The 288358-nt window shown below is 44.6% G+C and overlaps 4 protein-coding genes and 1 pseudogene across 14 annotated transcripts in view; 3 read left to right on the forward strand and 2 right to left on the reverse strand.

Moving 5' to 3' along the window:
• Fbxw4 (F-box and WD repeat domain containing 4) overlaps window positions 1-9818 on the forward strand; it is an 86571-nt gene extending 76753 nt beyond the window's left edge. Inside the window, exons 7-9 of the mRNA XM_051199641.1 lie at window positions 8142-8282; window positions 8776-8917; window positions 9154-9818. Coding sequence (XP_051055598.1) covers window positions 8142-8282; window positions 8776-8917; window positions 9154-9273 — 403 coding nt within the window. The 3' untranslated portion in view covers window positions 9274-9818. The remainder of the gene's footprint in view (window positions 1-8141; window positions 8283-8775; window positions 8918-9153) is intronic.
• Window positions 9819-10054: 236 nt separating this feature from the next.
• Dpcd (deleted in primary ciliary dyskinesia homolog (mouse)) lies at window positions 10055-26297 on the reverse strand. Of its 2 annotated transcripts, XM_051199658.1 has the most exons (6): window positions 26163-26297; window positions 22235-22315; window positions 16250-16374; window positions 15709-15842; window positions 11015-11117; window positions 10055-10626 (listed from the first exon to the last, which is right to left on the reverse strand). In XM_051199658.1, exons 1-6 carry the CDS (start codon window positions 26224-26226, stop codon window positions 10522-10524), a joined length of 612 nt encoding a protein of 203 aa, XP_051055615.1. In that variant the 5' UTR covers window positions 26227-26297; the 3' UTR covers window positions 10055-10521. The 2 variants fall into 2 exon arrangements, with proteins under 2 accessions (XP_051055615.1, XP_051055616.1); XM_051199659.1 differs by lacking the exon at window positions 22235-22315 and having other exon boundaries at window positions 26163-26278.
• Poll (DNA polymerase lambda) lies at window positions 26277-34772 on the forward strand. The gene is made up of 9 exons (XM_051199657.1): window positions 26277-26376; window positions 27111-27257; window positions 28441-28735; window positions 28931-29075; window positions 29367-29684; window positions 30540-30713; window positions 31418-31546; window positions 33449-33617; window positions 33904-34772. Exons 1-9 carry the CDS (start codon window positions 26292-26294, stop codon window positions 34266-34268), a joined length of 1827 nt encoding a protein of 608 aa, XP_051055614.1. The 5' UTR covers window positions 26277-26291; the 3' UTR covers window positions 34269-34772.
• A 21636-nt stretch (window positions 34773-56408) lies between these two features.
• Btrc (beta-transducin repeat containing E3 ubiquitin protein ligase) lies at window positions 56409-220414 on the reverse strand. 10 transcript variants are annotated; one of them, XM_051199614.1, is made up of 16 exons: window positions 220243-220413; window positions 179365-179406; window positions 161474-161581; window positions 128265-128342; window positions 114908-114997; window positions 83541-83772; window positions 79037-79223; window positions 74468-74564; window positions 73713-73850; window positions 73150-73268; window positions 70506-70755; window positions 69387-69505; window positions 67572-67682; window positions 66995-67073; window positions 59095-59287; window positions 56409-57382 (listed from the first exon to the last, which is right to left on the reverse strand). In XM_051199614.1, exons 1-15 carry the CDS (start codon window positions 220288-220290, stop codon window positions 59126-59128), a joined length of 1860 nt encoding a protein of 619 aa, XP_051055571.1. In that variant the 5' UTR covers window positions 220291-220413; the 3' UTR covers window positions 56409-57382; window positions 59095-59125. The 10 variants fall into 10 exon arrangements, with proteins under 10 accessions (XP_051055571.1, XP_051055580.1, XP_051055573.1 ...); XM_051199623.1 differs by lacking the exon at window positions 220243-220413 and adding an exon at window positions 219860-219955; XM_051199616.1 differs by lacking the exon at window positions 128265-128342 and having other exon boundaries at window positions 220243-220414.
• A 7374-nt stretch (window positions 220415-227788) lies between these two features.
• On the forward strand, window positions 227789-230210 carry LOC127233527 (putative uncharacterized protein MSANTD5; annotated as a pseudogene).
• The last annotated feature ends 58148 nt before the right edge of the window (window positions 230211-288358 follow it).

Raw genomic sequence — 288358 nt, forward strand, 5'->3', positions numbered from 1 at the left:
GTGTGGTCCCATGTGAGATGGGTCTAGGTCTTCTGTGGGGCAGGAGAGATGGCTCAGTGATTAAGAGCTCTGGCTGTCTTCCCAGTGGACGCAGGTTGACTCCCAGTACCCACATGGTGGCTCCCAACCATCTATTATCCCAGTTCTAGCGTTATCTGTCACCCTCTTCTGGCCTCTGAGGACACCAGCTATGCATGTGGTGCACAGACACACATACACTTGCTTTGTTAACGCTTTCGGTAGTCACATCACGCATTGCCAGCTTAGCTAAAACTTCTAGGGCTCCTGTGGTCTCATGTCCTGAGGCTGTTGGCATCTTACACTTTGCGGAATTTGTTCTCATGGGTTTGTTCTGTGGAACTGCCATGAGTCTCTTTCCCCCTTGTGACTAAGTGAGGCAGGAGGACCCCTCCTGGTGGCGCTGTGTGCTGGAAGCAGTGGGCTGAGGGAGCCCTAGTTGTGTGACCTAAAAGGCTCCCACCCCAAAACTACATCTGGGGCCTCTCTAGAGTCCACTTGGGGGACTGAAAAATGGGCATCTGTTGTTCCCGACTACCAGAAATAGTTATGATTAAGTAACTGAAAAATGGCCCCACTGCCAACACCTAGCTCCTTTGCTGTCTCCCACAGTACTAAACAGTTTGTGGAGCCCTGACCTTTCTGGCTGCCAGCAGTAGCAGGAGAGGAAGTGCTGGCCTCACAGCAAAGAAGAGTCTTGCTAGTACAGCTGCAGTCCACGGGTTGGTGGCAGCAGTTTCAGTTCCAGTTACCCATATGGCTGGGGCTCATGTACCATGCCCTCTGCCTGGGGCCAGCTCAGGGAGGGAGGTCTGGGTACACCACCATGGTTTAGCAGAATCTCAAAGGTTGGATAATCAGTGAGCCTGGTGGTGTATGCCTTTTAATCCCAGCTTTTGAAAGGTTGAGGCAGGTAGAACTCCTGAGCTCAAGGCCAACCTGGTCTTCATTGTGAATTCCAAGATAGCCAGGGCTATACAGAGAGTCCCTGTCTCCACCAAACACACACACACACACACACACACACACACACACACACACACACACACACACACACACGGTTGGATGATCTTTGAACTGCCTGTGGTTTGCCGTGGAGGGGACTTAGGATCAGGATGGAGTTCTAAAAGACTGGCTCTTTGGATGTCATTCTATGAAATCCCTAGACCTCATCAACCCAACACGGACACTTCACTGAACTCAAAATGAACCCAAATAAGAATGGGCACAAGACAACTAAGGCCTTGGGTTGCACTGGAACCAAGTGAGTTACTGTCATTGTATTCCCTGGCCACCTTCTGGGCTCTGCATGTGACAGGGCCACCCTAGATATCATATGCCTCCTCTCTAGCCCTAGACTGTCCTCATCACCCATGGGAAGAGCCAGATCTTGTGCAAACATCTGCCCTGTATCCAGGACTGTGCACGGCTTGGAGAACCCAGCAGGGCAGGGGATGAGGCGGTACCCTGGTGGGAGGAAATGGATGGCCAGGACAACTCTGGAGCTGTCTTTCCTAAAGAAGCCCCAGCAGATAATAAAGCCATGTAGAAAACAGGATTAAGGTAATGAACAGGCAGGACCAAGTTTGATCTTTCAATAACACCAAAGCCTGACTGACAGGCAATCTGCAAGGTGGAGTGGTATTGCCGGCAGGACGCTGGCTGGGAGGAATGCGGCACTGGCTGGATGCTTTGCTTTTAACCTGTCACTGCCGAAACCTGAGCGTGGCATGAATTTTCTTTTATGTGTGTGCTGACTTTGGCGGGGGGGGGGGGGGGGGCTCTCAGCATGTGGGCTACCCTCAGGTGATGGTGGGGGCTGGGATACCCAGGAGGCGCAGCTATCCCCCTGGACACAGATTCTGCCATCGTTAGAGCTGTTGCTACATTCATCTCTCAGGTACCCATCCTAAGCAGCCGGTACTAAGCTTAGATTGCCCAGAGAGCCCTTCAGGGTACCTAGAGGCTAAGCAGCCCTTTCCTCTGTTGGAACAGCCCTGTTGGTTAAGCCCAAGGAGAGAGATTTCCGGTGAGGAAGCTGGGGCCCCTCATTCAGCCGAAAGGTGCACAGGACCCAGTTTCTGATAGTTGATGGCCTTCAGGCCCAGTGCCATCCCTCAAGTGCCAACCACCCCCTGGTGACAGCCAACCATGGAAGCAGTCTTGCAGGTCCTGAGGAACTGTGCCAAAGCCCTCCTATTCCTTAGCTTGAAGCTTGGAGGAATCAGTGTACTTGGTGTGTTACATCTGTATTTCAACAAAGCCCCAGGGAGTGCCGGGTGCTGACCCTGTGGTACACACCTCCCAGCTACTGCAAGGTCTGAGTGGTCTGACATCACCTTCCGTCACTATGAGTCTGCCGTCACTGTAGGATTTGTATTGCCTACCAAGGGACATTTGAGCTGGCTAGGTCTAGCATTGCTCACTAAGAGCAGAACACTCTGGGTCTCCCTGTGGCTGAGGACAGGTAAACTACGGGGTGGAGAAACTTGTGACTCCAGACCTGACGGTGTCACAGGGGGAACAGCATTGGCCCTAAGCCATCCTGGGGCTGTCAAGTAGGGAAAGAGGCAGAAGGCCTTGGTGACCTCACTGTTCCTAAGGCACTGAGCCCTCTGGGTACTGCCATCTTGTAGGCATGCGTTCATATGTCCCTGCACAAACCCTTATTGCTCTGTCGCTGAGGTCAGGGTTATTCTTCCCTGTTCTCTGTTATGACTTCATTTCTATGTTGAAACTACCAAACCTCCTCTTAACCAGGGAAAGGGCAGAATGGGTTTCCCACCTGCTTAGGCTTTGTTCAGGGCAACCCCATGCCTGGACCCAAACTCTGCCTAAGGAAACTCCTACGTCAGCACTGGTGGGGTTCCCTCACAAAGCTCTTCCATTGAGTTCTGACTTAGAATACTGGTACGGGCTACCTGGTATGCTGGGACTGTAACTTCGGTTAGCACAGGGTAGTGCATTTGCTAACAGCAGAATGCAGGGTACAGGGATAGGGATGGAGACTGTGGTCACCACAGGCTGGTGTGCTGAGGGCTCCTGCCCCATTCCATCCAGGTGTGGCTTTGTCTCCCCGGCCTTCCTCCCTCTTGCCCGCCCTGTGCTGGGGCCTGGCCTTCAGTCAGGGTGATTATGGGGACTGCCCCTCTTGAAAGTCCCTGCCTTCTCCTTTGAAAGTATTACTGACAGCTTTTCCATTCTCTTTTTTCTTTACTTCTTGAAGGAACCCTGTAATTTCTTATTCTTTCTCCCCCTCTGCTTTTGCTTTCTTGTCCCCTCTGTCCCCCTGAACTCTTTGAAATTGGCTCTCTGCCTGCTGACACCAAACTGATACTTTGCGTTTCACTTCTCCTTATCCCTTTATGGCAACAGATGTTGAAATTTTGTATCCTTTTATCTGCCCGGCTGCCCTTTCCTGTAATTACGTCCCTTGTTAGCAGTACAAAGTGGGCTGCCTGGCTGCCTGGCCTTTGAGCCATTGTGTCTGAACACGTGTGCTCTGGTGGGTGCTGGAGGGGATGCGTGCTCACACACATGCATGTGACAGACACTGTTGTGCCTCCTCCTCCTGACGGAGCAGAGAGGGTAAGCTTCACCACCGTCATCTTCCCCACATCGCCAGCCCCGCATCGCCACTCTGACATTTCAGATCTGGGGCAGGTGGTTCAGGGGGTAAGGGTACTTGTCACTGAGCAGGACTGCTTGAGTTTGATCCCCAGAACCTACATGGCAGGAGATAACTGACTCCTTTAAATTGCCCCCAACTCCTGTAAGCATACTGTGCCAACCCCAACCTTTCCAAGAAACGTTTGAAAAAAGTTTTTTTTTTTTTTTTTAAATTTGGGGTGTATTCCTTTAATTCCTTCACTCCCATTGAGGAGCTGCCCCTTAGGCACCTTAGGTGCAGAGGCCTGCAAAGTTCAAGTGTGGGCCTTGAATCTGCCAGGGCAGGGCTGGGGCTTGCAACCAGCTTGACCCTCCTGTTCCCAGAGGGTCTCCTGACATGGGTCAGGGTCCAGTCACCCACACAGGACAGTGAGAGACCAAGACACATACAGCACTGGTGCTCCATTGTTGCAGAAAAAAAGTGGTAGATTTGGAGGCTTATAAAAGAACATGAAGTTAGCCAGCCATTAATGGCACATGGCTTTAGTCCCAGCACTCGGGGGGGGGGGGGAGGGCAGAGGCAGGCGGATCTCTGTGAGTTTGAGACCAGCCCTACAGAGCGAGTTTCAGGACAGCCAGGGTTACACAGAGAAACCCTGTGTTGCAAAACTAAAGGGGGGAAGAACAGAGACCTCGGGCCTATTATAAGGACCACTTGAGCCAGTGTGTGGGAAGCACTCAGTGCAGTGCCTGCCAGTCAGGGGCTCAACTATGTGAGCTGATGCCAAGGTAGCCGCTACTCTGCCACCATGAGACCAAGACAGCCATCTCCATTCCTATCAGGGTACCACCAGGCTGGATTTGCAGCTCAGCCTGGATTCTGTTTTCTTGGTATAAGACTTGAAGATACTTCCTCTATAGCTTTGGCTTTTTTAATAGAGATCAGAGGGCTGACTTGAACTACTACTTTGCCTCAAAGCCGCATAGCACAGCACTTTTTGCCAGGTAGGGATGTGTGTGCATCCACAGATCTCTGAAGGCTAGGTGCCAGAGTGCCATGTGTCCCTTCACAGCCAAATCAGATGGTCAGCCTCATCACCTTTGCTGACCTGTCACAATCCTGTCATTAACTAAAGAGTCACTCATTCCCCTCACCCCAAACTGTCTATTCTCCCTTATAGAACGTTCTTTTTTTTCCCTCTTTATTGTTAGTGGAGTATAAATTTACTATAAACTTAGACTCCTCTCTGCACAGTGTCTCTTTCATAGTGCAGTTCATGACTCCCTGTAGTTTTTGAAAGGCAATACCGTGCACATAGAAGATGCTCAATTAATGGTTAAGGGAGGGAGAGAAGAGGGACAATTATGCATTCTTTAGTGACCCCTGGGCCATTTGCCCTTGGAGAGAAGAGATAAACTGATTGTCATACTTCAGTCTTTCAAAACTATGGTTAAGGTTCAGGGTGGCACATGCCAGATGAGGTGCCCTGACACCTAAATAATGCACTTATATGGTTCCAGGGACCATCAGACACCAGAATGTTAAAAGTAGCTGGAAAATGGTGTGAGAGCCAAAGCATGAGTCACTGTGGGCTGGGTGCCCCAGAATATTCTAATACAAGAGGCCTGTGCTGAGTGTGTGGGCCATCGTGGCTGATGGCAGTACATTATTTAATTTTTCTTCCTCCTGGTCTACAGGGTGAGCCAGACCCAGGAGAGACTCTTCAGGGAAATGGTCCCGGGCCCCTTACTTCTTCCTGCACGGGTACCAGAGGCTGTAGCACAGGGGCAGGCCTCCTTCAGCACGCTACTTAGCCTGTCTCATTCATCAGACTGACCCTGCAGGCTGCTCCATCTGTCTTTATCCTTCCCTGGGTGGAGAGAGAATTGCTGGAGTCAGGCTCAGGAGCCTAGGGTGTGGAGGTCTCCAGCCCTGGGCAGCTCCTGGAGGCCTATGCTTTGTCTACAAGAGCTGGAAGGGAAGGGACTTTTTTGTTTGGCTCTCTATAGTGACAAGCCCAGTTCTTGCTCCTGTCTTAGCCTGGGGCTCTGAGCGGCAGCCCTGTTCCCACACAAGTTGTGGGACAGCCAAGGCTCTACACATACCACCCCCTTTACCCCCCTACAGTGAGAGGCCGAGAGGCATTCTTAACATTCTTTCTAGAGAAAAGGGGTGAAATGTCTGAATTTGGGGGTCACCACGTTATACAAATTGCAATCTAATCGTTTTTTACAAGAACACACTTGCAGTGAGTAAAACAGCACAGGAGGGGACAAGAAGACAGCGTGCAGCCTCCCTCCATCACAACAGCTCTCTACTTAAATTGGGCCTGGGGTGGGAGCCTAAGGGCCCATGGTGCCATTTCTGTTTGTTTTCCCAAATCAAAGCCCCAGCAGGACTCTTGTGGCACCGCTGGGCGACTATTAGAAGAGACCTGCCACTTCCCAGAGCCTGTTCTGCCCGTTGATGCTCTGAACTTAACCTTGCAATGCTGCAGAACAGCGCTGAGGAGCCCGAGCCTGGAGGCCAAAGAAATTGTATCTTTTTATTGTTGGTTGAAAGTGTGTGTGGCCACTTGAGAGTCCCAGAGAAAGTAAAGCAGAAACATCTCAGGCCAGCAAGCATGTGGAAGGCTGGGCCTTTGCGTCCGTCCCCCCCCCCCCTTGGGCTGTGCAGTGTTCGCGGAGGCTACTTGGGCAGTGGACAGGATTCAGGTTGGTGGCTCAGTGTGGATGTGCCCCTCTCACTTCCGACCCACCAGCAGTGGGCACCCAGCCCTGAGTCTCTCAGGATCCCAGCGAGAGGGTGGGCAGGCAGATGGGGTTCCCTGGGCTCCACCCCTACACCCAGTCTTTCATCTTCTATTTCAAACAAACATGAAATTACTTCCATAGATTAAAGGGGAGAGAGCGCTCCTCAATCACTCCACTCCTTACAGCCTCACTAATGGAGTGGGCAGGGCCCCAGATCTGGAAAGGAGCAGGAGAACTGGGAGGCAGCTCCCACCTGGTGTACACAAATGCAGGGTGCCTCTGAGATGGGCCTTCCCGCTTCCCGTGGCTGGCATGGTTGGTGGCTGCCCCAGAAAGGCAGGGCCTCTCTAGGAGCAAGGCCTAGTGATCTGTACAGACACAGACCCAGGGAGATGTCTCCCGGTCCCCCAGGAGCCCTGACAGATGCCAGCACTGGGCCACTGCATACATCAAGGCTATCCCTGGGAAGATGGCTGGCACAGAGGTGCCAGTTTGGGACTTAAACCCTTCAGTGGACAGCAGTAGTTAGTGTTCCTTGGAGGCCGTCGGTGTTCACAGTGAAAAGCTAAGTAGGTAAAGAGAGAGCCCCAGCCTCTTCCTTCAATGCTTTTTAAGATGGCTGCCTTTTGGGGGAGTAGTGTAGATGAGAGTCTGAGTGACGGGCACAGCCTCTACCTGAAGTCCACATTTAGACACATGGCTGGAAGCCCAGCCCGCTTCAGCGCCCTTGGTGGGACCTACTCAGGCCCAAGCTGTACTCCTGAGCCCACGAAACCCCCTCTTGCGCTGTGCTCAGGCCCTCCTCCCTGAGCATCCCTGGGATGTGCCCATGCCTTTCCTGTCAGACCCTGAGGAGGGCTGGGGAAAGGAAGCTGAGGCTCCGGCCCAGGGGGTGCCTCTTCTCCTTATTCCCTCCACACATTCTGCAGAAGTTCAAAACAGCCACTATCCCCTGGCCACAAGGATTAGCTGGTGCACTTGATGTTGAGGGGCAGTTGCTAGGGCCAAGGGGCCCCCCTACGTGGTTGCTAGGGGTCTGGCATGGGGTGAGAGGTCTGCCCACTGCCGCGGTCACGGAGGGAATTACACAGTCACAAAGAGATTGTTCTTCTCAGTAATCTGGTCTCGGCCACCGGGCGGGGGAGCAGGCTGGGCCCAGCAGGCTGGGGGCTGTGATCACAGAGGCGTGCTAGCCCTGGGCTGGGGGCCAGAGGCCGCGAACACCAGGGACCAGCACACTAAGCTGCTTTCTCAGCTATTTCTGCCGCTGGACACAAAGGTGTTTACTTGTTTTAACATCTCCTAGGACTCCCCTTTCTCCCTTTGTGTGGTCTTTATCCCCATAAGGTTTGAGCCCCAGATTACAGGCAGGAATTAAGGCACTGGACTCAGGCAGCTCAGAGCTGCATGACCTGCCAGATCAAGGAGTATAAAGTAACCAAGTGTGTGCTTGGGAGGGGGCCGACCCCTTCAGCAAGACCCATTCATTGCCCCAGAGGGAGCAGAGAGCCAGCACGCAGGTGTGATGGAGGAGGGCTGCCACATTTGCCCTACGGAGGCTTCAGCTAGGGCCTGGGATACTGGGGGAGGGGTGAGCGACTTCCTACTTGGAGGTTCAGTGGCTAGGCAGGCGTCTTCTCCCTCACCCCAGGTGATGGAGAGCTATGTGTCCCCAAGACCTGATGCCATTTGCAGGGTGAGAGACAATGCAAGGCCAAGGTGGACAGCCTTTTACTTTCTGCCCTTCTTTTCTCCCCCAGTGGGCAGCTGATCACACATCTGGGCAGTGATTTTCCCCCAGGGGCTGGGGTGCTGGATGTCATGTATGAGTCCCCCTCTACACTGCTGTCCTGTGGTTATGACACCTATGTTCGCTACTGGGACCTCCGCACAAGTACCCGGTGAGTCGGCTGGATGGGTAGACTCACAGAAGCAGGCCCTGCATCAATGCAGGCACGTTGTAGTCCTGGGCTGGCCCAGGGCAGGGCACCGAGACTGTCATCAAGGTCCTATCAAATTCAGGTTCCCTTCCGTCAGGCAGCTCTGGTCAGTGTGGCCTGGGAGACTGAGAAGGGCAGACGTCCCTCTGAGCCTCAACAGGCCAGCAGGAAATCGTTCCTCTCCCAGACCTCGCGAGGCCTGTGTGCAGCTCTGGCCCTGTGTCAGGTAGTCTGCCAGGAGAACGTAGATGCGGGTGCGTTGCGTCTGCAGCCCACGGATCACAGGAGGCCTCTGCAGCAGAGCCCTTCTCCATTAGCTTTGGTTGTTGAAGAAGCTGGTGAGTCAGGCTTCACGTTTCGCTAGGCCATTAGGGCTCCCTAACCTGCCCCATCCCTGGGGAAGCTGGGCTGGAGGGAGGGCCAAACCCATTTGTCTCTCTCTCTTCCTGGACAGAAAGTGTGTCATGGAGTGGGAGGAGCCCCACGACAGCACCTTATACTGCCTGCAGACAGACGGCAACCACTTGCTGGCCACAGGTTCTTCGTACTATGGTGTTGTGCGTTTGTGGGACAGGCGCCACAGGGCTTGCCTGCATGTAAGTGTCCCAGCCAGTGTGTGCCTCTGAGATGGCGACACTGATTGTGGGTTGCACCTCAGAACTGGTGACATGGCCAGGGTTGTACACGTCCCTGTCTTCCTGGGTCTGGGCCTCCTGAGTCGGGGCACCCCATTTCCCAGCTGAAAGGCTCGTGTCACCCCTGTGACCCTCCCTTCTCTCGTCACCCCTGTGACCCTCCCTTCTCTCGTCACCCCTGTGACCCTCCCTTCCAGGCCTTCCCGCTGACATCGACTCCCCTCAGCAGTCCTGTGTACTGCCTGCGATTCACAACCAGGCATCTCTACGCTGCGCTGTCTTACAATCTCCACATCCTAGACTTTCAAAACCCATGACAAACGACGCCTGCCTTTGAGCTGGGCAAGTAAGCTACTCAGGGACCTCTCTTGCCTGGCAGGTGAAGTGATGGATACCTCACCTGTCTTCCCAGCCCTGCTGAGCTCCTAGACCTGTGACCACGATGCCTCAGCACCCGAGGCACCTCCTGCACACTGGGGCTGACGGATGCAGGCCCTGCCAGGACCTGTGGTCTTAGGAGGATGGACCTGAACTCAGATGTTTACAATAGGGCCAGCAACCCTGTCCCCAAGCCCTTCACAGCACTACAGCAGCCTACACAGAGTGAGCTGAGGGACTGCCACCACCCCAGCTACAAAAGGGTGCAGTTGTTGGAACGTCTGCTGCCACCTCCTGTCAGGTGACAACTTCTCGGAGTTGGGGTCTCCCTTCTGAGGCACTAGCCTGCTTTTGCTTTGAAACTAAGAAGGACGACAAAGGACAGCTGTCAGTTTGGGGTTCTGGGCTAACCGTTCCTCAGGCCAGCTTGGGAAATGTGCTGTGATTTTCATTTTTGTAAAAATAAAATTTGGTTGTTCACAAATCTGGTCCTTTAGTTGTTAGATCATTGTATGAGGCCCCGGGAGGGCAGAAATCAGATTTCAATTCAGAAATGTGTAGAGGGAAGATAAAAGCATGGCTCTCTGTCCCCCCCCCCCCAAGGCTTCTTTTCCTCTACCTCTTTGAGGTATGGGGTATGGACAAGGGACTATGAAAGGGCTTTAGGAACCTGCTGTTACCTACAGTGACCTTTCATTGTGTCCCACCACACACACACCGTTGACAAACTGTAACGGTCCTCACTTTAATAACCATGGCGTGTTAACATTCTGTGCTCTTCCCAAGATTGCTGATGTGCTGCCATAGGCCTCAGGTGAGTCTTTCCTAGGCCAGCACAGGGGAGCTTGCAAAGATGCGCAGCCTTAGCCCCACTCTTCCCCCTTTAGCTGGGAGGCTTGTGTGGCAGGTCTCCAGGATGGGAGGAGGGAGTCATCACACCAGCATCTCCTCTAGGAAGGCCAGGGTGCCTGGAGACAGGCACCACACAGAAATAGATAAAAGGGCAATCCTTCTAGAACAACTCCAGATGACTTTACTCAGGAACAAAACCGTGGGCAGAGGCACGCTGTGCCCCAAGAGCCAGTTCTGTGGACTCTAGTCCTTAGAAGGGAAGAAGCCCGTGCCAGGAGAGCCAAGCCCGCAGTCTCGCAGCTTCCTCAACCCTGGAGGTGCAAGGCTCAGGACAGCTACTGGGTCTTACAGTCCCCGTCACTGCCGTGGGCCGTCTTTACCTTCTTTAGCTCCTTCTGTAGCTCTGACTCAGCCGCCATGACCTCCTTTGGCTTCTGATACTGTGGAGGGAACCAGGGAGAAAGCGTAACTCAGTTACCAGCCCCTCTGCCCACACACTCACCCTGGCTCCTTGTACATGAGGGGACCTAGGTGTACAGGTCTGAAGGACTTGCTCAGGCCCCATGGCTGGGGAGGGACGGCCCCGCGATGAGGACCCAAGGTCTGTGACTTTTCACCAGTCTCCATCATACTGTTAGGTGTCATGCCCCCATCCCCGAGGGGTGGGGTGGCTCTTTCTTGGTGTCTACCCACCCCCACCCCCTCTCCCCATGAGTAGGAGATGCCTGTTCTTCAACAAGCACACCTAGGGCTTGGGACGCCTGGAGGCAGGGAGGTGGGTGAGGGAAGAGGGACCTCTTCCTGCCGCCAAGTCTGGACAAATCTTACAGAGATGATCAGGGTGCAGCTGGCGTGAGCAAAGCTGAGTGCAGAGTCATCCAGAGGAAGCTGGTGTCTGTCTAGGTCAGGGACGGAGAACTTCTTGTAGTACCTGTGGAGACGCCAAGAGCCTGCTGGGGAAGCAACATGGCAGCCCCACAGTTGGGCACCAGCTCCCTTGTCCGGTTTCTACACAGCCCCCCACTTTCTATGCAGCTAGACAGGAAGGGGGGACCCACAAGCACGGCCTGGTTCGTTTGTGGTTCTGGAGTCAAAAGGATGGTGGTAGTCTTAGGCCAGGCCAACCAAAGGTGAGCAGAGCCAGTGAGAGCTCTGTGGTTAGCCCAGGGGTGGAGGTGACTCACCAAGAGGGCTGGCACTCAGGTACACAAAGAGCTGCCCAGGGGACACCAGAAAATGGGACATTTATCCTAACAAGCATCAGCAGGGTCTCTAGGGCTGTTTACCTCAAGTCTTACAGTTACTACTTATATGAGTAGTAACTCACTGAAAGATTGGGCCACTTTTGTCCCCACCATGACAACCATGTGTCTTTCCAGGCCTAAAGCCAGACAGGAAGCAAAGTCCACCTCAAGGGGCCGTCTCCCTGGGAGGACAAGAGACCAGTGGGGCCGACCTCAGACTCTTCCTTTTCGTGTACAGTAAACACAAAACCAACCACACAGCACAGACTCCCAGACTTTGCCAAGAGGGAACGCAGTTGAGGATGCTGCCTGCTTTCCCGGTCAGCTGTCAGCAGCGGAGTCAGGGGCAGAGATTTTCTCAAGCCTGGTCCTCACCTGATGCTTGCTAGATGAGAGCCTAAAGAAAGGCCCTTCCTCTCAACTTCCTTAGTGGACGTGTGGGCTGGGCACTAGCCAAGGGCTGCTAGAGCCCCTACCTGGACAAGTCACTTTCTGTAGAGAGAGCGGCTGTGCGGGCTGAGGAGGGAAATGCCCCGGGCAGGTACAAACAAACTCAAGAGAAGGGCCTGGAGAGAACGGCCCTTTTAATACTTCAGAGGGGCCTGGCCCTTGTGGTGACAGCTACTCAGAGTCCACTTCAAAAGCCCTGATGCCCTGGGGACTCAGAGAGTTGACATCAATGCACTGTTTCTGCCCTGTCTTCCCTGCTCAAATCCCTCAGTTCAGAAGAGGCTCTGGGGCCCCTCTCTTCCCGAGTTCCGTCTCCCCACCAAGGTGCTGGGACCCAAAGAAGGAAAAGAATGTTTATTTAAAGACTGACAGTTCAAAAGGAGTGGGGGCTGGGGACCCTAATGGTACTGCAGGTTGCTTTCTTTTCCAAAGCTCTGCCCCAGGGAAAGGCGATCCATCTGCGGCAGTGGGGGCAGTGGGCGGAATGCCTGCTACACCCTCTTCCTAGCCCACAGGCTGAGTGAGGCTTTTCCTGGGGCCCGGCCAGGCTAGCAAAGGTGGCAGACACTGATAATAGCAGGGGGTCAAAGGTTAAACAGTGGAGATTAGGTGAACACAAAGGCTTGTTAGGAAGTGTTAACATCTTCCCTGCAAATATACACAGAAAGCAGGACCAGGAGAGAAGCCCCTCCCACCCCAGGCGGGGCCAATGGAGGAGCTGCAGCTCAGGGCTCGTCCCCACCCCCACACCCCCCAAAGCAACTTCAGGATCACAGAGAATTTAAGGTGTATGGCTTGCCCCTTCCTTCCCCTACTCCTGCCTCCAGTCTAGGGAATGGAGGTCGCCGGTGCCAGGCGAAGTCCAGGCCCTAAATACCATGGATTTCGTTTATTGGGTGGAGACGCCTGGCATCCAGTCTGCTGGTGAGTGAAGGGCTCCTCTGCCTTTCCCTCTGCACAGGGCACCCACTCTTCTTAGGGCTTGCCACGACAATAACCGAACTAAGTGTATCACCAGCAACTGGAGACAGGAACCCACTGTGCTTCTGGAAAGGTCAGAGTGACTTCTTGTCCCAGTCTACTTGTACCCCCCACCCAATTCCCTGCAACCCCTCACACTGTGAATGGGAAGGGGCGCAGATTGGGCAGGGTGGAAGCTGCGGAGGGAGAGCTGAGGCAGGGGCAGGGCCGCTGTGGACAGTTGTACAGGCCCTGCCCTATACATCTCTAACCTGCACACCGGCCTGGCAGGTATCCAAAGAAGTCCCCAGCCAATCCTGCCCTGAGAGTGGCAGCAGGTAAAGAAACTTAAACCTCAAGTACTGGGCAAACTACATGGCTACTTCCTGCTGTCTGTAGAGTCACAATGAACAGGCCCATGCTCAAGGTTCTCAGAGTCTTACCAAAGGGAATCCCACCGAGTCTGACTGTCCCAGTTATCCGAGCAGAGTCGGGTCGTCTAGTAATACTCACTAATAAAACCCCAGTTACAGTATCGTCAATGCCAAGTTAGCCAGGCTCTCTTCAGATCCCTTGCTTTGGCAGCTTGGCCATGGTATAGGGTGTATGCATGTATGTGATGTCAATTTCCTCAAACTGTTGTGAGGTATTGTAAGCACGCTTTCCACAAGTGAGGAGAACTTGGCCGGAATCTACCATTGACACCTGGCAGGCAGAAGCTAGATCTAAGCCAGAGCCTTCTAGTCCAGCACACTCCATCTTTGCACTTGCAGCTGCCAGCTTCCAGGCTGAGACGTGGAACCTTCTTTACACAAACAGCTTATCAGGAGCAGATGGTGCCACACCAGGATCCTATAGAAAAGGGTTCTTCCTTCCCGTTCATCTTATTAATACCCGAGGCCAAGAACTACCACCAGACACTGGGTCAACTTCGTCAAGCAGAGTGACTAGCCCAGTTCTGCAGGAGCCAGGCAGACACCAACAAGGCAACTGTGTAGCTCTGGTCAGGAACCACGGTCCAGAATATTACGACGAGGGCACACCTCATTGTAAAGAAAGGTGGGGTCCGAGAAGAAAAGTGTCGTGGTGGGAAAAATGCCTCGGCGATACTAGTCTCTGCATATGCCACTTTATGGTTTTTATATGCATTTCTATGACCATTAACATATAGATGAGAATAAATATGCTTCATGTCCACCTCTGATGATGTGATGATCAGGAAAGAGATTTAAAAAGTATTCTAGAAGAAACTAAACTCTGCTCATATAAAACCCTGTTGTGTTTTGTTTGATGGCTGGAAGGAAGTACAGGTAAGGATTGTATTTCTCCAGGTGGAAGGTAGACATTCCATCGGGCACAGGAAAGAGCTGGTTAAGTTTGGTGGCCTCTCCGGTCTACTTCCTAAAAGAGGGACCTGCAGGGGGCAGGTGAGCCTAGTTAGGACTCAGAAACTCAGTTCCAGAGTGGGCACCAAAATATCATTTTTCCCCTTTGTGGGAAGCCTTCCTCCTAGGGTACCACACCCATCCTACCTTGCCTCTAATAGCATCTCAAAAATGTCCCCAAACCCTGCCCTTGGGTGCTAGAATGCCCCACTAGCCACAGAGCCCCTGGCCAACAGCGCCACCTATGGTATATATGGCATACGCTTGCCTTGCAGGAGATGGGGCCCAGAGGACGGCTCACAGATGAAATTTTTGGTGAGCTAGCTAGCTTCTCTTCTAACGCTCGCTTGTAATCACATTTCTGCCTGATATCTGTATTCCACAGTGACCTCTGGGGGACAAAAAGGAGGCAGCAGCCAGGTCCACAAAGTGCTAGGCTGCAGATTCAAATGCTATCAGAAGCACTTTTGTTCCCAGTTTGGACCCAGGGCTTTGGACGCCAGGGAATGCTTGCTGAAGCACGGAGTTTGTTTTCCTGCAGGCAATTTCTCTGTTGTCTGAAATTGCTAAACCCCACTTTAGGCACTGACTCCTGTTAATGATGAGAACAATAACGGGAATAAACTGCCTTTTATCTGAGGGCTTCAGTGTGCTTTATAAACGCAAACCCTTATTATTATGACTTTGTATTTATAGACAGGGTCCACTACAGGGGCTGCTGGCTGCATGGACAGCAATAATCCTGAAATTAATTCATTCATCTCTACCCTTTCCCTTGTCCCCTTAACCCTGCCAAAGTGACAGGAAGTGGGGGCGCTAAGAGGGGGCAGGACTCGGGGCTGCGCTGCAGGCGGCCGGCAGGAAGTTCCCCTGCTTCCCTGTAGGTAGGCCTCTTAGGCAGAGGGAGGCTGTACCACTCCACCCGAAGGGGTTTCTCACGTGAAACAGTAGATGGTGTACTGGCACCATGGGGTTAGGCTCTGTACCCCAAGCAGCAAGCTGGGTAGTTTGGCAGCTTGTGGATGAGGAGATTAAAAAAAAAATCTCCCAAAATGAAGCCCCAGTTTAGAATTGGCCCCATTATTCTCTGCAGCTCAGGTTGAAACGGATTCACTTCTAGACTCAACGGTGACCAGAAAACCTCAGCACCTGCTGCCTTCTCCCAGCAGATCGGAAACGGAATTCTAGAGGTTTCCAAGAGCCAAACTTCTACCTACTTCCCCTTAGCCCAGGGAGGGGTACCTTCCAGGACATGGCTCCCTAAGTTCCCTAAGTTCACCAGGTCATGGACATAACAACCTTAGAGTGAAACTACAGAGTCAGTCACATGACCCCAGTCCGTGCCAGGTTCCAAACTGGCTCGGGCTCTAGCTTGGTGGAGCTGCTGCCCCACAGCCACCTCACGCCCCTCAGCGCCCCTGAGATCGCGCCCATTCTACCCCAGCTCACACACAAGTACACAGCTGCCCACCACGCCACTCACTTTTTGTTGGTCGTTCTAACAATGATGCAGCGCTCTTTCTGGGCCACAGAGACACTATAGACATCCTTCGGGTAGGGGAGATTTCGAATCCGCCACTGGAAACTTGTTTTGGTGTCCTTGCGCATGAAGATGGGCTGTGAAAAGCCAATCGGCCCAGGTCAGCCTCAGGGCCCATATGTAGAATGACCTTGAATTTCTGCTTCTCCTGATTCTACCTCCCCATGTGCTGGCATTACAGGCATGTCTACGATGCTCAGGTTATCAAGGGCCATTCTTGGGGAAAGGTACAAAGAGTTGGCCCCTCACCCTCCCCAGGCTCTAGGCAGAGCCTGACAGGAATCATTCTCTCTGGTCTTCCCCATGGCTCCCACAGGAAGACCTTGCCCTGGAATGGCCATGATAAACCCTTTGGTGTTCACACAAACCTAGTGTGGCTAGGTGGGCACAGTGGATAGAAGGTGGTGAATAAATCGTGGTCCCTGCCCTGAGTGGTCAGAAGGCTCCTCCCAGTCCCCATAAGACACTGGACAAACAGACATACATTGGCATTACTTTCCTTGATGAGCTCGGACCCCAGGCTCCCGGCTCCTGACAGCATTGGCTCACCCACTTCAAGCTGCCACTGGCCCAAGGCCCCCAGGGCATTTTTCACGCGCCATTTTCTCACTGGGAAGAGAAACAAAGAATGAAAGCTCTTTCCCACCAAAAGGGAGCAGGACATTGTGTAACTGGAACAGGACAAGCTGGCGCTTCCTCTCCAAGGCTGGGTCTCTGTGCGTCATCGTATAACCTGTGAAATCAAACTAGGCCACTTCAGCAGCAACAGCTTGCAAAGTGCACGGAGAGTGAGACAGGCAGCCGGAACTGGGATACGGCTCTGAGAGGAGTCATGGTCTGTGGCACCGAGGAGAACGCAGAGAGCTGGCAAAGGCCACCATTACTATCTGTGAAAGGATTTGTTGTGGTGGTTGTGGTGGATGTTTTTAAGCTCTGCTCCTCCTTCCTTTAGGTCTGTAGCCTAGGCCACTACTGATCCATCTCAGGTGGTTTTCTGGCTCAGCATCATGGGTGCTGGCTGGGCTTACAGACCTAACTCACCCTGCCTGTTTGGGTTTTGTTTTGTTGTCTTTTAAAATAAGGCACGTTTATTGTGGAAATCATAAATCCAGACCTGAGTTCAGTGGGCAGGACTGGGAAAACAGCCAGGGTCTCCCCGAACCCCACTCAGCCCTGTGCTGGTGGCTGCTGCTATGTGGTCCCACAGAGGAGATGCTGTCCCGAGGGGCACCCTCTGTCCCTGCCCTTCTGCTGTAGTAAGACGCCTGGGCTGCTGAGTTGGGGCATCCTCCAGCAAGGGCTGAGCAGTCACTGCTAAAATCTTGCAGCCTCCTATAGCTAGCTGCTCTAGGAGCTGAACACCTTGGAAAGGGCCTGGTGGGCTATAACAGCTACTTCCAGGGACAGGTCTCTTTCCAGGAAGGGGCAGAAGGGGGGCAGCATCAGGCCTGCAGCACCTGAGGAGCTGGGGCCAGGCTTGCACATGCACACTCCTGTGAGCACAAAAGCCACACAAATCCGTGATGTAGAATTAGAACCTTCCCTTGAATATGGGCTTTTTATAAGGTCTGCTGCATTCTGCAGTGTGGTTTTATTACATCTTAGGGCCCAAAATTCTCCCTAGAAACACATTTGCAAGTTTATAATGAAAATTAATAAGGACGAGTAAAACTTGGAAATATGCTTTCTAGGCAACTTCTTCCTCCCACAAATACTTCCTTAAGTGAATGGACTGTGACTGGGAGGGTTAGCAAAGGCAGCCACTGGAACACCTCAGTGCAAGACAGCCTCAGGGGCCTCTGTCACAGGTGCAAACAAGTGACAGCTACCTCCTAGCAGCAGCTTACTGTGACGAGATGACAAAGCCTGTTCCCCACTACAGAAAACATCACCCCTGGGTCCTCAAACTATGTATAACATGCTGTGCACAGACTGGGGTGCAGCTTAGTGGTGGAGCCTTTGCCCAGCACACGTAAGACCCTGGGTTTGCTCCTCAGCACTAGGAAGAAGGGGGAGCGAAAACCCAGCAACAGCTATGTGTAGAAGCAAATGAGCAGAAAATGGCCTCTCCCGATGCCCTGAGAACAGTGCTGGCGATGGCTCTCTTGCCAGGGTACAGGACACAGACAGGCACCTGAGACCACTTGGCTTTTTCCAAGACAGGGTCTTACTGTGTAGCTCCGACAGTCCGACAACTCGCTCTGTAGACCAGACTGGCTGTGAACTCACAGAGATCCACCTGCCTCTGCCCTGCAGGTGCTGCGATTAACAGCGTGGGCCACTGTGCCTGGCTGAGGCCACTTAGTGTTGGGCACCTCCAGGTCCCCATGGCGTTACTGTACGGTGGAACACAGCCATTGCAGGAGTGAGGGCGAGTTCACTTAGGAATGTCTGGGCCTCTACTTGTCAAGGAGAAAGCGCTTCTTCCCCAGCTACTCGCCTTTAACCCTTGCCTTTATTTTCCAGGGGTCTGAGGGTAAAGAATTACTGAGGAACAGTGAGACCCACTTGCAAAAGGGACAGTTGAAATTCATGCGCCACATACTTAGAGGGCTGGCAGAACAGAGGCTATAGGCTATCTTGGGCTAGATACCAAAACCCTGTCTTAAAACAACAGAGAACTCAGGTCGTATAGCCCCCCACTCAGAATTCAGTCATCAATAAAGAGGAGGACTACAGTCTCCAGGGCTCTTAACAGATGTGATACCCTAAAAGCTTTCTTCAGCACTCCATTTCTTTCTTTTTCATTGTTGGTTTGGAGACAGGGTCTCTCTATGCAGTCCTGACTGTCCCAGAACTCACTCTGTAGACCAGGCTGGCCTTGAACTCACAGAGATCTGCCTGCCTCTGCCTCCCGAGTGCCGGGATCAAAGGTGTACGCCACCATGCCCAGCTTGTGTTTCTATTCTTATACTGCAGTCTTTAAAGCCCAGGTTTGGTTATCCGCAGGGGAAATATGATGAATTTATAGCTGGGCTGGCGAAGCAAGATGGCCCTGTGATGATGGGCTCTGTCGTGTGACCTAGGGACACCATCACTATTGCTCCTCGGGCCAAGAGTCACTGCAGCTTTCCCCAGAATGCAGATGGCAGCTCAGTTTTCCACAGAAGCCTGCCCTAGAAGGAAAAGTCCCAACACTTCTGGTTTCCTTATTTCTCCTTGGGGAATAATATTCCTAGAGTGTAACACAGGAGTTCCCTTTCCAGTCTTTCAAGAGGCAAGATCCATGGAAGGTTCTGGAGTCCTTACTTTTCCTCTCACATGTGGCCATCAGTGTGCACATGCAGAAACAGTCTTGGTTTTCCGGTGTCACCTTTGTTCCTGTACTCAAGGACAGCTCCTGCAGCAACAGAGGACCGTTGCCACCTGCTGTCACTCTGATTTGATTATATGTTAAACCCAAGCTGGTGTGCACAAGGCAGCTCCCTGGGACGCTGTCATCTCTTCTCGGCTGAGTCAGGGCCAGGCTCTGGAAGGAGACTTCAATGATCCCATAAAGGGTCTGACAGGCGATGTATGAAGGAGGCAGTGCCTGGGGGCCTTTCCCCAAGTCAGCAGGACGCAGGCGGATGCCCCAGACAGCTGAAAGCAGCCCCATCTTTCAGGTGGGCTGGAAAGTGCAGGTCCTAAAGGCCCCTTTCCCCAAAGCTCCGAGGCCTGGCCCACTTCCAATACGGATAATTACATTCCCCTTCCTAAATACTCCCTGCAGCTTACACTGGATGCAGGATTCTTCTTTTCTGCCCTAAAACACTGCAACATTGCTATGTGGCTATTAAACAGCTGCCGTGGCCCATCCCTGAGGAGGCTGAAGGGAATCGAGTGGGCCATTTATAAAGCCGCTGAAGGGCCTGGGGATGAAAGTGCTCAATATCCTCCAAATGCGGCCTGTGGTGGTTAGGCTGGCGGTCAAATACCAAAGCAGATTAAGAGGTAATCCAAATGTAATCGCTGGGGGACGGTCTGCCCTTCAGCCTCGGCCCCCTGGACACGCTGTGTTCTTCTGGGGCTTGGTTTGATGTTCCGATCATTGTTACAAGGCCCTTCAGCTTTTTCTCTATGAATACATACAGCGTTCATTGTGGGGGGTGGGAATGAATAGCCCCGAGAGGGTAGAAAAAAGATGACACTAACATGCTTATTAACACCGACTGGAGGAACTTTGTCCCAGACAGATGCACACCTACTGGCAATTCTTCCTCTGTAAATTACTTTCTGAGCTTTTTTTTTTTTTTTTTTTTCTAGCAGAAAACCTGTTTGACCAATTATCAAATTTGTGTTTTAGCTAGGGAAAAAATGGAAACCATTCCTCTTACTGCCGCAAAAACCATATCTACATTCCACTTCATAGTGTGCACAAACCAGTTCTGGTCCTGAGATTATGTTTATAACATTTACATTAATAGCTAGACATGGTGGCATGTGCTCAGTCCCAGCCACTCAGCACACTTGAGGCCTGAGGACCATAAGAGCCTTAAAAGTTTGAGGCCAGCCTAGGTAATGCATAGAGATCTTGTCTCAAAAACAAACAAAAACCCTAGTAGTGGACAGTTCTTTGCAAGGGGAGTTGGGTTGGAGGTTGGGGGAGATAAAAAAATAAGAAATGGATCTTAGAGCTTGGTTGCACACACCTTTAATCTCAGCCCTATGGAGGCTTAGATGGGAGGGTTACCCAGCCTGGGCTACACAGTGAGTTCCAGGCTACATAGGAGGACCAAGCCTTGAGAAAACAAGAACAAAATAAAGTGAAGAGGATTTAAATGTTCTTAGCTCTAACACTATGCCGCTGTACACTGCGGCTTAAACACTTCCTGGGATGGAGCCAAGCTTCCCTCTGGCTCAGACGCCTCCCAGCTTTGTGATTTTTAACATGGTGTTAACATCTCTCAGCTTACTCCTTCAACTGTAAAATGGGGACACAGTGCCTATGTCGTGGGGCCTTCATGAAGATGCTTACATGACGTAAGTCAGGTAAAGCCCCTGGAATGATGCCCAGGTAGTGTGTTAGTGTCACTATTAGGTAAACCAGCCACATGGTGACTATGTCCCTAACAGTTCTTGCTGTTAAACAAAAGGAAGTTTGAAGGCCATGGTCTAGCCCAACCTGCCACCACTAGAAATGGTACGGCAGAGCACAGCGCACTACAGAAAGGAACCTGGCCTCATTCTTAATTTTAATATCACACTCAAGCATGGCAAAGGGGCCGGGTTGTCTGTCTATTTTTATGGCCTCCACAGCCCTACCTGCTTTATTTGCTGTGTGGAGAAAAGAAGTGACAAGAGGGGCTGGGCAGGAGCTGTGGCTGGGCTCAGGGTGACGGTGGTGGCTAGCTCACGTGACCTCTGCTTTTATAACTTCTCCCCTGTTAGACATTCCAAGGCTGTCACCCCCTGGGAGCACTATAAATTACAATGCATTCTGAGGGTATTACTACTCTATTGGTTTCCAACGAATCAGTGTCATATGCTAAACACATCAAGATTTTTAATAGCGCCAGACTAAACCAATTGGGACTGGAGCCCAAGCAGCTCATAATAAGAGAGGACCAACACTTCACTGCAATCGAGCATGCGCAGGGCACACATTTGAAGACTGGAGACTGACAGAATATGCAAACCAATGTAACCAATGTTGTCAGTTCGAGACATTTATGAGCTGTCGGGAAAGGGGAAAAAGAAATTCCCTCACCAATACTACCTGTCGATCAGACCCAGGAAGAAATGAAAGTCAGGGATAAAGGCAGGAAAATAACTCAGCCCATGATTCCATCATTGGTCTTAGCATTTCACATGCAACTTAATAAAGAGACCAGCTCCCATGGCGGACAGCTTTGAGCCCTGGGTCACAGGGCCAGTCACCCAACTCTGGGAAGTCAGTTAATGCCGATGTGCATCCCGGGAACAGAGAACAGGCAAATCAAATAATCCCCAGAAATCCGAGCTGGACCTCCTATTCACGAGCCTGTTCTTATGGAGGGGGAACCTGTGGGCACAAAAGCAATTGTGCCGCAAAATCACCACTCCTACCCGGTTTACATCATTCTTCAAGATGGGGGTCAAAAAAAAAAAAAAAAAAAAAAAAGATGAGGGTCGTATTTATTTAATGGTATCATCTAGGGGTGAGGTCAGAAGCTGCCACATCTGATGTTTGCCCTTGGTGTGGCTTCAGGAAACAACAGAACAAGCAAGCAAAAACCTTGAGCGAGCCTCGGTTTTACCACACTCCCTTCTACCCAGCCTCCTCTGTGATCTGCTGAAATTCCATTGTTTCTTAGAACCCCACTCCTGACCGAGAGAGGCTCGGTCACCCTCCCGTTTATCTGGAGGTGGGGGTGGGCGGGCTGTACTGGGCAAAGGGCCGCTCTGCTTTTCAGGGTCACACTGAGGTCAAGCCTAAGGCCAGGCGCATTCAGTGGGCCTCGACCGGTGCCAGGAGCTGCCGAGGACCCTCCAGGAGCCCCACACTTACCAAGTAGTTCACTTGTCTTCTCGTCATATTCTTCTGCCATTTCCTTCCCATCTGGGAACAAATAATGCACCATCCTCTTCCCTACACACAAAGCAAAGGAAGAGCGCTTTACCACAAAGCCGCCCTTGGCCTTGCCCCCTGCAGACTGAGCCCTTTATCCCCCAAACCACAACAGCCTGAGGACCTGGCCAGAGCCTCCCCTGAGCTTCTTGCCAACTAATGGCCACCATCACTTATAAGATGTGTTCCACGCTCCCTTCCCTTCCCTTCTCTGAACACATTTGCTATGCTGCTCCCACCATCAAAAAGGCCAAGTTTCTTCTCAACCTCAGAACTTTCCTCACTCTTCAAAACCTAGTTGGAACAACACTTCCACTGCAAGTCTCCCTTACCTGTCACTCGCAGCCCAGCCACCGTGGCAGATGAGCCTCTTCCTCCTCTGTGCCCGCTCTGTATTTGAGTCTACCTCACAGCACAGCATTTACCCCATACCAGGAGAGTGTTAAAATGCATCTGGTATAAATGACATCCTATGTCATTTCCTACATCCAGGGCTACAGGCTCTGACGTGAGCTGGGTTTCCTGACAGGCCCTTCCAACCACACCGGCACTCCGCCTTCATTTACACATCTCTAGGCCACTCCCAGCAGATTCTGGGATGCTATCATCATGGATCTTCCTGACACACACTTGGTTTATGGTTTTACATGTCTTATGTGAGTCTTGGTTATTGCTTGTCTCTTCTATTGGGTTGGGGGAGTGGAGAGTCCATGGTTTCCCCGAGCTCAGCCACAGGACATGGTATGTAGCAGGAACTCAAATGCTGACTGAAAGTATGAAAAACATTGATAACAGAACCCATGGGAGTCTCCTAGCCTACAAGCACTTGCTCAAGGGAGGGCTGTGCAATGCCTTCTTTTTCTTCCAGGCAGGTAAGTAGATACAGGTAGCTAAGCTGCCTCAGGAAGACTGATAGAAGGAACCTCCATCAACTTCAAGAATAAGAGCCCTAAGGTGGCTTTTTCCTGTTTAATTCACTCCTCTAGGACACAGTTTCCTTGAGTCATTCCTAATGGACTCTGGGCAGGCCTCAACAATCAATCAACAATATCAATAACAACAATAACAACAACAATAATAACAATATCAACCCCCTTAAAAATCTGAATACTTCACGGGTAAGATTGCTTGCACTGCAGGCATGAGGAACTGAGTTTGAATCTTAGCATCCTACTGTGCATGCCTGTAACCCCAGCATTGGGAGGCAGAAACAGCAGGTCCCAAAAGCCAATAAGGCAGAGACTAACAGAGGGTTGCAGTGAAAAATCTGACCTTCACACACCTGGCATCCTGCTATGGCCTCTGTGTGCATGCATATGGGTATGTGCTCCTGCACACTTACATGCAAGCATCACACACTAATACATCATACCCCCCCCAATACTGCCCTATGATCAGAAGCAACAAAGCAGACTTTAGCATGCACCTGAATAGTTACGTTCACGTCAGTCAATAGACAGAAGCAACCAAGAGCCCATCAGCAGAGGGACGGACGTTGGGGAAGAGTACACACACACAGTAAGAGGCTGACATTGCGCAGGTACAGTCAGCAGGTCTCTCAAGCATGAGGACCCGGATTTGGTCCTCAGCATTCACATACAAAGTCTGGGGCGGTGACAAATCATATAATCCCGTGACTGGGCAGTTGGAGGCAGAGGATCCTGGGGCTCACAACAGCCAGCCAGCCTAATTGGCAAGCCCTAGGCCCCAGAGAGAGACTGTTTCTCAAAACAAGATAGAGACCAGCAAGAGGCAGCTGAGCTGGTGAAAATGCTTGTCACCGGCCTTGATGACCTGATTGAGCCCAAAACTCATTGGGTAGAGGGAAAGAACCAATTCCCACTAGTTGTCCTCTTATCTCCATACATATGCTATGTCAGGAGTACAAATGCACACATATAAATGTTAAAACAAACACAATAAACCCAAGGTTGACCTCTGTCCTCCACAAGCATGCACAAAATATAAAAAAAGGAAATCCTGCACATATGACAACATGGATAAGCTTAAGAACCTTGTGCTGTGTGAAATAATGGCATCAGATGCTATTTGACTCCACTTACATGAGGCTCTTAGATTAGTCACACTAACTGAGACCCAAGGAAGAATGGTGGTTGCTAGGGGCTGGGGAGAAGCCAGGGTTGGTTTTGAGAATGAAAAGTTTTGGAGATGGATGGTGGTGACAGTTGCAACACAATACAAATGTGAAATTAATGACACCTAACTGTGCACCTAAAAAATGGTTACTATTTAACCACAATAAAAACAAAACCAGATCAGTCATGGTGGTACATGCCCTTTATCCTAAAACTAGGGAGATAGAGGCAGGAGGATCTCTACGCCTTCAAGGCCAGCCTGATCTACACAGCACGTTTTAGGTCAGCCAGGAGAACTAGTGAGACCCTGTCTCAAAATGCAAACAGAAAGACCACTATCCTGTGAGGTCTTCACACTGTGAGACCAGAGCATGTCCCGACTTACCTTCACTTTCTGCCATCTTCTACCCCTTACAGCCTTCTGAGACATGAGACTTACTTAATCTGTCTCCAGGCACCTGATAATGCAGGCAGTGCCAGAATGGCTGGAGGTGACTGTTTTCCTAACACTCAACCAGCTATACACTCACACTTCATTTCTACTTATCAGATACCTGCCAATGGTCCTTTAGGGGGTTGAAAACCCCCTCTCCTGTTTGGTGATTGCAAACACCACCTCTCCTGTTTGGTGATTATCCACAGAGAAAATGATTTTCACCTCCATGCTTTCTTAGCATTTCACAGTGTCTCAATGCGCCCCCCCAAAAAAAAAAAAACCACCTAGGGTCTCCTGCCTTAGCCTCCATGACAGGCATGGGCTGCAATCTCCTGCTAAGATCCCAATGCAAGCTGCTATTGACTTACATGTCTTTCTTGACCACAGGCCATAGGTCCTTTTGTTTGTGTTTGTGCTTGCTTTTCTATTTACTCTAGCATAGCATCTGGCACATACCAAAGGCCTCCCCAAATGCTGTGGTTAGGAACAAATGAAACCTGCTTTTAATTTCCATAAACCAGGTTCCTTTGATTAGCAGTTACCTGTGGATATAAGCCCCAGCTGTTAAGCTTTAAAGGGAAGAATTCAGAACCAATTCACCCTGGCTGCTAAGTGGGTCCAGGAAAGTAGAGGTAGACTTAGATTGGCCAATTGCAGGATAGGAAAAGCTTGACATCTCAAACTCCCGTTACTTGTCATTTAGCCTTTGGCCCTATTCTAGCTCTCCCAATAATCAGAGAACATTTAGAAATCCACTCTAGACAAAACACAGTTGGGAAGGACCTCTGAAATAACAATGGCAGCCCACGTGCTTCATTTATAGTTGAAGAAAATGCGGTTCTAACAAATTAATAGATGAATTAATGGCAGAGTCGATCTAAAACCCTAGTGTCCCTCCATTCTCTGCCACCGCGCTGCCATCATCAATAGGACCCACATCACGATGCAGTTATACCTGACTACCTATAAAACCTGGGGCTAGTCTAAAACCTTCCTGATTTCAGTGAGAAAAAGTAAGTGGCGGGGGTGGGAAATTTCGCCTCTCAGGACAGCTCTGGGGAACGATGATGAGAGTAAAATGAATTATTGGGAATTGCCAACAGAACTCAGAGCGGGGCGGGATGGTGTAAGGAAAACGAGAGGTGGGTGAGCAGAGACCGGGGTTCCACCCCAGCCGTCTCCCTGGGCCTCAGTTTCCTCCTCTGCAAATGCGGGAAGCTGGCGTGGCCGAGGGCCGCGACAATCCCGCCCTGCCCACCCAGGCTGAGGCCCTCCCTGCGAGCAGCGCGTAGAGCCCGCCCTGGGGGAGGACGGGAGGACGCAGGGCTCGAGTTACCGTCCTGCAGCAGCGCCGTCTTCTCGGCAGCCCGCAAACTCTCCAGCCAGCTAGTCACCGCCATCTTCCCTCCGCCCAACAACGCGCGGCCACTTCCATGGCAACGGCTGGGCCGAGGGTCACTTCCGGATGACCCGGAAGGTATTCTGGGAACTCCCTTTCTCCCCCCCCCCGCCCCCACACACACTCGGGTCCGTTTTCATTGGCTCCCATGGTGAGTTTGTTTGTCTTTGGGGGAGATTCTGGCCCAGACCCTGCGGCTCGGCCGCGTCGGGAGGCTCCGAGGGCTCTTAGGGCCCCAGCACCAGCTCTCCCGGACCCAGCTGGGAGCCCCCGGCTCACGCCAGCTGCACACGCAGTGCGCGTGGCACAGCTGCTCCGGTCGCGCCCACCCCCAGCTGTGAGGGCACCTCACACCTGCACCCCACTTCCCTGCAGCCCAGCCCCCACCCCACCCCACGAGGCTGCGACAGGGCAGGTGCACGGCGTCTGCAACGTTCCCCCAAGTTTCCCTCCGATGACGCGAGGTTGGCGTGCCCTGCACGTGTCCTTCAGAGGCCGCTTTTCTGGGGAGATGAAGGCTTTGCTGAAGATGTAATCCCGTTTCCTGGCCCCTTTTCATTTTGGAAAAGGCTCTTGGAAGTGGGAGCAGAGGCCGACTCTGCGCCCGGTCTGCAGAGCTCCCCTCTCTTAAATGCTCTTTGCTTTGCGTCAAAAGCCACCCCCGACCCGACTTCCATAGTCCCAGCCTTCCCCTGACTTCCCTCAAATACTCTTAAAGCTGAAAGGCTGCTGTGTGTGTAGCTCGTATTAAACCACTGACGTTTAGCTGGGGTCCCTGGGACCTCTGAGAAGGGGTCTCTTGCTCCCAAAGCCTGCTTCTGTACACCAAATAATCTGGGGCAGCCCTCAGACGTGGACTTCTGCATGACATCCATCCTTAAACAGAAAGGCAAGGATCCAGCCATCCAGCTGTCCAGGCAATGGACCCCCAGGGCATCTTGAAAGCATTTCCTAAGCGAAAGAAAATTCATGCAGATCCACCATCAAAAGCACTTGCAAAGATTCCCAAACGGGAGGCCGGAGAAGCTGGAGGTAAGCTGGCCCACTCTCTGAACTCACACGTGACCCACAGCCTTCTGTTGTTTTCGTCCAGATAGTGGAGGTGGCCTTACCTGTGGAGGGCCCCGGTCTCTTTACACCTACCTTGCTGTGGCTTTGGTGTCTGACCTTTTCTCTTGTTTAGAGTCCCATGGTAACTTTGATCTTGCCTTATAGCTGAGAAAGACCTTAAGCTCCCGATCCTCCTGTCTCAGTCTCCCAAGTGCTGGGCTTACAGGTGTGCCGTAGTAACCCCACATCCACCGGCTGTTTCTCTCTCTCTGTTTTTCAGGACAGGGTTTCTCTGTGTAGCTCTGGTTGTCCTGGAACTAGCTCTGTAAAGCAGACTGGCTTCTGCCTCCTGAGTGCTGGAATTAAAGGCGTGCACCACCACAGCTGTACTTTGTCTTTGATAGGCTGTTTGCTGTGTTATCAAGACCTCAGTAAGCAAATATTCCCTGATTCCTCAAGAAGCGGCCCTTAGAATTCTTTGTTGTCCCTGAGGCAGCGCCAGGAGCAAACAAAACCCCCTGAGTCCTCGGGCTTGTTCCAAGTGGTTTTGCCACCAAAATTGTTAAGTAGATGGCAGAGATTTTAAGGGGTTGGAAGCCGAGTCCTCTAAACCGAGGGCAAGGAACTTATAATGGTAAGAAATGTGTGCTTTGCTGGAAAAAAAAAAAAGCGATAAAATGATTTTTGAACTGTGTTCAAAGCAAGAAGGCCTCATTTATTCAGTCACAAATACTTATAGATGGCCTGGGAGATACCAGGCACTGCTCTAGTTTGCACCAGGGACAGGACACAAGTTCTAACCCCCAGCATTCAAGTGATGGTCCTTGAAGAATTTGCTGTGCTTTTGGCAGGATTCTTCGAAGGCATTTTAATCTCTGGATGGCAGAAAATGATTACTTTGAAGGGAGATGATTTCAAATGGTTCATTGTGACTGTATCTAAAAGTTTTCCAGCCCTATGACATACATACATCTGTAATCCCAGCACTTGAAGGTAGAGACAGGAGAATGGGGAGTTCAAGGTTATCCTCTGCTACATAATGAGTTTGAGGTCAGCCTGGCCAGACATGAGATCTTGCCTTAAATAATAGAAATGGTAATAAAATAATAATAATAAAATAATAATAACTGTTGTGATAATAGGCATTTGAATATCCTCTCTACAGAATGGCTGAGTTCCCTGAGGGCTCACGTTATGTCCACTGGCATTGGACGAGCCCGGGCAGAGCTCTTTGAGAAGCAGATTATCCATCATGGTGGCCAGATATGCTCTGCCCAGGCCCCAGGAGTCACTCACATTGTGGTGGATGAAAATATGGACTGTGAGCGGGCTCTCTGGCTCCTCAGACTGCCCCAACTACCCCCCAGTGCTCAGCTGGTGAAGTCAGCCTGGCTGAGCTTGTGCCTACAGGAGAGAAGGCTGATGGACACGGCTGGATTCAGTGTCTCCATCCCCAAGAGGTAGGCTGCCCCTAGCCTTTCTCAAGTGTCTGTTGATACCATCTTGAGTTTCCATCTTGAGTTGTTCAAAAATAACTCCTACTTTTAAAATCATACATACTTGGAAACCAAGGTTTCAGTGGAGGGAAAGGTCGGGAACGGAGACAGGTGAGACTTTTGGTACCCTAACTGCCTGTGACCTCCACTACCCTCTAGTTCCTTGGACCAACCACAGCCCAGCAAGGCAAATGGAGGCACCCAGGAGGCTGTATCCAGGACAACCCTCTCTCCTTCCCCTCCTCACACCAGAGATGCACCTCCTCCTGCAAAGGCAGAAAAGGCACCAAGAACCCCAGCCCAGGTGAGAAGCTCCCATCTCGGCCCTGACCACAGAAGTGGAAAGGCTGGTTCTTATACAGAGAGTTCTAGGTCTCTCTTGATTATGCATCTGCTCTTCTCTACCCAACATTCCTGACGTCTGCATTCACCAAGCCACCTCTGCCATCTAGCCCTGGGCCCTACACCGAAGAAGGCACAAGCCCAGTGCAGTAGTTGCAACCTCATCTTTGAGGCGAAGTAGGAGACACGCTGTCCACCAAACACAACCGTCACTTGAGGGCTCAGACTTACTGTTTCTTCTGTTTGTTTCCAGCTCGGCTCAGGCGATGAAAGCAGTGACGAGGAAATGCCCCAGGTTAGCTCAGCAGATCTGGAAGCCTTGATCAGCGGACACTATCCCACTCCTCCTGAGGGAGGCGCTGTGCCTGACCCAGCCCCAGAAGCCCTGGAGAAGTGGGTCTGTGCACAGCCCTCAAGCCAGAAGGCCACTAACTACAACCAACACATCACAGAGAAGCTGGAAGTGCTCGCTAAAGCCTACAGTGTCCAGGGGGACAAGTGGAGGGCCCTGGGCTATGCCAAGGCCATCAATGCCCTCAAGAGCTTCCACAAGCCTGTCAGCTCCTACCAGGTACTTGGAGGTTGGGAAGAGGTCTCTTTATTAGCTAGTGGTTAATGGCAATGGACATCGAATTTAGTGGTTAAGATTTTATAATGGCTGGGATTTAAACAGAGACACATTGATAATAATAATAATAAGTAGTTGAAAACAGACCAGAAAAATTATTAGGACTGGGAAAAGGATGCCTACGGGTTTATTATACTTTCCCTCTACTTCCAAGTGTTTTTAAGAATAAGGTCAGCTGGGCAGTGGTGGTGTACACCTTTAATCCCAGCACTCGAGAGACTGAGGCAGGAGGAACTCTGTGAGTTTGAGGCCAGCCTGGTCTACAGAGTTAGCTCCAAGACAGCCAGAGTTACATGGTGAAACCCTGTCTGGAAAAACAAAAGCAAAGAAGTTTAAAGCCCATTTATTGTATACTCTGTAGATAAGTTCTCTGTCAGTTTTCCAGTCACTTGAAACTAAACACAGTAACCCATTCACAACGTTTTTGTAAGGTTGAAAGATGGTCCCTGTAGCACTGAAGGGCATAGGTAACCCCCAGACAGTGTGTTCCAGTGACCCCAGTCAGTGTGTTCCAGTGACCCCCGGTCAGTGTTCCGGCCCTGACTGGTCTGGAACTTGGAGATGTGCCTCTGCCTGCACGCACTTCTGCCTCCAGGAGTTCTGGGATTGAAGGCATGCACTACCACTCCTGGCCATTTTCTCTACTTCCTACTGCTGGTCTCTGGGAACCAAGGGACAAGTCCCATATGGTTCCTGGGCTGGCTTTTGGGCAGACACTCTGCTGAAGGAGCCAGATCCCCTTCCTCTGGCTCTCACTTCCTAGCTTCTTACCCCTCCTCTGTACCGCTCCCTCTCTAGGAGGCCTGTAGCATCCCAGGGATTGGCAAGCGCATGGCTGAGAAGATTGTGGAGATCCTTGAGAGTGGGCATCTGCGGAAACTAGACCACATCAGTGACAGTGTGCCTGTCTTGGAGCTCTTCTCCAACATCTGGGGAGCTGGGACTAAGACTGCCCAGATGTGGTACCATCAGGTCACACCCTACCCATCTAGCCGTACCCCATCTTCACTGCAAGAGCCAGGGTCCTTGTGTTTTCCCACCCTGTGTTCTCATGGGAATGGATCCAACTACAAAGGGATCACTTTTCAAGGCTACCAGAGTTCACATCGGTCCCTCTCCTGTCCCCTGAACAGTAGTGCGGCTTAGTGTCCTTGAAGTGTGGACAAGAACAATAAAAACATTTACTCTATCCCACAGACCAGCAAGGGACTTTCTGTTTGTTAGGTTTTTGGTTTGTTTGTTTGTTTGGTGTTTTTTTTTTTTTTTTTTTTTTTTTTTTTTGAGACAGTGTCTCACTATGTGGCTTTGGCTAGCCTAGAACTTGCTATGTAGACCAGGCTGGCCTTAAACTCCTAGAAACTTACCTGGCTCCGGCAAGGGACTTTCCGAGGAGTCCAGGCTTTGGTCTCCATGTCTAAAATGTGGCTCCCTAACCTGGCCATGCCAAGAACGATCTTGGGAGCTGGTGAGAGGGAAGCCCAGAGCCATTTTAGATCAGGGATCAGGGACCAGCACCCCCCCCCCCCAGATTACGGTGTGTCCCACTGCGCTGGACTTGGTCAGTCTTGCCATATGTCTTCCATGGTGGCCGCTGCAGCAGTCACCTGTGCCGTCTGCTCCATACACTCCATGAGTCCTGGGTCCTCATAGCCTCCTCTCTGGCTGTTTCTTCCCAGGGTTTCCGGAACCTACAAGACATCCGAAACCTGGGTTCACTGACCACTCAGCAGGCCATTGGCTTGAAGCACTATGATGACTTCCTGGAGCGCATGCCCAGAGAGGAGGCTGCAGACATCGAGCAGACGGTAAGCATGGCTCTGGGATCGCTAAGGCTTGACGTCAGGAGCCCCTGACCCCTAGCTGGGCAGTCCAACGGGCGGAGGTAGTTACAGGGTTGCCAGAGATCGCAAAGAGAAGATTGTGACTGGAGCTGTAGGCCCAGAGGGCATCAGGTGAGAGCGGGCACTGCGACAGTAGCCTGTGGGTGAGTGTCTCAGGGTCAGAGAGCATGGGCACTGGTGGCCTAGAGTGGAGGCAGACAGTTCCAAGGACTGGGATGTGGGAGTTTAAACTGACCAGATGCGGGGCCAGGACAGAGGTGGTGATCCCTGAGGACTTGATAAAAACAATGGGGCCAGGAGTGGTGGGGCAGCCTTTAACCCCAGCACCCTGAAGGCCGAGGCAGGCGGATCTCTGAGTGTGAGGCCAGCCTGCTCTACAAAGTGAGTTCCAGGACAGCCAGGGCTACACAGAGAAACCCTGTCTTTAAAAAAAAAAAAAAGAAAGAAAAAAGGCAAGAAAAGAGAACTATGGACTTCTCCCCTCAGCATGCACAAATGGCCCAGGTGCCTGTGTCTCTTTGCACGAGTGTAGGGCTGCTCAGGATTGGTTGGGTTCAGATGAAAACTCATAGGATTAGGGGTGGGGCCAAGAGAGCATGGCCAGGATTTAGTTAGGGGTAAGCCTGGCTAGCGAGTTCTCCCAGGGACCTGCTGTATCTGCTCTTAGTATTTGTAATTGTCAAGGCTGACTATGGTCCAGAGGTAGAATCGCCGAGAATGCCCAAGACCCTGCTTCCATCCCCGGCACCACAGGAGGAAAGCGAGAGTTTTACTTGGCCAAGAAATAAGATGTGGCCAAGTTAAAGGTTGGGTTTATATAAGTTTGAGTGTTGAGTCAAGAGAGGCAGGGTATCTGTCCTAGCTGTCTGTGCTGTTTGTTAGCTGGTGTGGGCAACATTCTTTCACTCTGGCCTAGGGTTTTGATCAGCGATAGCTGGGTCAGCCTGCGGTTCTGCCGTGAAACTATGGGACTGGTGTTGGATGGATAGAGAGGCCCTATTGTAAACCCGTCACCAAGCTGTGCTGCTAATGATGACACGTCACTCAGCTACGGTGTCCAGGCCCAGGGAATGTCCTGGTCAGCTGCCAGCCTACCGGTAGCCCATTGGAACCAGTGTAGCCTGCCCACAAGTAGGGCTCCAGCTGGAGAGGGTTGATGGGTTACTCATCTGGGCCGCCTCTTCCCATTCTCCTGGGAGGCTTAAGAAGGGATTGAAGGGATTAGTAACTGCCTGTCAGGTCTGGGGAATTGAGGTGTCCAGGGCCCCAGGAACCTCAGTGTCCTGCAGTGAAGGCGGGAAACATCTACATATAAAAAGGCCTCCACAGCGTTTGCTGGAGGCTAATGGGCTTATTCCTCCTCAATTAGGCCCCTCAGAACTGTCCCATAGCCAGGCCAGTCTTACCCCTCCCAGAATGGCCAGGCCCACTCCCTACTGTCCTTCTTACCCACAGCTGCTGTGGTATTCCTTGCTCCATTTTCTCCCAGCCAGGTTGGAGGCTCTCTGCCAGCCACCTGCTCATGCCTTAAACCCTAACTCCCACACACTGCCACCAGCCCCACCCAGATCCATAGGCAGCTTGAGCTGCAGGGCCGTGGTCTTTTGTCATCAGTGGAGTTTCACAAGCACCCTGGCCACTGGGTGCGGGTTGGGGCCAGAATCCAAAGAGCGACTCTTGTCTTACACAGGGCCCTTCTGCTGAGGCAGAGCCAGTGTCTTCAGCCTCTCCAGGCTTGTCTCTACAGGGCCTTGGTTGCCTCCGCTCAGCTTAGCATAAAGCTTGGCATAGGCCTGGGACATGGGACATAGGTCTTATGCTGTCATGGAAGAGGCCTTCAGCCCTCCCTCATCCACTCTTCCCCAGGTCCGGATGTCAGCCCAGGCCTTCAATCCTGGGCTGCTGTGTGTGGCCTGTGGCTCCTACCGAAGGGGGAAGATGACCTGCGGGGACGTGGATGTGCTCATTACTCACCCAGATGGCCGGTCCCACCAGGGCATCTTCAGCCGCCTCCTTGACAGCCTTCGGCAGCAAGGTATCCACTCTTGTCCTTGGGTGGGCAGGCTGGAAGGGGTCAGCCATGTCACAGTTGTCACCTCTAAGTTCTTTGCAAGAATCCCACCTCTCCTGAGTCCAAAGACACTGTAGAAACAGTGCCCGACATCCTACAGATGGAAGGCCTCGCCTGGTGATAGGTCCACGTTCCATAGATGTGGGGCAGGGTAAACTGGGAATAGAGAATTCAGGGGTTTAGGCATCTTGGGAGGGTCCAGGTAGGACCTGGCCTCTTACTCTACTAGACACCCCTTGTATTGGGCCAGGGTTCCTCACAGATGACTTGGTGAGGCTGGAGGAGAATGGCCAGCAGCAGAAGTACTTGGGTGTGTGCCGGCTTCCAGGGCCCGGGCAGCGGCACCGGCGACTGGACATCATCGTCGTGCCCTACAGTGAGTTTGCCTGTGCCCTGCTCTACTTCACTGGCTCTGCTCACTTCAACCGGTCCATGCGTGCTCTGGCCAAGACCAAGGGCATGAGCCTGTCAGAGCACGCCCTCAGCGCAGCTGTGGTCCGGAACAGCCAAGGTGCCAAGGTGGGGCCTGGCCAGGTGCTGCCCACCCCCACAGAGAAGGACGTCTTCAGGCTCTTAGGCCTGCCCTACCGAGAGCCGGCCGAGCGGGACTGGTGACCTAGGGCTTGGGCAAGGGAGGCCTCCATGCTGGGTCTCATCTAGCCATCCACCACCGCTCTAGCTTTGCCTAGCTTAGCCATGCTACCTCAGTCACTCGCTGTCCTCGGTGAGCCAAGCTGGGGGTTTGGGGCCCCAGGGAAAGAACCAGCCTGCTGGCCCTCTCCTCCGCTGCCCCCTGCTCCTCACCACTGCGCCTAGTAACATTTAAGCAGAACAGGTGGCTGGTCTCAAGCCAGTTTCCTGTGCTGGAGGCCTAGGCTTCTTTCCCACCCCAAGACAGATCTAGATGCTGGGAATTGGGGAGAGGCTGGGGGGGGGTGGTGGCGTGGAGCAGCTGTGGGTTTAGCATCTTCCTAGACCCTTCACAATAGGAGGAAGACATGTGGATTCCCTCACCCACTCACTTCCTGCGCAGCTGGAGCTGCTGGGGATGGCCTGCCCAGACTCTGTGAGGACTGCTTCTGAAGGCCCTGGGGCCTAGTAAAGAGCTTTTGACATTCATCCTGCCTGGTGTCTGTGAGCTACAGCCCCCATCTGTTGTCCTCCACCCCAGCAGAACAAAGATGGGAGCTTAACATCAGAAACCCACATTACTGCCTTCTAGTCGGGCCTGGCTGAGTCAGATCCTGAACCCAAATGGGGTCTAGGGTAGACCGTAAGATGGAGAGTCATTCAGACACAATGGGCCCCTTTCCGCTCCTGTGGCTCTAAGATAGGACTATTGCGGGATATGAGCAGAGGTGGCTGCTTATAGGAAACATAAGGGACATGATTGGTCTGTACACCATGGGTAGGAGTGGGGAGATCTGGGTTACCTGGAAGAGGAGAGGGCAGAATGGGAAGGAAATGGCCCATGTGAGGGGTCAGCATTCTGTTTAAGGACAGTTATAAACCAGCTTTGGAGAGGATGCTGATACTCGGGAGATCCAGCTAGTTTGATTGATGGGATAGGGGAGTGAGTCTGCAGGAACCGTGGGAGTTTGGACTCCCCCCCCCTCCTCTCCCTCCCTCCTCCAGCTGGGCATTGCAGGACAGGAGAATGGGGAGGGGGGTCTGGAAGGAGGTTTAAAAGTCAGATGTCTTCGAGACAGACCCTGTGACCCCCATTGGGAGATTTTTGAGGTGGAGCATGAGGCAAGCTTAAATCCAAAAGTTCCAACTTTTGCCTGTCATATGTGAAAGGTGTGTGTGTGTGTGTGTGTGTGTGTGTGTGTGTGTGTGTGTGTGTGTGTGTGTGTTGTAGAGAGTCCCAGAGTTCGCTTTTGCCTCCTTGGTCTCAGTCCTGGCCTCCATCTGGGCAGTGGCACATTTATCATTCTGGATACTCAGAAGGCTGAGGCAGGAAAATCATTAAGTTGTAGGCTAGCCTGGGCAATGTAGGAAGTTCAAGACATCTCAAAGAGAACAAAACAAACCTCCAGCTCAAGCCTAGACCCCAGACATCAAAGTTGAGGAACCTCGCCTTCATGAGTGAGCCCACTGCTGGAGAAACCCACTGCGCAGCCCCCACCAAACAGAAGTAGCTACATCCAAGGACCCAAAGCCCCTGTGAGGACCAGTCTTTCTACAGGCTTCCTTTTCCATATAGAGCGACTCTTAGGCCTAGGAGCATGGACTGCATAACCTACACAGGACGCTTCCAGAAACATTGGGAGAATAGAGCTGACTACTTGGGAGTTCAGGGGTGCACTCTGTTCCAACCCCTTCACCGGCCTTGCCCCAGGAGACTCCGAGTCCACGATGTCTCAGACAAGCTCTTGTCTCACCTAACCAGGGCAGCAAAAAGTTCTGTGCTGGAGAGAAAATGCCCATATCCTTCAGGGATCCGTGACTGCAGTGTGACCAAGGCAGGAGGCCACAGAGGCTGAAATAGGCTGCCCTACAGTAGGAGCAGGGGTGGAGCTTGAGTCCTCAGCAGGGAGTGTGATGTTAGGGTTCCCCAGCCTGGAGAGCCCAAATCTGCATCCCTGCCTTCATCTTGCCATAAAGGGAGACTGAATTTCAGAGCCCTGGTGGAAAGTGGGGTCCTGTCTAGTAACTGAGCACCCCACAGACCTCTTGATCCCAAGGAAGAGGAAAGGATCTTTATAACCCTGCTTTCAGCCCCTGCTTAGTCCCCCTTTCCCTGAACCAGGGTGGTCCCTGGTGGGGCCATGTGAAGTAGGGGCATAATGGCCAGCAAGTATGTCCAGGTCCTCTGGCTAGGGCACCATCCCCGGCTGGAGACTGCAGAGGGCTCAGGGAGTAGCTCAGTGGCAGAGAACTTGCCCAGCACACACCAGGCCTGGGTTCACCCCCAGCACCATCATGACACAGCAAGCAAATGTGACTAGGGCTAAGCATCTGTGAAGCATCCTTTTGGGTGGCAGAGTGGGCACGGGAGCCTCTCCTTGCTGTGCCGGGAGAGAGGGTGCCGCTGGGAGAAGGTCAGACAGGTACAGTGCTGCTGGCCTCCACGTGCAGGGCCCAAATTCCCACAGCTTAAAGAACCTTCTAGATTCCACTCGGGAGCCTCCAGAAGGGATGTGGCCCTGCCACCTGGTTCTCATTGTAGGAAATTCCATCTTGGGTTTTGAATCACAAGGTGACAAGTTTGTGGGTTGGTGGTTTTGTTTTGTTTTGTTTTGAGTCGGGTTTCTCTGTGTAGCCCTGGCTGTCCTGGAACTCGCTCTGTAGACCAGGCTGGACTTCAGCTCAGATATCCACCTGCCTCTGCCTCCCAGGTGCTGGGATTAAAGGTGTCACCACTATGCCCGGTTTGACTTCGTGTTCTTTTAAACCTCCAAGTCTACCATTTTTTCCTGCAACAGACCCCAGTACTGTGTCTTGGTCTCTCGCTGTTGTGCATGCGTGAGTGGGCCCTGCCACATGCCAGGAGGCCCGTGACTTGCCCTTGTGAGAACAGTAGGGTCACGTTGACTGTAAGCCTCAGCCCTCTCTTTTGCTACTATGGGCCTTTGTTCATTTCAGCTGCCCCATGGCACTTTGTGCTCACGACACTCCTCCTAGGAGCCTGTGACCCAGCCCTGCCAGGGAGTAACCTTGTGTTTACCTGGGACCTGGGGTGACAAATGGGTGATGGCCATGACCTTGCTATGAACCAAACTTTCATCTGCGATCCTGGCTGCTGAAATAGAGCAGGGGCAGGCATAGGCCAGGCATCCCCCGCCCACCCTGCAGGGGGCGCCGCAGGCCAGGCAGGCTCTGTTGTACCATGCTTCTGAGCCGTGGGATCCCTGCCCCTTTAACAGGAAGGGGTCTCCTCTTGTCAGGACTAAGGGGTCCAACTTGAACATTGCGCCTTGCTTCCCGACTCCACTGTCCCAGCAGGGTTGGGACACATTTCTGCTCCCTGAGAGGGAGCTGGAGATGAAGCTACAGATGTGGTCCCAGTCTACAGAGGGATTGCAGCTGCCTAAGCCTGGAGCAGGCTCCAGTCTGGCCTTCAGTCTGAGCCTGCCAGCCACTTCCCATGTATCCCCGAGTCACTGGGCGGGCAGTCCTGGTTCCCAGTTCTGGAACACTGGTGTGTGTGTGGGGGGGGTTCTCTCCTAGGTGCAGCCCCAAGAAAAGCTGGTCTCTCTGGGGTCTCAGCCCAGCTCCCTTGTGGAAGACATAGCTGCCTACTTGGGAGAGCATCCCTGAAGAAGGCTCTGGGCCTTAAGACAAGGGGAGGGTTGATGGGCTGCTGGGGACCCCAAGAAAGCCTCCAGAAGATGAACTGAATAAACACTAGAACAGCCACTATTGCCGCTTGAGTGGAACCTGCTAGATTCAGGCCTGGCCCTGACTGACTAAGCAGGTAGCCTGACTGCGTCCCTACTTGCCTCTTCCGGGAGCTTCAGCTCATACATACCCTGCATATGTGCCGGTGTTTGGCCAACATTGTGTGGTTGCTTGTTTGTGTGCCTGCCACATGTTTCTGGACTGTGCCTGTGGGCTGTGTGTTTATACCTCCTGTTTGAGTCCCAGTGTCTCTAGCTGGCCTCTAGGTACGGGCCCCCACGTCATGACCATGACCCAGGCTGGTGCAGGGGCTGGAAGGAGTCCCTGGGGGTGCTGCTCATGGGCTAGGAAGGTAGTAGAGTCCTGTCCTGGCTGGATTTGGAGCTCTGGGTTCTTGTGTCCATGGAGGAGGCCGCAGGGTGGACCACTTGCGTCAGCCTTGAGCGGCCATCAATAGCGCGCGGTTAATTAATTTGATGGGAACAGCAGGGACCGCCGTTTGCATTTAGTGAAGTTCCAGGAACTTCCAACCCCATCTTCATAATTGGCCTCATAAATTGTAAGAAAGAGAGAGATCAGCAAAGCGGGAGGAAGGAGGGGCCGCCCGTCCGTCCTTATTTAATTTTATTGCTGAAATTCATCTTTTTAGCCTCCTCCGCCTGAATCGGCTCTCCCTGCCGGATTTGCCTAATCATGATAAATTAATATTCATTTCCCCACCTCTTACCCAGCTCCCGCGCTTGGATAGAGTTGGGAGGGTCTCCTTCCAGCCCCTCTGCCTTGGTGGGAGATGACCCCCAAAGTGGAGCTTGTGTGTTGAAGTGAAATTGCTCCCTAGGGAGAACAGGAGGGAGCCTGGGAGAAAGATGGGGCTGTGTTTCTTTGGGAGGCGAACTCTCAAGATTGATAGGAACTCAGAGGGCTTGGGAAGCTGACATTAACTACCAGTGCCCAGTAGGGCTGGGTTAGAAGGATAAGGAGAACCCAAGAAGGCTGCTACAGACCTCGAGTATGAGCCAGACGGAACGGGGTGGAATTGAGAAGTGAGGCTGGGACAAAGAGTTGGTCACTGTCGCACCCTACCCCCTCAGCTAGATATGAGCCACCTTGCCAGGATGAACCATGGTGCTCCGAGGGTTTCCGTGAGCACTGATTTCTGACCACTCTCTCTCAGCACATCTAGAGGGTGGCTGGACCTACGCTGTCCTGCTTGACTGCTGCACCTCCTGCTTCAGTTAGCGGTCCTGGGTTGGGTGGAGTGCTGCTGGCAGGGTACACAACCCCGACCTCCCTCTGTGGCTCCAGTCTAAAGGGTCACAGGTCACAGTTCCCTCATCTGCTTGCACGTGGTTCTGTGACACGTGGGGTCTTTCCGTTTCGTCCAGCCTTTGGCCTCATTTACAAGGGCAGAACCTGAAGTTCACACGTGGTGATTGGTCTGACGTCCCACAGAGATCAGGAGGGCTGGAAGTAGGAATGAACTGGGTGTCCCCCCCAACCCGAGAGGCTGACAGTGGCAGAACAGCCTGCTGTAGGGTGTGAGCTCTGTGGGTATGTTTTATTAGGTGACAAAGGGGATATTATCTAACCACACAATCCCTTTAAAAGTGGAGCTGTCTGTGGTAGCAGGAAGGTGGAGGGGTTCCGAACCCTCTGAGGGCCTGAGGAGGGCAGGCGGTGTGTGCTGATGCATGGCAGGGAACGGGGCTTCAGCCCTGCAACCACCAGCCGAAAAATGAGTATGCCAGGACTTTTCCTTTGGAGCCCTACAGGGACCCCAGGCTATCCAGTGCCTCCATGCAGCCTGTGGGACCCTAGGCAGCAAGCTCAGCTGACCTGACCTGGGTCTCTGCCCTGCACCCTTGGCCGCAGTTTGAGGGGGGTAAGGGGGTAAAAGTGAACAGCAGTGGGAATGTGAATACACAGAGCTGAGGGGAGGGGTCTTAGGACGCCCCAGTTGTGGGCCAGAGCTGGAACTGGGGGACTCTGCTAATAGCACTCCCCAGGCTTCTCAAGACAATACTTGCTCCCAGTTTCCAGACTCCTCGGTCTCCTCTGTTGCTTTTCATGGGAGCGAATCCTTGCAAGCATTCAGCATCTGGCCTGTGCATGGGTGATGATTCACTGTGAGAACCACCAAGAGATGGAGCTGTGCAGTCAGCTCCTGCAGAGACCCCGCCCCTTCTCTCCAAACTGGCGGCTCAAAGATTCACTCACGGGGCACAGATGGATCCTGGGAAAAGAGTGTTAGAAGGCTGGGAATAGCAGGTAGTATGTGTAAACTAAGGAAGGGACTTGGTGAAGGGCCTGCGCCACACATGGTTTATTCCAATAGTTTTGTCAAGCCCTACCTAGCCCAGCTCTACACATGAATATGTAGTCTCCAGGTAGATTCATATCTCCATTTTATGGATGAAAAACTTGAGTCCTGGGATGGAAAGACAGTTCAAGGGTCAAGTGCATGTACTGGTCCCTGGGCCTGAGTTCAATTCCCAACACTCACAATGGGCAGCTCACAGTTGCCTAGAATTCTGGGTCCAGGGGATCCAATGCCTCTGGCCTCTCCACACACACACACACAGAGAGAGAGAGAGAGAGAGAGAGAGAGAGAGAGAGAGAGAGAGAGATTTTTTTTAAAAAAAAAATAAATCTTTTAAGAAAAAAAGAACCCTTGTCCCAGAGAGGAAACTTTCCTTGTCCTAACTCATGAAACACATGAGGGTCAGACATGGATGTCACACAGATCTCTGACTCAGTTCTGGGTTCTACTCTGCACAGATCTGACTGGGCCCTCTGTGCCAGCCACTTCCTGGTTTCCCTCAGCCTCGGCAGAGAATCGCTGATGCCAACAGCCCTGAGACCGGGATCCAGTTCCGTTCAAGAGTCTCCAGACTCAGCTCCCTGAGTATGGGGTACAGGGTACCCACAAGCCTGGTTCAAACCTGGGCTTTGGACCATTCGTTTTCTGCTGAGTGGGGGTGTCCAGTTGTCTACACCATCACAAAGGATGGTGTGAAGGCAGGACCGGCTCCTGAGCCCTTCCAGAGTAGAGCAGGTCTGGAAAGTACCACTTCCTCCCTCGGTCCCATACACGCCTGCCCTGCCTGGCTTGGACTCCGCTGCCAGGGCCCACGGAATTCTGGCCTGAGACAATCCGTTCCCCGGCTCCTTTTGGCTTCTGAGGCATTCTGTCTCATCACTTTGACCTTGATTCAGCACTGTGAGGCACACTTTTAGTTCAGTCTGACTGGGAAATCTGAATATGCTCAGGTCACCCTCCCTGCCCGACAGTCAAACACCAAATTGGAAAGGAATCAGCCCTGGTCTGTTCCCCTCTCAAAATGGAACTCTCAGGGGTTGGCTTCACAAAGAAATGAAGGTCCTGCCTTCTCAGGAGCTCCCTGGCCCTTCCCACCCAAAGACCTACCTGCCTGCCAATGTCTCCTGGAAGGTGCCAGGTGACAGATGACCCATATGTTCCGAGCCTTGCCTGCTTCAAGTTCAGCTTTCTTATCCTCAATCCCTCCACTCGTGAACAAACGAGTTTTCTGGGATGTTGGTGCTAGGGTGTTCCAAAAGCAGGGTCATGAAGAGCTCCATGCCTGTCCTGCCAGTAGGTGTATTCAGGGCGGGGACAGCGAGCGTGCTTCCCAAGAGGCGCCGGCAGAGGGCGCGCGAGGACCGGCGAAGAGGTCGATTGCTAAGCTGGGCGAGCTCGGGAGAGGCGGGCCGGCCCCCGCTCTTCCAGGACCTGGGCACTGGGGAAAGGGTCCCCCCTTCTCGAGAGGAGGCGCGACGAGGATACGGACCCTTATTCCTTCAGGCCGGAGAGGCTCTTGCAGCACCCGACCGGAGTAGGGAGGGATCTGATGCTGATGGTGACCAGAATGAGAATCGAGTGAGATTCCTTCCCAGACTCATCTCTGGCCAGGACTCTGTGCCTCAAATTCCCCTTCAGGAATTCTCTTCCTGTTGATGAAAGTTATAACCTGGAAGAACCGTGAGTGAGATGACCGAGGACTATCACCTGCCATGGTCACACTTTTCTCGGCCCAGCCTGCAGCTCGGAGGACGGAGACTGGAGAGTGTAAAGCCAGAGGAAGAGCCCAGAAGGACATGATCACAAGGGCCAGGGCCGGCGCCCATGCGCCTGGCGGATCTCTGCTGCGACCCTTCCTGCTGGCCGAGGTCTGCACTGAGTCCTTCACTCTTCTGGTGCTCCCCACCAGCTGCAGTGATTTATGGCTAGGCCGGGCCTGACGACCTTGGACGGATAACTAATGACAGGTCAATAACGCTACAGAAAAAGTGAAGTGAGAGAGGGCCGAGGTCCATCCCTTTCCGCCCATCCCCCTTTTGTCCCCCTCCCGCTGATCCACAGCTTGGTGCACTTTACTGAGGTCTCCTTGCAGGGGTGGGAGGCTCCCCAAGGTTTCTCAACAGATCTGGTGGTTCACGAGCTGAAATGGGGCAGATGCAGGGCCTAAACATACTGCAGAGACCCCAAGTGAGTCATCCGCGGTGTGGGCCATCTTTGTGGGTCCCATGCTACAGACAAGAGAAAGTCTCTTTCTGGGAAAGAAAGTTGGCGTTTAGAATTGCTACCAGACACAACCCAGGAAAGCCTCAGAGAGCACTAAGGAGGAAGGCTAGCACAGTAATCCCGTCTGCTGGCCCTGGCTTCTCCATGTCTCTGTTCTTTGGCTTCCCTTTCCCAGAGTCTCACAATCAGCTGCCAGGAAGACAGTGTTTGCTTCTGTTTTCCAGACTTCATTTGCCCAGGGGTGCTGTTTGCATGTGAATTGGGGTGAGGGACATCCCCACTCAGCCTGTGTCATCTGGGGACTTCTGAGAACTGACTGCTGCTGCCTCCTCTTGGGTCTGCCAACTTGTTGGTCCCTGCTTGAGATGCCCTGGTTTCTGGTCTATTTTAGAGTCCTGGGAGAGGTAAGCAGCCTAGGATGCTTGGCTTGAGTTCCTGCCTCTTGGACAGCAGTCCAGGTCAGCACCTGGGGAAAAGTGTAGGCTTTCCCACCTTCTGTCCCATTCTGTGTGTGTGGGGGGGGGGGAAGGAAGCTGAAGCTCAGAGAGTCCTCGCTGAGCAGTTAAGCAGAGGGAGGCTCTGAGACTGCAGCCTGATCTAATGCTTTAAACTAGTCTCTCCAACCCTCCGCCCCAGGGTCCTTCCTCTTAGTCCAAAGACACCCAGTGAAGGCCACAGAGGCGAGAACACTCTGCTTCTAGATTGAGCCCAAGTGACAGAACTGCCTTGGAAGTATAGTGCAGTGGGGGTGGCCTCGTGCCTGAGGGTACCAGACAGTCTCTGTGACACAAGTGGGCATCTATCTTCGCGTTCTCAAATTCATTTAGTGGGCCAGGACCATGTGGATGCCATGTGCTGGGGGTAGGCAGCATGTAGGACAGGCGAGTAAGGGAGAGACTCCCTGTGGAATATAAACGAAAGAGACACAAGGCAGCAGTTTGGGGATAGAGACCCTACATTCCCCATCCATTATTCTGCCTTTAGCTTTTTGCATACCCTGTTCTGAGCCACAGGCACCTCCAAACCATTCTGCCACCTCAGCCTGAAAACCGAGGGGTTCTGGCTCTGGGTCTGGCTGCATAATTTTCAGGGTCCATAAAAATGTGGGGTTCCTTGTTTAAAAGGTTTAAAGGTTTAAAAGGTGAGGAGTTTCAAAATGGAGATAGCAGAGCTAATAAAGCAAGTGCGGGGTTCTTGGGAATGCAAAGACTTGTGGAACTAACTGCACAGGCCACACACACTTTGGTGAAGTCAGCCCTGCCCTGCAACCTCCAGCAAGCTGACCTTCCCACCCAGTGACTGACTTGGCAGTGTACTCTCTGTCATCCTGGGACTGTCACCTGAACTGTCTCTGCCTCCCCACCCCACCCCCCAGCTGCCTGCTTTCTTGCTACAGAGTAAATCCCACTCACCAGGACTCCCAGTTCCTGCTGCTCCCTCCATTTTCCCGTTTCTAGATATTTTGCTCAGAATTCAGTTCCTCTAGAAAATTCACTCGTCCTTTGGCCATCTCCTCCAGGAAGGCCCTTGGTTTCCTACATAATAAACGATGCACTGGGTCAAAGCACAAATCACTTCCACATTCACTCATAGCCATTTGTCTGGCCCCTCCAGCAAACCCAGCATTTTAGACGACAGGGATGGTGTCCTATTCATCATCAGAGCGCCCCCAGTGCCAGCTGACACCTGCATGGCAGGGGCTCAGTTAATATTTGTTGATGCAGCTGTGGACATCTTCTGCCTGTGTGTTCAGCTTTGGCCATTATCACTCCTGTATATTGAGCAGCATGCCAGGCCTGTGTACATGCACACACGTGTCTGCTGTGTGTAGTCAGTCACACTAGGAGCGTGAGCACACACACACACACACACACACACACACACACACACACACACTATGTGCTTTCTTTTTTTCCCTCTCTACCCGCCCCCCTTTAGATAGGCTCTCTTGTGTATTTCTGGCTGGCCTTCAACTTGGTATGTAATCAAGGGTGACCTTGAACTTCTGACCTCCCTTCTTCCGAAATGCTAGGATTACTGGCATGTGCCAGCATCCCTGGTTCACTTGGAGCTCAAACCTGAGCTTCTTGAATGCTAGGCAAGCACTCACCGGACCAAGGAAATTCCATCCCCCACGCCCTTTCCTGTTCTTTTGTTTGTTTGTTTATTTAGACTGACTGGGTCTGGCTAAAGTCCAGGCTGTCTGGAAAAGCCCAGCTCCATCCTCCTGCCTCAGCTTAGCTAGTGCTGGTAATACAGGTGTATACCACCTCTCCCAGCTTGTACACTGCCTCTGCAGGAATGCATGGGTCCGAGGTGGTACATGAGTGAATTTATGCTGGTATACCACGATCCATGTGGCAGATGTGAACCTATGCAAGGCAGTAAAGGACCAGCGTGTGCCTGGCCGCGCGAGGTTGGGGTTGTGCCTGGACAAGAGCCGCAGGTGCACGGTGCAAGGACACAGGCGGCTGGCGCGTGTGCGGGCCATGTGTGTGCACAGCTGCGTGTCCTGGCAGGCGGGACGCCCCGTGCGCCCCCTGCGCCCGCTGAGCGCGCTGCTTTGTTCCTCCGCCGCGGGCGGCCGCGTGGTCTCCCGGCTCCGGGCGGGCTCGGGCGTCTCCGCCGGCCGGGATTGGCAGCGGGCGACCGCAGCGCGGCTCCCTCCCCGGCGGGCGGAGCCGGATCGGCTCCCGTTACCGGCGCGGGTGGGTGGGGGGTGGGGTGGGGGGCGCCAGGCCATCCATCTTCTGTTATTACAGCGTAATGGGGCTGCTCGGGCGCCCGCCCATTTGTCATCGGCCTCGTTCGCTGATAACGGGCATTTGTCATCACTTTCCTCTGCCAATGTCATCACCGCCGCTGACAGCGGGGGGGGGGGGGCGCACGCACATGGGCCTGCTGGACACGCGTTCCTGCATATACACACGAGGACACATGAAGCCTGGGGGAGGGCACATGGGCCCTGGGGGGGGCATGTGTCTGTGCGTGGACCAGAACTCCTTAGAGATGGACGCATAACAGCTTGCGCAGAAGGGCCTTGTCAGGCAGATGTTCCCAGCTGCAGATCTTCCGCAGTGTTGCGTGTGTGTGTGTGTGTGTGTGTGTGTGTGTGTGTGTGCGCGCGTGTGCGTGCGTGTGTGTGTGTGTGTGGTGTGTGTGTGTGCGCGCGTGCAGGTGGTCCTCTGCCAGCTCTCTTTGTACACGTGTGTGACACCCCACGCAGCACTCTACAGACCTGTACATGGCTGTGTCCCCTGGCAGCCCAAAAGACCAAAAGGTCACATTTCAGGTCTCCTGGGATTCTCAGACCCAAAGACTTCTGGAGAGGCCACAGGTCAGCCCGCTCGTGGTTGCCAGGACAATGTGTCCCTTCCTCTAAGCCTTCCAGAAACAATATATATATATATATATATATATATATATATATATATATGTGTGTGTGTGTGTGTGTGTGTGTGTGTGTGTGTGTGTGTGTGTGTGTGTGTGGCCTGAGAGTCACTTCCACTCCGGGCTCCATCAAGCTTTGAACTTGGTCCTGATCTGTAGCAAGAGAGACTCAGTAAAGACTGACAAAAGAACTTCCCGTTTGGAAGAGGCACAAGGCTGACTGGAGAAGGGATGCTACTGGTAGCCAGGAGAGGAGCTTGGAAGAAAAGAAAAACTGTTGAATGCTGTGCCCTCTGGGTGGGCTAGGTGCCAGCCACTCCCCACAGACCGTGTCTGGCTTCCTGACGCTGCCTCAGTGTGAAAGAGGGGTCCCACTAGCCCTCCTTAGGCAGACCCCCTCCCATTTCACTGGCCTCTGGTTGCCCGGCACATATTAGGTGCTCAGTAAGTAGCTACTGAATGGATAAATGATTGAGGACAGGGTTCTGGGGAGGTGGGGGTCCCCCAAGTCCCTCCCAGAAAGGTCACCAGGCACTGATGGCCCAGACCTCATCTCATATCCTTCCTTTGACCCCCCTCCTGATTTCTTATGCAGCCCCCCAAATTCCCCTTCTCCCTAGGCCTCTCCCTCCTGGGCAGAGGGGGAGAGGGAAAGTCCCTTGGCAGAGCAGGGCTGGCTTGTTCCTTGTAAATGAAGACCATAATTAACATTAAATTAAGGTAATACAAATGAAAGCAACATAGAGGCTGACAAGATGAGCGTTTGGGGAGGCAGTGGGGAGAAGTGATTCATATTTTTAATTTACTGTACGGATGGGCCGTGTGGCTGGGGAGCGGGCGGCTCGCGTGGAGGGGGTGTTGCCCCGCCATGTTTGCTGGGCTTGGAGTGATCACACAATGACTATTAAACTCAACTGTCCATATAATGGGACAGATTCGACATGACGCCCACCAGAGCACCAGAACCCTGGCCAGCCAAGTTGTAAATCCTGCCACACCACACCTGCCTGTCCACGGGGCCTCTTGCCCACCTTGGCCTCACTAGCCTGCCCTGGGAGAGAAGGGCCTCAGGGCCTGGGGAATAGAGTGACCCAGAGAACCCAGGCCCTGGCCCACATTACTCAGGTTGGTGTCACTCACTGGCTTGATCTTGACCTGGGAGCCAGAAGGGGCAGGAGCTCTGAGGACCATGCGGAAGATACAGGGCTATGCCTACTAAACAGTGCTCCTCAGCCTTCCTAATGCCGCGACCCTTTAATGCCGCTCACTCCCCATGCTGTGGTGACCCCCCCACCCACATCGTTTTCTCTGCTACTTACTTCATCACTGTAATTTTGCTAGTAATATAAATATATGACATGTAGGATATCTGATATTTGGCCCCTGTGAAAGGGTCTTTGACCCCCAAAGGGGTCATGACCCACAGGTTGAGAGCCTCTGCTGTAGAGGAACTAGTTGTCCTTGTCATCTACACTGCATGCACCCTTGTGCCAATCTGTGAATACCACCAGACAACCTGCTTGTGGGGACAGGGAGGGTGCCGTGATGTTTTATGATTACTTAAAGCCCAATCTGAGAGATGGGGAGCAGCGTAACCCAGGCCCCTGAGCCTGGGAGTGACCTGAAAAGTGTGATCTGGGTACAAGAGCCAGCGGGGTCATGCATTCCACTTTGTGTCTTCAGGCGACAGTGGGGCTCTCTGGAGACTGTGTGTGTACGTGCACATGTGTGTGAGTGCGTGCATGCCTGTGTGCGTGCATGTGTGTGTGCACATCTATCTACATGTACTCCTGTGCACTCTCCAGCCAGAAGGTACCAGTCAGTCCCAGGAGAAGGGAGGGATTCCTGCTCACCCACTCTGCAAGTCGAGCCCCAGCCACCACAGCTCTGCTCTTCACGTCCCTGGGATGAGACGCAAGTGTAATTTAGGTTTTGATATTATGAAAGTCTCGCTGCTCTAAAACAGCGGGGCACTCGGTGCCTCATTAATAAAGGATAAACTCGGAGTCTATTTACAAGGCGCTTTTTGGGGTTATTTACTCTCCAATATACATATGTAATGCTGCGCATACTTACCGATAGGTAGTTCTTCCCTCCAGCCTGGGCTGCCAGTCACCCTGAGAGGGAGCAGAAGGTCACTGAGGGCCCCACCCCTGGCAAGAGAGAGGTTCTGTGGGGAAAGGTAGAATAATCTGGAACTTAAACTGGAGCAGGGAGGCAGAGGCGCACCCACCTCCATGCCCCACCCTTCTCTATCTCAGAGCTCAGCTCCCTTGCCAGACTCCGGGCTCTTCTGAGTGGACCCCACCCTCTCTGTATCAGGCCAGGGCGGTCCTGCTCTCTCCCCATGGCCTGCCCTATCCACACTGGTCACAGGGCAGAGCTGTGGACGGGCCTCTGACAGGTTACCCAGGCCTCCCTATTCCTCACAGTTCTGGAGCTGCACACCCCCGGCTTGGCTGTGTTGGGGATGGTTCACAGAGCCTCCCTATTCCTCACAGTTCTGGAGCTGCACACCCCCGGCTTGGCTGTGTTGGGGATGGTTCCCACAGAGCCCATCTTTCCCTGCCATGGATGTTTTATTATTTTTTTTTTAATTTTTTTGTTTTTGAGACAGGTGTTTGTTACTATGTAGCCCAGGCTGGCTCAAAGTCACAGAGATGCACCCACCTCTGTCTCCCAAGTGCTGGGATTAAAGGTGTGGGCCAGCATTCCCAGCCTCTGGTTGATTTTTTTCCCGTGGCTGGATCTGGGCAGCTCCGGTATATGGTGACATGCTCCTCTAGTCCCCATTTTTAAAGTGGGAAACTCAGGTCAGGGAACTTACCCAGTGTCACACAGCCAGCAAATGCCAAGTTGTGGGTATAACCCAGAACTGAGTTTGTGACGCTGTAGCCTCCTAGGCATTTGGGGGCCTTGTTTGTCGCAGGCCCTAGCCCAGCAGGGATCCTTGTAGCCTGCAGTAAGGAGTACGGTACATCTACCACCTGCAGACTAGGTAGTCATAAGTGTGCGTGAAGGGGCAGTGGGGTGCCCCTCCTTAGGCAGAGGCCATGAATCCCAAGGGAGCTCTGAGTTCCAGCCACCGAGCTGGTAATCTTGAGACTTAATATGCTGTGTCTGTCTGAGAACCATGGTGTGGCACCTGTGTTGGGGTGGGGGTGGTCAGTTTGAAGAAGGCAATGAATGCCTGGCCAACTTGGACCAAGGGGACATCTGGTGGCCAGTAGGAGACCTGCAGCCTTTTTATAGGTGCCCTGGATAGAGTTACCAGGCCTCTCAAGTACTTTGGGAACTCATCGGGATCCATGAGAGCATCAGATCTTGTGCCTACTCCAGGCCTGGGACTCTTAGAACAGAGAGTCTGTCCTCTGGTCCCTTCTCATTCTCAAAGCACAAGGAAAGTTGACCTGGGGTCTGGGCAGGGTGAGAGTTAACAGGAGGCCCTGCTCTATCACTGTTGGTGGACAATGAGCCATCACCACCCTAATTAAAGATGTCATTACAGCAAATGTATCTTGGGCTGAGAATGGATGGTGAGTGGCAGGAATGGACCTTGTGGCCAGCAGCCAGCTGCTGCTCCCATAAGCCCCCCTTGGAGCTGGGTAACCAGACTGACTACAGGGAACCGCAACATCCACTTAAGGACTAAGGCTGCAGCTGGGGATAGAGACAAGGACCGAGGTCTGGACTGGAGTATTAAGGTTGGTCAGTAGATCTTAGGCCAGGGCTCCAGCAATAAAGGGTCCTTGCAGATAGAAGAGGGGAGTAAGATCATTACAATCCCAACTGAGAGCCCCCAGGGTTACCTGAGGCTACAGAAGGAATTTCTGGGAATACATGCTGGGATTATCTAGGCTCTTGCCAAGGCTCAATGGGGACTGAGCCTGCTCACGAGAAAGCACAGGAAGGCTCTATTGGGCCATGTTGGTCTTTGGTCTGGTAGGGGTTGGGGGCTTCTGAGTGAGGAAAAGCTAGATCCCTCTGACCAGCCTGGCTTTGGTTGCTTCCTCCTTTGGTACATCGGACCCTTGATACTCATCACTCCGCCCTTCTGTATAGGACACTGGCTATCCCATGGAGGTGTACTGAGACCCAGTTTCTTCTCTTGAGGGTTCTAAGGCCCGTTTGGGGCCCCACCCCATTCAGTTACTAGGATATCTGAGGGCAGGATGAGGCCATCTGAGATCAGCCAGAGCTGAGACTATCCTGACAGAGTTGGCGGCCTCAGCCTCTGTTGTGTATGGTCTGGTGGCCCCTGGCCAGTTCTTCAGGGTATGGGGACTGGCCCCTGGGGGGAGAGGACGGGTGGGGAGCCAGGAACTGGCAGGCAGGCAGAGGGGAGGGAGGAGAACCCTGACAGCAGGACAAATGCTTGTAATTTTATAACCAATCTCAGCGTGTCCATGGGGGGCCGTTTGTGCCTCCACTCAGGACCAATCAGCCTGACAGAGCTATGAGTCTGCCTGAGTGAGTGTGAGCAGCTCCCCCCAGCGCCACTTACTGCAATCTCATTACCACCCAGCTTAAGGCTGGTCAGAGCGGAAGGCCCAGCAGGAAAGGGGGCCCAAGGTCCCCAGGGTAAGGTCACAGGAGTTAGGGAGATCCAGGGGCTCAGAAGATAGGAGGGAAAGGACCCAGGACCTTGGGTGACACTTAGCAAGCACTGTGGGGTGTTGAACTAAATTTAGGATTGAGACAGGGTGAAGGCCCTGCCCTCAAGGGGCTTGCAGTCTGTTCTTGGTGGTGGGACAGATTGTTGATGGATGGACCCGGGAATGGGTGGGATGATGGAGGCCATCTGAAGGTGAAGAGGTGACTGAAGGACAAGACGGACAGGACTGTGGAGCAAAGGACCAGAGCCAACCCGCATTGGGCCAGGGGCTGGGAAAGAGGGAGAAGCAGGTGACCCTCCAGAGTGCAGAGCTTGGAGGGGGAGACGTCACCCCATGGGAGACCAGAGGGATGGTGGGGGAGGGTGGCTAGCTAGTGGTGGGTATTATAGGACGGCCTTGCTGGATATCTGGCTCTGGGGATGGCTGTGTGCCCATTAGTCTCTCTAATTGTCAAAAATCTAATTTAGTGTCTGGAGCCTGGGCCGGCCTCAGGTTAAATGGAGGGAGGCGGGCCCAGCCATAAATCTGCCCTCCCAGCCTGGGCTGGTGCTAATTCTGCAGCTAAGTGAAGAGGTGAGGAGAGCTCTGGGGAGGGGACATCCTTGATGACCCTGTGTGCCAGCCCCCATGTGCCAGGTCACAGCCAGGTCCTACTGTGGCAGGAAGGCTTGGCTGAATGAGGCCTAGCTGGAGGGCCATTGGAGGGAGGGGGGATGTGATCCATGTGAGGCAAGCTCAGGGCCACCCGAGCAAGAAGGGGGACAATGCACATGGATGGCTCAGCACTACAGCACTTGCCCGGTATGTGCAAGGCCCCAGGTTCTATTCCCAGTGCTTGCCATGAGTCCCACAGAATTACCATAGCCACCAGCCTCTCCTGGACCAACTCAGGGTCTATGGGGGCTCTACAATTAGAAAGTGAGCAGGGACAGTCTCTTCCTGACAGAAATCATGCCATATGCAACATGAGCCTTTTGGTGAAGTGATGAGAAAGGATGTCATCCTGTCATCTACTAGGTGGCTGCTGGGGGTAGTCTGTCATGGGAACCACATGACATTCACCAGAGGGATGGAGAGTAAAGGGCCACTTTCACTTGGGCTGTTTGGCCCCTCCTTCCTTGGAGGTGGTGCTTGGGGACCTGGACAGCTTCTCAGGGTCTCCTGTGGCCTGAGGTAGTGGTGGGGGCTCTGGACCTGGGCTTGGTAATGACCTCACTCCCCCCAGAGCCACTAATTGAAAGCAAGGGGCATGGTAGGCGCAGCAGGAAAGGAGGGGGACAGACAGGGCTCAGAGAGGCTCTGCTTCCATGGGGGAGGAAAACAATTTCTCCTGGCTTCGGCTCCATCTCACCAGGCACCCACCCGGCCTCTCCTGCTGCTAACGAAGTGCCTTTAATTAGCAGCCTAATAAAATGCTCTTAATTGGCAAGAGCCAATCAGGAAGAAGCAAAATCTCCTCCTAGTCATTGCTGATGGCTGCCCAGCCCTAGGTTTAAAGGGAAGAGGGACCACAGCCTAGCCTCAGGACTGGAACAGGCCATGTACCTTCACCGGGGGAGAGGGTCTGGCACTGGACTTGGAAGCCTAGGCCCATGGCCTTAGGCTTAGTCCCAGGCTTAGGAGTCAGCCTGGTCGGGCCATTATCTAGTAGTTGCTGGTAGCTACAGAGGGGTCTTTGCTGACACCCACTCCTTGCAGTTCTCTGGGGTGCTGCCTATTAAGGGAGCAGATGTGGTTGTGGGCACATAAAACCTGCGCAAGACCAAATGCGCTTATGCTACCATTCTCTAGGCTTAGTGGAGGCTGGCAGCATTGAGCATCTTAGTGACTACCCAGGTAAGAGACAATGAGGCCACAGCTGAGGGAAGAGGAAAGACTACATCCACTCATAGGTCTTAACCCAAAGATGACTCAGTTCTGACAGTTCTGCTTGGTCGCCGGAGGGGAGGGGAGGGGCAGGAGGCTCTCTCTCCCCATGCCTTCATCTTGTGTTTAGTTCTGTGTCTTGGCCCTGAGGGAGAAGAGGGGCTCACCTGGGAGCAGTACTGTGGCCCACACGTGGCTTGCGAGTCCCTGGCAATGTCCCTGAAGGCTAGCGAACTTGAAGTGAACAGTGACAGAGCAGAGTGGCCTCCATCCAGCAGCAGGAGGGAAGCTCAGATTCAAGGCCCAGGTGGGGGCTGTGGTGGGGTCACCACATGATGAGCAACATACAAGTCAGAGCTAGCTCACTGTGGCTTCAACATGAGCCAGCACAGAATGAGCTGCATGTGGCGACATTGTTTCTTCACAACGTTCAGTCCTGATTTTTCCTTCCCTTACCCGTTAAAGATAGGATCTTGCCATGCAGCTCTAAACTCAAGACCCCCCACCCCAAGGTCTCGCCCTCCCAACTACAGTGTGCACAGAAGCTGGCTGGACTTTGCTTTTGTTTTTTTAACAGGGTCTCATCACATACGCCTAACTAGACTGACACTACGTAGAGCAGGCTGACCTTGAACTCAAGAGATCCACTTGCTTCTGCCTCCCCAGTGCTGAAAGTAATGGCGTGAGCTACCATAGCTGGCTCTTGATCTAGTATGGTTTTCTCATAAAGAAATAATCTACTATATAGCTCTTTCCTCTGTATACTGAAAATTCAGCCATTCTTATGATGCTGGGTCAAAGACAGAAGACACTTAGAATATTCACTTTAATCTTGTATTTGTAATTTACTTTTCCCCCCAAACAGTTAAAAAACCAAACGCACTCTATTATTACCATGGTCCTAGCTTGTGAACATATTGGTACATCGACTACACATCACTGTAACATAATCACAAAAATTAAAGCAGCAGCACTGGAGAATCTAGGAAACAAAGATCAAACAACCAAAAGCACTCTGGCTCACACTTGTTGCCAGGCCCGTTCCCCGCTGGAGTCCATGAAAACCTCAGTGGTCACTGCTTTGGGAAGGGTTAGCTTTCCTGGTACCCAGAGGGCTGACCTGTTGGGCTTTTCCTTCAGCATCCAAGGGGAAGTCTTAGGGGAGGGAACACACACACATCTCTGTCTACCCCCATATTCAGAAACGAAGTCAGATGCTGAGTTGTTGGGAAGTGCATATTTGGAGTCAATGCCTCCAGCACTGGGCTACTTTATTTTGAGACAGGGCTGTCAGTGTGCATTAGGGGTTTCTGGACAGCAAGGCAGGCAGCCACAGCTGTGCTGCTTTGGTTTTCTCTCCTCAGCTTTATTCCTGAGATGGCTGCCTCTATGTGCACGGCTCTGCACTGCCAGAGGTCATCTACGTGTGTGAGTCCTAGGACTGATCCTACTGGAAGTTTCGGGTGCACTTCAAACTGCCGAGTTTAACCAAATGGGGATGGAGATCAGAGAGGACAGAGCTACAATGTGAACTGACCACTACCCCTTGGGCTGCAGTCACAAGGACTGGGTGCCTGCATGCCTCCACAAATCCAGATGGGCCTGCCTCAGATCTAGGACCAGAAGGTATCACCACCTAACTCAAAAGGGAGAGGCTAGGACAATTGACAGCACCATGGGTCTAATCATTTTCAGTATTCTACATTTTAGTCAAACGCTAAACAAGTGGATCGTCTCCAGCAGCCTCCAGGATGAGTGCAGACAGCCTTCTCCCCAGCTTTGGGTCACTAAAGATAAAGGTTTTTTCTTTTTTTTTCCTTACAGAATGATTTAGGAGTCTCAATGTCACTTCCAGTTCTAAAAGAAGCTACGAGGGCCAGACTTTATTACTTGTCAACAGAGTTCCAGACAGTCTCTGTCTCTAAAGTTAGGACAAATCAGAAAGAATTTAGCCAAGGGACAAGTGTAAAAGGCTTCCCATCCATAATTCATATCCACTTTCCAAATGCATTTCAAAGGAAAGGATGTTCCCAGCAGCACCAACATGTGCATCCGTATGCATGTGCGTGCGCGCACACGAGAGCGCGCACACACACACACACACACACACACACACGCACGCACGCATGCACGCACACACTCACAGCAAGGCATGTTGGCCTTGTCCAGACATCACCAGTGTGACACAGAGGGTCACATTCTTCAGCAGAGTACCCTGTGTACATACTCCTCTGCTTAAGGAGGACTTCAGCTCTCTGAAGGAGAGGCCTTTTGAGCCACACAATGGAAAAGTAGATTTTAGTGAGAGAGAGCGAGAGAGAGAGACTGACCATGGGAACACTCAGAGCCACAGGACGCTTGCAGCTTCTTGCCTATTATTCCTTTAAATGCATCAAGATGTTCTTTGTTTCTCTTTTTAAAAAGGTCAAACTTTACATTTATTCTCGCCCAGTTGGGGATTGTGATAATCAATTCCCACTGAAATCATGCAGAGATGGTAAGTGGGGTTTACCTTCTCTGGAAATGAACTTCTACTTACCTGATTGTTTCTTCTACAATGAACTGGTAAATGACCCCCAGTGCTGAGAGATGTGATTCAAGCTTCTCAGACCACTTAACTCCATTCCCATTTCCAGCAGCAGTAGAGAGGACAACCTGGAGAAAAAGCCTAACGGAGCTAACGGCTTCAATGCACAGGGCCCACCCTGACCAATGACAATGGTGGCCACACTTCCTAACCGGCTTCAGAGCGCTACACCTTCGGCTAAACGTGGTAAGGAGAACACAGTCCTGGCACCGACTCGTCTGTAGTGCACCCCCACCTCCCCCAACCCCGGCGTCCAGCCCAGGGCCTCCAGACACAGGCAGATGTTCCTTCTCCTGAGCCTACTGTAACTGAAGGGATAGTCAAGGCGAGGCCACTAGACCATTTCTTGAAGCAGCTCAGGTTTCTTTACTGACTCATTTCTCAGCAAAGTCCTTCACTATTAACAGTCAAGGGAACAGACAAGGAGCTCAGAGTGGCTAACCGGATGACTCTGCAGCATGTGGAGGTCGGGAAAGGAGAAAGGTATATGCAGAGATATTTCTTAGAACTTGAGATTGCAGCTACACAGGAAAAGGCAAATGGCACACACGTGACCTGACCGGCATGTAATGGCAGTCATTCAGGGGACATGTTGGGCAAGGGACGACTTGCAGACCAGAGAATGAAGATGCCTTCTTCTCCCTGTCCTGCTGAAGTGAAGGTGGCCCGGCTGTAGGTCGCTTGTGACTGGCCCCCATTTCTATTTTTACAGCAGCTGGTTCAGTTGGTTTTCTTAAACTCAAATGTAAAGTTAGGAACAGCAATGAGAGCCTAACTGCTTGGTTTCCAAGGACAAAGTGAGGCTGTTCTATGGCCTCAGGTCCAAGGGTACACCTAAACCACCCCTCGGCAGGCCCGACACGCCAGGGGGAAGTGAGGTGGTTCTCTGTTCAAGTGTTCCTAGGCTTGCCCATAAGCCTCTGCATCTGGAGCCTGCTGGCAGCGTTCCAGTGCTGCTGTCCGTGAGGCCAGGTTAGCCCTGCCCTTGAGGAAGTCCAGCTGCTTATGTTTTCACTGACTGCCAGAGTTTCCTGGCTGGGGAAAGTGGACAGCAAAGTAAGGCGGGGGGGGGGGGGGGGGGGGAAGGAAAGGAAGAGAAGGCAGTTCCCGCTTACTAGTAAGTAACCCTGTGTGCCAAGCTTCCCCCTGGCCCCCTCTGGCAGCCTTGCCTTTCTGCAAACACTGGTTTTGGGAGACACAGAAGGAAGGGTCTGCAGTGCGGGGTTGAGACAGACTGACTGACCTTTCTCCAGGCCGTCTCCTAAGCGACTGTGCTCAGAGTCTGGGCAGTTATGGGTGCCTGGGTGCTTTCGGGCTCAGTCGAGGAAACAGATGTGAGCCACGGTAAAGAGTGCAGTGGTGCCTGGCGGTGGCCATTCCAAGCCTTTCTGCAGGCCCAGCCTTGCCAGTGATTTAAGATGACGCACAATGCTTTTTATTACACATCTAATTGTTAATGAGAGGAAATGCAATCAGCAGCTCCTTTCCACTCTACATGGAGCCAAGGAGACTGCTGAGTCCAGAGCAAACACAACCACTGATGGCGCCCAGGACATCCCTGCTCCTCCCCCTGGACACAGGGAAGGAGGACAGAGAAAGCTGCAAATGTGGTGAGCGTCATGTTCACACATCCACTGCTGCCCCCAGGGTCACTTGCAGCAAAAGCCTGGGCTGGAAATTACGATACACTCAAACTCTTCCAAGTGTCACATTTTCTAGGTGATCCGCCTCATGCTAGATGAGGACATTGCACACACCTTCTTTCTCAGGTTAAAGATGGAGTGGGAGAGGAGGGAACAGGGACAGAGACCCAGACGGGGGAGGAGGCAGCAGGTGCAGATCTTCCAGTGTGTGTCCCTCTCTGTCTTCTAAGGACGTGCAGGCAGCTGTCTCCTCCCACGCAGTGGCCTGGACTGCTCTGGCCAGGCGCTGGACACTCCTGCAGTTAACAGGGAGAGGCCAGGCATTCTCTGCCTGGAAGTTGCAGACCCTGTGCCCTAGAAGTAGGCCAGATGGGGAAGCTAGTTCTTCTGCTTAATGGCAAAGCAAGAGAGATTCTGGCAAAACACTAAATATATTTATAAGTCATCTTTGTCTGGAACCCAATGGGAGAGAAACAGGTGCAGAGGGGAGAGGGGAGGGAACAGGAAGGGAGGCTTAAAAGTTCCAATCATTCACACAAGATAAAGACATCTTCTGATAGCAGCACTGAAGCAGCCGGGTGTGCCGAGCAGACCGTCCAGGTCAGCTGCTGACCGACTGTCCCAACAGGAGTCTCAAAGCCCTGCTCCTCGCTGATCCATCCGGGGAATCCGGGTAGGAGTGTGATTGTTGTTCATCCTGGTCTTGGCAGATATGTTAAATACTGCAACATTAACGAGTCCTGTGTGGAAACACAGCCAGCAGTCATTAGCTCCTTCCCTTGTACTTTTCACTTGCTCTAAGACAGAATGTGTGTGAGGCTGTCAAAGAGAAAGGCTTGGGACTTACACAGAGAACAGGGTTTAGTGGTGTGCCCAGGGTACAGGGTCCTAAGGTTAAGGGAGAAGGGTGGCTGGGACAATGTCATGCTTTTCCTGTTCCCTGGGATAGCAGAGGGCAGGGATGACTTTGGGGGCCCCGCCTGGCTGCCCTGAGGCACAGTGCTGTCTCTGTAAGAAGGGTGTACTGGCGGGAAGCTGGCTTAAGGAACTGTGTATGGAGACCCTGAAAGTGTTCCTGGTCCCTTCGAGGACAGAGGTGTAGGTGGTGGCTGGAAATGCGGCCTGGAGATTACGGCAGAGGGTGATACTGGAGATAAAAAAAAATTGCTAGCTATCTATGTTGAAGTGAGAGCAGAAGTCATGGGAAAGATAAGACAGCCCAGGAAGAGAGCCTAGAGGAGTCAAAAATGACTGCACCACATTCTCAGGGAGAGGAGAAAAGAGATGTAAACAAGGTGAGGGAGAATAACAGCAGTGAGGGTTGGGGAATATTTCCATGGTTAAACATGTGGTTAGCATGAGTCAGGCCAGGTACTCAACACCCTGGAGCCGCCATCACAACAGCAAAATACTATTGCATTGGAAAAAAAGCAAAGATTGTGAAAAGAGCAGACAAAGTACCTGGTGATCAGAGGATCACTGACCATGGTTACCTTTGCAAAGAGCTTATGATGTGTGTGGACTAAGAACTTTGCCAACACTGTCTCCATGGAGACCTGTGAGGCAGGTGTGATACTCTTCATTTCACTCATCAGGATATGACAGAAGTCTGAATTTAAAGGTCCAGGGCAAGCACACGGCCAGTGTGCCAGCTGAAGGAGGATGAACCAACCGTCCTCTCCAGCAGCGGACACACTGAAGGGAGCCCCGGAGACGCGCACTCACCCTCAGAAGACCAACAGAGGCACAGGAGTGCAGTGACAGGCATGTCTGCTCTAACAGCCAAGGCAGTGTGAGAAACAGAAAGGCACACAGAGACAATGCTCCCGAAGCTGGTGACACTCTTAGAACTCAGTAACCCAACATGTCTGAACCAGGGATGGCGCTGGATGCCAACTGCAAACGCTCATAAACAATGCCTGGGTATTTTAGGTTTTGCCTGCAGTAGAGAGGTGCTAGAACTTCCTATCACTGCCGGGGACGACCAAACCAACCAGCCAGCTAGTCTGTGCATGGAGTAGAGAAGTGGAGACAAAAGGCCACCTTCTGTCCCCAGTGAGACCAGGAAGCCAGAGCTGAGAACTGTCAGGGGCACACTTCAGCTAGAGACATTTCCAGGCACATGTCAGAGGAGATGCTGGACTGACAGGGTCTCCCTTCTAGCCTGGTCTAAGAACTACACAACAACAGGCTTTGGGCCTCTAGTTTTCCAGGTGTTTCAAACGCCATTTTACTTTCATAAAAACTGTACTACTACACAACAAGAACTCTGGAACCCAGCAGCCTGGGGCAGCCCGCCTCACCTCCTGCTGTTCCATTCTGCCCTCCTGCTGTATATATACAGCTTGCTGAGTCAAAGGGGCTGAGGAGGAGATACTCCCAGAGCTAGCAGTACCTCACAGCCAACATTCCATCTCCCACCGCAGAGCCACACATACAGCTCTTTTCATACCTGGGCAAGTATGAGGTCAGTGTTGGGTTATTTATCTGGAGATGTAGGTGTATGTCCGAGAAGGGGAGCGGGGTGGTTCAGCATGGGCAGCTGGGTCATTTAGAAAGTCCCAGACGAGGATTGTGTCATCATGTGAACTACTGACAATCTGGAATTCATCAAACTGCAGTCGGAAAACTCTTCCAGAATGCTCCTAAAGAAGTGGAAACAAAAAGCAAGACTTTGAACTCAAAATCAAAAGCATCAATGTCTGCAGGAGCCTATAGAAAGGCCACAGTGACCAGGCTTGGTTTCAAACAGACAGGAAGCAGTGTCACTAACTTCAGGATGGGAAACTCAAATACTGGGCAGTAACTGATCGCAGGAACACAGTAAACAAGTAAATGGCAAAGAAGATGCTGGTTTGTCACCACCAACTGGGGTTAGGCTAGAGGAGAGTGGTCTTGGTGCCTCCCAGGTCTTATCTCCCTGCAAGTTCCTTTGACCGTCAGAGTCAAGGGGTGACCAGCGGTAAGAAATGACATGCTGGCACAATGTGCGCCAACCAAACTTCTTGAAGCTGGAGAGACGGCTCAGCAGTTAAGAGAACCAGGTTCATTCCCAGCACCCACCTGGAGGCTCACAACCATCTATAACTATAGTTCCAGAGGGATTTGACACCCTCTGGTCTCTAAGGGCATTGTACTATACAAATATTCACGCATGGGCATAAAACATCTTTAAAAAAGTAAACTTCTCCAATTTGAAAAACCATTTACAGATTTTCACGATGCACAATGTCCTACTATGATCAATTTGAAACTATGATCCACGACTTGTAAAATTCTAATGGCTGGCTTTCATGAGGTCAGTCAGGAGCCTAGTCTAGCTCATCAGGGCAGTAAGCACTGCCTATATCAGCCAAGGGCTATTCCTAACTCCCTGGGAAGTACTTTCAACACTGTTACTAGTCAGTCTTACCTGCACTCCAGGGCTATTGCTGACTTTTACCTACTCTTGAATTTCTTATAAACATATACACACAGTATATATTTTTTTGTGCCAGCTTATTTTACTCAACATTTTTTGTTTGTTTGTTTGTTTTTAAGACAGGGTTTCTCTGTGTAACTGACCTGGCTGTCTTGGAACTCACTCTGTAGACCAGGCTGGCCTCAAATTCACAGAGATCTATCTGGCTCTACCTCCCGAATGCTGGGATTAAAGGTGTGTGCCACCTGGCTTTTACTCAACATTGTAACTATTTTTCTGTCACTACATGGAAAAAAATTCCATGGCTAATACTTCACTTTATAAATATACTATAGATGGTTTAGTCTACTGTTGGTGGACATATGGGCTGCCTATGGTTTTTTGATATTATTAAAACAAAGTTGCTTTCATTTGCAAGGTAGAGGCAGGCAGATCTCTGTGAGTTTGAGGTCAGTCTGGTCTACAAAGCAAGTTCCAGGCCAGCCAGGGCTGGAGAGAGACCCTATGTCAAAAACACCAAAGAGTAAACAAAACAAAAAGCTAAAGCTCCTGAGTGGTGATGGCAGACATTTGTGATTACAGCACTAGGAAGACAGTGACAGAGGACCACCAGTTTGAGGCCAGTCTGAACTATATTTTGAGATCTTGTCTCAAACAAAACAACAACAAAGAAAGTCACTACAGGCATTATAAAAAAATTTTTATTTTATGTGTTTCGCCTGCATGTATGTCTGTGTACCAAGTGTTTGCCTAGGGCTCCCAGAGACCAGAAGAGGGTGTCAGATCTCCTGGAACTGAAATTGCAGACAGTTGTGAGTTGCCATGTGGGTGCTGGGAATTGAACTTGGGTCTTCTGCAAGAGCAGCCAGTACCCTTAACTGCTGAGCCATCTCTCCAGCCTGCATGCTTTTGATGAGAATATGCACCCACTTTACAGAAGCAGATCTGGGGGGGGGGCTATGGAAGAGGAACATGCCTGGCCTCCACAGACATTTGGAAGAAGAGCTGTTAAAGCTGGGCCAGACACTGCTACCAGCCATGAGTCCCAGCTGCTTTCCCCCATCACGTGATTTTACCAGGCTTTTAAACCTTAGCTTAATCTTCAGTGATAGTTAATTGTTTACATTTATGTTTGTCTTTATGAAGTTGAGCAAGTTACCTTCTTTTCCTAGCCTGTTCAGAACTTTTTAATGAGTGGGCATTGGATTTTGAGAAATGTTTTTTTTTTTCCTTCAAAATTTGTTTTATGTGAATAGGTGTTTTATCTGTACCACGTGTGTGCCTGGTACCTGAGAGATCAGAAGAGAATGTTGGACCCCTGGAACCATAGTTATAAATGGTCGTGAGCTGTCATGTGGGTTCTGGGAATTGAACCTGGGTCCTCCAGAAGAGTACAACGTGCTCTTTAGTCACTGTGTTACCCCAGCCCCTTGCCAAATGCTTTTACTAACCTATTATTGAGACAGATAATATGGACATAGGACAGGGGATACAGCTCCAGTGGTAAAGTACTTGCCTAGTATGTGAAAGGCCCTAGGTTTGAGCCCTAGCACCATAAGAATACATCGATTTTTAAGTGTTCAGCCTTCTATACTGTACTTGGAACCTACTTAGTCCCAGTGTAACTTTTATTATGCAGATTGGAATCAATCTGCTCATATTTTGTAGAGGTTTTTTGTTTTTGTTTTTTTTTTTTTTAATTTAAGAATTCTTTCAAGGCTACTAAGAGCATTTACCTAGCTTGATTTATCCCTGTGACCCTAGCACTTAGATGATGGAGGCAGGTGGATTAGGAGTTAAGGTCAAGCTCAGTTACACAGTAAGTTTCTAGGTTCCACATGAATGAGTCCCCTGACTTCCATACAGGTGCCAGGGCATGCATGCCTCTCCCCACTGACACATTAAATTCAAAGTTACCACTGTCTTAAGAAACAAGAGTGGTAGAACACTTGTGTGTGTTCACGAGACACCGGCCTCCACTTCCAGTACTGAAAAAGGAAAAACAAAAACCAAGTCAAAAAAAAATTTATTTTTCTTTTCTTTTTTTTTTTTTTTGAGACAGGATTTCTTTGTATAGCCTTGGCTGTTCTGGAACTCACTCTGAAGACCAGCTGTTATTTGGGTGCTAGGAATTAAGCCCAGGTCCTCCAGCCTGCATGCTTTTGAGGGAAGCAGGTATTTTCTGCCCTATGTCTCATTTAGAAGAGCTAGGTGGCTTATCTCTATGTATTTTGGGACTTCTGTTACCTTCCTATTACTTATTTCTGTACTTTAATTTCACCGTGGTATATATAAGGAGATACTTAACTTTTCATTACATTTGTTTATTTGTGTGTATCACAGCATGTGTGGAAGCCAGTCTGGTCCATCCACTGTGTGGGTCTCAGGGATCAAACTCACATCGTCAGGCTTGGCAGTGAGCACCTTTACCTGCTGAACCATTTTGCTGGCCCATGTCTAGAATTGTTAAGGTATGCTTATGGCCCAATACAATCTATGTTCCATGGGAGCTCAGGAAGATGAGTTTCTTCTTCTGTTGGAGAAGCACTCTGTGTGTAGCAGATGACCACTTCCAGCTGAGGACGGGCAGTGCTGAGGAGTTTAACTCTCCCTGAAATTGCTGCCCGCTACGTATGTCAGTGATTCTCCTTGTAGTCTATCAGGTTCTTACCTGTATGTCCTGATGCTAGGCAGTAGGTACAGGTGCATTAAGGGCTGGTCTATCTTCTTGGTGCATCTGCCCCTTTATCATGACATAACACACCTTTCTACCATGATAGTATTACTTGTTATGTAGTTAGCTCTGTATGAGATTAATGCCGCTACTCTAAACTAGTACTGGGATATAGTTTGTGAGTTTTCAGAATGAAGTGCCACATCCTGGGTGGCTTACATGGAGGTGTGTCTCCCACTGTCTAGAGCTATGGGCAGAATTGGTTTGATTCTCAGGCCTCTTCCCAACCAGTGTTATAGTGTCTTCTCCACCTTCACAAGCGTTTCCACTTGTGTGTCCTCATCCTGTTGTCTTTTCAAGTTTTTTGAGACAGGCTGTCCTGGCACTCACTCTGTAGACCAGGCTGGCCTTGAACTCACTGAGATCCGCCTGCCTCTGCCTCCTGAGTGCTGGGATTAAAGGCATTTGCCACATGGCCTGGCTCATCTTGTTGTCCTTTAAGGAAACCATTCACACAGTACTAATGCCTGTTCTCAGTGAGTTCCACTGATCTTAATCACCCTTTTAAAAGACTCAGTCTTCAAATACAATCATAGTCTGAGATACTGGAGAGAGAAACTTCAACACAGGAATTCCTGGGAGATAGATTTCAGCCCATAACACATGGCTCCCTCTTTTTTTTTGGGTAGTGATGGCACTGACACAGTTCAGGACTCTGTGCATGCTAATACACTCTTCCAATCCTAGCCTTGGATTTTTGAGACAGGGTCTTGCTATGTAGCCCAGGCTAGCCTCCAAACTCATGATCCTTCTGCCATAGCCTCCCAACTGCTAGGATTAAAGGTACACATCACCTTGCCAGCTTTAATTTTTTATTTATAATTGTCTTTATATTTATGATATGCTCACTCATTCATGTATTCATTCAATTATGTATGTGTGTCTGCGTATGGGGCATGAGTTGCAGTACCTGTGGAAGCCAGAAGCAGCATCAAATCTCCTGGAACTGGAGTTACAGCAAGTTTTGAGGCACCTGATGTGATGTTAGGAACTGAACTCAGGTCCTCTGGAAGAGCAAGAAGGGCCTTAACTGCTGAGCCGTCTCTCCAGACTGTGTTTTTAGACTAGGTCTTATGCAGCCAAGGCTGGCTTTGAATTCCAAGTATAAATGACAATAATGACTGTGAAGGTCTCATCATCTTGCCTCCACCTTTTGAGTGATGGTATTTGTGCCTAGATTATGTGCTGCTATGGATTGAATCCAGGTTTGTGCACATGAGATCATCATTCTATACACTGAGTTATATCTCTAACCCTAAAGTAGGTTCATAGAGATAACATATAGCTAGTCCAGGCTTGTTTTTGACTGAATAATAATTTCTCTTAATCTCAAGTAGAGAAAACACAAAAAGTCCATACCGAGATATAACTAAATGGTTGAAAATCACTGACAAGAACAAAATCTTAAAGCAGCCACAGGAAAACAAGGAGGTCAGTGCCGTGAAACATCTTAGCAGAAAAAGCACACTGGGGGAGTAACGGAGGCCAGCACTAAAGTATTGAAAGGAACGGTCAACTCTGGATTCTTCAGCCAGCAAAGATACCCTGCAAAAGTGATGCCAAACTCAGCTTTTCCAGGTAAACAACGCTTGAAAGTAATTGTCACCAGTATCCAGTGTCCCCCCACACCGGTGTTAACTTCTTCAAGAAGAGGAAAATATTTCAGGTAAAAACAAGTTTGTACAAAGGAATGAAGGGCAATGGAAAAGCCAAATGCATAAGTAAAAGTAATTTACTCAGAAACAAACACAGGTCTGTGGTGGTTTGAATAAGAACGGCTCCCAGAGGCTCATAGGTTGAAATGTTTAGTCCCCAGGGAGTTGAACCGTTGACAGGATTAGGAGGTGTGGCCTCAGAAGTTTCAAAACCAGGCAAGACAGAAGTCTTGCACTATCTGCCTACAGACAGGTATGCAGCTCTCAACTACATCCCCAGCATCAAGCCCTACCATGCCGGCTACCATGATGATAATGGACTAAGCCTCTGAAACTGTAAGCCAGCCCCCCAGTTAAATGCTTTTTCATAAAGAACTGCTGGGGCATGGTGTCTCTTCAGAGCAATAGAACAGTGAGTACGACACAGGTGACTGCTAATGGAATTCCGACAGTGTGCTGTGGATTACAGCAAACATTCGATAACCTGACATGGTGTAACCACTTGGGAACATGGGCCATTCCTGGGAATACCGAGTACATACACACTTTGTATGATTGAGCCCTCCTGAACACTGAGTCAGAATTGACCATACTGCTCTTTCAGTGCTTACCCTCATCTTTCCCCATAACTGTGCAAAACAAAACAAAACAAAACCTAACCAGGTAAAGTGTCTAAAACTTCATTTGTAACAGCTAAATATGTAGAACTCTCAGGCTCATAACTGGTGAATGGGGGATAAAATTCATGTGGCTGAGTCCCCAAAAGACCTCTACTTGGTGTAGAGACTGCTGGGGCTGAGGATGCAGCTTGGGTGAAAGCTGTCTGTCATACAGGAAACTGGGGGTAATGCCCAGCACTGAAAACCAGGGTGGTGGTATATACCTGTAATTCCAGTGCACCACAAAGAGAGGCACCACTGGATATACCATTGAGTTTGTGGCCAGTTCAGGACACAGGAGATCAAGTTTCAAAAGAAAAAAATAAAGGGGGCTGGAGAGATGGCTCAGAGGTTAAGAGCATTGATTGCTCTTCCAGAGGACTAGGGTTCAATTCCCAGCACCCATATGGCAACTTACAACTGTCTATAGCTACAGTTCCAGGGGATCTGATGTCCTCACACAGACATACATGCAGGCAAAACACCAACGCAAGTAAAATACACATAAATAAATCATTAAAAAAAAAAAAAAAAAGAAAACTAAGATGGGCATAAAAAAGTACATACTGTACGATTCATTCTTAGAAAACCCTAGGAAATGCCAAGGCTCTGTAAATCAGAACAGGGACAAGGAGGTCCATGATGTATGGTTTTACTGGAATATACATGTCAAAACGCTCTAAAAATTATTATTTATTTTTTATGTTTGAGACAGGGTATCCCTTTGTAGTCCTAGCTGGCTTGGAACTTAGTGTGTCCACCAGGCTGACCTTGAACTCAGATCACCCTCCCCTTCCTGCCCATAGCTAGAATTAAAGGTGTGCGCCACCATCGCTCTTCTTGCCTCATTTTTAAGGTGGTGGGGGGGTTACAGACGCATGGCAAAATGCTCAGCGCAAAGAGCGCACATTTGAAAAGATGGGTGAAGAAAGCAGGCAAAGCACATGTGCTACTGAAAGAATGCAGCCAAGCTTAGGGCCTCAATCTGTAGCCCAGGCCTCTCAGGGAGACTCAGCAATTCTCCTGCCTCAGCCCCTGAATGCTGAGCTACACAGAGTGCACCACCATATCCAGTCTAAGAAAGTGCTTTAAACCCGAGGCAGACAAAGCGTTCCTTTTCTCCAGAGCGGAGGCTTCCTGAGTGTTGACTTGAACTTAGAACACTGGGCTTTTAACGTTTCATCTTTTCCCTGAGCTGCTCAAAAGACGCTGATTACTCTGGGTCCACACACATCTAACTAAAGCAACATTTGTCACTGTGAGCCTGCGGCTTATAAGGTGACTAAGCCTGTGGGAGACATGGCCTTTGATCCCCGCACTAGGGAAGTGGGGCAGTAGGACTAAAATTTCAATCCAAGCAGGGCCATGTGGGGGCCTGCCACCAAAGGCATTTGAGGGTGGTATTTCTCCTTCTGACTCACTTCTCTGCCCAAGTGTTGCGGTGTTGAAGCACGGGGTGGACGGGGTAACAACGGCAGGGTCTGAGGCACTGGAGGCGCTGCTCGTGAGGTGCAGAGCCGGGGAGCTGACCAGCAAGCCCAGGTGTTCAGGGCCTTGGATTCTGGACAGGTTCCAATCTGAGTAATCGTGTTCCCCCTCCCTCAGTACCTCCTGCTGCCTTCTGGTAGACACGGAATTCTTATCCACTTCCTGCACTACATGTGGGAGAGGACTGTGCAGCTGTTGAGCAGCTGCCAAGTCCTCTCCACATACGGCCTCTAAAGTACTTTTGGATGAAAGGCACTATATAAACATATTTTATTTGTCATGTATTGGTTGCTTTTCCACTTAGTAGGTTTTGTGAGAGTCTAACTATAAAATCCAGTTCTATAGTCTACAGCCCATTAACATTTCTTCAGCGCCTTTAACAATAAGGGTCTTACCACAAGCGTCCGTAGACAAAGAGTCCCTGCAGGAGCACGGGGGTCCAAAGCAGCCATAAGGTCCCACACTTTAATTTTTCTAGAGATCAAAGAGGGGACAAAAGTCTTAGTTGAAAGCAAACTGAAGGGAACACAAGGAAGAAGAGCAAAAAGTCAGGACAAGAGAAGGGGCAGTGAGCGTCTGGGCCCAGGGGCCTGGCTCTCACACTCCCGCTTACAACACCCGCTTTACATGCTTGGTCTGCTCCCGTGGATCTGTCTGGTAAACCAGACAGATCTATAACCTAATAGCCAAAATAACACAAAATACAATTAAATGACTAGGAAAAATATTTTAGGAAACAGTAAGCAAAAGAGAGGTGCCTACCAATTAAGCAATAGTGCATTTAAGGGTTTAGAGCCAAGGGCGGACCACATTTACCAACACAAACTGGGAAGAATGAAGATGCGGACACTGGGGAAGGGAGGTGCTGGGACTGAGCCCTGGACCTTGCACACGTTAAGCACACACTCTGCTTCTGGGCTGCAACCTGAGCTCTTACATTTATTTGTTTTGTAATATTGTCAGTGAACTCACCCATCATAGGCCCCACTCACTATCCTTTTGTTATCAAATCGAATACAGCGCACCAATTCCTCATGGCCTTCTAACACTCGTAAACACGCACCGCATTCTATGTCCCACAGTCTGGAAGACAAAATGGAGCCAGCTGAAATTTTGTGGATTCACTTCCAAGCCTTGAATATTACAATGTATTTCACACATCCTTTAAAAATTCACAAAGGGGCTGGGTGGTGGTGGCGCACGCCTTTAATTCCAGCACCCGTTTGGGGGGAGGACACGGACACACACAGGAACAGGTGGATCTCTGTGAGTTCGAGGCCAGCCTAGGCTACAGAGCTGGTTCCAGGACAGGCTCCAAAGCAACAGAGAAACCCTATCTTGAAAAACCAAAAATAAGATAAAGCAAAAAAAAAAAAAAAAAAAAATTCACAAAGGGGGCTGGAAAAATGGCTGAGGGGTTAAGAGCTCTGATTCCCAGTGCCTATATGGTGTTTTGTAGCCATCCTTAACTCCTGCTCCAGAGGATCCAACACACTCTTCTCACCAACTCGGACCTTAGGCACACATGTGGCACAAACATGAACACACAGATCACAGTTGTACACATAAAGTAAAAATATGTTTTAAAATTTCACTCATATAAAAGTATGTTACTTTCAATATAACTTATCTCTTATCTGTCATTTGGGCAGAAACTGTGTGATTTAAGTTCAAATGCTGTGAGTTTTCATACAACTCTGAAACCAGGTTCTCCCGGCAGGGATTCAACGTACAGTTTCCTAGGAAGGAAATGACCAGTTCAAGAGAGTACTGAAGTCACCTCACAGAACGAGATACATCATCCCAGGGATCTCACTCAAGGACCTCCGTCTCTGCTGGAGGACACTCTTCACCACTGTCCAGGACAGAAAGGCAAAGCCGAAACTTGGGAAGTTTGCTGCAATAGTTTTAATGCTTTCAGCCCAATTCCATTCATTTCTAGGAATGGCAGGTTTGATCCATCAGTCTAGCTCTTCCTTCCCTCAGGCATTGAAGGAAAGAAGACGACAGATAAAATTTCCAAATTCTAACCACCTCTCTGTCATTCATCTTTGTAAGGGTAAAAATACAAAGAAGTACAGACTTGTGAAACCTTCAAATTTGAAGATAACTAGCTCTCTGGCCAACTACTGTACTGAAGAAAAAGTCATGATTTCTAGCAAAGAATCAAATCTTTTATTCTTCTTTATGTTTTCAACAACAGTGAAATAGAGAAATGGCCTTTATTTATTAGCATTTTTTCAACCGAAGGAAAGAAATTTAAAAGAAGGGTTAACTTCCCTTAGCTGGCTTAGTTTCTTATTTAAGCAGGTCCTCTGAAATAGGTCTATTTGGGAAAGTATTAGGGGAAGGAAGCGCATCCACACAGGACTCTTCGGTACTGCCTCTCTGGCAGGGCAAGCTTTAGCCCTGTAAGACTCTACGGAAAGGAACTGCATTGACTGGATCTAGGGGAGAGGAGAGCTATGTGTGGGGGAGGTGGGAGGGGTGGAGGGATATATGAGAAAACATTAAAAAATCGAAATCAAAACAAAACCAAACAAAGCCAGGCCACGCCTTCAATCCCAGCACTCAGGGAGCAGAGGCAAGCAGACCTCTGTGAGTTATATAGAGGCCAGTTCCAGGACTGCCAGGGCTACACAGAGAAACTGTCTTGAAAATCCAAACAACCACCACAAACCACAAAAAACAACCAAACAAGACAGTTAAAGACCATGAGGTCTGTGCACAAATGGTGCCTGGAAGGGTGATGTGTGTCCGCTCTGGGGAAGGGCACCTGCTGCTCACCTGATGGTGTTGTCAGATGAGCCACTCACCACCAGCCTGTCTCTGTACTGCAAACAGGCAATGCCTCGTTTGTGTCCATTTAGGGTCCTTACAAATTCACAAGTACTCGTGTTCCATACCTGAGACAGAGAAATGACAACCAAGTAGTTGATCGGCACCCTTCTACCAGTAAAACGGAGTACTGGGTGAGCAGGAAACAGAAGTGAGTCATCAGAGGATGCCAATGTCTCAACAAAACAGCAATGCAAAGTACGAGCCAAGTTTAGTTCATAGTAACACGGGACATGTGAGGCTGGTTGCTGTCACACGACTTACTCCCACGGAACTGGTCTCCTCTTGATGCTGTGTGTGCACTCAGTGTCCTCCTTAGTTCCTTTCCACCTGACTTTTTTTTTTTAAGAGACACACTTATTATGTGTATGTATCTGCTTGAGTTTGTGTGTACCGAGTATGTGCAGTAACCCACACAGGCCTGAAGAGGATGTCAGGTCCCCTGGAACTGAGGTTTCAGGTGGTTTTGAACCAGTATTTGCATGCTGACAACTAAACCTGGGTCCTTTGCAAAAGCAGCACACTGTCTTAACACACCAAGCTACCTCTCCAGCCCTACACCTTATTCTCCAAGACAGGGTCTTTAAACACAAAGCTTCCTGATTTGGCTAGAGTGGCTGGCCACCAAGCATCAGGGGTTTGCCACCCTCCCTAGCCCCACACTGAGATCTCAAATTTGTGCTGCTACATCGGCTTTTACATGGCTGCTAGGGATTTGAACTCAGGTCCTAATGCTTGTGTGGCAAGGAATTCATCAACATGGCCATTTTCTCTGCTCTAGTATGTGGCTTTTTTTTTTTTTTTGAACTTAAACTTGATCTGCTCTTCTCACACTTGAAATAATTGCCATCATCATCAGTGACACCGTTACTATCTTTCCATGCTGGGTCTTGGGCATGCGAGGCAAGCTGTCTACCACTAAGCTACATCTCCAGCCTGTCACCTTTTGTTTATAGAAATAAAAACTGAATTAATGTCACATTATTCTACAATAATGCTTATGTATGTACACAGATGTTACCAACTCCTTACTACACCTTGTGAACACACTGAAAAGTGGCCCATCACCTTTATGGTTCTATCTCCAGATGCAGAAACGATGTACTTGTCATCAAAGTCTACAACATTGACTGCAGCTCGGTGTCCCACCAGCACCCTCCTTAGGGTGATGTCAGTTGGGGAGGCCATATCCCATACAGCAATGGAACGATCCTTGGAGCAGGTTACCATCATGCCGTTATTGAAACGCAAGTGCAGAACTGCTTCACAATGATGAATCAATGTGTTTAGCATCTCGCCTGCATTTACATCCCACACTCTGAAAAGGGTACCAGAGAGTTAGATGGTACTTAGGCTACAGTGAAGTGACTGTTTCAACTATGGAGCTTATCATCAATGACAGGCCCACCCCCGATTTTCTCTTTGAGACAGGGTTTCTCTGTGTAGTTCTGGCTGTTCTGTAGACCAGGCTGGCCTCAAACTCACAGAGACCCACCTGCCTCTGCCTCCTGAGTGAAGACACAAAGGGTGTGCGTCACCACGCTTGGCTCACCCCTACTTTAAAAAAGAAATGTATTATGTACACAGTGTGCATACCAGAAGAAGGTACCACATTTCATTATAGATGGTTGTGAGCCACCTCTGGAAGAGCAGCCAGCACTCTTAACCGCTGAGCCATCTCTCCAGCACCACACCTCCACTTTCATGGCAACTGTTGTGCTCTTCCTTTGCAGGCCCAAGGGAGAGTATGGATGGACCATAAGGAGGCAGCATGGACAAAGAGGAAAGGCAGAAGTGGGTGCTTCCTGGGTAGAACCTTAAGATGGGAAATCTGGCCAAGCCATAGTGCTCAGGGGTGAGGAAACAGTCACGATCACCTGATAATGTGGCACAGATTTCCAGATTACTGTAATTTACTAGCATGTTGTTATAACATAATTCTATTATTGACATGAACTTAAGAACACACATGTAAACCAAGGTAAAGAACAGCAACAGGGAGAGCCAGGAGTGGGTCTGTGCCCCCATGTTACCACCGAAGCCCACCCATGTGGATGCATGTGGTTGGTGCTGCAGCCTGAAGCCATCCATGGTCATGTGTGTGGTCGTGGGAGCAGTAGCTCTGCCCTGCTCTAGCCACCATGGGGGGCTCTCCTCAGCTGACGGCTTCTGGCACAGACCCAGGTAGAGAAAGACTCATCCTCCTTGGTGGGCTGGCCACTAGGAACTTGACCATGCTCCACTGAATATATGGACAATACAAAATGGAATGTTTTTGTTGGGGGAGGTCATGGGAAGACTGGGAGGTGAGTGTGATCAGGGTGCATGATGTGAGATTCTGAAATAATCAATAAAAAAAAAAGAATTAAAAAAAAAAAAAAAAAAAAAAAAAGGATGACAGTTGGATCTGTTCCAGTGACTGGTCCCAGGAACCATGGGCCAAGATGTTCTGCCACAGACTTAGTCATGGGGACTAGAGCTTGACTTCCCTGAGTGTTAAGTTTCCGGCCTGGGTCAAGGGTCAGGATTACACAGACTCTAAGTGCAAGGCTCCATTTGTGTGCTTTTCAGGGCCAGAGGTCAAGAGCCCCCTCTCCCGCTCTAGTACTGCTTCACAGCAGTGGGGACCCTTGGATAGCTTGAGAACCGTGCCATGATAGAAATTACCTTCAATACTCTATTTTTGCATACTGATTTTCGTTTGGAAAATGTCATTTTATTCCCCCTTTGCAGCTTAACTCTCCCTTTGGAAAGCTATTTCCTGTGCTGCAGTTTTGCTAAAAGGTAGAGTGCTACTTAGCATGCTAAGCCCCAGGTTCAACCCCAACACCACCAAAACAAACAAACAACACATTGCCTCTCCCCCTATCCTATAAATGATATGAGCATCTACAATGCTCTGCGCCTGTGAGGCACGCCACAGCACGGATAAAAGTTAATTGCCAACAACTGCATGGACTGGGTCCGCTATGCCTAGAGTCAAAGGAGCAGCTTTTCCTATTTACAGGGGATAACTTTAGAGGATTTAACAATGCAGTTAACTGCCTTTTATTCCAGTTTTTTTTTAAAGTTACTTTTGATGTATTACATTTGCTAAATCCTTTAGCTTAAGGTGAAATTCCTAGCAGGTTGCCAGCAGTGATGCTGGTACCCTGAACTCAAGCTACACTGGACTCCAGCAGCATAATGGCTGTGTCATCAAATCACCAGTGCCTCTGGAAATTGAGGACCCCTCCCTGAGTGAAGCTGGCAATTAAACACTGTGGGGACAGCAGGAGAGGGGCTGTCGAGGAGTGAGCCCTGTTCACCTGTACACACTTGAAAGAGCTCACACATGCCTGCACTGCAGTTACAACCACCTGAACGCAAGGCTTCACTCCCTTCCCGCGTTCCCGTGAGGTGGTTTCATAAAGGGATGCAAGGCTTCCCATAAAGAGAGGGAAAGTTCCTGTGACAGGTGCTTCTCCCAATTAAAATCTGTGTATAGCTTCTTAAACACGCCAAGGCAGAAGAAATCTACCCCCGATGGTTGCACAATCAAGTGTCTGGTTGTAGGGCAACAAGTGACCAACTAGCAGCTGATTCCAGGGTCTGACACCCTCATACAGACATGCACAGACACAGGCAAAACCTCAATGCACATAAAGTAAAAATTAAAAAAGAAAATTACCATGACAAAAAGTGGAGGGTTTCAGAGCCCGCCGTCTCCTACCTGACAGTGGAATCCGATGACCCAGTTATGACCACTCTCTCATCATACTGGAGACACAGGACAGAGCCCGTGTGGCCTGTGAGAATCCGCTTGCATTCCAATGTGCTTTTATCCCAGATCTAGGAGGGCAAAGGGTCACTGTCATAATGGGGTGCTGTGGAGACTTGTTGCTCTGCACATGCACGGTCCCCAAACACCAAGCCTGGGAGGGCGAGACTGCATTCTTCCCTCCAGGTAGACAGCACCTGGATGAGCTGACTTCAGTGCTAATGCTAACTTTATCCTCTTCATTAAGGTGGAAGAGTAGCCTATAATTATGAAGGCCAAAATAACAACAGCTTCCATCAGCGCACTTCTAGAAGAGATTTCAAGCCTGGAACTATTCATTTGTAAGATTATCTGGGGAGAAGCAGACACTTGCCCTTTAAGGAAATGATTTTGGCTTTGGTACTGGAACTAATCTAAATTCCCCCACCCCCCAGAAACAACACTTAGGACTTCTGCTTCACACAGTCACCCTTATTCCCAAAACTATGCTCTTCAACTGAAGGAAGAGACGTCACCTTGATTGTGTTGTCTCGAAGGCCGCTTACTATTTTCTGGTCATCATATTGTAAACAGTACACTCCTTTGCTTGTCTCACTTCGGCAGTGGATTCTCTGTAAACTATGTCGTCCACATCTCCAATTGGATTCTATTGTCTGAAAAGGAGGATTCAAAGAAGCAGTTCACTAGGAAAGAACCCAAACCAATGGCTCAGTGTCACACTATGGGAGAGGTTCTCAACCTGTGGGGTGTGACCCGCACTACCATTTCACAGGGGTTGCCTAAGACCACTGGAAAACACGAATATTTACATTACAACTCATAACTGCAGCAAAATTACAGTTGTGAAGTAACAATAAAATAATCCTGGTGTTTGGGGGTCAGCACATCAGGAGGAACTGTATTAAAGGGTCTCAGCATTAGGAAGGCTGAGAAGTACTGCTCGATGGGATACAAATGGATTTAAAAAACTAAAGAGTAGGCATCCAATGCTTACGATAACTTTTCAAGGAGGCTGGCTCAACAGCTTAGGGCTTCAGTGTCCCCCTGGTGCCTTAGAAAGGTGGTAATCCCCCCTTGCACCCTCATCTCTCTGTAAACAAAGACTCTGAGGCTGTACAGAATTGACTGGGACTCTACTGTACTTTACCAGCCTTACTCATTTTCAACCCACACTGAAAACCTTAATGGGTCTCCTGTAATAATACCTGTAAGTTAAACATACTAATTATTCCCTACCACTCAAAATATCCAGAAATACACCAATTCTTACCTCAATATCTTGTATAATTTTGGGATAAAGTGCTCTATAAAAGGAGTTGGGAGGAGCGTTCTCATCAGGAGGCTTGTTTTTGAATAGGTACTGTCCCCTAAAAAATGCAAACATTAACCAATGAAGATCATAAATCCACTTACAAGAAGCTTTATAAGTTTTTCAAAATGTTTCTGTTTTCTGTTACCACTCCACATACTGTCCAATAACTAGCGTGGCAAGGCATGATGCTAGGGTGATTTTAGGAGTCCCGTGTCAGTGTTAACCTCCTGGTATCTAAGAAACTCGATCAACTTTGATTCCAGTACAGACCATCAGAATACTAATCCCTTTGGGATATTGATAAACGTATACTCGGAATTCATCTACTGATTTATTAGGCTTCTGCATATTTACTGATTTTATCATTTGATAATAATGGTAATTCTTCTAGTTCATAATCATAACTAGTACTTTTCTCCCTTGGTTCCAGGGCTTGAGCTCAGAGCAGTGCACACACTGCTGGTAAGTAGTTTGCTACTCTAGCACACCTCCCTGAGCCTAGCATACTGGGTAACAGTAGTGCTCGAGTAATGGAGACCAAGCTTCTAGTCACTTATCACATGAGGTGAGGTGTGCTAGCTTAGTCACTGGGGCCACCCCTGATCGCTGTGACAGGCTTCCAAAGGAGACAAATCAGTACATGTAACAAACAAAGGGACTACATCAGTGTCCAGCATCAGGAAGGAAAGAGGTGAGAGGAAGTGCTTAGCATACCGTGCCATCATGTGTGAGGCATGAAGCCGGCTTTTACAGGTGTGCACACACAGATGCACACGCTAACTTTCCTTGACTCCAGCAAGCAGCGTTTGCTGGTAAATCCTTCCTTACAACAGCGTCTCTGAATACTCACATCCCCAGCTACAGTGCTCTTTCTCCCCACCTACCCCCTCCCCCCCCCAAAAAAAAAGGTAAATGGCAATCACTTCCAGCTGGGTAAAAAATTTAATTCCTTACCCTGAAGTTAAGAACCCACCAAACACGGTGAGGAAGCTAGTAAAGCCCACTATGGGTGTACTAACCGCTGTTCTCACTGGCACCGTGCCTTGCAAAGTGGAGATACGCAGACATGCCTCTGAGTGTAATCCTGGCACCAGAGAAATCATGTTTTCTCTGGGCCAGTCATCCACTTGTGCCTCTACGGCACCATTACAATATAATTAATTGTTCCATGTCTTCAGGAGAGCCTCTCCTCTGCCCTCTCCCTATTATACATCCTGAAAATTAGTTGAGAAAATCTCCTATCAGGAAGGCAGCTGGGTCTGCTGCCTACTGTAATGCAGAAAGGGAAATCTGCAATGGAGAAGTGAAAGAACAGTCTTTTTAAAGGAGGACTGTGAAACCCGATATGCCAACATAAAGGGTAAGTAAGCTACTTTGAGAAATAATTCTGAATTAACGGCATCCTTGTTTGAACAGTCTGGTTATATAAACACTTTGCATGCAGATGAGATTTTTAACTATTGTTTCCAGTGCCCACCATTCCTGAGATTCTTGTCTTCCTTTGAGTCTTTGCCGTTCCTATAAGGTGCTCTAGGATTTCCTTCACATTCAATGGCATTGTCTCCATATCCTCGGGAAATAGGATTCAAATGAATCTGCAATCTCATTTTCTACCCTTCCATCTTTACCATGCCTTACAAATGCATACTAATCTTTCCAATCAAAGATGCTACAAAGGAGTGGTAGATATTGAGAACTGGCTTCCTAGTCTATATCTGTTTTAAGCCAAAATCTTTTATAGTGTATGTTCCTTGACAACAGGGACCACTTCTATAGAAAATGTCTGGTACCTGTAAGGATGTGAGTGCATGACAAATGTGAAATATTAAATTTGGAATGTTATCATAAAATGTGATCTCCTGATTAAGAAAATGGACTTTTCCCCAGTGGCCCTTTATCATACTTTTAAGAGTTACCATTACTGAGCAGAGGACATTATCTAGTGTTATTTAAGAGAGAAAAACGGCAAAGTTCATGTCCTAGGGGCAAACTGTCAAATCTATCTGTATGAAATATAACTGCAAAGTGGAAGTTAAATCCTGGTGACTCAATCACTCCAGGAAGACCGTATTTACTTGTATACTTTTGAAAAGAAATTGGAGTCACTTTCAACACTTGTATAGGACAAGGAACAACACAGAAAGGCTTTAATACAGAGACCTTAGTAAAGATAACTTCAAAAACTGATAAGAGCTGAGGGTAGTGACGGATGCCTCTGACCCTAGCACACAGGAGGCAGAGGCAAGAGAGTCTTTGTGAGTTTGAGGTCAGCCTGGTCTACAGAGTGAGTTTCAGTACAACCAGGGCTACACAGAAAGATCCTATTAAAAAAAAAAAAAAACTGATCATAAAGTATTTCTTCTGAAGAAGGGAGAATTTGGCACATTCCTATAACCCTGTAATCCCGGCACTCAGAAGGCTGGAGGCTTGAGAGCAAGCTGGGCTATGTAGCAAGGCCCCGTGTCTCAATGCTACGAACACCCAAACACAAAGGCAATAAACAAAGAGACACAAGTCACCTGAACACACTCAACAGGCATTCATAGAGCACACAAGTATTTGTATTTACCATTTCATGGGACTGTAACAAGTTATATCAAATTATATCACTGTGATCAAAGACAAGGAATTCGGGTCATAAAGCTGAATGTCTTGCAAAGAGTGGGCGGGGTTTCTGAGGCTGAAGAGGGGATCCGTGATGCTAACAGAATGAAGACATCTCAGTTGTGTCTTTGAGGACCCTTCTAAAAGGCTCAAAAGTGGACTGCACTGAACTTAGGGTAAGAATACTCACTCGTCTGACAAAACCCTCAGTCTGATTCCAGGTACCACACAAATTATTTAATAAAAAGTAAAGGCACGGAACCTATCTTTTCAATGATGGTTTTTGCTACTGTCATTGTAACTAACACAAAAGACCCACTGTTTAGGAGCAGCCCTAAACAAAGGTTATGCTTTTAAGTCTGCATTTGTAGATGTGCACATCTCAGAAGCCCCGCTCCTTGCTCGCCTTGCCTTGCAAAGGTACTGTCATTCACAGTACAAATGGAAACGTGTGCATTTTAACAGGGCATGAAGTCTTTTTTAGCTAAGAAGTGAATTTTAGAAACTGGTATGTTAAGGAATGAATTATCTGAAGGAGAGTTCCTTTGTTTTCCTGAGGGATAGAGAAATTTCCACAAGTAAAACTGCTCATTTCTAAAGCTAGCCTTGGCCTCAACAAAATGATGGATGCCGAGTACCACACATGCTAACTAACAGAGGCTGAAGTCAGTAAGCAATGGCAGCTTCTCCTTTCCTACATGGTAAGGAAGGGTAGGAAAAACATCTGAAAGGAAAACAATAGGAGAAAATAACAATAAGTAGTCATATAACAAGAAGATTGCTAGCATTTGGATCCTTGGCCTGAGATTTAAGAGTAAAGGTTTTAAAGTCTTCCTAATAACTCAGAAATGTTGAAGCACTTGCCATCACACTCATAGGTTAACATATTCATGAGTCCATGAATTTCAAGGATACAAAATCAAGAGAGCCAAGCATAATTTTATGAAAATTCTAAGAAGGTTGGTATTTATCTTTCTCTTTCCTGTCTCAACTTCCTTACTTGCTGGGAATACAGGTATGGCCCACCATGCCCTTGAGGCTAAACAAAGGTTTTTTTTTTTTTTTTTTTTTTTGAGAGCTGAGACTCAACCCAGAGCCTTGAATATACAAAGCAAGGACCTGCAGCTCCTGACTATTTTTAAACTTGTTTTTTGACACAGGGCCGGTCATGTTACAGAGCCAAGATGGTCTCGTACTTGTCAGCCTCCTTCCTTCTGCTTGGAAAGGCAGGCGTGTACTGCTACACCTAGCTTTCCTTTGGTAGTCTTAATTATTTGAGGTTGTGTATGCCTACAGACAAAAACAGATACCCACCCCGCAAAAAAAAAAAAAAAAAAAAAAGTTAATTGTGAAGACAATCATTGTGCATACACATGCCAATTATTATTTTTTTTTAAAATAACATACTCAATGAATTATTCATACCTGACTTTTTCATAGTGGCATTCTAGGGACACACTCTGAGGCAAAATTCTAAGAAGAGAAATCTCTTTAAGAAGTTTTAAGGAGACACTGAAGTGGGGAGTAAATACCGGAAGTCTACTGAAGGAGAACAATTCCATTTTCCCCAGGAGGGGGAAGCAGGAATGGATACTTTCTACCGGACGCAAAGCTGCCCTACCTGCCTTGAAAATTGCCCCTTAGCCTTTTTGTAGAGTCCCATTTTCTGCCAAAGAGCAGAATACTTTTATCAGGAGGTGGTCAGTTTTCTTTCGAGGCAGTATTAACAAAATATGTCACTTAATGATGGGCTAGTCAGAGAAAAGCTGTTGAGTACTCGAACAACAATTCTCTTATATTTTCAGTTATAAATCGGCACAATAACGCTAAATGATTCGAAGTAGCCTCACTGGCTCCCAAACTCAGCAATGAGCAGTGTCCCCGCATGGGAGTGCTGTGGTAGGAGGAAGGGTAAAGGCTCACCACCCTCTGCGCTCTGCCAGGCCTCTCCACAGAGAGTCTGTCCTGACCATTCTCTCGATGAGCTTCTTCCACAGCATGCCATCCGACGTCACACGGTACCACTCCTTGCACACAAGCTCAGCAGCACACAGAGATTTGGCGTCCAAGTACGACAGAATGTTCTCAGCAATATGGTCCAGACCCCGTGCTTTGGTGAGGAGAAGGAAGCAGAGAAAAAGACAGAGGGGTTGCTGAGCAATTTTTCATAGAAAGCCTTTTAAAAGAATAGCACATGCTGTGAAATGAAGACATGCCACTGTCCCTAGTGCGGTTCAGTTTCTTTCTCAAGCAGAGACTTGGGTAAAATGAGTGTCAATAATTTTTCCATAAGGTTACAGAAATGAACAGCATTTTCCATCTTCTGTTAGATAAGGAAGTTAAAGCTAACTACCAGCAAACCCCCAAGACATTAAAAATAAAAAGGAGTCCAGAAAACAGTTCACATCTATCTATATGGATTTCAACACTGGGGGATGTTCTACGGATGGCATCTCAAACTCTGTGATTCAGACCCCCCGAAATCGTGATATTAGGTCCATTTCTCATTCTGCTTCTATTACTGCTGCAGTCCCAGAGCTAGCCAATGAAGGAAATACCCTTACATGTACTGGGGAGAGAGGCAGCACACCAGACTCTTCTGGGGTAGGGAATGTGGGTGTGCAGGCAGGAGGGGAGCAGACATGTAGACATGGCTACAGGAGCATCCTGAGAGGACACACAGGGATATAGAAGTTCAAAGATGAGCTCCACTGCATGTGTTAAAAAAAACAACCATTTTACTGCTATAAAACCTAAGTGATGACCAGAAATGGAAAAAAAAAAAATCTTGCCAATCAATAATTTGGGTAGCATTTCAGAGGAGAGCATGGCTAGTTGACCATGGGTGATGGAAATTAGTGTTCCCCAATTAAAGCGCTCTACCACCCAAATATATATCAAAGTCCCAGTGGCAAAGAGCTTTGAACAGGATGACCACCCTAGTAACATTCAAAATTATTAATCTTTAAAGTTTTTCGAAGGCTTAAAATGTGGAAGGAGTCATACAGTCTGTCTTCTGCAGGCATGAATTGAGAAGAACCAATGGCATGCATGCATGTTTCCCCTGAATCATATGGAAACACACTTGGATGCCATTAGCAACAATCCAAATATGCTTATTAAACATTATTCTAATTATAAAAATTGTATGGCTTTAAATGGATCTTGTTTGGCTGGCATCACATGTTCATATTTAAGCATAAGCAGATGGGGGCATCCATCACTTAATTCTTATTAAAGGAATATGACTACAAGCCAATTAAAGATACAATAAATAGTTTTTTATACAAAATACAATGATGATATGTTTCCTGAATCTTTACATTCAAACTTTGTACAACATCAGAAGTTTCCAAGAGGCATTCGTACATTTTTAATGGCTGCTGTCAAATTGCTCCTGATCTTTTACAATGTACCAGTAATAAGTTGCTGGAAGTAATTTCACCTAACACTCCAAACAAAACCATTACATTAATGGATTATAGGCAATTTTTGAAGTAGTTTGGTTTACTAAATGCAGCCAGATGGTGTAGGTTTAGAAATTTAAATGGCTGTTAAGCACTGGATGTGATTTAATACCAGGTAGCCTGGTCAGCAGATACACACACTAGGGATCAGTATTAGGTATTATACACAGGTCCAATCTACTCTAGTTCAATTCTTAGTGTCTAAGCTAAAGACAGTAGCATGTCTTAACGATTGGGAAGGACACAGAAATAGGTACACTCAGATTGTACAAAGATAAACTGCTTGCCTATGGCTAGGAAAAAAAGTTCCAGATATTATAAGGGGGCAAACACCTATTTAGCAAAGGATAAGAGGTACAATTTGTTTTAAAGTGGTTATTTGTAATATACAAATAGCATTTCTTTAATTTTAAAAGGTAACTTATTTTAAGTTTAGAAAAACATAACTTTAAGAAACAGCTGGCAAGTATTAAGTAAAGCAGTAGTATGTAGTCCTGAGAAGGTTGTCAAATAGTACATTATTCTTTCAGGAGAGCTTGCCAGCATGTACCAAAAGCTTTCTAAAGGTGAAGCTGCTGGTGGAGACACACAACTGTAATCCAGGAGGACGAGGCAGGAGGAATGGTGAGAGTTCAAGGCCAGTCTGAGGTACACAGTAAGACCTTGCGTCAGGAGGAGGAGGAAGCCTTCAAAAGGCTCATGGTTCAAGGCAGCAGGTGAAGGCTAACGGCCCAGTGCTCGATGGCAAGTGTGTGAGGCAATGGGTTCAATTTCCAACACACCCATAAAACAAGCACCGACAAGCAAAGCAAAAAACCCAGCCCAAACAAGCAAACTACAATCAAACTACAATCAAACACCAATTCTTTACTATAGCAAGTCTACTCTGAGTCTTTATATATAGGGAAATAAACACATCATCAGAACTTAATATATGAGCAAAGGGCTATCTGTGTGGTAGAATTCTGGGCAATTACACTTTTTACTTTGTGTGTATGTGTATGGTCACATAGATGTGCATGAAGGCCCACGAAACCCAAGAATCTACCTACATCTGCCTCCCCAGGGCTGGGAATACAAATGCACCCCCCCACTTCCAGCTTTCTTTGTTTTGTTTTCTGAGACAGGGTTTCTCTGTAGCTTTGGAGGCTGTCCTGGAACTCCCTCTGTAGACCAGGCTGGCCTCGGACTCACAGAGATCCACCTGCCTCTGCCTCCTGAGTGCTGGGACTAAAGGAGTGCACCCCCACACCGGGCCGGCTTTCTTATGTAGGCTCTGAGGACCAAACCCTTGTCTCCTCATGCTTCTGTAGCAAACGCTTTACTGGCTGAGCTATCTTTCCAGTCTATGTTTATTTTTTTGAAGGAGGATTTTCTAAATTTCATAACCTTCATAACCATTAAAGCAGTCAAAATAGAAAAACACACACAAACAAGACCTGCAGGATCGTTAACACTGACTGTATAGTATTTCCCTGATAAATGTGTACCCCATATAAGAACTTCCTATTTCCCATGCTTTACAGTGTTCTAGATCACCAAGATGGGGTTGGGCACTCTGAAGATGTCACTTAGTGACAGAGTACTTGCCTAGTTTGCATCAGTATTTCCCCTCCCCCCCAACCCAAATTGGGATATAGGTCAGTAGCAATGTCTGCCTTCTGTGAACAAGATCCTGGCTGATCTGCAGAAAAACTATGGCATCCTTACAATTATCTTTCCTTCTCTCTCCTCTCTCTCTCTCTCTCTCTCTCTCTCTCTCTCTCTCTCTCTCTTTCTGTCATGTATGCATGTGTGTATGAGACAGAGAGAGAGAAAGGGAGGGAGAGATGGAGGGAGGAAGAGAAAGAGAGAGAGAGAGATCAAAGAATTGATTCTATCAAAAAAACAAAAACAAAAAAAAACTACTGGGTGTTGGTGACACACACCTTTAAAAACAGCACTTGGGAGGCAGAGGCAGGGGATCTCTGAGTTCAAGGCCAGCCTGGTCTACAGAGAGAGTTCTGGGACAGGCTCCAAAGCAATATAGAGTAACCCTGTCTGGAAAAACAAAACCAAACAACAACAAAAAATTGACAAAAACAAACAAACAAAAAACCCAAATAACAAACAAAATAAGACCTAAAAAAATTAGTTTCTATAATTTAAGTATTCTGTTATTGCTTGTAATAGAAGCTGATCCAGGAGGACTGTGGGGTTTTTTTTTTAGCCAGCCTGAGCTAGGTAGAGAGATACTCTGTCTCAAGCAAACAAGCAAGCAAACAAACCAACAAACATACACTTTTGTTGCTAAAATTCCCACAAATTCAAATTCAAATCGAAATACAGGAAAAAAAATTGAATAAAACACATTATAAAAGTCATACCTCAAATCAGGTAAAGGGGAAAACAAACAAACAAACCAACCAGATTTGGAACTGCATATAAGTTAAACAAATTTTAAAAAAGCTGAATAGAAGGACGTAAGACAAGAAGACAAAGTAAAATGAAATTTAATTTTTGTACTTTTTCCCTTTCTTTTCTTCTTCTTTTTTTTTTTTTTGAGACAAGGTTTCTCTGTGTGGCCCTGGCTGTCCTGAAACTCACTTTGTAGACCAGGCTGTCCTTGAACTCACAGAGATCCACATGCTGGGATTAAAGGCAAGTGACACCACACCTAGTGGTTTTTCTTGTATTATATGAAGAAGGTGTGATTAGTGATTCGGCATGAAACTATCAAACCAAATAAAATTTTAAAAAGAGAAATGTGTCAGGAGTGCTAACTTGTAATCTCAGAACTTCCGATGGCAAGGCAGAAGGACTGCTGTGAGTTCGAGGCATACATATCTTGGCTACACAGTGAATCTGAGGGTAGCTTGGGGTTCCGGAGTGAAAAGGTGGGTGGTGGGTGGGGCTGAGGATCCAGTGCCATGGCTGCTGCAGCACATTAACTAAGACTTTATAAGGAAACGGACACATACCTGGCAGAGCAGTTATGAAATCCCTCTGCAGCATAGGCTTTAGATAGGAGTTGATGTGCCCATGCTGGTAATGACACATTTGGGATATAAGGTGTTCTACAAATTCCACTTGATCAGACTCTGACCACTGCTCAAAATACTTGACACACAGTTCCTTTTCCTTCTCATAGCTCGCTGAGAGTTTCCGCTGCTTGGGCACAATCATACTGGAAGTGCCATTGGCAAGTTTTGTCTATAGGAAGGGAGGGATTAAAAGAAACATGTAACAGTAAGCATTGAAAATGAGGGCAATAGTCTAATTTTCTGGTCTGGTATGCTGACTTGTATCTTTACAAGTGAGTTATTCTTGTTAAGATTTACTGTAATTGAGTATTGTGAATCACAATTATGTGGAAAGGCTTACAAATAACAGAGTAAGGTGGTGAGTCAGGTATACTCCAAGAAGATCAAACAGCCATTTCTAGAAGTTCACAGACATTCTTATATCTATGGCTAGAAGTGCATAATTATTACTAGCAAGCAAAAACGTTAATTTGCCCTTTCTTTTATGTAGCTGTTACCAGACATTTAGATAATTACTTCTTTACATTTACTTTTTAATAGTCAAATAAGAAGTCTCCCAGGCAAAGAAAGACCATCGAATATTTACAGTTCTCATAGTATCTTTGCAGATAAAGCATAATAACTCATATGCTCAAGGTAACCTTTTCTTTCCAAAAAATCATCTTCGTGGTCATCAAAAAATTTAAATGCTATAGGGTTTTTTGTTTTGTTTTGAGACAGGATTTCTTTGTGTATCAGCCCTGGGCATCCTGGAGCTCACTTTATTTTTATTTTCATTTTTTTTTGGAATAATCACGAACATATATTAAGCACCAAAGGTATACAGCAATGGCTGCTATATAAAAAGCACATTATTGATATAACCTCCTGTCATTAAGCTTACAATCTAAAATAAAACACAAGAATATTGTGAGCCTATGTCAAAGATTCCTTAACTTGGAATCAGCTATTATGGCAAATGGATGAGGCAAAATGATCTACTTCAGGTGCTGACACACACCCTTAGTCCCAGCACTCGGGAGGCAGAGGCAGGCAGAGCTCTGTGAGTTCGAGGCCAGCCTGGTCTACAGAGCGAGTTCCAGGACAGGCTCCAAACTACACAGAGAAACCCTGTCTCAATGCCCCCACCCCAAAAGAGCTATTTCAGGCAAAGTGTTAATAAGGCTTTGAACGTGACATCAGGATAACTAAGGACAAAAAGGGCACTTAGAAATTTGATAAGCACAATGGATTATTTCAGATTGTCCCTAAAAGTACAAATGGAGACATTCATTGGCAAATACCAGCAGCCAATGAAACCCAACAACAAACAGGAACTAGAACAAGTCTTTGTCTTTGCCACTTAAACCTCTCCATCTTCTTCCATACTAAGGGCTCCAATGACATCCCACAGAGAGTGAAGTACCCTATAATTAACAAGTCAAACTTTCAGGAATATTCCGATCAGATGAGGACTGGGCAAAGATGGCAGTGGGAACTATGTGATGACATGTGACATGGGTCAGCACAGGCTCAGGCCACCATCTCCAGAGTAGGAGGGAAGCATGTAAATGTTTGTTTTTCTGCTCTCTATTTCCAGTGAGGTCCGTAAGGACCCAGCATCAAGACCCTAGACTACAAATTCTAGTTGCCTAAATTTGTGTATAATATTTAATAAATAGTTTTAAGGTATTCACTGCTTGTTATTATTAGTTGACAAAGACAATTTTAGACAGCTAAACAAACACAGAACATGTATTGTTTTTAATCATTTATAATTTTCTTAATCCCAAAATATTGAAAAATAACTGGTTATAAGTTAGTTATCTGAAAACAGACATGTATCCCATAGTGCACATAACCAAGTATTTTTTTAAAAATTCATGATTACAAACATTTTAATAGCATCCTGAGATGTCCTTTTTTGTGTGTATATGTGTGTGTGTGTACATTTGTGTATGTGCCTGTGGAGGTCAGATGTCAATCTTGGGTGTCCCTCCTCAGGTTTTTCCCCTTGGATCTGGGGCTCACCAGTTAGGTTGGGTTGGCCACCCAGTGAATTCAGGGATCTGCTCACCTCTAGGTTCAAACTCAGGTCCTAAGGCTGGTGTGACAAGTACTTTACCAATTGAGCTCTTTCCAGGCCCCTGAGAGGCTTTTATGGCAAAGCAATACATAGTGTTTCTGCTTGTGGGGATATCTTGGGAGACAGCATCTTACACTGTAACCTACGAATGGCCTCCAACTCATGGCAACCTTACTGCCTCAGCCTCCCAAATGCTGAGTCACCATAGCCAGCAATGTTGGCTATATACACATCTTGATAACTTAAAAAAAAAAAAAAAGGCAACATGTTAGCAGCAGAAACATTTTTAAATGTTCATACTTTTTGGAGCTCACTTTATAAGACCAGGCTGGCCTAGAACTCAGAGAATTGCCTGTCTCTGCTTTTTGAGTGCTGGGATTAAAGGTATGCGTTATCACTGCCTGGCAAAATGCTAGTTTTTAAATAACTAACTCATTTAATAAGTATTTCCTGAATATCTACACTGTATCTAACACCGTTCTAGGTGCTGAGAATACAACAATGAACATCACCAGTGAAGACTCATCAGAAACAGGTACCGTAGTTTAAGCGGCACGTATTGCTTACGATGTAAGCAGTGCTGCCAAGAAAAGCAGAATAAAATAATTTTTGGATTATACAAGGGCTGGAGAAATGGCTTAGCTACCAGCCTGGTGACCTGAGTTGATCCCTGGAACTCACATGGTTGGAAGGGGTGAACCAACCACTATAAGCGGTCCTGACCTCCACACAAACGCTAAGAAATGTGGCAGCATTCTGTCTGGCAAGACAAGGACACTAAATGAGTAGTCAAAAAGATCATTGGAGAAGTAGACTGAGCCACACTATTCAGTCCATTCAGGTGATGACAACTAGCCTCCATACATGTCCTCATCAACTCTGACATGAACCCTGCTCTTCTCACCAAGAGAATCTCAGCTAACAGGGTGTGGAGTCACAATCCACGGTGACAGCCCCGAGAACTTCCAGTCACTCCTTAGAGTCTGAGCCACCATGCTGAAGAGAGAAATGGGAGGAGAGGCCACGGGGACATGAGAGAGACACACACATACGATGATCCCGACTGGGTGGGGCATGCACTAGGAGGTCAAGAGGGACGACAGTAGGGGGAGGGAGAATTGTGGGAGCCAGAGGAGTTGAGAACAAGTAGGGCTCTCCCTGTGCTCCCACCCCCACACCCCAAATCAACCACGCTTAGCTCTAGGACTCGCAGACACTGAAGAGACCATCTTGGAGCCTGCATGGATCTTCGCTAGGCCCTCTGAATATATGTTATTCTTGCTTTGGTGTTTTGAGGAGCCCTGACAATGGGAGTGGGGTGGCTCTTCTGCTCTCGGGGCCCTTTTCCTCCTCCTGGGCTGCCTCACCCAACCTTGATGGGAGGGTTTGTGCCTGCTCTTATAACTTGTTGTACCGTGTTCTGTTGATGTCCTTGGGAGGCCTGCTTTTTTTCTGGGGAGAGATAGGAGGGGTGTATCTGGAGGGAAGGGGTCTAGTTAGAGATTCTCTTGCTTCAATGAAACACCAGGCAGGACCAAAGGGTACATTGAGGAGGCAAATTCACCATTGCTGTTCATCACTGAAGGAAGTCAAAGACAGGGACTTAAACAGGAGGACCCAGGAGCAGGGACTGACGCAGAGGCATAGAGGGTGCTTTCTTACTGGCTTGCTTCTCAGGGCTTACTCCACCTTCTTACAGAACCCAGGACCACCAGCCCCAGCATGGCAGCACCCACCATGGGCCGGGCCCTCCTGCATTGATCATTAATTGAGACAATGCCTTACAGCTGGATCTCATAGAGTAGAGGCATTTCCTCAACTGAAGCTCCTTCTTCTCTGATGACTCCAGTGTGTGTCAAGTTGACACACAAAAGAAGCCAGTATACAGGGGAAGCTGTGGTTGGGTGTATGACAGAAAAGGGAAAATTTACATTTTTTATGAATGTGTATGTTCCAGAGTGCGCGTGTGTGCACCAAGTGCTTGCAGCTATCTAGAGATCAGAAGATGGTAGCAGACCCCTGGGACTGAGCCTCCTGGCTGGGAACTAAACCCAGGTCCTCTGTAAGAGCAGCAAGTGCTCCTAACGGCAAGTCATCTTTTAAAATAATGATGTTAAGCAAATGCATATCCATACTGGGAAAAAAACAAATCTTGTTCCTCATATACACCACATGCAAGATTAACTTGTATACGCTTGAGTTAAGCCATAAAACTTAAAGTGTAAAAGAAGGGTTTTTTTTGGTACCCTTGGGCTACGTAAACATTTCAGAGAGGTTGCAAAAGCAACAAACTTAAATAAAAGAAAGGAATTTAATAAATCAGTGTGTGTGTGTGTGTGTGTACACATGAACTTGGCATGGTGTTTATGGAGGTCAGAAGACAGTTTGGGGAAGTTAGTTCTTTTCTTCTTACTGCATGAGTCTTGGGGATGGAACTTGGGTTTTTAGCTTGGCAGCAAGTGCCTCTAATCTGTTGAGTCGTCTCACCAGCTCAGTTAGAAGCTGGGAGAAATATCTGTAATAAATGTATTTAACAAGAGACTTTAGAATATATGAAGAACTCTTAGGACTCAATAGTGAGGAAACAAATAATGCAAGATGTTCAACATTTCAAGTCATCATGGAAATGTAAATTAAGCCGTGAGAAACAACTATACACGGACTAGGGTACTGACTATCTTGAACGACTGGTTTCTCACACATCACAGTTGTAATGCTGAATGGTACAATTACTTTGGAAAACAAGTTGAGAGTGTTTTATAGAGGTTAATTACAGACTTTACCATGATGTAGATATTTACCTCCCAAACCTATCAGTGTTCACTGTTTCTGCTTTCATAATAATCCCCCAGTGTAATAAGATACAAGTCCATCAAGAGAAGAAGGATAAGCTGGGTGTTGGTGGCACACACCTTTGATCCCAGTACTGGGGAGGCAGAGGCAGGCAGATCTCTGTGAGTTTGAGGCCAGGCTGTGAGTTGAGGACACCCCTCAAAAAGAGAGAAGAATAAATTATAAACAATAAATTATAATGTAAGCACACAATGGAACATTTAGTAACAATGGGATGGGAAACAATAAAACAAGGATGGATTCTAGAACATAGGGGCTAGAAGGCAGGCAAAAGAGCACACAGCTCATGAGTTCACTTATATGCCACTCTAGGAACAACGTATCTCAATTTTATTTATAAAAAAAAGGTCAGTGATTTGTTTGAGTAGGGTGTGGGAGTGAAACTGGCTGGGGAAAGGCAAGAGGGACTCACCAGGGCTATGGAAACCTTCTTCATCTTGTTATACAGCATACAACTGACAAAATTTATTGAACCATAATACTAAACACCATCATGATATTAATTTTACTTGTAACTAACACACTACATTAACAAAGAGCTCTAAAGGTCTTTGCTGTTGAATCTCTTCCCTGACCATTCTCCCATACAGATTTTTCTACAAATGTCTGAAGTAAATGAAGTAAAATTTCAATTTGTGAAACTCTAAAAAATCCACAAGGGTACAGTACAGTGAAAAAGTACACTTATTAAAACAACCAGGAGGTTGTATATTAGAGTGCACGGGGACGAGAAAGATGATAATAATGGTTACTGGTGGCGGCAGAATTGATTCAGCCTTCTCAACAAAAGCCTGATGACTCAACCATCCTGTTCAAATGTCCAGGAAAGCTGACAAACAGCCTCAGTTTAATGACAACACTAACTTCCTGCTGCCCTGCACACCTCTCCTGCCTTCTGTTTGCAATGAACAATTGTCTCCAAACAAAATCCAAATGATGCTGTCAGGTGACAAGTGCACACAATGAAAGGAGTTAAGTGTTTGTGGCACGGTCTTCCAGTTTAGGTCTAAAAGGCTAAGGGGCCTCACCCCTGAAAACACGTTACATGTACAATTTTCAAAATGACCATGAGTTTCTCTGCAGTTGCTGCCTGGGCCAGGAGGGGCAAATACATTCTTTAGAGACATCAACTGGCCTAGCCAATAACAGGACATATGCTGACTTTACCAACTGTATCATGTATGAGTTTGAAAATAACATCATGGACTAGCTGAACAGGACTGTGTGAAATGATACATATTTCCAGTTTCTGGGCAAACGCTGCTGTAACCAACCAACAGGCAGAGTAGAGTAAGTGGAGAAAGAGTGTTTCACATAAAGGACACCATTAAGAAGTGTTGCAAGGACAAAGACAAAATGAAGAGACCATCGGCGACTAGAGATGCAAATACTAAGACATCCAAGGGTTGTGTCTGGGGACCATGGTATGTGGAGGGAAATAATGATTCCAATAGAGTACTGAGTTAAGAATAAAGTAAGTAATGGCTGTGCTGGGGATTAGAATGCACCTAAGAGAGACAGAACAAGAACTCTGATTAAAGGCTGGAACCTGAGCGTTGTCAAGTCCCACTGACGGGCTTACTCTGCACGGGGTGGTTTAGCAGAGGCTAGTTAAACAGTGAACAGGCAGGTTCTTGCCTTCTCTGGGAAAGAGTGAGGAGGACACAAAACTTTAGAACCTGACATGGATTGTAGAGAAAAATAGCAAGGCACAGCAGCTAGTGAGCAGCGGAGGAGGAGCTTACTGGGCTGGGGAGGTAAGGAGGTCACCACAGAAGGTGACATCTGAGCTGAGATTTGCATGAGACCAAGTGTTACCAGGACCTGGAGGGAGATCTTAATACAAGAGGGGGGAGGGATGGGTGCAAATGTAGATTAAGGGGAATGAAAGGCCAGTCGGGAAGAGCAGGGTTACCAGTACAGGGAAAGTGGTGAGTGAGGAGGCCTGCTAGAAGGCCTCCAGGGTATTGGGAAGCAGTCTGGACTTCCATGAAAGAATGAGGGAGAGCGTGTGGGATTCTGTATAGTCAAACATGACTGGTGCTTTCTCATGTGCCAAACTACACCAGCTCCACTACAGAGAACAGATCAGGAGCTGTGAAGTGAGAGGAAGACCAACAATTCAAGCAAAGGGTGATTATGGTTAGGGTTAGAAGAGGCTATTTAGGAAGTGTTAGTAAAGAGAAAGAACAAATGGAGGTTTACAGTCTGCAGGTTGGGTGTGGTGGCCAATAACTGTAACCCCAGCACTTAGGATGGACATAGGACGACCAAGAGTTTCAAGGCTAAGTCTCGTTAAGAGAGATGGGAGGTGAAGAGGAGAAGAGGAGGAGCACAAGGAGGAAGAGAAGAAAGAGAAGGGAGAGAAGGTGAGGGGAGAGAGGAAAGGAAGTCTGGGTTAGAACGTCATTCACTCACTCACTCACTCACTCACTCACTCACTCACTCACTCACTCACTCACTCACTGGAGACAGGGTCCCCTCACTATTGTCGTCCTGGCTAGCCTGGAATTCACAGAACTCCATCTGCTTTGCCTCCCAAAGCTTGAATTTAAGGCATGTGCCACTGCTCCAGGCCACAAGGAAGAACTGGTTCCTTTGCCTGGATAGGGGCAGAACCAGAGTTACAGGGTTCTTGCTCCATGGGCAGGAGAAACAAGCCAAAACTTGTTAGAATTCTTATTTGTTTTTGTGCTTTTGTAATATAGCCCAAGCTGGACTTAAACTTGAGATCCTCCTGCCTCAGCCACCAGAGTATTGAGAATACAGGTATGCACCACCATGTCTGGCTTGCCATAGTTTTAGGGAGAAAGGCAAAAGCTTGCCATAGTTTTAGGGAGAAAGGCCCACGCTATAGTCTCTATAGGCTACTGTCAGGTTTTTGTTAAATAAGAATCTAAAAACAATACTTCTCTCCACTCCCTTTCTTTCTAAAGTGCCTTGTAGAAAAAAAAAAGTCAATGTTGTCTTGGTTGAATTGAGAGGAAATGGAATTGTCTGAATCTTGATTAGGCTGGAGAGATGGGGACAAGTGAACACTTCTAGGGAAGGAGACAGTGGAACAGGGACCCAAAACAGCTCTGGAGCCCCAGAGGGATAGGGAGCAAGGAAAAGAAGCCCACAGCATCTGAGCAAGTTTCTAGGAAGGAATTCATGAGCTGTTGGGAGTGGTTGGGCACAAGTAGAGAAAGGTAGTAACAAATGCTCAAAAGTAAGGCCACAACTTTCAACAATCTGAATTTTAGTTCTTAACAACTGTGACTTTTAGTGACTAAAATATAACCCTTTATGTTTTACTGGGGTTGGGAATGGGAGCCACATGAAAGCAAAGAGAGCTGAATGTATAGAATGGGGTATACATTCCAACAGAAGTAAACATCACATTCCTCAGTGGGGTTATTGTATTAATATTTTAACAGCTTCCACTAAATATGATTACATATTAGGTGAACTCATAAATATGTCAGATCTGATTAGTGAATGCGGAAGACAGGATGGGGCAGATTTGTCAGCAGAGAGAAGTTCATATTATGAATCTGATTTCTAATAACCAGCAAGACAAAGCTGGTGGTCATTACAATTCTTTTAAATAAAACTCACTAGGAAATGAACTTCAAAGCAGTTCTGTATATATGGTTATTTAAAGACTAGACATTTGCCAATCTTCTATTTAGTGATGATAGGAAAAGCCATACATAACATTTAACCAAGTCAAAAGCAAGGCCATTTTGATAGTTTCTTGATTTTTACTGTAGTTAAAGGGACATTTTTAGATTTCAAAACTGCCTCCTTTTTTTTTTTTTTTTTTTTTTTTTTGGTGGGCTCTGGCATGCGACTTTACAGCTTGCAGGGTGACAGGGTTCTTTTGTTCTAAGCCAAGGAACTCACTGCAGCTTAATTTACTGCTGTGTTATCATTACAGCTACTAACGACACACACCTCCAAGGCTGGTAAACCCACTGATGTAGACAGTGCCACCTTAAAAGGATTTTTGGATGGGTCCTGGTGAGGAAAAAAAAAAAAAGGACATAATGTTTAATTATAAGAAATGATTGAAATAGGCACAGACATACCCCGGGTGTCTCTGCACTGCAGCAAGCTCTAAACTTGTTATCGTTAATGGTTTAAATTTCACTGTGCTAATCATTTCAGGACACAAGCCTTTCTTGATAATCTAATGAATTATTCCAACATCCTTCAGGAAAAAAAAAAAAAGAAAAGAAAAAAATTTAAAAAAAAAAAAAAAACCCTCCATGACAGCACTAATTACAAGACGTTTTCCCAGTGCTTATGTAAAATATGACAGAGCAGCAGCTTAGGGAATTGCAGGAAACTGCTTCTAATTTCCACTGAGAAACTGACAAACACCTCTCTTTCATCTCTCCCAGCTCTCAAGTAAGATTTAACTTTCTCATTTAGTTAATTACCGAGTGAGGATCATCATTTCCCCGGATCGGAGCGGCACAGAGCCTTTATCGTGTTAACTTGTGAACTTGATCGATGGCTGCTGCTAAAACTTAATAACTTCACCCCCTGGCAAATTGTAAGATAAATATAATAGGAGAAACTCTGACAGTAAAAACCTGCCAGAAATGAGCGCTGTGTTTATGTTTCTTTGCAGGCAGCAAAAAAACCACCGACAGCTTATTACTGGTTGCGTGTTACTTATATTTAAAAGACTCCAGGCAGTTAACTTTCTGTGTACTGTTAAAACTTTGCTCATGAGATGGGGAAACAGCACAAGTGTTGCAGACTTGGGAACGTGAGGGAAGAACAGCCAGGGAGAAGGGCAACACGAGGGACCACATAATTTGTGTACATGTCATTTTATCATATAAGATGCTCAAGCAGCAGACACAGACAGAGCAACCCTCTTAAAAATAACCCTGGCCTTCTGAAACACCACAGGAACTAGAGGAGTAAAACATGGAAATTTTTACTCACTCAAATTTTTTTCGATGACCGTGGGTCCATGCATGCCTGAAGAATTCAATTAGCCACAGAACCCCTCCATATCTTCAAAAAGCCTGGCAGCTAGAAAAGCTCTCACTAACTACACCAGTTAACCCCGTGACCTCTGAGTGAGGAAGAGTGAGAATACCCTACCTGGAGCCCTTCATCTAGTCTTACATTCATCTTCCACCCCAAAGCTAAGCCAATCCAGGAAGACATTTTCAGATGAACATTGTTCTTTAGGGTGAATGTGGATTTTGCCATTTGACTGCGGTAGAGCTGGCGTTTACAGCCAGCATTACTAAGGACAACAGACAGGAAGTAACAATGGGGGTGGTGGATAGTGCCTATAATCCTACACCGTGGACAGAGGCAAAGACAAAGACTGGAGAATCACTGCAAGATTGAGGCCAGCCTGTGTGAGAGTGAGACCCTACCACAAAACAAACCCCCAAATCAACCAATCAAATAACAGAATCGCCACTCATTAATGTCTGTTCCTGTCACCTAGTAACTCTGTAAAATGTCAAGGCCACTCATAACACAGAACCGTTAAAGGAAACAGTAGAACTGAATTTGGGAGGAGATAATCAGAAAAGGTCTCAAAGGACCGATAGCGGATCAGCCTCACGATTGCAATTGTGCTTAGCTCCCTCCCAGTCATGTGCTGCAACAGACCAACACCTGGAGGCTTAATGCTGCAACCCAAAAGACACAAGCATTAAAACAGCAAACAAAAGTCCTCGTAGCTGGAGGATCAAGTTTGAGTCATTCTGTTTTGTTTTTACTTTCATTAAATAATCTATCTGGGGATAAAGGGGCTGGGAAGATGGCTCAGTGGGGAAAGTGCTCGCTGTGCAAACCTAAGGACCTGGGTTCAAACCTCAGAAATCACTCTCCCCAAAGCCAGGCATTGTCTATATTTATTATTTTAACCAGTGGGGGTGGGGAGAGCGTGCAGAAAAAGCAGCATTCCTAGGGTTCCTTGGCCAGACAGTCTGGCTTACTTTGTAAAATGGAAACCAATGAGGGACATGGATGTCACTGTTGAGGCTTACACCTGAAGACCTCCAGAGGATGGGTATACAGTTTTGTAAAAAGCCCAGAAATTTCACTCTCAGTAGACATTGTTTATATTTCAATGTCTAGATTATTCTATTCTTTTAAAAGAGGTATTAGCAGATGGAGCAATGGCTCCGCAATTAACAGCACTTGCTGCTCTTGCAGAGGACCTGGATTCGGTTCTCCTCATCCACACAGAGGCTCACAACCATTATAACTTTGGTTCCACAGGATCTGATGCCTTTTTCTGATTTCTGTAGGCACCAGACATACACACATGTGATTCACAGACATACATGTAGACAAAACACTCAAGCAAAAAGAAGATTAAACCTTTAAAAATGTAAGTAAAAGAAACAGTAAATTATTTGATTTAAGTGGGGAAGAGAGGATGTTTTTATGATGTCCAGGACACTTTCTCCTTAGCAGTAAATTAATTAGAACAAGCCAAATTTCCTTTTCTGAACACCTTAGAAGTCAAGATCTGATTCTGGAACCCAGAGAATGACGACTGTGGAAAGGAAGAGGGGAGGGAAAGCAGATGAAGAGAAGAAAGGAGGGGAATGAGAAGGGAAGCAGCAGGAAGGAGGGGGAGAGAGAGACAAGGAGTGTAGAACTGGGTGTGTTAGGATGACAAGTGACTGGGAGAAATAATACTGACAGCATAGGTGGCTGAGAATAGTGAAGAGGAGCCACTAGGGCTAGCAGAGAGACTGGGAAGAGGGGAGAAATGATAAGCAGGGAAGACAGGGCAAACAGCTTGGGGAGAGGAGACGTAGAAGCAGGTGACAAAAACTGGGTTTAATCAAACACACAAAGATCTAGCATGACCAATTCTGCTCCAAGAGAAGCCATATGCTCGATGGACAAACAAGTCCTCTCCCACATAATAAACAATAAACATCAGGAGGGAGAGGAGATGAAAAACTATTTCTTTTGAAAACCAGTATTTAATGTCTCAGGCAGAGTAATAAAATTTAATTGTCTGGAATCTGGTTGACTCTTCTTTGTAACTTCCTGGGTACAGGTTGCTCCTCTGGATGTAAAATGATGTTAATATCACCAAATAAAACTGTGGTGATGCTGTAAGTTTAAACTAGGTCTTCTCTGCAACTTCCCCTCATAGCCTTGCCTATTCAGCATGAGAAAGTTAAGTTCTACCATAAATAATGGAGAATGAGGGAGTCAGGCCTGTCATGAGAATCAGAGACACTTAAACACAACTAAAAAGAACGGGGTTTAGATAAAGCAGAACAACTGTCCTCCTCTTTGGGCTGTGATACGTGGGCTTTTTTATTTTGGTCTATGAAAGTCAGTGACTTGGTATAACTTGCTCCTAGAGAAAGCTTAACCCAAAGCCTGGTTTTGAGGGTGTGGGTGGGGGGACAGACTCTCAAGAAGCCAACTCAGCTTTCTAGAAGAAATTCAACTCTTTCCAAACGCTTGTTAATGCATGTTAAATGCAGCAAGAAATAATCCTATGAGGCAGGGTGCAAGCCTCTCTCAGCTGCAGTGAATGAAGTAAATGACTTGTAACTTCTGGAAGTCTTGGTTATCTGCAGGTAAAACTTTAATAACCCTTGGAGCATCAAGGGACTAAAGACATTTCTCTCTGGAATACTTCGGTAATTGTTTTCTTAATTTATCCAGGAAAGGCTTAGTTTGGATGCTTCGTCTGTTTTTTTAGCAGAGGTGATCAGAATAACTTGCTCAGACTCACATAAATTAGCAAAGTTCAGACTAAATTTCAAAATGTAGTTGTTATATAAGCTCTACAATCTTCTTGGAACACAAATCTGGTTTTTCCTTTTTTCTAAAGGTATTTTATTTTCTTCTTATATGCACTGGTGTTTTGCCATGGGTGTCGGGTCTCCTGAAACTGGAGTTACAGACAGTTGTGAGCAGCCATGTGGGTGCTGGGAATTGGACCAGGGTCCTCTAGAAGAGCAGTCAGTGCTCTTAACCGATGAGCCACCTTTCCAGCTCCTGCATGTAACACTACTATCAGTTCAAGGTCAGCCTATGCTACATAATGTATTTGGGCTGCACAGTTAAAACTCATCTAAAAAAAAAAAAAAAGACAAAATAATTTTTTAAGCTTAAAAAAATTATGTCTAAAGTCAAGAATTAAAACTAAACCTTCAAAAAGAATGATGACTGATGCTAGCTTAACATTTCCATAAAACTTGGAATGATGGGAAATGAGTTCAGCCTTATGATAACTTCTTGAAATCTGCCTCCTCGTTTTGGCCCATTTTGTCTACATTTACATTTTTATTATTTTTGTACCATCTGCCCTCTGGTTATCATTATTTAAGAAAAAGTTTTCCAGAAAACTATCAGTAGCTGGGCAGTGGTGGTCTACAGAGTGAGTTCCAGAACAGGCTCCAAAGCTACACAGAGAAACTGTCTTGACTCTGTCTTAACAATAACAGCAAACAACAAAAAAACCTATCTGTAAATGATTTTTTCCCCCTAGTTCAAGTTCCCTTACTTCATGCACAGAGGCAAAAGAAATGCTATATACCAACATTATTGGCTTTATTTAGGGCCAAATCTGTAAACAGAGTCTACAAATAGATCTGGAGTCCCCCTAATGCTTTATTATGAAGAGCCCAGTACTCATGGTCAGACAGCTACTGTTCTCTGTCCATTAAAGAGCTTGCTGTACTACATTTTTTTTTTCTTTCCTTCTCTCAGATTCCAAAGGCTAGCCAAGTTCTCACAGTTGAGATGGCACACTGCTTACTATAAGAAACATGAGGACAAGCTTCCATTTGAAAGAGCTAAGTTTCACTGGATATCAGAAGCAGAATCTGTGACACTCGCTTCTATGACAATAGCATTCAAAACCTGTATTATTAGTAGTATTACTATTAATATTATTATTTTGAGACATGGTCTCTCTATGTAGCCATGGCTGGCCTCAAACTCACAGAGATCCACCTGCCTCTGCCTCCCAGTGCTGGGGTTAAAGGCGTGCGCCACAACAACCAGGCTTGACAGAGCACTTTTGACTGAACAATCTAAGGGGACTAAATTTTAGTTAAGAAAGACTGAAGAGTGGGCTGACTCAGACAGCAGGAGTGAGATGGAGGTTAGGGAAGGACAGAGGGTTAAGACATGTTGGTGGCTCACGTCTGTAATCTCAGCACCTGGAAGACTTAGGCAATAGGATTGCTCTAAGTCCTAGGCCAGCCCTGGCTATAAAGTACTGGCATAAACAAACAAGCAAATCAAAATTACCAATACATTTTGGAGGGGAATCTTAAGAATAACATCACGTAGCCAGGGTACACTATGGAGGAAGCAAAAGGCTGAACTGGTTTAAAGAACAGAATGAAGGGCATCAGAGCCAGCTCAGGATCAGGCCCTGTGTCATCAATGACTGGATGACCTTGGCAAGCTCATCTCCTTAGACATCGTCCCTTGTTCATTTTTTAACCTCAACATTTTATAACAACAGATGATGTACTCACATTACTTACAACAGGGCATAGCAAATATGTTTTCAACAAAGGTAGCTGCTGATGGAAGGAAGTTAAAAACAATACAAAATGTAATAATATTAATGTCCTTACTGCTACTGAACTGCACACTTAGAAACGGTTATATAGTCTGTGGGGTTCTTTTTTGCGGGGAGAAGGAGAGGGAGACACAATCTAAAAACAAAACTAGACTAGTGACACATAGCTCAGTGGTAGGTCCTCACCTAATGTTCTCAACATTCAATCTCAATCACTGGGCTGCGGTGCAGGGTGTGTATGAGATGGACGAGGCACCATAAAAGCACCCAGCTTTCTCACCCACACTATATGATAGGTCATACTGCTATACTCTGCCAGAATGCTACAGCAAAAAAGCCAGGCAACACCAAGCACGGGCTGGCAAGGTGAAGGAACAAAGGAATCTCTCATTCTCTGAGGCCAACAGTTTCTAGTTTCTTTCATAGTTTCATATACATTTGAATTTGACTCATCTACATATTCATGAAAAATAGATGTAAGAAATTTTTAATTATCAAAAGCTGAGAAAACCCCCCAAATGTTTGCCTACAGTGAAATATATAAATTTAAACATGTATCTATTGTGAAATATTACCTACCTATGAGAATATACAGATTGCAACTATGTGCAACAATGAATGGCTCTTAAATATATTCTGCCCAAGTGACATCTGCAGTAAGGGACGCATGCTGTATGGCTTTATCTACATGTGGTCAGAACCAGGCAGAAGTAATATAAGGAGCGGGAAGTGAAGACAACTGCCACCTTGGGAGGGGGCTGGCTCAATGGGAGCCGAGTGGGCTCTGTTGTGTTCCCTTTCTCTCTTTTGAATGACTAGACCGCTGGTATGCAGGTCTGAACATTCTGAGGAAATTCACCAAATCCAGAAACTCTTAACATTGCTACATTATATTCACACACAGGAGAATGGGGTGGGGGGCTGTCTGGTTACTGAGACTGTCCTAACCTTTATTATTTTCCTATATAAAGGAAAGTCATTACATTAAAAAAAAATTTAAATTTTGCTACAAAAGAGCCTGAGATTCCATGCCCTATTGTGACCCCTTGGCCACACACAGGCAGTTGTTCCCACATGGTACTGCTCTGAGCAAGGTTAGAGCTCCCTCTAGCACTTCTAACTAAGGAAACACCACAGGCCCTTATAGAGCTGACACGATTTGGTGCTGCCCACGGTTAAATGCAACACGGTGATTTTTATTTTTAATTTGCTTTAATTGTTGCTATGATATGAATAATTAATAGGCTGCTTATGCCAGTTTTGTAAAGTTCACAGTACAGAAAGCCAGGAGAGAAATATCTACTTACAAAGGAGGCTTAAAAATGGTTATAACTGCTATAATATTAGAGAATTTGGAATATTTATTCATGATTTGTGGCAACATTATGTTCTAGCAACAAAGAAACATGCTACTAAAAGCATTTCCTACTAAAACCATCTTCCTGTCTCACCCCCTTTCTCTGCTGGCTGTATAACCACCGTGCCCACAGTGCTGCAGGAGCAGAGTAGTAGGTCAGGTCAGTGCTGGGAACCTTGCTCGCTGGTGAGGACAATCTGAAGGCTTAACTGCAAACATTTAACCTGATTCTACCCATTCTAAGACAAATCTTTACTAGCGCTTAGTGACCCCATAGACAACAGAGGCTATGAACTGGAAGTCTAGATTCTTTCCTTGTGTCTTTGTAAACTTCTTTCTTCACGGGTACCCTCAGCCACCGACAATTATGACTTTATCAATGAATTCTGCCCAACAATGTCTACTTCACATTTGGGTGTCACCACAAAGTGTAATTCATTTATAGCGCTGTAACCCCACATGATCTACATGGAATCTGAGCAGGTGCTGGAACTTCAGCAATCCCAACACATATATAACCATTCTGGGAAAGCAGCCAGAAGTAAAGGGTTTCATTATTTCATTGTTGGATTTCAACCCACACACATTCTGAAGGAAACACTGCTTACTAAACTTCTTGTTAAAATCAATACACATATAAAATCAGATAATAAGTTTCTTGAATCATGAAGAATGAAAAAGGAAACTACAATTTCCTTAAAGAAAATTCACTTTAAGAAAGACTAATGGGGATTATCCAATAGCTTTATTTTGAAAAATTAAGAAAATATTTTTGAATTATAATGTGAAGCAAGCTTTAGCCATTTAAAAAATAAACTTTTCTATCTCTATCTACCCACCCACTCGCCCCTCCCTCGCTCCCTCCCTCCCTTCCTCCCTCCATCCATCATGTGTTAGGGGCATATCTGGAGGTCAGAGGACCACTTGTGGAAGCCAGTTCTTTTCTGTAATGTGGGACCTGGGGACCTGACTTAGGTCATTAGCTGTTGTATCAAGTACCTTTACCTGCTGAGGCATCTCACCAGCTCCCAATCTTTTTTCCTCCATAAATGTGTATGTGTATGAGCACTTGAGTACATGTAAGTGGAGACCAGAATGTTGTCGGGTGTCTTTGTCTATCACTTTACATCTTATTTGCTGAGGCGGGTCTCTAATTTGAACACTAAGCTCACCCATTTGGTTACTAAAACTAGCTCTAACGAATCCCATCTCAGTTGCCTAGCACATGACAGGTGGGGCTTGAGGATCTTAACTTCAGCCCTCGTGCTTACGTGGCAAGTTCTTTACCCACTGAGTCTCCTTAGCCCAAATTAATTACTTTTTTAAAAGCATATGAATCCCCTTTAAAAGTAAACAACTAAAGCTAACATGGTGGTACAAGCCTGTATATAATCCCAGCACCTAGGAGGTTGAGGCAGTCAAGGTTAACACAGTAAGAACCTGATTTAGGGGGCGGGGGAAAGAGGCAGGAGGGAAGAAATTGTCAGAGAGAGAGAGAGAGAGAGAGAGAGAGAGAGAGAGAGAGAGAGAGAGAGAGAGAGAGAGAGAGAGAGTAAGAGAATAGCATATTTGTAATTAAAGGAAGTTTAACAATTTGCAAATACATCTTTACCACTTTATTATTTGAAAAGATGACTAGCAGTCTATATGATGCTCACTCATGTCTGGTTATGGACCAACACATTCCACCAAGACACTCACTACACGGTAGACACTAGTCCTTCTTGCACATTCCATAAGGCCATGATGTCAATTTGCCACCTTAGTTTGGTCATATTAACATGGCCACACTCATTCTAAGGGCAGCTCAAACTAGGACTGAAATGTCATCTGAAAACAGCTCTTCATTAACCTACTGAGAGCCTCCCTCACATGCTGAGTCTTCCTCAGACAGGACTCACTCACTACAGCTTCTCTGTCAGTTCACCTGCTATCTGTTGGGAGCTGTAAATCACCAACTACAACAAGAATGACAGGTCTAAATTAACATGACAGGAAAGCTATTGCATGTTGCCTTTCGGTTTAGCCATTTCACTCTCTTTTGTGGCAACCAAAGGATTCAGAACCCTGGCATTAATTAAGCAACAGTTTTATTACACACAATCAAAGCCTGAAAGAAAATCCTAACCGACAACAAGAGGAGATTACAAGGTTCAATAAACACTTGTGGTTTTTTGCGGTTGCTAATTGAGGGATTTAAAATTTTTATCATCCGATACAGAATGCTGAAAAGGAGAACACTGGGTGCAAGAGAATAATACACAATAAGTGTATTGTGATTTTTATAAAATCAGTGTACATGTTTCTGTGATTTCCGAAGCCTAGTTTTTGTTTTAATAGTTACTTTAACACTTAACAGAGGTACCACAGGTAACTGTTTAGATAACACTCCTATTTACAGCATCTATTCTATTTTTCTTTTTTCTTTCCCTCTCCCCCATCCTCTCTCTCTCTCCCTCCCTCTCTCCCTTTCTTTTTTAATGGTTTTTTGAGACAGGGTTTCTCTATGTAACAATCCTGGCTGTCCTGGAACTCACTCTGTAGACCAGGCTGGCCTTGAACTCACTGAAATCCACCTGTCTCTGCCTCCCAAGTTCTGGGATTAAAGGTGTGTGTCATCGGGTCTACTCTAATTTTCTAAGCACTAAAATGTATAAACAGTGGTTGAAAGCGCAGGGCCACGTGGTTAGACTGTCTTAATTCAAATCCAAATTCTATGCCTGATCACAGTTAAAGTTAACCCAAGATGTACCCGGTGACAAAGGAGGTATATAGAAGCCTTAGTTAAAAGTGATACATTATGTGTTCAATAAAAATGTAGTTCAGGATGGCATGCTGGCTCAGTGGGTGAAGGTACTTGCTGCCAAGTACCATGATCCAAATGGTTCCAGGGCCCACTCTCTAAGTTGCTCCCTGACTTCCACACACAGGAATGCACACACATGCTTGAACATATACTGTGTGCAAACACACAGAGTAAATAAATGTAAAAAAATAGAATTCATGACATTTTATTTCAAATGAATCAAACTAAAAAAATAATGCAAGACTCTACTTTGCACAATTGAAAAATGACCTTAAGTATTAAGCTACACGTTTTTCTTAGAATAGGCCGTTTATAAGTAACATATGTGAAAACAGCGGCTCATGTTTGGAATTCCAGCACTTAGGAGGCTGAGAAAGGCACACTGTTCGGAGTTCAAGTCCAGGTTGGACTACAAAGCAAATTGCAAGTCAGCCTGGATTACACAGTAAGACTTTGTTTAAAAAAACAAACAAAACAAAACAAACAAACAAACAAAAAACCCTAAACTAAAATAATAAGTGATAGGCCAATTACATAAATGAAATAACTCATTTTACACCTAACAATGGCCTTAAATCTACAGTCAGCATCACCTAAACGTTCAGCTAAAAAGCAGTAATAATAGAACTCATTTAATACAGAAAATTATGTCACTGCAAATGGAATCTACTGTAATCTGTACACATGTCATTTAATAGTTTACTTATCAGAAAAAAATAAAACAATTCATGGAATTAATACATTTTAAAAATCATTTTTTTGCCCTAAAAGTTATTATCCACAGAAAAAGAGAAAATTTCATCTCAATTCTAAAGTATAAAATGACACTATATTCATTCTTAAAAACAACAAGGTAATACAAAATTAAAGAAAATATCTTTTTTTTTTTTCTACCAAGAATTTCTGCAAATTCAGGTCACTAAGAAACAACTGGAAAAGCACTAAGACAGAAAAAAGAAAATAAAAAGCTACCACCTGGTGGTGATGGGGCATGAAACTCAATACATACATACATACATACATACATACAAACATGCAGTGCAATGTAATGCAACACATCATCAGAAACAAAGCCAAACTGAAGGCAACACAAACCAACAACAGAACCCAAGAAAGAACATGCTAGTGTCACAAAATGAACGATTAATAAAGCAATCTTGCAGCCTAGAAGCTGAGTCAGGCACTTCAAGATCTAGGCTAGCCTGGGTTACAGAGTGACACCTTGCATAAGAAAAAAAAAAAAAAAAACCAGAAAGGAGGAGGAAGGAAGAAAGGGTGGGTCAATGCCAATAAGACCAATTGATTTTTTTTGATGTTCTATAATTAAACTATAGGGTTTATAATAATAAGTCCAAACACAAAAGTAAGGAAAACATAAAATGAAAATGAACCTCACACATACATGTAAATAAAGCAACTCTTTAGGTTGCCCATTAATCCACAAGTGGCACATTCATCTTATTTACAGTATTATACCCCCTGCCATGATATTCCATTACAGAGTCACGCTACAGACTCCATAGTTAACACTGTAGGAACCGTTACTTTTTAAACATGGCTTTCTCTCTATATCCCCCTCTTGGCTCCCTTGCATGTCTAAGGAAAGAGAGTATAATTGAATTTCTTACACTTGCAGATATTTCTAGAAAAGGTGGCTTAAATCTGAATTGATAGTTGAAGAACAGACCATGGTTAGATTTATGTTCCATCTCTTAGAAATACTTTAGCATCCCCGTGTCTCATTGTCTTAGTTCTTATGTGAGTAAGAACTTCTACGTGCCTTTATAAATGTGTACAGAAAATTCATGTCACAGTTACCTGTTGAAAACTTCCATTCCGTCCCAGAGAATGAATGCCCAGACTGTCACACCCACAGACTGACACTTTGGTTTCCACGGTCTCTTTTACCAGTCTTCTTTACCCCACCCTCCCTCCTCTTTGAGATAGAGGATTTCAAAGTCTAATTAAATTCTGATACCCCAATCACATGTACATAAATCAGCAACCTTCACAACCTAGAAGCATGAATAGAAACAAAAATATTTATTAAAAAGAAGACAGAAAAGCCAGGGCTTTGAAGCCTCAAAGGGCAATGGTTTTTTAGTCTTTTTTTTTATTATTATAAACTTATCTAGTGTACACAGGCATGCCCATATACACCCAAGTGTGAGTGTGCCACAGTCTGCATGCGGAGATCAGGAAACAGTTTATAAGACTCAGTTCTCTCCTTTCCCATGCTCAGACTGTCAGGCTTGGCAGCAAGCACCTTTGCTTGGTGAGCCATCTTTCAGCCCAGGAGGCAATGTTTTTAACTGTCAAAATTAACAACTAAGTTTAGGTGGGGAAATAGTTTTTAGTTTAAAAAGACTGACAATGCATGCCTATATTTTAAAGCGCTGTATTCCAGAGCAACTTGAAAAACTTTTTTATGTTTACGTATATGAGTGTTGTGTTTGCATGTGTGTCTGTGTGCCACCTGCATGTCTGATGCCCTCGGAGGTCAGAAGAGGCATCAGATCTCCCGGAACAGATTCACCATGAGGGTGCTTGGAATTCAACCTATGTCCTCTGCAAGAACAAGTATCCTATGCTTGTCAGGTGAGTTATTATTAATTACTGTTAAATAAGCAGCTAACACTATAGACGATTGCTGAATGGGTGACCTGGAAGTGTTAAATTTTCTGAATATAGATACTGAGCAAGCCTTAACAGGTTGGGGTGGCAGGAAGGCTCGGTGTCAAAAGCACTACACACAAGTCAAAGGGAGAAACATTGTAAGGAGGGGAAGTAGATTGGTCAGAGAGCACATGGGCCTCATATACAACGGAAAGGCATTCTGGTAAGGATTTTGAGGTCAGAGGTCAAAGAGATCTCAATTCAAACTGGTTCCATAACTTAGATATGGGGGGGGGCGTTCAGCTCTTCTGAGCTTCAGGGTCCATCACGGCATAGGTCTGCATTTAAAACTGGTAACACAGAGCTAGTGGTACAGTCCCTAATGCCAAGAGCACTGCATTTGCTCTTCCTCAAGCTTTGGAGTACAACACTTGAATTAAAAAAAAATAACATGTTTGGGACTACACATTTGCCTAGCATGTACCATGCCACAAGTTATATCTCTAGTACTGGGGTTGGAGTGGGGTTCCTCCATCTGAAGGCACAAAAGAAACAAAATGGGCATTTAACATATTTGCTCGGTGCTGGGTGTGGGGTACTCAGGAAGAAAAGAAGAACTGTGAGTTTCAGGCTAGGCTGTTTCAAAACAAAACCCCAATTTAATATAGGAATGAAGGGAGCTGCTCTGTGTGTGGGAATTTAGGATTATAATAGCATCACAGGTTTAAACATTTCACATGTAAGAATTTGAAACAAGCTGGGCGGTGGTGGCTCACACCTTCAGTCCCAGCACTTGGGAGAGAGAGGCAGGCAAGATCTCTGTGAGTTCGAGGCCAGCCTGGTCTACAAAGTTCCAGGACAGCCAGGGCTATTACACAGAGAAACATTGTCTTGAAAAACAAAACAAACAAGCAAACAAACAAAGAATTTGAAACAAGCATGTACTGGCTGAGTTCCAAAAGACTAAGGTCAATTTCTCAAAGCTAAGCCCCCATGATCTATGCCGAGGTGAGCAGAGTTTATGATAACTTGGTACTTTGAACTCAAAGGGAATTTCTTACTTAATTAGAACCATACATTTATGAAATTATTAGTATAAACAGTACACCCCCACAAGACAGAACCCCAGCAATGATCATAAGAAGTTCTTTCTGGAAAGGAGCCTCCACAACAGAAGTATTGGCAGGTCACAGGGCAGATAAACTCCAGGCTCTTCGGAAAGAAGGACATCACTGCTAAATTCTTAATGAAACCTGTCATAACCTGCCATTTGCTGGGAAAGCATTTACAAGCTGAGGTCACAACACAAGAATAAAATTTTACATGTATGGTTCCTGAGCTCATGGGTACCAAAAGGTTCAAAAGAAGGCTTCAGGTTTCACAAGCTTTGTAAGTGATCTTTTTACACCATGTGACTAAGAACACATTTATTCATGGAGAGCTTATGAACCCAGGCTTCTGAAAGTGCCAAACACACAGAAAGGAGAATGCTTACACCTGCCAACATTCACCAGAACCCATAATAGTAATAATAATCATAAAAACCTCTCTTCCACATTCAGGAATAGAGTGGGCTTTAATATGAATTAGTATATTGTTCACAACATACTAATATGAACAGTGGCACAATATGTGGAAGCATGTGTTAGGGGCTGCTGAACACTATCTGGTATCATGGCCATTGACCCTAAAACTGATTTATACAAATTTCAGGCAAGGCTAACTGATAATTAAAGATTTGCTCTGACAGTATCAAGACTTTTTGAAGGGGACAGGGAGATCATACAGGAAGCACTTTTGTGTTTTACATGAAAGCATTATACTAGGAACTTCATATAAAGTGTATCTTACAGCAACAGACCTAGAGAGTTATACAAATTATGATAGGTATTGATTATACTAGTTACAAATGATGAGAAAAGATTGTCTTCTACATAATCTGTAGAAATGTGATGTCATCATCTACTTTTCCAAGATAAAAGCTTTCCAGAAAGAGATAAAAAGCACATGCTTAGGCTCTTGGTCTAAGAGCACTGGCTGCTCTGTCAGAGGACTTGGTCTTGGTTCCTATCAACCACATGGTGGTTCACAACCATCTCACTCCAGTTCCAGGGAAGCCATCACCCCTTCTGACCACTAAGGGCACCTGGCACACATATACATGCAGAAAGATGCTCATATACATAAAGCAAAAATAAATAAAAAAATTTTAAAGTTCATTTAGCTAAAACTTTTCTCTCATTAATGCCTTCCAATGTACTACACAACTTTCCTAATTTAAGGATGACCAACAAGGTTGCAACATTACTATAACTGAGCTCTAAATGAACGAATCAGCCTTTAAATTCATGGATTTTAAAAAATGTTCCCTCTTCCTTTCCATAAACATCATACTTGACTGATATTCAATTCTCAATTACATAAATTGAAATAACACAGTGCCAACACCAAGAAGCCAATAGCACAAGAAATATATAAACAAAACAGCAAATTCCCTAATAAACAGAACCAGGAAAGGAACCCAATTTCAATATGCCATGGCTTGCTGCCTGGAGTTTGCTCCTCTTTTAAATAACTCAAAGTGACAGAACACTCCAAACCATGAAATCCTGTGTTACTTGCAGGAAAAACTATACATGAAGGGATAAGAGAATTGTACAGAATTTAATCCCTATGGCTACTCTGTTTTGTTTGTTGGTTTATTTTTGTTTTAATCAAAATGTAAAAAAAAAAAAAAAAAAAAAAACCCAGAGTACAATACCAAAGAAAGTACTGGCAATCAAAATCCTAAACGAACCCTGATAGAATTACAGTTCATAGATTACTAACACACTGACTGTATTTGAGGCATGACTCTGGAAAGGAGGTGGTATTTCTTACAGTCTGCAAATGAGTTCTGGAGCAGAATCACAATGCCTATACACAGCAGGAGAAAGGTAACAACTACAGTCTTGTTCTTCCCCACTTCAGAAACCGTGCCTGGCACTGTGTGGCTGAGGCGCTACCTTCATCACGCCCTCTGTTTCTGGTCTTGCTAATTAAAAGGTTGATCACAGAACAATACTCTTCTCATTAATTTCGGTGTTCCGATTGGGCAGGATCCCTGCTTACCCCACCTGATCTTTTCACACTGCTGAAGTTAATGTGACAGGGAGCCCGAAGATGGATTACCTGCTACCATATTGCCCATCGCCTCCAATCAGGAGCTATCTGTGTAAACTGATTGTTCTAATTTGCTCTCATTATTTTTACAATATCAGGAGAAAATAACGCACACAGCTCACTGTCAAAGTCATGAAAATCAGCCATTAGTTAAGCCCAGACACTGAGTGCCTTTATTAGAGGCACTGCAGTTTATTGATACAGCTCCAGTCAAACAAGGCAGCATTTGCTTCAATAGAAGGAAATGTTTATACAGAAAGGAAATATTTATTGTGATAATACCCACAGCAACAGGGTATTCTGGAGAATCCTGGGCCTATTTTGAAAGTGTAGTTTTGACACAAATCATGTAGCAATGAAGGGGTGGGTTGGCATAAGAAAGTAGGGACCATTTAATATATTCAGAAGCATGAAAATGCATCTATTAACTGACATCTGTAAAGCATTCTTCATCTTCCTTACCTTGTATAAATAAAAACCCCAGTCTGTGACTACATACACCAATCAATAAGTTAAGTGTAGCCCAAACATACTGCATAATATTTTTATAAAACAGAAATATTATTAGCTAGGAACCAGAGCTATTTATATAAGAATCACATAGGTGTATTTTAAGTAACATTGTACTTTTATTCAATATAAGTTTTCAACAAACTTAATTGGTAATCCTAATATTATAGATATTCACAATACATTTTAGAGTTCATATACTACACAGGCAACTTAGTACAATAAGCCAAGCAAACAGGCTGGGTTTAAACCCTTTTAGTAAGCAATGGTTTTTTAAATTAGAAAGCAGAAGTCTACAGAAAGATGTGATATTCAGTGAGATAACATAGAAGGAATTTGTCCTGGGCATGTGTGTGAGTGTGTACTTGTGCGTGTGCATGTGCGTGCGTGTGTGTGTGTGTGTGTGTGTGTGTATGTGCGCGCGCACGCTGTATGTATGTATGTATGTTAAAATGTTATCTAAATTCTACCCAAATCACATTTTAGGGAGCTGGAGAATGAGGGTATAAATAATGGAAACTAATGCCTTTTAAATAAAAGAATCTAACTGACTAATCCACACACTTTCCTTCATCTCTCCTCTTTAGAACTAGAAGGAAACATGGCTTCCTCGTGTTTTCTTTCTACATTGAGATTCCTAGGTAATGTGAAGGCAAGAGTGTGCCCTTCTTGCTGCTCCCCTTTTAATGGCCACTTTTCTTTTTCTAAGAAACATGTGCCATGCCTTTCTCCTTAAAATTCCTGCACTAAAAGACTGCACCATACTGCACTCCGCAAAACGTGCTGATGGCGCCAATTACAAGCCCCCAGCCGAACACTACAGCCCCCACCATTCGGGCAGATTTATGCGGACTCTTGCCGACGTTATTACAAGTCAGAGTTTATTGGGAAATTGTTACATTATGCGGAGTGTCTAACAAATTGCTTATGCTGCTATAATTGGATTACAACAGCCGCTTGCTCCCACCGGTAAGATTAGGCAAGTAGGACTCCTGCCGATCTCTGAGCGTTAGCAGTAATTTTATTTGCCTTGCCTCTCTCTTTCCTAACAACATGCCTCTCTCCCTGCCAGCTGTCTGCTGAAAAGGCACAGGCTTGTTCCTTGGCCCTAACAATGCAATTACAGCCCCGCAGATCGCACTGTTTGTGCATTAAGTACAGAGCCAAAACGAGGCGAATTGATCGTTTGACTTTTGGAGAAGCCATGTGATCTCTCTGTGCGGGTGATCCGACATGCATCGGTAGGCAATACTGCAGTCAATTCTTGATGAAGAACTTTCTTCTTTCATCCCTCTCCCCCATAACCTTTCCTTTCTCACTGAGGAAGACAACTGACTGGGCTCATCTCATGCTGATGCAGATCAATCCACAAAGACAAACTCGATCTTATTGGCTCCCTGGCTAGATAGAAATGTGATCAGGGTCTTTTAGCATCTTGAAGTACCTCAGCCAGATAGATCAGTGGCTCCCAACAGCTGAATCATGCTGTCTTTAAAAAAAAAAAACAAAAGAAAAAAATCATAGAGTTTACTGAGAAAGAGAAGTTCCCACCGCACTGGAGTTGAAAAGAACCGAGAAAGTTTTTAGGCTCTGACCAGGCTGCCTTGAGTGGCTCACTCAGAAGCCGTCTCTGTTCAAGGCCATCAAGGAGCAGCAGTGAAGCCCACAGCTGCCTGTGTGAGCACATCTATGTTGGGAGACACTGGTGGCCAGTGTGCACAATCTATGCAGCCTGACTCCAGGCTTAAAACAAGCAGGGCTCCACCCCAGGCAGAGTCTAAAACACATTCTGCGGACAGCTTTCAGTCTCTTGTTTCTTCTTCTGTGTTTAACAATGAGTGCCTGTGGCAGCAAGACTGCACAGTAACTGAGTCTGGAGCATCATTTGTGAGGACTCCTGCGTGAATCTGCACTTCTTAAAATCAATTCTCTTTTGAATTGACCAGTTTTAAAAACAGACTAAGCTCTCTGTTGACACTTTCCTTATCAATGGTATGTCCTACTTCAGGTTCTTTTATATAACAAATGTGTTATCATCAATCTGCTAATCCTTTTTGTCCCACGTCTTTTGAGACAGAAAGTCATGTGCAACTAGAGGGACTATATTTTCACATTCTTTGATAAATATACGAATTTAGCCAATAAAACTCAGTGTATTGTGTATTTTGTAAAACCTTGGTAACCATTAACATTACATTCATAGACCATTTAAAGATGAAATAAAATATGTTAATTCTGAATTTCATTCTTGACCTCTTTAAAAATACTTCCTAGACTCCCCAATCACATTGGCCTTGATGATACAATTACATCTCGCTGTGTTCACCACAAAGCCAACTGCAGACCTGTCAGAAGGGCCTGTGTGAACAACAGACTTCTCACTTCCTACTTGTGGAACAGTATATTAAAGGAGCCTGTTAACATGTAGTTTAAAACTCAGAAGAAACTCTGAACAGCTGAAACGCCTTATAAATAGCGCAGACCCAGAGGAAGTGCAAACGTCTGCATTGTGAATTGTAGATCTTAATTACCGACAATGGCTGGTACAGCAAGTAGCACAGAAAAAAAGTGAAACAGTTGCACTGTTCATGGTTGGCAATAATTCTTCAGGAAAATATTTACTATCAATCAGTTATGAGAAAAGGGACTCTGTGCTTGTAAAACAGCACGTTGCTTCTCATACCAGGGCCATTTTGCTTCAGCATAATCTGAATTTAAACAGCTTGTTTCCTGCGGATATAATTTTGGAAATAAATAAAACAAGTCTTCTATCAAAATCCGGAGTGAGTGGGAAGGAACATCACATCTTTCTATCTCAGTCAGTTTCAAACAGATTATTAGTCTCAAGTAAAAAAACAGTAATGACAAACAACAAAAATACAGAATGTACACAAGACCACTGATGGGCTTATTCCAAATAAAGACAGAACTTTCCAAATCTAGGCCAGGTATCAAGGTAGAGGTACCCGAACAACTCAATTTTAACTGTACTTGTTTATGGAAGGGGTGTGAGGTGTAAAGGTAAATTACGGAAAAGCCTCAAACCAAAATTTTCTGTAGTATTCCAATAAAGTCAATAACAAGATAACATAAAAATTAATGTTCTCAGTTTTCTTTCATAATTAAAAAACATGAAGGTTGACAATTAGGTACAATGTGATTATAGATTTTAAAGACTAAGCTGACAGTCAATAACGACTGTCCATTTAAAGCTATAATAAATATAGAGCTCATCATGTTCCCCAAACAAATCCCATAAACACTAGGGCTGTGAGCAGCAAATGAAATGCTCTAAAAAAGCAAACTAGCTGGGCATGGTGGTGAACCCAGCACTTGGGAGGTGGAGGCAGGCGGATTTTGAGTTCAAGTACAGTCTGGTTGACATAGCCAAAGCTACATCAGACAGACAGAACAAAACAAAAAAGTAAACTATATTCAAGAAGTTTCATGGCTTCAAATACTACCCTCCCCGTGTTTATTTTTAAGTGTTTCTTTCTTGAACTCTTTCTTTCAGTAGACTAGCTTTTGAAGCACCAGTGCTTCCTTACGCTCTATGGAGAGTTAAAAGGGATGTCCTTTCCACACAGCAACTGCAAGGATAGGGCAACAGGCAGAGGAAAACTATACACAAAATACTACAAGGTTCATCTGTGCTTTTAAGAAGGACCAATGTCTTCAGTAAAGTGCAAACAAGTAATGTTTAATTAAAAGGTCTAAAGACTACAATTAATATTTATACCCAAAACAAAATTACTCTGACTGAAATTCAGTTGCTTTGAACCATGGGGGTGGGGGGCGGCTGGCTTCACTATATTACAGTGGTGCTCACATGGAGACAGCTGGGTACAGAGTCCAGTTTGAATTAGTATCACACACTCGTGCCAGTTTCTGAAGGAAAGCCATCATGACAGCCACATCAGTACAGCAGACAAAACTACTGTTAAGAACTTAAGGTGAAGAGCAAGAAATAGAGAAATGCTTACAGACCTACAAAAATATCTTTGAGTCATTTCTTTCAAAGGTCAAGCAGTAAACGAGGCCAGGAGAGACAGCATGAAATCATGAGACAGATATAACATGTTTAGCAATAAGAAAGGAAAATTCATTGTTGCCATGCTAGTGGAGGCCACTGCAATAAACATTTTTTCAGTTACGTATTTTTATTTGATGACTTGGCTCAAATTTGAAGCAATGAACTAGAAGACAGGATGTGGGCCAATAAAAGGAACCAGGAAGCTGGTTGTGTTCCAACTGGAAATTATAGAAATCATTATTCAATTAGAGTGGTTAAGGGGACAATGAAAGAAAATAAGTGTCAGAGTAACGTTAAAACAATCGAGAATGGGATGAGACGGCCACCATCCCGGAGCAAGTGAAACAGACTGATGAGCAGCAGCGAGCAAACTTATTTCCTCACCCAAGAGCATGAAGAAATCATACCACCTTGCCAGACGCCAGGAGATTTCTAACTGTGCACCGATGGAGTAGAGGGTGGGAAAGAAAGACAGACAGAACAAGGAAAACAAACCCACCGCACGCTGCACAGACACACAACAACACGGCTAAGGAGTGTACAAATACTGGCTTACCACGTACGGGAAAACAAAAGCAACAGATGCTCGGTTGGCCAGCTCTCAATGAAGCTCATTAAAATTGCTGCCTGCCCTTGGATTGGTGCTCATCCGGAGTCTGTGCCTGGTGTAGCCAGAAGTCACTTATGATGAAAGTGACAGCAGCATGTCCAGAAAAAGGATCAAAACACTTGTTTGATCTGGGTCTCTATACCCCAATGCTAGAACTTAAGACACAATTTGATGAAGCTACCACTTGCAGCTATAATTTAAAATAAAATTCTGACATGTCTCATATGGCTAAGTCCAATGACCATAAGCTGTATGTTTTCAGTAATAAAGCAAGGTCAGAAATTACCATGTATTTTAGGAAATATAATAAAAATTATTACTGCTCCTAATCCTGAATGACTGTATCCCTTCCTAACCACCTAATGTGTAAGAACAGAGTCTTCATGAACAGAATTAAAGCCCTAAGCAATAAGTAAATAAATGAACAGATTAATAAGAGATCCCAGAGGACTTGGCTCATCCCTTCCATCCTGAGATTATAGCAAGGTTCCATCTATGAAGAAGAGCGAACGTCCAACTAGACATTGAATCTACTGTCACCACGATCTTCCCACTGTTATAGCTACCTTGTTTATTTTTTGTTGTAATAACACAAAAGAAATAAAATAGCTCTTTCTGAATTTTATAAGATGGAATCTACCATGATATAAAGTCCTATCTCTAATAATGATAGTAAATAAGGGCCTGTATGTAACATAAAAGATGCAGCAGAAAGTTGGGAAAGATGTAAAACAACACCCCTAAATGGTAATAAACGTTATTTTTGATTAAAAAATGGAGACAAACTCTAGAAATACAACTCAAACTGAATGTTATCCTCAAGACAGTAAAGATAACAAAAAAGCTACTCCCACTCAATCCAGACAATTGAAAAAAAAAACATTTTAAGATTTCTAATTAAAACATTTTTGTGTATGGGTGTTTTGTCTATTATGTATGTCTGTGTACTATGTGAATACAGTGATCACAGAGGCCAGAAGAAGACATTGGGTCCCCTGGAACTGGAGTTACAGATGGTTGTGAGCCACCATGTGGTGCTGACAAGTAAACCTGGGTCCCACACAAGAGTCCAGTCCTTAACCACTGAGCTCTTAACCACTGATCCATTTCTCCAGCCCTGAAGATTTCTCAGTTTTAATATTAATTTTGTATCTAGAAATGTAACACACATTTATACATAAAAGACTAGGCTAAATACACATTTTCACTCAAGGTCACCAAATAAGACAGTTCTTAAGAAAAGTGGCACAACATGACCTGGGATCTCTGTAGCCGTCTCAAGCACTCTGCTCATACTGCCCCCATCAGCCTATTTCTGGCGTGCCCCACCTGCACTTGAAGGAGGCTAGTGCATGCCTTTAAGCCCAGCACTTATGAGGCAGAAGCAGGAGGATCTCAAGGCCAACCTGGTCTACATCGTGAGTTTCAGGACAGCCAAGGATACACAGAGAAACCCTGTCTCAAAAACACCAAAAACCAAAACAAAGAACAACAACAAACCACGAAGGAAGTTATAAAACAAACTGTTATCTTATACAAATCTTACTGATCAGTGTGACAGGATAAAGGAAAGATTTCTGCTGCAACCGAAGAGACAGAAACCCTGACTTTCAGTTCACTCTGTATAAAGTGGTGCCTCTTATATCCTCTTCAGTAATATATGTATGATCTTACAATAGTCTGTGGTGACCCTGAATAAAAGCAACTATAGACACAGTGGGATATGTTAACTGGTAAACATTGTTACTTACTTTGGCCACACAATTCTCAGTCTTCATAGCAGTGCTTGTCAGACATACTGTTTCTTGGTTTATGCAGAGCCTGGCACAGCTGTTGTAAGTCTGTAGAGACAATTTAAAAAAAAAAAATGGTTTTTTTTTTTTTGTTTTGTTTTAGATACTGAAATACTGACATACATAGCTGTCAGACTCTCTATTTCTCTAAATCAATGTACAATTCTACATATAAATTTATGGTTGTTGAGAGACCAAGTAGAGAAGAGGAGGTAAGGACGGAGCCCATAAAAGCCAATGGTGTGCCCATGAGCAAGCAGGCGATGAATTCAGGGTGTGAATGGGAGATAAAGGATTGGATAGAAAACATCTTTTAAAGTGAAAAGTTTAAGCAGAGACCAATGTGGGAAGATAGTAAGTCTGAAGCTAGCCTGGACAACACAGTGATACTGTGTCTGGAAAAAAAAAAAAAAAACCAAAGTAAACCTAAAGTTTAAGAACCCACAGTCTGTTTTAAATAGCCATTAATTATCAGCCAGACATGGTAGCACACACCTGTGAACCAATCACTGAGGAGGACTGTGAATTGGAAGGCAGGCCAGGCTGTATAACCAGTTCCAGACCAGCCTGGATTAAATGGCTGGACCTTGTTCTAACCACAACAGAGAAAAAGAGTAGGTCTGAAGTATACTTAGGAGCCTGATTAGAAGAAAACTTAAAACAGAGCTCTAGGGAATAGATACAAATACTGTCTACAGTACAGTCTTCCTTCATGCTGAAAAATCCCCTTGGCCTCCTGGCAGGGTTTCTGTGTGGAGTCCTGGCTATCTACCTGCCTCTGCCTCCTGAGTGCTGGGATTGAAGGTATGCACCACCCATGCATGGCTAAAATGAGTATGTCTCTCTCTCTCATTTATTTACTTCCTTGCTTATCTATTTATTTGTTTTTTTTTTCTTTTTGTTTTGTTTTTTCTTTCCCCGAGATAGAATTTCACTGTGTAGCCCTGGCTATCCTGGAACTCACTCTGAGACTGGCCTCAAACTCACAGAGATCCACCCGTCTCTGCCTCCTGGGTGCTGGGATTAAAGGTGTGCACCACCAACGCCCAACTGCAGAAAGTGTTCTTCCCCCCCCCAACCCCAGCCCTCTCCAGACCCCAGTTATTCCTTTTTAAGACAGAATCTCACAATATAGTCAGTCCTGGCTGTGCTTTCAATCTACAGTTGTTGTGGGTAGTACAGAATCTATACCATAGGTCACTGTGTGTGCCAGAGTCACTGGCGGGGGTAGGTGAAGCACAATTTCTAGCAGACGCTGACACTGCTGGTCTGGGAATGGTCTTTGAGAATCAACATAAATAAGTGTCTGTGTTGGAATTAAGATGATGACAGTTAAGCCACAATCACTTAACATTAATTTTAAAAACCCTGTCTTATGAATTAAGACAAGCTTTAGATTTACAGAAGTTACAAAGATATTTTTGCACTTCCTTAACTCAGAACATTGATCACAACTTAAGAAACCAGGGCTGCAGATGGAACTCAGTGATAGACTACACACTTGTCTAACATGCATTAAGCTCCACGTTCATTCTCCAGCACACAGCACAACACTCAGGGAAGTGATCTTGGAGCCAGGCATGGTGGCACACACCTACAAACCTAGCACTTCAGCAGCCAATACAAGAGGATGACAAGCTGAGGCCAACCCAGGCTACACACAAAGATTGTTTGGAAGGGAAACTTTTTTTTTAAATTGTGTGTATGTGTCTGTCTGTCCATCCGTCTGTCTCTTCTCTGTCTCAGAGGTCAAAGGGGTATGCATGACTCCTTTGGAGCAGCACCTCTCAACCTGTGGGTTACAATGCCTTTGGGGTTGAAAGGCCCTTTCACAGGGGTTGCCTAAGAGACCACAGGAAAACGCAGATATTTACATTACTATTTGTAACAGTAGCAAAATTACAGTTATGAAGTAACAATGAAAATAATTTTATGGCTAGGGGTCACCACAACATGAGGAACTGTATTACAGGATTGTAGCATTAAGAATGTTGCAAACCACTGCCTTTGTGAGCCACCTGACGTGGGAGCTGGGATCTGAACTTGGATCCTCTGATATAGCATTAAGTGCTCTTAAGCATTTGAGCCACTTCTCCAGCCCTGGGTAAAATCTTCAACTAAAAAGGTGTGTGTGTGTGAACTTGATAGTGGATGAAGTACAGACTTTATACAAGTCTGCAGACCTTATACAGGTCAGTTTCCTCCTGCCAGGAGCTTTATTTGCATCTGTTTGTCATACCTCTTCAGTGTTCTGAAGCCTGGCACAAGTTTCCACTCTCCCTTGTCTTTCATGACTGACACTTCTAAATCAGTTAATCAATAGGATCTCCCTCAACTCATGATCAGAACTAGGTCATTATTTGAAGGATACAAGTAAGATGACAGGTCCTTCCTTCTCAGGGCATCAAATCAAAAGCTATGTTACCAGTTCTGATGATACTTATCTTGATCATCTAGTCCCACTGTGAATGTATAATTTCCTCTTTGGGAATTAGTAAATACATTAGAGAAAATATTGTGGGTAGGCAAATAGTTTCTACTTTAAATTTTGCCTGCTACTTCTAGTATCCTTTGAAGGATCTTGCCTAATACTTTTCTAATGGTGAATCTTAAATTTCTTTTTCCTTCTACATTTTTATAAATTGGAATTCTTCTACAGGGGAGAGTTATGGTGTCTTCTCACATTTATTTATTCACCCATTTGCCTTTTATAAGCATAAACAGAATCTTAAAATTTGCTTTTGGCCAATTATTATTATTTTTCAAAATATTGGTAGAAAAAAAACACATTTTCATCTGCAGTCCTTGCTCTCCCTAACAATATTATGAAATGAATTTTCTTTTAAACAAGTTGAAACATTTTTTTGTTTTATTCATTTGCCATTTAAATTAAAATTATTTCAACATATATTGAAAGTATTTTTAAAAATTGTTTATTTTATGTGTATGAGTATTTTGCCTGCATGCATACATGTACAATGCATGTGTGTATGTGCCTGGTACCTAGAAAAGTCAGAACACCATACCGGGGGCCCTGAAACTAGAGTTACCGACAATTGTAAATTTCCATGTGGGTGCTGGAAACTGAACCTGGGTCCTCTCCAAAAGCATCAAGTAATCTTAACCCCTAAACCATCTATCTGGTCCATTAAAATTATTCTTAAAAATATTTTTAAAAATACACATGGATTAATAAACATTTATTGAATAAACTAATACAACTTTAAGGAAAAGAAGCTGGTTCTTTCAGGATGGTTGGTGGTCCATGCTTGTAATCCCAGGATTTAGGAGTTAGCTACATGAACCATGTCAAAGGGGGGGAGGTTAGGGGATAGAGGGTCACAACAAAAGAACTCTGGTCCCAATATGGCAGAAATGTTACCATGAATTAACCTCCCTCTAGAGAATAGCTCAACTAAAATATTTTTGAAACTATGTGAGTGGACAAGGGAGGGGACACTGGAAAAGAACCACATTGGGTGAGATACTGAGTTTGCGTTTCCCTGGAAGCACGCAACAGTCAGTCAGTGAAAGGTCATGGTGAACACAACAGTTAGGAAGCCACAGCCTACTGGGTTGAGCTATCAAAGCACAGAGTTCAGAACTGCCACAGTGGCTGGCAATTGAGAACACAGATCCCACAGTGGAGAGAACCATAGGGGAAGGAAGGTGTCTTAGAAAATACATTTAAATTCTCCTCAAATCCATGCTTAACCCCAAATGACACACATTAAGGGAGACTGAGAATCCCAATGGAAAAAGCAGCTGGAAGGCTGAAGGAACTGAGCCACGACTCCAGCTTGTGCCCATGAGAACAGGTAAGGATTTAGATTTGGTTCCTAAATCATTAATGGGATACAGAAAGGATCTCGGTTTCCCTGAGACACTGAAAAAGATCAGGAGTTGAGATGACAAAATGATCTAGGCCTGCAGGATCTGCTTTAGGTGTATGGGTAAAACAAACACACCTGCCATTTTCAGATGTAAGGCCAAGGCTCCACAGGTCAACTGAGCTGCTAGTATTTATTGCTTGTTTTTCCAGACAGGGTTTCTCTGTGTAGGGTTTCTCTCTGTTCTGAAACTCATTCTGTAGAGGCTGGCCTCAAACTCATAGAGATCCACCTGCCTCTGCCTCCCAAATGCTGGAATTAAAGGCATGAGCCACTACCGCCTATCACCACCTGGTTAGCAGCTAAAATTTTAATCAGAGGCAGAGTCAGAGTTTCTACAAGAAATCATTTACACCATCTACTATATAACATAAAAATCACCACACTTGGAAGAGCAGTCAAGAAGAATGGAGAATATAAAAAATGACCTTGAAAAGCACCTAAAGAGGTTTTTAATCTGTTCAATGAAATGATTAAATGAGAGATAATGATCACAATGAATAAAAAAGAAGGGAAGACTTTCACCAGAGAAAGAAAACCTAGAGAGACAGTATGGATGTGTACACCTATAGTTCAAGATTGTAACTCCAGCTCCAAGGGTTCTGGCACCCTCTTGCCTGAACATTAAATCCACAGACATGCATACTTGTGGACACAGTCACAGACACACACGTGCACACATACATACATACATATATATATATGTGTGTGTGTGTGCATATATATATATATATATATATATATATATATATATATATATATATGGGAAATACAAGACAAATCTGGAAATAGAGTGATGGACATAAGTCAAAGTTACAGCAGAAGAGGCTCTCGGCCAATCTGGAAAAACCACATACTAAAATAAAGATGTCTGAGGAGGCTGAGACAGGAGGATTGTTGAGCATTGAAGCCACTGTGGACTGACTATACAGCGTGTTCTACACAGCATAGTCTATAGACAGGGTCTTTTCTAAAGGAAGGAACGGAGGGAGGGAGGAGGGAAGGAAGGAGGGAGGGAGGGAGGGAAGGAGGGAGGGAGGGAAGGAGGGAGGGAGAGAGGGAGGGAGGAAGGTGGGTGGGAGGGAACCAGCAGAGTTGTATCAGAAGTCAGCCTGCAATACACTGTAAGATGCTAGTTCAAAACAAATGTGGAGACCATGTGCCTCTAATTCCAAGCAGAGGCTGAAGGATCGAGTCCAGTGTCCGAGATTCTGTCTTGAAAAACCAAAACCAGGGAGCTGGAGAAACGGTTCAGTGGTTAGGAGCATTCAAGATGGGTTTCCCGCACCACACCTGTTACAGGCTCACACCGCCTGTAACCCCAGCTCCATGGGACCCAGTGCTCTCTTCTGGCCACTGAAGACACCTTGCATGCACATGTTCAAACCCCCAGACACATTCACAAGACTAAAAATAGAAACAAAATATAAAAAACTAACCAAAACAAAAGCAAGCAAAAGCCAACACTATTTGTTGAATAAATGGGGCACAAAAAGATAAAAACTGCCCCAAATCACATAATTCAAACTAAAAATCCAAATAGCTTTACTTATGAAAGAGATTAAAACATCTATAAAAATTCTCCAGAAAGAAAACTTATGGCCCAATGGTTTCACTGGTACAGAAGGGCCATAGATAAATGCCTTCACGACATGGATAAGAGTAACACTTTATACATTTATAAAATGGGAAAGATATTCTTGTCATATCAATTCAACATACTTTGGAAGTCTAAGTCATTAAAATAAATAAAGAAAAAGAGACAAAAAACAATTAAGTTACAAAAGAATTCATAAAAATAAAATCATGGCACATGCCTTTAATCCCAGCCCCCAGGAGGAATATGCAGGTGGATCTCTGTGATTTTAAGGCCAGCCTGGTCTACAGAATGAGTTTCAGGACAGCCAGAGCTACAGATAGAAAAAACCTGTCTTGAAAAACCAAATAAATAAATAAAGTAAAATTATGAGGGCTGTATGTAGCTTAGTGGCTGAATACAAACCCCCCCTCCCCCAAAAGGTAAAAGCTTGAAAAAAAAAGTTTGGAGGGAGATCAGCAAGATGGCTTGGCAGGTAAAGGTGCTTGCCACCAAGGCTGACGGACGATCTGAGTTCTAGTTCAAATGGCAGGAGGGAACCAACTCCAGGCTGTCGTGTGACTTCCACAAGCGTGTTGTATTTAGCAGGTTCACACACGCGTATTCACACACAAATAAATGTAGAACTTTTTAAAAAGTTATGTAGGGGAGCTGGGTATGGTGGCTCATACCTGACATACCAGAATTCAGGGTCTGAGGCTGTATTGTTTCAAGTTCAAGGCCAGCCTGAGCTTCAAGGTAAATGTCAGGCCAGACAGGACCTTGTCTCAAAGAACAAAACAAATTTATGAATGCTAAAATAATCCATCTCATTCAAACTTTCCTCTTCTTCATGAATGACTTTCAACATGCTTGGGGAACATTGGGTAGAGTCAGAAAACTTACTCCAGCACTAAGTGTCTGGAGTAGAGAATTGCTAGGAATATGGACTTTGATTTTTGACAACTCATCTGTAAAATGGGCACATAAACCATTTTATGCTTATGTTCCAAGGAAACAGTGTATAGACAAATGACTAAAATTTGCCAGTCTTTTGACCACTCTGTAGTAAAAAGCCTCAAACAACACTTACTACTATAAGATTCCTTCCATTTTGAAATCAAACTAGTGAATATAATATAGCTGCAGGCAAACCAGGCTTTGTCCCCATGCAACATTTGAAAAGGTAGCTTCATTGCTGAACCAGAGGCAGAGAGTTTTGCGTTGGAGTACTTTAATACATTTTTATATTGCATATAAAGCACATAAGCATAAACCAGTAAGATGCCTGGCTGAAAACTACCTTCTTTGTGAAAGCAGGCTGTAATTCTGAACAAGTTTTCAATTTTCACACTGCTGCTAGGGTAAAACATTTTAAAGAGTTTAATTTTTTACAATGGATTCAATGACATAGGATTATCTAACAAAGTAATGGCTAATCAATAGAAGGTTTAGTTGTCAGGTAAAACATATAACACACTAAAAGGGATTGATTGCCAGGCTTCTCCTTATTTACTAGAAGGTATATATTTAAAATGACACAAACTTGTAACCAGGCTGCATTCTTTTAACCTTGCAAAGGGCTGCTTAAGAAATCTGTTCAACAGCCCTATAGCAAAACAAGATAAAGTATAATGAAAATGCTTAAGAGACTGGGGGTGTGGTGGGGAAGCAGGGACCTTTCGATATATAGTAACATCAAATCATGTCCCAGGCAAGAATATGGGCTAGAAAAATTAAATTACAAAACAACTCCAGGGAAGCTGGGCCTTCCAATGCCACCTAGACTCTGCTGAATCCAATCAAAGGCACAAACTCTAACTCAGTGCTTCTCAGCCTTCCCAATGCTGCAGCCTTTTAATGCAGCTCCTCATGTTGTGGTGCCCCTCACGGTGTTGCTACCATAACTGTAATTTTGCTATTATGAATTGTAATGTAAATATCTGGTAATGTGAACCCCATGAAGAGTCAGTTGTTTCCCCCAAACAGGTCACAACCCACAGGTTGAGAACCACTGCTCAGTTTTCCTTCCAGGTTGATCTGAGGGCAGATTTTTAATTTTTGTTTTACAATGTGTACAGCTGGGCACGATAGGCTTTCAATCCTCCTTTTCTCTTTCCCATTTTCTCCTTTTTTAAAAACGGTGCAGCCAGATTAAGCACTGAAAACAAAATGAATTGGGCCCATATGGACTTTGACCAGCATATAAGCTATTTCCTTTATAATTTATTCACAGTATCTCAACTCTCTATATGAAAATACACTTTTTATGGTCATTACAACCCAGGAGTTCAATAATATGTTTTCTACTAAGTCAGTGATTACACAATTTATCAAAGAATGATTACACTGAAATAAAAATAAAACAAAGCACTAACCCCCTATACGGTCTTCTTTCCTCAAGTAATTTTAAGAAGCTGGTTATTGAATTGCTTCTTTTTGAAGAAGGGTTTTTGTAGCTAGGCACAAATTGCCAAACCATACTGCAATTTTTTTGTTGTTGCTGTTGTCACACACCCCTCCCCCCAATGTTATTAGGCTCTAAAGAATTCAGCCAAAGTGGGAAGTTATATAAACAAATCACTTCATCAGATTCAGAAAGATCACTTTAGTCTTACTTAAGAGACCTACATTAATTACCTTTAAGATCTTTTACATAGACTATTTAAAATATGTACAATTTATTTATTTATTTCAAATGAGGTGCTTCTTCCAAAGTATTAAATAATGTCTACAAATGCAAAAGCATTTTTATAAATAGGTAATTAAAACAGATGACTAAAATTAAGTCAAGCTGCAAAACATTACCCAGAATGCACTGTGGGCTTCTTTTTTTTTTTTTAAATAAACGTCTCAGGCAGGTTTTTTTTTTTTTTTTTTTTTTTTTTAAAGCCCAAAGCACTTCAAGAAGAGGAGGTAGGAAGTTCCAAAGGGTAAAACATACATATAATAAAATAATGCTGAAGCCTAAAGTATTTACAAAATAGTCCCTTAAGCACAGTTTATCATGTTGCAATTACACCTTGCCTACTGCCAAGCCAAAGTGCTTACTATTGCCACTAGAGGGAGAAGTGTCTTAACACAAAGCAACAGCGGATAGGGAATGGGTTTTCTTGAGCAATTATCAGAACAAAGCTCCCTTGGCTGTGTGTACCTTCTAATTACTCAATACAATTAAAATGACTAACCTAAAACAAATAGAAGAAAAAACTGCCTGCCTGATAGCAGGGACTTCATTAAACCTTTTCCCCCATTAATCAAATCAGAAAGAAGACAATGCCATCATACTCGAACACTGGATCTGGTAAAGGAAGTTAATTCTGGGAGGTTTCATTTCTTTCTTTTAGGGAGAAGTGACTCTTAAAAAAGCAAAGTCACTGCATTTCCTCATGTGGATGCAGCCTGAAAACAAACTGCCCTCCAAAGAACAGAACAGCATATGTCTTCTCTCAGCTTATTGGTTCATGAATGACTTGTTGTGGCTGTTTTTTTTTTTTTTTTTAATACACACCCCGATGTCATTTTCTATGTCTGATGTGCATCTTCTTCCTACTTTCCCAACTGTACGTGCCCATCCACGCTTCCATTACTGACATGACGTTTAGAACAATGCAGGAATTTTTACCAAGGGAGAAGAAAATCTCAGGCAAGGGAAACAGTTACTTTTTCCTTCCAAAAGACTTGTGCAGTTCCTTTTTTTAAGGCCCAGTCACTAACAGAAGATGACAACAGATTCATTTTTCTTTTCTTTCTTTTTTTTTTTTCCCTAGCAGTGTGCAAGGTGTTGCAAACCTGGCAGCTGTTACCTCCTAGGATGAGGATACTTTTTTATCCTCCCTTGACAGTTTAACTCAGTGGGTCAGCACCTTTAAAGACTGCAAAGTATCCTTGAAGAGGATGGAAGCTTGAATTACTGCTCCCTCCCTAATCAATGTAAACCCTCACTGCAGGTGAAGCCTCCATCTATAGAGGTGCACAGGGGAGGAAAATGTAATGCCCTGAGCCAGATGGTTTTTATCTTGTTTTTAAAGAATAAAGGAACAAGCTAACAAGGGAGACAGCTACTTTGTTAGTTTCTTGGCCTCTCTCATGGCTTTGCATCCCCAGGGTTCCAGCTACACAAGAGAAAGAATACAGGAAAATGTAAACACTTAAAGAAATATAACTAGAGGGCCGGCATCATGCTGCTTTCAAAGAGTTGAGAGAGCTCCACTCAATGCTTTATTTATCACCTGCCCACCTTCTCAGGATGGTAAGTGGATACACACACAAAAGGGGTGGAGGACCGGAGAAGAATTAGGCAGCAGCCACAATTTACTCAATTACAGAGAAAGGGAGAGCTGACAGATCCTATTAGCCCCAATGTGAGCAGAGAAGAGTTGCATGTTGTAATGCTACATTGTCAAAAAGTAAAGAGCACTTTCACATCTTCTCCCAATTCCCCCAACCCCAAATCACACATGGGATAAAAACTATAAAATAGTGGCTATGGTTTCCACAGCTTCACAGTTTAGAAGTAAAAACAGAAAGACAATTGTATCTATACCATACTTTTTAAAAGTTCATACTTAATGCTAAATGATAACAAAAGGAATTGGATATCTCAACTTTCTCCTTCACTATTTCTGGTAATTTCTCTGTCAAGTTTTAGAAGTGCTATTTATTATGGTAGTCTTACAAGCCAAAAAGTAGTCTCTTTTTTTGTTTTAAGAGAGCGCCTGTAGTGCAAGACTGCTATTACTTCTGTTTTAAGTTTTTAAAAAATTCACCAATGAAATGATATGATAGCTAAAATTTTATTTTGATAGCTAAAATATTATATTTAATAGACAGAACTTTCTTTTACCTTGTGTTAATTTTGTAAGTTGTATTTTCAAAGAATCTTCCCATTTAATCTAGTCATTTTTTGGCATTGTTATTTATAATATTCTATTATTCTTTTAACGTCTCTAAGATTTATGGTGATAACCCTTCTTTTGGCTTCTTCAACATTAAAACAGCTTTCTAAATTAATATTAGTAGCCATGTCCCATCAACAATGGTAAGCCTTTGCCTGAGAATAATCTACATAAACTATAAGGCTTAGCTATAACAACATTAGGTTGTTAAAGTACAAGTGAATTTTTTATATTTAAGTGTAATACACTCTTGAAATTTTATTAGACATATGTGCAAATGAATTTCAACTTAAGAGACTGGCCCCATGAAGCAACACTCACTTTAGGCTGCCCTTGACATCTTTTTATCTATAGATCATGTCAATAGACAAAGTAACAAATGGCATTTCCTTATTGTCAAATGCAACAGACAAAAAGAGGAGTTTAAACAGCTTGTGTATTATGTACTAGCTTAAAAAAAAAAAAAAAAAAAAAAAAAAAAAAAAAAAAAAACCAGCAGTGGGGTAATCAAGTTCAGGGCAGTCCTGGACAGCTGCCCTGTGACCCGCTTCTATTGACCCCTGCTATTCATCACTCTTTCCCAAGATTGAGAGGGCAAGCTCCTAGGGAGTGACCACCACAATAGACAGACACAAGCCAACAGTAATCTGGTTCGAGCAAAAAACCAGATGGCACTGCAATAAATTTACAAATCTGCATTCATAGGGCTGTTAAAACACCCAGCAGCTAAAAGGCTCAGAGGGCCCCAGGAGGATCCCCTACTTCCCTAATTCTAAAGGCCATTTCTCTTTCCAACAACACGGAGTTCATGCTCTTCACAAAGAGAATGGAGATAAAACCCTTTACAAAGAAGGGAGGGGGAAAGCCTCATGACCTAATTAATCTCCAGAGCTTGGATCTCAACCCTGAATGACAGATATTAGAAAAATCATTCTGAAGAAATGGGGAGGGAGATTAAAGTGGAATGGGTGAGGAGAACCTGCTAAAACAACAATAAGAAAAAAACATTAAATCTCTTTCAAATACTGCACACAACAGATCTTGCAAGAAGAAAATGATTCAATAATGTATGCATTTATTTTTAAAATGAATCAGATTAGTCCCATGTGTGACCTGCTGGTCCATCTGTATGTGCTGGACTTAATAGGCACGATTTTCGCTCTTGCTTCAGTTTGAAGTATGAGAGAGATAAATTTAGTTTAATTTTCAACAGATCAGCCTATCCATTTTCCAAATGGACCATCTGGATCAGCCTATTAAAATTAATTTATAACTTTGCAGAGTGAAAATTCGTTTGTTAGCTTAAATAAAGTTGCCAAAACTTTTTGTAGCATCACTGTTTTTTGACAGTTGCTTCTGTATAGTGGACAGAGTCTCCATCTCCAAGTTTACCTTATTCAACATTGTTATATTCATTTAGCATACAGATCTGGTGTGGGTCTCCAAATAACTAACTGTTTCAACATCAATTTGCTTGTTGGTTTTGAAAGCTTCCTATATTGACTCAATTCTATTTAAAACAATTATTTTTATAAAAAATAATTGGAAGAACACCTATCCCAAAAAATTAACATATAATAAATGAACAGTGTTTGTGAAATGTTTTCAAGTACTTTCCCTTTATGTTAAAGCTAAGAAAACTGGACTCTGGAGGCAGAAGTGGAAACTTTTTTGGAAACAGTAAGGTCTGAGTTCCAAATCAATGAGCAGCTCTGGTCAAATCTAAGCCCTTCAAGCCTCCATCAGCTCCATCAGGAAACTGGAAATCACATATCTACCAACTCAGCAGGGTTAACACAGGATTAAATGAAATAAATATGTTCGTGGTGGGCATCCATCAAAAGCTACATCACTGCTCTCCTATGTGCTAGAACAAGGCCATAAACACAACAAATTAAAAGTATTTGTATTGCTGCTGGCACTCATTCTATATAATATTATACTAAAAATGATTGTGGCATTTACTTTCTAGCTATAATAATTTAATAAATAAACAATTTAATTACTTGTCTATTTCTAGTAAATAGACAGTTACAGTAGTGAGGGCATATTTTTTTTTGTCACTATTTTGGGTATTTTAATTAAAAAAAAAATCGTAAGACTGAACTTTCACAAGTAAAAGACATTATCTCTAGGAAGCAGCACACAGAGACCCGAGGAAGGAAGGGGGTTATAGTTTTCTCTCTCTTCCCTGTGTGTACTATTCAAATGTGTGTATGTAGGCAGAGATCCTCAGTCACTGAGAACCTCTCCTGGGATACCTTGTCTCTGCCTTCACAGTGCCGGATTACAGGTGGCCTGCCACACTCGTGGGCTCTGGGTTTCTGAACTCTGGCCCTTTTGCTCCCACGGCAAGCACTTTAAGCACAGTCCCACAAATAGGGTTTAAAAGTAATCATCGATAGTGGTCTTCACTCTTAGAAAAACTAAATAAATTAAATAAATTCAAACTAAAAGAAACCATCTTTGTTACAGATCTGTTATTATTGTTATTATTATTATTGTTGAAATGTACGGTGAACCTTGGCCAGGCATGAAGTACAGGGTTATAATCAGGATGCTGAGGCAGGAGGCCTATTATATCAAGCCTTCTAGCCTAGTCTATTTAAAATTAAAATGTATAAATACTCTTTACTGGGAAATATAAATTAGTGTTAACTATTCCATGTACATTCTACAAAGCACTTACGGTCATCTTGCCTAGACAAGACCTTTTTACTTTAAATATTTACTATATATACACACTATCTTGTACTTTTGCACCCAGGATATTTTTAAATGATTGAGAAATAATGCTACCTGACTGAAATTAATGGTTATGGCCAGACTAACTCCAGAATACAGGCTCTTGATTTAAACTCCAGTATTTAAAGAATGACAGTCAAAGAGGCTTCCTGTCTTTTGCTTTGTTGTTGGAAGCTTTTTATTTTAAGTAAGACTGAATTTCATACCTGTCTAAGTGAATTCTTCTCTGGTATTATCTTCCTAGGGGGTTCGCCATTATTACAGTCTTCTCTCTCTGAGGAATTCTGTGAAAGAAAGTAAGCTTTAATTCAGTTCTCATTATCTTCAATCTTATTCTGTGGGAGTAAACTGAATTACATTTCTAATTCTGTAAGCTAGAACAACATGTATATTTATGCATTTGAAGATTTATATACATACAGACATACACACATGTAAAGGAAACCATATGCCCGTGTATATAAATGAATTCATGTTGGGATCTGGATGGAAGGAACTCTGTCTGTCTGAACAGCTACCCTGGAGGATCACATTGACATGACGTGTAGTTTATCATGCTTTGACACTGGGCTGATAAGAAAATCCTAGGTCACATTTGGCTGATGACAATTTCAACTGTGATTATTACTTCCTCTTTAAGTAATCAGTCTTCAACTACTGTGAACGTCTGTTTCATACTGATCTCTCAGTCTGGACTCTTAGAAGGATCAATCTCTTGTTCTCATCTCACATTTTCTTTTTACACAAAAGCAGCACAATTCCTATTAACACAAGTAACATTGATCTAGGATTTAAGATTAGGTTTTTTTTTTTTTTTTTTTTTTTTTTTTTTTTTTTTTTGGGGGGGGTCACTATCACTTCAAACAGGAGCTACAAGATCCTAAAGTATCAATGGGATTTTTATATACTATGGAGGAATTATTAAATGAAAAACAGGTTCAAAGGTGCTCAAAACCAGCTGAGCATAGTAGCTTATGCCTTTAATCACAGCACTTGGGTGACAGGCAGGAGGGTCTCTTGAGTTTCAAGTTTGAGGTCAGTCTGGTCTACCTAATGAGACCCTCTCTAACGAACAAAACAAGGACAACAAATGTTAACCATTTACAAAACAAACACAGAAAATCTCAATTAATTTGTTACATTATACAAAATCATCACATTCTAACAGGCATTGCTTTATTTTTAGATTTGGAACATTTTTCCTGAACCTAAATATGAATTTATCTGGAAAATTTCATGCATGTATAAAACTATTATTTAATCACCACCCTGTTGTAAACCAACCTATAATATATTGTTTTGGGAGAAAAGAAAGTAATGAAAAATGTCCTAAGAGTAGCTGAGTTAGTGACTATACAGCACTACAGATGAGGAAAACTAGGTACTTTTGTTTTTGAGGCCGGGTCTCACTCTGAAGCCTTGGCTGGCCTAGAACATACCTGTCTCTGTCAGTGTTGGGCTAGGTGCTATTGTTAAGAAGAATTCTTAATAAGAAAAAGGAAAACCTGTAAACATGGTCAGAGTTAGTTCTTTTTTCATAGATTAACCAAATTCTTATTCTGACCAATCCATTAAAAGAAAGCCAACCAAAATGAAAAAATCCAGCACAACAATTACATAAAACAGAGGTAACAATGCTAAGTGATTAGGATACAGGGGCAAGGAACTGGTTGTTGCCTAATATTGAAGGAGAAATGTGCAGTGCCAGTGAATGAGAGATGAATTATCACTCTCAACATGAGAATAACAATGAATGATGAAACTGTCACATGAGCCTAATAGTTCACCTTGGTGGTCCTCAGGAACCTCTCCACTAACACCCAGAAGAGCTCAATTACTTACTGCCTGCACCCTTAGTGAAAAGGAATCCCAGCAAGAAAAGGACCCAACAGCTCTAGTCAACAAATTAAGTTACAGTCAATAAACTCAAGAGTAACTAGTTGACACAGGGAAGATGCATCAAGGGGCTACTAAGCTAGTAGGTGAAGCTTTTATAAATAGTAGAATTGTTACATAATTTCAAATATATCTCCCCAAGATACTTGTAACTCTACAGTGGAGAAATCTGGCAAATAACTCTAATAATACAACTCTTGGTCTAGAGAGAGAGAGATGAATTTGCAGATCTTCCAGAAGACCAAGGTTCAATTCCCAGCCCCACGTGGCAGCTCACAACTGTCTGGAACTTCAGCTGCAGAGGATCTGATGTCCTCTACTGATGTCCTCCCTGATGTCCACAGGCACCGGGAACCCACATGGTGCACAGACATACATACAGGCCAAACACCCACACATCTACAAATGAAAAAGGTAAGATAAAGGAACACATTTTGGATGAATGAATAGCCTTTGAAGTTTCCTTGCCTCAAACAGGAAAACATCTATTCAGGGTTTGGGAGATAGCTAAATGGGTAAAAACATTTGCTCTGCAAGCATGAAGGTAAGAGTTTGGATCCCCCAAATTCATGTAAAGTTGGACACTTTGGACATCTACAATCTCAGCACTCCTTCAAGACAGGAAGCAGACAAGCTTAAGGGCACAGTAGTGAACAAGACCTATCTCAAACAAGGAAGAAGACATCCCAGGTTGTCTTCTGACCACCATAAGTGCTATAACACTTATGCATGCACATGTATGCACCTCCTCCTACCTATCTACTCATTAAGATAACATCAAACTAACCCAAAATTAGGGATATCTTGTAAGACTACTATTCTGAATTCAATAACAACAAAAGGCCAAGGCCACAAAATATGAAGAAGTAACTGTTTCTGATTAAAGGAAAACTAAAGAGACATGACTACTAATTTTAATATGTGATTTGAGAGTTTTTTTCCTCCATAAAAGGCCAATATTGAAAAATTGGAAAAAACCTAAGGCCTTTTATATATGCTAACATTAAATTCTAGAATGTTTCCCAACTTTTACACTTCACATTCATTCTTTTTGGATTTGGGGGAAAGTACCTATAGCACAGCCAAGCTGTGAAACCATTTTACCCCATCCCCAAAAATTTTATGGTCAACCTTATCCCCACTGAAAACCATTTAGTTTGTTTTAGCTCAAAAGTTTTGTCCTTTCCAGAACATCACATAATTGACCATATAACACAAACATTTCAATTGGTCTTTTTCCCCCCTGTCCATCATAACATTTTTGGGATCTACACAGGTTGTCATTATATAAATATTTCCCTTTCTCCTTGCCTCATTTGAGTGAGACACAGTCTCACACTGTAGCTCAGGTTGGTTTGGAACTCATTATATAGCCTATGCTTCAAACTCACAGCAACCCTTAGCTTCCCAAGTGCTGGGGTAATAGGTATGAGCCATCATTTTTTTTTTAAAAGCTGTCAAATACTATTATATTGATATGTCCATTTCTTTATTCATTCGGTTTCCCACTTTTGATCTTATGTATTAAGTCTTTAAAATAGTTCAGAAAAAATTAAATATGAGTGTGGATGTACAGAGATAAAAACGTAGCATTAGAATTTGGTATATATGTGTAAATAATATAAAGGGATTATTTGTACTATGCATTCAACTTTTCTGTACAACTGGAATTATGCCTACAAATTAAGCAATATGCTGTTATTTTTAGTAAAGCTCATACCCCTGCACTTGGTCCCTAGCTGGTGGCACTGTCCCGGGAGTCACGCCTCTAGGTGAGAGAGGGGTGGTTGGCAGCAGTGGGTCACTGAAGACTGAAGATGGGCTCAGCTCTGCGTCCTGCCTCACTTCACAATGACCAGCCACCACAGGAGCCTGCCGCCAGAGACTGAGCAGCTCCAGCTGCCAGGCCTCCCTGGCATGATGGACTCACACTGTGAACCAAAACAAAGGCCACCACCAAAGCTGCTTCTGCAGTTACTCTGTCAAGGTGAGGAAAACACTAACTACCAGAGGTCAGACCCAGAAGGGAAGAGTTAGGGAACGGTGGGTCTAAAAATTTAGCAGGGGGGTGGGGTGGGGTAGGGTGGGGTGGGGTGGGGTGGGGTGGGGGGGTGGTGCATCCAAAATTTAACTGAGACTTTTTTCTCTTCTGAGAGAGGGTTTCGTGTAGCCCATCTCCACTGGGACTGGCTACGTAGCCAAGGGTGAGCTTGAATCTCTGGTCCTCCAGTCTCTACTGACCCAGTGCTGGGTTATAGTCACATATACTACCAAATCTGACTCTACGTAACTCTAGGAATCAAATCCAGGGCTTTGTAGGCAAGCAGTCAAGAAACTTCTAGAACTACAATACCCTCAGCACCTGAAACTCACATGCTGTCACAAAACCCTAAACAAATATGACCGCTGAGAATAATTTATTTCCAACAGAACACTTTATTACAGTAAATAATTTGTTCAATGTGTTAGTAGTCCTTGAGGGAAAAAAAAATCCGCAAATAAAAGAAATTTGCTACAAATAGTAGCACTATGCTCAGGTAAGTCTGAAAAAGAATCTAGACCTAGCAAGATGGCTCCCAGATAAAGGCGCTGGCCGCCTGACAACCTGAGTCCCTTCCATTGTTAGGACCCACATGGTGGAAGAAGAGAACTGGCTCTCCCAGGCTATCATCTGACTTCTACACACAAGCCATGACACCCTCCCCTCCCATCCTGTCCAGTTCCTCTTACCCCCTCCCCTCCCCTCCTCCCATGTCCTCCCTTCTCCTTCTTTCCTCTCCTTCCCCTCTCTCTCCCACTTCCGCACAAGTCATGAAACACACACATACACATGAGCAGAGAGGAAGAGAAAGAGATTAAAAAATTTTATTAAAGATTCTATATAGCCTGTTATCTTTTATATTAACTAAAAGGTGCTTCCCCACTTAGAATTAAAGGGTGTGTGTGTGTGTGTGTGTGTGTGTGTGTGTGTGTGTGTGTGTGTGTGTGTGTGTGTGTGTGTGTTTGACACAGGGTCTCAGATATAGCCCAGGCTGGCCTTGAACTCCCTAGGTAACCAAGCCTTGCCTTGACTCCTTGACATTCCTGACTCCATCTACCTTGTACTGGGATTATAGGTGTACCACCCTGCCCAGGAAGCACTTCAGTGAAAACTTCAAACTGTAAGTTTTCAGGCTGTGACATCTGTTGACAAAATACTGATGGGTGGGGGTAGTGTAAGAAGATGAAATATTAATAAGGAAAATAATAATAAGATATTGTTAAAGTTCAGGCAGACCTCAAATACATTACTGGAAAAATATTTTCAGAAGTAACAAAGATGAAAAAGTAACCACCAAAAAAGTTCAGAAATGTCATGGGAGCATATGCCTTTACTCCCAGAACTTAGGAAGCTTGGGCAGTTCAAGGCCAGCCTGATCTACACGGTAAGACCCTGCTCACAAAGGGTTCAGCTAATAAGTTACACTGTCTCAAGGGCAGCATATCTCAGTTAAAAGTGTTCTTTGCCCACTTCTAGACCAGATCCTTGCCTCCCAGCTTTCCTTTTGGTACCGGACTTAAGTTTCCATTCTTCATCGCTTTTCAGCGTAGCTGAGTTCCAGTAGAGAGTGTTCCCCTTTGATTCAATTCTAATATACTCAAGACTATTCCTGCGTTTCAGCTGTCCCTCCTCTAGCCCAGGCCAACACCATGACTGTCGTTGTCAAGCTCTGATACCCTTGCTTTAGTCTGTACCTGACACAGCACACACACTACTGTCAGTGTCAGAACAGCCACGCTAAGAAGGTTATTTTGCTACTCAGAAACCTTTTAGTCAGGCATGGTGGGGCACAACTTTACTCTTGGCGCTTGGGAAGCAGAGGCAGGTATAATCTATGAGTTCAAGGCCAGTTTATCTGTATAGCAAGTTCCAGCACAGCCAAAGCTATATAGTAGAGAGATCCTATCTCAAGAAATGAAAAGAAACCTCTTATAGCTACCTGGCACCTATATAATTGACCCAAACTTAAATCATTACAACACTAGTAATTTGGCCAGTTAAACTTGACAAAGCATTGCACCGTTTACATGCATTATTTATCATTCATCAGATAAGAACGTACTTGTTCATCCTATGCTTTTGCTAAAGCTAATAATTTCCTTTTTCTTGTCCCTCCCTACCTTCCTTCTCTCTTCATTCTTTTTGTTCCCCCTTCCACTCTTCCTCCTCCGTCCCTCTCCCTCCTCTCAGACAGGATCGCACTATTTAACTATTAAACAGCCTCTATCTTGTGATAATACTCCTGCCACACCTGAATTGCTAGGGTTTTAAGTATGTGTCATCATACCTGGCTCTTTTTCTCTTTTGAGACAGCTGTGTTCTATAGCCCAGGCTGACTCTATACTCAACATGTGGTCAAGGATGGCCTTGAAATCCCATTCCTCCTATTTCAGTCTCCCAGGTGCTGGGGCTAAAAATGGACAACATGATACGTGGTTCACTTCTGCTAATTCTATTCCCTCAATGTGTAATAGTTGCCTTCTTTCCTAATCTATTGAGCTACTAAAAACCTCAATTCCAAGTTTGGTGAGATGGCCCAGTGAGAGATGCTTGCCATCAACACTGATGACCTGGGTTTAGTACTTGGGATCTATGTGATACAGGATGAGAACCAACTCCTACAAGCTATCCTATGGCCTCAATACATGCCTGTCTGGGTACTTATGACCTTAACCCACCACCCACCTCCACACACACAGAGTAAAAGGAAGTAAATGTAATTTTAAAAATCTTGATTCAAGTATCAACTAAAATACCATTACAAAGGCATTGGTGATTATCATTCCCCGGGGGAATTAATGCCTCTGAATACTGATTTCCAATTTAGCACATTTTATTTATTTATTTATTTAATCATTCATTCATTCATTCCGAGACAGGGTTTCTCTGTAGAGCTTTGTAGACCAGGCTGACCTTGAGCTCACATAGATCTGCCTGCCTCTGCCTCCTGAGTGCTGAGGTTAAAGGCATGAGTCCACCACTGCCAGCTCCCCCCTCAAATTTGGCACTTTTTAAGATTATGTATCTTTATGTCATATCTGATCTGTTACCCTTGTGAGTTGGAGCTCTCTACCCTCTATTAATGCTGGAGGCTGCTATGTTTGTTTGATTGAGTACTGTTGCCTGATTGATTTTTCTACTGACATCATGATGATCCTTTTCTCAAAACTTTTAATGGGGGCTGGTGAGATGACTCAGTAGATAAAAGTGCTTGTTACCAAGCTGGACTACCTGAGTTCAATGCCTGGGGTCCCACATGGTAAAAGGAGAGAACTGACTTCTTCAAGCTGTCTACTGACCGACCTACACACACACACACACACACACACACACACACACACACACACACACACAGACCCCAAAACAAAAACAAAACCTTTCAATGGCTTCCCTGAAATCAAACATTCTTCAGTTTGACTTTTGGGACCCTCTAGAACATAATACACTCAGTTATCTCCTTCAACTGTATTATTTTCTGCCTTAGTCAAACAAATCATATGCCACATAAACTTGTTCTATGATATTGAATCAGAGTGAAAGATTCCTTAATTCTACTCTAGCTCAATTAACAATTGTAAGCACAGGAAATTATTCAAGCACCAATATCCTTACGACAAGGCTAAACTGTCATCTTTGCTAAGAAACAACATAACCATTCTGTCTTACTCTTGATTCATATAATCTGGTACTCAAGATACATTGTTACTCTCAACTAATCAGTAAGAAAGGATGCTTGGTCAAGTCTTATACCTCCCTTCACAGCTTAATGCATTAATTACATAAAATCTGGATAACAGATAACAATAAATAAATCAAGGTATGGTAATGCACAACTTTAATCCCAGCATTCCAAAGGCAGAGGGAGACAGATCTATATGAGTTCAAGGCCAACCTGGTCTACATAGTGAGTTCTGGCTGGCTAGAACTACATAGAGAGACCCTGTCTCCAAAAAACAAAACAAGCAAAAACAGATTGAATGATGTAGCCCGAACTAGTTTGAACAGACAGCACTTAGAAGTAAAACAAGTTTCAAAACTAGAAGTACTATTTTTCCACTTACGCTCCAAGATTATTGCTTTGTTTTTATACTTATTTATTTAATGTGTATGGGGTATTTTGTCTGCAATGTTTGTGCCTGGAACCCACAGAGTCCAGAAGATGGTGTTGGATCTCATGGGACTTGAGTTACAGAAGATCTTAAGCAACAGTGTGGGTGCTGGGAATCAAAATCAGGTCCTCTGTGAAAGAGCAGCCAGAATGCTCTCAACCACTGTCATTATCTGTCCCATTGGTAAGGTTTTAATTGAAATAATTAAAATGATTCTATAACTCACATAGTTATCATCTTTAAAAAGCTGGCAGATTTTGGTGAATGTTAACACTGAGTTTGAACCTTTTAAAAGTGGGACCCGTGTCAGTCAGATAGCTGGTAAGGTAGAAACACTTGAACACTGATGACCTGAGTTCAATCTCCAGATACCACAAGATGGCAGGAAAGAACCAGCCAAGAGTTGTCCTCTGATCTCCATACATTTATTCACCATGTCAAGCTTGCACATATGCATACACACAAACATGGAAATACGCAATTAATAAAATAAAGTCAGAACCCAACTGTTCACTGTCTTGTAGAATGGCAAGCACACATGAAAAAAAGAACCTAAGACTAATTTCTAATAACCAGCTGCAATATCATATAATGAGTTTTGAAGACAACTGAAGTAATACTTTTTCCCATTAACTTGTTCTGTGACTTCACAGTAACTTTAACCTCCAAATGCACATGACTTCCAATTTATAAAATCAGAAGTCATCTTTTACAAAGTAATTTAGCTACATAAAAAATAATAACTCTTTAGTGAAAGGTGACATCAGAGAGAGAGAGAGAGAGAGGGAGGGAGGGAGAGAGGGTGGGAGGGAAGAGCAGAGAGGGAGGGAGGGAGGGGAAAGAGGAGAGAGAGAGAGAGAGAGAGCGCACTGGTCTGATAATGCCTATATTCCCAATACTTGGGAGGCAAAGGCAGAAAGATCACTGAAAGTTCAAGGCCAGCCTGGTCTACACAGTGAGTTCCAGGCCAGCCAGTGCTACAGAGAAAGACCCTATCTTTAAAGACAACAAAACAAAACCTCACCAGCACTCGCTCTGTATGTCTGAATTTGAACAAATTTAATTAATTTTCCTGGGATGAATGGAGAAGTATAGGTTAACTTTAGAGGCTTACTGGAGATTCCTATTCAAGGTCCTGATTTTAGAGAAGACCTGAGGTGTCCTCATAAAATAATCAATCCTCTCTGGCATGATTCTACAGACAATGCTTCTCTGGCAAGATTACCATTTGGCATACTCTATTAAATGACAGCCACATCAAACAAAGTCTGCACACAGTGTTAAACTTCTATGGAGCCCAAGTCCAAGTTTTCAAGGAGTGTTATTTTTCAGCAGTGTACAGATCCAACACAGTGGTAGTAGGAACCAGACAGAATGGAAAGCACTCACTGGGAGAGAACGGCCATCAGTACTGCCTTACTCCCTATGACAGAAGTCAAAAAACATGCCAAGTAGGTTTTTCCCCCTGCTACATTGTCTGACACTAATTATAAAAATACTACAGATGCAGCCTTTCTCAAAATGCAAAGGGCCTGTGTGTATTTGCAAAGAACAACTATTTTTTTTATGCTTCCAAATTCTTAATCCTGTTTGGAGCTGTCAGTGGGGGTTAATGGAAGCCTTGGATAGGAGAATTCCAATCTGGTTGGCAGATGGATAGGTTGGTTATAGCTGCATAACTATGTCTTGCCTGCAGGCACAATTCAGAACACTGTTAAAGCAATATAAAGTCTCTGTCAAGCTGAACCATTTGGATCAGTAGCAAGGAGAAATAATAATAAAAAAGAAGTTCATTTCTGGGCCTTGTGCATTTATGCTAGTATGCAGAAACTGATTAATTGTCATAGTGTGCTGGTCTTCTATACCTCAGATTTTCTACTTCTGGAGGAGATTTTGCATGCTAATATAATCATTCTCCCTCTTGAGACATTAGCAAATAATCAAATGAAAAACAGGATCATAATTTACTGAGATTCAAGCAATTCTCTATGCAAATTTGACTTGTTATTGCTGCTGCCTCGTTAATCTGAATGCCTTTGACAAACTCCTTTGATTTATGAACTCATGACAACTCCAATGTGTATATATTTTGCTAGATTGACATTATCATTAAGAGTGGGTGGACTGAGCTCACATGAATGGCTGATTTTATTCGCTGGTGTCTGCTGCTCAACAGCTGAGCATCTCCTCCTCACAAAGCCCCTGAGCGGCAGGCTCTTCCCATCTTCCCATCCATTCATCATCTCGATGTTAATTGGCCCAGGCTTTAAGCAAATTTTCAACACGATTTAAAGGCACGATGACACTGATTACTGACCCTCTGCCATACGGTGCCTATTGATTAACCTGACAGAGATGATGAGCTTGAGGGAAACTAGGTGTGTGGGGACCTCAGGGGGAAAAATATATTGTCTATGCAGGCAAACACTTGTCGTTACCTCACAAGCCAGAGTCTGCACAGCACAAAGTCTTCAAAGACACTACTGCTTTGATACCTACAGCTAACACAGAAAGTGCTTTCTGTACTCAGAGATACTACAAATATGTCATGTCAAAACACACTGACACATTCAGTATTTAGAACAATTCCCTAGGTAAATGGTTGCCTTTCAACCAATTATGCTTGTGCTAGGTGTGTGTGTGTGTGTGTGTGTGTGTGTGTGTGTGTGTGTGTGTGTGTGTTAAATTAGAAGTACTGGGGTGGACTGACATTTTATTATATAAGAAAAACAAAAATGAGGAAACAAATTTTACATACAGAGGAAGAGAAGGGAAGGATAAAATACTCAGGGTCAGTCCCACTATGATTAAACAGGGCTCATCCTGTCATTAAAAGAAGAGATTATTCTCAAAGAGAAAGAAACCCATCAACCCGATTTCATAGATTCTGTTTTCTGTTCTTTGAATACCACAACCTAATTCTAACTGCCAAACTATTCAACACAGAAATTATGAGCAAACATTTCTAAATAAAGCAGAAATAGTATTAGAGTCTAAAAACATAGCCAGTCAATTCTTGTTTCCCCAAATTCAACAACCATTGTGCAAACTGTGTGCTTGGAGAAACTGAACAATCTTTTGAAGCTAAGTCTCAGAAAACTTATTATTATGAGAAGAAAATACAAAGGTTCAAATTAATAGCCAGTGAGTGTATATTTTAGCAACAAAAATCTTCTCAAGATATTGCTAGGTCTGCAAATGTACACAAGTTATATAGTACAGCATCAGGGGTCAGAAAGAAGATCTTTAGATAGGGACAGTTATTATTTAAAACAAAGCCAACAAAATATCCTCCCTCTGGCCACACACATCACCTTGTTTACTTACGAGTCCTGGGGGGACAGCCAATGTACAATTTTATACTCAGCACTAAGGATTAATTCAAAGCTAAAATAACAAAAACTGAACAGTTCGACTGTAGTTGCTGTTACAGTGACATGGGCTGTTACTGTAAGAGATCAAATGTTCCTCAAGTCAAACAGCATTGGTGCCTGTTATTCTGGAACTGTACTCCCTCCCTAAAAGCCTGCCTGCTGCTCTTCTAAGATAAACAAGCTCAACTGTGCACTGTGATGCCCTGATAAAGACAGATGGACTGCACCAGGGGGTGACGAGGGAAGGGCACCGGTGTTGCTTTTGTTAACTTTCAAGTCAGGAAACATCACAATCAAGACAATATTTTAATATTTTATCATTAAAAGTCTAGATGTAAGGGAAAAACAAACTTACAGTAATCAATATGGGGACCTTTCCCCAAAATAATGGAAATAGTACCTCCATTTTTTGAAGAGGAGCGATGACAGTTGTCTGGACACATTTAGCTTTGTGACTTCTTACTCAAAGATTTGAACATCAACTTAGCAATGACTGAGTATATGTAAGGATTTGTAATTAGGTTAACATGGTCCACACCAGAATAACAGTCCATTTAAACATCAAGTTTCAGAGCTCTGAAGACTTAACTGAAAAGCAAACCCTACTTTATTCCTTACCCTCCCAAATCTGTAGGTTGTGAAATTTTTAAAACACTTCATTTCTGTTGAACATAACTATGCAGTCACCAAACTATAACAACATGGCTTGATATTTTCAAATTGCAAATAGAATAGCAAAGTAAACCCTTATGTTTCCATATGTTGGTTGTTTTGTCAGACTATGGCCACTATTCCTTTTTATAATGTTTTCACACATATATTTCACAGTTTAAAAAACAAAAACAGCCTGGTATGACAGCTCACCCCTTTAATCCCAGCAGCATTCAAGAGGCAGAGAGGTAGGTGGATCTTTGTGACTTCCAGGCCAGCTTGGTCTATAAAGCAAGTTCCAGGACAGCCAGAACCACCCAGTGAAATTCTGTCTCGAAAAACCAAAATCCAAAACAAAACAAAAACCAAAAGAACAAAAAAGAAACAAACAAACAAAAAAAAAAAGTATAAGGCTAAATAAGTATAGTAAAATAAATATAAATTCGCCAGGAGAATTTGAGATTGAAAGGCTGAAATAAAAAGGCAAGCACACCTAACATGTGACCAAAACCATAAAACTTTCAGTTTAAACACACCTCAAAGAGTATTTTGCCCTCTTCACGACATTACCCTTCCCAAATGTGTTTGGGACAATTTCTTTTAAATCACATTTTTCTTTGCTATCATTTTTATACACTATCTTATCCAAGGACCATCATATAGTAAACATTTGCTTCTCCTAAATATGCCTGCTGCCTGCTTGGTTTTGTAACTCAAAGGCATCTGCATTATAATAGATCTTTCCAGTTCCTCACATTCTCACATGGGAACTATAGACCTTCAGGGATGTAGATCCAAACCCCAATGAACTGTGAGTCTGGCATCCCCATTGCTCACATGTTCTTTGGTTTCTTTTTAAATTATTTTGTTCACCTTAGGTATCCTCCTTGCTTGGGTATTGCCATTTTATTACAGTTCAACACTATCTTCAAAGAAATGTAAGAGTTCTTTAACTCGATAAACTCTAATATGCCCCAAATTATTATCTTTTAGAATAAAAATAAAAAGCAACTAAATACGTTGCAAAAATTATTTTGCAAAAACAAAACAAAAAACAAAGACTGTTTTTGTGTTCCGGTTTTGGTATTGATTTTTATTACAAACTTGCCTGCATTTGATCAGCTTCCTATTTCCTTTATTACAAACTCTGCTCTTCTCACTGGTTCTTATAAATGTTTGGTTTCCAAGGTTGAAAAACTTGGTCCTGCACAGCTCTCTAAGTGTATTTTAAAGAACAGAGGTATGTTTAAGAAAAAAGAGCATTTGAAACACTTTATACTTCTTGCTTTTCCCTTAAAATGCTAAGAATGATATCTATATTCTAATACTTGGCCTTGATCTTTTAACCTCTGTTTTTACTTTAAAGCTTGCTGTACCATTCTCTGATAAAACCTATTATAGAAAGGGTGGGGGGAGGACTATGTTTTAAAAAGAAAGCAGCTAAAAGAACTCTTATCAACTGGGTTGTCAGGTCTCTAAGGAGGATGACACGGAGGGAGAACTGGGCTAACTAAGCATTTAGAATGTAAGTGAAGCATACTTCTTTTCTAGAAGGGCAAAGGTTACACACACCAACAGTTCATCTCTGCAAATGTTCATGTTAACATTACTAAACAGCAAAATGAAAATAAAACCACAACAGATTAACTTGGAGTTCTATTGGAAGAGGTTTAATACATTTATTTGGGATGATAAAGTATACTTCCCTAGGAGTAAATAATCTTGTGTTCTTTAATACAATACTCTTTGCCAAATAACAGATTTCAAAAGTATTTTTCTTCCAATAGAAGAACAACAGAATTCCTTCTATTTAAAAATGACAATTTAAAAGAATATGTTTGTGTGTAGGTCTAACTAAATTTATGCTTGAGTCTATGGTCTTAAGTTGTTGCAATGCTGGAGAATATCCACACACCTCTAAATCATCCATTCTGCTAACTATACACCATATTGTTTAGATTTGTGACATTATACAACTTGGTTACAATATTATTACTTTCCATAGTCTCTGTCTTCTATATGTAGAATCATAGGAAACCTGCATTATTTATTTTTATAAAATTATTCCCTATCAATAGAAATGAAGAGTTTTATTTGGTAATATTAGTAACCCTTTGTTGATTAAAAATAACTGAGAGTCATTAATTCAAGCATTCCTGAATTGTTATAGTTTTGATCATCACCATTTTAGAATAAAAACCATGCCAACTAAATAAGTAGTAGCCAAAAAAACAGAAGTAGGTAATTCTGATAATTTTATTATGAACTTGTTATCCAGTGGACTTTCCCACCAATCACCTATCTTTACAACTACAAACTGTGTCCTTCTGATTTTTATAGATGCTTGGCTTCTAAGGCTGAAAAACTTGGCCCAACACAGCTCTTTAAAGTGGCCTTTCAATTTTTAATGGCATTTTTGGCATTAATCAAAGATCTTCCAAGAAAATCTGGTATTACCTATCACAAATAGTATTTTGCCATTTTATGGAATTAAAAGAAAAAACTGCTTTGTATACTTCAGAGTCTGATATATAAATTAAATGCTAATTTTACTATTATAGAAGAAAGCTTTCAAATCTGCAATATTCACATTTTGACATCAGTGTGTCCTGCCAAAATTCTCTCTGTGAAAAGCCACCCTTTTTCACATCCTTTGCTTCTGCAGACAATGAAGAAATAGTTGGCTCCAACATCGGTTGCCTCTCACTGAATGCTGTACAAAGGACATTCTGGGTAGTGGTCAGTAAAGAAAGCAGTCATTTCTAAATGCCAGTGCTTCCCAACATCTCCTTTCCTTCTGAGTGGAATGAAGTCTGAGAGCACTGACTGGAGGGTCATTCGACCCACGAGGGCCTGGAAAGGTTTCAAGAATAACAGAGGTCATGTAATTGCCAAAAGAGCATTAGCCACTCAATCATAATGGATAATTAAATGACCTACATGATTCCTGAAATAGCTGCTCTATATTTGGTCTATTACTTGCGTCCCTCAAGATAAGCTACTTGTCTGGTCTGCCTTGACCCGCAAAAGTCCAACCTGCGCCTGGAAACTAGCTGCATGCTTCTATTGCTTTGAAACCCCACCAGACTATGCTTTCAGGAGGACACACATAAAAAATCAATCTTGTATCCTTCTCCCTATTGTGCTCTCTGGAATACAAATGACTAAAGCAAAAGAAAAAAATTAGTAAAACCTTGGCTTAGATCTTTGAAGGAATAGCAGAAAACAAAAACAAAAAACAACGTAAGAACCATACAAAAAGAATTTAAAAAGTTTTCCTCATATACTTGAGAATTTTACATTTGATTATAAAGTTAGAGATATTAATTTTGCACATAGCAAGTCATTAAAATGCCAATTTTCCAGGTTGCATTTGTTTTTTATGGTGCAGTCTACTGGACTCTTTACTGGCCTAGTTTTTTTTTTATTTTTTTTTATTTTTTTTTTTTGTCCATACAGAAAGTAAACTGCCTCTCCCAAAAAAAAAAAAAAAAATCAAATGTATATGGTACTAATTGTTCACATAATAAAAGTAACAAAGATATCACTCAGTTTTTCATATCTCTCAATAGTTTAACGTACTGCAATACTTCATTAGAAAATACAAGCAAGCAGGAGCCAGCTCTGTGGAATACTGAAACTATACTTGAGAATTTGCTTCTTTGTGAAGGAGAAAAGGTCTGCCTGTAGCCCTGGAGGTAACTGCACATCTAGCAAACACTACAAAAGAGGCAAGAGACAAGGAATCAAAGACAACCCTACAATAATAGCAAGGGATAGAGATGTGAGGGACAAAAGAGCTAACATTTAGAATACCCTAGAGGCTAGTAGGATTTTTCCGTTTCCACAGGAAATTATGTAGCTTGAGGCTACCGGCTACCCTGATCTCTTACTAGTACATGGATGGCTTATTAAACCTAGAACATATCTGTTTTAGTTAACTTCAGGGTAGGGAGGGGGCAAAGGGGGAGGAGAGAACAAAATGTACTTAAATGCTGAATTTTTTTCTCCAGGCTGAATGCCTTTCATCCAATAAGACATTCAAAGCAGTGACCCAGCAAATGGATTGCAAAAGCAATCTTCCGTTCCGGTGCCACATTATCATTCCTATTCAGTATTCTCCGTGAGATATCTCAATCAGCTGTGTGTAAGTGACAACGCAGCCCATTGCTGGGTTAATTAAACATTTGACTTTAACACCCTCCCCGTCATTAAGCAAATAAAAACAGATAATTCAAACTGCACTTCATCCTCAGGGTACACAACACACATGTCAAAATTAAGAGAGTCCAAGGCCTCAGGGGAGTTCTGTTGAAGCTATAATCAGTTTAAATCTTATCTGGTTTATCAATTATTCTATTGATTAAACCAAAGCGATTATACACAACTCCTCTGCCACATGGAATTGATGTCAGCAGAGCCAGAAAATAACTCCAGGAGGTTCCAAACCAACTTAAAAAGCGACCAACAGACAGACCAATAATAGTCGATTATTACGTACCAGTGATCCATACACTGAAGAGCTGATTCTTAGTTTCAGGCGGTAAAGTAAACTGTTCCCAATCACTACACCCCACTCACAGACCTTACAGTTGGCTCCAGTAAATTTATGTTGTGAAGATCAACATGTATTCTACTGATTGAAGCAGAAGCTAGCTGAGATATATTTTGTAGATACTAGCCCCTAACTCTAAAACAAAAGCTCAAGCAGAGAAAACTAAAAAACTTAATTTCTTTTCCTATGTGTGCAAGGCCAGTAACATGTAGGGAATAAGAGGGACATATTTAAGACCCAATTCTGAAATTCTCCTGAAAACTCCAGATTTCTGAAAATTAGACTCCAAGACATCATAAAGACCTTGACACAAAGAGGCATGACTTCTTTTATTAATACCAAGGGCTAACGTCTTCAATACCATTAATAGTGCTGAAAATATTGAGTTGTGTCTTCAAATAAAATGTTGATAACTAATCCCTAACACTGAACTTCTACCAGAAAAATTTAACCATGATTTAGATGTCCTCCTGTCCAATTCATTGCTTATTATTATCTTTCAAGTGTCCAGGATCCATAGCACCTCAAGGCCATGCCCTTCTATATATGAGAAAAGCACTAATAAAACAACAAAACCGGGAAGGAAGGCTTGGCCACTCCACATCTGGAACCTGTGTATTAGCCAGGCTCTTCAGGAGGGAATGTGTGCTCTGCTATGTTGGCACCTCCTGTGTATTCAGCCAGAAATTAACTTATCTCTTTTTTTTTGTTTGTTTGTTTTCAGGCAGACTATGTAGGAAAACTGCATTAGCATGCTATATTCTACACTCACCACTAGAAATACTGAGGGTGCTATTTGTAAGTGTATTCTTTTTAAGAGGTTTGTTCTCTGCAGCTGTTTTCTGCTTGCAGTGTATTTTGTGTAATCAGCACATCATCATAAATACATTGGCTGTTCCCCTGAGGGTAGCTGTCAGTGTTTAATTTACAGAACAACCTGGCCAATGTGAATTTTAACACTCTAGCACTATGGCAAGGAGTTACCACACTCTGTGAAAAACAGGTTTCTATGAATTTTTATATCAAAAGCTAGTCCCAGGACAATTTAAGCTTTAGAAATACTGTTAAAAAAAAAAAAAAAGAAAGAAAGAAAGAAAAGAAAAAAGAAAAAAAAAAAAACACTTTCTACCTTGAATGGAATAAACTCATTGATAGCAGAAGATTTGAGTTACTCCCAAACGCCAAGTGGGCACTACCAAAGGTAAAGAAGGACAGAGAATTATCTACCAGAAGGAGGCACTGTGGCAAATACCATCTTACTTTAAACTACCTGTAGAGCTACACAGATCACCGGTGATCCCAGAAAGAGTATGTAAAGGGCAAACCTTTCATGCAAACTGCGTATCTTATTTCTGTCATTTCAATGAAAATGATTACTACGTTAAACCTAGGTAACCCAGTCTTATAATTAAGAAAAATGGGCCTAAAATACTGGCATATTCATGGGGCTGAGGAGATGGCACAGTGGATAACCAGAGTTCAGCCAGGGATTCCAGGGCAAGTTGGCTAGCTAGACTTGCAGGACTGATGAGACTCAGCTTAAGTAAAAAGCATAGTGCTGCAGAGATGGCTCAGTGGCTAAGAGTACTGACTGCTCTTCCAGAGGATCAGGGTTCAATTCCCAGAACCCACATGTAAATAAATAAATCTACCCCCCCCCCAAAAAAAAAGAAAGAAAAGCAGAGCGCTATAGAGAAAGACCTCTGTCGACAATCTATCTCTGGGCTACATGTACATGTACACAAAAAAGGCACCTGACTGTACTTTCTGATTAATGAAGTGGCAAAACATACACATTCCATAATGTGTATTATACATGTATTATCCATGAATATAGCTACATAATAATGTATGCATGCTTTCTGTTAAGGGCTATTATGCATGTTAGAATACCTACAGTCAAAGATACCAAAATATGCTTCATATTGATTTGTTTTTGCATGAGACAGGATCTCTCTATGTGGCCTGGCTGGCCTGGATCTTGCTATGCATATCATCAGGCTAGCCTCAAACTCACAGAGGTCCATCTTCTGTGCTGGGATTAAAGGCGTGCATCACCACTTCAGGCTTGATTTGTCTTCTATTGCTTTTTATGCCGCCCAGAATTGCATTGCACGATGTCTTTGGAAATTATTAAATTGTGCTAGATGTGATGGTAAATGCTGATAACCTTCACACTTAGGAGGTGGAGGCAAAAGAAGCAGACATTTAAGGACAGCCTCAGCCACAGCAGTGAGTTCAAATCAGCCTGTCTCAAACAAACAAGAAAACCACACAAATAAAAGCACCAAGTTGTGACTAACACATTCTTTAAAAAGGAAAAAGACCTGGACAGTGGTGGTGCATGCCTTTAATCTCAGTGCCAGGAGGAGGCAGGAGGATCTCTGTGAGTTGAAGGCCAGCTTGGTCAAAAGAGTGAGTTCCGCAGAGAATCCCTATTTCAAAAAACCAAAAAGGGGAAAAAAAAAAAAAAAAAAAAAAAAAAAAAAACTACCTACTTCACTGTGGAGGGTTTCAAACACACCCAAATTTATGTTAAAATTATATTTAAGCCATTTACTAGATCAATGCATATACTTAAAACTCACTCTGGTACTGCCATAATTAATTTTCCTATAGCAAATTTTCATTTTATGAAAGCAGAATTATATACCTGCAAGACTTCATAACCTCTTTGGTGTTTGTGGTGGCTTTGTTTTGATACAAGTCCTCATAGCCCAGACTGGCTTCAGATACTCATTACAGGCATGTGCTTATAGCACCTTTAAATTTACTGAATGCCAGAAAGTATATCTGACCACCAGAAAGAAGTCATATTTAGGAATACAATCTGTTATTACTCATCCTGCCTATTATGCTATGACAATTTATACATGCAATTCCTTTTTATTTTTGACACATAAAAGGTAAAAAGAAAACAAAAACATGCCACAATCAGTTTTTACTGATTAAAGGTTAGAAAATTTTAATTCTGCTGAATAATTACTTTTGTTCATAAAAATCCTTTGTCTAATTAAAAAACATCTTAATTCTAAGAAATTAATCAGATTCTTTCTCCCTCAATTCATAATTATAAAATACATGCTAGGACCTTTTGAACTAACCCGGATGGGGTTAGACCGAGGTCACAACAGATCAGATGACTGCCTTCTCTTCCCTGGAGACCATGGAGTAGTTCCAGAGACTGCCATTAGATAGCAGCACAGTACACACCATTAGTCATCTCTCTCTTACAGCCTCTCCCACAAAGGCTGGGATTATCTCAGACACCTTCTCTCTCTCCTCTCTCTCTCTCCCTCTAATTCAATTAGTGCAGTCAGCAACTCCAGAAAAGAGTAATTCAATTAGTGCATTGTGGAGTTCTACAATACCTCAGCAGATGTTCACTATCTTCGGGAACTGGAGCTAGGTTTCAAATACCTGTATGACTTAGATACACCACTATGTTACATCATTTGTCAAAATGCTTACATATGCTTCTCTGACTTCAAACAAAAGGCGAGGAAACAAACCTAGGCTAACCTCCTAGAAAGGTTCCTAAAGGTTGTCTTAATTAAGTTACATTTTCTAAATTATTTTTAAAACAAAATGCAACCTAGCCCTCAAAAGGTTAAGATCTCAAGTGTGAGGACAGGATGGACTACAATGTAAGATCCTGTCACAAACAAACAAACCCAAGAGGAAACCCCTCTACCAACACTATACTCTACATGTTATAGTTGTGGGAGGTTTCACTGTTGCTTTGCAGGGGTAGGGCCTGGCATATGCACTACCACTCAGCCACACTGCCAGGCCTGTTACTATCTACTGTACTGCTCTGCAGCAGAGTATCTATCCAGTCATGGGTTCTGAACTGTAAAGACAACAGAGTCAGGATGGGAGTGTGTCCACAAGGAAGGACAGCCAGAATGGTAACCCAAATAAGGCTATGAAAGGACAGAAATGATAGTAGGTATCTCTCAAAGAAACAACCGCATCAGAAACAGTCAACAGGGCAAACAGACAATAAAGCAACATGACAGCCCTGCTGAGCACGTAAATACACTTGTCATTTGGAATCCAAACAGATCAGTTCCAGGGCCCTCCATCCTCCTCCCTAGTAATTCAAGGTATGAGAATCTCAAGAACGATAGATATATAGGGCACAGGATATACATGCAGCACGAACACATCCTCCCAAATATTTATTTCTAGATTGCATAAATATAGTAAAATGTAACTGTTATGTGTATGATTGTCACTCAGCATTGTTTAAGGAATAATAGCAAGAAAAAAGTCTGTTCAGTACACATCTTGTGCCTAACTACATTTTCTGATCCAAACTAGCTGACTCTGCAAACGTGAAACCAAGGATACAGGGGGTAGGGGACAATTACTCTGTATTACCAAAAAACACAGAGTCGGGAACAAGAAGTGAACAAAAGTTTGACTCCTTGTAGAAAGAAATCTTCCTACTACACCAAATGAAGGAAAGAAACAAAACGAACAAAAACAAGAGAGCTCGGAGTTCACTAGTCTCATATGGGGAGATCAAGCACAGGCAAGCTGACTCCTGCCAAACACATATAAAAGACACCTTGTATTATGAAACATGTGATATGTTGTCCTCCAGTGTCCTTTCCAATACTGAAATCCTATACTTTCGTGGATACACTGATTCTTCTTCCTCATAAGCAAACCTGGAATAAAATAAAGCTAATTCTCATACAGGTGTGATGTGATGGTGTGAAAGTTTATAACATGGAAGCGGGTTTTAACAAACCCCTTAATAATATACCATGGGAAGAAGTTTTGCAACTTCCCTGAATTGGATTTAGGAGACTGTAAATGCACAAATTCCTGGCTTCTTTTCCTACAGTTCAGTTTTTTTTTTTTGTTTTGTTTTTATTTTGTTTGTTTGTATTTTGTTTTTTATTTTGTTTGTTCCTCTTGTCCTCTGGAAGTCATCCAATGAGGACTCAATTTCCAGAAGAGTAGTGTTTTCTGTTTTGTTTTGTCTTCCTTTCTGGGTACAGTGGAGCAGGAATTTATTGGGAGAGCATGTGCGCATGCACAATGCCCTGGGCTCAATCCCCAGAACCTCCACTTACATCTACAGCAGCAGAGAGATGGCTCAATGGTCAAGAGCACAGGCTGCTCTGACAGAGGATCCAGAGTCAGTTCCCAGCATCCACATGGTGACTAAGAACTATCTGTAACTCCAGTTCTAGAGGCTCCAACACCATGTTCTGGCCTCCATGGACACTGCTCACACATATATGCAGACAAAACATCGGAGTATGCAGAGTGGTTCTTCTTTTTCTTTCTTGTTCTGTTGGAACTTGCTCTGTAGACCAGCCTGGCTTTGAACTCACATAGAGATCCACCTGCTGCTCTGAGTGCTGGAATTAACGGCATGCGCCATCACTGCCTGGCTTAAATGGTTCTTCTTAAACATTACTATAAAATATAAATTTTGCACATTAAAAATGTTATTTTTCTTATTACAATTTTAGTCTTTGATAAATTCATCATTTGAATAATATTAAAATAGTGAGGTTAGGGCTGGTGAGAGGGCTCAGTGGGGAAAGGTGCTTCCCCTGAAGCCTGAGTTTGATCTTCTGGCCTCTACATACGTGCTCTACACACAAATAAATTGAATTCAACAGTTTTAAATTTTTAAACAATAAAAAAGTAAATAAAAATAGCATGTTAATTTCTATTTGATCAGCAGCCTTGCGATATAGTCAGTATGCAGCCTAGCAAATAATTTCATTGTCCGCTCACACCTGTCCGTCAGAGCTTCCTAGCTTCTGCCTGCAGACACAGAAGGGAGACCCATGAGCTTCCTCCCGATGATGGGGTTCTCCACAAACCCCGGTATTCATGAACTAACTCAGCTCTAACCTCACAGCCTGAGTGTTTTTGTTCAAGTGTTAGGTTCATTTGGCTCTGTTGGTGCCACACTGCTCTTTAACATTGTCCCTTTTCATGTGGTTAAGGCAACTACTTCCAACCCTATGAATGAAAGCGGACAAATAGGGGAGAAAGGAATGAACTGTAAACACCTCAAACAAGAAAGGTTGCTTAAAAACTAAGTGTCACATTCTGACAGTTCAATATTTCATGACCAATACAAGGAATGTGCAACGACACTGCAACTTTAAATCTTTCCCTCTATGTCAGCCTCTTTCTCTCATTGTAATGCCAAAGGGAACAGCAATCAGAGTGGAGATGTTCAACGTGATAGAGGTCAGGACACCATCGGATCAACGCACCAGAAACACGACCTTGTTTATTTTTTTTCCACAGTATTATTGTTTACAGGGTGCTTTGCTCATGTACCTTGTGGTTCTTAGCTAAGAGATGAAATCACAGCCCAGGATGAAGCGCTCAGGCACACATCCAATTTGTGTTTCCATCTCAGAAAACAAAAAGCTTCTAAGGCCCTGAGGCTGCCATTCAAACTCGGAGGCTGACATTTCTAACAGCATGAACCAGAGAATGGCAGAGAGAATGATCTAATGCATTTCTGACTTGTCAATCAAAGATCTCACCTCCGCTGTCTTGTAAACAGTTGGGGGCCATCTAACTACATTCATAAACCTAGGGAGAGCTTACCGCCAGCTGGGGTGCTGGAACCACACGCTCTGGCTTCCACCACCAAAACCATGATTCAGTTTTATAACCTCACTGCAAATAGTGCATAGGCACATTTCCAGAACTACTGAAATAGAACCAGAGTAGGGAATACAAAAGAGATTTTGGTCAAATACTGTTATTTTCAAGCTGCTGGAATCCTGTATCCATCTTATCCTCATTTTACTAATTTCTCTCAAAGGACTACACTATACTATAGTTGATATGCTTAAAAAATTAACAACCTGCCAGTTAAAAAAAAAAATCTAGGGGAAATACATTAATTTTTAAACTAGAAATGTCCCTATGGTTTACTATCAGTAAAGAAACTGATACAAAACTGTGACTAATACAAATACAAAAGGTAGAAACTACATTAACAACAACAACTTCATTTTAATGACGCCAACGAGGTACTTTCATTCAAATATAAAACTTTTGATGCTTACAAGTGGCTTTACATTCACTAGCTAGAAATGGTGAGTAGGGTTATGTAGAACATGAAAATATAAGATTATAACCCCTCATGGTTTCTCCTATTTATGACTATATGGTTCAACACATGCAAAAAAAAAAAAAAAAAAAGTTAGACCCAATCAAGCTAAGTCTTTAACTTGGCAGTTAAGGTTCATGTATGAAAAAGAACACTTGCTTTCTTCTTGCAAATTTTATACGGCACAGAATTGCAACTTAACTCATACCAAGAAACAGGCACCAGCTTTTCACTGTACATCTAAGAACATAAAGGAAGGTGATAGATAACCCAGCAGGAAAAAATACACTGCAAAATCCTGCCACCATATCCCAGTTCCAAATAACTATTTCAAAATATAACAAATCTGGTCTCCAAAGAACTGTAGGTGAGAATGCAGAAAAGTTCAAATCTATTCAATATCATGCTCAGAGAAAAACAAAACCCATGTGTGAGCTTCTGAGAGTAAAGGTAGACAGTTCTTGGAGTCCTCTGGCGCTATAGCTACTTACACATGCTTGTGGTTTGCTCACATGCTTGCCATTAGTTTTAAATAAAGCATTCTTAAAACAAATGGGTTAAACCAGGTGGTAGTGGCACACACTTTTAATCCTAGCATTTGGGGGACAGAGGCAAACAGATATAGGTGAGTTCACGGCCAGCCTGGACTACACTACAGAGCGAGTACCAGGACAGCCAAGGCCTGTCTTGAAAACCCTAAACAAAAAGGGAAACACCCTGGCTTAAATACATGACAAAGAGTTTCCTGAATATTGCCTATCTACCAAGATTCTTTATCTTGACAGTCCACAAATCAAGTCTAGAAAACACAAGAAAGGAGAGCGAAACAATAAAATACCACCACATAAAAATAGAACAATAGCAAAGGAAGGTATAAATGGCTGTGGCAGTCACAGAATGACCCTAATAATTCCTGAACAACACAAAAAGAGTACATATGGAATTATGGTCTCCACTCAGCACAAACAAACAAACAAACAAACAATTAACAAGAAATCTCAGAATATAAAGTAGCATGTACCTCTCCTCAGAGAATACAAGCAAGTCAAGTGGCTACAGCAAAAACTGTCTCTTAGGTAGGGTACCTCACCTCCAAAGGCTACCACCACTCTCCTTCCAACAATTCCAGCCCTGTGGTTCCCATTCCTGGCAGTACCTGTCTTTACTGTCTATCCCTTCTGCCATTATAAGCGCTGATGGAGTAAAAGCAGTTGAAGGAAAATTCACTATTATTTAATATATCTAAACTAAGAAGTAAACATGTTGTCAAGACTTCCATTTTTCATATACATTACAAAGAACAAAAGGCGTTTCAAGGAAATTTGACTTGTCTCACAAGATGATGATTTTGGCATATTCTAAACATTAGATAATGTCATACATTACCCTATAGATGAATATTAGCTACACTTGGACATGTCAAAACACCCAGCAATAGAAGAATGTGTTATTAACAAACTTGAAATATAATTCAACAACCACTCAAGCAGCTGGAAAGACAACTATTCCAAGATGTCACTTCTTCAATATAAATTATTCCCAAAATAAGGTAAAAATGTAGCAAACGCAGTCATTTCTACTTTTTACACTTGAGAGTATTCATAAAAGATGAAAGTACACAAGCTTAACACTAGATTTCAATGTTGCTGATATTTTACATGTAATTCCACTATAGTTTTTATAATTGTGTGTCACACACACACACACCACATACACATGCACGCACACATTGGGGGATGTCTGGTGCCACCCCCCTTCCTCCACTGCCCACACCGCATGAATTACAAGAGGCTACACACAGGCACACTTGGCTATTCTGTGGATGCTGTGATCTGAACCCAAGTCCCCAAACTTGCACACCATCTGAACTATCTCCCCAGCCCCTCACGTTAAAGACATTATTTTCAAAAGTATATTTCTAACATTTCACATATATGCTTTAAAATTGGACTTAATCAAGGCCAACAGGATCATTTTCAGCCAATATGATGATTTTCAACTTTTCTCCAGCCTGATGCTCATCACATTCATCACTTTAATTTTACTCCATCCTTTTACAAAGTAAGGAGTAAACGCAATGAAACAGTCAAATAATTGCCCAAATACACACTGCTGTGAAGACAAAGATGTTGACATCATTGAAACTGAACTGTTAGTTGGTGGGCAGTGCCAGTCTTTAATAGCCTGAAATGTGCATTTGTTCATGAATGTCCAAATTCAGTATACAGAATCCAACTCAGAGGATCATCATAGTGAGTTGTAAGAAAGCCAAATATATAAAATTTGAGGACTTCCCATAAATCAGATTCGGCATGTTTTCCCTTTCTCTGTGCAAATGTGTAATGTTAGGAATGACTGTTTAATTATCATGATTTCTTTCTGAATGCAGAACATCTGTATATATGTATGTTAAGGGACTCCAGCAATATAATGCCTCCTCTTCCCTTACCACATATTTGTTATTGGATAGTTTTCTTCCAATTATGTAAGTCTGTTCATTCATTAATTCAGCAAAGTATGAAATATTACTTTGACAATGGAAAAATAAATGAACAAAAACAATCCAACCTTCAAAGAATTCAGTCTAACAGAAGACAAAGATTCAGACTAGTAACCCTGTGGCAGCAACCATTGCTGCACAGTCTGTAACACAACGTGTGACTAGCCTGAGAGGTAAAGGACTAAAGCTCACATCTTTTTTTTTTTTTTTTTTAAATTCCATCTCAACCTAAGCTCTTAAAGACCAAGAGCTATCTGAATAGATAAACATACACAGGCAAAAGGCAGGGGGGATACTGTTTGTGGTAGGGTCCCTCAGGTAGAAAGGCATCAGAGTTTTGTTAAACACTGCTATTTTCAAACAGTTGGAGTCTTGCACGCATTTTGCAGTAGCTGAGAATTATGAGAGGGAAATAGTTGTGGGGTAGAAGCCAGGTTCAAACTTCATTCAACCTGAAAACATGTAACTGTCCACGAGATAAAGAGTGGTCAATATCACCAGGTATGCCAGCTAGTCACTGTAGCATGGGCAAGCATACAATTTATGTGAAATTCTGAAGTACTAGCTAACATCAATAAAATGAGGGGATCTGAGGGGACATCACTATTGCTTTTCTTCTTTCTGCTTCTTTGTATTTTCTACAGCTAATAATAAATGTTTGATTTACAGTTAAAATAAGAATACAAACTATAAGAACATTTGAAAACAAAACCGTTATTTGTCTATACATGCCTATGTATGCATGGATGCACAGGGAAGTCATCCCAGACTGATGGAAACAAGTATGCTAATAATAATATATGAAACTTATGTAATTATATATTATAATGTTGACTATAGTATCTTATTATAATATAATATCATACTATATAAATATTTATTATTACTATTACTATTACAGAGTCTCATGTACCCCAGGATGGTCTCAAACTTGCTATGTAGCCAAGGATGATCCTGAACTTCTGGTCCTTCTGGAATTACAGACATGTGCCATCACAACTGGTTTATAAAATGCTGGGGATCAAAAGCAAAACCTCATTCATAATAGGAAAGCATTAGACAAACTGAGCTACATCGCTGGCCCAATAATGATCACCTTCCAAGAGATAAACTGGGGCTAGGGAGATTGCTCAGTGGTTAAGAACAGAGCCAGGTTCAGACTGCAGGTAATCCTGCTCCGGGCTCTAGGCCCCTTCCCATGTGCCAACCTCTAGCTTCCTTTCCTTCTGGTCTTACAAGCAGCTCTCTTTATGCTTACATTTAAAAAAATTGACTCCTGTGATGTAATAAACAGCCAACCTGCTCAATTTATTCTTTGGTTTCCCAATAAAATCTCTACAGAGGGCTGGAGGGATGGTTCAGAAGTTAACATCACTTACTGCTCTTGCAGAGGACACAGGTTTGGATTCCTCACCCACGTGGTGGCAGATCCAATACCCTTTTCCGACCTTCATGGCACCAGGCACATACATGCACACATACACATTTTTTTTTTAAATGTCTATAAATAAGCTTTCCTCCTAATAAAACCCAAAAGTAGTAACATATAGAGAACATGTTAAGCTTTTAAAAATTATCGCTGACTTTTAATTAAAACTAGAAAAGGCTCTAGTAGTGAATTGGTTCAGAATTATTTTCTACTTTAATTCAGAATTGCTTTAGGACAAATGAAAATTAGAATTTTTCTTGGTTCTTTGATACCCAAGTCAGAAGGTTTAAACATACACATATATAGTCATATAAGTATTTTTGAGACAGGATCTCCCAGCCTCAAACTTGCTATACAGCCTTAGGCTAGCCCCATTCATAATACCGCTGCTTCTTGAGTCTGGGACTACAGACATGTACCGCAAGCCTGGCATCTCCCCCCCCCCCCCCCACTTCTAGACAGCGTTTCTCTGTGTAACAGTCCTAGCTGTCCTGGAACTAAGCTCTGTAGACCAGGCTGGCCTTGAATTCACTAAGACCTACCCACCTCTGTCTCCCAAATGCTGGAATTAAAGGTGTGCGTGCCACCACCGGCTGGCCATGTCACCTTTCTTTTAAGCTTTATATCTGTATAAGCCAGTCTTCCCATGATTTAAACAAAGCATAACAATGAATGCAGAAGTATGTATGAAAATTCATCTGCTTTTAATTACTCTAGACTCTATATGTATCAAAATGAAACAATGCCAGTATTAATGTTTTAAATATAGTTCATTAAAATGACCTGTCTGGGAAGTGGTGGCAGGCACACACCTTTAATCTTAGCACTCAAGTGGATCTCTGTGAGTTTGAGACCAACCTGGTTTACAGAGCAAGTTCCAGGATAGCCAAGGTTATACTGAGATACCCTGGACCCTGTGAAGAAGGAAGGAAGGAAGGAAGGAAGGAAGGAAGGAAGGAAGGAAGGAAGGAAGGAAGGAAGGACATATGTTTAAACATGACATATGTTTTTGTTGTTATGGCGGGAATCTATATAGCCCAGGCTTGCTTCAAACTTGCTTTGTAGCCAGACTGACATTGAACTTATGATCCTCCTGCCTTCTCCAACCTCCAGATTCTTGAAATTACAAGTGTGTACTTCAACATCCTGGAGGTTCATTATAATTATTTTAAATAAATAAACAGTATTTTTCTATTCTCATTTCAAACAATAAATATCACAGAAATAAGCTACATGCATAAAATTAGTATACAGGCCCTCAAATTTTTCTTTTTCCTTTGTATTTATTCTTTTCTCATATATTACATCCTGACTAGTTTCCCTCCCCTCCCCCTCCCAGTTTCTCCCTGCAAACTCCCCTCTCCCCAAGATCCACTCTTTCTCCTTTCCCTTCCCCTCAAAATAATTTTTAAAGAACGCAAAGAATGCAAACTGTTATGTGTGGTGGCACAGACATATAATCTCAGCACTTTGAAGAGGTATAAAAGATTGGTAGGTCAAGGCCATCCTAGCCTACATAAGACCTTTCCTTAAAACAAAACAAAAACCAAGGAAAGTAATCAGTTACTGAAATGAGCCTTCTACAGTCATAGTGTTACACTTCTAACCAGGTCAAACTTGTGCTCAAATCCTTCCACCAACTTTCTATTCATGGCCCCTGAGTCCTAAGTGATTAGGTCATCAGTAGCTTCCCCAGTAATTTGTTTCCTCTGTAGTCTTGGAAATAGTTGCTGTAGTTTGTGTGTGTGTGTGTGTGTGTGTGTGTGTGTGTGTGTGTGTGTGTGTGTGTGTGTGTGTGTGTGTGAGGGAGTGGTTTGCAGGGTCAATGCACCCCAGCCATACCTGTCCTCAGTCTATCTTCTAAATGGATTCCTACTTGTTTTAAATCCTCAACAAAGGTTATCGGATCCTTCTTACCCCAACTCTGAAATTAGATCAAGATTACTTTGTGTTATTTATGGTGCTAGAGACAGAATGCAGGGCCCTGTGCACACCAAGCAGAAGCTCTCATCACTTAGCTCTAACACTTGTCAGGTCCCTCTTCCAAACACTCCTATGACTCTACACATCCTTTATAGAATCAATCAGTCTCAAGAGATTTTTACTTTGGGATTATGTGGCTTCATAGCTCTCTTGCTCATTTCACAATATAAATATTTTTAAAAATCACACATATATACATACATAAAACTATTAAATAAAATTTGGTTTCTATATACACAAGGATAAATAGGTCTCATCATATTCCCAAAACAGATTATGACACCTATGTGTGAAGAATTAACCTTATTCAAAAAGAAATCTGGGCTTTGCCTTTGGTTACCAAGAGGTAGTCTCCAGGTTTCTTGACTTCTTGCTGATAGAAAGGCCTCTGTTTTCCTGTACCAGTTTCAACACCAAGAGGAGACAGGCTTCAGTGTGGCCTATAGCAATGGGCCAGAGACTACAAGCCAGCCATGTGGGCAGTAAGCAAGTAAGTCTTATTAATACAACTTTGGAGATTGAGATATATTACCTAATACACTGTGGCTGCGAGGCTGTAATACCACACATGGTTCCATGGAAAGAAGATGATTAAAAATTCTACACTTCATCAGACTGTGGTGGTGCACACCTTTAATCCCAGCACTCTGAGAGGCAGGGCAAGTCGATCCCTGTGAATTCAAGGCCAGTCTGGTCTACAAAAAGTTCCAGTACAGCCAGGGCTGTTATATAGAGAAACCCTGTCTCAAAAAAGAAAAGAAAAAAGATTTCTGCATTTCAACTCCTCCAAGATCCTTTCCTATGTGTCTCTTCTGGGATTTTATTTGTTTGTTTTGTTTTAATTAAGTACTTCTTTAAAATTATTCACTTAGGGCTGGAAAGATGGCTCAGTAGTTAAAAGCAGTAGGTTTCATTCCCAGCACCTACACAACTACTCACAACTATCTGTATGTAACTTCTGTCAAAGGGGAGCCAACACTCTCTTCTGGTTTCTGCAAGCACTGCATGCATGTGGTACATAGACATATATATGTAGGCAAACACACACATAAAATGAAATAAATTATTTGTGTGTGTGTGTGTGTGTGTGTGCACCCAAGGACTGGGAGAGTAAGTTCCCTCCCTATCTTGTCAGATCTAAGGATTGACTTCAGGTCACTAATCCTTAGCCACTGAGCCATCTCTCTGGCCCTTGGATGTCTCCTTTGGACAAGTTTAACCTGTATCCTTTTCCTGTTAATAAAGTATATTACTGCTTTTAGTAAATTCTTTGAATATTTTCAAATAAATTATCAAACCTAACAGTGGCAGTGGAGCCCCTAAAGTCACCTAAAATGGGGTCAACCTTGAAGAACTTATTCTCTGAGACTTTACAGGCTGGTTAAACTCAACGCAACCGACTAAAGGCCAATAGGTTAGTGGGGGCTTGGTGACACAGAACTATAATTCCAAGGTTCAGAAGGCTGAGGCAGGGTGCACTAGAGTTCCAGGCCAGCCTGGGTCATAAAGCAATATTCTGTCTCAAACAAAACAATAACATAACAAAACCAGAAAACTCGAAATCAACCATAGGCTCTGAGTTAAGGTCAATCAATACCTCCCTCAACAGGGAATATTGTTAAAAAACAACAACAACAAAAACTTTATAAGACAATTCACTCTGAGATGAATTGACACTCTCAGATTATCATATATACTCTCTAACAAAGCAACAATATATATGATAATGATGATGACAAAAGCAACAACTATTCCCATGTGTCCACCCATGTCTATAATCACCACTTAACAGATTTGGGAACAGAGTAAACATACTACTAGTGAGTGATTGTGGTGGTCCGAATGAAAATGGTCCCCATAGGCCCACAGTGGCACTATCAGGAGCTGTGGCCCTGTCGGAGGAAGTGCATGACTGAAGGTGGACGTTGAGGTTTCAAATACTCAAGTCAGGCCTAGTGTCTCTGTCTCTCTCTCCTCTCATCTCCCCACTGCCATCTCTGCCCTTCCCCCAACTCTCCGCTGATGCAGATGTAGAACTCTCAGGTACCTCTCCAGCACCACATCCGCCTGTGTGCTGACATGCTTCCCTCCATGACAAAAACAGACCAAACCTCTGAACTATAAGCCAGCCCAAATTAAATGCTTTCCTTTGTAAAAACTGCTGTGGTTGGGGCTGGAGAGATGGCTCAGAGGTTAACAGCATTGACTGCTTTCTCAGAAGTCCTGAGTTCAATTGCCAGCAAGCACATGGTGGCTCACAACCATCTATAATTGGATCTGATACCCTCTTAAGGTATGCAGTCAAACATACAGACAGAAAACTGTGTACATGATGTCTCTTTACAGCAATTAAAAACCCTCACTAAAATAGTGACAATGTTATTGTAAAAGAATTACCTATTTTTAGAGTCAACATGCTTCACTATTTTAGAGTATAAGCAAAGGAAGATTAACATTAAACTGTACAAAGAAAAATTAAAGTCTCCAGCATGATCATTGCTAAAATAATATCACTGACTTCTTTTCCTTATGACTTAACCATAGGTACTTTCACGTTTAGTTACAGCTTATCTGTGAATTTCCTCTGAACAGATAAGGAACTGCATAGATTAACAACAACTAGGTAAATAGCTGGGCATGTGGCTCACTCCTGTAATTCCAGCTCTCACTCCTGTAATTCCAGCTCTGAGGCTAGCCTGTTCCACAGAGCCTAGTCTCATCACACATTTATACACACACACACACACACACACACACACACACACACACACACACACACACACATTGGGGAGCTGGAGCTCTCAATGCTCTTTCCAGAGTACCTGTGTTCGGGTCCCAAAACCCATGTCTAGTGGCTCACAATTGCCTACTCACAAGAGCTTCAGGGAATCTGACACCCACTCCTGGCCTTCTTAGGCACCTGCACACACATACACATAAATACAACTAAAATATACACAAAAGGGGGGGGGAGACCACTTTTTATATTATTATAAAACGCTACACACAAATTCCAAATACCTAAAGTGGATAGCCAACACTTCTACCAAGACAACAACCATCCATGATGCCCTAATCCATAAGCACTGAGCACCCGGTTCTTTCATTTTCCTCTCCAATGTTCCATTCTCCTCCTCTTCTATAGCTTCTCTTACATCATGGAACTGAACTCTTGGCCCCTACAGAAGACTGAGAGACACTATAGCCCATCAATCACATAAGGCCAACTGGACTGTCTCAAAATGAACAATGTATCTACAGCTTTGCCACTCTGAAACTAGAAACCATCTTTTAAGATACAAGTAACAAATAGTTCTGGTAAATTAAACATACATGGATAGTAAGTAGCACAGTAACCCAAGCATTCTGAATATAATCATAAGAAAAACATATTTGTGCATCTAATTTCAATCACCTAATTACATGATTTTTTGACCTTATGAAGGTTCAGCAAAAACAGTACAATCTGAATTATTACTTAGATTATTTTAAAAATTAGAATTATACTTCTACAAGATCTGAAACCCAACATCAAGTTGTGCTACATCCATTTTGACACACTGATTGTGATAAAGAAGTTTTTAAAATGGATTAAGTCTAGGTCTACATTAGAAGTTAGTCATTAAAGAAACCCTGAGTGATGTGAAGTACAGGCTATACAAAGGTGAAGAGGTGGATGTAAGTAAAGCATAGGAAAGAAGGAAGGATATACTAATGAATTAGATATACATACCCCACCAATAACCCACAGAGACAGAGAAAGTACCTGGAAAGCTGTGAGTGCGCCAGTCCCTGGGTTATACAGGCATCGCAGCGAAGGCATGCTGTCCGCCAGGCTGGAGCAGCCCAGCCACAGAGACCTGGGCATAGAGCACTGCAGAGAGAGGACAACTATGAGATGGGACAGTATGAGACAGGATGGCAGATTACAGGAATTTTCACGGGTTCGTTGAATGCAATATTCACGTTGTAGCTAGCCTTTATGATAGAAACACTGGAGAGGGTGTGAGACACAGTCTCACTATGTATGTAGCCTTAGCTGGCCTGAAGCTTGCTATGTAGATCAGGCTGCACTCCGCCTGCCCCTGCCTCCCAAATGCCACCATGCCCAGCTATAACAGAAACATTTTCAAGAAGCATAGAATATGGTGGCTCTAACCCCAGAGAAAACTCAAAAGGCATGAAAAAGAAAAATAAAAAAAGAGGTCCAAAAGAACTTTGTGGTAGCATTACAATATCAAGAATGGTAAATTAGAAAACAAAACACCACATGAGACTTTTTTTTTTTTTTTTTTTTTTTTTTAAAGAAAAAGCATTGTATTCCTAGGGCCTTGACAGCAACCAACTCTGCATAGTTTGCATATGCTTTATGTATCCTGTTAGTCTGTTATTCATTAACCAAAATGCACAGTTAACCATGGCAGCTGCCTCTTCATCTTTCCAGATGGATTAAAGGAGGTGGGGCAAGAAGCAGTCTAAACAGAAACAAAACAACAGGGAAAAAGAGGTAGAGCCTCTGAATACCACAGTACAAAAACCTTCAGCAAGGAAATTACGAGAATAGAATGTCTTCAGTAGGCAAAAAAGTATCAGTTCTAATGGCACTAAACACTGTTAGTATTATTGTGCTTTGAGGCTGAGGGGTAGTTGCATGTGTGTGTGCATGTGCATGTGTGTTAGAGGTCAGGGGTCAAGCTCAGGTGTTGTTCCTCAGGAACCATCCACCTTGTTCTCTGAGATAAAGTCTCTCACTAGAACCTGGAACCTGCTGACTAGCCGAGGCTGGCTGACCAGCAAACGCCAGGGTTCCTCCTACCTCTGCCTTACAAGAGCACATCACATGCTCAGGTTGTTTGCCTATGTTTTTCAACATGGATGCTAGAGATGCAACTCAGGCCCTCATGTTTGCCTGGCAAGTACTTTACTGACCATCTCCCTGAGCTCTGCTTACTTTCAGGAGACTTTGTAAGGCAGAATGAACCCTACATTCTTCATATTTCTCTAAAAGTATCTCAGTTTTGTCCATTAGTTTGATCACCATTATAGTTTAATAATAGCTACAATACGCTAGGCGGTGGTGGCACGTGCTTTTAATTCCAGCCCTCAGGAGGCAGAGGCAGGTGAATCTCTGTGAGTTCGAGGCCAGCTGGTCTACAGAGTGAGTTCCAGGATCGCCAAGGCTACACAAAGAAATCCAGTCTCAAAAAACCAAAATAATAATAATTAGCTAAAATGCTAAATAGCCAACCATACTCAATGGTGTGCGCGTGTGTGTGTGTGTGTGTGTGTGTGTGTGTGTGTGTGTACATGCACACACATATATTTTAAAATAAGATAAGTCTTTTCACGAAATTTTTATAGAATGTGAGGTAACGTTCTGGTTTTTACTTCTTTAAATAATTAGTAGAAATTAGCAATGGGATGCAAGATACAGAATTCCCTACTCACACTGTCTGTAATTCAAAGGATAACAATTGCTAAGCTCCAAAAATGATCCAATCTAGACTCCTGCTTACATGACATTTCCCTCATTTTACAGTTAAGTACTTGTCTACTCATTCTCACAAATTTAGAAAATAGCACAGAAAGCAGGGACTGGATCAATGCCTGCTGCTTCCTGGAGCCCTTCTGTCTTCATCATCCCTACATCATAAAGGAGGGATGGAGGGCTTCAAAGGGTATCTGCTAACGGCATCACCAGATAACACAAGTCACAGTGACATCACTCCAGAGTTTCTTTACTTCAAGCTGCAACCCATTTTACAAACAGTAACTAAATGGACAGTAATCCTCAGTAGTATGTTATGCAACTCATAATGGCTTCCTGTATTAGCTGTATGAAAATAAGCACACTATCAATCTGATATGCTCTCACTACTTTTATCAGCTTGCCTGCTCTCCCTTTTAACTGACCCTGGCACTTTAGCTATTTAACTGCTTTGATATTCTACTCAAATGCTTATCTGAGCCCTACCGCATTTAAATGTGTAATACCCATGCTCTTTACTTCTGCCATCTACCTCTACCTACCATTTACATCTGTGTCTCCTTGGCACTACATTTACTAATCTCAGTCCTGTCCCGCTAATCCTGGCACTTGAAATACTCACATTGGGAGAAGAGAACAAAGTTTAAAGTTTGAGAATTCCTGCCCTGTGCTGATGAACCAAGAATGCTTTACTGGGGCAGGAGAGATGGCTCAGCTGTTAAGAGCATCCTCCAGAAGCCTGGAGTTCAATCCCTAGAACCCACAAGAGTGCAACTCCAGTCCTACAGAAAATCTGATGCCCTCTTCTGGCCTCTACAGGCACTGCATACACATGATGCACAGACATGTACGCAGGCAAAACATCCATACACACAAAATAAAAAAGAAAATATCAAAGAAAAAATTAATTGGGAAAAAAGTATGCTTCACTGAAGTCAGGAACAGTGACTCACACCTTTCCTTCCAGCCAGCCTGTCTCGTGCAGGGTTCCAGGCCAGTCGAGGCTACCTAGTGAAATCCTGTCTCAAAAATCACAAACAAAAAAATGCTTCACTGAAATCATTTTCTTAAGTTACACTAAATTGCTCTTAAGGCTAACGTGTTAAAATTTTATTCAGTATTTATTGAATATCCTTCTTATTCTGGACACCAGATACAATAACGGACAAAAAGAAAGTTCCTTCCCCTTTTTGGTATCACCTGTGATGGAGCTAGAACTTTATGCATGCCAGACAAGCACTCTACCACCGAGTTATATTCCTAGCCTTTTAAAAACAAATTCCTTTCTTAGCTGGGCATGGTGACCCACAACAATAACCCCAGAACTTGAGAGACCGAGGCAGGATGATTGCCTCTAGTTGATGATCGGCTTGAGTTTGTTTACACAGTGAATAATAGCATGACAGCCAAAGTTATTAGCAAACTGGCATCAAAGAAAACCCCTTTTCTTCATGGAACTTATGGTCTAACAGCATTCCTCCAGCATTAAATCCCTACACATTAAAGATTCCTAATATAAAGAAACTTGTTAAGACTTACTAACTATTGTGTAATATATTCCATGGAGACATGGTACATTTATTAAGTGTTTGGTTAAAGCTGATGGGTAAAAAACTAGTGTCATTCTGAAGGAGGATTTCAATTTTGAAATATATATGAGACGTAGAAAAGGTGAAATTATTTGAAAGGAATGCAGTGTAGAAAAGGAAACAATGGAGGGAGACAGGGGGACCTGAAAGGCAGCTGTGAGAAGAGGCAGCACTCACACATGCCAGCCATTCCAAAGCCCTCTGCACAATGCACACTAGGCACCACTGGATGCAGAGCACAACCAAAACCCTAGGGCTCTTCTTTCTCCTTACAAAGCACACACTTATTTGTATTGGTGAGAGCTTCACGGTTAAGTTTCAAAGGCACTTCTCCCAGGAATTATTTGTCTCCTCTGTTTCCGCTCAAGTCTGTGGATTTTTCGTACTATCGCTTGATGAAGTATCTGAGCTTCTTTCAGTGCTGCTCATTCCAATGCCCTCTTCATTCTCTCCCAATCTTCCATCAAAACTCCTCTACCCACTAAAAACCTGAATGGGGCTTACCCTGTCTCCTTAAACTAAAATTTCAAAATAAAATTATGATCAATAATGAGTCACATGCGCCCAGGAAAGCCACTATGTATACCAGTGTGATTTCCAAAACAGTATTAACTTCCAAACACCACACAGAGGATACATTCTTGATTATTACAAGACAACTGGTATGGGTATGAAAACTGTACTTGAATATAGTCAGATTTGCACATTACCATAAGATTTTACATATTATGGCTCAATTTAAAAACCAATTTTTAAACTGGTTTATATTGTAATAATTAATCTTATTCATACAGGTAAATGCTGCTTAAATCTTTGAGGGAAACAGATCATTACAAAATAAATGGAATAGGCTCTAACTCAGCTATTTCCCTTCTTCACATTTAAGAACAATGAAGGTAGAAAGCCCTGCCATTTTGGCTGCCATGACCATAGGCTCTCTGTGCTTTTCAGGCCATTTTTATGATCAATTTTAAACAAAGACATATTACATGTTCTGTCAATCATTTAATATACTTTGCCCTTGATGAAACTGTAGGCCTGTGATCCCAGCTACTGGAGGCTAATGCAGGAGGATCACATATTCCAGACCTGCTTGAGCTATGGAGTGAGTTTAAGGCCAGTCTGGGCAATTTAGCAAAACCATATCTAAAAGAGAAAGGTTAAAAGGGGTTGGAGATACAGCTCAGAGGTACAGTGCTTTCACAGTGTGTGTGAGCCCCTAGGTTCTATCTCCAGGTCTGAAAAAAATATTTGAAAATCCAGGTATGGTGATACATGCCTGTAATCCCAATTTGTGGAAAGCTAAGAACATCGAGGCTGAGACCAGGCTGGCTCTATAGAAAAGCCACATCTTCAGGCTAATAAATACTTAGTTTTCTAAGGTTTATGCTGGCCTTGCTTTTTCTCTTTGTAAAATATCTTTAAATTTCTAAACTTCCCATCTTCCCAATTCTTTTGCTGAGGATCAACCCCAGGCCATGCTAAGAACACTTTGCCACTGAGCCACACACTAAACCCTTAATTTTTTATTTTTAATAAACAAAAAGGAAGTGGGGTGTCAATACAGCAACTACAACTACATTCCCACATTTAAACTTCACTTTTATTTAACTTTTACTAATCACTAAAGAACTCTGGAATGACACACTCCTTAAATGATTTTCCTATGTAATCTCAGAAGCTACAAAGTCAGTACAGATTACATCTCATCCTGTGCACACACACTCTGCACAGCACACACTTGTCTCTTCAGCTCAATTTCCCTCTAACCTCAACCCAGACAACTCTCCAGACTGAGGAGATGGCTCAGCAAGTCAAAACACTTGGTGAGCAAGCCTTGTTAAGTGAAGATCTGAGTTCCAATCCCAGAGACCATGGCACATGCACACATGCACAAAACACAGTCAGTACATTAAAAACATTCTTTAAAACTGTAGAAAGTTAAAGACTGCAATACTTTATTTAAACTCTCTGACTCCATCAGCTTTTAGAGCACATATATGGGGGCTGGAGAGACGGGTCAGTGGTTGAGAATATTCACTACTCTTGCAGAGGATTCCCAGCACCATGGATAGTGGCTCTAACCTGTCCATAGTTCCAGTTATAGGGGACCCAAAATTCTCCTCTGGCCTCTGTTGGCATCAGGCACACAAGTAGACAAAATGCCCACACACATAAAAAAATTTATAATAATCTTTTTTAAATGCTACGTTTAAATTTGCATGTGTATAATAAACACATACAGAGAGACTGAGCTGTGGCTCAGCGGTTGGGAGTACTTGCTGCTGTTGCAGGAGACTAAAGTTTATTTTCCAGCACCCACAACAGGCAGCTCACAACCACCAGCTCCAGAAGATCTGACTACCTCTTTCGGCCTCCACCCACACTCATGTGCACACACCCACACCTTCCCCACCACCAACACATATAACTTAAAATCTTTTAAAAAATAAAAATTAAAAGCCTATGCAAAACAGAAGTTATGCTAAACAAGTTCCTAGTAAATCAAAGCTTGAGAGAGAAGACGGAAATATTGCAGTGAAAGGGGTCTGGTGTTTCAGGAATACAGCATCATGTGCCCATCACCTTCACAAGCACAAATCCACCCTGCAAACCGAGAGCCACCACTGCTACCCTACACTTGACTGCCTAAAGTAATGCCACAGATTCTCTTCACTGATGGAGGGCCCTGCAGGCAAAGGGCTGGCCTCAGCATTTACTATATGAAAGCTGAATGACAAAATCTCCTAAACTCAGGTCCCTGTTGGTCAACTTCTAGGAGTAATAGAAGCTATAATAATCAACAATAAAAAGATGGCTGCACTGAGAGTTTATGTATCCTTAAGCCATGGTAAAGAATTCCCTTTCCACTACTATATCAACTAAAAAAATTCAGGCCAAGAGAAATGCAGCATTCCACATGCCTTGCAAGGCATTCAGACTCACAAAGTCAATGATCACCTTTTTAAAGAAATTACATTTGTTTACCTATTTACTTATTTATTGTGAGGATACGAGGAGGTGTACATGTCATGGTGCAAATGTGGACCGCAGAGGACAACTCAGGGAGATTCAATTCTTTCCTTCTGCTATGTGGTCCTGGATGAGGTTGCCAGGCTTCATAGGAAGGGTCTTTGCCTGCTGAACCATCCTTCTAGCCTATCCATCAATTATCACCTTTTAAGGAGTCCTATTTATTAGTTTTCTCCAAAAATGAAACTCTCACCTGCTACTGTATCAGATGATCAAGTTGATTTAGCTTATTATACAAATCTGTAGAAAAGTTAAATAAGGGTTATAAAATTTGCAAAATGCACTATGATTAACAACAGACTTCCAAAAATGCCAATTCAATTTCAAAATGTTCTGGGAAGACAGTATGAACTAGAGTCCACAACAACAATAAATTCATCCACCAATCAAATACTTATTCCTCATGATCAGAGTAGATATAGGTATATATAAAGAGAGACCTAAAGTTTATCAGACATTGTTTACTAAAAAATTGTGCTTCCTTTAATGACTTCATTTAAAGAGTTGTTAGTATTGCCATTTTTAGAGGAAAGTAAAGGAGTTCAGAGACATAGTGACTAAATGGCAACGGCAGAAATGAGGCCTCAGTGTCTGTCTCTCATAGGTTCATCAAACACCTATTTTCATGTAACCTACACTCCATTTAATTCCCCCCTTGGCATACATGTACTCGAAGTGTGAGCACAGTGCTGGGAACAAAAACCACAGCCTTTATACGATAAGCAAACATTCTAAGCTACATCCTAATTATACTCTATTTTAATGGAGATAAACATAAACAGTAACCACACACACACACACACACACACACACACACACACACGAAAGAAAAGCATAAAAGTAACACTTGGTTGTGTTAGACAGTAGGAGCTGCGGATGTTTTGTTTTTTCAATATTTAGAAAAGTTCAGACATGGGGGCTAGAGAGATGGCTCAGTACCCAGATGGCAGCTCCTAACAGTAACTCCAATTTCAGGGGATTTGACACCTTAACACAGACATACATTCTGGCAAACATGAATGCACATGACATTAAAATGAGTAAATTACTTTTAAAAAGTTCAGACATAGTCTTTAGTTCTATTGCAGCAATATCACTGTAAGTTAGTCACATACTTGCCTCCTCTCCTAGATTATTCCTCGGGGATATGATTTATGTCTTTAAATCTCTTAATATGCTCTCTGCCTCTTACTTGCAGTGCAAGATGTAAGCTACCAACTGCTGCCCTAGCTGCCTGTCCCCTGCTGCCTAGGCTCCATAATCATGGACTCTAACCCTCTGAAACCATAATCCCTAACTAAACTTCCTTCTTTTATAAATAATAAAAAAAAATTTACTCTGGCCACAGTAAATGTTCAAAAAATGTGAGGGAGGAGAAAATGTATGAACAAGGTAGGTTAAGATCATGATGGAAAAATCTACAGAGACAGCTGAACCAAGCTCGTGGGAACTCATGAATACTGTGGAGCCTCCATGGGAGGTAACTAGGCCCTCTGCATTGTGGGAGACAGTTGTGAAGCTTGGACTATTTGAGGGGCCCCTGGAAGCAGGACCTATATCTATCCCTGTTGCATGAGCTAGCTTGTTGGAGCCCATTCCCTATAATGCTCAGCCTTAATGCAGAGGGGAGGGGGCGTGGTCCTACCTCAATGTGCCAGGCTTTGTTGATGCCCCACAGGAGCCCTTTCCCTTTGAGAGAAGTGGGTAGGGGGATGAGCTGAAGGGGGAAGGTAAAGGGGACTGGTGATGGGGTAGGAGGGAAAACTGTGGTTGGAATGAAAAATGAAATTAAAAAAAAAAAAACTGGAAAAAAATGGCACTTCAATGCCATAAATTTGAAGTAGGTTAGCCTGAGTTAAGAACTTGTTTCAAAAAGAAAGCAGGGGAGGCATTTTAGAAGTCACGCACAGTACTGCATAATATATTAAGAAATAGGGAGCCAATGATACTTTAGGGGTCTAGGACCTACAGACACTAAAGAAGTAAGGCCCACTCATACAACTGTTGTAATCATCAAACTAACGGGCATGAAAGGGCGGGGAGGGAAGACTCAATGACAAATTATAAGAAAAGAAGGGGGACACATCAGAAATAACTCCAGTATTTAAAACCTGAATGACAGGCTAGAGAGATGATGGCTCAGAGAGTAAGAAATATGATGGTTCTCTTGGCTGTCAACTTGACCACCCGGAATTAACTAAAACTCAGATGACTGGGCACACCTGTGAGGGGCTTTTCTCGTTCCTTTTTTTGGATGTAGGTCAGGCATTTGTTTGTTTGTTTTCTTTTTTGGCTTCATGAACACTTTAAAAAATTATTCAAACAATAGACTATTAACTTGCCTCTTCCCCCAGCATTACAATGAATAACCTACTTTTCAGGAAAATAGATTTCCACAATTAGTAAACATGTCTATTAGCAAGTAACATTCATTCACTGAGATGCTCTGCAAAACCCATGTCCTTAGGTGTCATAAACCTAAATCAAAAGCTCTTTGTCCTTTCAGATCCCTGTATTTGAATATATATCTTTTACATTCCAATTCCAGTTCCCCTCCCTCCTCTCCCCCCTTCCCCCCCCACTTCCCCCCTCACCCCACCTTTCTTCTGCTCCTTAGAGAGGGTAAGGTCTCCTCCAGGAAGTCTACCAAGTCTCCCCCATCATTTTGTTGAGGCAGGATCAAGGTAACCCCCATACCCCGTATCTAGGGGGGATTTCTTTCCTAATTAAATCATTTGAAGACCCATTTCTAACTTGGATCTCTGAGGTAGGAAGACACACCTTCTGCTGCCACCACTATGAAGGACTCGGAAGGAGCTTGCTCTCCCTGGCAAGTCCATTCACTCCCTCAGGATCCCAGCACACTGAAGGCCAGCTGAGTCATTCAGCCCCATGGACTTAACAACTACTGGATTCTTGGACCTTCTGCTGGTAGACAGCCATTGCTGGACTAGCTGAACCACAGCCTATAAGTCATTCTAATAAATCCCATAATATGATTTTATATACATTTCCTAAGTTCTGTTTTTCTAGAGAACCTGAACTAATACAAGAACACTTTCTGCTCTTACTGAGGACCTGGGTTCACTACCCAGCACCCACAAGGTGGCTCACAACCATCTACATCTCCAGTTCCAAGGGACCAAAGATTCTTCTGGTGTCCACGGGCACAAACATGCAGACACATATTCACACACATACACAAACATAAATAATACAAAAAAAAAACCACACATGTTTTTTGAGAAACTAGAAATAGCAGAAATGGACACTGACTCTAGTTGGGAGAGCAGTTTGAAATCTTGAGTAGGATGGGAAAGTAAATCTCTAGTATATGAGTAGAAAGAGATGGCATGAAAGCTTGAGTAAAAACCTTTAACAGGAGCTAGAAAAATAGCAAGTAGGTAAGCATATAAAGACCTGAGCTCACAGCACCCAAGAAAAGCTGGACATGATAGCCCATGGTCTGCAATCCCAGTGCTCAAAAGCAAGACAGAAGGCAGAGACAGGAGAATCCCCAAAGGTTGTTGGCCAGCTGGCCTGGCACACCCAACTGCAAACATAGAAAGAGAGCCTGTCTTAAAACAGGTAGATGATGTGTCCAATACCCGAGGTTGTCCTCTGACCTCCATACATATTCCTTGGCATGAGCCTATCCTGGTTCATACAACCCCCCCCCACACCCTTGTAATGAGTGTGTGTGTGTGTGTGTGTAAATGCAGTCACATTTGGTTAAAATGCTTTTAAAAATGATATATACCGCTGAGCTGTTGTAGCAAGCCTTTAATCCTAGCACTCAGAAGGCAGAGAGGCAGGAGGATCTCTATGAGTTCAAGGTCAGTGTTGTCTACGGAATTGAGTTCTGGAATAGTTAGAACTTACATAAGCTCTTTCAATAATTTAATATAATATATATATAAAATTAAACAGGGTAAACATATAACAATCTGAACATCAAATTAAATGGTGTTAACAGATTATAATTGTGGCAAGCAAACTTTAACGTGCTTCCCTGATGGCTTCTACCCCCTGATATCCATGTCCTTGTTTAACCCCATTCCCTTGTATGGGTAGGTCCTAAAACCTCACTTCTAAAGGAGTTTGGCAAAGGTAATCAGATGTCATTATCCATGATTAGTTTACATAAAGTTAACTGCCATTTTGCTTTAAAAAAAAAAAAAAAAAACACCTTGGCTTACATGATTCAACAAAGCAAGCAGTCATGCTGAAGAGGTCCACGTGGCAAGGAATGAAGGATGGCCTTCAGCCAACAACCAGATAAGAATTGAGGCTCTGTTCAACCGTTCTTGAAAAAAGAATTCTGCCAACTACCTTGAAAGCTTGGAAGTCAGTCTTCCTCAATCAAGACTTCAAATAGACAACAGCCCTGACCAACACTTTGGTCCCTGTGAGAGCCCTTGAAGCAGAGAACCCAGGTCATCTGTGCCCAGACTTGCTAATCCAAAAATCAAAGATACTAAATATATCCTATTAATGTTATGGGCATGTTAGTAAGCTTGATTGTGGCAAATACTTCACAATGACTATGTATGAAAACATGTTCTTTATGTTAAATACAAATCACTTTAATTGACCAATTATAACAAAATGAAGAAAAAACAAAATGGAGAAAAACTGTGTATATCTGAAAAGAGACAGATGTGAGCAAGTTTTAGGAAGAGGCCTGAATCTAAGCCAAGGGATAGCACAATCGCAATGTAAGGATTGGCACTTTTGAAATACAGGAGCTAATGAAGACTTGAAAATAATTAAGGGCCTAGTGAAATGGCTCAACAAGTAAAGGTGCCTGCCATTAAGCCTGCTAATCTGAGGAGAGAGAGAACTGACTTCCAAAACTTGTCCTTTTATTTCCATGTACACACTCTTTCCCCCCCCTAAATATAACTTACATAAACAGCCAGGCAGTGGTGATGCACACCTTTAATTCCAGAACTTGGGAGGCAGAGGCAGGTGGATCTCTAAGTTTAAGGCCAGCTTGGCCTACATAGCAAGTTCCAGGATAGCCAAAGCTATACAGAGAAAATTCTGTCTTGAAAAACAAAGACAAAATACAACAAGAAAAAAGAAAGATTTCCATACACGGCAATCACTTTTTCTATGCCTTCATAACTGCTGTTCTAAAATCAGATTTATCCTGTGTTGTGAAATACCTAAATAAGAAATTCTACTTACTTGTTTGTTTGTTTGTTTGTTTGTTTTGTGGCTCTGGCTGGCATAAATACACTATGTAGGCCAGGTTGGTCCTGATTTATAAAGATCTGCCTCCCAAATGATGGGATTAAAGGCATGTGCTACCCTGACCAGTATTACATGAGAACTTATAATATGAAAGGTTTTCCTTTAAAGTGAGAATGTTTTCTCAGTGACATCTTCATCTATTCAAACGTCATGATCATTTTTTGCATTTAGGTTAATAAAATTCACTTTCCCTAACTTTCTGCGGCCACACATCTAGACACTTTGGTATGATATCATACAAACTGTGATATCATTATTGTCTGCATTTCTTCTTTACTATCTCTACCTTTCAAACTTCAGTTACTATTTTTGTTACTCTGTTTTATATTTATTTTCCAATTTTCAATGTTAATTATCAGCATTTACAAAATGTCACAGTGGGAAGAGACCAACACAACCAAATACTTTGTGCATAAACTTAATAACAGGTGAGCAGCCACTGATCACTAGCAGATTTCGAAGACATGACTGACCATAACATATCTTTCTGACAGTTACCATGGACTGGAGAATTGGCAAAAGACATCTACATACTGTGTAGTTATAGATAACATACCATGCGAACTGAAATTCAAACATGCTATTGAGAGAGCTGGAATTACTTAACTAAATTGTGGTGAATGAAATCTCTGTAATTAGAGCTGTGCAAAATGAGAACTTATAAAACATATTTAAATTTATTTTTTGCTTTGAGATTTTTCTGTTTTGTTGAGACAGTGTCTTACTATGTAACCCAGGCTGCCCTAGAGCTCACTATGTAAGACAAATGCTGTAATTACAGTTAAGAGTCATCTCACGTGGCTACTATGTGTAAATAGATAGAAACTCTTAAGTAAATGACAACTTTTACCATGGTGTCAACCACCATAGCCAAGAAAACTGGGTTCGGTATGTGAGGCATATATTTTAAGATAATGCACAATGACAGGTGAATGAGGTGGCCCATAAAACTGTACTAATCTTCTACAGGGGGTGCGGGGTACTTTCCATCAAAGCAAATTTATAGAGGATAAAGAGATTAGATTAAAATTAAGGAGTGTGTGACCTGAAGGAAAAGCCTTTAGATAACTCAGTCTGTTCTTGAGTATGAAGCTCTTTTTTTGCACATGGAAAAACTCTGCAAGACAAGGCAAATGACCATGACAGAGCTGTAAGCACCACAACCAGCCAGACTGCAGAAACCTAAATGAGACCCTCAAAAACCTAAGATACCAAAACAAACAAACAAAAAAACAGCCCCAGACATCCAAGTCATTTCTACTGATAAACTCTACCAGAATAAAGGCCACTTGAAATCTATTCTAGTAAATTTTAAGAATCCATGAAAACAGTATGAAGTTGATCTGCAAAACCTGGCAAAATAAGCTCAACAATTGTTGTTTCCCTCCCTCCCTCCCCGCTCTCTTTTGACAGGGTAACTCTGTCTGTCCTGGAACTCATGCTGGAGATCAGGTTGTCCTCCAATTCAGAGATCTGCCTGCCTCTGCCTCACCAGAGAGGAATTTAAAGACGTGTGCCACCACTGCCCAGCTGGGCTCAACAATTTCCTTTTAAAAAGAAAAAATACAGACGTTCAATAATCTAACATTCAGTGTCTGAAACTAAATTTACGGTGGATACACTGGCACAAAGCAGCAATCCCAGCAGCCAGGAGGCTAAGAATAGTCTGGAACACAGCAAGACCAATACAAAATGAGAGTTTCCAAAAGAAGAATACAGTATCTGAAAAGGTAATTTCACAAGATAGGATTTTTCCTATAGATTAAACATTGTAGAAAAAAGGTGAAAATAAAAAATATGAAAAAAGCAATACATCGAATGATGCACCAAGAGGAACAGACTAAAAAAACAAAAACAAAACAAACAAAACACAGGCTGGAGAGACAACTCAGTGATAAGAGCACTGGCTGTTCTTCCAGAGGACCCAGGTTCAATTCCCAGCACCATATGGCAGCTCACAACTGTCTGCAACTCCAGTAGTTCCTGAGGACTGACACCCTCACATAGACATATATGAACATAAACCACTAATGCACCTGAGAAGACTATCAAGTGTAATATACGTGAGTATAACTGGTCTTCCACAGAGAAAACCTGGTGGTGAGAGGGGAAAAACAAGTAGAAAATACTGTGGAAAAGATTACTTCCAAATAGATTTTTAAAAATATATATAAAGTGCCAGAAATATAAATATGCCACTACATGCTTTAAAACATTCTCATCCAAAAACTTCTTTAAAAAATAAGAAGCTTGGGGCTGGAGAAATGGCTTAGTATGTAAAAGGTTTGCTATGCAAGCCTGAGGACCTGATTCAGAATCCCAGCTCCTACATAAAAGCCAAGTATGGTGGGACTCACTTGGAACCCTGGCACTGGGGGGAAGGCAGAAGGTGGGGAGAAATATATGATCCCATGGGCTTGCAGGCTGGGCAGCCTAGCCAAAATCGTGTGCTCCAAGGTCAGTAAGAGATACTATCTTAAAACAAACAAACAGAAAAACAAAAACCATACAGGCACACAGGTGGAGGCTGGAGAAGTGGCATCCCAGATAAGAGCTCTTCCAGAGGACCTGGGTTCAATTCCCAACACCCACATGCATTCCAATTGTCTGTAACTCTAGACCCAGAGGATACAACACTGACTTATGGCATCTGCTGTCATCGGGGGTGGATGTGGTATACAAATGTACAAAACACCCGTGCACATAACTAATAACTAGCTAAATAAATTATTAAAATTGAGGTGCATAAATGCACACACACACAACTTAATATAAAAAGCCTAGTGGTGGTGGCACAAGCCATTAATCCCAGCACTTGGAAGGCAGAGCCACTGGGATCTCTTTGAGTTCAAGGCCAATGTGGTCTACTACAGAGTCAGTTCCAGGACAGCCAGAGTTCCACAGAGAAACCTTGTCTTGAAGAAAAAAAATTAAAAATTAAATAGTAATAATAATAATACAAGCAGCTGGGCATGGTGGTCCATGCCAGCAGTTCATTGGCAGAAGCAGGCAGATCTCCATGAGTTTGGGGGCAGCATGATGGTCTACACAGGGTTCTAAGACAGACAGACCATCTTGAAATCTTGAAAGAGAGGGAGGGACAGATGGAGGGAAAGAAAATAATAGTATTACAGAAGAAAATAATTAAGATGCAGAAAACAGAGGAAGGCACCTGACACTGTCATCTGCACGTGGACACGCATGCATGCATGCATGCAAGCACGAGCACGCACACGCGCACACACACACACACACACACACACGAATGTGGATGCATCCATGTGTAAAACATACACAAAACATGCATACATGTAAAATAAGCAATTTAGGCAAAACTAATGAATTGCAATGTTTATAACACACATAGAAGTAAAATATGACAAAAAAAAAAAAATACAAAGTAGGAAATAGAAATACCAAGTGTGAAAAGAAGTTTTTTTAAGGAGATAATGGCAAATTGAGGAACATGTTGTTTTGCAAACAATTAACAAAGTAAGTATTTAATAAGGTTCTGTTACCAAGAATTTATAAAGAATTTTTCAGGAGTCCGATACCTCAGTACCCGCGTCAAGTAAAGTGTTTGTACAAACATGAAGTCCTGAGCTTGATCCTCAACACCCATGTGAAAAGCCAAACATGGTGATGTCTGATTATAACATACCAGGGCTGAAGACCGGCAGAGCCCTGGGACTCACTGGCCAGCCAGCCTGTGACATGCTCCCAGCTAACCAATGAGAGATCTTGTCACAAAGAATTAGGTGAATGGCTCTTGAGAAGTGACACCTGAGGCTGACCTCTAGACTCTACGCGTGCACACATGTGCATGTAGCACATACACAGATAACTTTTGTACTAGAGATATAGCAAAATGAAAAGCTTGTCTTGTATGTATAAAACTCTGAGTTCAATCCCCAGTGCAAAAATAAAACATAAAAGAGGAGGAGGAGGTAAAAGTAAAACAACAGAGTTCTTAGAGCACGCTCTCACTCTGGATGCTGAGACAGGAGGACTGCCTGAGTCCATATACTTGATAACTTATATAACAACAAAAACAACAACAATAAAAGCCAAGTAACCCAATTTTAAAATAGGGGAAAGAGCAAAACAGAAACCCCCTGCAGAATTTCTCTACAGTACTTCTCAACCTGTACATCACAACCCCACTGGGAGTCAAATGACCCTTTCACAGGATCACATACCAGATGTCTTGCATATCCCATATTTCAAACAGTAGCAATGGAAATAATTTTATGGTTGGGGGTCACCACAATATAACATAATTGTATTAAAGGGCTGCAGCATTAGGAAGGTTGAGAAGCACAGTTCTATATGAATATGCAAATGACAACAAACAGATGAAAAGATTTGTCAACATTAGGAAAATGAAAATCAGAACATACAGTTCACACCCAAGAAGGATGGCAATTAAAAAAAACACTGGAGTCAACCAGATACTTCAGAAGAGGGTTTGCCAAGACACTCAGATGTGCTGGAGCCTTAGTGTCACAAAGTACAAAACAATCCCAGGACAGAAGCTAATGATAGCAAGGACGGAGGAAAAACAGAAACCCTTAGCTTGTTGCTGGTGGAGACAGAAAACAGTACAGAAACTGTGGGGAAAGTTTGACAAATTTTAGAATGTAGAATTACCACATGACCATCCTAGTAACTCTGCTTACCCATATACATATAAATATAGACATATAATTAAAAAATTGAAAATAAGCACTCAATCAAATACATGTACACATATGTTCATAGCAATATGTCAAAAAGTCAAAAAGGTGCAAATGGCCCAACTATTTATCAGTGATTGAATGAATAAAAAAATTGTACTATGTTAAATAAAACATTATGTAGCTAAAAAGCAAACTGAAACATAATGTAACATGGATGAACCCCAAAAATAAGCCAGTAAAACAAGCCAGAAACAAAAAATGAAATATCCAGAACAAAAACATTTATAGACAGAATATAGACTGGCAATTGCTGAAGGGAAATAGAAGCTGTATAACAGATAGTAAGTTTTACATGCATAATGGAAATATTCTGGGATTAGAGATTGTGGATGCATAATTTTAACTACTTGATTAACATTTCAAATGCACATTACATGATATGGAAGTGGACACCTATGACTCACTCACATACTCAGGAAGCTGAGGCAGAATAGAAAGCTACCCTGGCCTATATAGCAAAACCTCATCTATTTAAAAAAAAAAAAAAAAAAAGTATATTTAACAACTAAAGGAACCATTTAAAAAAAAATTCCTGCTGTGCCAACAGAAGAAACAAAATATCAAAAAATAACTAATCCAAAGGCAAGTTTACAAACAGATGCAGATGAGACAAGTACAAAATGGATGGTTTAAACTTAATCATGTCAGTATCTACACTTAGAGGTGTGTGTATATGCGTGTGTGTGTGTGTGTGTGTGTGTGCGCGCGCGCGCGTGCACACCTGGGTGCACTCACTCAATACAAAACACTAGTCACCTGTGGCTACCGTGCACTTGGCTGAAGGTGTATATTCTAAACACAATTGTTTAAACACCCACTGAAGTTTTTGTAAAAGTAAAACAGATCACCAATAACTTTACACTGAATGCAAGCTGAAGTGATTAAGTATTTTGGATCAAAATACATTTTTAAAATGTGAATTGCTTTTTTTTTTTTTTTAACATCTTTGAAACTGCTTCAAACTAAAAGTATTTCAGTATCCCTAACAGAACTTCCAAATGATAAGCAAAATAGGGGCTATAACTCAATGGAAAAACACTTATTTACCATATATGAAGCCCAGAAATCAGTATCATGCAAAAAAGAAAAGGAGGGAGGGAGGGAGAACATACAATTCTGTAACCAGTTTGAGATTTTTTAATACATATTCTTCAGGTACTTGAAACAAATTAGCACAAGGAAGTAAAGAATGCAGTAAATGAACCTGATCTAATGACTTAACTTTAGGCACTACAGCCATCAGGTACAGTACACACTCTTTTTAAGTACTCTTGTTACCATGACAGATCTCATGGTGGAGCATGGTTTTAGTTTAACAAGACTGAAGCTGCAGAATGTACTGCTGACCAGCATAATTGCCAATGAGGAGACTAAAGAAAGTCCTAGTTCCATGCATGACATGGTGAGCACATGTCTCCTGTATTTCCCACTGAATTCAGCTAACACAAATGGCCAAAACACATGGGGCAGCTATTGGAGGTCTCTGAAAAGTAAATAAGAGCAAGTGGGTGGGGAACATAGTATAGTACTGAACCAACAATGAATTTACCTTTTTATTATTCCTCCAATATCCACCAGCCGGAACTGCAGCCTGAAACCCAAAAGTGAGCATCAGTGTAGGTACAGGGCTCCAGAAACAGCCTAATTCTAGCTCAAGTTCTGTAGGGTATCCTGAGAGAATGGAAAACCTCACGTTTCTCTTTAATTTTTCTGCATTATCTCTAAGCAATCCCATGATAAAGGTCACCTAGGAAACAGTAACCCACAGGAACCCAAAACTCTGAAATAAAGAGGCCTTCTCCTTTGACCAGAAGGGAGAGGCAAGTCTCACTACTTCCCCACTCCCCAAATAACCCCTGCCCCCCATTCTTTGTCATTTACTCCCAGACCCATTACCATTTTCAGGCCTGCCTTTACAGATACAGGACTGAAGTAGCCCTAAGAAACCAGTACTGATACTTGGACTGTGGGCAAGATGCCAGAAACACTTGAGTGTCCATCCCAGTAGAATACAGGTGGATATAACTCAAACAAGCAAGCTAAAGACTCCCAGAACTGAAATATAATACAGACCACCAACCAGATCCCAGGTTGGCCTCGAAGGATCATGCACAGGGGAAATCTCAATGCTGCTTGCAGAGGTTTTCTTGAAGTTAGAGTAAGATGGCAACCCACAAATTCACAGCCCTCTTGCCATAGCCTCCCCTAAGCACTGAGATTACAAGTGTGCACCACTATGGTCATCAGAAAATATAACCATGTTTAATGAGATTACAATAAAATACAGAGCCTTATAATATCAAAAGTACCAATGACAGCTGGGCATTGGAGGCGCATGTCTTTAATCCCAGCACTTGGGAGGCAGAGGCAAGGGAATCTCTTGAGTTCGAGGCCAGTCTGATGCAGAGAGTGAATTCCAGGACAGCCAGAACTACACAGAGAAACTCTGTCCCTAAAAACCAAATTAAAAAAAAGTGCCAATGACAACACAAATTTGCATACTAAAAAGGCAAAAAATTCAGTTTCTGTCAGCCAAAGTCAAAATGATAGAGATGCTGGAAAACTTTTATATGGCTAGAATGAAAATGTTCCAGTAACTAAGGGTAAACACTCTTGAAATAAACAGTAGTAGCAAAGAAACAATAAAGAAGCAAATGGAAATGTTAGAATTGAAAATAAGTTTAAGTTTAAAACTCGTTGAATGAACTCAATAGCAACAGAACAATGATTACAAACAAATATACTTTATGAGCATACAAGCAACATCCTCAACAAAATACTGACAAAATCCAACAACAATCAGGAAGAACTATAAACCATGCCGAAGTGAGATCTATCCTAGCTATGGAAAATTCACTGTCTTGGGGCCTGACTGTACATCTTCCCTTTAGTTCCATGAACTATCTCGATATCCTTTAAAAGAGTTGCCCATCCTCATTTAAAAGGGGAATTAGGCAACTTGGCATTTGAAACCAAAAGCAACTGATAAAGACACGGTTTCAAAGAGCTTGTTATTTAGTTAAAAACAAGACATTTAAGAGTTTAGCCACAATTCAACATTTTAAAAGTGTTCTACGAGTGCGACTTTTAAAAATGTGTGTATGTGTATCAGATGAGTGCTTTGTGTGCAAGTAGGGTAGGAGAGGGCATTGGATCCCCTGGAACTAGAGTTACAGATGGTTGTGAGCAGCCATGTGGGTGCTGGGAACTAAGTCCAGGTCCTCTGGAGGAGCAGCCAGTGCTCTGAGCCACCTCCCCAGCCTCCACATCTGTTTGTTCTTTCAAATGGTCTATTATGTTGTTCTGGCTATCCTGTAACTTGCTACGTTGACCAAGTTGGCCTTGAACTCACAGAGACCACCTGCATCTTCTTCAGCAGTGCTGGTATTAAGGGCATGCATTCCCACACCTGGCCAGGCCCCACATCTAAACATTTATAAACATTTAGAAATCACTAGACACACTGGGTGGGGCACACCTGACTAGAGCATTTTGGGAAGGGAAAGGATTACTGCATATTCAAGGCCAGTATAGGCTACAAGAAAGAAAGGAAGGAAGGAAGGAAGGAAGGAAGGAAGGAAGGAAGGAAGGAAGGAAGGAAGGAAGGAAGGAAATTAAAGAAAAAACAATGCTACACAAATTGATACTAAAATGTTGCTACCTTGCCGGCTGTGGTGGCACAGCCCTCGGGAGGCAGAGGCAGGCAGATCTCTGTGAGTTTGAGACCACCCTGATCTACAAGAGCTAGTTCCAGGACAGCTTCCAAAGCTACAGAGAAACCCTGTCTCAAAAAAAAAAAAAAAAAAAAAAAAAAAAACCAAAAAGTTGCTACCTTAATGTGGCCATAAATTCACCTGTTCTTATTATAGTCGTTGTGGTACACGTGTATTCCTGTACACAAAACTTTTTTCTTCTTCTGGATAGGGTCTCATATATCCCAGGTTGGCTTGGAACTCACTATATAGCCAATGAAGACCTTAGATTTCTCTGATCTTCCTGACCACACCTCCCCAGCTTTGTAAAATCTTAAAGCAAACTTAGCCAAGTGCCAGATCTAATTTATGTTTATTCAAATGAAAGAAAAGTATTTGGCAATTAAGAAAATTAGAATGTTGATATCAGAAAAATTGTTTTCTAATTTCATTCTTATGTCTTGCCAGTGGCTTTTAAGATCTTTTGTTTTCTGTACTAAAGCAGAATAGTGAAAATGTTTTTATAGAAAGTTGAAAGCTATGTATTCATTTGCTTTGGGTCGTTCTAGTCTCTGTGGTAAAGCTGTAATTAGGAAGGCCTTTTTAGGGCTGTGTTCTAGTCTCACAGGTGCAAAGTTACTCCCAATCTGGAAAATCTAAATTCATATAAGAGGGGGCTGAGTTTTTAAAGCATATTATTTACACAATTCACTGGAATGGCTCCTCTGGAAGCTGGGTGGCTCTCTTATGCAATTATGTACTTAGGAACCCTCCTCTGCACAGCCGTGGAAATTCAAGTAAGAATAATTTACTGGTTATATACAGTTATTAGAATTTTTAAGCATTTGTTTGTTCAAAATTCTAGTTTATCAAACAGTTATATTTGACTAATTATGTCCTAAATAATAATGAATAATGCTTTAGAAGGTAGCCAGGCTTGAACTGTAATGTTCTAAAGGAGCATCAGGAGTGGTCCCCCCTCCCTCCGGCTAAAGGGGCCTCCCTCCCTTTATACCCACCAAGCTTCATGGTAAAATTAGCAACTGGGATTCTAAACATCTGTATTAGAATACTGACTTCAATTACAGATGCAGAACTTTATCTGTAAAGAACTGTTAGGAACATTTTAACAATGAAGAAACTGGGGAGCATAGAAATTAAGACTGTTGAATTTGAAAGAATAAAATAAAAACTATTTTTTAAAATTAGATAAAATATTAAACATAAGCAGGCATCAGGGCATCATAGCCTAGATGTTCTTGACACTAAAAAAGTCACTTTGGGGATGTGGGTCAGTTGGAAGTGTTTGCCTAGCATGCACAAGGCCTGGGTTCAATTCCCAGCCCACATGAACTGCACAGTGGGACACACCTGTACCCCAAACCAACAGGAGTGGGGAGAAGAATCATAAGCCCAAGGATCTCATCTGTTCATGGTAAGCTCCAGCCCAGCCTGGGATACAACACTTTTTTAAGGCATCCTGCTGGGCGTAGTGACCCATCCTTTAGTTCCAGCAGTCAGGAGGCAGAGGCGGATGGTCAGATTTCTGTGAATTTGAGGCTAGCTTAGACTATACAGAGTTTTCCGGGTGAAAGCTATGTGTTGAGATCCATCCTCCCCATCCCCCTCTCTCTAGAGTGCACATGAATTTGAGTGTGTGTGTGCACACACACTTTTTAATAGACATGTACAGGAAAACAAGCTTGATGAACATTATGGACACAGGCAGGCAGTAGCTTATTTTTCTTATAAGAGAAAAAAAAATGTCTATTTACACATTCTTTGCCATGCCATTTAAAATCAACTGCTTTGGATTCCTGGATTTTTTTAAATGCTCATTTCCTTGTTCATAGGCAACTTGCAATTACCTTAGATTAGGTTTTACAAACTCAATCACCAATATCTGTACTAAGTTTTTGTTTAATAACCACAAAAGATTATCTGGCCACACTGGAATTTCACTGTATTAAATTCAAGTTTAAAAAGTCAATCAAAGGGCAAGGAAGCTGCTTTCACAGTGGCGCTGATGGCTACAGTTAGAAAGAGAGACACAGGCCTCCATGACAGCCCCTCTCCCACCCAAAAAAGTAGCAGCCGGGAGGGATGGAAAGCTAGTGAAGACAACTCTTAAAACTTGTGGTAAAGATGCTGAGGGTTTCTGGCAAAGTGTGGATGGGGAAGTACTCAGTTTTCTTTCTGTTTTCTAATAAAAATATTTTTAATATTTGTCATGTAAAGGTATTTTTTTAGGAAATTATGCAACACTTTAATAGCCCTATCAATTTAAACCCATTTTCCATTTCTTTTTCTCCCCCTTTTTTTTTAGTTCATTTACATTCCAACCACAGTTCTCCTTCCCACCCCTCCTCCCATCCCCCCCATCTTCCCCCTAGCCCATCCCCAGTCCACTCCACCTAATAGGTAAGGGCTCCTATGAGGAGTCAACATAGTCTGGCACAATAGGTTGGGCCAGGGCCCGGCCCCTCTCCCATACATTAACAGTGAGCATGGAGTCCCACTGTGGGGAATGGGCTTCAACAAGCTAGCTCACGTACCAGGTTTGTATGATGGTCCTACCGCCGGGGCCCCTCTGATAGTCCCAGCTTCACAACTGTCTCCCAATATGGAGGGCCTATTTCAGTTCCCTGGAGTGTCCAAAGTTGTAGGTCTAGAGTCCATGAGTTTCCATGAACTTGGTTCAGCTATCTCTGTAGATTCCTCCATCATGATCTTGACCTCCCTTGCTCATATGTTCCCTCCTCCCTCTCTTTGCCTGGATTTGTAGAGCTTGGCCTGATTCTTGGTTGTGGATCTCTGTCTGGTTGCATCAATTACTGGACAAGGCACTATGATGATAGTTGGGGTATTCATCAGTCTGATTACAGTTCAGGCATCCTCTCTACTATTGCTAAGAGTCTTAGTTGGGGTTCTCCTTGTGAATTCTTGGGAGTTACCCTAGCACCCTTAAGCCCATAGTTAAGATAGCTCTTTCATTGCTCTTCCACTGCATCCATCTCCACCTAGACCATCTCATTCCCTCCTGTTCTCTCATCCCCCTTCCCCTCCCCTTACCAACCACCTCCTCAGTTCGCCCCAAGGAGGACTCAGTTTTCTTTAGGGGGTGGCTACTGGGAGTTTGACCATGCTCCAGTGAGTATGTGAGCAACACAAGCTGGACTTTCTCCTCCTCCTCTTTTGGTGGTAGTTGTTCACAAGAGTGGGGGCAGACCTGGGAGGACGGGCAAGGGAGTGTGATCTGGATACAATCCTAGTGCAATAAGCTCCAAAGAATGTCTACATTCTTCTATTACCCTAGAATTTATTGTAGTAAATATTTTAAATAACGAGGCCACCAGCTGAAGCTTTTAGTAAGGTGGAGTTGGCCTATGCACACCCTTCCAATGGACACAATGCTCACTGGGAAGATTAGGCTATGTGTATCTCTGAGAGATGGAAGACAGGGAAGAGAAGAGAACACAGGGTAGAAACTATGGGAAGGAACAGAAGAGGCAGCTGTCTCCACTGCAGTGAAAGGCTTTGCTGCACTTTCCCCGATGGCTTATCTGTTTGCTCAGAGCTGCTGCCATGACCCCTCAAAGGCTGGCACCATGTTAATAACCCACATGCTGAGGCCAGGCTAGCTACCACAAACTCTTTATCTCCCTCCAGCAGGCAAAGGCAGCGAAAGGAGCCACAGTAAGATCCTTTCTGAAGAAAAGGCCAAACCCATGAGTGACACAGATGAGCTGGGCAAGCTCAAAAGGCACTGTCTGCTCGTGAGATGATCACCTGGTACCAAACAATATTTCAATGACTGCAAACCAAGTCTCCTGCCTCTCTCGGGTACTCCTTAACTTCTGTGGAAAATACAAGAATATTACCCACCCATTAGAAAGAAAATAAATGGCTACATAAATAAAGACAACCATATTTTGCACCTGATCTCCTGGGCACCTCAGAGAAGAGACTCATTTTCAGCAAGGTTTACTCCACTATTTGCAAATAACTGACTGATTGGCAGCTACAATATATGAAATAAATAACCATTTCAAAGACCAAGTGTCATGTTCCCTGGTAAATAACAAATATGAACATTATCTACCTTCCCCACCCAGGGTGTGGAATTTAGCAGGAGAATAGATTTATTGGCTATCTGATTGTTTGATGTGTTGTGAGGACATTTTCTGTGATGCTGTGGTTATTACTGAGGTTAGATAAGAAAATCTCCTCTCTCTCAGGACATTAGGATTAAGAGTTACATATTCACAGGAAGGATACAAAATGAATATTTCTGAAGCAAGTGAAATGTGACAAGAAAGTGTGAAATGGAGAGTGAGGAGTATACCTAATAATCTTTCTTTAAGGAAAAGAAAGAACATGATCTTCCAATTCAGTTAATGAGACGTACTAGTTTGTATTTGGCTTATGATAAACTGAGACGCAAACTAATACATCTCAAATACACACCCTGATATCACCTACTTTCAGAAAACCAACTTAAAAGTCTGCATCATGAGCTGGAGAGATGGCCCAGCCATTAAAGGCTAGGCTCACAACCAAAAATATAAAAGTCTGCATCAGATGCTAATATGAAGTATTTCTACAGGTTTATAACCCAGCTTTAAGAGTTTCTCTTCCAACACATATCCAATAACTCTCTGATTAGACTTAAGACCCACCCCAAAGAAAGAAATCATGCCTAGTTCTGGAAACCTAGCCAACTCCCCAACACGAGTGAAGTCTTAGATCTTGGAGGAGTATCAACAACTGCCACTTTACTAAACCGGCATAATCCCTAACTGCATTCTAATATTTGTTTTTATACCCACGGAAGTCTAGTTTTCACCCCTCGCCAAGGAGCCTTCTCTCTGCAACAGATGGAAACCATTAGCAGAAAATTACAACTCATCAAATGCAGAGTCATAGAGGCTGGTCCCCACCGATACATTGACACTGGAACTCCTGCAACTCAGGCTCAGGCATCACTAAGGAAGAGCTGGCAAAAAGACGAAGAGCCGGAGGAAGAGGAGTTTCCTGTGAGATTGACTGTGAATGCTAGTAACGTCTAAAGCTATCTATCCCCATGAAGTCTCATCAAAATGGCTGTGTATACATAACCAGAACAAGCAAAATACCAATAAACATACTAACATCAATAGGGAAAGCTCAAAAGGCCTCAACCCTACATGAAGAATTTACAGAAACCAAGGAATGCTGAGATCAGGAGAAAGTCTTCCCCAGGGAAGAACAACAGCAAACGGTTATCCAATACCAAATGGTCAGTCTTGAAAACATACGTGAATAGTAGTTATACATTTAGGAATACACAGACAGACAGACAGACAGACAGACAGACAGACACACACACACACACACACACACACACAACAATTTTAAAAAAGAGGCCATGAATTTCAAGGTTGTCAGATTCAAGCCTTTAATATCAGCAAAGCAATCAAGAGGCAAAAGGAGGCAGATCTGTGAGCCACACTAAGCTCCAGGCCAGCCAGGACTGGGGGGGAGAGAGAATGGGGGTGGGGATGGGGGTGACAGAAAAGGCTAACCTCAGCTAAGAACAATGTAGGCTATATGTGAGACTCTAAATAAGTAAGTAAATAATTCAAAGCTGGTTATGTTGGTGCACTCAAGAGACACAAACAGAAAAATCAGTGCAAGTTCAAGGCTAGCTTGATCTACATAGGAAATTCCAGGTGAGTCAAAGCTGTTAGTCTTTCTTGACTAATTTTAAAAAATTTCAAAAACACCACACACACACACACACACACACACACACACACACACACGTGTGCAGCATAAGTAATTCTCTTTGGAAGCCTGTACCCATGTTTTGTACTATCCTTTTCCAGAGGAGGGGGGATAGAGGAAAAGGAGGAAAGGGAGAAAGTGTTCACTTAAGCGCATGCTCTTAAATACGAAGCATGCATGACCCTTTATCTCTATTTAAAAACTCACTAACTTTGCTTCAACCACAACAAAAAGAGTATAGCTATAAGCCTGTACTCAAGGGGGAGAGGAATGACATGAGAGTAGGTGGCTTCAGCTCAGGTAATATTCAATTATTTGCAATGAAATGTGGATGAAAACATGAGCATTTAGATGTGAATTTTTAGAAAAATAATCTACAGTTTTATGGATATTTACAGCATGTGTCCGTGCCTAGTCTTGCAGAACTCCATCGTCCTCCACCTCATTTGTAACATAAACTGCTCCTAAAGCACTTCAATACATTGTAACTGGGAGACTGTGTACATAGTACCTATGAAGAGCAGCGATCAATACTCTAATACAGAGATGCCAATTCCATTACCACAGAAACCTGTGCAAGCAGCCAGGCGCTGAACAAAGAGCCTGGCTCTCATCAGCTTTATTCCTAGCACGTCTCTGCTCTGGTGGACGAAGCATTTTGCTTTGATGCATAAATAGAAGTTGTGAGAGAAATAATGACATTTAAAATAACACTTAAGCTTTGATTACAATGAAAGAGAGCTAATGTTAATTTTTATACTCATTAGATGCTTATCTTTTACCATCAAATCCACCTATTCATATGCAATCAAAATGCTGCACCTAACCTTTTGTAAACTGCCATGACCTTAGATGTTTGTGTCACAGTTACCACTTATAACTAAAATGTTACAGCAAGAAAGAATAAAAAAGAATGAAAATTAAGCACTAGCTGAGAAATGAAGAAAATGGGAAAGGAAACTGAAGAAAAATATAAAAGAAAATCATTTTAGGAACAAAAATTCCTAACTTTGATTTCCTTCTAAATTTGCCAAAAAGAAAAACTGATGACTTATTCAGAGCCTTTTCATACAGTTTATTACATGAACCTTTCTTGTGACATTTTTATGATCTGAGACAACACCGTTGAAATATAATCAAAAAGAACCGAGAGCAGTCTGTATACAATGGCACTAGCAACTTGGGGCACCAGACTTAACTTTTGTGTCCAAAACCATTTCCTTGTCTTTTCTTTCACTGCTTATTTTCAACAGACTAAAGCTGTGATACATTCCTTTTCAACCAGCCTTAATCATTTTCACAACTATGGTAACTATGACAACAGGACGCAGCTTATCTGTGTTGTTTCCATTTTCCCTCTCTGAGTTGCCATAACAACACAATCATTTTGCTTTTCTCTAATATGTAACAACTTTATTTTAGGATTGAGGTCTTAAGAACATTATATTTCCCTATAAAGAAAATAAATAATGGAATTTATATCGGAATTTTAGTTAAATATACAGCACCCAATTTTAAAATCTTAGTGGAATAGTCACTTTTATCATATCAAAAAAAAAAAAAAAAAAAAAAAAAAAAAAAGCTAGGCCACACCTTTAATCCCAGGGGAATCTCTGAATTCAAGGCCAGAGAAACCCTGTCTCAAGAAACAAACAAACAAACAAACAAACAAAACACACACACACACACACACACACACAAAAGAAAACCTGAAGGCTGGAGAGATAGCTCAGTAGTACTGGCTGCTCTTCCAGAGGACTAGGTTTTGATTCCCAGCACCCACATGGTGGTTAACTGTAACTCTAGTTCTACGGGATCCAACATCCTCTTCTGGCTTTTATGGACCCTTGCATGCATGTGGTACAATGATATACATCAAACTAAAGACCCATACACATTTAAACTATGTTTTGGTAATGTAAAAAAATTAAAATAGTTTAAATTAAAAATAAATAGGCTGCATTAACAAGAATCTTATTACACATGTCTACAGTTAACAGTGACTACTTTTGGTACATGGTTCTCTAACCAAAAAGTAATAATACCATTACAATTATGAACTGTGAGAAGTGTCCACTATTACTTTTCCCAAGTAAAAGAATCATGAATAAAGACGGTTTGGGGCTGGTCCTGCACTTACAAGTTCTAAAGGAAAGCCAAGCTTAGTGGTGTACATCTTTAATCCCAGCACTAAGTGTTCAAGGCCAGCCTGGTTTACAAAGTGAGTTCCAGGATAGCCAAGACCACACAGAGAAATCTTGAGGGAAAAAAACAAAATGGAGAAGGATGTTAGTTCCAGGGAACCTGCTGGCTTTCTTCTGACTTCTTCGGGAAATAGGAATGAATGTACATGCTACACATATATCCATGCAAATAAAATATGTATACACGTAAAAAAAAAATAAGCCTTAAAAAACATTATAAATACATAAAGTTCCAAACCCTTTGCTGAGCTAATCCAACTTTTACTTGTTTTAAATATAAGTACCACAAAAACAACAATGAGCTTTTTACTTGCTAACCACCATTTAAACTCACATTCAAGTTCTTCTATGGTAGAACCACCCTGCATAAACTTAGTTTAAATACCTTTACAGCTTAAAGTGTTTTAAAAAAAAAAAAATCAGGAAAAGGTCAAAGTAAAGGCAATTATTGTTCAAAATTGGCAATATAAAATTATAATATAAAATATAACGACTCAGAAAATAAAGATGTTTGCTGCCAAGCATGCAAACTGCAAACTGAGCTTGATCTCACATGGTGGCAGGAGAGAAACCACCTCTCCAGCTGTCTTCTGACTCCCACATGCACACCCATGCCCCCGTATGTGCACACACCAAGAAGAAAAAAATGAAGGAAAGAAGTGGGTGTGAAAGGGAAGATTTTTTTAAAGGTTTATCATGAGTATCTTCAATCACTAAATTCCAATCCCAGTCCCTTATCAGGACACAAAGATAAAGCCCCCTTCAACAGTCCTATTAAGGGCCATGAATATACACATACTACTGCTTACAAATAAAACAAATACTCCAGCTTAAGGGAAAATATGCAAATGCTACTAAATTTCCCATTAGTTCCCTGCAGGCATTGAGAAGATTATTTATAATATTGTACTATTTTTGCTAGAGAGAATTTCCACATATTAACAAGGCACATTTTAATTTTAATCACAGCTTATATAATTTAATAAAGTTTGTAGAATGCAGTGAACTGAAAATTATAATATACAACCCTGGAAATGAAAAACAAATGTAAGGTTTTCCATGGCAATCATTTCCTCAAGTTCATTTGTTATTTTATAATTTATTAGCTTAGTTGAGTTGTAGTTTTTGCTTTTTTGGGGGGGGGGAGGGAGGGAGAGAGGGAGAGAGGAAAAGGAGGGAGGGAGAGAGGGAGATAGAGAGTATGTGTGTGTACTCTTAAAAGCAGAGCCATTTCTCCAGCACGGTCTGATTTAGAGACTAGGTCTCATTCTACATTGCAAACCAACCTGAAACTCACTATTGCACAAGTGCACAAAGGCTGTTAGTGGTAATCTCCCTAATTTTCATGCTACAGACTGACAATGGTTCCCTTGATCTGATGTTAGTAATCAAGTGTCACTTCTCAATAAAAGGCATATAGAATACTCAGAGTCCACAACACAAACGGGTGACAAGTAGATCCTCTGTTGTCCATTCTCCTTTAGTGAGTTGAAAACAGACTACCTCTACTGTGGGCTGGGGAGATGGCTTAGTGGGTGAAGTGCCTTCTCTGTAGGCATGATAACCTGGGTTTGAATACCCAGCCTCAATTTAAGAGCTGGCCACAGCTGCTGTGGGGAGTATTCACAAGGAAATCAATGCTCATGGCTCTGTCAGACTAGGCAAGGCAGCAAGATCCAGCCTAGTGAGAGACTGTCTCAAGACAACTAAGGCTGGGCTAGGTGTGGTGGGCACTCTTATTCCCAGCATTTGGGAGTCAGAGGCAGGGGATCTTTGAGCTCTCGGCCAGTCTGGTGCACAGCAATTTTCAGGCCATGTAGCTACACAGTGAGACCCTGTCACAACAAACAAATGAGGCAAAGTATCTACAGAACTCTTTGGCACAATTGAGAGTGCCTCTACTTGTCCTTCGATTTATACATATTATATAACATTGTACACATCATGCCTCTTGTATAAGATGTCTTCATATATTAGCTGAGCTATGGCATGAATGCAGTTATCTGTAAAATTAACAAAAACACTGAGTGGAATGATGGCTCATATGCAAGCTTCACAGTGGGTAGGAAAAGGGCAAGCAGATCCTTGGGATCCAATGACCAGCCAGTCTAACTTCAGGTTCATTGAGAGACCATGTCTCAAAAAATTAAAGTTACAGGCCAGGCATGAGGGAACATGCCTTTAATTCCTATAATCTGGAGCTCTCAAGAGTTTGAGGCCAGCCTGATCTACATACTAAAGCTACACAGTGAGACTGCAAAATAAATAAATAAGTGTGAAAAAATAAGATGGATATCAACAGAGGAAAATATTCAACCTCTGGTCTTCACAACATGGATTCAAACTGGTAATCGTACACATACATACATATATATATACATACATACATACATACATACATACATACACACACACACACACACACACACACACACACACACACAAATGTACTCCTTAGGATGAATGCTCTATTTATTAAATAGGAAGTTTCTTAGCTTCATTTTTTTTGTAGAATTCTTAAATTAAGGAACATGTCAATTTCTCCATTTTTCTACTCTGAATCATCTTCAATTAGTACCTGATGGATGAAAAGTATTTCAAAACGCCTGACCCATGAAAGCTGAAGCTATACTAAAAAACAAAGGCAAACTCTTATTTTGTATTTATCATTAACAGTTGACTTGGATAATTTATTAACCTAAAACTTTAAAAAAAAAAAAAAACTATAAGAGCACTACATTTTAGTATTACAGTATACTAGGCCTCTTGTTACAAATATAAACCAATTTTATATATATATATATATATATATATATATATATATATATATATTCCAAAGTAATAAATTTGCAAAAAGTAGTTCTTACACTTGAAAATATTTGGAACCACTTTCCTAATTCAAACCTATCTTCCAGGGCTTCAAATGTCACCGATTTCCAAGAGGCACACAGCTGCCCTCCTAGGGTGCCCTCTGATCCCAGCAGCAGCTCCAGTGACCACACAGACAACAACTAGTGTGCACAAGCAAAGTTTGCCTGGTTTTTGTTTCTGTTTCTGAGGCAGTCAGGGTCTGTGTAGCCTAGGCTGGCCTGGAATTCACAGATCCCACCTCCTCCGCCTTCCTGAGTGCTCAGACTAAAGGCGTGTGCTATCACTCCGGCTGAAACACAAAAATTTGAATTGAATACGTCTCAAGAAACCCATTTCTGTAATTACTATTGCAGGAAAAACTTTTAAGGTAAACATTAAATACCAACAGCAAAATTCTAAGTATGATCATCATTTATATTTATTCATTTTTATACATTGTGAGATTATTACCTAAATTGCCCACAAGATTTCAAAGATAAAAAATTTGTTCTAACCAATGTGGCCTCCTATAAAATATGTGAAACGGGAAGCTGTGGCACAAGCCTTCACTGTCACCATATAAGAGCTATGGCAAGGAGATCTTAAGCTCAGAGCAATTTTCTTTTAAAGTTTGAACGCTGCTTGGATGGAACAAAAAACTTAAAAGGATTGGTGGGAAGGGCATCTGGCTTGGTGGCCTATAATACTTGTAATCTGCATAAGGAAGATTTCAAGCTTAAGGTTAGCCTAGGCTACATGGTAAGACCTTGTCTCAAGAAACACCAAAAACGCAAATGAAAGGGCCATCCAGTAGTCTTCTAAGAGTTCTACAACAGGCTAGGGAGTGGGCTCAGCAATTACGACCACTTGCTGTTCTTGCAGCGGACTCAGGTTCCATCCTAGCACCCACTCTGTGGCTCACAGCCATGACTCCAGTTCCCACAGATCAGATGGATGCCCTGTTGTGACCTTTGCAAGCACCAGGACCACACATATACACACATGCAGCCAAAATTCTCAAACACGTAAAATATTTTTTAAATGTTTAAAAGAACTCTACAAAAGGCCAGGCTCACTTGTCTCTATGAATGAAAATCAGGCTTAAGAGTTAAGAGGAAAGACCCATTTGCTTAGCAAAATAAAAACCAATGTGACTATTTCGTATTGTCTAAGTGCAAAAGGAAAGTGTTGGAAAACTCTAAATTCAGATTTTTGAAAGATCATTTTGACAATTCAATTGAGATTAGATTAAGAAATAAAACGGTCAGGTGGTGGTGGCACACACCTTTGATTCCAGCACTTGGGAGGCTGAGACAGGCAGGTCTCTGTGAGTTCGAGGACCGAGTAAGTTCCAGGACAGCCCGAATTACTCAGAAAAACCCTGTCTTGAAAAACCAAAAACCAAACCAAAAAAAAAAAAAAAAAAAAAATTTTAAAAAGGAAACCACACCAAAAAAAAGAAAATCATAAAGCTAAGTAAGCAAAGTAAAATAAAAGTTGTATTTTCATGCTGGATGGTGGTAGTGCACGCCTTTGACCCCAGCACTCAGGAGGTAGAGGCAGGTGGACCTCTGTGTTTGAAGCCAGCCTGGTCTACACAGCTACAAAGCGAGTTCCAGGACATCCAGAGCTGTTCCACAAGAAACCCTGTCTCGAAAAAAAAAAAAAAAACAAAAAAGTTGTATTTTCCCACAAAAATTAATTATAACAATCCAAAGAAAGTTGACAGTGGTAGAATCAGCAATAGATGAATTTGGGAAACATCAAAGAAGATAATGGGCTAGATGTAAGATGTAAGTGTAAAACCCAGGGTCTGAGGCTGTAGTTACTGAACAAATGGAAGTGTTGTTTTGAGGATCAGAAGACCAGGAAGTAGAAATTCAGACTTCATAATATTCCCATATGCATCGATAGCTAAGGTCAGAATACATGGGTTGCAGATCATGAACACATTAGGAATAACCAAAACAGATAATATTCCACAGCCAAGGGAAAAGATCATTATGTAGGAACAAAGTATATAGAAAATCAAAAAGAAAACTAAGAAATCACACACAGACACACACACAGACACACAGACACACACACACACACACAGAGAAACACACACACACACACACACTGGATCTGTCTAAGGATCAAATGCTCTTTAAAGTGATATGCCTCAGAGGTAGAGATACAGCTCAATAGTACAGCATTTGGCAAGCATTGAGGCCTAGGTTTAATCCCCAACACTGAGTTTAGATCACTATGGGTTCAGCAAGAGCCCATCCTAAATAAAGTGAAAAGTGAGAAGAGGAAAGAGGCCAAACTCCAGTCTCCCTCCCTCCCTCCTTCACTCCCTCTCTCTATCACACACACACACACACACACACACACACACACACACACACACACACACACTCAGTTATAATTTTGTCTTAATATTAGGGGTTCAACTAGTGCCTCATAAATGCTAAACAAAAGCTCAACCACTTAGCCATACCCTTAACCCAATATTTCATGTTTAAAATTAACTTCTATTTTGGTTTCAATGAGTAAAACTTAAGTCCTAATTACTGTTTGCTTTTAGGCACTTTTTTTTTTTAATTTGACAAACCATCACTAAAATTCCCATGAAGAAGCTGGTGATGTTGCTATACACCTTTAATCCCAACACAGGAAGTAGAGGCAGGCAGATCTAAGTCAGCCGGGTCTATAGAGTGAGTTAGTCTAGGACAGTTAGGGCTACACAGGAAACCTTATCTTAAAAAGAAAAAAAATCAAGTTGCTATGAAGGTATAAAATCCACAGGCAGCTGAGAGAGTATGACATGGAAAAACTATGTGGAAAAGGCAGAATGCAGCTAATGCAAGGAAAGGCCAGGGAGATGCTCAGTGGGTGCAGACTTCACAGCTACTGCACAGCTGAGCTTCACTTCTAGGACCCACACAGTAAGAGAACTAACTCAGTAAGTTGTCTTATGACCTTCACATCTCCATGCATGTGCTATGACATACTGTGTGTGTACGTATGCACAGTAAACACTCTTATTTTTTAATTCTTATTTTTTAATTCTTTTTTTTTTTTTTTTTTTTTTTTTTTTTTTTGGTTGGGGGCATTGAAAGTGCTTCTCTGTGTAACAGCCCTGCTGTCCTAGAACTCACTCTGTAGACCAGGCTGGCCTCAAACTCACCTCAAACTCAGAGATCCACCTGCCTCTGCCTCCCAAGTGTTGGGATTAAAGGTGTGTGACACCACCTACCTATTTTTTAATTCTTAGGGGGGAAAAAAGGATAGCTGGGCACAGTGCCGTACACTTTTATTCCAGCACTTGGGAGGCAGAAGCAGGCAGATCTCTGTGAATTCAAGACCAGCCAGGTGTTAAGTTCTGGGACAGCTAGGGCTACATAGTGACCCTTCTCAAAAAAAATGATAAGCAGGACAGAATGAGTTCAAAAACAAACCAACACATGTAAAAATGTGACTTACGATGAAGAGAGCACTACAGAGCAGCAGAGAATTCATATTCTTCTGGAATAAAAATGATGCTGGAGGTCACTGAAACCCATATGAGAAAAATATGTAATGGAATCCCTTCCTCACATCAAATACACATAAATTCTACAGAGATTAAAGCTGGAAATGTAAAGGGCATCTAGTAGGAAACCAGAAGCTATTTTCATAAGCTTCTGGTAGGTAAGCTTTAAGTCACCACAAGCTAAACACCAAGTTGAAAGACTTCCAGCCAGCCTCACACAAGCTCTAATCTACTCTGGCATCACCTGTGACCTTGAAAAATCTTTCCATCTCCATTTGCCTTTAAAAAAAAAAAAAAAAAAAAAGAATTATTCTATGATGTGTTTTACTGATAACATGTAAAACTGTTTTTCAAAGTAGCATGTGGGATTTGTAAGATGGAATTCTAACTAGGTCTGTTGGGCAGGATGTGCTGCTTATATAAAAATCCTCACAAACTGCCTTTGCTGAATGAGCTAAGTGGGTGGACAGCATTCCCAGTGCTGATACCTAAGAGAATGCAGAAAAGGAGAAGAAGATAAATGTTTCCCAGTCTCCCAGACTGCAGAGTATAAATAACAGAACATGCTGACAGTGTTTAAGGCTGACCTTGATAGAACAGTTTATTTCAAACGTTCCTAGATGTAAAGTGCACTCACTGGGGTAAACTGACCTTGCTGGGCATGTGCTTGGTCATGGCATTTCTCTAATAAAACTGATAAAGGCAGACATATCCTAGAAATATCAGTAGAACAGGAATCAAAGGATTTAAGTGTATCTATCCACAGGTTCCTGACAAGTGAAATTCCATCACTGTAGACAGGGATAAATTGTGGCTGCTTGCCTGAGTAGCTAGGGGAATGAGAATATTAAGAACAGGATGTTCCAGTAAGACATTTTTATAACCACCAGCCAAGTCATCTCTGTACCATTTTCCATAACACTACCAAACATACTCAACATTTCATTACATTCTCAAAATGATATTTCATGATGATGCTCAGACCTCATAGTCAAACCCTTATTAAAATAGTCATAACTAGTTGTACTAAAATGGTAATTGTCAACAGCAAAGGCTTGATTTTAAAAAAAAAGTACATCAAACAATAATAAAAAGACTAATGCAGGGGATATTAACCTAGGTTCACAGACAGGGCTCAGGGATGGCTGAGTCTCCTGAAATAATGTACAAAACTAAGTGGCATGACTAGGAAGAGGGTCTTGCAGCATACAAAAGATTTTCAGGGCAGTCCATGACCACAAAATATTAAGAAGCTTTAAATTAGGTGACCCTCAAGTTTATGACCCATACAAACTTGGTTTGATTTTAGAAAAGAGGGTCTAGAACAGACACACCAAAACTAAACCATGCTTCCTTCTAATTAACTGTACTTAGTCTTGATTCAAATTCAATAAAAGTCACTCTTACTTTCAAACAAAATGCTTAAGGAATGAGGGTATAATTCTGTGGTCTAGCACATACCTAGCATGTGAAAGATCTTGAGCTCAATCCTCAACATCCTTTCCATTCCATGGCATTCAAGCAACTAGATATTCAGTATCAGCCAGGGATGGGAGCCACGTCTATAATCCCAGAACTCTGGAGATAGGAGCAGGAGGATCTCTGTGGGTTCAAGGCCAGCCTGGTCTGCTTAGCAAGTTACAGGACAATATAGTGAAATCCTATCTCATAATAATAATAATAACAACAACAACAACAACAACACCAGGGAGCAAAACAGGTGGCTCAACAGTTAAGAGCACTTGAACTGATCCCAGCTCAGTGCCTCTGATGGATGGTCCACAACCACCTGTGACACCAGCTCTTAGGGATCTGACCTCTCCTATTCTCTGTAGGTACGCCACACATATGGTACTCTCACACAGAGAAACAAACACACATACTTAGAACTAAAAATGGATTTTAAAAAATACAGTAACAGCCATTTGTGGTGACCAATGTGTTTAATTGCAAATGCAGATGCATCCAAAGCTTGCTTGGCCAATCAAATGAGTCCTCCAGGCCAGCCAGAGCTACATAATGAGACTCTGTGTACAAAATAAAAATAAATAAAATTTCAATAGCATCCTTACACTTCAAATCTTCTCTAGCTTCCCTTAGTTTATCTTCCTGCACTTCAAGCTTCTCTGTATTCTCAAATTTTGACTATACTGTATTTTATTCCTCAGTAAGATAATTTCTTTTTAGGGCTTCCCCACAAGGAATCACTTTTAGTAGGTCTTAAGTACATTTTCTAATCAACTGGAGACAAGATCCCACCACTAATTAATTTGGGGCTATTAAATTTAAGCTCATCAATCCTGGAGCTCTTGAAAAAAACAAAACCAAACAAACAAACAAAAAAACAGTTTATCCAAAATTTAGTAGCTGAGTTTTAAAAAGACACAAAACTTACTAATGAGAACTGTAACTCACCAACAACTACACATAAGGAACTACAGTTCTGCTGACTGGCAAGTAATTTGCAAGGGTAGATCAGTTTAGCTACATAAAAGAAATATCCACCTGCACGTACTAGCACTAATCAGGGCGTGAAATTAAACTTCTTATTCGAAAAGAAATAGCTGCTTCAAGGCTGTGATTTAGTCAGGGAAGCAAATATTAAGGTCATCCTCTTCTCTCTGATGTTTATAGCATTTCTAATAGAAGAAGCAAAGAAGGAGAGCCAAATCTGCTAACTTCTATAAAAGTGAAAATATCCCAGTGACATGACAAATTTTCCACTTGCTTAATCGCAAAGATGTAACTGAACCAAGCTGCTACAGCGTGCAGAGGTCACTTACATACTTGGAAAGCCCAAACTGACAACTGTGGATACCTAGCCAAATTTGTCAAACCAGAGACCACAGTACATAGAATTCAACAAATATTAAGTGCTATAATAAGTTTTAAAATAACCTATTACCATTTCATTACAACAAAGCCCACTTTGGATTAGATGGACTAATGAGATTCTAATTCAGTAATTTAGCCAGCTGTTAAAATTTTCTCAGTATTTGTCAAAAGTATAATAATCCAAACTTCTATTTATTCTAATATACTATAGTACCACTATTCTGGTGGAGTTAGGGAGGGGGAAAAATCACATACTATAAGCAAAGTACTGAATTAACACAGCTATAGAAGCCACAAAGGTTCTTAAAGTGTAGTCCCTAACCAGCAACATCACCAGGGAACAGTGAGACATGCAGACCTATGGGATGGACAAGTCCAGGAGACACCACTGCTCTGCCAGGCAATAGTAATGTACTCCTCAAAATTTAGTCTTCTTTAAGGAGCCTAAGTAATGCTTTCTTTTCTGTTTCTGTTATTGCTAATGAGACAGAATCTGACTGAGACTGATGCCTCAACTGGTCTTGAATTTGCAATCCTCCTGCCTCAGCTTCGAGAGTTGTGATTATAAGCATACCACCACACCTGCTTTCCTAATATCTTCATTAGAGAAAAAGATCTAGGGGCTGATGAGATGGCTCAACAGGTAAAGGTGCTTGCCACTAAGCCTGACCACCTGAGTCTGATCTCAGGGCTCCACATGGTACATGTATGCACACATGCACATACAATAAATGTAATTTTAAAATCTTGCTGGGAGTAGTGGCTCATACCTATAATCCCAGGATGGAGGAGGAAAAGGCAGGATGCCCCCTACACATTCCAGAGCAGCCAGGGCTATAACTTTCTCTCTTAAATGAAGGACAATAAAAATTATCAAGCATTTGCTGGGCATAGTGATTCATACCTATTATCCTAGCTGAGAAAGTTTGATTTCAAGGCCAACCTGGGCTACAAACTGGGTTCCAGGCTAGCTTGAACTACAGAGTATGACTCTATCTTTAAAAACAACAAATAAACAAACAAAAAACAGTCAAGCATGTAACATGTCAATCATGAGGCAAACATTTTAAGGTCAAACTGGCTCTTAGGGTAAAAGCACTTGCTAAGCAAGCCTGGCCACCTAAGTTCCATCCCTGGAAGCCACATAAAGATATAAAAAGAAATAACTCCACAGGATTGTCCTCTAACTTTCATACATGCACTTGCACCCACACACCACACACACACCCATGGAGGATGGCTCAGTGGTTAAAAGCACTGATTGCTCTCCCAAAGGACCCAGGTCTCACTCCCATCACCACAGTTGCCCTCTTCTAGCCTCTGAACAACACAGACATATATGCAGGCAAAAAACTCATATGTAAACGAAGTACTTAACTGGCCTACATAATAAAATCCTGGAGTTAGATACTGAGGAAGATGCTGAGAGATCAAAGAGAAGGAGCAAGCCAAAGCCACCTTTACCTCATGTCTAGCTCAGTCAGTAGAGCATGAGACTTACCAGGATCGGGTGCTTGCCCCACATTGGGTGCCACATGTAGATGGAAGTTTCTGTCCCGCCCCGTCCTGCAGCCCCATTCAGTCCCAAATAAACAGAGAGGCTTATATTAATTGTAAACTGTTTGGCTTACTGCTCAGACTTATTTCTAATAGATCCTTGTAACTAACATTAACCCATAACTGTTATCTATGTTTAGCCACAGGGCTTGGTACCTTTTCTCATAAGGCATTTTCATTCGCATCTTGCTTCCTCTGCATCTGGCTGGCGACTGAGTCTCTGCTTTTCCTCTCCCCAGAATTCTCCCAGTATGGTAGCCCTGCCTATACTTCCTGCCTGGCTACTGGCCAAACAGCTTTTTATAAACCAGTGAGTGACAAATCTTTACAGTGTATAAGAGCATTATCTCACATCATTCATACACATTTTTAAGTTACAAAAACAGTAAAAGAAAACATTTAAGTTAAATCTTAATTGGTCTGAGTTCCAAAAACAAGAAAAATGAAGATTATAAAGTCCATACAATGTCTTCCCAAAAAAGGAAGGCACTGTTTCAAAGTCAAGGATTAAAAAAAAAAAAAAAAAAAGGTTTAGACCTACCTAAAAATATACTGGTTAAGAGAAGAATCACCAATAGATGCTAAGACCACTGAGTAAAACAAATTTGGCAAACAAAATATTTATACTATCTCCAACTTCAATGTGTTGAACATTTATTTGCTAGTTACAGACACACTGTCAAGCAGATGATACCACTATTAACTAATTTATTTATTGAGACCAGCGCCCTAGACTATGTTAGGTACCATGTAATCAAATGGAGGCCTATGAGATGGCTCAGTGGGTAAAAACACGTGATAAACTAACCTGATCTAAGCTCCATTCCAGGAACTCACCCACATAACAAAAGCATGATATAATGGCGTGTCCCCAGACCAGCCCAGGAGAGTCAAGAACAGCAGAGGAAACGAGACAGACTGCCCTAATGAGGTAGGAGACAATAAATGGACTCCCAAAAGTAGTTCTCTGGCCCCACACACACAACATGAAAGATGCACTCAAAGACACGAGCATACACACATACTTGCATGACCATTACTTTTTTTTTTTTTTTTTTTTAAAGAAAGATCAACAGGAGGGCTGGAGAGATGGCTCTGAGGTTAAGAGCACTGGCTGAGCCATGTCCCTGGTCCAAGAATGTGTATTCTTTAAAAGCTCTCTCGCTAGATGTGGTGGCGTACACCATTAATACCAGCACTTGGGAGACCTGAGTTCAATTCCCAGCAACCACATGGTGGCTCATAACCATCTATATGAGATCTGGTGCCCTCTTCTGGAGTGTAGGCATACATGCAGGGAGAACATTGTATACATAATAAATAAATAAATAAATCTTTAAAAGAAAGAAGGGAAAAAAGAAAGGAAAGGGAAGGAAGCAAGCAAGGAAGGAAGGAAGGTTGGTTGGTTAACAGCACCTACTTGTAATCCCAGGACTGAGAAGGTAGAGGCAGGAGGATCAGGAGTTTCAGGAGTTCAAAGCTATCTCAACCATACATAGGAAAACGCTGGCCTTTTAGGTGAGTCAGAGACTGATAGGCTCAACAACAAAAGACCAGGAGTTCAGCTGACCTAGAGCAGCAAGATCACAAAGCCCCACTTTAACCATATAAGGAAACTGATTTTGAAACAATCTTTTCTCTACTATATTTCTGCTTCCCTCAACCTTTTCTTCTTCTTCTTCTTCTTCTTCTTCTTCTTCTTCTTCTTCTTCTTCTTCTTCTCCTCCTCTCCTCCTCCTCTTCTTCTTTTCTTTTCTTGTCCTATAAAAACCAGCCTTCCTTTCTCAGCTCATCAGAACACTCATTCTCCTTTTATTGAATACTGGTGCCCAATTCCAGAATCACAAATGAGAGCCTATTAAGATTTTTAAGCTAGAGCCAGAGAGATGGCTCAACCATTCAAAGAACTTCTGCTCTTCCAAGGACCTGAGTTTGGTTCCCAGCACCCAGGCACAGCAACTCACAACCACCTCTAATTCCAGCACAATCTTCTAGCCTCCAAAGCACCCTATACACGGCATACACTCTCATAAACACACACATACACATAAATGCAAGTAAGTTTTATTTTTAATTATATGTCTGTGTCTATCTGGGGGTAAATATGAGTGCACATGCGTGAGGTCAAAGGTGCTGGAAACTGAACTCAGGTCCCCTGCTAGAGAAGCATGTTTGCTGTCTTAACTGCTGAACCATCTCTCCAGCCTCAAAATGAACCTTTAAAAAAAATCCTTAAAGTTGGGGCTGGAATGTAGCTCAATGATGACACCTTTACAATGGAAAAGCAAGGTAAACAAAGTCCTGGTAAAAAGGTCACATTACCAATGACAGAACAAAATGGCAACATGCTGCTTCTGGTACAGCAAAGAAACTACAATAAACATTCCTGATAAAAATTCTTAAACAAAATCTATCACGAAGAACCAGACAATCCAGATAAGGGGCATTCTGTAAAATTACTCCTGGACTCTACAAGAAAAGCTGGAATTTCAGAAGCAAAGGAAAATGGTCCACACCTGTAATCCTGGCAACTCAGACCAAAACTACAAAGGAGAACTTCCAAGATCAGGCCAGAATACGCTACAGAGATCAGCTCCAAAACACAGAAGAAGAAAATGTTCATCCAAGAGACACGGCATACAACAACATGTTTTACTCCTATGTTTATTTGGTGATTTGTGTTGAGTTTTTGAGACAGGTGATCACCTATTCCAGGAGACTAAACTCACTATGCAGCTCTCTAAGTAATGAATGATGACCTTGAATTTCTGATATCCCTGCCACCTGCCCAGTGCCAAGATAACAGGAATTTTCCACCATACCCAGTTTATGTAGTGCAGGAGAATAGATCTAGGGCTTCCGGCATGCTAGCTAGCCAAGAATTTCACTGAACCATATCTCCATGCCTCTTTCCTGAATATTTTATTAATATAGCTCAGAAATAGAGACTACACATAGCACATAGAAAGGCCTGAGTCTGGCCCCTGTCCCTCCCTAGACACTGCAGCATGAGAGATGACCCCACCCTTCACCACATAACACTAGAACATTGACTAAGACACCCTGTCTCAGAGAGAGAGAGAGAGAGAAAGAAAAAAGAAAGAAATACAAAGCCAGAAGTGGAATGTCATTCTTGAAACTTACAATTGATTTAAAAGAAAGGTAAAGCCACTCATACAGAAAAGTCAGATACAGTAGAATGTTAACAATGGACCAGGCCAGGTGAGGAATGTGGTTTTTATCACTGTACTTTTCCCAGAAGTTTTATATAGACTGTTTTTAAAGATTAGGGCTAAGATTCAGGTAGTGGTGCTCACCTTTAATCCCAGCATTTGGGACTGAGGCAGATAGATTAATAATGAGTCTGAAGCCAGACTGATACACATGGTTTCAGGGCAGCCATGAAGAAATAGTGAGACCTTGTCTCAAAAAAAAAAAAAAAAAAAGAACAAGATGACCAATTAGGATTAGGAGAACTCAGTCAATATAATATTGATATTTGCCTTGCAAGCATGAGAATCTAAATTTGATCTCTAGAATCCACATTTAAAAAAGCTGGCAAGGTGGGAAAGCCTGTGCCTCACATCTCGGGAGGTGAAAACAGACCCCTACATTTCTGTATGCTTCAGGAGCTCCAGACCATCGTGAAAGGGCCTGGAGACAGACAGCACCTGAGGAATGATGTTCTTTGTACTCCTTGCACACATGCATGCATGCAAGCTCATTTGTACACATATACACTAATATTATTCACATACCTCTTTAATTAAGCCAAAAAATACCATCAATAGAGCTAGGGAGATAGCTCACTGGGTAAAGTACTAGCATGCAAGTGTGAGGGACTGAGTTGAGATCCCTAAGACCTACATGAATCCAGATGCAGGAACACATCTGTAAACCCAGTGCTCTTACATCAAGATGGGAAGTGGAGATAGAATTTCAAAGGCCAGCCAGCCTGGCCTGAGCAGCAGCTGACAAGAGACCCTGGCTCAAACAAAAGGGGAAGCAAGGATCAGCATCAGAGGTAGTCCTCTGACCCCAAACACATACCATGGCACTTGTATTCACACAAATATGTACAAACATTAAAACACTTATAATAATACAAATAAAAAGAGGGGGAAAAGCCAAATGTTGGGTTTGGAAAGCTAAGGCAGAAAAGATCTTGAGTTTGAAACCAGCTGGGCTATACACACACTGAGTTCTAAGCCAGCCTAGGCTGTCTCCAAAAACAAAATGATGAAAAAGAAACAGTAATACAGATTTTCTCTGAAGCTTCAATGGAGAGCTCATTTCAGTATAACTGCAAATGCTGCTAAGTGGAAAGAGAATGTAAAAGGCAGGCATGGTAGCACATGCCTGTAACTTCAGCACTTGGGAGGCAGAGACAGGAAGACAAGGAGACAGGAGTTCAAGAACAGCTTAACTACACAAGTCTATGACCGGACCACATGAACACATAACTTAAAACAATGAATGGGGGAGGGGGCTGTTATATCAAGTCCATCTTTATGAGAAGCATTCCTTTAGATGCTATGGTTCTTTATAATTTCCAAAATACTTTTATACTTAAAATTTCCCTTTATCCTCATTAAATCTCTTAGACACAAAAGTAGGTGATGGTACCGAGGCTTTCTAGATAAGGAAATAAGACTCAAAGCAGTTAAGAAACTTATTTAATGTCTATTGATGTCTAGAAAGTAGAACCTGGGTGTAGTGAGATACTCACTTTGTCAGCACCTGTGGCTGGGGGACTGGGACAGGGGCGGAGTTACCTGGGGGGAACTAGGTCTGAGGAAGGGGCCCCAGGAGCTCTCTCTTGCTTTCAGCATGGGGACAGGAGAACATCCAGAGGCATCCTTGGGACTAGGAACCTGCTGGTGTTCATCTCTCTCTGTTGTAAGTTATTTCTCCCTGAATAAACATCTATTCAGCCTATTTGTTTTTCCTGATCCTTATTAAACCACAATAGCTGGAAACCAGGTCTTGTTTTCACTATAGCACAGTGTAAAATTGGCATTATAGTCTAAACTAACCCAGTCACAGGTATTTCAAAGAAAACATGAACTACACAGGTAGGACTTCTGCAATGTCATTTGTAATAAACCAAAGAGGTTACCACTGACTGGTCCACTCCACACAGATGCCACTGTGTGGAGCTTTGATATTTTTCTTAAATACCTTGGAAAACAAGGATCAAAAAATATGAACTCTTATAAAAAGGGCTTTATTGTATTTTTATGGCTTATTACATACCTTGTAACAGTCATTTTGTTAAATGTGAATGTCAGTTTGATTTCGGTCCCTTTTTTCCTGGCTATTTACAAGCTTTGTAAGAATCGTTCTTTAATTAAGTCTAAACATAGTTTTATATAAATGGATTCCTGGAAATAAAACGTTCAGACTTAAGAAATGATTGTTACAGAGACTGTAACAGGCCGTAAAAAAACGAATGCCACTTTAAACAAAGATTTCTCATTTTAATTAAAAAGATAATCATCAGAACATTCCTACACTTACCAGAAGCATTTAAAGAAGCTTCTTTGAGGAAAAAGAATACATGTCTTATTCAAGCTTCTGTCGTATACTCTATAATATATCTGGATCCATGTTTCAGTTGACTTGACAGAATTCTTAAGTACTGAACCTACAGTTTAAAGATACGCTGATGGAGAACAGGTCTGAGGGCAGAGTCAGCTTAGTGCTGGAGCACATGCCTAATGAGCAGAGCTCTGGTTTCTCATCCCAATACTGGAAAAAAAAAAAAGGCCAGCATGACCAAATGAGGTAAAGCCTCCTTTCTATCATTTCCAGTTCTTTTTAAATATAAATATTGTCAAAAGATTGTGAATATTTTCTCCATAAGGTACTGCTAAGAACACCTAATACAGAGCTGAGCGGTGGTAGCACACGCCTTTAATCCCAGTACTCAGGAGGCAGAGGCAGGCGGATCTCTCTGAGTTCGAGGCCAGCCTCATTCCGGGTCAGTCTGGTATACAGAGAGTTCCAGGATAGCCAAGACTATAGAGAAACCCTGACTCAAAACAACAACAACAAAAGAATACCTAATAGAGTCAAGTGTAGTGGTGCACACCTTTAATCCCAGCACTAGAGAGGCAGAGGCAGTTAGATCTTGGTGAGTTCAAGGCCAGCCCCGGTCTACATACTGAGTTCCAGGACAGTCAAAGCTACATGGTAAGAACCTGGCTTCAAAACAAAACAACAAAAAACTTAATCCTTTTTTAAGCCAGGTCTGGTAACATGAACATTTAAACCCAGCATTTGGAAAGCAGAGTAGAGTTAAGAAAACCACCAGCACCAGGATGGTCTAGCTGGCAAGTTTTATGCTTAGCCATGGCTGTACACCAAGACTCTTCTCTCTAAAACATACTTTTTAGATGACCAACCACGTATGAATGTAACAAGGACTAGAAAGTTTGTTGATGAAGTTTGTGTCAGGTAAAAAGATTGTACTTAGGGGCTGGAGAGATGGCTCGGTGGTTAGGAGCACTTCCAGAGGACCTGGGTTCAATTCCCAGCACCTAAATGGTGGCTCACAACTGTAAATCCAATACCAGAGGATCAGACATCCTCACACATGCAAGTAAAACTTCAATGCACATAAAAAATATTTTTTAAAAAGACCATATTTAGAAGCCTTAACATTAAGTCAAAGGTGATAAACGAAAGTCTACATAAAGTTTCTACTCTGAAACTCCAATAGAAGTTAAAATCACCCTCCCCCTCCTTGTCCCACCTGCACACTCGTTGTTCTTGTTAAGACAGGGTCTCACTTTGTAGCTCTGGATGACCTAGAATTTGCCACAGAGGCTTCTGTCTGTCTCCTGGGCTTTGGGATTAAAAGTGTGCACCATTATACCCAGTGCATTGTGATTTTCTAAATCCCATTCCTGGAAATGGCTGAAGGTTACAAAAAGAAAGACAAAAAGCTGTTGGAGACTGAATTTGAAGAGGCAGGGTTCTTTTCAATTGATTCATTTGACTTTTAAATTGTCTGTTTTTAACTCAAATCACGCCAAATTTGTTACAGTTGGACAACATTCTAAGAGAGGAAAAAAGAGCTCATAATTAACTGTCATTATAATTAACTCCAATTTGATAAAGATACACCAAATGTTCTACTTAAGTCACCTTTTCTAAATTACACAAAAAACTAAGCCTGAATACCACCACCTGACAATCTTTCTACAGCAATATATTACTGAAAGCTGCTTCAATGTGGTTTATATTCTCCCACAGAAACAAGGTATAATGAGCAGGCTATTTCCTAACTGAGACTTGGTGGCAAAGAACGAACTGGCAGAAGGAACACCATCAAAAACAGATTCTGTAACTGTAAAACTCTGCAATCATTAAAAAAAGGAAATTGTGCTCCAGCTTCATAAGGCGGGAGTGGCATCCCAATGATCAGAAACAGGCACTCACACTACAAAGCACAGTTCTTCCATATTCACTCAGTAAGCAAGCTTAGCCTCACGCTAATACCAACTAAATAAACACTAAACATTTAATTCCCAATCAGTTAGCTTTGCTTTCTGTTATAGAAACTGCTGCTTGGGATGAGTTACACAAAAGGAAGATGAGGTAGAAGCCAAGTATGTATACTACTGAATAAGTTCCCAAATAAGCCCTACATGACCCCGAACAGGAGATAAGTAGGTACTGAGCATCTTGCTCAAGATCACCATTGTAAAATGGACATGGAAACATATGTCTGATCTCAGCACTCAGCAATGAGGAAGGAGAACTGCTGTGAGCTAAAAGCCAACCCTATGGAAACTCTTAAAATAAATACATACAGAGCCACAAATACTCAAACTAAGAACAAAAGTGTGAATTCAAGGCCAGCCTGGTGTAGAAAGCTACACAGAGGAAACTCTGTCTCGAAAAATCAAAAGATATAAAAAACAAAACTTAAGAGGCTCTCTCGTCCTCAATGTCATGGTTTTCTGTATTGAAACTTCATATACCAGTCTCAAGTTTACCTTACACATCCTTGAAAGAACATGAGCAGACAACATAAACTCTTTAAAAGTATTTGTATGCTAGGTGTGGTAACACACATCCCAGCATCTGGGAAGCTGAGATAGGAAGACAGTGAGCTCAAGGCCAACCTGAGATACTACCAAGATTATTTCTCAAGTTACAATAACAAAATCACATAAAGTCTATGGGCACAGTGGTGCACACCTTTCTACTTTGAACCCAGCACTGCAGAGACAGGAGCAGGAGAATCTCTGTGAATTCAAGACCAGCCTGATCTACAGGGAAACTCTGTGTGTGTGTGTGTGTGTGTGTGTGTGTGTGTGTGTGTGTGTGTGTGAGAGAGAGAGAGAGAGAGAGAGAGAGAGAGAGAGAAAGTGTGTGGGATTATAAAACCCAACAGTATTAAAATCTCTTTGTGGTGATACATACCTATAATCTCAATATTTAGAAGGGAAAGGCAGGACAGACGACGAGTTCAATGTCATCCTCAGCTACATATCAAGTTTGCCTACACTTCAAGTTCAAGGTCATCTTGAGCTACAGGAGATGCTATCTCACAAACAAAAGAAACAAATAAATAGAAAAACTCATCTCAGTTCTGGGCAAGAGCTGAAGCCTGTGAGGGTGGAGCCTAAGCAGCTGGGGCTGCTGATGGGAAGTAAATGAGGCCTCAGAAGGAGACTGGGGTGTGGCAGATGTAGTCATGACGATAGGTACTTTTGGGGACTAAGAACTGTTTCCATATCTTCTCTAAAAGGCAAATGTAGATGTTAGCATGAGATTAGGAGCCAGCTATTCTGACAGCATAATTTCTATGCTCTGTATCTTCTAGTGGAAAATACATCCATGGGCAGGAACTGCAAGCTAATGTTCTGTAACATTAGAGTAATGTTTGAAACTTCAGCGCACTGATCATGTCATTGGAACCAAGTTTTTCCTTGCTCAGTTTGTTTTCTTTGGAAGGAGGTAATGTGCTGGTTTTGGTTTAGGTTATGCTTTCAAATGGAGTCTCATATTGCATAGGCTGACACATTGCAATCACTATGTAGCCAAGGTTAGCCTTGAACTCTAGGTCCTCCTGCCAAATACTGGGACTGCAGATAGTCAAGTGCTAGGATTACAGGCGCATATCACTAAACCTGGCAGACAGTCAAGTGCTGGGAATACAGGCATACACCACTAAACCTGGCTTTTAAGTCTTAGACTAATGAGATGGCTCAGTAGTTATGAACCTTTGCTAAACAACCTAGAAAACCTGGGCTGGGATCATCTCTACACCCACATAACAAGCTGGAAGTGGTCTCACAGGAGTCTACAGCCCTAGTGCAGTGCAGGGTGTGTACACAGGATTGCTGGAGATTGCTAGCTGTCAGCATAGGCAAAAAAGTGAGATTCAGACTCAAAGAGAGATTCAACCTCCAAAGAATAAGACAGTGATGACAGTAACTGACACCCTCCTTCAATTGCTAAGTGTGTACCCACCCATCCACATTTCCATACAATGGGGTGTACACACACCCATGGAGACTTCGTTCTTTAGCCTAAGCTCAGACAGATTAATTAGTATCACACACTGGTCTTCAGTTTGCAACAACTCACCTATCTGAGCGTCTTGAATGCTAGAATTACAGGTGTAAACCACCATACCCAGGTTAGCCTAGCACTTTTAATGTATCGTGGTCATGTCAAAGAAAAGCTAAGGAACTGTTTCCAGGCGGGAAGAAACTAAAGAGCCAGAACAACTTTATTCAAAGTGCAGAGTCGATCTTCCTTTGTTTACAGAATGGGTAATAGGTCTCACTCTGTAGCTCAGAATGGTCTAAAACCTACTATATATAGCCCAAGATGGCCTCTAACCTCAAACTTGGAGTCCTCCTTCTTTAGTCTCCTGAATCTGGATTGAAAGGTGTGCACCGGGGCTGAAGAGATGAGATGGCTCAACAGTTAAGAGCACTGACTGTTCTTTCAGAGGACCCGGGTTCAGTTCTCAGCACCCACAGGGCAGCTCACAACTGTCTGTAACTCTAATTCCAGGGGATCTGATACTTTCACCCCCATGCACATCGAATAAAGGTTAAATTAAGAAAAAAGGGGGGGGTGGTGAGCACCATTAAGCCAGATGTCCCAACACTCAGGATTAAAGTGGCAGAGGCAGGGAGGTTCTGAGATTGAGGCCAGCCTGGTCTACAGTGTGAGTTCCAGGATAGCCAGGGCTATACAAAGAAACCCTGGCAAAAACAAAACAAAACAAAAGTTGTGCACCATCATTCCTGGTTGGATTGGAACTTTTTGTTATAAAGCCCATACTGGAATGAACAGAATATGAATGAGACCTAACAACCAAATCTGTATCTGTACTGCATCACGTTCATTTCCAACTTCTTAAATGTGTATGATGTACGTCTGTGCATGTATCCATCTCTGTGTGTGTGTATGTATGTATGTGTGTATATGTGTGTGCCATGGCTTCTGTGAAGTTCAGAAAACAATTCTTGGAGTCACTCCTCGCCCTCCATCCTGCTCAAGAAAGGGTCTCTTTTAGTTTACTGCTGGGAACACCATTATCTTAGTTGTCTACTGCTGTGAAGAGATACCATGACCATGGCAATTCTTACAAAGGAAAAACATTTAATTGGATGGCTTACAGTTTCAGAGTTTGGAAACATGGTGACATGCAGGCAGGCAACAGGAAGTGGCCTGAAACACTGGCATGGCTTGAGCACATGGGAAACCTCAAAGTTGTCCTCCACAGCAACACACGTCCTCCAACAAGGCCATACCTGCTCCATCAAAGCCACACCTAATAGTGCTACTACATTTGGGGGGGCCTTTTCCTCTCAAAACACTATATCCAGGTTGGCAACTCCATTTCTACCTACCATCTCCCTATACAGGCATCCTGGGATTACACACACTCATGCTATTGCATCTGGCTTTTATATGGCTTCTGGACCCAAAGTAGTTAGGCTTGTGTGGCTAGCCTTTTATCCAGCAAGCTATCTCCCCAGCTCAATTTCCAATTTTTGATGTTAGAGTAATACAGTATTTTTACTTGTAGAAAATGCATAATACAGTGCTTAGTGATCATAAGAAAACAGTTAGCTCTCCATGTTTCAGGTAGAAATGACATGTATCTGAGACTCACTCAAAATGTTAACAGAAGCTAAGTGTAGTGGTACATACCAACTGTATGTTCCAACTATTTAAAAGGCTAAGGTAGAAAGGTGGTGAGTTCCAGGCCACCCTAGGCAACAAAACACACACATGCGTACCAATTAAAGTAACTATCTTATATTGGAAAAGACTGCATTAGTTTTCTATGGCTAATATAATAAATACCACATACTTAGTAGCTCACTTCTGTAAGTAGACATCTTAGATGGTTCTGACTTGCCTGAAAGGAAGGTATTCCTGGAGCTGTATCCAATTCCTTTCCAGGGGCCATCACTTGCCCGTATTCTAGCTTCTAAACCTCATATTCCCTGGCTCAGGACTCTCTCCCTCATCTTCTAAGTCAACAAGAGCAGGTGCTCAAAAGCACCACCCTAACCTGTCTCCCTCATACACTTAATTCTTTTTTATTACTAGTGTTTGTGTGTGTGTGCATGTTTGTGTGGGCATTCATAACCTGGTGCACATGGAGGTCAGAAGTCAGTTCTCTCCTTCCATCTCGCTAAGGCAGGGTTTTTCATGTCTGCCAAGTTCAGTACTCCCATCTCACCATGAGTGCCGCAATTACAATGGGAACACCACATCCGGGTTTTTAACATGGGTTCCGGGGATGGAAGACTGAACTCAGGTCATCAGGCTTGCATACAAGTGCTTTTTAACCCAGAGAGTGTAGAACAAACCCCCTACCGAAAAGTCAAAGGATTAGTAACCTAAATAAAGTTTTGAAAAGGAAGAAAAAGAATTGGATATATTTTCCTGCTTCAGTGTCTAAATGGACATTACACTACCTAATTTTAAAAATGTTTACATTTTCCTTTACTCTGTGATTATATCCTTCATATTTGGAAGAAGGGCCATAAAGGCATTTTCTTTTTAAAATGACAGAGCTAATAATGGTCATTCTTTTACTTATTGTTTAGTTATTATTTGTTTTGCTGTGCTGGGGACTATATCATTCATACATGGCAAGTATTGTAATCCCCATTACGCATTCTTTCTACATATTAGTGTGTACAAAGAAAAAAACTGCTAACCCTGTAAACCCTGCACGCAGTTCAAACATCTTCTAACGTCTTCTATTGATCCCTCAAATGAAAAATCAGAAAACAAAACATTCTGTTCCTAAAAAATATCAAAAATATGACAAAGGGTTTATTTTTTGCAAAAACAGAACAAATCACTAAGACAAAGGCAAAGAATCCAACAGGAAAAAAGAAAGTCCAAGACTTAGACACTTCATTAAAGAAGCCTAAACAGCCAATGAACCTGGAAAGGTGCTTATTTACATTAGTCCATAAGGAAGGGCAAATTAAAACAGTACAACAAACAGTACCATTCACCCACTAAAGTAGCTTTAATCAAAGAGCAAGAGAAGCTAAGAGATATGGCTTGGTGGTAGAACACTTGGCTAATATATACAAATTCCTAAATCTGAATGTGATCTTTGATCCTTGATTCTCTGACACACACACACACACCAGTACATTGTAAGGGTCTCTGAGTCAGGCTGCCTGGGTTTGATCTCGGATTCCTTCTTATCAGAGTAACTCTCTTTGGAATCAGTTTCCTTGTATGAAGAATGAGAGAAATAAGAGTATTGAATCTGCCTTGTTAGGTTACTGGAAGAATGAAGTGAAATAACATACTAAGATAATAGTGCCTCAGAGATCAACCATATTCTTAGTTCAACATTAATTCAATCTACCTATGTTCCTTTTGTTATCTGAGCCATGTGTAAAGATGTTCTCTATTGGGCTTTGTAAAGTTAAAGGGAATTGCATCGGGCTCCTGTATCCAGAGATCCCATAAGGACAGATGGCCAGTAGGGAAAAGAGGCTGACACCTTTCTCATAGACTTCAGAACCTCCACTGCCTGCTTTAGGATGACAAAACTGACCTGTTAGCGATGAGGAAGTCTTGTTTGGGTGATAGGGACTGAGCTCTAGTTTTTACATTTCTTTTCATTAACTAAGTTATTAAGTTGTTAAACTAGAGTAACATTTTCTGTTTCACCTTCAACAGATTCTCATATGTAGAAAGGACTTCTGTGCTAAATACAGTATCCCTAAAAAACAGATGTGGTGATATTTTTATGATCTAACAAATAAAGCTTGCCTGAAGATCAGAATGCAAAGCTAGCTATACTAGTTAGCCACAGAGGCTAGACTAGACAGTAGTGGCACATACCTTTAATCCTGGCACTTGGGAAACAGAGGCAGACAGATCTCTGTCAGTTCAAGGCCACCCTGGGCTACATGAAATTGATCCAGTGTAAAAGAGAAACAGAGCGCATACAAAGGTGATCCCAACACTTAGAGTACATGCCTTTAATCCCTGCACTGAAGGTGCAGATAGAGGAATACAAAGCAGGAGACAGGAACTCAGAGCCGTCTGAGGAGCAGTGCAGTCTAGGCAGGCAGTCTCAGGGTGCACTCAGTCTGAGCACTCCTAGAGACAGGACTACCCCTTTGGTCTGAGGATGCAGTAGAGGTAAGAACTATCTGCTGGCTCTTTTGCTTCTCTGATCCTTCAGCTTTCACGCCCTGATAGCTGACTCCTGGTTTTATTATTAAGAACAATTAGAATTCATGCTGCAAATAGTTAAGATTGTAAAGTATTTTGATATCACAAAGACTTTGGGGGATTTGCTGTTATTTTTATAGAGCTGATTATCAAATACAGAGCTTTCTACATGCAAAGCCTTGAGCTATATCTCAAATCACAAAGATATTTCCTCCTTCATACTCATATTTTTGTTGGAGTATTATTGACAAAAGGTGTTATCTATATATGACTAAGGCTGTGCATAATGTCTAGTCTCCCTTTAGCAGAGAAGGACTCTGCTTCCTTTCCTTCAGTTAAACACAGAACAAGTCATCTCTTCAGAAAGCTCAATAACTTAGCAGTAAAAAATTCCTAACAACTATTTAAAATAGCATTTTTACTTTATATTTAATAATTCACTTCTTCCTCTTCACTGTCTTCAGGTAACAGTGATTAAACTCAGGGCCTGACATGTTAGACAAGTGCTATGTGAAACCCTTTGTTTTAGTTTTTATTTTGAGACAAGATTGCTCTAAGTCACCCACACTGGTCTCAAACTTATTCTATAATCCAAACTGTCCTCAAATGGAAGATTCTGAGAACCTGCATTAACAGTATGAACTACCAAGTGCAGCTTAATAATTCACTTTCACTAATTTATTATAACTATCTATTACAAACACAAACCTAGGAAATTAGTACAAAGAAGTAACATTAAGCACCAAATGTGATGATCACATTTAATCCAAGCACTTGAAAAGTATAAGGCAAAAAGACCAATTCAAGGTCATCCTGGTCTACAAAGATACCTCAAACATAACCTGGATACATGAGATTCTGTCAAACAAATTTTTAAAAAGTTATAATTTCATATCCTGATTTTAAGAGAATGCAGAAAAGAAACTTTTTGAACACTAATCTAAATTGAGAAGGTAGGCATGGTACCAAGTACCTAGAGTTCCATCTAAGACACTGAAGCAAGATCACAAGTCCAAGAACTTGAAAGCATTCTGGACAACACATGGAGATCCTGTCTCAGGAAACAAACAATAGGAAAAGGATGCAGAGAAACTGACAAACAGAGCTGGTTTCAAATGTAAACCACTCAGTTGGCAATCAATCTCACTGATTTAAAGACAATCTAGAGCTGGAGAGATGGCTCAGAGGTTAGGAGCACTGGCTGCTCCTCCAGAGGCTCTGAGTTCAATTCCCGGCAACCACATGGTGGCTCACAGCCATCTGCAATGAGATTTGGTGCCCTCTTCTGATAATGCAGGCATGCATGTAGCCAAAACATTGTATACATAATAAACAAATAAAAATCTTTTTAAAACAAAGAAAAAAGAAAATCCATTGTAGACATTCTGGAGATTTGCTGGGTGGTGGTAGTACACACCTTTAATCCCAGCATTGGGGAAGCAGAGATAGGTAAATCTCAGAGCTCGAGGCCAGCAAATTTCAGGACAGCCAAGGCCTCACAAAGAAATCCTGTCTCAAATAACACCAGGAAAAGAAGAAGAAGAGAAGGAGAAGAAGGAAGAGGAGGAGGGGAAGAAGGAGGGGAAGGGGGAGGAGGAGAAGAAATAATAAAATAAATTCTGGAAATTTATTTGGCATGCATGGTAGCACACAATGTAATATCAACACTCAGGCAGCGGAGGCAAGGAAGATCACCTGGGCTTAAGGCCAGCATGAGCTACTGTGAGCTCCAGGTCACCTGGGCAAGACAGAAAGCACTGGCTCAAACAAAACGAAAACCAGCATACAATTTGTTTTTGTATACTTTAAAAATCTGTTTCTCCAGTAAGTAAAGAAAGGCGAGGCTAGAGAGATAGGTCAGTGGGTAACAATGACTGCTGTTTAAGCCTGAGGATTGACGTGGTGGGTCAAACTTGGAATCCCAGTACTGGGAAGTGGCAACAGAGTGTGTTCCCTGGGAACACCCTCCACCTCCCAGCCATTCATCTTCCCCTACTAGGCGAGGTGAGTCCCATGCTCCAAGAGACTCTTGATTCAAAGACCAAGATGGATGGCTCCTGAGGAGGACACCTGGGGGCAGATCTCAAGCACATACACAAAATAGGGCTGCTAAATCATACCCAATATCATTCCTACTGCATTATCTTTGACTCAAAAAGAGCCTCCTCATTTCTTGAGAAATTTATTTCAAACAAAGACACCTCCCAAGCATTCTGTATTATTACCCTTAAACTCAGCTGATCCATGTTTGTACATGGAGCCTGAACACCCAACTAGAATAGCATTTATGGCAGCAGATGGCAGGAGATGGCCCCCAAGAATTCTTTCCTTCCTTTTCATTAATGCTAGTCTTTACATCAATAGGTAGAACTTACTCCCTATCCCCACCAGCCCAGATTTAGTTTAGCCTTGACTGGACCATAATGACATGATTAAGCTTTGCTTTTTTTTTTTTTTTTTTTTTTTTTTTTTTTTATGTTTCCTATCTTGAACTTCAAATTCAGCACAAGAGGACTGAGCAGTTTCTACCTCCTATTCCTACAATACTCCTCCCTTGGAGCACAAGCCACCATACTTACAGGTTCATACAGGGAAAAGCAGGCTTTTAAGTCCTATCTGACCTCTAAGTCTAGCCTCATGATCTCTCCCTGTCTCTGCCTCCTACACGTAAGGAATATAAGTATGTGTCATACTCAGCTAAGGTCACCTTTTTATGCTATTTTGCTTACTAGCTCTTTAATTAAAACAAAATGTCTTAAAATTACTTCTTGCCACTTGATCTTGGGACTGGCTGAAAAATTTTATATTTATCCTATTTTTTAAAACTAAATACTAATTTATCCTTTGGTATCTTTTTATTCCCTCATACAGTCCTAAATACCCACAAGGCCTAGCTCCTCTGTCATTGTCACAGCTCAGGCCATCTTTCAGGCCTTATCTTTCCTGGGGCTGTATACTTTTACTGGCACACAGACTGTTTCCGCGAAACTAATGCTTTCTTCTCATCTATCTCCTTTCAGAAGCTAATCATTTCACACTACTTTTCCTAAGTATCCTAGGACAAGCTTTAAGTCTAAACCATGTGTGAATGGTCTACTTGAAAATTAGCAGTAGCATTAATAGCAATTCATTGTAAGCAAAGCACTACATGAATGTGGTATTAAGTAAGTTCATGACAGTATTCCATTCCAGGTTTACATTAATAAACTAAAGCTGGATGTGGTGGTGCACACCTTTAATTCCTATACTCAGCAGGCAGATACAGATGCAGGCAGATCTCCAGGAGGCAGAGGCGGATGCAGGCAGATTTCTGTGAATTCAAGGCCAGCCTGGCCTATATAGAGAGCTCCAGAACAGCCAGGGCTACACAGAGAAACCCTGTCCAAAAAAAAAAAAAAACCTGTACCAAAGTTGCCATTAGCAACTAAGGAGAAACACTAAAAATGTAAAGTTTGACTAAAAGAACAACCCTTCCACTTTGTACTATGTATTAATTACTTGATAATGCACTCTCAAAACAAAAACAAAGCAAATTCTCTATCTTAAATTGAGTTTGAACAGGCAGACATGTCATGGTAGGGTGAATGGCACCAGGGGAAAGTGGAGACTTACTCAGATTCATAATAAGGCTGTGGCTGAGCTCAAAGAGGACAGTAAATCTCTGCTCTGTTTCTCTTACTGGGGTATCACTTCTTAGCAACTTCTTCCAGCTGGCCTTTCCTCAGAAAGCAACCACAACAGCGAGGTCAAAAAGAAAGTAACTAAAATTAAAGAAAACGTTGGCTTCTCCCAGTGACTGACTCAACATTTAATAATGTGTGCTGCCCTCAAAGCTCCAGGCTATGACTTAGCCATCTCCGAATGCTCTTGACTCAATCAGGAGGCCTTTCTCAACATCTAACTCACTGGCGCACAGCAGACGTGAAGTAACTCAGAACACTCCTAGGCGAAGACTTACAGGGGAGTAAAAAAGGATGATCTCATAATGTCTCTTTATGATCTCCAGGTCTCAGTATTCCATACATTATTCCGTAAATCTGACTGTCAAATTTGTACTGAGAACCCACTCTCCAAACTGGAAAAGAAAACTGGGCACTTTTCTGATTTATATATTAAAACTGGCTGAAGAAATAAAAGCAACTTTGATTTGCTTCCATTCCCTCCCCCAAACTTAAAAGTCTCTTTGCTGATTTGCTTGCTTGTTCATAAACAATTTCATGTCAACCAGGCTGCCTTGACTTGACTTGACTACAGACATAGTACTACCACACTCAGCTTGTTTGCTTCTTTGCAGTCATTTGAAACAGGGTCTGGCATGGTAGCCCAAGCTTGCCTGAAATTCATGGCAATACTCCTGCCTCATTCCCCCCCCCCTCTCTGAGACAGGGTCTCACTATGTAGCACTGGCTGTCCTGGAACTCACTTTGTAGACCAGACTGGCCTTGATCCACCTGCCTCTGCAGGTATAAAGTGTAAGCCACACGCCAGGCCAAGGGGGAGGGTCTCTTAATTTTTTAGAATGTCAACACAAGACAGAAATGCAAGAAATGCCTTTAGGCTTAATAGAGTTTTGTTACTGACAATCTTTAGTTAGGTGTTTTTAAAGGTACTGATACAAAAATATTTAATGTTTATTAATTCGTTTATTTGTGTGTTTTGTCTGCATATGTGTCTGTGCACCGCTTATGTGCCTGATGTCTGCTTGCTTAGAGGCCATGAGGGTGGTGGAGCCCCTGGACCAGAGTTACAAACCACTGTGAGCCACCATGTGGGTGCTGGGAGACCAGTGATGCTCTTAACTGCTGAGCCATCACTCCAGCCCCCAAAATAAAAACTTAAATTTGACCAGCCTCTATAAATATGAATGGGGCAATTTAAAACCTAATTCTAACTGAGTCAGTGTCTATGTTTAACTTGTTATGGCATTTTAGGCAAAGATGAAAAACAACTATTCAACGAAAGAAAGGTATTTGGAATGATGAGTTACAATTACTTCTGAAAAGCCAAGATGTGACTGCAAGTAATACCAGAGTCCCCAAGACCACCTGTTAAACAAAACAAAACAAAACAAAAAATCTATGCAACCCATCATCTTTAGATGTAAACAGAGGCTGGTTTACACCTAGGATATACAAGAAGCATCAGATTAAAAGCATCAAATATCAACCTAACTGAGGTTGCTAAATACAAGCACAGCAAAGGAAAAGCCCATACAAAGTTAAAGAAACAAGGTTTCAGGGGTTTAAACACACTCAAAATGCAATACCCACACTGTGCTTCAATCTCTAACTCATGGGTAACCACTAACCCTTATTTCCTATCTCCTTCCTTACCCTCTCTTGAATTCCTAACAGCTCTTCTCCTTACTCCTTTCTTCTCCCAGAAAGTGAAACAGCACCTGCCCCCACATTTCACTAGCTCACCACTCAGGACCTAAGTTCTGCTTTGCTTTCTCCTATTGGCTATTAAATCTGTCCTCATTTACCTGTACCTACAGGTCTTTCATTACCTTGCCCTTACTACAAATAATTGTGCCTCCCCAGTGAAGCAGAGCGTTTATCTCTTTTTTGGTATTTGTAATCCTAGCTCACAGTCAACACTGCCTTTCAGGGACTGTCACCATAGCCCTAGGTCTGAGCCCTTATCTTCCTAAATAAGGCCTCTCCCTCTTCTCTTCCAGAGTTTGGCAACATTAGTTTGGCCAACTGGGATTCCACCCTTATCCCCTTAGCCAAAGGCCATCTTCCCAGCTCCTTCTACAAAACTACTTGCCTCCCCCAGCCTGGGCTTCCCCTCCCTCACCGTTAAGCCCGTCAGTGCCCAGCAGTTTCCCTGCCCCCCCCCAGTGTCTGTCTTGCCATTACCCTGAGCTCCCCACTATTCCCCACTCCTGAATGCACCTCCTCTCCCAGGCCTTACCCGTAACCCTGACACCGGGAAGGCCCCTGCCAGCGTCCACAGGCGTCTGTCCACCCTGGTTCCTCCGCTCTTCAGTAACTGTCCCCACGCCCCTTTCCCTCTAGGGCCCCGCGCGCCGCCAGGAGCCCCCACCTCGAATGAGCTCCCACTGTCACTTGGCCTCTCCTCCACAAGATGGCGGAGCTGCTGCCCCCACCCCAGGGTCCCTCTGCACCCTGCACCCTCCCCCGAGCTCCAGTCCCGTCCCTTCCTCCGCCTTGCCACCGGCCTCGGCCGCAGGTCCCACCGCCCCCTCCCGCAGTGAGCGGGAGACCCAGGCCTGAGCTCGGCGACGCGCCAACGCCACCGCCTCCACCATTCCCCGGCCCGCACCATCTCCTCACCATAAACTTGAGCGCTTTCTCCTGCAGCACCGCCTCTGCCGGGTCCATAATCACCCGGGCTAGTGGGTCTGCTCTCCGCCGGGGCCGCCCCTTTCGTGCCAGGCCGCAGCCAACGCAGCCCGGATCCCGCCTCCTCTTCCTTCCCCCGCCCTCTCTTACCTCCTGGCGCGGGGGGGCGGGGCGGGGGTGCTGAGACGGACCCGCGGCTCGGAGCGTGCGCGCCCCGCTTCCTCACGGGACTTGTAGTTCTGGACGCTCGTGCTGCAAAAGGCGAGAACACGCGGCGAACAGCAACTCCCGCGGGTCACTGCGTAGAGCCGTGGCTGTGTGCCTGCCAAAGCTAGAGCACTCGGGAGCCAGGACGGGAAGTCGGCTGACGGGAATTGTAGTTTTCCAGCTTTTGAAAAGGCGAAGCCAGAGTGTCGCCGTGGTTACCGAACGACGCCAGTGGCTGCTTGCCTGGCATTTGATAGCAAGATGGCGACTAGTGCTTCGTCTGTATTCCAAACACGGGGAAAACAAGGAGCGCGGGGTCCTTGGGCCTCCCTAACTGTGATTTTGGAGAACTGGACGCCAAGTTTCATACGTCAGGCGTGTGCGGGAGGACTGAGGTCCAGGGACTCTGAGTCCAGTGTGCATGTGGAAACAGCCTAAACACCAACGCAAGATTTCAGTCCTCATAAGCTATTGCTTCTCATTTCTGAAGAACCTTTTCTCCCCCAAGAGCAAGTCAGGGACAGATAGAACTCGGTCCAGGAAATTCATGTGTTTGGCGCTCAGAAAATATGGCCACCATTGCTAACCCTGAGATCTGAGGCCTGTGTTGAGTAAATGAAATACAATGGTCATCAAGCAAGTGAAGCCTGTGTATCTTTGGCCTTGAAAAGAACAAAATGGGCTGGGGTGATGGCTCACTGGGTAGAGTGATTGCCCAGAAAGGACAAAGACGTAAGTTCAAGTCTCCAGCACCCACATAAAAAGCCGGGTATGGCGACTCGGTGGTTAACAGCACTTGCTACTCTGGCAAAGAACCTGGGTTCAGTTCCCATCACCCACATGATGGCTCACTACCACCAGGAACTTCAGTTCCCTTCCTACCTTTTAAGAAAGAAAAGGACAAAATGGGCTTATTTTCCTGAGGGAAAAAGGAATCATTAGGCATGGCCTAAAAGGCAGATTCTGATAAAAAAAAAGTGTACAAGATATTAAAGTACAAATTTTTAAAATAAAGGAATTAGGGAAATACCTCGTTGCTTATGGAAACAAGGAAAGCCAGTGAGCTGATCATCCCAGACCCCCTCATGACGCAAAAGGATCGATGCAATTTGAAGCCAGCCTGGTCTACATAGTAAGTTCTAGGACAGCCTAAGCTAGGTCTGTGTCAAGCAAAAAAAAAAAAAAAAAAAAAGAAAGATATGAACTTTTTTTTTCTTCAAAGGACCTTCTAGGACCTCTCACATACTAACCAAGTACCCTACTACTCAACTACATCTCCAACTCCTCCATTATAAACTATTTTATGTTTTCTTTCAACAAATAGTGAGCATACAACCATGCAGATGTGGAAGAGGAAGAGTAAGATGATTCTGGTCAGGTATGGTGGCCCATGACTCTAATCCCAGCACTCCGGAGAGAGAGGCAAGAAGTTCTTTATGAGTTCGAGGCCAGCCAAGGCTACCAAATAAGAATCATCTTTTGAAAAAGTAGTAACATTGCTGGGCAGTGGTGGCACATGCCTTTAATCCCAGCATTCAGTAGCCAGAGGCAAACAGATCTCTGAATTTGAGGCCAATCAGGTCTACAGTGTGAGTTCCAGGATAGCCAGAACTACACAGAGATACGTTACCGAGAGAGAGAAGTACTGTCAGCAGCAGTTGCTGCCAACATCATTTTATTAGATTTTATGCCAGGCACTGGCAATATTACATTAATAATTTCTAATACAGGCATTGTGACACATGCTGAGAGCTTTCCCTGTCAGCCAGAGGTAAGGGTTGGTAAAAACAAGAGGTTTAATTGAGAGGCTCCCCTTGCTAAAGCACTGTCGTGCACATGGACCCAAAGGAAACTGTCAGGGGCTGGCCACAGAAAGGCTCATCTTCATTAAAATTGGTTACTTACACCTGAGTTTGGAGGGGTTTTAATCCCAGCACCCCAGAGGCAGAGGCAGGAGGATGAGGAGTCTGAGAGCCTAATCTACATGGCATTGTCTCAAAAGCAAACAAAACCAAAACCACCTCTACTGGTTAAATTGAGAAATTCAAATTAAGAACCTTTTGATGAATGAGCCTGCCCCCATTTTAGGCTTAAAAGCCATTTTATGGTAAAGGTGAACTAGGTTCATTCATTAAAACTAGGTTTAATTCACTGCCTGTTCCAGGAAATGGCAGACATGTCTTTGTTTCAAAGAGTTGCTAGAACCATCTTGTTTGTTTCAAAAGGTTATTATAACCACCTGTTGTTATGACTATATTGTTATGTTCTGCTTCTGTAACCCTACCTATTTGCCTAGCAAATCCCCCCATTTGGAAGTTCCCTACTCCTGAGCAATAAAAACCTTATCTTTCCCAAGTCCAATGCTAACCTCTTGAACCTCGCTTTAGGGAGAGGCAGCCCATGTACAGGAATAAAAAAGCTTGTTTTAATTAATTTGTCCATGCTGATTTTGGGTTTGGGTTGTGGTCTTTTCACTAACACCTTTGGGATTAAAACTTTCTTTCTTTTTGAGGTAGATTCTTGCTACTTAACCCCATCCTGACAAAACTGGAAACCATCCGATCTCACCTCATAAATGCCATAATCACAGGTGTTAAAACAAAAAGCCCAGGCTAGAGATTTGCCTTGAAGTTGCCCCTCACATCCAACCAGTTTAGGCAAATTCTTTGGATTAGGGTAAGAGAGCCTAGGAGACTAATTCTTAGTAAGTGTCCATCCCTAAATTCACTTCCTCCAGCTGGAGAAAACAACAAGAGATTTATTTCTAGTTCATCCTTTACTGATGAATGTTTTAATTAGCTAAACATTTTTGGTCCTCTTTCTTTTTCTTTTCTTTCTTTCTTTTTATTTGTTTGTTTTTTTGGTTTGGTTTTTTGGAGACAGGGTTTCTCTGTGTAACAAACAGCCTTGGCTGTCCTGGAATTCACTCTATAGACCAGGCTGGTCTCCAACTCTGAGATCCGCCTGCCTCTGTCTCCCAAGTGCTGGGATTAAAGGCATGTTCCACCACTGCCACCTGGCTCCCATCCTCTTTCAAAGTGTTTACTTATTATTATTGTTGTTGTTGTTGTTTTTAGGCAGACTCTCATGTAGCCCATGGCTTTTGTAATGAAGGATGAAGTAAAGCCACCTAACCACTCCATGGAAAGAAAGGGTTATTGAGGATCAGACTGTCAAGGCTGAAGGCCGTCTTGGATGCTAGGAGTTGGAACAGAAACAAGGACTTTTAGATGACAACCAGCAGAGTGGGATCTTTGAGCTGATACAAGCTGTTCCAATTGACCTAGAATTAGATGCCCTCACCTGAGGTAAAAGGAGATCCCTGGTATACAGAAACAGCAGTTTCATTCTTGAGACAGGATTTCACTCTGTAGCCCAGACTAACAGGGAACTTGCTATAAAATCCAGGCAGACCTCAAACTCAAAGCGATCCTTTGTGTCCAGCTTCCCAAATGCTGAGATTACAGGCACAAGCCTTCATTGAGGGTAGGAACTCAGCTTTAGATAAGTATTAATGATTGGAGTAGGCAGTGATATAGGGCACAGGAAGCAGTGTGCAATGTAGGTGTATTCATGCAATGGCCAGGGAAACTGCAGAATGAAGTCAGTCTCTGGATCGTGAGGGAATGGGGAAGTACACAGAGAAGAGGGGCCAGAGAGCATGTGTCTAATGGGAAAGGAGTGGATCACACAAGAAAGGCTCTACAGACAACAGCATAGGATTAAATCTACAAAACAGTAATCAGGAACAAAACAACTTCCTGTAAGCCAAGCTTTCTCCCACACACATCTGTTTTCCTCTGTAGAAAGGCATGGCATCACCTTCTTAAAACTGTCACTCTCATTCAGAGAAAGTGACCAAGGTTAAATTATACTGGCTTGGGGATGCCATCATTTTTCTGGCACAAATATGAATGGTGTTATTATGATCATGTCTTTTGCAATAAGGCAGTTTCTGAATTTATTGTCACAGGTCACTTCATAGGGTAGTGATGTGGGCAGTGTATCTCTAAACTTATTTTTTTTTTCTTGTGACACAGGACCTCATGTAGCTCAAGTTAATCTCTAACTTGCTATGTACCCAACAATGACCTTGAACTTCTACCTACCAAGTATTGAGATCACAGATATTTGTCACTATACCCTTTTCATGTGGTGCTGGGGGTTGCTAGGCAAGCGCTCTACCAGTGGAGCTACATCCTCAGCCCTTTTGTAGTTTTGTTTTTGTATGTGTTCATTTTGGTGATTGTATGTGTGCATATATGTGTGAGATGACAAGGGATTAATTATCTATCGTGAATCCTCAGGCATTTGTGACACAGGAGCTCTCACTGGCTTGGAATAGGCAACCCCCAAGGATCTCTTAGTACCCACTTCCCCAGCACTGGGAATATCGGCATGCACACCAGGCCTGACTTTTTCATGTGGGCTAGGGCTGAAGTCCAGGTCCTCAAGTCCGCACAGCAAGCATTTTACTAGCGGAGCTGTCTCTTCAAAACTGCCCTCCCCCTTTTTACATATACATATGGTGTCTCACAAATAATAAAAATCCAGAAACAGATATTGGGGTTCAAGCTGAAGATCAGAGAAGCAAAGCAGCCAAGTCACCAAAGAGCTCTCACCTCTACCAATGCTCAGACCGAAGGGGCGATCCACTGAACCTCAGACTGCATCTCCAGACTTCACTGCTCCCCCACCAAATCTCAGCTGCTCCTGAGGCGGCACTGAGCTCTTTATATTCTGTCTAGTGCTGGGATTAATGGCGTGAGTTCTGTTTCTCTTTTAGACTGATTCACTCTCATGTAGCCAAGGGTGGTCTTGAACTCAGAGAGACCTCTGTCTCCTGAGTCCTGGGATTAAAGGTGTGTGCCACCATTGTCCAGCTTCTATGGCTGTGGCTAGCTTTGCAGTCTGATCTCCAGGCAAGCTTTATTAGATCATAAACAATATATCACCACAATACAATGTGTATACAATCATGGAGGGGGGAACACAAGTGTGTAAATGTCCAGAAAGCAACATTGGGTGAAATCTTCCTTCATTACTTATCTGCTGAGGCACGGTCTCTTGCTGAACCTGGAGCTCAATGGTTTTTACTACCCAGCTTATCCTAGGAATTCCCTGTTTCGGCTTACCAAACATTAGAATTACATTACAGGTAACATTACCATGCAGACCAGCCTCTATTTTCTTTTATTACTTTTTAATGTAAGTTCAGGGGTTTGAACTCAGATCCTCATAATTTCAGAGCAAGTGCTTTACCCACTGAACCATCTCCCCATCTCTTTATTGTTGTTGTATTGGGTATTTCTATGCAGCCCAAGCTGGCCTGGAACTCGGGCAGCCCTCCTGTCTCAGCCTCCCATGTGCTGGGATTACAGACATGAGTCATTCATTATGCCCCCACCTGAGTGTCATGCATAATGGCCTCCAAATCCTTCATGCAGGGGCTCTGGTGTCTGCCAACCACACAGTTGGCATCTGGAACTTTCTGTGTCCACCATTCTATTCTACAACACTTGGCAATAACCCACTCTCTACTCTTTTGCCAGAGCCTAGGCTTTGCCTCATGTAGACAATCCCCAACCAGCAACTCTTCTTTACATACATTAATCTGCTCTTCTATCCTCCACCCCAGTAGCTTCTTCGTGGTCTTTAACACATAGCAGCAGAGTCAGAAATACTTCACAATATGTCTGTGCTCTTTTCTTCTCATCCCCAATTCCTATGGCAATTGAGTTTCTGACCCTGATTATACGTAAAACTAATCGAGGACGTTTATCAAAAATACCAATGCCTAATCCGGAGTGATGCCTCCCACATGTAATCCAAGCGCTCGGAAGACTGGGGGGGGGGGTCCTGCAAGCTGAGGGCCAGTGTGGACTGTTGTTGTGCAGCATTGAAGTCAGTGGTGCTGTTACAGCTGTGCCCTTTGCAGTGAGGTAGTTCCTGAATTTAATGTCCACAGGGTGGTAGAGATATGGTCAGTATGGCTCTGGATTTGCTGTTGCTTTTGTTTGCTTGATTGGTTTTGTTTTTGTTTGAGACAGGGTTTTGTTGCATACTGAGTTTCAGGACAGCCTGGGCTGTAGTATGAGATACAGTCTTAGAAAAAAGAATAAAATGGCCAGCCAGGATGGCTCATCAGATTAAAGTACTTATTACCAAACCTGACAACCTGAGTTTGATCCCTAGGACATACATGGTAGAAGAAGAGAACAGATTCATGTAAGGTCTCCTCTGACTTTTCTTTTTTTAAGTGTATAAGAAAGTAAATACATAAATATACTTAATAATAACAAGAGAACTAAACCACAGATTTTTTTTTTTTTTTAACTGATGCCCGATTTTGGCCTCCAGATATTTTGATTGAATACTTCTGTGGGCAATGGCAGTTTCTACAAGCCCCGAAAGAGCCTAACCTGAGGCCACATGTAAGATCGCTACTAGGCATTTAGGTGCCCAAGGCCTCTTGCTGGCCTCTGGCTCTCCAGTGTACTCCTCCATGCCCAACTTGCCTTTCAAACTCTAAAATTCTCTTTCCTTTCTTCTCCCTAAAATATGCCCCTCTCTTTTACAGGGACAGCTGATCTAAGGTCAAAGCAGATTGGAAACAGAAATTAACTACTAACACCATCTAGCTAGGCAGAGTGGTGCAGGCTGAATCAGGATGTTGACAGGTTCAAAGCCAGACCAGCCAATGTAGTAAGAGGGGATATAGACAGCATGCATAAGATCCTAAATTAAATCTCCAGTACTAAAACAAACACCCAAGGATTCCATGATAGCCTTTCTTGATTCTTGGGTCAGGAGGTCAGAAGTTGGGGAACTTTTGTTTTGTTTTGTATTTGATTTGGCAGGAATGATAGTGATTTAGTTGAGAGCTAAAAAGAAGACATTTTCCCTTCCCTTCCCAATTCTTATAAATACATAAAAGTGAATGTCAATGGCACACGATTTTAATTCCAGCATTTGGGAGGCAGAAGCAGGTGGATCTCTGAGTTTGAGGCCAGCCTGGTCTACAGAGTGCCAAGGCTACCCAGACAGAGAAACCCTGTCTCAGAAAGAAGAAAAGGCGAAACAAAAATGCTGATTTCATCTGTCCGTACTCAAAAGAAGACATTATTACCATTGGAGTGTGATCCAGAGAGGTTCCTTCAATGGGTGCTCCCGTTCACAGATCACAAAGCCACCCTTGTCTTAGAAGAGCCAGGCCCCTGCAGAGCCACTCTGTATGATTCAGAAGGTGACATAAAGATAGGCCACAGAAAGATTAATACAGACAAAAGTAACTGTACATGTGATGTCGTGCAACCAAATCAAGGCCAGTATGACTTTTCGAGAAGAATGGGCGGGGGTGGTCCTGGCCCAGACTGCAGAGGACAGCAGTGGAGCTCTCAGCTGGAGCAAGCTGCTCAGGTGAACTAGCTAACATCCTTTCTACTTGGGGTCTGTGCACACACTTCGTGGACTATAAATTCCTTGCCTCCCACCCTAGCTCACAGGCCAAGTTCAGACATCCATACTTTTATCCTGGGGGCTGTGGGAAAGTACCGAAAAAATGTTAAGCAGGGCTGTAGCATGGTCAGATTTGTATTTTCGGGAAATCACTCAGAGCCCAGGGTGGAGAATAGATTAGAAGGGAGCACAGCTGGAGGCTGGGGAAAGGATTATGAGTTTGCAAAAATCTTCCTGGGAGAGATGGGGGCAGCCTGAAGGAGGGAGGCCGTGAGAACCAAAAGGAGTAGATAGATTCCAGAGACATTTCAGAGAAAGAATCAGGGAGACTGGGTGATTGATCACATATGTCACGGGCGATGTCAAAGGGATGTGTCAAAGGCGACTTGTAGGTATCGGGCTCAGGAAACAGGATGAATGAGGGGTGCCACTTTCTGAGACGGAGCAGGTGGGGGGATAATCTGTTCTTTTCTGGACATATTGCTTCAAGGTGCCTGTGAGGCTTCCAGGAGGACTTGGACGGTGGGGAGGGCCATGGCGGCTTGGAACTGAAACAAGAGAAAGGTTCTCTGCAGCAGGCAGGGGTCTCACACATTGGTGGCAACTGAAAAGGAGAAATCACACAAATGGTAAGAAGAACCAGCAGGAGAAGGTGCTTGCTCAGGACGAGCTGAGGAGGAGGAAGCTGCAGAGGAAGACAGAAAAGAGAACCCCATCCACAGGCCTGGAGGAGTGCCCTGGAGAGGGAGGGAAGGAAATGGAGAATGTCCAGTCTCGTCTTACAAAATCTGTGCCCGAAAGGCAAGGAAACTAGCACAGTGACTAGAGGTGAAGTTGAGTGGGAACTCCTCAGGAAAATATTCTTTGGTTTGAAAAAAGACTTGAGTGCAGAGGAATTTAAAAGGCGTGGCAGAGGCAGGACACAAACAAACAAACAAAAAGGCATCACACACACATACACACGCACACGCACCCACGCCCAACAAGTGCTTAAAACAATAATAAACATTTATCTCATCTATGTCAGGAATTCAAAGCCAGCTTACCTGAGGGTTGCAGTCAATGATAAATTGGAGCTGAGTCAGCCGTAGACCTGACTGGGCCGATTTGTATCCCAGCACTTAGTACGCTGAGACACAATAGTGAGTTCAAGTTCAGCTAACTTTCTTACTTTCTTTCTTTGTTCTCTCTCTCTCTCTCTCTCTCTAATATATATATATATATATATATATATATATATATACAGCATTTCTCTGTGTAAGCCCTGGTTGTCCTAAAACTCACTCTGTAGACAAGGCTAGCCTCGAACTCACAGAGATCCACCCGCTTCTGCCTCCCGAGTGCTGGGATTAAAGACGTGCTGCACCACCACCACCACCCATCTTCAAGCTCAGTTTTTAATCCACAGTGCAGATACTTCTCAAAAAGCAAACACGCAAGACTTCCTACAGGCCTGGGAGTGAACAGGGCTCTCACTTCACACTCCAGACTCTGTCGCACACACCAGAACCTAGACAACCCTGGTTCCCTGAATCTGTGGACCACAAGGGAGCTCAGAAGGGGAAATGGGGCGCCTACAATAGTCACTGGAGGCTTTCCCTGGTCTGACTTAATGACCAAGCTTTCCATTAGAGAAAAGAAACCCAATTCAAACGTTTGAAAAATGCCTGAGAAGCCTGGATGGACCAGAGTGGCAGCAGAAAAGATGAAGGCTCTCAGGTCCTTCCCATAGCTGTTGGACTAATCCTAATATCAGGATCTTCCTTCTGGAATAGGAAGTAGTTGAACAGGAAGTGGGTCACCCAGCCAGAAAGATCCACAAAAAGACCAGCAACTCCATCAGCGGGGCCTGAAGACCTGGCAAAGCTGTTTCGACCTGCTTATGAGTCTGCAGAATCTGCCGAGGACTCTGTGTACTGAGAGACCTGGAATCGAAACAGTATTTTCCCCTCATGTGGAGGTCCTGTACAGAATCCTGGGCCACAGACTCCAGGGAAGCCACCTCCCAGAACCTCTCTATGATTGAGATGGTAAACCCCTGATGTCAGTGTACCCTCAATTGCCATCTCCTGTGTACCAGCCTTGGGGTTATGGCGTCTCTGTACCTCCTGGAGAGCCTCAAGGGAACCCATCACCAAAGATATTCAGAAAGCATTCACTGGTTCCCAGATGGGGTCCTTGGAACCCTAGGTATCCTGTTGACAGCTCCACACATATTTCCTGCCTTTTCCCCTAGGGAAGCAACCTTTCATCAGCTGCAGTCAGCTTCGAATGACAACCCAGGCCCTCAGTGAAGACAAGTGGAGATTCTTGTGTTTTCTCTAAAAACACTGGAATCATGCAGTGTTGTGGGTGTATGCATTTTTCTCTACCGAATAAGAGAAGAAAAATGTGAAATCAAATAAAGGTGTATAAAGTCAAACAAAACAAAAAACAAACAAACAAACAAAAAAAGCTAGGTGTGGTGGCCCCTGCCTGGTACCTGTAATCTCAGCCTGTAGCAGGAGGATTGCTTTTGAAGGCCACCCTGGACTAAAATGAGATTCTGTCTCAAAAAGCTGAAAAACAGCTTATTTGATGGCCTTGGCATCTGTGGCTACCTGCTTAAGACCCGCACAAAAAGAGAAAGGAGTGGGAACTAGTTGGGAAGGGTGTCAGCAGGAGTGGGGGAGTGGGGATGGAGAATAAGAAAGGGTAACTGGAGGTGAAGAGAATCATAACTCATTATTTACATATATAAATTTGAAAAATTAATATTTAAAAATATAGTTTATTTCTATTTTATATTCATTTGTGTTTTGCCTACTTGTATACTGGTGTGAGAGTGTCAAAACCCCTGAAACTGGAGTTAGAGACAGTTGTGAGCCGCCATGTGGGTGCTAGGAATTGAACCCCAGGTTCTCTGGAATGAGCAGCCACTGAAGGATGGCTCTTAACTGCTGAGCCATCTCGATAGCCCCAAAGATTTACTTATTTATTATGTAGACAATATTCTGCCCACATGTGTTCCTGAATGACCAAAGAGGGCACCTGGTAGGAGATGTCATTCTGTAAATGTTTCTCTTATTGGTTAATGAATAAAGCACTGTTGGCCAATAGGAAGGCAAGATAGGCAGGACTAGGAGACAAGGAGGATTCTGGGAGATGTAGTACAGGCGATTCAAGATGTAGAGACTTGAGAGAAGAAGTCCAGATCCTCTTTCCGGTAAGATAAGACCATGTGGAAACACTTAGACTAATAGAAATGGGTTAATATTTAAGACAGAGCTAGCCAATAAGGAATGTTAGTAACAGGCCAACAGCATTATATCTAATACAGTGTTTCTGTGTGTTATTTGGGGCTGACGAGGCTGTGGGACCAGGCTGGCAGGAAAGCTCCTTAAAACAGGCACCAAATCTCATTACAGATGGTTGTAAGCCACTATATGGTTGCTAGGAAGTGAACTCAGGACCTCTGGAAGAGCAGCCAGTGCTCTTAGCCTCTGAGCCATCTCTCCAGCCTACTTTTTAAATTTTATTTTATTGAGTTATACATTTTCCCCACTCCCCTTTCCTTCTCTCCTCTCCCATCCCACTATTCCCCCTGCCCCCCCTTCTTCCAGTTTACTCAGGAGATCTTGTCTTTTCCCCCTTCCTAGACAGATCCATGTCTGGCTCTCTTAGGGTCCTCTTTGTCACCTAGGTTCTCTGGGGTTGTGGACTGTAGGGTGGTTATCCTTTTCTTTAGGTCTAATATCTACTTATAAGTAAGTAATATTATATTTGTCTCTCTGGGTCTGGGTTACCTCATTCAGGGTGGTACTCTCTAGTTCCATCCATTTGTCTGAAAATTTAAAGATTTTATTGTTTTTTTTCTGCTGAGTAGTACTCCATTGTATAAATGTACCACATTATCCATTCTTCAGTTGAGAGGCATCTAGGTTGTTTCCAGGTTCTGGCTATTATGAACAATCCAGGTTTTTTGTTTTTTTTTTTTTTTTAAGCAAACAAATAGAAAAAGATAACTCAGTCCCATACCTTTCAATGTGATGTTTGATAGGAAGCATCAGTAAGTTCCTTGCCTTGGGGATTTCTGCAGGGCTACAGTTTTCTGAGACACAGTCTCTCAGTGATTGGCCTGGAGCTCACAGATTTGGGGAGGCTGACTGCCAGGTCAGCAAGCCTCTTGTGTCTGCCTCCCCAGTGCTGGGACTGGAAGTGCCACACCACCATAGCTGGCTTCGTAGATGGGTGCTGGGGATCCGAACTCAGGCCCCGTGCTTGTACAGTAATCTCTTTACCTGTGCCTAAGCCATGTGTCCATGCTCCCTGCAGTCATGTGGAACCAGACATTACAATTAGCCTAACCCCAGAGCTTAACTGCAGTGATAGTGCCTCTTACTTATTAACAATAGTATCCAAAGCAGAAACCTTAGTTGAATAAACAAAAAAGTGCTCACCTCTGTTATAACAATAGTGTGGTGTGTATAGTTATAGACACATTCATAACTTTATTTGCTATGCTTTTCCTGGCTTGAGAGATTAACCAGCATTCAGCTGCTTGTGCTGACAAAGCTATCTTTCTCTGGATTTCTGTGCCTCAATTTGTTAGACTGTTTGACAAACCGTATTCATCACACTTGAGTCTGCAGACTTAGCTCTGTGCATGCTGGTTGTTTTCCATTTATCTGGACTATGTCAGACCTCAGCACGACCACTCCTCCATGGTCATGACTCCCTTTATCTGGCTGCTATCATTTCTCAGACATTTATATCATTGGAAGCTTTTTTTTTTTTAATCCCCTCTGCCTCCCCAAAGTGCTATTTGAGAAGGTAGTGTGATCAAGGCTAGGATTGGTTCTATTAGTATTCAACACTCATTTTGTTTCTATCTTACCCATTCTGCAAATGGGTAAGAAAGAAACTGTCCAAGCCAGGCCATAATGGGACACACATTTAATTCCAGCACTCAGGAGGCAGGGGCAGGCAGATCTCTGAGTTCAAGGCCAGCCTGGTCTACACAGACAAACCAGATCTCAACAACAACCAAAACATCAACAGCAACAAAAGAAAGCAAACAAACTGTTCTTTCAAGGAGTCTTTCGTTTTCTAAAACAACAGTTGGTTTTCAACCTGTGGGTTGATACATCTTTGTCAAACCTCTGTCTCCAAAAATATTTATATAATTCCTAAGAGTAGGAAAATTACAGCCACCTGGTGGTGGTGCATGCCTTAAATCCCAGTACTCCGGGAGGCAGAGGCAGACAGATCTCTGTGAGTTCAAGGCCAGCCTGATCTAAAGAGCTAGTTCCAGGACAGCTAGGGATACACAGAGAAACTCTGTCTCCAAAAAACAAAAAACAAAAAACAAACAAACAAAAAAAAAAAAAAAAAACCAAAAAAAAAAAAAAAAAGAAAGAAAGAAAGAAAGAAAAAAGAAAACAGAAAAAGAGTAGCAAAATTATAGATATGAAGTAGCAAAGAAAACAATTTTATGGTTGGTCACAAGAGGAAGTGCATTAGAGGGTCACGGCATCAGGATGGCTGAGAACCACTGCTCTAGAGGAACAACAACATAAAAATGCACACTAATGGGGCTTTCTGGCAACAGTGGGGCCTACATCCCTCAGAGTGCAGGCATGTGCAGACTTGGTCCATTTGCAGATTAAGAGCCTAGGCTGGGAATGTAGCTCAGTGGGTAGGCTGCTTGCTAGCAAGCATGAGGCCCTGGATTTGATCCTTAGGGATGTATAAACTGGGAGTGGTCATGATGATTCATGCTTGTAATTCCAGTGCTCTGGAGGTGATGGCAGGAGAGTCAGGTGTCCAACTGCATTCTTAGCTGTATAGTGAGTTTGAGGCCAGCCTAGGCTACATGAGACCTTGTCTCAAACAAATATAAATGAATTGTATTTTGAAGATCTGGGCAGGATTTAGGGGTGCCATCAAGGAATACTGCTAGCAACTTGCTCAAAGGGTCAAGGGATGGGGGAGAATGATTAGTTTCCAATATTCTAAGAAGGCAGGTATAGGAACGAGACACCTTGACAATATCCTGACCTTCCAAAAGAAAGGATGGGCAACCCAGCTGGGCAACATCTGAAGGAATCCTATCTCAGAATCTCTTCCCTCCTGTTTATTTATTTATTTATTGGTTTTCCTTGTGTAGTCCTCGATATGTTGACCAGGCTGGCTTCAGACTCAACAGAGATCCACCTGCCTCTGCCTTCTGGCTGCTGGGATTAAAGACATGTACCACCATGCTGGAGACAAACTTTTATTAAGATGAAAGAGAAGGCAGTAGATTATCCCATGTAAGGAGGCAGACAGTGAGGGGAGCTGCTGTTGGGAGAGAAGATGGGAGAAGGGGGCTGAAGAAAGGATAGGAAAACCCACAGTCAGAGGAGAAAGAATTCCTCTCTGAGCCCAGGTATGACCTGCCTCACTGCTTCAGAGCCTGCCCAGGCTATTCCCCCCACCAAACCGCTGGCTTCTCTCTCACAGTGAGCTCCTAAGGAGTACCGATCCTACTTCATTCCTTCAGGGGTTGTAACTGAAGGGCTAGACTCATTCGCTTGGCCTGAAAGTCACTCGCTGCATGTCCCACAGCGGCCTTGATTTTGGTAGTGATCCTCCCGCCTCAGCCTGCCAAGAGCCCGGGTCACAGGTGTGATAGCACACCTGGCTCTTGTTAATTTTTGTTTGTTTTTAGTTTGTCTTATATTTTAACTTATTGCATTGGGATGTGGTGGGGAGGTTCTTATGCACGTGTGCATCAAGATCATAGGCTTTTGTGTGGGGACTGGGAGTCTGAAGTTGGTCCTCAGACTTGTTCAGCAAGCTCTTTACTAGCTGATTAATTCTCAGGCAACCTGCTGTTGATTTTGATGAAGCTTAAGTGTAAAGTCAAAGAGAGCATGACTTGAGCTGAATTGGGGGGGGGGTGTAGATGGATAATCCTCCCTACCCTGAGGCAAGAGCATCCTGAATTAAGGCTCAACCTGAGCATCATACACAGAGGGTCTCTGTCAAGTCTGGTGTGGTGGTTCATGCCTACCACCTCAAATTTGGGGGAATAAAGCAGGATGATTGATTGCCATAACTTTGAGGTAACCTGAGCTACACAGTGAGTTTTAGGATAACCTGAGCTACAGTGTGAGGTACTGTCAAAACAAAACCAAAACAAAACAAAAAACCCAAAACCCTCCAATAAAATATAAGAAGCTTAGTTTTAGAGTTCTTGTCTACCATGTGTGAGGCCCTGAATTCAATTCCAGGACCAGAAGCAAAACAGCACAACTTTAGTCTCTTCCATAGACAGACACTGTTTAGACTCTTAACACTTTGGTCATTTTATGATAAAAATTACAGATTCAAAAATCCATGCTCCAATTCCAGTCAATTATATTATCTCCAGGTCTCACTTTCTTCTTTCTCTCTCCTTCTGTCTCTGAAACAAGACCTCGAGAAGTAGCCCAGGTTGTCCTTGAACTCATGGCAATACTCATGTCTCATCTTCTGTGTGCTACCATGTACCACCATGTCCACTGTAGGATTTGTGACTCCCAATTAATGAGTGTGTTGACATAGTTGTTCTTCATGATGAATACAGTATCCTGAATTTTCTCCAGTAGAAGCTGAGAAATCAATGCAAACCAAGAATTTTTCTCACAGGGAGTAGGAGGGCAAGAGTCAAGCTGTCCTGTCTTTTAAATGTTTTTAGGAATAAGACCAACAATTATTCCCCTTCCCTCTGCACCCTAGAAGCCACTGTCCAATATGCTAGAATTCAATATGCTGGATGTTGTGTTATTTGTCTGTTTGGTAGCAAGACTACTTTTTTGTTTATTTTTGAGGCAGGGTCTCATATAACCCAGGCTAGCCTCAGACTTAGTAGGTGGGGATGACTGTGGACTTCTGATTCTCCTGCCTTTGCCTCCTGGGTATGGGATGACAGGTGTACACATCCATGCACAGTTTATCTGGTGCTGGAGTTGAACTGAAGGGCTCCATGCACGCTAGGCAAACACTCCAACAGCGGTGCTCCGCCCTAGCCTTAGGTTGGATCTTGAGAGCAGGCAATGGCCACACTTGCAAAGCCATTCTCCCTTCCTGTTGAAGGGCTTCAGTTAGTGATCTGGCAGTTTATTTGCCAATAATATTTGTTGTTAGCTTAATTGTAGGAAAATTGAAAAGTGTAATGCAGAGCCACGAAACCCTTAAGGCTGGTTAATCTTTCCAGATTGCAGCCAATGTAATTTCCACTGGTTGATCCCATCTTGATTATAATATACTGAACCCTGGAACTGAAAACTTCCAGTAAGTCATGGTGTGCACAGGGTCCAGACAGGCTCCGTCATCTGCCTTTATACTGGGGAGAGAGAAATGGCAGAGGGCACTGGACTGAACAATTTGGTTTTGAAATGCCAGTAGGGGGAGGAAATCAATGTCCGGATGGACATAAATGATGCTGGCAACCCCCTGATGTGGAGGCTCAGCCAAGCCCTTTAGCGTCCATGCCTTATATGCTGGGGTGCTCCGAAGGGCCATAGCTCAGACTCAAGCTTCAGGAGAGGAAACAGAGACAAATCCAAAAGACCACAAACACATTTCCTTCCCATCCACACTAGCTTACTCAGAAAGGCCTTATTCAGTTTTACAGTTCAAACACAGTGACATCCCAAATCAGATGTCTACGATTTCTCTGATAATTCAAGATCTGTAAATGATGGCTGGAGCGGTCTTTGCTTTCCCCCTCTGGACTCTGATTTTCTGCACCAAAGAGTGAGGAACAGACATGTTCATCAATCCTGCTGCCCCTTTCTTAGCCCTGAGTTATGAAGGGGCTTCCTTTTCTGCTTTAGCATCATCAGGGAAGAGAGAGACTTTGCTTTCCTTCTGGTACCTCCAAATACCCAATCCAGCAATAAGCCCTTTTTGAAGAGTGAAGCTGGGGTCCAGAAACAGTAGGATTCTAATGACATCAACTGATGCTTTTTACCCTGTACCACAGGCCCAGCAAGTGAGCCCGAGGCCTAGTCCAGATACATGGGGAACCAAGAGGTAGCATGCAAACATTTTTTTCCATCCCTTTATGAATATAAATATTTAGTGCATGGTGTTTTTCAGAATTAAATCTCCAAGCCCAGATTAGCCTAGTAATATCATTATATAGATGCCAGGGATGAGATACCTGTGACTGTTGTGTGCCTTGTCATTCAAGGATGCCTGTGACGACTTGATGCACTTTAATTTACCAGGGCAATCATTAATTGCATATGAAACAGTTGGTGTTTGGCTTGAAGGGAAGCTGATTGGGTCAGTCACTGAGCGTTTGGCTCAATGATCTACAGCTGGCTCTTTGCTCGAGCGCCCTGCTTCCTTTCTGAAAGCATTCTCGCTCAATGTTTGGGAGACCCCCTGAGGAAGAGGCTGTGCAACATTGGGGGTTTTAATCTGTGTTTTCCTTTGGGCATTATAGCTTTAATTTTAATATTTTGGATAATAAAGAATGATTTTAAATTAAATTTCCGAGGCTGCCATCTGTGATTGTTTGGACTTCTCCTCCTCTCTGGCGGTTCTCTGACTTAATGTTCCTTGAACGGGAGGAAAAGTGGGTTTCAAGCAGGAGAGGAGCAAGGAACAGGCAAACAGGACAAGCCCACAGAGTCTAGAGAAACAGGGAGAAACTTTGACCCATGGCCTTTGGCCCTGAAAGTCAGGGTATTGGGGGTGATATCCAGAGTCAAAAATCACAAAAGGGCGCTCAGACATAATTGTAGTTTCCTATTGTCACCTCTTGATTTGTCTTTGAAAATGTCATTGACAAGGTCAGAGCTTGGTTTGCCTATCTGTTAGAGAAGGCTCCTGTTATAAACACCATGACCAAAGGCAATTGGGGAGCAAAGAGTTTATTACATTTTACACTTCTATGATACAGTTCATCACTGAGGGAAGTCAGGTCAAGAACCCAAGGATCCCTGTGTTCGTGAGCCAGCCTGCTCTACACACAGAGTTCCAAGACAGCAAAGGCTACGTAGAGAGCCTTTGTTTTGTCTTGTTAGATGGACAAACACTTTTTACTAGCTTGCTGCTTCTAGCTTGTTCCATTAGCTTTTTTGTATAGCCCAGAACCACAAGCTTAGGAGCAGTGCTGCCCAAGCTGGCTGGGGTCTCCCAGAGCCATAATCCATCAAGAGAATCTTTTATAGACAGGGTCAAAGGCCAATCTGATTGAGTGATTCTTCAGTTGAAGCCCTCTTTTTCCTGGTGGCACTAGGTTGTATCACTCTGATAACAAAAGCTGGTCAGCACAAAAGTGATTTCATTTGTTTGTTTGTTTGGTTTGTGGTACTACGATTATTGAATTCCAGACTCACAAGGAGAGAGAGACCACGGTTCCAGTCTAAGAGTACGCTAGGAAGAGTGAACACACAGAGGCAGAAGTTTTCATTCTAGTGGTTGACTCCTTCCCCATTGGCTAGGGCCTGACCGCACAGTCTTATTAAAAAAATTGGTCACAGGAAATGAAGAAGGGAAGGGAAAAGGGTCACTGCTCTAAGGGAAAGGTCACAGCTCCAGGCTATCAACTCTCTAGAATGCAACAGGAAACCTTTGTATAAACAATTTGGTATTTGTGTGTGTGATGGGGAACAGTGCTAGGGGGTTGTTACTAGAACACTTACATAACCCCGGAGGCAGTGGTGCACACCTTTAATCCCACCACTCGGGAGGCAGAGGCAGGCAGATCTCTGTGAGTTCGAGGCCAGCCTGGTCTACAGACTGAGTTCCAGGACAGCTAAGGCTACACAGAAAAACTGTCTCAATTTTTTTTCTTTTACATAAATGTCTTACAAGGTGGGGAAGATTAAGATTTGAATTTATCTTAAACACAAATTTTATTGAATTTGATAGACTCATTTAATATTTCTTACAGGGTCAAGTTCAGAGTCTCACAGATCCTACAGACATAGTAGACAAAAGTAATTTTATTTATTTATTTGTGGAGGTGGTGGTCCTGGGGATGGAATCTAAGGCCTCACACATGCTTTCTAACATTCAGTTATATCCCCAGCCCTATTATTGTTATTATTTCTATTATTATTATGTTTTTCCAAGACAGGGTTTCTCTTGCTGTCCTGGAACTCTCTTTGTAGACCAGGCTGGCCTACTGATCTCACTGAGATCTTCCTACCTCTTCCTCCCAGCTGCTGGGAGTAAAGGTGTGCACCCTACTACCTGGCTCCCCCCCCCTTCCTATTTTTATTATTTCATGTGTGTATGATAAACTCTTGATATGTAGATCAGGCTGTCCTTGGAGTAACTATGTAGACCAGGCTGTCCTTAAACTCACAGAGATCCATCCACTTCTGCCTCCCTAGTGCTGGAATTTAAGGCAAGCACACCACAACTGGCTCCTTCCTTTTTTATTTTTGAGACAAAAAAAAAAAATATCGCCAAATTGTCCAAACTTGAACTTCCTCTGTAGACTAACCAGACAAGTACTCTACAGACTGAACTCCATCCCGGGCCCCAACAATGCGATTTTTAAATAGCAGATAACCCACTGAAGAGGCGTCCTTCCCGTTTCCAGACTGTTCATCCTCAGAGGACAGCCCCTTGAACGCAGGCATTGTCCTTATCCACTGAGAGCTGAGACAGTCTGAATACTTTCGTGTTTCCAGATCCGCAGCTAACTGGGCCGGCCCTGCTCCCGCGTCCCTTTACTGCTGCCAGTGAAACCAAGAGCAAGACTTTTTTTTTTCACCTTCGAAAGGAAGTGAGGACGCACCATCATCCCCACTGCAGGCCACAGCATTTAATGAGTCAGACAGACAGCGCCACTGAACACTGAGACAAATGCTGAGCAAACGCCAGGATCAAATGAAAAAGCGCCTGCCAGAGGAGGAGCTGGAATGACTAGTGCGTTAGCCGGGGGGAGGGGGGGGGGGGGGGGGGGGGGGGCGGGGGGCGGGGGGGCGGGGCGGGGCCTAGCACAGCGCAGCAAGGAACTCCCCCATCTAGCCTAGCCTTCTGTCCCTGCGGGGAGGCTTCTTGGAGGGTTCAGTTTTGGATTGGGGAGAGGAGAGGATTTTTTTTTTCTTATTTTACATATCAATCCCAGTTACCTCTCCCTCCCATTCCCCCCACCCCCTCCCATCCCATTTCCCCTCCCCACCCCCCACCACCTCCCATCCCATTCCCCACCCACTCCACAGGGAGGGTGAGGCAGAAAGAGAGGATTTAAGATGAGTTCCAGGGAGAGGTTGTTTTGGTGTTTTGGGGTTGTTTCAGTTTTTGGTTTTTCGAAAGGAGTTTATTTGGAAAGAAAGACCAATGAGACACACTGGGAATGATGGATTTGTTAGAAGCTTTCAACATGGCTAGCTGGGGGGTGGAGGGTTTTTTAGTTAAATCTCTATGTAGCCCAGGCTAGCCTCCAACTCTCAATCGATCATCTTGCTGGATCACTCTCCTAGTGTTAGGATTACAGTTGTATCACCTCATGCAGCCTGGTGGGAGGTTTCATTACCATCAGAGTAAATTATTTCACACGTGCTGGTCTCCCCCTCATACTCGCCCACCCCAAATTCTGCATCCTTTGCACACAGAAAAAGGTCAAATTCATTGCTTCCCAGGTCAAAGGGCAAAGGTTTATAAAATGACCTTGAAGACCAGGAAGGCAAAATCCACGACCCAGAGCAAGTCAGAAGCTCCGGTAAGCAGGTAATTATCATATTTCTAAGACCCCCCCCCCACATGACCATCTTTTGTCCACGTGACTCTTGGAACCAACAAGAGATAAACTCAATCTCTCATTCTCCTTTTTTCTCTCAAATATACAACACACACAAATACACATACACAGATTCTGTCTCTTCTTTCTCTCTAAAAATCCCTTGTTCCCTGGCAGATACAACCTTGGTATTCCCCCCCCCCACAACGGTGGAAAACAACCCCAACAAGTGCCTATGAAGAAAGCCTTTAAGACTCATGAATATTTAGCTCGTCCTCATGTAAAATATATGACTTTGTGTAAGGATCAGGCGAACGAGGTGCATGATTTTTTTCTGATTTATGGGCCTGGAGACGGATTATTCATAGCAGAGCAGCTGTGTGGAAAGATTCATCCGCTGCAAAATGTGATTGTACATCAGGCAGTGTGTGGGAACGGAGCTATGACTAATGGCTGCTTTACATATAAATGAGAAGGTTTGTGCTAGGAACTGTAAAAAAATACAATCACTCAGCTGACGGGCAGGCTCCTTATCGTGGATGCAGGAGAGAGACCACCAGAAAGGTAGGTGAATGGATGCCTCCCCTCCTCCAGGTCAGGGGATTCAGAGGGTGGAGAGAGAAGATGGGGAACTCTGGAGAAGCAGAAGTCTCTTCCTGATCCCTCTCACTCTCTGCATTTAACCTGTTCTAGGCCCCACCAAAGGCACATCTGGGTAGGGAATGTCCCAATGGAAGTGTTATATTGCCCACATCTCAAAGTGATGAGCACACTGTAGATCTCCTGTGCTCGGCTTTGGGCTGCCGAGGGCTCAGGTCCATTTCAGAAATGTGCAAAATGCATGGAGTAAACCTTGAAAGAAAAAAAAAATCTTAGTGAATCTGAGACTTCCTTCTGCCACTCCTCAGTCTCTCTTGCTTTCTGTCGTTCATCTCTCTCCTCTCTTGTAGCTGAGACAGGCTGTCTAGACATTGCAGATGTGGACAGATGTTGGGTCTGTAATTTATAACAACGGCCTCCAGAAGGCAATTCCAATTTGTTTCGGTAAGGCTTTGAGTTACAGGCAGAAAAAATATCCTGTAAATACCGTTGACTTACATGGTAACTACACCAAGGGTTTAGTTAGTGAGCAATCACTAACTACAGCATAATTACACATCCCTGAAGATTACTGGAGAATTTAGTGTCACTAAGCAGGCAGTGACCACCAAACCGAATTTCTGGCTTTGGGAAGGGCAAGACAAGAAGGGCATTAGCCCATACTTAGTAGGAATTTATGTAGATTTCCCCAGATTATCAATTAGCCTCTCTATTCTGAAGAGCATCTCAGTTTTATCTACATCATGCATAACCCCTTACCATCATTCCAAGCTCCAGGCAAGTGTGTGCTGGTTGGAGTCTTCAGCTGGTATAGGTTTAGGCCATGCAGTATCTGGGGGTACTTACAAAGCCCTCAGACAAGCATGAGGCTAGTGATTAACTTCCCCATTATCGTAATGGGATACACATTCAGCAGCGGGGCTGAAGGGCACTGAGCCATCTTCACTTTGTCCTGGTGACCGATGATTCAACAGCTGTCCAGGCCAAAAATGAAGCTGACTGGACCACCCACGTTGTGAAGGCTATTCTGGTCGTGCTAGTGGGAAATGGCAAGGTATGGTTTTAGAACACTTTCTCAAGAACTTCAGCTTGCTTCGTTCTCCCATCTGGGGTGGTGGTAGTGTGTCGCAGGAAGCTGGCGCTAAGGCTGATAGTATGCAAAGAAGTTAAATGGTCTGACCTGGATCACAGTGCTGGCATCAGAAGCCACATTTGCACCGGGGGTCTGTCATCCCTGAGAATTCTGACCAGCTGGCCCCTTTGGGATTAGGGGATCAGAATTGGCTGGCAGCTGGGAACTCGGGCTTCTCTGGGTGTATAAGGTTGCAACTGAAATAGCCATCAAGGTATCATTTGCTTCAGGCTGGGTGTAGGGAGGAGGGGGTTGGGAATATAGGGGACAGAGATATGTGGAAATCAAATGAACACATTGTATTTTATGCCAATTTTTAATCCATTGCCAACCTCTTCTGGTTGATTTATTTCATATAATCATTCTCCCCATCCCCCACCTGTCCAGAGACGATCAAAGAAGACTTGAGCTTAATATGCCTCTAGTCACAGACCCCTGAGTTTTCATGAACCCTGAAACAAATACCTCCCTCCTCTTTAAAGACAGCTGTTGCAGCCGGGCAGTGGTGCCGCAGTCTGTTTGTAATCCCAACTCTCGGGAGGCAGAGGCAGGTGGATCTTGGTGAGTTTGAGGACAGCCTGGTCTACAGAGCTAGTTTCAGAGAAACCCTGTCTCAAAAAAACCAAAAGAACAGAACAGATATTGTCGATTGAATTCTCTCTCATTCTCCCAGGCTCCTGTTTTTGTATGCTTGGTAGCCATCCAACTAGACTGTTGCCCTCACCTGAAGTGGTCTGTTTTGATGTGTTAGCGGAGTTTCGGCACCAATCACTAGCTGGGAGGGAGGACTACTGGAACCAAAGGAAGAGAGACAGTTATAACCAAAAGAACACTGCCTTGGGGAGCACTGGCCACTGGGCATGACCTCAGTCCTGCCTAGGAGAAAAGATGTTAGCTGCAAAAGATGGATTTAGGAAGCAATTTGTGTCTCAGAAGTTTCAAGTTCTCAGCCAGCGATGCATGGTCAATTTAAAGCAGGTTTGGGAGACACTGAAACAAACAGAAAAGCTGCCAACCTGTGGCTTTGTCAATACAATGCTTCCCTACTGTGCTGTGAGTTCCATCCAGCCAGGTGTGTTGGCATGTGCCTGTAACCTTCGCAGTGAGGGGGTGGGAGCCGGAGGTCAGAAGTTCGAGGCTATCTTCAGCTACATGGCAAATTTAAAGCTAGCCTATACTATAGGAGATCCTGGTTTTTTTTTTTTTTTTTTTTTAATTAGTGTTTGATCCTAGCACATGTGTTATAACCCCATCACTTAGTAGGCAGAGCCAGGAGGATCATAGTTTCAAGGACAGCCTAGGCTACACAGTATAACCCTGATCTCCTCCCTCACCTCCAAAGAAAACAACTTTAAGGTTTGGGGTACAGTGCAGAGATTCCTGAGACATGCTTTTTTTTTAAATAATAATAATTTATTCATTCTTATATACATTGGTGTTTTGCTTTCATATATGTCTGTGTGAGGGTGTCAGATCTTGGAGTTACACAGTTGTGAGCTGCCATATGGGTGCTGGGGATTGAACGCAGGTCCTCTGGAGGATCAGTTAGTGCTTTTAACTGCTGAGCCATCTCTCCAGCCCCTGAGATGTGTTTTTATGGTGACTTTGAAAACTACGAGTTCATGCTTCCTTCCAGGGACTTGTGAGATCCCACTGAGATGTGGATGATGATAACTAGGAGCTCCCAACCACAGAGATGCTTCTCAGGGCACCATGCCCCATACCAGTTCCAGGAAGGCTGTGGGTAGAAGGAGGGATGCCCTCTGGTCAGGAAAGACAAACGAACTAAAATAAACAATGTTAATAGCAAGACTAGAGAGGTTATTGTGTGCCAGGTGTGGATTATCTCCTTGATGATCCCTCCATGAGTTAGTTCTTTAAAGAAAAACGTACCAGGGGGCTGGAGAGATGGTTCAGCAGTTAAGAACACTTGACTGCTCTTCTAGAGGTCCTGAGTTCAATTCCCATCACCTACATGGTGGTTCATAACCATCTGTAATGGGATCAGATTCCTTCTTCTGTGTGCATGAAGACAGCACTCACATACATGAATAAAGAAGTCTTTTTTTTTTTTTTTAAAGGAAAGGAAATTGTACCCACTGCTCGAGGGCGGAGCTACCCTCAAAGGGGAAGCTCACCACTCAGTTCCACTCTTCTGTGAGCGTTGGCTACAAGGCCAAGTACAACTCCCAGGTGTGGAAGACAGAAATGAGTGGGAAAGGGAGGTGCAGGGATTGGATTCATGGATGTCTTCAGGGAGTGAGCTTCAAGGTGCAGACTTGGGTGCTGCAACTCGAGTGGAGATATGACTGGACTGTGAGAGAGCTAAAGAAAGGATGAACTTCTCACGTGTGTAAGTAAGTGCATGATCATATGTTACATACAACATGCATATGCATACCTGTGTATCACCTGGTACTTGAGGACTTTTGAACTACTGAAAAAAAGAGCAAATATCTCAATCACAAGGGATTATTTCTCAAGCTGCTCCCACCATACAGTCTTCTGTAGGCCTCTGTTTTGTTTTGTTTTGTTTGAGACAGGCTCTCTCTATACAGCCCTGGCTGTCCTGGAACTCACAGAGGTTCACCTCGGATTAAAAGCTGCACCTCCAAGCCCGGGATGTCAGAGGAAGAAGGTGGAACCGGATGAGGAAGAACAAACCTTCAAATGTCTGGGCTCAAGGTCTGGTCTTAGTTTTCCAGACTTCATCATGTCCCAGGCAAGCTTGATACCTTTAGATGTCACATGTGTGTCTGGGAAGGTCTGGGACAGGGAACATCAGACCCAGAACCCAACATTAGGTATTTTTCTAGTACTGATCTCAAAGATTTGAAACTAGTTTATTTGGAATATAGAAGAACAGGAGCTTTGGAGCCAGAAAGCCCAGGGTTGAATTCTGTCCTTTTCTGTTTATTAGCTTCCCATGTAATCATCCATTCAATAAACATTTAGTGGAAGGCATCATGTACTAGGTGTGAGTCCTCTTTGGGGGCAAGCTTTTAACTCAGCTACTGTTAATTCCCTCTCCTCTAAGGTAAAAATGATGTAACTACACATGACAGTTGTACACACAGTTGATACTCGATGAATGCTTGACTCTTCAGCATGGTGGCCGTAATATGTTTGACAGCGTCACAGGAAAGGCAGATGTGGGACTAGAGAGCTGGCTCAGCAGTTAGGAGTGTGTGCTGCTCTTTCAGAGGATCCAAACATGGGTCTAGCGCATCTCATAACCACCTGTAACTCAGTTTTAGGGACTCTGACCTCCTCTTCTGACCTCGGTGCGTACTTACACACACGCAGGCACACATATGCACACGCATGGGCGCACGCGCATGTGCACACACACACACACACACACACCTTTAATTTAAAAAAAAAATCAGATGTTTGCTAAATGGACGAAGGGTGCAAAAGGGATTCTAAGTACTATGGTGGTCTTGCAGGCCTCTCATTGCTTCATTCAACAAGTATACCCATCACCTTCAATGCCTCTGAGGCACTATGCCAGGTGCTGAGGAGTATAATGCATAAAGCAGACTGGTCCTCTGCCTCCAGAGTCAGCTGGAGAACAGACACTTCGATCAAATGATTGAAAAAGGAAACAAATGATGCTAAAAGCATACTTACGTATATAAGCATATACGTAAGAAGGAGGGTACAGTGGTTTGAGTGGGAATGCCCCCAAAGGCTCAGGTGTTTCAAGCTTGGTCCGCAGTTTGTGGCACTGTTTGGGGGGGGGGTCTAGGAGGGTGGCCATATGTCACTGGAGGTAGATTCTGCATCATCGCTGTGTTTCTCTTTCTGCTTTTTGCTGTGGTAAAGGATAATTTCTCATCATTGTGCCCCTAAGCCATGCATGCTGCTAGCTGCCATGTCTCACTATTATGGTGGTCTCTTCTCCCTCTGGAACTACAGGTTCAAATAAACTCTTTCTTCTGTAAGTTGCCTTGATCATGGTGTTTTATCACAGCAACGGAAAAGTAACTAATACAGGGGGATGCTGACCAAGTCTGAGTAATCACAAGGTTTTTCCAAGGTGCAACATGTCTGCAGACATTGGGGTCAAGGCCAGGCTGGTAGTGTGGCAGTTGTTAAGGGAAATCTTTCCTTCTGGCTGCTTCCAGTGTGGCAATTTAGACCTTCAGGAAAAGTGAACACAGTCGGAACATGGTTTTTAACCATGGATATTGAGCCAAGGAGCTGGAGAGGTAAGTTCTGGTCTTTCTGTCAAGAGCAAGAGGGTACCACTGAATGTTTTAAGTTCAGACAGTGGTGGTGATGGAAGGTGTCATTCTGTAAATATGTTTCTCGTATTGGTTAATGAACAAAGCACTGTTGACCAGTAAGAAAGCAAGATAGGAGACTAGGAGGAGAGAGAAGTAGTAGGGAGGAGTCAAGATGTAGAGACTGCAGAGAACAGAGGTCCAGGCCCTCTCTCCGGTAAGATGAGATCATGTGGAAATACTTAGATTAATAGAAATGGGTTAATATTTAAGACAGAGCTAGCTGATAAGAAACTAGTAACAGGCCAACAGAATTGTATCCAATACAAAGTCTTTGTGTGATATTGGAGGCAGGCGTGGCAGTGGGACTGGCCGGTAGGGAAAAACTACTCATAACAGTGGTGGTACTGAGTTCTCCAGGCAACAGATGGCAGTGACCTTGGAGTGCAGGGAGAAGGGTGATGGTAGAGAGTCCCTGTGCTCTAGAGTGAGTTGAGAAGGCTCACTGTTAGTTTGGGGCCGACTCTTGGGTTTTTGTGTTGTTTTGGTTTTGGTTTCTTGTTTGTTTGTTTTTCAAAACAGGGTTTCCTTGTATGGCCCTGGCTGCCCAGGAACTTGCTCTGTAGACCAGGCTGGCCTCAAACTCAGAGATCTACCTGCCTCTGCCTCCCGAGTGCTGCACCTCCCATGGTGTAAGCCATCACCACTCCAGTTGACTCCTGGGTTTGTAAAACTTATTCCTAGTATCTGTCTACTCCTTGGGAACTTTTGTGAAAGGCCTTTCTTCCTGGCCACTGTTGCATTCAGTTCTGATGCCTTCAGAGGTGAGTGGATTTCCATTTCCAGAGAGTGAAGGAAAGACAGGACCCCTGAAGAACCTGGGGTTATGGAGAAGGTCATTTCCCCTAAGCAATCCTGCCTTATTCAGACATTCACATTCATCTCCCCAACTCTCCCAAACCCAAACATGCATCTTTTCCCTCTCTGACCTCTCAGACCTACACAGACTTCCAAGCACTCCCCGCAGGCCACTCCATTCTGCCCCTATTTATCCTCACCTCCCCAAAGCTCCAGCACCCCTCCTTTCTCCTCCTGACCCCCCCATTCTAGCCCCAGCCTCCCAGGGCTTCCACTTCACCCTATTAAGAAACAACCACCCCACAGAAGCCTCTGCCCCTGGCGGCTGCTCCCTGAGCCCCGCCCGCCCGCCATCCCTCCTCCTGCTCCTGCTCCTGCTCCCTGACAGATGCCTCAGAGCCCCGGGCCGCAGTTAAGGTGACGAGATGCAGCAATTCTTTATGAACATTTCATTCCTGCTCGCTACACGACGTAAATTAGATGGTGTGTTACATTCGGGCAATAAGAGAGATATGTCACCACCACGCTGGCCCATTGGATGGAGAGGGTAATCCTGCCGTGAATTTCATTACTGCTTTTATATAGACAGAATTAGCTCGGTGACAGCGAGCCTGATTGTCTTTCACTAGGGGTTTGGCGAAGAGCTGAACGGATTTCACCCTGATGTGCACACTACTGAGTGACCCCGCTCACCAGCGGTTCTGCTGATTGCTTTGCACCTTGCAGACTCCGCAACTGGCTCAGCCTCTTGCCCGCCTCACTCCCTCCAATCCCTCCGGGCCTCCAGCCCACCCCACCCTTCCTGGCTTTCTCTTGAAGCCAACCCAGGAGACCTAACAGAGAAGTCACAAGGTCATGAAGGGACGTGTCCGCGGAGAGGAACAGGGCAGCAGAGCTAAAACCAAAAGAAAACAAAAACCCTCTGTGACTATGCTCTGCTGGCCTGGTGCCGGGGTCACTCATTCTAACTGCTCCCATGAATGGGTAAGAAAACCCATGGCTCTCTGGGAGGGTGGGGTTGGGGGGGGGGAGCTGGTACATCCTCTTAGGTGTCCCCAGCAGAAACTGTGCAGCCTTCTTTGAGTTCCTGTCCCTTGGCCTCCTGTGTTTCTGCTGCAGATTCCCTTCCTTTCACTTTCTCTTTATACCTGATTAAGTCACCCTAATCCTATACATAACACTCAGAGACTAGATGGCCCCAAACGGGCAGACTGCAAAACCAGACCAAGGGTTTCCTTCCTAGGTCTTTGCCTTGGGGTGGCTGGTCCGAAGAGAGTCAGCCCAGCCCCTCCCTAGTACACAGCATTCTGTCCGCTCCTTCCCTTACCCCTGTGGACCTCTCAGCCAGAGCCTTCTGCCAAGGCCTTCCCGAAGCAGCTGTCTGCTCCTGGAGGTTGGTCAGGGACACAGACCATCACTAGGCCCCTGATCATCACTCTGTCCGGTTCTTTCCAGAAGCCCCCAGAGAGATTCTCTGAGTTTCTATTCCTTGGGGGTTAAGGGACCAGGCCTGGGGCAGACAGCGTAGTCTCAAAGCCTCCTGTCCATTGGGTCAATTCGACACATCTGTCACGGAAGCTTCTCTTGTGACCCAGAGCAGTGAGTGTTATGGCTGGGTTGGGAGGCATTAAGGTCACAGTGTTCACGTTCCAGTGGGGAAGGGGTTTCTGGAGCTCAGCAGAGGTTGAGTTTGGTGTGTGGGTGCTAGAGCCTGAACCAGTCTCTACATGCTGACAAGTTTCCTAGGGGCATCCAACTGAGCTTTCCCTCTCAGTTGCTGCCATTGCCATCAGCCTGCCTAAGGTCACATCCCTTTTCCAGAACAACTTGCACCTATGGGCTCTGTCCCACCAGGTCAGGGCAATTCTGAAGGGTCTGTGATAGGCTAAGGCCTTTTCGGAGACCAAGACAACCTAACTTTTCTCTCTTCCCAGCTCTACATCTTTCTAGTTTTATCATCATCATTATCATCTTCACTATTATCATTTTATATGATTGGGTGTTTTGTCCTTACCACATGCATACCTGGTGAGGCCAGAAGGGGGTGTTGGATCCCCTGAAACTGGAGTTACAAATGGTTGTGAGTCACTGTGTTGGTGCTGGGAATTGAACCCGGTCCTCTGGAAGACCATTGCTCTCAAGTGTTGGGCCATCTCTCCAGCCCCTTCTTACCAGTTTTATCTCAGCACAGCATGGTAGGATGCTTGCTTGCACCGATGCTCTGTTACAGTCAGCTTCCAGATCCAGCCTGAAAGCAGTTCCCACCCTATATGCTAATGGGGCCACGACAAGATGAAAGTGTGTAAAATACAGTTTCCTGGGAGACACAGCTGATGCCTTTTGTCAATAAGGTTAACATTGTGATTGCCATCAATTGTCACAGTTGGCCCCACTCAGCAGGTATAATAGGGGTCAGCATATAGATAAATGCCCAGCCTTCTTGCTTTACCCTAAGGACAAGGTCCTTTATAATCTGTACTTTATTTCTTTATCAGAATGATCTTCCCAACTGACCAACTTGTTATTCAGGAAGACAGCTATCATCTCAAAGATTCAGGGGTTCAAACAGTTCTGCAGTTCTGTGACCCACATTTCTCTTTTAGTTTAGTTTAGTTTGGTTTTTGAGGCAAAGATTCATGGCCTTGAAATTGCTATGTAGCCAAGGATGACTTTGATTTCCCATCTTCTTCCCTCAACCTCCTGAGTGCTGGGATTACAAGTTTGATGCAGTGCTGGAGACTAGAGTCAGGGCTGCCCGAGTGACAACCAAGCATTCTATTTACTGAGCCACATTCCCACTAAGAAAGAACCAATGAGCTATACCCTTTGCATTTTTCCTTTTACTCTATGGTTGTGTCCCTAGCTGGCTTCCTAAGCATAAACTTTCCTCATACAGACCAAAGCTCCCATCATTGCAGTGAGGGTAGAGTAAGTTCCCAAGCAAAGCTTGAGAGCAGTATCTCCTCTTTTAAGCGATGATTCCTCCTCCACCTTGTCTGCAGAGCCAGGAAACCATGGGCCAGTCAGAAAGCTCAGCAGGCAAAAGCGATTGATTGTGCATTGTCTTCCCTTCGATGTCCAGAACCCCATAAAAGTAGAATAGAGAGAACTGATTCCACAAGGAGGTCCTCTGACCTCCACAGAGCACTAGGGCACATGCCCCTAATGTAAATAATAGATTTACATTAAAAAAATCTAAGGTGTCTTTCTCCCAGGGGATAGGGAAGAGGTTAGCCGTGGTCGAGGTACTGTTTGTTACTCTTCTATGTGACTCCTCCTGGGCTCACAGCCTTACCAGCCCTTTGGAGTGAATGGCTGGTGCAGCTCTTGCCAGTGGCACCAGATGTGTTCGCATTAGGGCTTGCACCCAGGCTCTTCCAGGAGCTGTGGTTCTCTGAAAAGCAAAGGTCTATGACTTTTGCTCTGGAGCTTTCTGTGCAAGGCTACAAATGCTGAGCAGAGCCAGGGAGCTGGGGGATGGAGTTTCTCACCCTACCCCCACCGTCTTCTGACGTCACAGCCCTCACTTCCTGACACTAATTGGTTGCCTTGGAAACAAGTTCCTTAAAGAGCAGGATGTAGTGGGAGGGAGAGCCACGGGAGCCAGCCTTGTCACAAAGAATCCACAGAGCCCTCAAGAATCAAGCAGAGCTTCCCAGAGTTCTCTCCTCCTCAGTTCACATCTCCAGTATGGAGGAAGAAAGATGCCAGCTCAGGGAAATGCATTGATGGTCATCCTTCCTTCCTTTTCTTTTCTTTTTTATTTTATTTTGTTTTTCAAGATACGGTTTCTCTATGTAGCCATGACTGTTCTGGTACTCAATCTGTAGACCAGGGACCAGGCTGGCCTTGAACTCACAGAGGTCTGCCTGTCTCTCTGCCTCCCAAATGCTAGGATTAAAGGTATGTGCCACCCCTACCCGGCTGGTCAACATTTCCTTTTCTTTTTTTTAAAATAAATTATTTAACTTTATTTTATGCGCATTGGTGCAAAAGTATCAGATTCCTAGAAGTGGAGTTACAGACAGATGTGAGTTGCCATGTGGGTGCTGGGAATTGAACCTGGGTCCTCTAGAAGAGCAGCCAATGCTCTTAACCACAGAGCCATCACTCCAGCCCCTTGGCAGTCTAGTTCACCATGTCTGCCATTTCCTGCTTTATTTGAGGGTATCTTATTTTTGAGTGGGGAGATCTTATTGCAAAGTCAGAGTCCAAGACAAAAAGAAGGGCTAGGAAAGAAGAAAGAAGGGAGGGAGGGAGGAAGGGAGGGAGGGAGGGAGGGAGGGAGGGAAGAAGCACAAATATACTCATTAACTCTGGAATAAGCGGATATCAGAAGTGATACGGAATTTCTCTTTCAGCCCCAGATTGGAAGTGATCTATTCCATAGAACTAGGCAATCTCCCACCTACCCTCATGGGCACACGCACACGCGCGCGCGTGCACGCACACACACACACACACACACACACACACACACACACACGCTTCACTTACTATGGAGCTCACACATAGTCCATTCAATAAATACTTGCACACCTTTGCTATGTTATAAAATCCGCACCAGGCCCAAGGGACCAGACCATGAGCTGACAGGACTCTTGAAGGAATGGACCCACTCTCACAAGTGCCCTCTGACTCCCACACGCACACAGAGACACCTCGTAAGTGAATCCATCCAGTAAAAAAAATTCTTTTCTCTACATAGCTCTGTCACTAGCACTCACTGTCCAGGCTATCCTCACACACGGAGACTTACCTGCTCCTGCCAACTGAGTGCTGGAATTAAAGATGTGTGTCACCATGCCCAGCTCATAATGATAATATGTTTTAAATGAGTTCTTGGTCTGAGAGAGGGCTCAGTGGTTAAAAAATATGCTGCTCTTCTATACGCTACAAACCCCACTAGCCTTTCAAGGACTCTGGGGTCTTTTCTCTCAAGACCAAGAAGCAGAGGTGTGAATAGAGGACTTGAGGGTAAGAGCAGAAAGGTACCCTGCTGGGCTTCTGTGTGTCCTTTGGAGTTCAAGCTTAGATAGCAGACACACCGCCATGTTTCTGTGCACTTATATACATGTATTGACCAGTAGCAATAATTTTAACTTCTAAATTGGTCAGTGCAGAGCTGTGAACATGTGTGTGATTCCACTTATGATTTCCAGAGTAAGCATGTGTTCAGAAGGAGGATTTAGGGGTGTGTGTGTGTGTGTGTGTGTGTGTGTGTGTGTGTGTGTAGGCATTTTCCAAATGCTTGGCTTTTTTCAAAATGGCTTAGAGCACTACTGTCATTTATGGGGTTTAAAATGTCAGAACAGGGCCCGAGGGGAGGCAGGGGAGATTAAACTGCAAACAGTGAAGGTTATAGATGACGTTTCTGATAGGCTGACAGGCAGACTCAAATGATGCTGCACTTCAGCAATCATTTAAACATGTGCACACACACACACACACACACACACACACACACGTGCACACACATACATGCCACTCCATAGTTCATCTCTCCATATTTTAATGGTGTATTCTGAAAGCTAACATCATAAAAGCCTATGTCTAAAAAGCCACAGCTCTGCTTTCAGAACCCAGAAACTCCGTGGTTTGTATACATACTCAAGTGCACCTGCCTTCCTTCCTAATATGTATATTTAGTTTTGGTCTCTCTACACATAATATTCTTTTTTTTTTTTTTAAGAAGAGGTCTGAAGTAGCCCAAGCTGACCTTGAACTTAATACATGGCTGAGGATGACCTTGAACTTCTGATTCTCCAAGCTCCTCCTCCTGAGACTTGGGATCATAGGCATTACCACCACAATCACTTCATGCAGGCTTGGGGAAAGAACTGAGAGCTTTGTGTACACTGATACAAAAATTCTGCCAGTTGAGGTATCCCAGACCCCTTTGTAGTCTTTAATTTACACACAGCATCCTAATTTCTAAAATAGTAGAATTATAAAATTATTTATGACGAGTCCAATGGTCTACTTACATTTATTAATTTGTATAATATAGTAGCTAAAGTTGAGAGTACTATTTTATAAAGATAAAGAGGCCGAGTGTCAATGAGATCTGATGTGTTGGCCATGACCACCCAACTAAAAATGAATTTCTTTATACTTTTTGTTTGTTTAATTTTTGAGACAAGGTTTCTCGGTGTAGCCCTGGCTGTCCTGGAACTCACTCTGTAGACAAGGCTGGCCCTGAACTCACAAACACCCATCTTCCTCTGCCTCCAGAATTCTGGGCTTAAAGGCTTATGCCACCACACTGGACTCCTCCTCACTATTTTTGAGCAAGGTCTTCCCATGTAGTCCAGGCTGGCCTTGCTCTTGATCCTTCTGCCTCGGCCTCCCAAGTACTACGATTGATTACAGGCTTATGCCACCCGATGCAGCTTCCAATGCCCCTTACTGCAGGGTGTGGCTCTAACGTTTCTAGACATTAGAAGAAACTGGGGAAGCTTAAAAGCCCGCCGATGCCCAGGTTTCCTCACAGACACTCTGATTCCAAGGTTCTGAGAAATGTTTGTTGTCTATCTGGTTGGTTGTTTGAGTGGAGTTCTCACTGGGCCCAGGCTGGCTGTGAACTTGCAGCCTCTCTGCTAGCTCCCCTAGTGCTGGGACTACAGGCCAGCACACTTTGTGGTTGATGTGTTGTCCTTTTTTTTTTTTTTTTTTTTTTTTTTTTGTTATTCCGTTACCTCAGCAGTTTCACATTTGCGGAGATTCTCCTGCCTCAGCCTCACAATTACAGACTGGCATTACCATGTCCATCATGTGGTCTGGCGGGTAGAGTTCCAGGCTCACTTTACTCTCTCATTGCCGCCCTCCTCAAGGGTTGTCTTCCCCTTTGCTTTCCTGTGGACATTTTCTCAGGATGATCAATCCTCCCCTACCCCAGCTGCCTTCTGCTTCCTCCAAAGGGTTCAATGCTTGTCTACCCCAGGCTGGTGAATGAAGAAGTCACTGTCTAGCTGCCCCTCAGGTGGCCATCCTAAATGTGTGTAGTGATATATTATTTATGACTTATTAAAGTTTGCCTGAGAAATCAAAGTCAGTGCAAGCCATAGAAGCCAGACACACACCTTTAACCTCACAGCCAGAAGCTAGGAGTTGGTGGTACACATCTTTAATCCTAGGACTCAGGATTAAGAGGTAGATGGATCTCTGAGTCCAAGGCCGCCTAAGGTTACATGAGATTGAAACAGTCTAAAAGAGTAACAGATCACATGCCTTTAATTCCAGCACTAGATGGGTATAAAAGATAGAAGCAGGGTCTTCAGTATTCAGTATGAGGCATTCATTCTCCAGCCACACTGAGGAGAGGTTACAGTCTGAGGCTTGGTGAGAGCTTGCGGAGACAGGATCAGTCCATTCAGCCTGAGGCAGAGGTAAGAAGCTAGTGGCCAGCTGCTTTGCATTTCTGATATTCATCTTGAACCCCAATATCAGTCTCTGGGGCTTTTATTTATTCATGCAATAATTTGTGCCTCATGTTTGGGTGCCAGTTATAGACAGAAGTTTCTGTCCCACCCAGTCCTGCAGCTGTTTAGTCCCAAATAAACACACTGAGGCTTATAGTAATTATAAACTGTTTGATGGCTCAGGCCTCTTATTGGCTAGTTCTCTCTTAATTATTATCCCATAACACAACCTAATAGGAGAATATGCAGAGGTCCTACCTTCCCAGTAGCTACATGGTGTCTGTCTGCATTCTTCTTCACCGAATCCTCCTAGTCTGGTAGCCCCAACTGTACTTCCTGCCGGACAATGTCCAGCTTATCCATTGGCCGAAAAAGCTTTACTCATCAACCAATAAGAGAAATATATATTCACAGCGTACAGAAGGACACCCCCATCGGATGAGACTTTTGCCCCACCAAGAGCAAGGGCAGAGTATCAGTTCCACCAGGCCCTGTGGCCAGGAAGAAGGCAAAGAGAACAGTGGTAAACTACTTAGGAGAGAGGAATGGGGGAAGGAAACCAAAGGAAGAAAGGAGGAGAGGAGAGCTGGCTCCTTAGGAGACCATCCTGGCCACCGTGACAGCTAAGGCTCACATGGAGTCTTCTTTTGCTTAGTCCTCTACAAAACAGGCAATGCCAAAGGCTGACTGTAGTCTGTCAGAAGCTTGAAGCTGGTTTCTGCTCACTTAGCTCTAAAATGACGATGATGAATGCTGGGCACGAAGGTGTAGTCTTTTAATCCCAGAAGGCAGAGGCAAGTGGATCTCTGTGAATTTGAAGCCAGTGTGGTCTACACAGTGGATAATAAGGCAGCCAGGCTGCATGGTGAGACCCTGTCTCAAGACAAAACAAAACAACAAGAATAAAGCCTAGTACCAACAACAAAAAAACTTACTACTTTTTATTCATTTATCCCAAGCCTATTCTACTTCATCTGGTCTCCATCTTCTTTGAACCATTCACTCAGGGCAAAAATATGATGGTTGGGCTGGAAAGATGGCTCCGTGGTTAGAAACACTTGTTCTTGAAGAGGACCTGGGTTCAGTCCCAGCACCCACATGGCTCACAACCATCTCTAGCTCCAGTTCCAGAGCATCATTCACCCACTTCTGGCCTCTGTGGGCACTAGGTACACAAGTGGCACACAGGCCAAACAATCATATACATATAGAATAGAATAAAATACAGTAGAGTGAGTAGAGTAATGCCCTTCCTCTTCTCCAGCCGTACCTCCTCCAGGACTGCTGCCTCCTGATCTTCAGCTGGAAAGGACAGCTGCTACTTTTTGTCTCCCTGTGCCCTGCAACTGTGAGAGGCTCTCACACTGATGTTTATCTCCATAGCCAACATGGCTGGATTTAGAATCCAGCCTCAGTCACTCTTAGTGTGTATATGAGGGTGTTTCAGAAAGGATTAACTAAAGAGGAAAGTGGAGAGTAGAGGCACCATCCCCATGAACCAAGAGGAAGAAGGAAGAGCTGTGTGCTGGCATCCCCTTCTTCTTGGCTTCTGGCCCACCATAATGTGTAGAGCTCTGCTCAGAGCAACACTACTCCCCACCACTCCATGATGGACAGAACCCTCTGTAGTGAGGTAGTCCTTCTGTAGCACTGACCACGCCCATTGGGGGGGTGGAGCGATGGGCGGAGGTGACCTGAGGAAGGAGGTCGGAGTGGGCGAGGAAGGCGCTCTCTTTCTGGCGTGACTCGGACAGGAGAGGATCGGGTTGAATTTCCTGGTGTTCATCTGTCTAGGTTGTAAGTTATTTCTCCCTGAATAAACATCTATTCGGCCTATTTGTTTATCCTGATCCTTATTTACCGCAATAACCCTCTGAGGCCATGAGCAAAATGGTCTTTCTTCCTGATGACAGGTATTTTTGTCTCAAGGATTAAAAGCCAACGAACAGCCTTGTTGTGTTCTGACTTGCTTGTTTTCACATCTGTCTCCCTCTCTGGACTGTGACCTCCTGGAAGGCATGGGCCCTGTCTTGTTCCTCATGGAGAAGAGAAAGGAACAAGAGGAGACCCTCCGTCCTCTTGAGTTTACAGACTGTTCCCTCCCTTCATAAAGCCCTTGAGTAAGAACCTCTGGTTTCTGGACCTCAGAGGGTTAGCATCATCCTTACGGCCAAGGTACAGAAGCTAAGTGTGGTGGTTTGAAAGAAAACGGCCCCCAGGAAGTGGTGCTATTGCGAGGCGTGGCTTTGTTGGAGAAGGCATGGCATTGTTGGAAGAAGTGTCACTGTGGGGGTCTCATATATGCTCAAGATATCACCCAGTGTTTTAGTCTACTTCCTATTGCCTGCAGGATGTAGGACTCTCAGCTACTTCTCCAGCACCGTATCTGTCTGCATGCTGCCACATCCCACCATGATGATAATGGACTAATCCTCTGAACTGTAATCGAGCCACCCCGATTAAATGATTTTTTTTTTCCTTTATAAGAGTTGCTGTGGTCATGATTTCTCTTCACGGCCATAAAAGCCCTAACTAAGACACTAACTTTGAGGGAAGGGACTCGGGTTAGTCTCTGAACAGACACTACCTGAGTTCTTCCCCTGGGTTTGCCTCAGTGATGCTGGATGCCCAGGCCCAGCTCTAACTTCTGCAGCACTGAGACCCATTCCTGTCCTGGGTGAGGTGAGGACCACTCTTCTCTTCTACATGCATTCACATTGGAATATTTGCAAATGAACTTTCAGAGAGAAACCAGGAAAGACTAAAGGCAAGCAAACAGAACATTTGGGAATGCAAAAGTAGGATGCAGATGTCTGTGTAATTGGCCACTCTTCCTTAAGATAGGACATTCAAGAATCACTTTTTGAGTTGGGTGTGTAGTACATGCCTTTGATCTCAGCACTTGGGAAGCAGAAGTATGTGGATCTCTGAGAGTTCAAGGCCAGCCTGGTCTACAATGCTACACAGTTCCAGGATAGCAAGTCAGGGATACAAAGAGAAATCTTATCTGGGGAGAGAGAGAGAGAGAGAGAGAGAGAGAGAGAGAGAGAGAGAGAGAGAAGAAAGTCACTCTCTAAACTGGATATAGTGGCTTATGGTTCTGGCTAGCCAGAAAGCTAAGGCAAGAGGATAAGCTAGCCTGAACCTTGATGTTTGGGACCAGATTGTTCATACTGAGATCTCATCTCACCTCAAAAGAGAAAGGAAGGAAGAGGAGGGAGGAGTTAGGAAGGAAGGCAGGGAGGGAGGAAGGAAGGGAGGGAGGGAAGAAAAGAAGAGAAGGAAGGAAGGGAAGGAGGAAGGAAAACAAAGCTCATGCATGTGTGAGTCCCTAGAATCTAGAGTTGATCCTAAATCATACAAAATTGGGAGTTGGGGGCCTAGTGAGATGACACTCGGGAGGCAGAGACAGGCAGATCTGTGATTTCAAGGCCAGCCTGGACTACAGAGTGAAATCCAGAAAAGCCAGGGCTACACAGAGAAACCCTCTCTTAAAAAACTAAAAACCTACCAAAACAAAACAAAAAAGCCAAAGCAAGCCTTCATCCACATCTTGCATAGAGGTAAAAGGTCAAGGCCAGTAATGAACCAGGGCAACAGAAAAAGTTAAGGACTCAGATCCCAGATCCAAACCCACACAAATGTGGCTTCTAGGGCAGTCTGAAATGTCTGCCTTACTATAAATGCCCTTCTCCAGGCTCTCAACCACTGTGATAACCGGCTTAGCTTAAGCACAAGGAAGGCAATTACTTAACATTCAATAATGATAATAATAACAGCTAACATTTAGCAATATGCCAAGCAGCTGAGCAGCTGAGTGGTGGTACATGCCTTTAAACTCCACACTCAGGAGGCAGAGGCAGACAGATCTCTGCATTCGAGGTCAGCCTGGTCTACAGAGTGAGTTCCAGGACAGCCAGAGCTACATAAACCCCACATGACCCCCCCTTGTTTGTTTTTGTTTTTTAAGATAGGGTTTCTCCGTGCAGCCTTGGCTGTCCTAGAACTTGCTCTGTAGCCCAGGCTGGCCTTGAACTTACAGAGATCCACCTGCCTTTGCTCCCCAAGTACTGGGACTAGAGGCATGAGCCACCACCACATGCACATCCAGCTCCCCCCCCTTCTTAAAGACAGTCTCTTGTAGCCCAGGCTGGCCTTGAACTCTCTGTGTAGCTGATGATGACCTTGAGCTTTGATCTTGCCTGAGTGCTGGGAGTAGAGGCCTGTGCCATCACACTGTTCCATATAATTGTCATTTTATAGATGAGGGCACTGAGGCTTAGAGAAATCAGGGGCGCTGTCCATGGTGCCACAGCTAATAATCCAAAAAAGTCAAGGGAGGGAGGGCAGAATGGTAAGCAAACCCAGAGGGCACCGAAAAATGACCAAAGGACCATCTCCCTACCAGCACCACTACCAACCCAGGTTTGGGTGGTCCCCATAAAGGACCATCTCCCTACCAGCATCACTACCAACCCAGGGTTGGGTGGTCCCCATAAAGGACCATCTCCCTACCAGCACCACTACCAACCCAGGGTTGGGTGGTCCCCATAAAGGACCATCTCCCTACCAGCATCACTACCAACCCAGGGTTGGGTGGTCCCCATAAAGGAGAGAGATGCCTTCTTCAGAGCAGAAAAGATGGTTGACACCTTGACCAGAGATCCACAGACTTTTTTTCTTCATGTCCTGTAAGGCACCTTTAGCCTGAACAGCTCTGCCGGGGACCAAGCCGGACTCAGAAGAGGTTCTGGGAGACCAGACCTGGCCTCTCGGAATCACTTTGTTGCCAGCTCTATCTGACTGTCAATTGTCTGGCAGTTGGAATGTCTGGGTGCGGGTCCCCCAGGAAGCAGAATAACAGAGCCTCTAGAACCCCTCATAAATAAGAATGTCTCTCTTTCTCCCTAGAGGAATCCTGTGGTTGCTGGAACTTGGCTTGGGCATCCTTGGTGGGAGTCCTTTGTAGGGAGCTGCCCTGATACCTAAGGAAAGGGACAAAAAGGAAAAATGGAATTATAGCCTCCCTTCCCCTCCCCCCCACCAAGTCTAGCAGCCAGCCATTCTCACCCCCACTCCCCACCCCTGGCAGATTCTCACCTTCAGGCAAAGGCAGATGATGGCAGGGCTGGGGAGCAGAATTTAAAACAACCCCAGGGGCGCTGCAAATCCCTACCATTAGTATTTAGGGAATGTGAGTCCCAGAGGGTGAGAGGGAGAGAGAGAGAGAGAGAGAGAGAGAGAGAGAGAGAGAGAGAGAGAGAGAGAGAGAGGGAGAGAGAGAGGAGAGGAGAGGAGAGGAGAGGAAGGCTGAGATTCTCAGAGATGGAGACATTACCAGGAGCGCTGCAGAGACAGACAGGGAGGAAGGCAAGAGGGAGGAAAAGAAAGGAGACAGGAGGGTGGAGAGAGGCAGAGGGGGGGGGGGCGGGAGGACAGAGGCAGAAAGAGCCAGTTGCTTTATTCATGGCTGGTGATATTATAGACTGAGTGAAAATCACATTATCGTAATGGGAAAGTTAGAGTTGCTGAGATGATGCCCCGAAGCCTCGGTGCTGATTGGGGTGTGATTGCTATCTGTATTTATATGTAGAAAGCAAAGTTCACTGCCAGTTCAAGATGGTGGCGGCTGCTTTATGCAACATAATTCTTCAGTAGGGAGACGCCCGGAGCAAGCAGAGCAAGCAAGCTGGGAGTAGGAATGTGAGCCCAATGGGAGCAAAGAGCAAACGCCTGAGCAGGCGCTGGAGAGAGCGATGGAGCCTGGGGTGGAGCCCAGCAGAGCTCAGCTGCCAAGGATAGCGATGGGAGCCAGAGTGGAGCCTGGGCCAGGGCCAGGGCCAGGGCCAGGGTGGACCATAACGGGGGGGGGGGGGACTAAGGGATGATAAAGATCTGCCTCCTCCACCACCCACTTCCTGGGCCACTCAGAGTTTGGCTTTCTTTCCAAGAAGAAGGAAAAACTGTCTCAAATGCAGTGCTGGGGCCAGACCATCAGAGGTCTTAGCTCTTAGTTAGGTCTGATGCCTCAGGCCTGTAGTACCAGCACTCCATGGCTGAAGCAGGAGGATTGCCAGGAGTTCAAGGTCAGCCTGGATTACATAGTGAGTTCAATACCAGATTGGCTACAGAATGATACCCTGACTTAGAAAGGAAAGAAGAAAGGAAGGGAGGAAGAAAGGAAGGAAGGAAGGAAGGAAGGAAGGAAGGAAGGAAGGAAGGAAGGGAGAGAATAGGACCCAGAAGAGATGGCTCAGGATTAAGAGATCTGAGGATTGCCAACACCAACATGATTACTCAGAACTTTCTGCGGTTCCAGTTTCAGGGGAATCTGATACTCTCTTCTGGCCTCGATGGGCACTTCCACATACCTGGTGCACAGACATGCATGCAGGTGAAAATACCCACACACATAAAGGAAAGATGAATAATTAACTTTCTTTTTTTGAGACAGGGTTTCTCTGTAGATTTGAAGCCTGTCCTGGAATTCACTCTGTAGACCAGGCTGGCTCAAACTCACAGAGATCTGCCTGCCTCTGCCTCCTGAGTGCTGGGATTAAAGGCAATTAAGTTTTAGACATGGGTGAAACTACATTATTTACCCTCCCTCTGCCTGTACTATGGAATTCATTAATGCCAAGTTGTACAGTGAAGATTAGAAAGGTAAGGTTTATTTATTTGTCTAGTCAGGGTTCAATTGAACAAGAATGCCCTGTCTGAGCTGCCCTGTTGCTGGGCACTCGTCCTGAGCTTTTCAGTTTTTCTTGGGAAAAATAGGCAAGGCTGACCTTGGCTGTTACTCAACTCTCAGAGACCCAGATAAAGTGCAAATTTCATAGACAAGTAAATCCTTAGTATAAATAATCCTGTGCGTTATTTGGGATATACTTATACTTACTTTATGTGTGTGTGTGTGTGGGTGTGTGTGTGTGTGCGCGCGCGCGCGTGCGTGCTGGAGTATATTACGTGCATCCCTACATTCAGGAGCCTATGGAGGCCAAAAGAGGCATTGCATCCCCGGGATTGGAGTTAAAGATGGTTGTTAGTTGCCAGGCAGATGCTGAGCTGGGAACTGAACCTGGGTCCTCTGCCAGAGCAAGTGTTCTGAACCACTGAGCCACCTCTCTGGCCTCACTTAAACCTTTTTTAAAGCCTTTTTTAAAACCTAGAACCCAGGTTTTCCTGGGAATCCTGTATTTTCATTTGTTAACTCTGGAGCCCATACCCGGTGATGTGGGATTCTGCATTGATTTACCGAGGAAAGCTATGCCCTGAGCAGAAAGAGCCCAACTCACCACTTTACAGATATGTGGCTTTGAACCAGTTCTTAAGCTCCTACAGCCTCCATCTTCTTATCTCATCAGTGGACGACAATAAGGCCCACCGCACTTGATGACCCAAGCATTCTTTCAAGTGCAGCATTTAAAATGCTGCTCTGGGCTAACAGGTGTATGCATCTCAGTGACAGAATGTGTGTGAGGCCCTGGTTGCATCTAAGTCACCTTCTCTTCCCTCCTCATCTCTAGCCTAGGCTTTGGGGAAATCAAACACAAATCTTGCAGCAAGCTTCCTGGCAGCTGCTGCCTGGATTGGAAGCATCCCATGGACAGACCTGGTCTTCTATGATGGGCCACTCTCCAGTAGAGGCCTGACCCACATGGTTGGCTGAGAGTTTTAGAAAACCCTTTTCAAGAATGAGAACCTGGGTGTGTGGTGCTACACACCTGTAATTCCATCCCTGAGAGTGGGGGGTGGGCAGGAGAATCCCAGGGTCTTGCTGACCAGCCATCCTTGCCTACTTGCTTAGAGTTTTAGGCAAGTGAAAGGCTGTGCCTAAAAAAGAATAAGGATATTGTTTGAGAAGTGACGTCTGAGGTTGTTCTTTGGCCTCCACATGTATTCACACACATATGTATACACACCTGCACATATGACCACATACATGTAAAAGTAAGTTGAAAGTCATTCTCAGCTACATAACAAATTTGAGGACAGCCTGAATGAATCACATGGTGTCCTGCCTCAAACATAAAATGAAAGGCCAATGAGATGATACAACAGGATACAACAGCTGTCTATAACTCCAGTTCCTGGGGATCTGACATACTCATGTAGGCAAAACACCAATAAAATAAAATAAAAATAAATTTTTTAAAAAAGAAAGAAATACACCCACTCACGAGGATGCAAGAAGTCCTCTGCATTCCCACCACTGTGGGATTCTGGAGAAGCAAGGGTCTGTAAGAAAAGCATAAAGACTCCCCCAAGAAGCTGAAAATCTGCTTCCCGTCTTCCTGCCCACCTCCTCCCAGCCTTCAACTCCCTGCTTCTCCTTCTGTGATCACACCATCCTACCTCTAACCCCTCTCTGATGTAAAACATTGTGTAGGCTTAAAGGGCACGATGGAAGGTCAGGAACCTCTGCAGAGCCAAGCTCTGGGCAGAACCAGTGCACATCTGGCCTCAGGACACACTTCTCCTACTTGGGCGTTGCTGAGGAGGAAATGTGATTTTCATTTTTCCTCTTTAAGAATCACCTTTCACTCTGGCGTGGGCCTTAGCATATCTGCTCAGTCGCCAGCCAACACTTCAGGGTTTCCACCACTGTCTTGCAAAGGTCGGCCTTTTTCTGGGAGGCAAGGACCAAGTCTGATACCCAGATGTTGACTTTCAATCCTCATGGTTTCAGTTCAGGAGTGTTGATTGTGATGTGCTCCATGGAGAAGTGTGGAGACCCCCTTCCCAAGGAACCTCTGGGCATCTCCAACCCTCCCTGAGTTGCTCTCCTGGAAACCACACGTCCTAGCTAGAGATGCTATTGCTGTGATGAAACACAATAACAAAAAGCAAGTTGGAGAGGAAAGGGTTTGTTTGGCTTACTCTCCCACTTCATAGTGCTTCATTGAAAGAAGTCAGGACAGGAACTCAAACAGGGCAGGGACCTGGAGGCAGGAGCTGAGGCAGAGGCCACGGAGGGTGCTGGTTTACTTCTCATGGCTTGCTCACCCTGCTTTGTTATAGAACCCAAGATCCAAGCCTAGGGATGGCACCACCCACAATGGGATGCATCCTTCCCCATCAATCCTTTAGTTAAGAAAATACCCTACAGGCTTACCTATAGTATTATTCTTTTTTCCACTTATTTTACATCGTGACCACAGTTTCCCCTCCCTCCTCTCCTCTTCCTTCCCTAGGCCTCCCCTCTCCCTTGCATCCACTCCTTCCCTGTTTTTGTTCAGAAAGGATCAGGCCTCCCATGGGTGTCAACAAGGCGTGGCATATCAAGTTGAGCTGGGCTAAGCTCCTCCTTTTGTGTTAAGCCTGGTCTAGGCAACCCAGGGTGGGGACTAGGTACCCAAAAGGCAGCTATCTCAAGTGTTAGGGCCGGCCCTGATCTCACCACTAGGAGTCCCACAATTACATCAAACTGTACAACTGTCACACATATGTAGAGGGCCTAGATTGGCCCCATGCAGGCTCCCTAGCTCTACAGCCCAATCGTATAGAGATGTTTCACAATGAGGTTCCCTCCTCCCAGATGACTCTAGCCTGAGTCACGTTGACACAAAACTAGCCAGCACACCAGGCTATTAAGAAGATGTCCCGCTGCCCCCACAAAGGTCTGAGGTGAAGGTTAGCATATGGGGCTTTTCCATGCTCATGCTAATCTGCTGTCTTTGACTATCAGTGCTAGAACCTAGGAAACCTCTTCTGGGGCTGAATCATTTCAGCGAAACAGAAGCATGTTGCTGTGGAATATTAGTGTAAGATGTGTCACATTCATTTCTGCTGTGGGTTATTTGTTTAATGATGCAAAGACGTGTTACATTCTTTTATGTTGCCTTTGTTTAACTCTGTAAAGCTGTGTTACTGTGTCTGCCTAAAACACCTGACTGGTCTAATAAAGAGCTGAATGGCCAAGAGTTAGGCAGGAGATAGAAACAGGTGGGGCTGGCGGCAGAGAGTATAAACAAGAGGAGAGATACAGAGAAGAAAGAGAGCAAGAGTGGGAGAAGAAAGATTGCCAGTGGCAGCCGCCCAGACGCCCAGCCGCCCAGCCGCCCAGCCGCCCAGACGCCCAGACGCCCAGACGCCCAGACGCCCAGAAAAGCTGGCTAGAAGCAAGCCAAGATATGGCTGGGCATTCATAGTAAGAATAAATGTCCTCTGTGTGTTTATTTGGGAGCAGGATGGTGGGCCCACAAAGAGCAAAGAGTAAAAAAAAAAAACAAAAACAAAAACAAAAAACAATCAAAAGTAACTACAGCATGTCATCCCATACTAATTTATGTCTCTCGAAATGTTTATGTTTATTCCCATAGAGTTATGATGCTCTCAAACTCGGTCACATAATCTTTTTATGGAGGGAAGCAGTGACTGCAGACTCCTAACTGGGCCAAGGCTCTGACAATTTGTGACTGTGAGCATTCAACTCTACAATAAGAAGTACCTCTATACCACTCCCTCACCCCACAAGCCAGAGAGCATGCCGGGAAGTTGCCAGGAAGAACGTGAGGGCTAGAGGGTGGAAAGGAGCTCTGAGATGCTGTGTTCTGGACATGACACAGATGGCACACGAGCTGGACTCGTGAGCTCACAGCCTCGTGGGTGCCATACAAGACCTGTGTGAGATCAAGCCAGTCAAAATGCCAACATGGGTGGCAGAGGGGATCACAGTGCGCCACCGCTAGCTCAGGAGCTGTGAGCAATTGATGGCTTCTGCCCAAAGTGAAGTAATTTTTTTAAGGATGTGGTTACTCGTAGGTCCCTCTTTCCCTGGTGGATGCCCTGGTGGGCAACACTAATTGGACTCAGTTACAAAAACAAAGCAACAACAAACCAAAAGCAAACAAACACAAAGCAAAATACCCCCTTCCCCGAACCCAGAACAAAACAGCCCAGGAAGTCTACCAGGGCAGGGGTGGAGTTGGAGAGGGAGAATGGGGATGGATATGATGAAAATGCATTGTGAGGTCTGGCAAGAGGGTTCAGCAGGTGAGAAGTTAAGAGCAGGGGGCTGGAGAGACGGCTCAGGGGTTAAGAGCACTGGCTGCTCTTCCAGACGTCCTGAGTTCAATTCCCAGCAACCACATGGTGGCTCAGAACCATCTGTAGTGAGATCTGGTGCCTTCTTCTGGTGTGTAGGCGTACACGCAGGCAGAACACTATACATAATAAAAAGCAAATAAATCTTAGAACAAGAAGGGAGAGGAAGAAGAAAAACACAGTTGCTGCAATTCCAAAGGATTCAGATTTGGATCGCAGTACCCATAGGGTGGCTCACAACCATCTTTACGCCAGTTCCACGGGACCCAATGACTTCTTCTGATCTCCAGGGATCATGAGAACAAAACAATCACACACATAAAATGTTAAAAATTAAATTAAAAATGACACATATAAACCTCTCCACATACTAATTCAAATATATTAGTATATTTTTTTAGTTACTTGTGGTTATTTGAATGAGAATGATCCCCATAGGCTCATAGGGAGTAGCAATATTAGGAGATGTGCCTTGTTGGAAGAAGTATGTCACTGGAGGTCAGCTTTGAGGTTTCAAATGATCTAGCCAGGCCTGGTGTCACTCTCTTCCTGCTGCCTCCCGATACAGATGTGGAACTCTTGGCTCCTTCTCCATCACCACATCTGTGTGTGTGCAGCCAGGCTTTCCACCTTGATGACAATGGACTAAACCTCTGAACTGCAAGCCAGCCCCAATTACATGCTTTTCTTCACAAGAGCTGCTGTGCTCATGGTGTTTCTTCACAGCGACAGAAACCCTGAGACGTTATTAAAATCTAGTACTGAACTTTGAGTGACTTTTTCCAGGGGTCTATGTTCCTCCCATCTCTTTTTGTCTCTTTATAGAAATTACTGATTATGGTCAACATCTTGTCAAGGCAAAGATGTCTACACCTTAGGGAACGAAGACCCGTCCACACAGAGCTGGGCCTGAGGTGTGGAAGGGGCCTAGGATAAGGCTTCTACTAATCTTCCTTATAGATGCAGAAGAGACTGAAGCCGAGCCATTTTCAGGACAGGAGGCTGGGCTGATTAGTCACTCATTCAGTTTCCTCTGAGTTCCCACTTAAGTCCCATTTGGGCTTGTTTCTGGTCAGCATGGTTAGACATATGTTCATGGTCCCCAGAATCAGCAAGAAAAAGTGAGGTTTGGAGAGTGTTCTACTTGTAAAGGGGGAGATGTCACATTTGTCCCAACCTACTATCCCACCCCCACCAGAGAAAAAATAGCCTAGTGCCCTTGGGACAAAGGAAAGAACTAATCTGTCGAAAACTGGAGGCAGGATAAAATGACACCTGCGTGTCAAAGAAGTGTCTCTGAGGAAATGTCACCCCGTCTCCCTGGAGGCCTCTGCCCCCACCCCCAGGTGGCTAAATTGGAAATCTACATGCCTCCTGTTGCCCTCCTCTCCCTGTCCAACACACACACACACACACACACACACACACACACACATCTTAATTGTGTCCGGGGCTTTTCACAGCATTAATTAATCATATTTAGGGCTGGTTCCAGCTGTTGCTGAGGGAAAGAAGGTCCCACACGCCTGTGACTTACAGTAAATCCAGTCAGATGGTGGAACTCTTGGATTCTGCAGAGACTGAGCATGGGAAAGCCACTTCTAATCCCACAGCCTCCTAGGTCCCTGCCTGCCACTTCTCCCATCATCGCCCTCGGAAAGTGATCTGGGCTGGAGAGGGGAGAGGGGGGTCACTGCAAAGGAGCCCAGGGCCACTGGGGGCTGAGCTGGTTGCTTGGGGCCCTGCCTGACATGGCTAAGGGTTGGCAGGATTCTGAGGCTCAGGCCTGGTGCTGAGTTGCAAATTGTGCCCAGTACTTGGGCCTTAAGAGGGCTTCAGAGAGCTCAGTGGTTCCTGAACAGCCACCAGGTCCAAGAGTTATTCCAGGAGGCTGAGGCTGGACTAGTCAGAGTAGCACAGCATGCAGGCATCACTGACCTAATTACAGCACAACACAGCCATGGTCTGAGCAGAGCAAGGGCCTCTTCCTGCTGCTTTCTGCTTGGCTGTGACTTCTCCCAAAGCTCCCACAGCACCTCTCAGTTCTCAGGCTTTCCAGGGCCTCCGGTTCAGGGTCTGGGTTTCTCTGCTTCAACCTAGCACTGCGGAGTTTGGTTTCAGTCTTTCACTGATCTCTGAGGTTCTAGGGCACCACCACTTATCTTCACCAAGCCTTAAAGAAGTATGTCATGCAGGGCTTGGTAGAGCACACCTTTAATCCCAGCCTTTGGGAGGCAGAGGCAGGCGATCTCTTCGAGTTCGAGGCCAGCCTGGTCTACAGAGTTCTAAGACAGCCAGGATTGTTACATAGAGAAATCCTGTCTTGAAAAACAAAAACAAAAGAAAGGAAAAAGAAATTGTCATAAGTGCAGGGGGCCAGCCCAACTGTAAGAAATCCGCCTGCGCCTTTGATTAATGCTGGTAGTTCATTAGGAGCTCCTATTGAGTAAATATACCAGAGACAGCTGCTGCCGAGTGTAGGATCAGGAAGGGACTGACTGTCTCAGTCTTGTAGCCCCAAATGTTGGAGGGTCCCCAAGGTGAAAGTGAGAGGATTATAGGGAGGTCAAGGAGAAATCAAGCAGTTATTACCCTAGCCTTTGCTCGCGATGACCTCATCCCAGCACACCCCCTTGTTGAGGCCTTCTGGGTCCTGGCCTAACTGGGCCTAAATAATTGAGAAGCCCATTATAGCCTTGCTGTCTCCTCACTGTCAAGTGTAAACGCTGCACTGGTTGGGTGGGGAGATGGGGCTAATTTGAATTGATAATAGGAAACGCAGGGAAAAGTCATCTATAGTGAGCGAGGAGCGGGCGATCCCCGAGCAGATGCTAAATCTTGTATAATGAAAGAATCTGCCGATGTCAATTATGTACGAGCGTCTTTGCAGTGGTTAGAGGCGGTGGGCGGGTGAGGGAACGGAGGGCTGGGTGCATCCCATAAACCCAAACACCCATCAAAGGCTCATACATATGGAGTGGCGGAGATTACGGCATAAATTTGAATGTTATGAATGTGCATGAGGGACAGGCAGGAAGCCCACCTCACGAGGGTAGGAAGGGACTTATTTTTCCAGGGCATGTACAAGGCAGCTTTTGTCCTCTTAGTTTCCCAGCTGTGTGGCCTCTGCTCGCCTGTGCCCTCTCTGCACCCAGTTGTGTCCAGGATGAGAAGGAAAGGACATGGGAGCTGTGGACAGGGGCAGGTCAGCTGTGCTTCTGGGGCCTAGATGTAGATCCGTGGGAGTTTGGATGCTGAGCTGTCCTTGACCCATGAGAGAGCAAAATATCTCCGGCTGGAAGAGATAAGAGGAAGACCAACGCAGACAGCGGTATCCACCATAGAATGGCAGAGGCTCATCTCCTTATCTCCCTGTTTTCTTGCAGTCCTAGGAACTGAACCCAGGACCTCAGGCACACTAGTCAAGAACTCTACCACCAAGTTACCCTCCAGCCCCTAGTGTGGGCAGAGGGATCCTGGAAGACAGCCTGGAGGAAGAAATTGCCATTTGCTGCAGAGGTGACAAATGGCTCAGGATGACTATGCTGGGTACATCTTTCTGTTCTTAGGGACAAGTTCACACAGCGCATGGGGAATGTGTGAGCGTGTACACACAAGCACACCCTGTATCAGGGCTCAGACCCCTCCATTGGTTCCCAACCTGCAGCTGCTCCCAGAGCAGACTCTGTGATTTGTAGTGCAGGCCACCCAGGGACTTTAATCTTCACCGTGACAAATGCAATAAAAGGAACAATTTGGAGATCAGAGCTAAGGAAGACACATTTACAAACCCTTCCCCAAAGGTTGGATGGGGCTGTCACCATGTGATTTGTGCAGGAGATGAAGCAGGGGGGGAGCGAGGGGGAGACAGAGAGCTGGAGAAGGCGGCCGGGCCGGGGAAGAGGAAGTACCCTGTCACTCCTCACCCTCTGCTGGATCACAGGGGGCCAGGCTAAGTGAACTGGGGGAGGGCCAGACCCATGGGCAGCTACTGCCTCCTCCCCATCGTGACCAAGGAGCACAACTCAATTACCCCAGAATCACGAAGCTGTAGAGATTCGTCTCAGCAGTTCTAGGAGCTGGCTGGCTAGAAGAGCGAGGACAGTGGCTGAAGGAAAAACAGACAGGCAGAGGCATTGTAATAGAAAGCAACATCACAGGCTTCAAAAGAAGCCCCCCTCCCCAGAAGCCCCAGTCTGGAGACGGAAATGGAGGTGGCATCTCCCAGCCTATCAGATAGGTCCAGCAAAGTGGGAACACTGAGCAAAATCCGCAGTGAGGCCCAGTCTCTGACCAAACACTGGGGTGGGCAGGTGGATCAGCTGGCGTTCCATGGGATGAGGTCAAATGTGGGTCTGAGAACTAGGCTGATGGGTAAGATGAGGTGATGGCAGCCTCAGGGATTATGGGCTTTCTCCCCTACTCTCTCTGTGTGTGAAATGGTGCTAGGCCAGATGGTTGGGGAGGCGGCTGCCTACCTTCAGTCTTGGATTCTCTGAGACTTGGGTTTCTTGTAACAAACGGCAGGTGACACAGTAGGAGAGAGACCGGGTCACTCTGCTCCCCTCAGCACCTGCCCCTCTTGTGGTTTTTGCTGGTCGCCAGCTGGCACATGACTCCATTTTGCTGATGTTTCAGCTCTGCCAAGCAGGGTTCACACCCATGTTTCTGACCACTCTGCCTGTGTTTCTGACCACTCCTTGGCTTCCTATGTCCTCCAGAGCTCGATCCGTCTTTCTTCGCTTTTGGCCTCAAGCCAAGGCTGCCCACCCCCACTGCCCCCCCCAACCTTGAACAGAAGATAGTCTCTGTCCCAGGACCTACCTGCAGCCTTGAGATCCCCTTTAGTTCCCTAGTTTCACCAGCAACTGAGATGTCCCCCTGACCTGTGTCCCCTTCTAGCTTAACACCCCTCTTTTCTACTTGTCTTTGTTCCTCTCAAGGCCGATTCCCAACCACACAAGGGGCCAGGGTGCCCTGCCTGGGGGAGGGTGGGGCTTCCAGGCTGAGGCGGTTAAACTCTCCTCCACATCATTGTTGCCCAATGCTGGCTGAGCACCCTCCCCCCACCCCCCTTCAAGCACAGGACCATATTCCTGGGTATCTCCAGAGCCAGGCCCAGACCCTGTACCCAAGGAAGTAAGTGTGGCAAGTGTCTAACTAGAGTTGGGAAAGAAGAGACACCGGAAGTGAAACTCCCCAGGGGAGACTGGGAATTTACTACCTGAAAATAGACACAAGGGGCTCTGCCTGCCCCAAGGGGCTCAGGGAAGCTACCCCAGACAGACTGACCCTATCGAGGTGGTGACACAAGGTCCCCAAGATGATGAGAGTTGAGAAGTTTGAAAAGGAGGAGACAGGAGAATGGACACGGGAAAGTGTGCTTTTGTTGTTGTTAGTGTTGTTTGTTTTTTGAAAGAAATCACTGCTCAGGAATGAGTAGGGGGCCTAGAGACTACGTTGAGAACAGCCCAGCTCTCCTAAGGCATTCTCTTCATCGAAGAAATGGGCTGCAACTTCACACCACGTGAATCAGTCCATATGGTCTCCATAGGGGAGAGAGGAGCTGAAGGAGCTGCAAAATAGCTGGATGGGGCAGTTCCCATGGTCCTCTGCTGCCTCCCTCTGGAGAGGGCAGGAGGGGAGCGCTACCCTCCTCTAAGCCTGGCCCAGCTCCTTCAGTTTTCTCTTCCTTTACCCTGCCCCACCCAGCGGCTGGATTTCTCCGCGTTCAGACACTGAATTAAGGATCTCCAGAGAAATAGACATGATTTAGATGCGAGGGTAGGAGAAAAGAAAGGGAAGGATAGGGACATTGATTTATTACGATGAAGGACTGTCTCACAGATCACAGAAGCTGAGAGGAGCCAAGGTCCGTCATCTGTGAGCTGTCACCAGTAGAGCTGGTGGCATAGTTCCAGTACCAAGAACCAGAGGGCTGAATGACTGGTGAGGGTCCTTGTGAGAGTCTGAAGGTCCAAGCGCCAGGGATGTCATGTCCCAGGGCAGGGGGAGAAGCAAGAGTTCCGTCTTCCTCCGCTCTTGGATCTGTTCAGGCCTTCAGTGTATTGGATGTGGCCTACTTGATTGAACGAGGGCAGATCACTCTTCTAGAATCCTAATGACCAAAAGTTAGTGTTCCCTTGGGAACACCCTCACAGACACATCCAGAAATAACATTTTATCAGTATTGTCCAACTTGATGCAGAAAACCATTTCAGACATCATTTTCACACCTAACCACTCACACACCTGTACTCTAGAGAAGGCAATAGATAAAAAGTGAGTTAGCATCTGGGCATGGTGGTGCACGCCTTTAAACCCAGCATTCAGGAGGCAGGCACAGGCAGAGATCTCTGTGTGTTCAAGGCCAGCCTGGTCTACATAGTGAATTGCAGAACAACCCCCTCTGAAAGAAAGAAAGAAAGGAAGGAAGGAAGGAAGGAAGGAAGAAGAGAAATAAGAGAAAAAGAAATCCAGGTCTTTTTAGCCAAGCAGTGATGTTGCACACATTTAAACCCAGCGCTCACAAGGCAGAGGCAAGCGGATCTCTGTGAATTCAAGGCCAGTGTGGTCTACAAAGTGAGTTCTAGGACAGCCAAAGCTTTTATACAGAGAAACCCTAGTTCAAACAAAGCAAAACAAAATGAAAAAAAAAAACAGACAAAAAACAAAAAGAAAAAACTCAAACAAACAAAAAACATAACAAAGTGAGCTAGCAAGTGAGCAAAGGGGCTTTGGACTCAGGAGTCTTCTCTATTCCCTACCTTTCCTCCTCAGGGAGGGAAAGGACATTGTCCTGACTAAATAGCACACCTGTTCCCCAAGTTCCACTAGAGATCAAGTGGAGAGAAAGGGACCTAAGAATCCATCTTTCTCAAATTCCTGTCAGAACAAAATCAGTACTAATCCAGGTGAGAATGGACACTACCCGGCAGCCCATCATCCTCTAGGGTCCTCTGTCCTTTATTCTGACTTCAACTCTGCTCACTTGTACTGAGTTTAGCGCACCCACCCACCCACCCACCCACCCACCCACCCACACGCACACACACACACAATCCCACAGAGGTCAGAGGCATCTGCTTTTCCTGGAACTGGAGTTAGAAGCAGTAGCAGTAAGTTACCCTATGTGGATCCTGGGAACTGAACTCAGGTCCTTTACAAGAATAGTGCGCTCTCTCTCTCTCTCCCTTATTGACTCTTTAGGGGTTTCACATCATACACCCCAATTCTGTTTACCTCTTGGTCCCAGTACCCCCTATCCCTGTTATACCCCCCACAAAAGAAAACAACCTAAGGGAGCAAACAAACAAAAGCAAAAATAACAACAACAAAACCCAATAAACCAAAACAGAACAAAAACCACACCAGAAACAGAAAAATGTCTGCCTCTCCTTCCCTCCTGCCTCTCCATCACCTCTCCGTCTGTCCTGATGGCATTAGAGGCTTCAGTGTGTCATACAGTATCCCCTTTGTCCCATCAGCTTGACTGGCAACTGTCCATTGCAATGAGTCATTGGTCTGGTTCAAGGCCTCTGGTTCTTGTTACACCATTCTCACTGGATCCTCACCGGAGCTCTTCCGGGGTACACTGTGTCTTGGAGATCTTTCCGGTATCTTACCTTGGATACAGTGCCTTCAGGAGCTCCAGCAGGACCAGATGTGGTAGATGCTAGAGTGGTCAACCGAAGGCCCAGTTGTGGGCCTGGGTGTTAGCTGGGCAGGCCAGATGGAGCCACTGGGGCTACCCCTTCTCTGGTGCCATGGCAGTCAGATCCCCTACATGCATGACCTCAGGGTAGGTTCATCCTCACCTGTAGTGAGGGGTGGGGGCCCTCTCTCCCCAGTGCAGGGCCAGTTCTTTTGCTGTAGTGGCCAGCAAGGGGCAGGCAAGGCCAGCTTTCCCAGAGCAGTGAAGGGTGGGACAGGATCATTATGACCCTCTGATTTCATCTTGCATGATTCCTAAGGCCTCCTGAAGTGACACCGGCCCCAGATGTCAACACAGACCCCAGCTGCTGCTGGATCATGGACCCAAACATAACCCTGGGCAGCAGCTTAGGTCCAGACAACATCCTGGCTCTGGGTGGAAGGATCTGGGTGGCTGCCAGACACCACCAAAGCCTCAGGTTGTGGCCCCAACCCTGGGTCTCTATGTGACCATTGGTGGCAATGCAGAACCCAGATTTCAGGTCAAATCACCAGCTGCATAGGACCATGGACCTCAACATGTCCTCAGTAGCAGCTAGGTGTGGATGCTATCACTGCCCCCAGCAGCGGTACGGCCCTGAGATACTAACTTGGCCCTTGATCTTGGTTGTCTGCTCCTCTTTCGATGGTAACAGGAACATTGGACATCGGCACAGTAGTGTGTGCCCTTAACTGCCATCTCTCCATCCCCTGAAATATTCTTTGTTTGTTTGTTTGTTTGTTTGTTTGAGACAGGGTTTCTCTCTATTGCTTTGGAGGTTGTCCTGGAACTCACTCTGTAGACCAGGCTTGCTTCGAACTCACAGAGATCCACCTGCCTCTGCCTCCAGAATGTTGGGATTAAAGGCATGAGCTACCAATGCCTGACTCCCTGAAGTACTCTTACATATACTACGGGGGGGGGGCGGGGGAGGGAGAGTAAGGAGTACGGTTTTTTCCTCCTGCCGCTGGTCTTGTCCTGTGGCCGCTCCAGCCCCAATTAACACACGGAGACTCTGTATTTGATATAATGCTGTTGGCCAGTTACTTGTTTCTTATCGGCTAGCTCTGTCTTAAGTATTAACCCATTTCTGTTAATCTAATATTTCCATGTGCTTTCATCTTACCGGGGAATGGGGCCTGCGTCTGGTCTCCCCAGCCTCTCCATGTTGACTCCTCCTTACTACTTCCTCTTTCCTCCTTGTCTCCTAGCCCCTCCTATCTTTCTTTCCTATTGGCCAACAGTGCCTTATTCATTATCTAGTATGAGAAACATATTTACAAAATAACATCTCCCATCAAGAGGGAGAGAGAGAGGGAAAGAGAGAGAGAGAAAGAGGGAGAGGGAGGGAGGGAGAGAGGAAGAGAGAGAGAGAGAGGGAGGGAGAGAGAGGGAAAGAGAGAGAGAGAAAGAGGGAGAGGGAGGGAGGGAGACAGGAAGAGAGAGAGAGAAAGGGAGAGGGAGGGAGGGAGAGAGTAAGAGAGAGAGAGAAAGAGGGAGAGGGAGGGAGGGAGAGAGGAAGAGAGAGAGAGAGGGAAAGAGAGAGAGAGAAAGAGGGAGAGGGAGGGAGGGAGAGAGGAAGAGAGAGAGAGAAAGAGGGAGAGGGAGGGAGGGGAGAGAGGAAGAGAGAGAGAGAAAGAGGGAGAGGGAGGGAGGGAGAGAGGAAGAGAGAGAGAGAGAGGGAGGGAGAGAGGAAGAGAGAGAGAGAAAGAGGGAGAGGGAGGGAGGGAGAGAGGAAGAGAGAGAGAGAGAGGGAGGGAGAGAGAGGGAAAGAGAGAGAGAGAAAGAGGGAGAGGGAGGGAGGGAGACAGGAAGAGAGAGAGAGAAAGGGAGAGGGAGGGAGGGAGAGAGGAAGAGAGAGAGAGAAAGAGGGAGAGGGAGGGAGGGAGAGAGGAAGAGAGAGAGAGAGGGAAAGAGAGAGAGAGAAAGAGGGAGAGGGAGGGAGGGAGAGAGGAAGAGAGAGAGAGAAAGAGGGAGAGGGAGGGAGGGAGAGAGGAAGAGAGAGAGAGAGAGAGAGGGAGGGAGAGAGGAAGAGAGAGAGAGAGAGAGAGGGAGGGAGAGAGGAAGAGAGAGAGAGAAAGAGGGAGAGGGAGGGAGGGAGAGAGGAAGAGAGAGAGAGGAGTGTTAAGATATACCCAGCCTTAATGCTCATATGACACATCCTGGGGTAGGAACCAATGTGTAGGGTTTGGGGGAGTGGAGTGTGCAGCAGGAGGCAGTATTGGGCAGTATTGGGCGAGCAGAGAGAACTAGCAGTCTAGGCACCTTGCAGTGGGCGGTGGTCTGAAATCATGTGAGGAGCAGGATGGTGAGAGAGGGAAACAAACTAAGTAGAAAGTCTGCCAGAAGCTGAACCAGACTAACTAAGAGCAGAGAAGAGTGGTCAGGGGGCTCTCCCAGAATTCCATAGTCAGGCCTTAGTCTATCGGCATTCTCTGATCTGAGGGAGGTGGCTGGCTCGGACCTCCAAAGTCACTCCCACAGGAAGCCAAGAGAATTATTCATCTTTCTTTCCGTTGGTCAGTGAGGGGGCAGTGAATGGTAGAGCCTGGACTGCAAGTCGCCATTTCCACGTCTCCCTCAAATGTCTCGAGTCATTTGAATTCAGTCACCTTTTGATGAAACCCACTCTGCCACACCAAAGTTCCCGACCTGCTCCCAACAACATGTGTGAAGAGATCAGACTAAGGGAAAGCTCCCGTGGCCCTCTCAAACCCTGAACTCGCCGTACAAAGGATCAGAGCAGTGACAGTGGCTTAGCTGTCTGCGCCCGGCCTTGTAATCGCTTGTCCTTTAGTATCATTTAAGGCCACTGTAGGTGGGAGGGTGGGCATTTTGACTGTGGGAGGCCTCTGTCTCTATCCTTGCCCTGCCAGCTCTCAGTGCCCTTTGGAAGTTTATAGTCATATAAATCGCAGAGTCCCATACCAGGCTTGGAGCCTGCGACTATAAATAGACATGAGGTAAACAAGGTGGCAGATGCAGGGGCTTGGGACAAGACAGACAATCTGCCCCTCTTTGCTTGGTCAGGGGCCAAGGCACATCCGAGGAGATGGATATCGTTCATCTTCACCCCCCCCCCCTTCCCCTGATCGCTGGTTTCTGGCTGCCCATGCTCTGGGCTTCTAGTGTTTTCCCTCTGGGGAGTATCATCCAAGGTGATTTTCTGCTCCAAGTCTTCCTACTGGCTTGTTCTGCTTCATCTTGCCAAGTTAAGGTGGGGGAGGGGTGTCTCCATTACTCTCACTGTCCCCCACTGGCTCCTTCCACCTGCTTCACACTCTGTCCCCAGGCCCTCTAACAAGTGTTGCCTCTGCTAACCACACCTCTGCCACCAGGGGTGCCCTGGTCCCTCCTCCACCCTAACAGCCGAAATGATGTTAATACTCTCAAGAAGGCAACTTACTAGGAAACTAGAAAAAGGAAGCAAAGTATCCCACCTTCTATCCTACATCCCTTGCCCAAGCATAGACCATAACATTGCAGAGATTTCCCGTCTCTGGGACTGACTGGCAGCTGCCTTGCTAATTGGAGTTTCTTCCCATCGTCCCAGGCCTTCCGAGTTGGATCCCAGGGCATGGACAATTTAGGTGGTTCTGCTTGTTGGACCTATCCTGCCTTTCTGCAGTCCCACAGCTGGGCTGATTTACTGCTGTGCACTTGTCCTGGTCACAGCAGTTCTTAGACTCCAAGGGTCCCTTGAGGGATTTCATGCCCCACTGAATTTCAGTACCACAATTAGCCCTCTTTACCCACCTAGGAAGTCTGAATATTCATCCCTGGGATAGCTTCACTCCTTCCCAAGTCCAACTCTGGTGACACACTATAGACATTAGAACTGGCCTGTGCTGTTTTCTTTCAGGTGAAGAAATTGAAAGCACAGAGAGACTAGGTGTCAATCACAGCAAAACAGCCAATAACAGCCTTGATGCTGAGGTGGGCATATGCCTCTCTGAAGCTTGGATCTTCATCCAGACCTTCAACCCTTTCAGTTCCTGGCAACTTTCCTTCACCCCCAGAAACAGACTGGCTGTCTTCATAGGTCTCTTCTCCTTTGAACCAGGTCTCCAGTCAGCCTCTCACGCAGGAAAAGGGAACAGGGAGGCTCTGAGCTTCTGTGGATAGCTGGCTTTATGTGGCTCTGCTTCTAGTTCCTTCCAGCACTTGAATCATGCTATGCTTACTGGGCAGGGGTGATCCTGAATGACTAGAAGTCTGTCTTCATGTCTGCCTGGAAGTGGGAGGCATTCTTCCACTGTGGGAAGCACCTCTCTGGCTACTCTTTCTCTTTCAAAATGTCAAGTTTTTGTTGTTTTGGAGTTTTTTGTTTGTTTGTTTGGTTGGTTGGTTTTTTTTTTTTTTTTTTTTTTTTTTTTTTTTTTTTTGAGACAAGGTTTCTCTGTAGCTTTGGAGCTTGTCCTGTAACTCTGTAGACCAGGCTGGCCTCGAACTCACAGAGATCCTCCTGTCTCTGCTTCCCAAGGGCTGGGATTAAAGGTGTGCACCACCACCACCTAGCTAAATGCCAAGTTCTTAATTTGTTTATTTGGGGACAGGATTTCATGTAGTGCAGGCTGGCCTCAAAAATCACTATGCACCCAAGAATAATTCTGATACCCCTGTCTTCCCCTGAGACCAACAAATGTGCGCTTGTGGGGCTAGTATCTGACCCAGTCTTCATGTCCACTAGCCAAGCCCTCTATGAACTAACTTACAGCCCCAACCCTCAGTTTCCTAATTTGAATGGCAGGGCAGAACCAAACTACTTTATAAATGATACCCCCTGTGTCCTAGATGTGCAGGGACCCCATGTGCACACATGTACACACAATCCTCACACACATGCACCTATGCTCTCTGAACTAGGCTGCTTGGGAGGTCTTAGTCTGTTCCTGCTGCTACAACAAAATATAAATAAACCATTCCTCGAACTTTTGGAGGATAGCAAAGTCCAGGATCAGATAGCCAGAACATTTGGGTTCTGGTGAAGTCTCCCTTTCTGCTTTATGGTGGGTACCTCTTGCTGCACCCTCTTATGGTAGGGTGGAGAGAGGGCCAAATAGGCTCCCCCAAGCCCTTTTATAAGGACATTAATTCCATTAAGTTCTCATGACATCGTCATATGCCTTACAGGCATCTGTTAATACTATTGCAGTGAAGGTTAAATTTCAACATGGATTTTGGAGGGGCACAAGCATTCATCCCACAGCAGTCTCCTAAATTAGAAGCAAAGCCAGACTCTCAGGGTCCATATGTCAAGCAAGTCACAGGAAGAGAAAATAAGTACAGTGTGGTGTAGGGGCCGGAGGGTGGGAACATGCTTCCCTGTGGCTCTCTGAGGGCAGAGACTAGGGCGAGGCACATGTAATGATGGTGAGGAGGAGAAAGGCCTCGCTCCTGGACAGCTGGGAAGAAATTCCTTTCTGTGGAGCTGTCAGGCAGCTGTAATCTTTAGAGGAGGGAAGATGCTGACGAGGGTCAGGTGGGGAAGAGTTCAGAGAAGGAGTCTAGTTACCCCAGACTACTCCCATCCTACAGCTGGACTGGAGTTTCCAGGGTGCCATCTGGGATTGCCTGGGATGTGCGGGAGCAGCTGGGAAGATGGCTATGATCCATCCTGCACCTGTCCTGCCCCAAAGCTGATGATGTAACAGCAGAACGATGTGGCAGAGAACAGGGAGCTCTTGGGGTGTTGCTCTGGGGGGGGGGTACAGGTTGATCCAGCTTTCAGTGGCGTGGCAACGATAAGGCAGCTGCTGTCTGTTCTGTGTCAGAGGGAGCCCTTCAGTGAGCAGTCTGCATCAGGACCCAACACTCAGTTCCAGTCCTTCAGCCAAGAGCTCAAAACAAGCTATCTCCTGCTAAGGAACATGAATGACCTATCAGCTACATAGACCATGCTGGGGGGCGGGGGCACGATGACCCTGCCCATGACTGGAAGGCTTCTTGTGGGAAGGGGCCCTTCAGCTGCTGGAAACTCCAGTCTAAACACCCCTCCCCCTTCCTTCCTGCTATGGTTTCTATCTCAAGAGCCCCCAGAAGACTGATGTATTAAAGATTTAGCCCGGGAGCCAGTGGACTTGAGGGTCTTGACTGGGAAGATTGCATTTTCCCTCCCTCCATCTCCTCCCCTCCTTCTTCCTCTTCCTCTTCCCCCATCCACTTTGTTCCATTCTTTCTTCTGTTAGTGCTTGGACTTGAACCCAGTGCTGGACAAGCATTTCACCTCCAGGTCCTTATTTCTTCTTCTTGCTTCCCAACTGACATGAGTGGTTTTGCTTTGCCACAGATGCCTGCTGTGGTTTCCTGTCCTGCTATGGGCTTTAAACAACAGGCCTAATTGATCATGAGCTGGACTGTCCGAAATTGTAAGCCACGGTAAATGTCTGCCCTTTACATGCCGGTCATCTCACATCTGGGTTATCTGGTGTCTCTAGCGCCCTTGTGCCTTCCTCTCCGCCTCCCTGGATGCACTCTCCACACTCGGACCCTCTCCCCGCCTCCTACTGGGGTCCTGGACCCTCTCCCCGCCTCCTACTGGGGTCCTGGACCCTCTCCCCGCCTCCTACTGGGGTCCTGGACCCTCTCCCCGCCTCCTACTGGGGTCCTGATGGTCCATCATTGTTGCGTTGCAGAGACTCTGACCTTGGGTGTGAACTAGCCCAAGTATAGTGACTGCTCATAACTAAGCACTCAGGCCAGATGGTAAGACTGGGGGAGGTAACAGCCATTAGTTTATTTCCTCCCTTCTTTTTCTACTTCCTGTCCTGGTTAGGTCCCAGAGAAGGACTCTCAACACCTCTGTCCCCATTGGTCCTTTCCTTTTCTCTAACCTGAGCTCCCACTGCGTCATTCTCTAAGCAGACCGAAGGCAGGCGACAGCCTAACACACCTACTCCTGCACCCCAACACAATACTCAGAGGGAAAGTTTCCATATGCATTTCCTGAGGGAGTCAGACCTCAAACTTCTCTAGTCTTTTTCCATCCTTTCTTCTCAGTATTCCGTCTTGCCAAGCCCTGACAAAGACACTTGTATTCCCAAGACAGCTTTCAAAGAGCTGTAGAGAGGATTAACCTCTTTCTGTCCCAGATGATGAGGAGCAGGGCATGGATGTCCAGGTCTGGGACCCAGGAGCAGAGCACAAGGCTTGCCTGCCTCCTCTGAACCTGGGGGTAGGGCAGGTAGAGTAGATGTCTGGCCTCACTCATCCTTCCCGCCAAGGCCTCCTCGCCTGTATTTATATACACTAAAGCCTCTGCCCGAATAAAACATCCATGTAAAATCCAATTTCCTCGGAATCTCTTTTGGAACCGGGGCCTGAGATGGAGTAGGTAACCCCGGCGGTTATCGCCTGAACCGCTCCTGCGGGCGGCAAAGGTGAGGCCCATTTTTCAATTATCTATCTGCTGTGACAGCAGCAGTCCAGCCATCGAGCCAAGGCATGGGGGAGGGGAGGAGGAGCTGGGAAGGCCGGAGAAAGAGGGTAAAAAGCCGTGGGGGAAGAGAGGGATAAACCTAGGCAGACTCATGGGAGAGACCCTTGAGAGAGGCACCCACTAGATACTAGAATTATTTGGAAAATGAATGGTCAGAAGAGGGAGCAGGCAGGGTGGGGGTAAGACGAGTAGAGGGGGAGAACTGGAGAGACACAGAGTGGGTGGAGAGAGGGAGAGAGAGGGAGGGCAGGGGGAGAGGGGGAGGGGAGGCAAGCGTGGATGGAGCCAACAAGAGGCTCCTGTGTCAATCCGTGGAAACGGGAGGCAGAGTGATGCGGTCACAGCTCCTGCCATCAATATCCTCTAATATAAATGTCAGTGATGCTATTTTCCGCGCAGTCATTTCGCACACTGCTGATTACATTAACGTATAATGGAGGGGCGCCGGCTCCACTGCTTTTCTCCCCTAACCCTCCCCCCGGTGATGTGTCAATAGCCGCCTCCATGAACAAGTCAATTTTCTGCAGGCTTGGCAGCGGAATAAATCTGCCCGGCTATGGGGAGAGCTGGAGATATTTATATACCCAGCGCCTGGCTTCCGTGTGCGCGCGTGCGTGTGCGCGGCAGGCGCGGGCCCGGACCCCAGCGACCCGGGAGGGGGGTGGGGGGGATCTGGAGCGCGCCGCCGAGTTGAATGATTTCCAGCCTCGACTCAATAAGAGGAGAATTTAGAGCGGTCCCCGAGCTGGGCTCCCAGAAACAGCCTTACACGTTTATTTTCCTTAGCTGAACAGGAAAGGCGAGAATTATATGTGGATTTATAGGACAGGCGCCGCTCAACCCAAATGCTCCCGCTCCGGGGGTCCGGGGGGGGCGCGCGAGGAAGGGACCGGGAGGAAAGGAGGTGGCGGGCCCCGCGCGGGCCGCTGGGACCCCCGCTCACACGGGCTTGCTAGGACGCACCCCCCTCGCAGGTCGCTTTAATTACATTTGTTCCTGTCCTTCGTGAGGGCGAGACTTCGGCACAGCCCGCTGAGAGCTGGGGGTGGGTGGGAGGTGTATGTGTGTGGGGGTGATCGCAGGCCAGGACTGCCTGGAGATGGAAAGGGAGGAGGGAGGGGGCCGCGGGGAATGGGGACAGGGGGAGATCGGGAAGGGGGGCACTGTCAGCTTCGGCTCAGAAGCGGATCAATAGTACGAGATCTAATGGGCTAACTGCCAAGCTGGCGCACCGAGGCGCTGCCCGGCGGGGGCGGGAGGGGTGGGCGAAGGACGGCGAGGAGGGAGGGGGCGGAGGAAGGCAGGAAGAGATGGAGAGGAAAGGAAGGGAGAGGAGGGGAGGGGCAGAGGGAGAGTCAGAGAGAAGGACGGTTACAGGCGGCCTTCTCGGGGGGTTGGGGTGGGGGGCATCGCTTCAGCATCCTTCGACCCCAGGATGTGAGGAAGAAGGAACCTATCCCTGTGCCGCGCGACCCCTTAGCCGCTGGCTTCTCTGACCTCAACTGTGCTGTGGAACCACCAGGGGGCGGCGCGACCCTGTTGGTCGCCAAGGGAATCTCTGCGACCCCTTGCAGAGGCTCGTGACCTGACTCCTCCAGTGCCTGGTCCCCGCCCTTTGCCCTCTCCCGGAGGCCCTAGGGTGGGAATAGGATGGCACCTCTGCCTGGGAATAGAAGGAACCTTTTTTTGTCTTTCGCTAGCCTTGAGTTGGTTTCCCTAGGACTCTGGAGCACTTTAGTACCCAGAAATTGTCATAGAGCCTAGGGCTAGCCAATGGTTACTGTCATCTCTGCCTGGGTATGGCATTTGGGCCTTTACATCCTGACAGTGGTGTATGGAATCTTGGAAATGTCCCTACGTGAGGAGTCCTTCACCCTGTTGTGTAAGGCGCTAACCAGCCCAGCCAAGGTCGCTAAGGATCACTGGTGTTCAGTTCCTGGAGACTGTCTGACCCACTAATCTTCTAGTCACCAACTCACTAATGTATCTATCACCTTCCTCCTTTCCCCCAGCGTGGAGCCTGTCCCTTCCTGGACTGAGAAAAGAAAACACAACCTAACATCCCTGCCAACCGTACCATCCAGAAGAGGAGAGCCTAATGGTAGTAACTCTTTAGTGATTCCCAGCCTCTGGTTCTCTCAGAATTGCTTGATGAGGCTTCCTTCAGCACAAATACATTTACTCGTGTACCTTCACTGTCAGGGCTGTGTATGTGGTTTCTGGAAACAGGTACTTTATCAGAGGTCCCCATTTAATTCTGATACATTCCCAAGTGGGTACTACCCAAAGAGAGCCATTACTGATTAGTTTTTTTGTTTGATCCTTTCGTCTTGGATGTGGTAGCTCAGCTCTAGGTATTTGCCCTTGTGAATATGCCCATATGTCACAGTGTGTAAGTGTGGGGTGTCTCTGTCATTGGATAAGCATTGCTTTATGCATTTCTTTGTGTATCTTCTGTGTCTGGATGTCACTGGGTACCCATCGCCCTGTGTGTCATCGGTGTTGTCAGGGTTTATTGAGAGCGCCTATTGTGTGTGTGTGACACTGTACACGCCTGCCCTGATGAGAGTGAGTGTGGCCCTGTGGTATGTTTGTGTCACATTGAGCACATGTCTGTGGGCTCCATTGTGGGCATAGCCATTGTCTCCATGTCATTGAGAATATGTGCTGGCAAGAGCTTGTGACACACACGGAGTGAAGCTCATCTGCCCCAGAAGCAAAGGCGGCAATGACCTTCTTTTTCCAATTATATCCTGGTCAGAGGTGAGCGACCTCTCTCCACTGAGGCCGCTGCTGCTTGTCATGCAAACCGTGCAGAAGGGTGGAGATCAGAGGAATGCGACCGAGTCACGTGTGAAAACAATCCGCTATCAATGGGACCAGATCAGTGCCCTGGATTACAGATGAGCCCTGGGCTAGCGGGTCACCTCGGAGTTTCTCCAAACTCCAAAGAGGGAAGCACACAGTACACACACACACACACACACACACACACCAGAGAGAGAGAAGGAGAGAGAGGGAGAGAGGGAGAGAGAGGTGGGTGACTGTCATTTTGGTCGGCTCCTCTGTCTCTTTTCTAAGGAGGCAAGCTTTATTCAGCAGTCTCGGGAAGTGGAAAGCTTATGTTGAGTGCTTTCTATTTTAGGTCCATGGAGTTAGGATTCTAAGTGGGTCACAGAAGGCAGTATGGGGATTTAGAGGAAACTCTCATGTCAGGAACAAGAGCTGCAGAGGACTTGTGTTAAGGGGGCAGCAAAATAATGCCTGCTCTGCTGGGGACAGGTGGAGGCAAGGGGCTTCTGTCTTTCAGGACAACTTGAACTCAGGAGGGGTCAGGGTGAGGGAGCCGAGCTTCTGAAGGGCAGACCTGGCCCTAGCCATATGCTGCCAGGCTGCCAGGCACACCTGAGACCTAGCCCGAGGAGGGCTGGCCCTTGAAGGCTCCTCTCCAGCACTGACTAGTCTTGGAGGGAAATGGAGGTGGGTATTTGAAGGTTCTAAGACTAACGATGGAAGACAATCTTGGTTTTCATGTGGTCTAGGAAGTCAAAGGAAAGAAAGAGAGGAGTCTGGAAAGATTTAAGGACCACACCAGACCTGGCTCTGGTGGCACAGAGCCTATGGCTATCAGTCAGTGTAGCTGAGTCTAGAGCTCACACCAGCCAAGGATAAGATAAGAGGAAGTACCCTATCTCTGCCAGAATTCCTTTGGCATCATTTATGCCCATCCCACTTTGCCATACCCGACAGGAATTCAATGACAGGCAAGAACGCCGGTGGGGAATTTAAGTGTATAGCCTAGTGCACAATAAAGAATTTGAAGCTGAGCTTGGTGGCACATGCCTTTAGTCCCAGCACATCAGAGGCAGGTGGAGCTCTGAGTTCAAGGACAGCCCGAATTCACAGACAGCTAGGGTTATGTATAGAGATCCTGTCTCAAAACAAAGAACTTAAAACTCTCTCTCTCTCTCTCCCCCTCTCTCTCTGTCTTCCTCTCTCCTTCTCTGCTTTAGAAAATGTAATGTTACATAAGGGTACACCACTTGCATTCAAGTCTCAACTGTGCCATTTACCAGCTTGAGCCCCTTTTCCTCCATTTGTAGACTAGAGGTCCCCGCCTCTTACAATTAGTGTGAGCATTTTAGGTAAAGTCCTTAGGATCCGTTCGTGTTTGGCTCTTCTGCTCTCTCTCTCTCTCTCTCTCTCTCTCTCTCTCTCTCTCTCTCCACCACCACAATGCCTTGAAAAGTCCCAACCTTGTGTCAGCAGAAATAAGATGAACAAGGACTTGTTCATTATGGGGGGCAATACAATAGAGTGACTAGAAGCCTCCTAGAGGCTCGAGTACACACTGAGGGCAGCACAGAAGGGCCCCGCTGAAGGATGGAAGAAGTTTGATGTGGATTGTTAGGGAGCTTACTTCTAGGTCAGCTAAGGTGGTTGAGGCTGGAGCAGTGAGGCAGAATTCAGCATGCAGGACAGTTTGGTGCCACAAACTGACTCCTCTCTCGTACAGCGCCCTCTACTGGAGCCTCTGCTCCCTAGACACCCTGGTGGGCTATGCGAGGAAACATGCCTTGCCAAGTTTGCCTGGACCACTCTGCTGGCCTCAGCAGCGCTAGAATTGTCCCTGCTTCTCCTTCCTTTCCTTCTGGCCGGCCATTCTGAAATGAGATGACAGATCACAGGGGTCCTGTTCTATAGCCTGGGAAATGAGGAGCTGGAGTGTCCCTGAATTAGACTTCCTTGTTTAGCCAGGCTCCACAGCACTCTGGAGATATCAATGCAGACTGCTCAGCAAAATGGCCAAGTCATAGGCTCCAGAGACAGAGCTCTTAGCTTGCACTGGAATCCTGACTCTGTCACTCAGTAGCTGACGTCAGCACGGGTAAGTCATTTGACTTTCTTCATCTGAAAAGCTGGGACAACACCATGGCGTACTTCTCCAGTTGCAGTGAACACAAATAAAGCTGTATTTCTCCAAGTGTTTAGTACAGTTCCCTAAGAGATCAGAAAATCCTCCAAGAGTTCTCCCAAAGAGGAATGTCCTCCTTTGACAGGACTGGGGTCTTTTGGGGATCTTAGCCACAAAGTATGCTAGAGACCTTTCAGTCCCTAATTTGTTTGTTTTTGTTTTCTTTTTCTCAAACCCTAAAGTACTGAGTAACCAAGTTGATGAGTCTCACACACACACACACACACACACACACACACACACACACAGTGAGAAGGATAACATGGGGGGCATCCCAGTTACTGTGCAGGAGAGAAAGGGTTAAGACAGGTGGGGTGCTGGCACGGATTGAGTCACCCCTCCCACTTCCATTGATTATTCTCCTCTCCAATTCTCCTCTCCAGGTGTTTTTGTGGTCTTTCCCCCCCTCCCTTGGGGTGGAAGTGGGGGCTGCTGGGTCCACTTCGGGCTTAGTTATTGTTTTAATTTTGGTGCCGGCTCCCTGGTGCCCGGGAGTAGATAATGAAAGAGGAAAAGAGAGGTCAGGGTGGTGCCCAGGCAGCAGATTTCTGCCCGTCAGACTGGGCCAGGGCGGGCGGGGAAGTAGTGGTGGGGGTTAGGTTAATATCAATAAAGCAACTGGAGTCTCAGAAGTGAGGAGCTGCAGAGCCAAGCACAATGGCTCTGTGCTCTGGGAGCCTAAAGGGGCACTTTGCCTGAATCGTCCGAAAGGGGCTGGGCAAGTGGGTGGAGGGACAATAAGGACCAAATGGGCACAGCTCAGCCTTAGCAAACGGTGAGCATAGAGCAAGGGAGGAGTTGGGCTAAGGCTAGTCGCTGGCTGTCCTTCGCCACTGTCCACATGAAGTAGATTGGAGGGCTGTAGGCAGAGAGGAATAGGAGACAGTGTCAGGGAAGTAGAAAGACTAAGATCACAAGTTTCTGACCTCAGACAGACCCGGTTCCTGGCTGACCCCTAAGTATTTACCGTGACTTGAGGCTAATTACTACACCTCCATTTTCCTCTTTTGTAAGATGGCACTAATGTTGATGCTGACCCTGTGTCAGCACAGGGCCTCGTGTTCTGTGAGCATATAGGACATAGCTATCCCTACTAAGCTGTTTTCCTCAGCTGTGAAATGGGGCTATCAGCTGTAACTTCCCCATAGGGGTCTTAGGGGGAACAAATTAGATAAAGCCTGTAAAGTGCATAGCACAATGCCTGGTACATAAATAAGCCCTCAACACATGTTAGCTGTTGTTATTATATTATTTTTATCTTTATTGTTCCCCGCTGTCTTGGAACTGGTGATTTAGCTGTGTAGACTGAGGCCAGGCCACTCCCTCCCTGGCCATCTGAAGTATGTGGTTCTCTCCAGAAGGGCTTCCTGAAGCCCAAGCCCACCAGGTACTTCTAGTCCCTCTTTTGTAACTGGGTACACAGACTGACACAAGCTCCCAGAAGTCGAGAGGGCCTCCTGACTTGGCAAAAGAGCAGACCCCGGCAATCCTCTCTGCAGCGTGGCTCTCTGAGGGGTGGGGCTCAGGTCTCACCTTGCCTCCGTCTGGAGTTGGAGTTGGTTGGACAGCAGGAAGGCGCTCATGAGTTTCTCTGTGGAAGGCTTGGGAAGGGGGCTAGTCTCAGAAACCCTGGCCTAACCTTGTCCATGCCCCCAAAGCGCCTCCCTTTTTCCATGCAGTGATGGGGTAGAGGGATGGAGCAGACCAAAAAGGAGGGTAGTTAATGGTTCCCACTTGACCTTCCACCCCCCAGCCCTCCCCCCACCCCCAGCAGGCAGGCAGGCTGAGGGGATGAATGGAGTGAAGGGCACGATTTTCACATTAATGGCAGCATATGTTGTGTTTATTGACACCGCAGGGTTGGTGCTTGTGGTGGTTGGGGTGGGGGGGGGCGCCTGGGAGGCCGTGGGCAGGAGGGGGCAGGGGAAAGGAGAGGCAGAGGGGAAGGCTGCCTCAGGCAGGGAGGGGAAGAGGAGAGCCTGGGGCCTGGGGGGAGGAGGCAGGAGCAATATTGTAGCAGGAGCACACCAGGTGCTTGCTGTCAGCCAGAACAAAAAGAAGAGTCAGCAACTCTGGGGGGGGGGGAGGCGGGAGCCACCGCCTGCGCTAGCCTGCAGCCTCTCCCCATTAACCCCTGCTCTGCCACACGGCTCTGGGGCTCTTCCCGGGCTTTGGAGCTCCCTCCCTACAAACCCCGGTCTCTGCAGAGACACTGACACCTTTGTGGTCAGCAAAGTCCCGGTTGCCCCTCTCGCCGGGAGGAAAAAATCTGCTGACTGTCCGTCTATGCATTCTATGTTGTGGGGCTTAGGCAATCCTTGAGAAGTCAGTAAAC

Source organism: Phodopus roborovskii, unplaced genomic scaffold (assembly GCF_943737965.1).
Source record: "Phodopus roborovskii unplaced genomic scaffold, PHOROB, whole genome shotgun sequence".
Taxonomy (NCBI): domain Eukaryota; kingdom Metazoa; phylum Chordata; class Mammalia; order Rodentia; family Cricetidae; genus Phodopus; species Phodopus roborovskii.

Coding starts and splice junctions, on each gene's coding strand:
- Poll (XM_051199657.1), top strand. CDS start 26,292: ATGACCCGGAAGGTATTCTGGGAACTCCCTTTCTCCCCCCCCCCGCCC. Junction 26,377..27,110: donor CGTTTTCATTGGCTCCCATG/GTGAGTTTGTTT, acceptor ATCCTTAAACAG/AAAGGCAAGGATCCAGCCAT. Junction 29,685..30,539: donor AGCCTGTCAGCTCCTACCAG/GTACTTGGAGGT, acceptor CTCCCTCTCTAG/GAGGCCTGTAGCATCCCAGG.
- Btrc (XM_051199614.1), bottom strand. CDS start 220,290: ATGGACCCGGCAGAGGCGGTGCTGCAGGAGAAAGCGCTCAAGTTTATG. Junction 79,224..83,540: donor TTTCATAACTGCTCTGCCAG/GTATGTGTCCGT, acceptor TCCTCACCAAAG/CACGGGGTCTGGACCATATT. Junction 74,565..79,036: donor CTGGCAGAGCGCAGAGGGTG/GTGAGCCTTTAC, acceptor TGCATTTTTTAG/GGGACAGTACCTATTCAAAA.
- Dpcd (XM_051199658.1), bottom strand. CDS start 26,226: ATGGCGGTGACTAGCTGGCTGGAGAGTTTGCGGGCTGCCGAGAAGACG. Junction 15,843..16,249: donor TCAAGGAAAGTAATGCCAAT/GTATGTCTGTTT, acceptor GGCTTTTCACAG/CCCATCTTCATGCGCAAGGA. Junction 10,627..11,014: donor GCTGCACCCTGATCATCTCT/GTAAGATTTGTC, acceptor TTCCCTCCACAG/TATCAGAAGCCAAAGGAGGT.